Source organism: Oncorhynchus mykiss, chromosome 17 (assembly GCF_057628025.1).
Source record: "Oncorhynchus mykiss isolate SJ-2025 chromosome 17, ASM5762802v1, whole genome shotgun sequence".
Lineage (NCBI taxonomy): Eukaryota > Metazoa > Chordata > Actinopteri > Salmoniformes > Salmonidae > Oncorhynchus > Oncorhynchus mykiss.
The window spans coordinates 11,898,692-12,187,049 of record NC_143038.1 but is presented as its reverse complement, the minus strand read 5'-3'; the positions used below and the strand labels follow the sequence as shown (position 1 = coordinate 12,187,049).

General features: G+C 43.4%; 5 protein-coding genes and 2 pseudogenes across 20 annotated transcripts in view; 5 read left to right on the top strand and 2 right to left on the bottom strand.

Moving 5' to 3' along the window:
• LOC110493700 (axin-2) overlaps positions 1–9,748 on the top strand; it is a 19,222-nt gene extending 9,474 nt beyond the window's left edge. For both annotated transcript variants that reach the window (XM_090204819.1, XM_090204818.1), the window contains exons 5-10: positions 1,343–1,483; positions 2,284–2,681; positions 2,971–3,399; positions 3,640–3,735; positions 5,087–5,254; positions 7,929–9,748. In XM_090204819.1, the coding sequence (XP_090060945.1) occupies positions 1,343–1,483; positions 2,284–2,681; positions 2,971–3,399; positions 3,640–3,735; positions 5,087–5,254; positions 7,929–8,055 (1,359 nt within the window). In that variant the 3' untranslated portion in view covers positions 8,056–9,748. The remainder of the gene's footprint in view (positions 1–1,342; positions 1,484–2,283; positions 2,682–2,970; positions 3,400–3,639; positions 3,736–5,086; positions 5,255–7,928) is intronic.
• Positions 9,749–102,076: 92,328 nt separating this feature from the next.
• LOC110493696 (myeloid-associated differentiation marker-like) lies at positions 102,077–104,825 on the top strand. Its single transcript, XM_090204816.1, has one exon. The coding sequence runs from the start codon at positions 102,640–102,642 to the stop codon at positions 103,552–103,554; it is 915 nt and encodes a 304-aa protein (XP_090060942.1). The 5' UTR covers positions 102,077–102,639; the 3' UTR covers positions 103,555–104,825.
• Positions 104,826–107,397: 2,572 nt separating this feature from the next.
• LOC110493695 (testis-expressed protein 2) lies at positions 107,398–165,078 on the top strand. 12 transcript variants are annotated; one of them, XM_090204810.1, is made up of 14 exons: positions 107,417–107,642; positions 108,428–108,517; positions 134,813–134,953; positions 139,763–141,314; positions 145,204–145,404; positions 145,683–146,007; positions 146,292–146,536; positions 146,741–146,905; positions 147,625–147,724; positions 154,683–154,809; positions 159,583–159,696; positions 159,875–160,084; positions 161,517–161,637; positions 161,905–165,078. In XM_090204810.1, the coding sequence occupies exons 4-14, from the start codon at positions 139,788–139,790 to the stop codon at positions 162,064–162,066; spliced, it is 3,297 nt and encodes a 1,098-aa protein (XP_090060936.1). In that variant the 5' UTR covers positions 107,417–107,642; positions 108,428–108,517; positions 134,813–134,953; positions 139,763–139,787; the 3' UTR covers positions 162,067–165,078. The 12 variants fall into 12 exon arrangements, with proteins under 12 accessions (XP_090060937.1, XP_090060935.1, XP_021423780.3 ...); XM_090204805.1 differs by having other exon boundaries at positions 145,683–146,025; XM_090204807.1 differs by having other exon boundaries at positions 107,421–107,642; positions 108,425–108,517.
• Positions 165,079–166,657: 1,579 nt separating this feature from the next.
• Positions 166,658–171,126, top strand: LOC110493694 (coiled-coil domain-containing protein 40-like; annotated as a pseudogene). The gene is made up of 8 exons (XR_016488129.1): positions 166,658–166,770; positions 167,170–167,279; positions 167,536–167,761; positions 168,630–168,645; positions 168,791–169,009; positions 169,271–169,484; positions 169,797–170,204; positions 170,545–171,126. The product of XR_016488129.1 is annotated as a coiled-coil domain-containing protein 40-like (transcript).
• Positions 171,127–179,915: 8,789 nt separating this feature from the next.
• Positions 179,916–193,531, top strand: LOC110493693 (caspase recruitment domain-containing protein 14). 2 transcript variants are annotated; one of them, XM_021568103.3, is made up of 20 exons: positions 179,916–180,333; positions 181,545–181,682; positions 181,993–182,318; positions 182,906–183,064; positions 183,251–183,370; positions 183,531–183,656; positions 186,200–186,280; positions 186,397–186,531; positions 186,646–186,749; positions 187,439–187,497; positions 187,850–187,913; positions 188,290–188,506; positions 188,678–188,804; positions 189,626–189,860; positions 190,158–190,221; positions 190,468–190,573; positions 190,993–191,157; positions 191,392–191,510; positions 191,723–191,841; positions 192,038–193,531. In XM_021568103.3, the coding sequence occupies exons 1-20, from the start codon at positions 180,120–180,122 to the stop codon at positions 192,243–192,245; spliced, it is 2,886 nt and encodes a 961-aa protein (XP_021423778.3). In that variant the 5' UTR covers positions 179,916–180,119; the 3' UTR covers positions 192,246–193,531. The 2 variants fall into 2 exon arrangements, with proteins under 2 accessions (XP_021423778.3, XP_090060939.1); XM_090204813.1 differs by having other exon boundaries at positions 186,200–186,309; positions 186,390–186,531.
• An 11,473-nt stretch (positions 193,532–205,004) lies between these two features.
• On the bottom strand, positions 205,005–246,409 carry LOC110493692 (uncharacterized). Of its 2 annotated transcripts, none has more exons than XM_036949683.2 (25): positions 246,133–246,409; positions 240,165–240,294; positions 239,237–239,392; positions 238,958–239,095; positions 237,648–237,799; positions 236,428–236,531; positions 236,094–236,277; positions 235,745–235,876; positions 235,508–235,651; positions 235,186–235,321; positions 234,121–234,271; positions 233,895–234,031; positions 219,096–219,207; positions 218,849–218,912; positions 218,393–218,599; positions 217,918–218,063; positions 217,634–217,752; positions 216,004–216,128; positions 213,932–214,029; positions 213,646–213,782; positions 212,775–212,899; positions 209,806–209,951; positions 209,546–209,648; positions 206,410–206,552; positions 205,005–206,049 (listed from the first exon to the last, which is right to left on the bottom strand). In XM_036949683.2, the coding sequence occupies exons 2-25, from the start codon at positions 240,292–240,294 to the stop codon at positions 205,929–205,931; spliced, it is 3,210 nt and encodes a 1,069-aa protein (XP_036805578.2). In that variant the 5' UTR covers positions 246,133–246,409; the 3' UTR covers positions 205,005–205,928. The 2 variants fall into 2 exon arrangements, with proteins under 2 accessions (XP_036805578.2, XP_090060938.1); XM_090204812.1 differs by lacking the exon at positions 246,133–246,409 and adding an exon at positions 245,178–245,389.
• Positions 246,410–269,688: 23,279 nt separating this feature from the next.
• Positions 269,689–271,645, bottom strand: LOC149975730 (uncharacterized; annotated as a pseudogene).
• Positions 271,646–288,358: the final 16,713 nt, after the last annotated feature.

Below are 288,358 nucleotides of genomic sequence, written 5' to 3'. Positions count from 1 at the left end.
GCTTTGATCTTGGCGATGAATGAATAGGACCCAGGTTGCCTGGCCTCTTTATTGACAACCTCCAACAGAGCCCCCCCCCCCCCCCCCCCCCCACACACACACACTCCCCTTTTGTGACAGTAGCCCCCCAGCCCCCATATGACTCTCACCACCCCCACTGCCTGTAGTGTCATGTGCAAGCAGGGGCCTCTAAATACGTGGTACTTCATGGCACAGCTCTAGGGCTTGGAGTGGTTAGATTGGGCACCCGTGTCAGAAAACAACCAATGCAAATAGTTTTGTCCTCTTCCCTTCACAATGTGTTTGTGTACTGTCTTGATGCATAGGGAAGGCTTTGTGTGTGTGGGTGTGTTGTGTTGTGTAGGGAGGGCTGTAGCCAAGTAGAAGGGGCCCTTGTTGTCTGTTTCTCTGTCTCTCCTCGCTCCCTCCCTTCCCCACTTGCTCTCCTTTTAATGTCTCCCTCCTGATTTGGAGATGGCTTGGGCTCCCAAGATGCACCAGCCTCAGGCAGCAGGGGCTCTGCGCGGCGCTGACGCGCCTTTGCCAGCAGCCCCTCTCGCTCCTTTCTTCTCACTTCCCTTCATCGTCTCTACAAAGAGATGAGAGGAACAACAAAAAGAGAGTCAAATCAAGAAAGCCAGTGCGCCACATAATAATACAGAAAAGAAGATGAGAGAAGCCGGCACATATAGTTAGAGAAAAATAGGATAATGCGACTACAGTACCTCAGAGGTGCCCTGCGTGCAGTCAGGAAATAAATTACCACTTCCCCCTTAGATCTCCCTGGTATTTGACTCCTCTCCCTCCCTCCTACCACTCCACACATCTCTCAATCCTCTTCCTCATTTTTTCCGTCCTCTTTTTGTTTTAATATTGTCCCCCTCCATTTTTTCTTCTTCTCTGCCTCCTCCTCTGACTGTCGATATCTGTCTTTTATTCGGGGAGATTTAAAGCCGCGTGTCCCTCCCACCCCAAGGGTTGGAGTGTTTGATGTTTGACAAGGGCCCCTTTGAAGTGTGCTGACTTCAGAGGCTGCCTCCGCTGATGGCTTGGTCGGAGTACAGAGGGCGCAGGCGGGGGGCCCTCCTCCTCGGAGCCAGGCCAACTGCTACCCCCCCTCCTCTATCCCGCTACCCCGCCGACCGGCAGGCGGTGCCAAGGACAGCGGGCATGGGGAGGGAGTATCGGGCTAGGGGTTAGCCCAGGGGCAAGGGCATCAAAGGAGGCCTATAGAGTTAGAGGAGAGGGCACTGGAGGAATCAGGGGGCAAACTAGGGACAACTAACTCACACTCACTCAAACACACACTCAAAAGTGTCCTTTCTCCCATCTCCCCCTACAGAGGACACACAGGCTGCCTAAGGAGATGACGCCGGTGGAGCCCTCGGCCTTCGCCGCCCAGCTCATCTCCAGACTGGAGAAACTGAAGAGGGAGCAGGACACCATGAGCTCCCTGGAGGAGAGGCTACAGCAGATCCAGGAGGTAAGAAAACCCCCCCTTCCCAAACTACATTGGTACATCCCACCTCATTCCCCAACCCACCTGCATTGAGCAATGAGCTGTGGAACGTTCCATTGCGACCTAGTTTAGGTGACCCTCCAGTCCTGAACCCTGTCTTTGCTACCTAGAAAGACAATGTAGATAGGAGGAGCCATGTGAGAAGTTAAGGTTGTAGCTAGCTAGCTGACCCTTCTTCCTTGATTCAAAGAGACTTTGCGTGCGGTCTTGCTTTAGAAAGAATTTAACCGACTAAGGGTCTGCCGTGCAGTTTAAGAGACTTCTTCTCTTAAAGTCCCTTCTTCTGTGGAAGTTCAAACTTATGTTTCTTGGCACACTTGAAGTTTATTCAAATGGTTAGCGCTTAGCGCTCAACTCTCCAGTGGCGTATTGCTGAGTGTGTGTGGTGCCGGTCTCTTTGTGAGTCTGGGCTTGCTGTGCATTATAGATGAAGAAAGAAGACGCTAGCACACCCAAAGCCTGTTGGCAAGTAGAACCAGGGTGAAAGAAACTGGAAGTCAAATCAAGTTACGCCATAGAATTAGCCTCCGCTACTTCACAAGCCAATACAGTAGCTGGTGTTTGTCGCAGTGTGAAGTTTGCTGCGAATGGTCGAAGTACTGTCGACTGACTGAAGTAGCGTTTTCCGCAAATGTCATTTGGTTGGGTTTAGCAAGCTAGCAATGCTTATATTTGTAGTGTTATGGAATTGAGTAGGTTATATTGTCCCTGTACTTCTATATTGCGTCCATGTTTTAAAGCATTATGTCTTTGTGTGTGTGCAGGAGGAGGAGAGGGACGAGAGCGACCCCTCCACCACCGTTCCGCTCCCCTCATCCGGCGCCGACGAGGACGCTCAGGCCATCCTAGACGAGCACCTGTCCCGGGTGCTCAAGACGCCCGGATGTCAGTCGCCCGGCATGATCCGCCACTCGCCTCGCTCGTGCTCTCCCGACCGGCCCTCCGCCGCCGTGGTTCCCTTCCTGGGGCCCTCGTATCCGGGGGCCACCAAAGGCCTGTTGGCTGGGAATAGGCAGTCGACCAAGCACATCCACCACCACTACATCCACCACCACACCTCCACCGGCCCCAAGAGCAAGGAGCAGATCGAGGCCGAGGCGGCGCAGCACATCCAGTGCCTCTGTCCCCCAGGGGGCGCCGACTACTCCGACTTCACCCCCGGGTCAGTTCACATACAATATCACCTGTACTGGGGTTCGTTCACAATTCACTACATTTACTTTCGAGTTGTGCTGGGGGTCAGTTCACATAGACTTCACAAACAACCTTAGGGCTGTACTTGGGTCAGTGATTTTAAACTGTGCACTTATCTTATGGATATGACCGTCCTACTTGAGTTTCATTTTAACTGAACCGAACCGTTTTGTTCCTATCGCTGGTGCTTGTTGTAGATGTAGCCTCTCCTGGTGGAAGAGTCCCATGTAAACCCTCTCCTCTCTGTCTTTCTCCAGCCGCTGCAGCAGTTTGTCCAAGCGGCCGGGGAAGCCGTGCGAAGGCATACGCCTGAGCCAGGCCAACGGCGGCGACGGGGTCACGTCCCCGCCCCACCTGCCCCTGGACTCCACGGACCGCTCGCAGAACGTCTGGCAGTGGATCCTGGAGAGCGAGAGGCAGGGCAAGAACAAACCTCACGGCAGCACTCAGGGGCTGAAGAAGATCCACCTCCCGGAACCCTCCACGCCCAAGACGCTTCCCGTCCGAACGCACTCTTCCTGGGGAGGCGTGTGCGGCACGGGTGGTCACCTCCGTGGAGGTCACCATCCGGCCCACCCCTTCATCCAGGACCCGGCCATGCCCCCCCTGCCCCCGCCCAACACTCTGGCCCAGTTAGAAGAAGCCTGCAGGAGGCTAGAGGAGGTCTCCAAGCCCCCCAAACAGAGGTAGGCACACACACACACACACTCATATAGCCCCTCTTTGTCCTAGCTTGCAATGTATAGTCATTTATAATGAGCCAAATGACTCAATCCAAATTTAGTGTGGGATTTTCTGAAAATGTCTGACTTCAGGCGACTGTTGAAGCCTACACCTGTTTTCCAGTGTTTTCTCCATCTGTGTCATGAATACTGATGCCATCAATCTCATTCTATTGTATCTTTGTCTTTCTATGTGACTGACAGGCCTTCAACGACCAGCCTTCAAAGAGACAGGAGTCACCCTGTGCCTTTCCCCAGTGGAAACCCTCCTCTGTCCAGCCCCGCACTTCAAACAGACGAGTATGTTCATCTTCCTCTCTCTCCCTTTGTTCTCGCTGCCTCTCTTTCTCTCTCTGATTTCCCCTCGGTAGGGATAGTGTGAGTCAGCATGTCTCTCCCTTTGTTCTTGCTGCCTCTCTTCCTCTCTCTGATTTCCCCTCGGTAGGGATAGTGTGAGTCAGCATGTCTCTCCCGTTGTTCTCACTGCCTCTCTTCCTCTCTCTGATTTCCCCTCGGTAGGGATAGTGTGAGTCAGCATGTCTCTCCCTTTGTTCTCGCTGCCTCTCTTCCTCTCTCTGATTTCCCCTCGGTAGGGATAGTGTGAGTCAGCATGTCTCTCCCGTTGTTCTCGCTGCCTCTCTTCGTCTCTCTGATTTCCCCTCGGTAGGGATAGTGTGAGTCAGCATGTCTCTCCCGTTGTTCTCACTGCCTCTCTTCCTCTCTCTGATTTCCCCTCGGTAGGGATAGTGTGAGTCAGCATGTCTCTCCCGTTGTTCTCGCTGCCTCTCTTCCTCTCTCTGATTTTCCCTCGGTAGGGATAGTGTGAGTCAGCATGTCTCTCCCGTTGTTCTCGCTGCCTCTCTTCCTCTCTCTGATTTCCCCTCGGTAGGGATAGTGTGAGTCAGCATGTCTCTCCCTTTGTTCTCGCTGCCTCTCTTTCTCTGATTTCCCCTAGGTGTAGTCCTCACACACATATATACATACATATACATACATACACACACACATATACATACATACACATACACACGCACACACATACACATACATACACACACGCACACACATATACATACACATACACACGCACACATACACCAGCGGATACACAGACGTGCACATGGAAGGTAACAACCCCTGGTTGTTATTTTGGCCCTCTCTTCGCTACGCTGGCCCTGTGTGTGTGTTGGTGTGTGTATCTGTATCTGTGTGTGTAGGGCAGCTTGGTTGTGTTTGATGTTAGGGCCGTAGCCACCTGACTGCCAGGGTCTTTTGGAGATTTAATTGGCTGACCTTCAGCGGGCCAGCTGTCTAAGGCTAGCAGGCGCCCGCGTCTGAAGTGTAGGACCTCGAAAAGGCCCCTGGAAGTGAACGAGGAAGTGTGTGTGTGTGTGTGTGTGGGATGAAACGCACATACACACACCTGTAATCGAGTCAGGTTCACCTTACCTGAGCTAATCCTCACTAAATTCAGCTTATTCAGTTCTGCCTAACTTCCCAACCAACAGTTACACACTGCCCGTGTTGGGTGTGTTTGTCGCTCTGCATAAGAATTTCTGTGCTTATTATTCAAATGTAAATGTTTAGTTTTAGCTCTGGGATCAGGTTATGCTTTATTTATCTAATGTGTTGCTTGTCTCTCTGTTTCCAGGTGGAAAGAGCCAAAGAAGTCGATCAGCGGCGCGAGTGTGTCTGGCTGTGACCTGGTGGTCACCTACTTCTTCTGTGGTGAGGAGATCCCCTACCGCAGCATGATGAAGACACACAGTCTCACCCTGGGACACTTCAAGGAGCAGCTTAGCAAAAAAGGCAATTACAGGTAAACACCTAGATGAGCACACACACACACACACACACACCTTTCATGCACAGCACACCTTTAATGTACAACTATAGGTAAACACACATTTCATGCACAACACACTTTGCTGAAGAGCAAGACACACTTTTTCCCCCACGATTTGAATGTGTGTGTGTGTGTGTGTTTGTCTATGTACATGTGTGTTTGTGTATGAACTAAACGTGTGTGAAAAGCTGGAGCTCTCAGCTTTGTATGTGGAGTCGTGAGAAGGAAGAGCAGAATTCTGGCTTAGCGAGAGGAGGGATGGGTCGATCCACTGTACAGAGAGGAAAGGGGGGGGATTTACTGGAGTGATATTTGGTTCACATCTGCTATTGATTTCCATAGTAAGGCAGTCTTAATAAGGATGGCTTTGAAGTCCAGGCCTTTTATTTTGTGCACAAAGACTCAACACGCCACTGCGAGGCCCCCAAAATCCTCCCACGGATTAGATCAGGCAGAATCACAGGCACCTTTTTCCTTCTTAGATTCCTTTTTTTTTTTTTTTTGAAAAGGGTTGCATGAGTTGTCAAAATGACTGGTGTTTTGTTTAGTAGTCGTTGAAAGTGGCTTTGACTTCATTATGTTAAGAATTAGAGAGGGACTGAATCGTTTCACACTATTTCACATTCATGGAACCTATACCTAAAGGTGGACTGTAGAGTAAAGTAGAGTATTTTAATGACCGTCATATGTATAGGTTGTAGCACCGAAAAGACAAAGTATTCCGAGACATGCGTATCTCGATTCTAAACCCCCATCCACATCTGCTTGTTAGTCCGAGCTACATCCACCCACACTATACCGTAACTCTTCCGGGAAAGAAAGGGCGATTTTTGAAGCCGATGGCTCTAATGGTTCAGAATGTGTGGAGTTGGTTCATTTCAACATGGCAGGAGAACAGTACTCGGCCACGCTGCCAGACGATATCGGTGCCAGATGTTGCACAGAGAGAAATGTTTTGCCATATATAACATGATCCAATGGAAATACTCCTTTTCTCTCCCTCCCCATTCTCCATCTCCACTTCTCTCTCCCTCTCTTTCTCCCCCATTCTCTCTCTCTGAAAAGAAGCGTAGGGTTGTGATTTAAATGGCAAGAAACACAAGCATCTATTTAGAATTGATTTATGCCGCGAAGATGCACTTGGCTAAGGCCTGGACCTTTTTAATAGTTTCAGTGTTCAGAATTCCAGAAAGGTTTGAGGCCCCTCACTACAACCTTCAACCGTCTTGAAGATGCATCATGCCAAAAACCCATAGCAACACCCAACCATCCACACCCCAAAAATCCCAGTCGGGAGTATTTACGACACACAAACCTTGATCGGAGCAGCTGTACAACGCTTCCTCAACCCCCCCCCCCCCCCCCTCACCGTTTACCCCGTCGTTTGCCAAGCCTCTCCGCTCGCGCTTAAGTACGATTTTTTTAAAACACGATGGAGAAGTGTGGGGGGGGGGTGGACATGTTTTTTTTACACGCTACACGTGTTGTTTGTATGACTTGTAGGTCGGCGTCGCTCATAAAAACATTTCTGAATTCCTGGGCCCAGGCGTACATAGGTAAAATTATGCATTTTCCATTACAAAGCTGATCAGTAAATCTCCCCCGCTGATCATCACTGCATTTTAAAGCCAGGGGAGAAGATATCATTGGAAACTCTGGGCAGTAGACTTCATAGACTGAGCTGAGTCAACCCTGGGATCTTTGGGGAAGGGAGGGATGTGGGGGTGTTTGGTGAGGTGACTCCTTGACCTCCAGGAGACTGTCTGGATTGGTGTCCTCCCCCTCGCGGGGTATTGGCCTTCGGGCCCCGGCCCGCGTCCAATCTATCACACCCACGGAGGGGGTCCGGGAGAGAGGCCTGCTCCTCTTCTCCTCGCTCTCCCTCTGTTCTCTGCTGGTGATCGGAAAGCTGCCCAGAGTTTCTGTCTGTCTGTGCGTGTGTGTTTCATTGCCTCTCTCTGTCTCTGTGTCTTTCTCTCTGTGTCTTTCTGTGTGTGTCTCCATAGTTGTCTCTAGCAGTGTGTTAGTAGGTGTGTGTGGGGCGTGCGGTGACAGGCAGACTCTCAGGCACCTGAAATGTCAGCCCTAGTGAAAGGAAGGCCCTTCATTTGACAGTGGGGCACAATTAAAAGGCCAGGCTAGACAAGGGGAGCTCAGTGCTAGGAGAGGGAGGGGGGGCCTTAAGACAGGTCCTAATTAGCCCTTCAACTTTAATGAGACCTTCCAGGACAGATAGGCATCTGTACAATGGCCAGCAGTCAAGTTCCTTTAGCTCCCACTCTCTCTCTCTTTTTAGTCTCTGCTGCTGCTGCTGCTAATTCCTTGAAATGATCACTGACAGAGTTCAAACCAAACCTGGCAACCCAAACTTTTTGGAGTGGTTGGGGTTGCCAGGTTCAGTTTGTCAGTGGTGTTGGTGTGGTGTAATGCAGTCAAGCTTTGTTGTTTGAAGTGAGAGGGATGGCGCTGAACTGTGTGACCCAAGGCAGCTTGGATACGGGTTTGAGTCATTGTGTGTGTGGAGTTGGTTGTGTAGGTGTGTGTGTGGAGTTGGTTCTCGTCCATCGTGTTAAGTTAAAGAGGAAGATACCATGCTAGTATTGTTTTGTATTCTGACCCTGCCCCTCTCTCTCTCATTTCTCTCCAGGTACTACTTCAAGAAGGCCAGCGATGAGTTTGAGTGCGGGGCCGTGTTCGAGGAGGTATGGGAGGACGGCGCCCTTCTGCCCATGTACGAGGGCAAGGTCCTGGGTAAGGTGGAGAGGATGGACTGATGCCACCCTTATGCCCACCCTACCGTACCCATCAACCAAATACCCAACCTCCAGGGCACAGACTGTCGCGAGGAACCGGAGTGATTGACTTGATTGGGGGAAAAAGCTCTAGACTTTCTTTCCTACTATTAAGCTAAATAAGAGTTAATATATCCAGCATGAGGAGTGTGATTGAAGGAACACGAGCCAATGAAGTATGCCGAACCCAGAAGAGGCCCCGCCCCCCCTGACTTTCTAAACCAATCAGCCTTAGAAACACAAGGGAACGACACTACAGACAGAGAGAGAGAGAGAGAGACGGCGACTGGAGGCCTCTAGGCTCCCTGAATTTAACCACTGAAGATGCAGATGACTGTTTGTCCATTACGAGAGACTAACGTTGCAATTTAAATAATGGTAACGTTGTGAGAACGTTGCTCCCTGATCACCTGCGGTGGACTGGCTACAGCACCAGAAGCCCTGCGTGTGCCGCCACCTGCTCTTATAACATTGTGCAAACGTTGTTACAAAATGAAACTTCTGTACGTGTGCATATACATACATGCAAATATGTGTATATATACATGTATTCTATTATATTGATGCGCTTTTGTCATGAGTTGAAAGTTTTAGTATTTATTAAAAAAATGTCCTCTCTCTCCCTCACCTTCAACTTGTCTACCCCCCCCTCCCCCCTCATGTCCAGTTGATGGACAAGCTGCTTCGAGTATTGGGAGAATACTGTGGTGATTTAAAAAAAAATGCATTTACCTTGTAATGTCACGAAGGTCATGACACTAGCCTAGTGCCCCCACTCCCCCAAACTTGCCCCCCCCCCCCCCCCTTTACCCCTGTCCAACGTCACTATACCAGGGGTCTGCTGAGACTGAACCTTCCACTGTCGTAGTAAACCAACCAACCAACCCAGTCTTAATATATGCTGCTGCTGATATGTGTTCTCTTCCATTTGTGAGCCAGAGTAAGAGTAGTTGGTTTTCTCTCACTCCAACACCGAGCTCTATCCTTCTTAGTTGTTGTGCCTTTGTTTGTGGACCAGGCACCGCACAGGGAAAGACGAGAAAGAAAGGAACATGAATTAGGATTAGGTGAACAGAGAGGACCTGGAGAAATAGTGTTTACAGCGAGCACACCAAAATAACCTTGTCGCGCTTCTATGGAAACGAACCACCTCTCCAGGAAGCGGTGGCTTAATATCGCCACGTTTTCAAAATGGCTTCCGATCCATATTTATTAGCAAAGAGAAAAAAAAAACGTTTAAGAAATGTTGCTCCAATAGCTTTTTGAATGTTGTGAAAAGAACATCTTAAACGACAGAGAGCTCCTGTATACATTTGTAATTATGCATTTTTGTTGTTGTTGTTGTTGAAGTATGGATAAAAGGACACAAACACTATGGCTAGTGTTTTTATGAGTACAGCACCTGTGCCTACATGGATGCCATACCATGTACTACCCTGACTCAGGGTGTTAATAATTATTCCCTTGGTTTTCAGAAGGGTCTTATGTTGAAAATATTTTTTTATGCATTTAATAATATCCTGTAATCACGCCATGGCTTCTTTTGTTGTTCTACCTAAACTGTAAATTATACATTATATACAGAGTTTCATTTAAAGATTTACCTGGACCTATAATTATTGTAATTATTAAGAGATGTAGCCCTTTATTAAAGTTTTATATTTTTCAAATGAAAGCTTTTGTCTGCTCATTTCTCTTGTTCAATTGCAAACGGGAATGCTCGGTTGTGTGATAATGCATATGACAGTAAGAACAAAAACTCTCCTCTTTGGAGAAACATTCCAGACACAAGATTACATTTCCACCTTTTCTCTTCAGATCACTTGAATTGAACACTTGAATTCAAGTTAGGATTCTGTAGTTCTCTACAGGATTGGAATCCGTATGATCGAGGAAAGTTAGTACAAGACGGCTGCAGAATGATGACTGTAAAGCTGAAGGGGTTCAACACCAAACGGAAGTGGGCATCGTGCACTCATGGCCCATGGGGTAGACAGATGTAGCGCTGTGTCCCAAATGGCAGCCAATTCCTTATATAGTGCACTACTTATGACCAGAGTCCATAGATTCTACTTAGGGAATATGGTGCCATTTGGGATTCAACAGTAGCCTGGCATACAAACTGGGGGTTTTTCTAAATGGTATCCTATTCCCTATATAGTGCACTACTTTTGACCTAAGCCTATGGGGCTCTGGTAAAAAATAGTGCACTATATGGAGAAAAAGTGGCCATTTTGGACAAATTCTGTGTTCAATCCCTAAGTCCCCTCTAGTTACAAGGCAACAGTTGCCTTTTGTGAGATCCCCATGGACTCTTCTCCTTTATTTTCTAATTATCTCCATTGGAGGAGAGGAATGGCAAATCGCCATGGCAGCTGACACCTCACAGGGAGGACCCCCAGGGGAACCCTACCCACTGGGCACAGACTTGAGTTCAACGTCTAGTTTTGATTTACGTTTGGTTAAGCTGTCAACTAATGTGAATTCAATGTGAAATCAAAAAATGTGATTAAATGTTGGGTGAAAAAAATGACTTTTAGCAAATCCAATTAGTTTTCACAGTTTTTGCCCAATGGGTAGCTATCCCTTTTGTACTGTGGTCTTAGCCCTCTTTGCAGACCTGGGTCATGTTCAATAGGGCACAACCTCTTGCAACAATAAACACATCTGTGCTCTCATTGGACAAGATCAAGTCGTACCTCCCTGTTGAAAAGAAAAAATGTCCTGCTTACTGAACAGGACCCAGGTACACTGCAGTCTCCACTGTGGCCTAATGGGAGACATTAGTGATCAAAATGGGGCCATTGGGCTAATTGGTAGCCTAGAGAGCAGAACTGGGGGAACTGCTTTCCCTACTGCAGTCAACACAAACATTTAATGAAGTACCCCAGATCCCAACAAGACGGCTCAGCCATATTTGCGTCAATTATCTGGCTTTTATTTGCAGGAAATGATTAAATACCCTACAGAATTAATTCAGTCACCGCAGTCCTGCTACATTAGCGAATCAGAAAGACGCTGTCCAAGCCAAGACCGCACTGACTCAATTGAGCTGAATTTGAAATCACTTAAAATAGCCTTACTGACATGAAAATCTATTTTTCATTTCCTCAAGCAAATGTGCCTGGTAACACACATTAATGAGTAAGTTTCTATTCTATCTACAGATCGGGTCTTTTTTCTTGAATCCGTCTTTAACTGTATAGACACACAGGCATAGGTTGCATTAAATTGGCACCCTATTCCCCATATAGTGCACTACTTCTGACCAGAGCTCTATGGGTCCTGGTAAAAATGTAGTGCACTATAAAGGAAATAGGGTGCCATTGAGGAATTCAGCACAGGCTCTACAGGAAAAACTGTCTATGGTTCTGTTGAACTGCAAGTTTAAAGGGGGCAGATGGAACCCCGCACCCTTGTGCCCTCTCCTCCACCTCTGCCCCCTCCCCTGCTCCTAGCTCTGTATTTATAGCCTATCTGGGCTCTAGCTTTGAAGGGAAACCTAAATTGCTGGCATTTGTCCCCACAGAGGTGTTGATAGATGGACAATGACTGTTGCATTCCCCTCTCCCCACAACAGGCCCCAGACCTTCCCCCATCTCCCATCTCATCTCACTGGTGAAGTTTTGAGTCCTTGGACAAATCTTTGTAGTCCAAAGATTTTCATTTATTAATAATGACGGAGAACTTCCATTGACTTTCATGTTGAGACTCTTTGAAAAGTTTCCTCATCATTTGTGTTCTTTCACCTTCATAAGACGAGAGAAATGAATGAGTCTTGGTTTTACGTTGATTCCGTTGGCAGCGTTCACTTTCCTCCCTATCTCTCTCTCTCTCTCTCTCACTCTCTATCTAAACAGTGTGCTAACCGTGCCATTCATTTCCCCTTGTGTTGTGGTAATTGGCATTTAGCATGGTTGAGGCTATTGTAAACATGCCCGTGTGAGACTGTTAAAAGCGGCACCACTCGCTCCACGGGCTACGCTAGCTCGCGAGGCAGACGAGGGGGTACTATTGTACTGGTGAGCCTTTGGGCTTTTTAATCGCCTTCTCATACCGCAACCTAGTCCGTTTACATATTTAATTGCCAGGTAAAATAATTTGTCGGCAATCCGTTTAATATTTTGATTGTACAGTAACCATAAAGAGTGAAAGAAGGGAGCGAGGGAGGGAGGGAGGGATAGAGAGAGAGAGAGAGAGAGAGAGAGAGGGAGAGAGAGAGAGAGAGAGAGAGAGAGGGAGAGAGAGAGAGGGAGAGAGAGAGAGAGAGAGAGAGAGAGGGACAGAGAGAGAGACAGAGAGAGAGAGAGAGAGAGAGAGAGAGATAGAGAGAGGGAGAGAGAGAGAGGGAGAGAGAGAGAGAGAGAGAGAGAGAGGGACAGAGAGAGAGAGAGAGAGAGAGAGAGAGAGAGAGAGAGAGAGAGAGAGAGAGAGAGAGAGAGAGAGAGAGAGAGAGAGAGATAGAGAGAGAGGGAGAGAGAGAGATAGAGAGAGAGGGAGCAGCAGGCAGCAAGAGGAGAAAGAGAAGGGTCTGCTGCCAGAATACACATCAAAGGCCTGCCTTGATGTTGATGTTGAATAGGCATTAATGGTTTTCTGAAGGCAAGAGATTGCATGGAAAAAAAGAACGAGAGAAAGAAAAAAAATGAAACCCCCTTCTCTGACAATCCCGCCAGCAATCTGAGTAAATGCGTGAACATCGGAACCCTGTGCCAGAGAGAGAGAGAGAGAAAGAAGGAGAGAGGAGAAAGGAAGAGAAAATAAATGGGTTGGGATGTTGAATGTACATTCTCATTTACAGCAGCGACCTGGGGAAGAGTCACAGGGGAGAGGAGATTGGGGAAATGAGCCAATCGGAAGCTGGCGGTCATGGCTGCATGTGAGGACAGGTTGATCATTTAACCAGGACAACGGGGTTAACAACTCTAGTCTTGCAATACGTCCACCGGGATATTTAATAACCACAGAGTCAGGACCTCTCGTACTCTCATCCAAAAGATGGCACCCTTTGCAGGGCAGTGTCCCCAACCACTGCCCTAGGGCATTGGGGTCTCCATTGACCAATTTCAGCAGCATCTGGTCTCCTATACTAACCAAGCCCAACCCTGCTTAGCTTCAGACGGAAGCCATCATAGAGATGCAGAGTTGTGTAGCTACCGACAGAATAGATGTAATAGTTCCACAACGGTGTTTATTTAAAGAAAACGTTAAAGCTGTGGGTTGTGAGACCTATGTATTTCCCATGCTATTTTTATAGTCAAGATCAGATCACATTGTTGTGAACAATAGCAACCGCCCGTGGTTATTTTAGGAGTTCTTCTCTGTGGAATATTTTGGCTCCTTACATATAGGTAACATTTACTGGATAAATATGCCAAGCACCTCAATGAGCGCCAAGTCGACATCATATTGAGAAAAAATTTTGCCTATGAAACTTCATTAGGTCAAAGTGTGTGTGTGTGTGTGTGTGTGTGGGTGTGCTTGTGAGTGTGTGCTTTGTATTTACATGTGCATATGTGTGTGTGTCATAGTCCAAACTCGGTTATATTGTGCTCATGGTCTTGAAATGAGCAGAGCTGGTAGACAGCTTTCTGTCGTAGTGCCCTTGGTCTCAACCTAAATGTAGTCTTGTGTTTCGTTGTATTTGTGGTGGGGCTAAGCGTTTGCATATGAACGGTCCAGGCTGGGGGTTTTAACAGGAGCTTTACGTCTGAAATGGAACCAAAACACCCCTTTTCCTCCAGGGGCGAGCACAGAGATCCTCTCTCTCTCTCTCTCTCTCTCTCTCTCTCTCTCTCTCTCTCTGTCTCTCGCTCTCGTCTATTCTCTCTCTTTCTCTCCTTCTCGTTCACTCCCCAGGTCTCTTTAACTCTTTCATGATATGGATATGCCACTCTGAAGGGGGAGTGTTTTGGGGGTCTAGGTTCAACATGATCTTGTCTGTGGTGTGTTCTTTTGAGTGTCCATAACAGCACTCCTCTTCCTAAACTTTAGGAACAAACGTAGTAGACCCTAAGGAAGGGGCTCGCCCAGTATCTGAGACACAACAAACATATCCATGTGAGACAGGATATACTGCACAGGGTGGATCTGCCCAGACCTATTCTATATAGACCAACATAGAGGGCGATAAAAAACACCTTCGGCTTTGTAGATTAAAGAGTTGTGGGAGTGCCATAAAGGCGAGCAGAAAGATAGGCCCCATTCGGATCGCTAAACAAGTCCCCCGTGGAGAATTGAATGTGTTTAGAGTAACACTGATCACTGGTTTATGGTTAGGTGGTCTCTCCAAACCACACACAATGTGACATTGCATATCAATGTCCTCGACGGCAATATCTTTAAAAACATAAAGTAACATCACGCTCCTCTGATTCTAGTGAACCCTTTAGGAGGTTCGTCTTCCCTCTGTTTGCTCTCTTTATTTTGGGGCGCATCAATCTTCTCCCTCCTCCTCCTCTCTCTTATTTTACCCCTGTCAGTTCTGAAACACTGATGGTTGGATGGATGGATATAGACATTGTCTATTTCCACTAACTACCTCTGTGCAGGATCCCTCCCTAACCCCCATAGAAGCCTGTGTTCTTTGGGCAAGAGACATGAGCCTTAGGCCCAAAACCACTGTCAACAAGGGGGAGCAATTTGGCTGGCAGGGTTCGTATTCACAAAGGGGTGAACCACAGCCGTATTTAGCAACGCGCTAGCTCCTTTCGGCTAAACACTACCGGTCGGTGTGTGTCTCTCCGACCTGGGGAGGCAAACGGAGATGGGACAGGACTCAGCGGTCAACGCAGACTGCCGCTTAGGACTCCATTGTTTGGATGACCGGAGTGCCAAACTTCAGAGTGTCCCAAATTATTCCGATCACACAAGCTTGATGGCACGCAACGAACCCCCAGCATTCCAGAGCGAGCCATCGGAATGTGCTTGTCACCAGAACGTCTTCGCCTGTGGCCTCAATTGATTGCTGTGTGTATTTTAAAACCTACCAACTGCCCGTCTTTTCTCAGACAATCGCAGATATTGAGAACCACGTTGCCGAGAATACAAACAATCGAATCGCTGTGGTTTTTCCCTTGAATGTGGGAATACGATGTTCTGAGCTTTGCCGGCGTTGTCCATGTATTGGTATGTTAAGGTGTAAAGATATCGCAACCTGGTGTCGTGTAAACACCTTGGCCCTACATCACATTGTGGTCAGGCTGGTACGCCATGGGGATTTGGAGTCAAAGCCACAGGCTTAAAAAGCAAACATACAGTACTTTGTCATGAAGTTACATAAAACCAATAGAGTCAGATGAGACCAATAAACACAAGTCAAATCTGGATCAGACCTGAAACCAGCATGTACTGTGGTCCTTGAAGATCAGTTGTGAACCCCTGGACTAGATCAATAGTAGATTAAATAACAAACCATGACTGAGTAATGTGGAGGCGCCACACTTTTACTGATTGATAAACAAAGCACAAAGAAGCAACATACTCTACACGTCAACGCCCCAATACGACTAGTAACATGGGAAATGGGGATCTCTTTGAAGACCTGTGACCTTACGTTGACATTGTACCATAGCAGACGGATCGGGTGTGGCTGCAGAGGAGAAGAACACGGCGAACACCCCGGTTCCTTTTAGAAACAACCAGGGACTTTCTATGTACGTAGGAGCCTTAATCTATGGAGACCCGGAGTTGTGCTGCTGTACTGTGGCTCGCACATACGTAACTCTGGGCTCACAGTCCATTCCCCAGACGGCTGTGGGAGCTGTGGTGCGGCCACTCTGGGTTTGGAGGCCTCCCAGGCACCACAGGGATAAAACAAACCCCTGTCATGTGAGCTGCTCATGTGACCCGTCGGCGCTTCGGAAATTTGCCCTGCAGCTAAGGCAGCACGGCCTTCTTCAGCCAATCGTGTGGGTTAATCCTGCGGTGTGGGAAGATGTATGTTCGTCGGTCAGAGACAGAAAGGGTTACAAAACCAGGCGAAGACAGTGTATTCTTTTTGAGATTCTTTTTTTCAGGCCTTCTAGTTCTAGTAGAAGTTTACATTGGATGTGCTTCATCTTCAAGATATCATTTCTACACGTACAGCAACAGAGCAAAGTGACCGCAACCAACATCAGTTCAACGCGAAAGGACATGAACCCCTAGTGATTTTTATTGATTCTCGCCATCTAGAAACGCTTCGAGTCAAACGAGGCCTGGTGTTTATACACGGCTAAATGAATCGTCTCAAACCCCCTGCGTTGTGCATGTGTGAGTCCTCAGCATCTGACTGGTTCCCATCATAGGCACTCTTCTCTCCGCTGAAAGACTACGGGCTTTGCTGCCAGTTGTTTACCCACAGCGCCCAACACCTGTTAGAGATTGAGCCGTACACAACCCAGCTGCAAGCCATTTCAGCTAACACCCGAGAAGATAACTATCTCCAAAGCACTAACAATTGGGCTAATGAAGAAGTGAGCCAGCTTCTAAAAAGTCCAGAGCATTTGTCAACAATGGGAAAGCTAGGGGACTTAGTAGGGGCAGACAGTGAACAGATGGATCCACCACACTGTGATTTGGCAGGTAGGAAGGGTGGTGAAGGAGGGTCCCCAAAGACAATGGGGAGAGCGAGGTACAGACACGAAAAGGGGGCCTCTGAGGACATCTATCCATCTCCATGCTGTGGGGAAACTGACCACCGAAGAACAGTAGAACACAGTCATTCTGAATAGACGACTGAAGCGGCATTGTCTTCCCTGTTTGTGTTTGTTCGTCCCACACAGCACTCGCTGACGGGCGCCGTGTGCCCCCCTGGCGCAACATAGCCAGGCATTGTGAGGAAACTGCATTGGAGTCACAGAGCCCACAGTTCCTTGTCCTTTGCCCTCCTGCCTCTCTGTCGCCAGTCCTTCTTTGCACACATGCAATTAAGTCTGTTTCCCAACGCTGTGATTTCCCCACGTTCTTTGTTCTTTAGTTTTTGTTGTTTTCCTTTATCCGAGCCCTATTTTATTTTTTTTATACTCTCGCTCTTGCGGGTTTGTTGCTTGGGTGGAGGGTCAAGACTAGGGGTGGGCGCGGGGGTGGGGGCGGTGGAAAGGAAAAAGTACATTTTGCAGGCTTTATGACGTACCACATGTGTTTCTGGGTCTTTGTATTTACATGTTTCTCATGGAAAATAGGTGGATGGTGGAGAAGGAGGGGAGGAGGTAGTGGATAAAGGGGGGATGGAGAAGAAATACAGGCATATGGTTCTTGTTTGGTGGGTTAGGACAGAGCTGGTCTGTTTGCTCTCTGCGATGAGCAGGGGAATACATTCTCATAATTATCTTCAAATATGGTTTCTCCCATTCAGAGATGAGGCTTTTTCCTTTAAATAAGGGATGAAAACGCATAAACAGAAGTGTTGTTTTAGGAGCTGTGAGAAGTCTCCTAAATGTCTGAATTTGGCTCTTTAGGTCGAAGGAGGCAGCAGATTCTTCTGTTATTTGAATTAAAAGTTTTAGTAGTTGAAGAGGTACATACAATTTTTGGCTCATGAATCATGAGAATTCTCCAACTCAGAGGTGGGCAGTCTCCTGCTGTAACTGATTTACCCTGGATTCCTTGGGGTACCTCTACACTTGGCACTGAGTTAGCTATTATAAAGTCTTCATGAGAACCAGCACCAGGTATTATGCTCCCCTCTTCCCCTACATTTCTGAGATAGGCCGGTCCAGAGCCAAAAAGTTCTGGGCCCATCCAAATGTCCTGCAGGGGTGAACATTTAATTCCCTTTCGCACACCTCTTGCTTGTAATTCTCTCTGAAAGCTTATATCTTCGTGTGGAAAAAGTGGGGGAAGAAATCGTGTTTAAGAACCTCTAAGTTATGTCACTCTACAGGAAGTAAAGGTCATATCAATTAAGTAGATCACTTTGATAGATGGCTCAAACATACATACTGTAATACAGACAAATGAAGAGCATGAATACATTTGTAACTTAATTCACAAATGCACATATCAATGTGTATGTAAAAATAAATTGATGAGGATGGATAGAAAGATAGATTGTCCGAAAGAGAAGTAAACCCACTTGTCAGTTTAGCGTTGTTAAATGGCATCGGAGGCCTTCCCGGTTTCCTGAAGAGAGGGGGGTCTCCGTGGCTCCTGAAATGGGACACTGGAAAAGCAAACAGATCATTAATTTATACTGTATGTTGCTTTGGTGGTTGTTTGTGTCTCCAATGTCACACTCCCATTTCAAATGTCAAGAGAACTAGGCAACATTTGGGTTGTGTCGAAATCCCCACTCAAAGTGGAAAAAGAAGCCACTCATGTAAAAGAGGGCCGTTACTGATGGGAAACCTTTGAAGGTGGCGATGATGAACTTTCATTTCCTGAATTTCCTGAATGTGGACCAACTTGAGAATAGAGGAGTGCGGGTTTTAGTTGGCAAGATGAGATCTCTTCGTCAGGTCTAGATGTGGGGGTGTTTCTTGGAAAAAGAGTAAGAACAGGTCCATTAAGGAGGTGTGAAAATAGGGGAGGGGGAGCTCATTTGAGACGAGGAGGGACGCGAGCCAAAAAAAGTGAAGGGGAAAGATAATCATTGTGGCTTTCTGCTGGGTTGGAGGCTGATGTAAACAAACCCAGAGCTTATGCAAGCTTTTGATCTCGTGAACCGTGAAATCTTCCCAGCAAAAACTGGAAAATTAGGCCTCGCTGTGGGGAGGGGAGGAGGGGCACCGGGGCAAAGGCTCATGGGGGAAAAAATATATTTAGCCTGAGATGGAGAGTTTCCTTAAGCTATTAATTGAGCTTTTTTTGCCCAACACAATTTTCTACTGCTTTAGAGCTTTACCCTGTTTTACCTCAAGTGTTTAAGCCCAAGGTATTCCAACTGGGTTGCTTTTTAGATTAGAACGTATTATTCCCTGATGCAAAAATGGCGGACTTGTAGTCGAGCCCCTTGTATTTTAATTGTCTTTATTCAATGTCAAGTCCTTACTGCTAAAAGACCATTAGGCTAGAGCATATTGAGAATAACGAGCCAGATGCCAATAACTAGAAGATTAGTTCATTTTCACTATGGAAACGGCTTATGATAATGATAGTTGGGGGAATCTGTTTGTTCTCTGGCGCTGTTCTTTTCATGTGAGAACCCCATTGAGCAAGCTGATTTTCATCAGAGGGCCACATTCCCACTCCCAATTTTGTTGACATTCCAAGGGGGGCTTGAGGGGATGGGGGTGATAAGAGTGGGGGGGGGGGGAGAATAAATCGACTGCTTTGCCCGTGAGCTGCACTTTTAATTCTTCCCCCCTCGTGCGGTTCCCTGGTAGGATGTGAGTTCGGGACAGAGGTGAGGCAGCTTCCCTCCTACCCCCCTGCAATGCTTGTGCCCGAGAGCTATCCATTTGAACTTCAATGGGAGGCTGACTTCTTGTGAGGACTTGAAACGGACGTCTTTGGGAGGCTGATGGAAGTGCCCGGGCATGCCTTCTTTACCTGATGTGATGTGAAGCTTACTTTTGTTTGATGATTTGATACATAGATACAAACTGATAAACCAGTCCAAAAAAAAAAGTGTGAAAGGGAGAAAAAGAAGGAGGGAGAAGAAGGGAAAGTGGACAGAAAGATTGACACTTGCTCCACCACACCTGTTATTGAGTTGTGGCCATGATGGAAGGGTGTTGCTCCACATATCCCTCAGATCTCGCTGAGAGGTTGAACGAAGAAAGGGGGGAAAAATGTAATAAACCAAAGTCAGGCATGGAATTGTAACGAGTTTGAACTGCTGAGATTGTTGTTCTTGCCAGTCCCAGGTGTAACTTGTTGTAATTAAGGGCGTGTCCCAAGGTATAAATGCTTGTCTGTTTCATTCATTCAGGGGATCCTCTTACTATGTGCTGGTCATCTTGCCTTGGGAGGACGGGAGTGGTGATGGTGTTTTTTTTTAAACAAAGTACTGTCAGAGTATGAGAAATAGTCATTATTGTAAATGGAAATTGTTTTTAGGTGTTGGCGCCCATATTTCACCTAGACCTGCTCTCCTTCTCTCTGGGCACGCCCTCTGTGAGTGTTGCAAAACATTAGTATTGTCTGTTTGAGTATGTGAATGAAACGTATAAACCTAGTTTGTTTGAGAAATCTGATGTTGCTATCTGTTGAAGTCTGACAGTATTATGGAGCACCTGGAGCTGATGATATGTCAATGATGGAGATTGTGCCTTTGTTAAAATAAATTGTTGTTGCATCCTGACATCCTGTCTCATTCTCATTCTTCACTCTTTAATGCAAATAACCTGTTATGTTTAGCTTAGTCTTGAGTACCTCACCTCACATATAACACAGGTGGTGTAGTACGGCTACAGGAAATGGATATTTATGTGTAAATCCCCCACGTTACATTTGGCGTAGTCGGCAGGATCAGCGACTGGAGCATGGGAATTAAGTGTTTATTTATTTGGCAAGGGATCAGGTTAGTATATGTATTGGTGCATTTAGCCCTGCTTGGCCTTGGTTTTGGTAGAGCCTCTGAAGCCTGGTATGTACAGCTGTGGCTGTATGTTTTTGAGTGAGTGGGACGGAGGTGGCCTGAGGCACTGTTGTGGCCGCAATGTCTGTGCCCTCTGCTGCCGTCCTGGTGCGTGACCTGGCGGCTGGGTGAGTGAGGTTTGCAGTGTCACTTCCATGAGGGAAGTCGGAGGGGGATGAGAAAAGTCTCCCTTTGCAGTAGTAGGATCTCAATGTTATGTCCTCTCCTTGGTAGAGCAACATGCTCAATGCCTGTGTATTTGAGGGAGGAGATTGGATGGTTAGCTTCAACAAGGTGAGCTACTACTGGATAGTCAATGTTCGTACACCTGCTTGAGCTGCCGTGTTCAGCTATGCATTGTTTTCATTGTCTTTTCGTTTGTCCTACGTAGGCTTTTCCACGTGAACAGGTGATTAGATCGATTATTCCCTTGGTCTAGCATAAGATACCCCTAACAGGGATTTTTCGACCTGTATGTGAGTGTCTGAAGGAGGATGTTTTTATAGTGCTCACTGAAATGGCATTTTCCAATAACTACTTTGTCTTTGAGTCAGACTTTTCTTTCAAATTCGGGGTGTAGCCATGGGCTCCCCCTTTTCCCCCAACTAAGCAAACCTGAATGTGGGACAATTTAAGGAAGCACTCCTTTATAAAACAAAGGGAGGCTTACTGGATATCATATCTAAAAACATTGACCCCTAGTGGTCTGAATATTGACTTTGATCTCAGGCCCTTCTTATGAACAATTCTTTCTTTTATGAACAAGTCTTATAAATTGATATATTCTTTCTACAGCTTATTAGTGTACACCTAATATGTTCCCCCTGTTGATGATGCTCATTATACTGTAACGGTTCTCCTCGTCATCTGAGGAAGAGTAGTCAAGATCGGAACAAAATGCAGCGTGGTATGTGTCCATGTTAATATTTATTTTAACACAGAACACTAAGACAAAATAACAAAAATATTTGTGTCATTTCACCACGGTGGCGGCTCTGGTGCGGGACGTAGACCCCACTCCACCTTAGTCTTGGCCCACTTATGTGGCACCTCTGGAGTGGCGATCCTCGCCGCCGACTCCGGACTGGGGACCCTTACAGCGGGCCCTGAATAGGAGGGAGACTCTGGCGGCTCCGGACAGGAGGGAGACTCTGGCGGCGCCGGACAGGAGGGCGGCTCTGGCGGCTCCGGACAGGAGGGCGGCTCTGGCAGCTCCGCACAGGAGGTCGGCTCTGGCAGCTCCGCACAGGAGGTCGGCTCTGGCAGCTCCGCACAGGAGGTCGGCTCTGGCAGCTCCGCACAGGAGGTCGGCTCTGGCAGCTCCGCACAGGAGGGCGGCTCTGGCAGCTCCGCACAGGAGGGCGGCTCTGGCAGCTCCGCACAGGAGGGCGGCTCTGGCAGCTCCGCACAGGAGGGCGGCTCTGGCAGCTCCGCACAGGAGGGCGGCTCTGGCAGCTCCGCACAGGAGGGAGGCTCTGTTCTAGGAGCAGGCACAGGACTCACCAGGCTGGGGAGACATACTGGTGGTCTCTTCCTTGGCCGAGGCACCGGATGCACTGGGCCGTGGAGGCGCACTGGAGGTCTCGAGCAATGAGCCTGCACAACCCGTCCTGGCTGGATACCCCCTGTAGCCTGGCAAGTGCGGAGAGTTGGAACAGGCCGCACTGGGCTGTGCTGGCGAACCGGGGACACCGTGCGTAGGGCTGGTGCCATATAACCTGGGCAGAGGAGACGCACTGGAGACCAGATGCACTGAGCCGGCTTCCTCCCTCCTGGCTCGATGCCCACTCTAGCCCGGCCGACACGAGGAGCTGTGATGTAACGTACCGGGCTGTGAACGTGCACTTGAGACACTGTGCGCTCCACCGCATAACACAGTGCCTGACCAGTACGACACTACACCCGGTAAACATGGGGAGTTGGCTCAGGTCTCCTACCTGACTTCGCCAATCTCCCCGTGTGCCCCCTCCAAAAAAATTCTGGGGCTGCTTCGAGCCAACTCCTCGTAGCGTCGCCGCTCAACTTTGGCTGCCTCCAGCTCCTCTTTAGGACGACGATACTCTCCCGGCTGTGTCCATGGTCCCTTGCCGTCCAAGATTTCCTCCCATGTCCAGGAGTCCATTCCTCCACGCTGCTTGGTCCTTTGGTGGTGGGTAGTTCTGTAACGGTTCTCCTTGTCATCTGAGGAAGAGTAGTCAAGATCGGACCAAAATGCAGCATGCTACGTGTCCATGTTAATATTTATTTTAACTCAGAACACTAAGACAAAATAACAAAAAATAGACCAACACGAAACAGTTCTGTCTGGTGCAGACAAAGAGACAGAAAACAACTACCCACAAACACAGGTGGGAACAGGCTACCTAAGTATGGTTCTCAATCAGAGACAACGATAGACAGCTGCCTCTGATTGGGAACCATACCAGGCCAAACACAGAAATACAAAACATGGAACAAAACCTAGAATGCCCACCCCAACTCACGCCCTGACCAAACCAAAATAGAGACATAAAAGAGGAACTAAGGTCAGGACGTGACATATACATTAAGGTTGAACCAAAAGATTACATGTAACAAATATGAAGTGAAATACGAAACAATTAAATATGTGAAATTGAATTAAACAATAATGTATGTTGATGCTAATGATGTGCAATATTCAATTATGTTTCTATATGATAACAATAGCATAATATATTTAATATGCCATAAACTATTGTTTTTTAAAGTTTCTCTAATTCATTCTAATTAACTTAATAATTATGACACACCCCTCACTATTGTCATTGGTTGCACTAATTGCACTGTTTGTCTATATAGCCTGGTCCAAGTATTCATGACATTACTATGAAGAAGGCGCAGTGATGCCGAAACGTTGGGAAATACCCAATAAATTACTGGGAGTTTATATATGGAGTGTGACTTCCTTTATTTTTATAGTTTATTCGGCGTTAGTCAACACCTCCACACAAACCATTTTTTCTGGGTGTGCGCCAGCTCATGTTTTTTAATCTACCAATCATATACTGAGCAAAAATATAAATGCAATATGCAACCATTTCAAAGATTTTATTGAGTTACAGGAAATAAGTCCATTTAACTCATTTCTTTTGGCCCTAATCTATGGATTTCACATGACTGGGCAGGGGCGCAGCCATGGGTGGGCCCCGGAAGGGCATAGGCCCATCCACTTGGGAGCCAAGTCCACACACTGGGAAGCCAGGTCCAGCCAATCAGAATGAGTTTCCCCCCACAAAAGGGCTTTATTACAGACAGAAATGCTCACTAACAGATATGTAAACACATTTCTGCACAAAATTTGAGAGAAATAAGCTTTTTGTGCGTTTCGACAATTTCCGGGATCTTTTATTAAAGTTCATGAAACAAGGGACCTACACTTTACATGTTGCGTTTATATTTTTGTTCAGTACACTATAGAAGTAAGAAAAACGGAAACAACTTGTTTTCAACACTGGTGAATTTTAGAGGTGATTTAATAACGATAAATGAGAAATTTGTGCAGTGTGTCTGTACCCAAGTTTCATATGTTGCAGAATGGCGAGCTATGGTGACGGTCCCCTGGTAAAACTTGATGTGGCAGTGTGAGACACCACGGAAAAAGTGCCCCCCCCCCAATTTTTTATTGGTATCTTTCGTCTCTCTGTGTTTCATAGCTTTCTTTCAATTCGCAAGAGGATGAATGTACAGTGGGGCAAAAAATTATTTAGTCAGCCACCAATTGTGCAAGTTCTCCCACTTAAAAAGATGAGAGAGGCCTGTAATTTTCATTATAGGTACACTTCAAATATGACAGACAAAATGAGAGAAAAAAAATCCAGAAAATCACATTGTAGGATTTTTTATGAATTTATTTGCAAATTATGGTGGAAAATAAGTATTTGGTCACCTACAAACAAGCAAGATTTCTGGCTCTCACAGACCTGTAACTTCTTCTTTAAGAGGCTCCTCTCTCCTCCACTCGTTACCTGTTAATGGCACCTGTTTGAACTTGTTATCAGTATAAAAGACACCTGTCCACAACCTCAAACAGTCACACTCCAAACTCCACTATGGTCAAGACCAAAGGAGCTGTCAAAGGACACCAGAAACAAAATTGTAGACCTGCACCAGGCTGGGAAGACTGAATCTGCAATAGGTAAGCAGCTTGGTTTGAAGAAATGTGTGGTAACAATTATTAGGAAATGGAAGACATACAAGACCACTGATAATTTCCCTCGATCTGGGGCTCCACACAAGATCTCACCCCGTGGGGTCAAAATGATCACAAGAACGGTGAGCAAAAATCCTATAACCACACGGGGGGACCTAGTGAATGACCTGCAGAGAGCTGGGACCAAAGTAACAAAGCCTACCATCAGTTACACACTACGCCGCCAGGGACTCAAATCCTGCAGTGCCAGATGTGTCCCCCTGCTTAATTAACTTCTTATGGAGGTGGTCCCTGCACAGGGACAGCTCAGCGGAAATTTCAGAGCGCCACCTATAGTACTCGAGTATAGTACTCGATAAATCTCAAACTTTCATAAAAATACACATGCAAGGTACTGAATTAAAGCTACACTCGTTGTGAATCTAGCCACCAAGTCAGATTTGTAAAATGCTTTTCGGCGAAAGCATGAGAAGCTATTATCTGATAGCATGCACCCCCCCAAAATACCAGCACGACACGTAAACAACAGATTTTGCGGTAGCCGGCGCTACCCAAAACGCAGAAATAAAATATAAAACATTCATTACCTTGGACGAGCTTCTTTGTTGGCACTCCTATATGTCCCATAAACATCACAATTGGGTCTTTTTCCCGATTAAATCCGTCATTGTATACCCAAAATGTCATTTGCTGAAGGCCAGTCTGATGCTGCAAAAAGCCCATTTACAAGACGCAACGTCACTTTTTAAAATTACAAAAGTCGCCTATAAACTTTTACAAATCACTTCAAACGACTTTTCTAAACCAACTTTAGGTATTAATAAACGTTAATGATGTATCAAATTGATCACGGGGCGATCTGTATTCGATAGCAGCAAGTCTGGAAATCATCGTCCATTTTTTCAGTTTCACAACATACTGTGGTGCGCCTCAAGAAAGGAGGGGCTTATTCGTGTTGTAACCAAGGATAAATAAGTCAGAAAATGACAGCAATGGCGACATCGTGTGGAAGCTGTAGGCGTTTATTTTAGGTCGCCTTAAACAATACATTGAATGGCGGACGAATATTCTTTTTGTGTTTTTGGTAAACAGTTTTACCAGGGATTTTTACTCCTAAACACGTTCTGTTATAGCCACAGACCCGATTTAACCAGTTTTAGAGACTTCAGAGTGTTTTCTATCCCCACATACTTATCATATGCATATACTATATTCCTGGCATGAGTAGCAGGACTTTGAAATGTTGCGCGATTTTTAACAAAAAGCTGCGAAAATTTGCATCATCCATAACAGGTTTTAAGCCAGTACATGTCCAGGCCCGTCTGAAGTTTGCTAGAGAGCATTTGGATGATCCAGAAGAAGATTGGGAGAATGTCATATGGTCAGATGAAGCCAAAATATAACTTTTTGGTAAAAACTCAACTTGTCGTGTTTGGAGGACAAAGAATGCTGAGTTGCATCCAAAGAACACCATACCTACTGTGAAGCATGGGGGTGGAAACATCATGCTTTGGGGCTGTTTTTCTGCAAAGGGACCAGGACGACTGATCCGTGTAAAGGAAAGAATGAATGGGGCCATGTATCGTGAGAATTTGAGTGAAAACCTCCTTCCATCAGCAAGGGCATTGAAGATGAAACGTGGCTGGGTCTTTCAGCATGACAATGATCCCAAACACACCGCCCGGACAACGAAGGAGTGGCTTCGTAAGAAGCATTTCAAGGTCCTGGAGTGGCCTAGCCAGTCTCCAGATCTCAACCCCATAGAAAATCTTTGGAGGGAGTTGAAAGTTCTTGTTGCCCAGCAACAGCCCCAAAACATCACTGCTCTAGAGGAGATCTGCATGGAGGAATGGGCCAAAATACCAGCAACAGTGTGTGAAAACCTTGTGAAGACTTACAGAAAACGTTTGACTTCTGTCATTGCCAACAAAGGGTAGATAACAAAGTATTGAGATAAACTTTTGTTATTGACCAAATACTTATTTTCCACCATCATTTGTAAATACATTCATTAAAAATCCTACAATGTGATTTTCTGGATTTTTTTTCTAATTTTGTCTGTCATAGTTGAAGTGTACCTGTGATGAAAATTACAGGCCTCTCTCATCTTTTTAAGTGGGAGAACTTGCACAATTGGTGGCTGACTAAATACTTTTTTTGCCCCACTGTATCTCACAGGAGAAAGCATCCAAGTGAACAAAACAGTGCCCCTCTGTCTCTCTACTTGTAGGCCATGCATTCTAAAATTATACAGACCCCTTGACTTTTTCCCATTTTTTTTTACATTACTGCCTTATTATAAAATAGATTAAATTGATGTTTTTCCTCATAAATCTACACACAATACCCCATAACGACAAAGTAAAAACACATTTTTATAAATGTTTGCAAATTAAAAACAAAAAATACTGAAATATAACATTTACATCCACTACCGGTCAAAAGTTTTTGAACACCTACTCATTCAAGGGTTTTTATTTTTACCATTTTTTTTTTATACATTGAAGAATAATAGTGAAGACATCATTACTATGAAATAACACATATGGAATCATATAGTAACCAAATAAATTGTTAAACAAATCAAAATGTATTTTATATTTGAGATTCTTCAAATAGCCACCCTTTGACTTGACAGCTTTGCACACTCTTGGCATTCTCTCAACCAGCTTCAGGAGGTAGTCACCTGGAATGCATTTCAATTAACAGGTTTGCCTTGTAAATTTGTGGAATTTCTTTCTTTCTTAATGCGTTTGAGCCAATCAGTGTGTTGTGACCAGGTACTGTATGGGCAGTATACAGAAGATGACCCTATTTGGTAAAAGACCAAGTCCATATTATGGCAAGAACAGCTCAAATAAGCAAAGAGATACAGAAACACTGCACAAATCTTACTTTAAGATATGAAGGTCAGTCAGTCCATAAAATTTCAAGAACTTTGAAAGTTTCTTCAAGAGCAGTCACAAAAACCATCAAGCGCTATGATGAAACTGGCTCTCATGAGTTACCTTGGCTGAAGAGGATAAGTTCAGTAGAGTTACCAGCCTCAGAAATTGCTGCCCAAATAAATGCTTCACAGAGTAACAGACACAGACACACTTCAAGTAACAGACACATCTCAACATCAACTGTTCAGAGGAGACTGTGAATCAGGCCGTCATGATCGAATTGCTGCAAAGAAACCACTACTAAAGGACACCAATAAGAAGAAGAGACTTGCTTGGGCCAAGAAACACGAGCAATGGTAATTAGACCAGTTGTCCTTTGGTCTGGAGTCCAAATTGCATATTTTTGGTTACAACCGCTGCATCTTTGTGAGATGCGGTGTGAGTGAACGGATAATCTCCTCATGTGTATTTCCCACAGTAAAGCATGGAGGAGGAGGTGTGATGGTGTGGGGGTGCTTTGCTGGTGACACTGTCTGTGATTTATTCAGAATTCAAGGCACACTTAACCAGCATGGCTACCACAGCATTCTGAGCGATACGCCATCCCATCTGGTTTGGACACTATCATTTGTTTTTCAACAGGACAATGACCCAACACACCTACAGGCTGTGTAAGGGCTATTTTACCAAGAAGGAGAGTGATGGAGTGCTGCATCAGATGACCTGGCCTCCACAATCCCCCGACCTCAACCAAATTGAGATGGTTTGGGATGAGTACTTATTTCCCTCATTAAAATGCAAATCAATTTATAACATTTTTGACATGCGTTTTTCTGGATTTTTCTGTTGTTATTCTGTCTCTCACTGTTCAAATAAACCTACCATTAAATTTGTAGACTGATCATTTCTTTGTCAGTGGGCAAACATACAAAATCAGCAGGGGATCAAATACTTTTTTCCCTCACTGTATGTTCATTGGACTAAATTGTTTTTGGTTGTCACTGTAATAGATTAAGCAGAGGTGATTTGATGATGATAAAATGGTACTGGAATAGTGGAAGCTGCAGTAGTGGAGGTTGCGTGAACTCTGTGGTTCTAAATTAATAGTTGTTTAGTGGTCTGAAAATGTCTAAAACACTAACTTGCTTGACATGCTGTAGTTTATGTAATTGTCTGTTACAATATGAAATATGCTTTCTGGACTTCACTGGACAGGGGTTGCTATCCGGGTTTTGTGATAAATACACAGGTGTGGTTGAATTGAATCTGCCACTGTCTCTTCTTACTGTCTCGGCCTATATATCATGGTCGCAAGGCATATGAATGAACAGGTTATAGAGGAAACAACGCAATGATCGCAACACATGGGTTGAAAATGTGGCTTTGTTTTTTGTGGGGGGTTTGCTTCGCCAGTGATTTCTTTTGCCAAGACCTTTTGTCTTTTTAAATGTTTTTAAATTGTGTGCTATTGCATGGTTTGTGTGCAGTGGTTTAAACCTCTACAGGATCGCCCCCCCCCCCTCCACAGTTGAGCTAACATAGGATAATGTGATTAGCATGAGGTTGTAAGTAACAAGAAAATTTCCCAGGACATAGACATATCTGATATATCTAACTGCACTGTCCAATTTACAGTAGCTATTACAGTGAAATAATACCATGATAGTGTTTGAGGAGAGTGTACAGTCATGAACTTGAAAATGTATTAATAAACCAAATAGGCACATTTGGGCAGTCTTGATACAACATTTTGAACAGGATTGCAATGGTTCATTGAATCAGTCTAAAACTTTGCACATACACTGCTGCCATCTAGTGGCCAAAATCTAAATTGCGCCTAGATTTCTAAGTAATATATTGGCCTGCTCTTGCATTTCAAAGATGATGGAACAAAAAAATTATAATAAAACGCATGTTTTGTCTTTGTATTATCTCTTACCAGATCTGATGTGTTATATTTTCCTACATTAATTTCACATTTCCACAAACTTCAAAGTGTTTCCTTTCAGGTGGTATCAAGAATGTGCATATCCATTGCTTCAGGTCAGGAGCTACAGGCAGTTAGATTTGGGCACGTAATTTTAGGCCAAAATGTAGGTCAGATTCTTAAGAGGTTTCAATTTATTTTGTGTCAAGTGTGAGGACACATTCAAATTAGGGGGAAATATGTAACTGGGTAGAACCGTCAACCTATTTTGAACCATGTATGTGGTTGGTTAATGAGGGTGTGGCCTTTTTTATAAAAGCCTTACTGTTTGTAACACGTAAGTATGAGAAATAGGAATTATTGTGAATGAATTGTTTTTAGGCATTGGTGCCCATATTCCACCTAGACCTGCTCTCCTTCTGCCTGGGCACGCCCTCCTTGAGTGTTGCAAAACATTGTCTGTTTGAGTGTGTTTGAGTAAACCTAATGAAGTTTTTTTGTAAGAAATCTGATATTGCTATCTGTTGAAATCTGTCTTGTAGGACATTAGGATGGCGATCATGGAACTGAAGATGACGTAGGCCTATGGAGATCGTGCCTTTCTTTTTACGCTGAAAATAAATTGTTCTTGCATCCTGATATTGTTGTCTGATTCCCATGCTCCACTCCTTGTTATTTTTTAGCTTAGTCCCTTTAGGACCTCACCTCGCGTATTTGATTTTATTAGGATCTCCAATAGCCGACGCCAATGGCGACAGCTAGTCTTAGTGGGGTCCGACACACATCGGAAAAGACATTTCGTACAAAATACTTCACAATTTACATGCACTACCGTTCAAAAGTTTGGGGTCAATTAGAAATGTCCTTGTTTTGAAAGAACATTTTAAAAAAATGTGTCCATTGAAATAACATCAAATTGATCAGAAATACAGTGTAGACATTGTTAATGTTGTAAATGACTATTGTAGCTGGAATATCTACAACAGACGCCTCACAAGTCCTCAACTGGCAGCTTCATTAAATCGTACCCGTAAAACACCAGTCTCAACGTCAACAGTGAAGAGGCGACTCTGGGATGCTGGCCTTCTAGGCAAAGTTCCTCTGTCCAGTGTCTGTGTTATTTTGCCCATCTTAATATTTTATTTTTATTGGCCAGTCTGAGATGTGGCTTTTTCTTTGCAACTCTGCCTAGAAGGCCAGCATTCCGTAGTCGCCTCTTCACGGTTGACGTTGAGACTGGTGTTTTGCGGCTACTATTTAATGAAGCTGCCAGTTGAGGACGTCTGTTTCTCAAACTGGACACTCTAATGTATTTGTCCTCTTGCTCAGTTGTGCACTGGGGCCTCCCACTCCTCTTATTATTCTGGTTAGAGACAGTTTGTGCTGTTCTGTGAAGGGAGTAGTACACAGTGTTGTACGAGATTCTTGGCAATTTCTCGCATGTAATAGCAATAGCCTTCATTTCTCAGAATAAGAATAGACTGACGAGTTTCAGAAGAAAGTGCTTTGTTTCTGGCCTTTTTGAGCCTGTAATTGAACCCACAAATGCTGAAGCTCCAGATACTCAACTAGTCTTAAGGCCAGTTTTATTGCTTCTTTAGTCAGGACAACAGTTTTCAGCTGTGCTAACATAATTGCAAAAACGTTTTCTAGTGATCAATTAGCTTTTTAAAATTTTAAACTTGGGTTAGCTAACATTGGAACACAGGAGTGGTGGTTGCTGATAATGGGCCTCTGTATGCCGTGCTTCTACACCTGCATTGCTTGCTGTTTGGGCTTTTAGGCTGGGTTTCTGTACAGCACTTTGAGATATCAGCTGATGTACGAAGGGCTATATAAATGAATTTGATTTGTTGTAGATATTCCATAAAAAAATCAGCCGTTTCCAGCTACAATAGTAATTTACAACAATGTCTACACTGTATTTCTGATCAAGTTGATGTTATTTTAATGAACAAAAAAATAGATTTTCTTTAAAAAACAAGGACATTTCTAAGTGACTGGTAGTGTGCATTTAAAAACATTAACATGTAGTTTGCATTTAGCAGTTACACATGTCAGTACATGCACACAAAGTAGGTCACTTGGGGGAGAGGCATTGTTGCTTTATTTGTTTTTTGTTTTATCAGTTTTGCTGTTCACTTGCGCTATATGAGATGGAAGGGAGTTCCATGCAATCATGGCTCTGTATAATACTGCTGTGTGTATGACTAATTTCCAATGCATTAATGTTTCTTATAAAAACAAGAAGTGATGTTGTCTTCCTCAACATAGCCAAGAAAGACTGGCATGCATATAATTTGTATTAGCCCTCTGATTACAATGAAGATCAAAACCTGCTGCTCTCTTCTGGGCCAGCTGCAGCTTAACTAGGTCCTTTGCAGCACTTGACCATATGACTGGACAATAATCAAGATAATATAAAACTAGAGCCTGCAGGACTTGCTTTGTGGAGTGTGGTGTCAGAAAATGCAGAGCATCTCTTTATCACGGACAGATCTTTACAACCATTGAATCTATATGTTTTGTCCATGACAGTTTACAATCTAAGGTAACACCAAGTAATTTCGTCTCCTCAACTTGCTCCACAACCTCACCATTCATAACCAGATTTAGCTGAGGTTTAGAACTTAGGGAATGATTTGTACCAAATACCATGTTCTTAGATGTTCAGGACCAGGTTATTACTGGCCACCCATTCTAAAATTGACTGCAACTCTTTGTTTAGGGTTGCAGTGATTTAACTAGCTGTGGTTGCTGACGCGTATAGGGTTGAATCATCAGCATACATGGACACACAGGCTTTGTTTAATGCCAGTGGCAGGTAATTGGTAAAAATTGAAAACAGTAGAGGGCCAAGAGAGCTGCCCTGCGATTCACCACACTTTAAATGCTTAATAGATGAACTTTCATTAAAGAAAACCCTCTGAGTTCTATTAGATACTGTAGATATCTCTGAATCCACAATATGGCAAAACAAGTTTTTTTCCATCAGGTTATGGTCCATAATATCAAGGCTGCATTGACATCTAACAGTACAGCTCCCACAATTATATACATTTCTTTCAACCAATCAACAGTCATCTGTATCAGTGCAGTACATGTTGACTGCCCTTCTCTATAAGCATGTGGAACATCTTCATTTGTTTTACAGAGAAATAGCATTGCATTTTGGTCAAAACGTTTCTCCAACAGTTTGCTAAGAGCTTGCAGCAAGCTGATAGGTCAGCTGTTAGAACCAGAAAAGGCCACTATCATTCTTGGTTAGAGGAATGACTGGCTTCCCTCCAGGCCCGAGGACAAACACTTTACTCTTGCTCAGATTAAAGATATGACATATTGTAGTGGCTATTGAGCCAGCTACCATACTTGGTAGCTTTCCATTTAAGTTGTCAATGCCAGGTGGTTTGTCATTATTGATGATTAACAATAGTTTTTACACCTCTCCTACACTACCTTTACAAAATTTGAAAGTTACAATGCTTTTCTTTTTTTGTGTGCTGGAGTACGATGGCTCACTGTTCGTTGTTGGCATTTCCTGCCTAAGTTTGTCCACTTGGCCAATGAAGTAATCATTAAAATAATTGGCAGCATGAAATGGTTTTATGATGAATAAGCCATCTGATTCCATGAAAGATGGAGTTGAATTAGTCTTTCTGCCCATCATTTCATTTAAAGTACTAGTGTTTTTCCATCATACTTCATGTTATTGATCTTGGCTTCATAACAGTTTTTTCATCTTTTTGTTGAGTTTAGGCACAATTTCTTAATTTGCAGTAAGTCAGTCAGATGTGAAGCCAGACTTATAAGCCACTCTTTTTACCCCATCTCTTTCAAACCTTACCGTTTTTCAATTCCTCATCAATCCATGGAGTCTTAACAATTCTAACAGGCAGTTTCTTAACAGGTGCTTGTTTATCAATAATTGCAAGAAGCAATTTCCTAAATTCCAGTACAATGTCTGGATGCTCTTATTAATCACAGACCAACAAGTATTAAAAGGCGGCATTGTACGGCTATAGGAATTGGGTTATTTATTGTTAGATTTCCGAAGTTACAAAATCATCACATCTTCAATTGGCAGCATGATGGAAACTTGGATGTCAAGAATCAGATGTTTTCCATCTTTTAACTTTCAAACTGTTGTCATACCTAGTCTTCTCCTCTTAAATAACCATTTTGTAATTCAATATACACTGCTCAAAAAAATAAAGGGAACACTTAAACAACACAATGTAACTCCAAGTCAATCACACTTCTGTGAAATCAAACTGTCCACTTAGGACGCAACACTGATTGACAATACATTTCACATGCTGTTGTGCAAATAAAATAGACAACAGGTGGAAATTATAGGCAATTAGCAAGACACCCCCAATAAAGGAGTGGTTCTGCAGGTGATAACCACTCAGTTCCTATGCTTCCTGGCTGATGTTTTGGTCACTTTTGAATGCTTTCACTCTAGTGGTAGCATGAGACGGAGTCTACAACCCACACAAGTGGCTCAGGTAGTGCAGCTCATCCAGGATGGCACATCAATGCGAGCTGTGGCAAGAAGGTTTGCTGTGTCTGTCAGCGTAGTGTCCAGAGCATGGAGGCGCTACCAGGAGACAGGCCAGTACATCAGGAGACGTGGAGGAGGCTGTAGGAGGGCAACAACCCAGCAGCAGGACCGCTACCTCCGCCTTTGTTCAAGGAGGAGCAGGAGGAGCACTGCCAGAGCCCTGCAAAATGACCTCCAGCAGGCCACAAATGTGCATGTGTCTGCACAAACGGTCAGAAACAGACTTCATGAGGGTGGTATGAGGGCCCGACGTCCACAGGTGGGGGTTGTGCTTACAGCCCAACACCGTGCAGGACGTTTGGCATTTGCCAGAGAACACCAAGATTGGCAAATTCGCCACTGGCGCCCTGTGCTCTTCACAGATGAAAGCAGGTTCACACTGAGCACATGTGACAGACGTGACAGTCTGGAGACACCGTGAAGAACGTTCTGCTGCCTGCAACATCCTCCAGCATGACCGGTTTGGTGGTGGGTCAGTCATGGTGTGGGGTGGCATTTCTTTGGGGGGCCGCACTCCCTCCATGTGCTCGCCAGAGGTAGCCTGACTGCCATTAGGTACCGAGATGAGATCCTCAGACCCCTTGGGAGACTATATGCTGGTGCGGTTGGCCCTGGGTTCCTCCTAATGCAAGACAATGCTAGACCTCATGCGGCTGGAGTGTGTCAGCAGTTCCTGCAAGAGGAAGGCATTGATGCTATGGACTGGCCCACCCGTTCCCCAGACCTGAATCCAATTGAGCACATCTGGGACATCATGTCTCGCTCCATCCACCAACGGACAGACTGTCCAGGAGTTGGCGGATGCTTTAGTCCAGGTCTGGGAGGAGATCCCTCAGGAGACCATCCGCCACCTCATCAGGAGCATGCCCAGGCGTTGTAGTTAGGTCATACAGGCACGTGGAGGCCACACACACTACTGAGCCTCATTTTGACTTCTTTTAAGGACATTACATCAAAGTTGGATCAGCCTGTAGTGTGGTTTTAACTATTGTTAATCATCAATAATGACAAACCACCTGGCATTGACAACTTAAATGGAAAGCTACCAAGTATGGTAGCTGGCTCAATAGCCACTACAATATGTCATATCTTTAATCTGAGCAAGAGTAAAGTGTTTGTCCTCGGGCCTGTAGTGTGGACTCCAAATCCAGACCTCCATGGGTTGATACATTTGATTTCCATTGATCATTTTTGTGTGATTTTGTTGTCAGCACATTCAACTATGTAAAGAAAAAAGTATTTCATAAGAATATTTAATTCATTCAGATCTTCAGTGTACATAAAATTTTCCTCTGCAAATATCGGGGCCAATTTCTTTATCAGATGCTTAGCAGATATTTCAACACTCAAGATGGCCGACCTGATTTCACAAGACAAAGGAGCTATGAATACTGACTTCATCTTGCTACGCCTGCTTTGGTCCCTATTCATGTTTGTTTGATATATTTCAAAGGTTTCCCAATTTCAGTCTGTTTGAAGCGATGCCTCTTGAAAGCATTGAATTTGAGCCGTCCTGTTGTGCTCTTTGCGCAAACAAATTACGCTTTTTTCAGATCAAATTAGTTCTGTTGAAAACGATACAAGTCACATCTACTAGTGAAAACATCGCCCAAAAACATTCAATGTTACTTTTGATTGTTTCCTTTCAAGCTCTCTTCATATCAAAAGAGAAAGAATAGGGAAGAAGATAGCAGACAAAATAACCCCAAACGCTTCACTTTCCCTTGAAGATGTTCAAATTAGCGTCTTGGAGAAAAAAATCTTAGCGAGCTGTAGCCTGAAATGTCGACACTGCAGTGTTTTTAGGACAAAAGATACTAAGATGAGAGATACCAGCGGCTGGCTTTGGTGTCACTTCAAAGGCTTGACTTTCAGAAAGTGGGCTAATACTGTACTGATATGAAGATCTCTACCTGGCTTCGTGACCCCATCTGTACATTCTTAAGACGAGCCACAGACCCTGGAACAGTCCTTACCTGCCAGGAGGCAGGGGTAGGGAGGGTAGGGGGGCAGGGGGGCAGGTTTGACGTGTAACCCTGAGGTCGTCTTTGGTCTTCTTCCCTTCTGTAATGGCAGTAGCTCTTTCTTCTCTTGTTATGCCCAGAAAAAGATGGCCTCCTTTGAACTCTACAGTAGCTATAGAAACGGCTGGAGTTTCTCCACTTTATGCACAGCTGTCAGTGTCTGGCTGGGCTACTGCTCTGCGGGTTGAAGTCATTAAAACGCAGACACACACAGGACACACATTGACACATTTGCTGACACGGGCTAGATAAACAAGAGCCTGTGTAAGTGTGTGTTTTTTGGAGGGAGGGGGGTTCCTTTTAATTGGGTTAGCCTACCCACTGGGCGAAGACGTCAGTTCAACCTGTAGATTTACATGTTTTGCGGGTGAAATTTCAACTTCACGACAATGACATCATAGACAAACCTTGAATAAAATCAACAACTTCAGATCTTCAATGGCATATCCCACTATCAGGGCAGCATCTCCTACTGGACAGTTGATCTATCTACAGCTATCCATTTGGTTTCCATCCAGGGTTTTAACCAAGCCTTGCTTAGCATTGACATTTGTCACTGACTACTACCAATGAGTCATCGTGAAAGTTTTTATTGATAGATCTCGTAGCCCTTTCCTGCAGTCAAATGATCTAGTGACTTCATGGTTAGAATGTCATTAATATTTGTCATAATTAATACCATTTATTTAAGATTTTGGGGAAAATCTGGGTTTCAAACGGTTTTGTTATGTTTCAGTCTTCTGTGATGTATATAACATGTACAATTAGGATGCAAACTCAAATGAAATACATTACGTGGCTATTTTAGCATGGAAACCCTGGTGGGGCAAACAAAACAAAAACATGTCTGATGCGTGCCAGCAAAGCCACTACACAACACAACACTAAACAATACATGAATTGCACTATGACGGTGACAAACGGTCCCCACAAACTGTTAGGGCCTACATAAAGCTGTCCCAACAGCAGTCCCAACAGAAGTCCCAACATCTTACCACTGCTGCACCTGGCTATCAGCTGAGCCTTGTCTGGCAGCAAAACAGTTCATTCCGCCTAATTTACTGCCTTTAAAAAACATAGATGATATGGCTGACTTGCTTAAACAAATGTGGTTTCTACTGTTAATAGAGATGCACAAACTATGGCATAAGGGAACAACGAGTAAATCAGAAGCAATCCATAATTTTGATTAAGACATTAATGAGCGAGCTAGGACAGATGTAGTCAATATAACTATTTGTACAGCACTTTTGAAATGTGCAGAGACAAAATTCAGAAACATGGACCGTTCTTACAGTATTCTCCCTGTACACCAAGTCAGAACCGTAGGATGAATGAATGGGGCATACATATCTCCCTTGCATATTATTTAATTTATGAAGCAGCATACAAGACATTTTTGGTCTCACCTTGTTGTGCTCTGCTCACTTGAACAGGAAGGTGGAGCGATGGTCTTTTGCGGCCAAATTTTCTCATCAAACTTTGTCATCCAACTCTGGCATTCTCTGGATTTATGATGTTGTCAAGACAACTGGGAACTCTGGAAAAAAAACAAGGTCGAATCATGACATCAGTGATCTTCAGGTCAGATCTCTAGAAAGAGGCTTGAGTTCTTGACTTGGAAATCCGAGTTGGATGACCATTTAAAATGTATCTTCCCAGTTGGAGCTCGTTTTTTTTCTGAGTTCCCAGTTGTCTTGAACTCACTGAAGTTTGAGATTTCCCAGTTCCAAGTTTTCAGTTGTTTTGAATGTGGCAGAAGTCATGCTGGATTGATGTTTATCCTTTTAAGCTTGGAAAAGAGACCCTTAAACCTAGACTTGGTCCACACACCCACTCCACTGAATAGCAGGCTAGTGATTGTTTGCAATTTCCAACTTGTTGTGTAATGTTTATCTATAATGTTTCTTCATAATTTCTATTCATATGACAAGGATTGAAAAGGATTTGGCAGTAGATTTTCAACTTGATTCATGATGATGAATGCAGCTTGCAAGCTAAGATTTTTAAAGTATTATGGTGACATGATCAGTACAATCAAAGCAACAGAAGATATAGCGTAATTTTATGTATTTTTATCTGTGGCCAATGACCTTGAGCCTTCTTGGATGGTACTTCTAATGAACCTCTATGGCAGCACCCAAGGGGCTTGAATTTTCAAGCTTTCCCCGTAGATTTTGCAGTGAAGTATTGTCCCCATGAGTGACAACAGACTGAGCCAATCAAGGTGCAACGACTACACCTTGTATTTTCTGCTGGCTTTGCCACCACTACAGAAAGCACTGAGCTAGGCTGAAACACCAGCATTAAGGAGCTGCCTTACTCAAGAAAACAAAAAAGAGACCATGTTCGTATGCGGCTTTATTAACTCAATGCGTTTTTTAATTTTTTTTTTACATTGGTTGCAAATTGATATACAGTGGGGAGAACAAGTATTTGATACACTGCCGATTTTGCAGGTTTTCCTACTTACAAAGCATGTAGAGGTCTGTAATTTTTATCATAAGTACACTTCAACTGTGAGAGACGGAATCTAAAACGAAAATCCAGAAAATCACATTGTATGACTTTTAAGTAATGAATTTGCATTTTATTGCATGGCATAAGTATTTGAACAACTACCAACCAGTAAGAATTCCGGCTCTCACAGACCTGTTAGTTTTTCTTTAAGGAGCCCTCCTGTTCTCCACTCATTACCTGTATTAACTGCACCTGTTTGAACTCATTACCTGTTTTAAAGACACCTGTCCACACACTCAAACAAACAGATGCCAACCTCTCCACAATGGCCAAGACCAGAGAGCTGTGTAAGGACATCAGGGATAAAATTGTAGACCTGCACAAGGCTGGAATGGGCTACACGACAATAGGCAAGCAGCTTGGTGAGAAGACAACAACTGTTGGCACAATTATTAGAAAATGGAAGAAGTTCAAGATGACGGTCAATCACCCTCGGTCTGGGGCTCCATGCAAGATCTCATCTCGTGGGGCATCAATGATCATGAGGAAGGTGAGGGATCAGCCCAGAACTACACGGCAGGACCTGGTCAATGACCTGAAGAGAGCTGGGACCACAGTCTCAAAGAAAACCATTAGTAACACACTACGCCGTCATGGATTAAAATCCTGCAGCGCATGCAAGGTCCCCCTGCTCAAGCCAGTGCATGTCCAGGCCCGTCTGAAGTTTGCCAATGACCATCTGGATGATCCAGAGGAGGAATGGGAGAAGGGCATGTGGTCTGATGAGACAAAAATAGAGCTTTTTGGTCTAAACTCCACTCGCTGTGTTTGGAGGAAGAAGGATGAGTACAATCCCAAGGACACCATCCCAACTGCGAAGCATGGAGCATGGAGGTGGAAACATCATTATGCGAAGTCATCAAAAGCCACTGTTTCAATTCAACCCAGGGTTCAACAAAACGTAAGCAATACATAAAGATCTAGGGTTTCAAGCTTTGGTTGACTTCAAATGTATTAATTAATATGTTGGATTCACGTTTCCATCTCAACCAAAAATCTAAGTTAAAGAATAGGACTAAATCAAATTTGATTTAAAGTGCATTTAAATTTGATTTTGATTTATTCCTTAACTTTTCTTTTTGGTTGAGACGGAGACGTGAATCCAACATATCAATTATTAATTTGTAGTCCAACTGGAATTAAAACCCGGACTAAGTCAGTGGCACAAAAGATACATCTCCTTCAAATGTAGATACTTGGTTGTGTTGACAACCAAACACAATCCAGTAAATACCCAAATCACTTGTCGGCAAGTGAACAAATGATATGTTCACGTCTCCAACTAAACCAAACATTGAATTTAAAGAATAGGACTAAGCCAGTGGCTCAGCATTAGATACCTTTTTTTGAAGTAACTGTGACTATAAATGTCTTCTTATGTCATCATAGAAAGTGTTCATGTTCAAGATAGCATACAAAAGTCGCAGGTCTGTGGAGATCTTCCCAATTGCTATAATAATCTGCGGAGAATATCGAACAGCATTGATCACTTTAATGTCATCTCAACTGCAATCCAGGTCGTTTTGTTGTGCTATTAGATGAAGCACAGTGATAACGAATGAAGTTGTAAAAATACAAAATATCTGACATTGTATTCCCATCTATCAACCAGGCTGTTACATGGTTGATAGCGCATTGATAACACATTGGGAATTCAACAAACTTATTCCTGTCTTTTTGAGAGGGAGAATAAAGGTGGAAATCTCATTGATTAATGTCTCAACCAAAGAGTACCCCATTTTTTAAAAAACCTTTATTTAACTAGGCAAGTCAGTTAAGAACAAATTCTTATTTTCAATGACAGCCTAGGAACAGTGGGTTAACTGCCTTGTTCAGGGGCAGAACGACAGAATTGTACCTTGTCAGCTCAGGGATATGAACTTGCAACTTTTTGGTTACTAGTCCAACACTCTAACCACTAGGCTACCCTGCCAACCAATTACCCATGTTGAAATGACATGGTGTGCCCAGTGGGTTGTGAGCTCTATCATTTTTTTATTTTGACAATGATTACAATGATGTGTACTGTAAAAAAAAATAATTACGTTCTATAATGATATTTTATTTGTAAAACCACCTTTTTATGCGTTTTGTTGGTCTTTTAAGTAGCGCATGAATCAAAGGAACCCATCAAAATGGATTTTGATTTGTTTTGAGAGGAATGGAATACAGTATGACTGCTTCCCTCATCATTAGCCATGGTAAATAACCAACGTTCATTCATCTATTAGAACAGTATTCCACAATAAATGACCACATTTGTGTCAACTCACTAATTACAACATTTATCAATGACTTACCCATAGGCCCACTGAGCCTAAGGCCACATTCAAAATTGCACCCTATCCCCTATACTGGGCACTACTTGCCAAAGATAGTGCACTAAATAGGGTGTGACTCAGACTAGGACCTGACTCTTCCTCAAAAAAACAAACTGTAAGGACTTTCATTTTCCCAGTCTCCAGAACTTCAAAGGCCGGCGAGTGCACATTCCTTCAAGCGCTCTCCGAGATTCTCTTTCTTTCATTTCGACGGCCCCCTTCAATAAATATGTGCAATCGTCCTCTTTTCAAACAGATTCATTTTCTCATGTATTTATTTTAAATGAATATTATTAACTGGCCTGGCAAGAAAAGGTTCTTATGCTAATCCTGAGGAATCGCAGGCGTTTTCATTTAATGCCTACTTATGGGCCATTCTTTAACGACTTTTTGCCTCACAGTCTTAGCAAATTAGCTCTGTGCCCCAGACTCCTCCGCGCTTATAATTTTATTGGAGCGAGAACCCCTTTTCGCTTTGATCTCAGACTGCGTTTTTCAATCTGCTGGTTGTGTATTCTAACATCAATGGAGACACAGTCGCGAGCGCTCGCTTTCATAATTTTTTCACAGAGATAAAACGAACAACAGAGGGAGGGGAGGGAACATGGCTGGGAAGGGGGAGATGGTGGTGGATGACTGTCCCGGACAGGGCCCCCTAGAAAAGAGGCCATGTGTTTCATACACATGGAGTCATGTCTTTATCAGATAGTTTGTCCTTTTTGTCCTCCCTCTTTTCCTCCTCTATAGATCCCTTTCTTTTATTTGCGGTTCTTATCTCTCTCCGAGTTTTGCTGGTCCTACAGACAGAGCTGTCTGTGTCTGGGGATTTCATATCAGGCAGGGTGCAGTGCTGCTTCGTCCCCAGTGCTCCCTGCAGCCTACTCTCCTCAATGCCAGTGGCTTGACTCACATGTCAGTGGTTTCAAAGCTTTGCTATACCCCCAAGGTCTGCAGACCAGGTGTACTCCCATAGTGGATCAAATGAGTGAGCCTGGAATCCATTCTATTACTCTAAATGTCTGGGGGTACACAGAGACAATGGAGGTCAGGCAACAGCTAGGTTTGAGGAACATAGACCTACCTATACATGGATCACACTTCTAATACCATCGTCCACTAATACCGCCCCCCCCCCCCCCCCCTCCCCCAGTAAAAACCCAACGTTTGGCCATGATGTGCACTAAATGTGCAAACAGTGGTTCACCTTCACCCCCCTGTCCACTCCTAGTGTGGCACCCCATGGGCAGCGATGGTGGGGAGTGTGGATGAAGGCATCCCACCAAGGTATAATGAGTAGGGGCCCGCTTTGATTTTTCCAACGCTTTCATCTACAGACGGGGCCCTCTGCTGATAGTCTCTCTTTCTCTCTCCTTCCCCTTTCTCTTCTTGCCTTGATGTGGGATGGTAAAGAGACTGTTCTTTAGCAGTTACTGCCACGTTTAAATCACATCTATCCTGACTCCTCTTGGTTCTTTAATTGTGGTACTGTTAAGTCCACGGGAACAAATTTGGTCTGTTTTACGTTGGCATGGTGGCCTGTTTAAGCCTGTTGTGAGCTCAATCATTCAGATTATTATTATTATATATATTTTTTAAAGCATAGTGAGAGACTTCGAGGCTCACGATTTTGCAAGATTCCATTTTGAAAAAAGATTGCAATCAGAGTACAGTACAACTGCAGTACACTGCATTACAACTGTAGTTAGAGTGCAGTACATTTACAGTATGTTGCAAATACTGCGCCCAAAGTAACCATTGTTTTATGCCATAATTTTGAGGTGTAACTGCAGTTAGAGTAAAATATAACTGCAGTTCAACTGTAGTATACTGCAGTTATTCTGCAATTACAACAGTCCAAAATACCACAGTCGACTACAGTTACTGCACTTTTACTGCAGTTTCAAAACTGCAATCTTTTTTTTGAAAGGGTTTAGACAAAAAAAAAATAAGACATTTAAAAGGAAAGAAAAAGGAAACGTGTTATTTTTTATTCTTGCACCCTCTGTCTCATTCTAATCCCCCATTTCTTTCAGACCCAAAGAGAGGGACAAAGGAGTCGACGATCAAAACAAATCACTATCAAGCTATCAAACGAGCGCCACCCCGCTCTGATTCCCGAACGCAGACTGCGGGAGAGTGAGAGAGAGCAAGGGAAGAGACCAAGAAGAGAGTTAGAGTCAGACGGGTCGCATATTGTTTCCAGTCGCTTTGATGCGGAACTTAAAACGCCACCAAAAAAAAAATCAAACGACTCGTGGATGAAGAAGGAGAAGGAGGATTGAAAACTAATTGAAAACATGCAAAACATGCTAGCGCACCCTCACTTATGTGATGCTGGCTTTTGTTTCATTAGCGTACCGGACGATAACCTTTATTAAGCCTGATCTGAAATGAAACCCGTGGACTGGTGGCGCTTTTGCTTTGAAGCCTCGACTGTCTCTTTCCTGTTTGTGCTGCGAACGCAGGTTGTGGTGCGGAGATAAAATACTTCTGAAGGATATTAAAGACTTGAAAGTCCCTTGGCTATTCACTGGCACATATTTGATGTTGTTCTTTGCACTCATGGCGAAATTTGCATATCGCTTTCAAAGGGGCCCCCTCTGACGAACGTAATCCTTTGCCATCGAGTGTTTGCTAAAAGTCACTCGTGATAGAAGTACACTGTGTTCGCCACTGACACATGAAAGTAACCATAACCCGATTAGCGATGATGACTCAAGTTTGTTTCTCTCTCCTCGCCTCTGTTCCCTTTCTTCTCCATCATCATAATCAGCACCCTTTCTCCCCTCTTTTTTTCCCCCTCCTTGCGTCTTTGTCTCTTTCGTTTTGTGGCGCACATCAGTCCCTTTCATAGGCGTCTTTCGAGGAGGAGTTGGGGGTGGAGACAACGTAACCTCTGCTTTACATTGACCTTTATTTAAATCGCCCCGATGAATGTACTGTATCTATCTCGTGTATCTGTTGGATCGTTCTACCTCTTCCCTGTCCACCTCTTTGTATTCAGGTCGTATGCGCCCGTACCGCATGCAACCGAGGACAGGCGAGTGCAAAACATGCGGGGGGGGCAAACTTGCCTAAATTCCACGGTAGGCAAACAGAAGATGCAGAGTTAAACTGCGAGGAACATCTTCTTAGTCTCGTGGTGGTGCTGCTGAGTACATGAAAACAACTGCGGTGACAGGCCCCTACTGTGATCTATTATTTAGCCCCCTCCCTGTTTGATCGCTAGTGTGATGATGATCATGCAGATTAGACTCTCGAGTTAGCGTTAGTGTCGCTAACTAGGTTTTTGCCACTCAGTCACAGATCCCCCCCCCCGGGTCAGATAATCCTCTGTAGTGTCAATATTGTCGACCGTTTAATATCACAGTGCTGGCCTTTGAGCACTAGTCTTTGTGGTCGGATCAATAATTGAGGTGTGTTTAAACAATGCAAACATGAGTCAACCGAACAGCGTGTCCCAGACAGGCATCCTCTGAACTGTGCATGTGCCACCTGGTATGTTGTGGTGACAGAGACATCTAGGTCGTCGGGTTTTGGGCAGCAGAGATTTTCAGATCCGTATTGACTCTCATGGCTGTGGTGTGGGACTGGCTCTTTGCTGTAAGGCAGTATGAGTCAGACTGACAAGCAGCAGGGGCTGGAACCTGAGGATCAGGGGGAGTGGGGGCCGATGGTATGGGGGCTTGGGTGGAAGGGGGGTGGGGGGGGGGGGGGGGGGTCGCAAGAGGGTGTTGAAAGGAGGCCTTGGGGCTCTCTACCTTCCTCCCTCCCTTTCTCCGATGAAAGAGAGCCACTGACAGTGGCACCTGCCACAGGCGGGGCAATAGAGTGGAAGAGGTACGTGCCACCCTGGAAAGGCTGATGACATGCAGACACTTTTTGATACTTGATGCCTACTACTGCTCATTCCCACTCCTACACTTACACAACCACTAAGTAGTAATAGCAGTTTAGTAGTGTCTTAGTACACAACACTCTGACCAATGTTTTTAGGTACGTTAGATAATTGTGACGCATTTTAACGTGCCACTGTGGGTATGACGACGGGTTTGGGGATTTCACCAGGTGAAAAAATGTATTCCATTTGTCTGGATTCTGTTTTTGCAGGGCTCCAGTTACTTCCCTGAGTCCAGCCTCTCTCCATCAAAAAGAGCAAAAACATTATTCCAGGTACTTCATGAGAGGAATTATCCCGGAGAGGGTTGAGGGACATAAGCATACAGGCTTAATCCCATTTGATTCCCAACTCCAACCCCATTCCTTTTCACCTTAACCACTCGGCCGTGCAATTGTTCACTTGGGGAGGGAGAGACAGAGGGAGAACGAGAGAGGCTCCGTTCATAATTAGTCGAGAACCTCTATGATGAATAGAATTAGCATCATCTTTGTCCTCTCACCAGAAATATAGGCCTAATTATCTACATGTCCAAGGGAGGCCCTGTACACAAGGCAAGAGGAGGTAGCTAGCCAGCTATGTATTCCGGGACCTTCTGCCACCCCCGAACAAACGCCGCCACCGGTAAAGATGAAAAAGAGAGGTACTTGTGGACGAAACGGGGCCAAAGTCTGAAGTGCTAATTAAAGTTCTGACTGCAGATGGGTCTTGTTAATGTTCCACCAACAGGTCACGACGTAACCCCCGACACGGCCCTTTGTGCCGTTTTAGGGCGAGGGTGGGGGGGGTGTAAGAAGGGGCGCCCCCAGATGAAAGTGAGTATCCCTCCACTGGGTGCCCGTGCGCCAGCCTCTGCCTAACCCTCTGATTAAAATGCTAATATGCCTCCATTGTGCTTTGATGTCTGGCTAACAATGGCGCTGGGTAGTGGTAGTGGTGGTGGGGTTTGGGTTAGCGCAAGACGATGTAATTATTTATTTGTCACCGTGCGCTGATGACCAGCTGAGCACTGTGACAGTCCGAATCAATCATGTCACATGGAGGGAGCCGCCATGGGTTCGCCAGCCAGCAGCCCCTCCGCCCCATACCAAGCCAGCGCAACCTTAATTAGCTTCCCATGGCGGACTCCCTCCATAGCACCATAGCCGGTGAGAAAGAGGGACCAGATGAAAGAGAGGCAGACTATTTTTTTTATGAAGAGTTGCCATGACAAATAACGAGGTGCAAACATATACCAAATACACACATTCAACCAATGTCCTGCAATGGGCCAACAAGTAATTACACAAAATTGTTGACCACACATGGACAGGCACACACACACATGCTCAAATCTTGATTGAGATTTGATTTCGACAGGTGACAACCTCTCATTTTTTAAGTCATATCGTGACATGTATGGAAGGAGGGGAAACACTCCATCACTGTCACTAATATAGCTTAGCGATAGTAGCACTGTATAAGAATGGACTTGTTTTGAGTCCTTTCATGTTGAGGCTTCATCAGTCTAGTGTTTGCCACAAAGCATCTACCAGCATTACCTGACATGAAGCAAGAGAGTGAGTGGTGTGCATACAGGGCATTTACTTACTTGATATCTATTTCACAGCACTGCTTCTGATATTCCTTGAGTAGTTATGCCTAGACACTGATCTCAGCTCAGTTCTGCATCTTTTCCCCCTCATGGTTAAGGGCTGGGCTGTGGCTAGTGTAAGCTAATATCCTACCCTACTTCTAACTTGGGTGTATCAGCGATTGACATTAAGGCCTGCACGATTGCCAGGGGTAAGTAAACTGAACAAGTAGGGTGTGCTCTGTGGCTTTCCCCGATTTGCATCGTGTTATTATACATATCAAGTTCATGTTCAGGTAAACTTAATTTCAATCACATGGCAGATGTCAATAGACCTAATGCATGCAATAGCAGAGAAGAGAGAGAGAGCGGGCACCAGAGGAACAGTGTCACAGAGTTTTTTTGTTGTTACCACAGTCCTACGCTGTCCTTTTGTCATAATAGCACATCAATGCAACAACCCACAATCCGTCTCTCTCCTATCAACACAACAGTGGTGGCCATTTCTTATGCCTATATGTGTCACGACTTCCGGCGAAGTCGGCTCCTCTCCTTGTTCGGGCGGTGTTCGGCTTTCTAGCCATCGCCGCTCCATTTTTCATGTATCCATTTGTTTTGTCTTGTTCCCCGCACACCTGGTTTTCATTCCCAATCAATCTACATGTATTTATTCCTCTGTTCCCCATCATGTCTATGTGTAAGATTGTTTGTGTTACGTGTGTATGGTTGACGCGCCAGACTGGCTTAGTTTTTTCCATGTTATTTTTCACGAAGATGTTTATTGTTAAACATAATTCTTGTGACTGTTTTGCGCGTTTTGCACGTTTTGCCTAAATAAAGTGTGCGCCTGTTCACAAATCTCTGCTCTCCTGCACGTGACTTCGCTACCAGTACGCACACATCTGACAAAATGATAGTATTGTGTGTTGTTTTTGTGTGTCTTTACATTGAGTTGGTGTGACCAGGGTTTGTCCATGTTGTTGTTTACTCAACTTTCATCAAGGTGTGACTGGCGTCAACAGCGACGCAACTCTGTTTCCGAGACATGTTCTTAGCTTGAAACTGTCACCATCGTCATATACCCCCGGTAGAACGGATGTTTAAGTTTGTTGTGTGTGTGCGGCGAAGCTTGAAGATATTCTCTACAGAGGTGTGTGTGTGTAGGGGGTTATATGAAGTAGGAGAGGAGCTTTTATCAGTCTGAGTTGGAAGTCTTTGAGGGCCTCTTCAGAAGCATAGCATTTTTTTCCATTGTTCTATTTCCATCCCTCGCTTCCCTCCTGTCACATGTGAAATGACAAAAGGCCTCCTCCTCCTTTCTCTTCCCCCTTTCTCTTCCCCCTCCTGCCATGTTCCACCGGTGGTGTGGCACATAACCCACTTAGATTATTATTTTTTTTTTTAAACACTTCTTCTCTGCACCAACTTTTACAGTGGCCCCCTGAAGGGTAGAGTTTATGATATCGGGGGAGGTGGGTATGGGGAAATTATGTGTTCAGACGATCAAGAATTTCTCTGTCTATTCTTTGTTTAACCGTATCTGAATTTTGGTAACAGGGACAAAGTCATCCACTTCCTGAGTTTGTCCGGCCATAGTTGAAAGTATCCCCCAAACCACACCGCCGCTCTCCTCCAAGATTATTGTTAGAACTCCTTGCATACTCACATACTCCCTGGAACATCCCAACTTGGAACTGCTACTTGTCTAGGGTTGCAAAATAATGAAAACTTTCACAAAATTCCTATAGGTTTAAAAAAAAGAAAATCCTGGTTGAAAGATTCCCAGAATCAGGAGGAAATAAGCAGGAAATATCTCTGTATAATCACACTACTCAGCTTGCCAGGGTAAAGTAAGCCTTTGCCCGAGGGAAGGGAGGAGGGTGTGTGGGGGTGTGGGTGTGCGTGCATGTGCGCGTGCGTTTGTGCACTTGTGTGTGTGTGTGCATACGCGAATGTATGCGCGGGATCATGCATTTGTGTGTTGCTGCAGCTTCTCCATTCTCTGTGACCTAGTCAGCTCCCATTGAGATGAGCCCTCCCTGTTGATGTTGTTGTGTTAAGGTTTCACCCCCTGGTGTGCAGTAAACATAGCATCCTGCCAGAGGACGCCACACTCCCCAACACCTGACACCTTAATGATACGCTGCAGCCGTCTCCAGAACCTGGACCTCCCCCCGGCCCCGGCTACAGGTGATGCCAGTGTCACATCTCAGAAATCTCTGCACACAGAGATCGTTGAGAGCTTCCCCGACTTTTGTCGTCTGCATTGAGGCTCCAGTGCTCCAAGGCAAGAGAGAATGGGTTTCAACAGCAACACATTTAACAGGGAAGTGGATCGTTTGGGCCTTTTCCTAAACATGTACTGCAGCAGAGCCACCCCTGCTCTTTTGCTTTTAGGTGGGGAATAATGGTAGTAATCAGTGATGTTTGTTTTAGAGAGTGTGAGCCACATCAATGTAAGTCATCCCCGATTGGAAAGGAGAGGAAGAACAGTACTCACACCTGCACTCATTTCTGCAATGCTTCTGTACGGAAACCCACCAACCCACACACTTCCAGACATCCTGGTTTTGACAAGCGACTGTTCTCGGCTGTGCCCGTCTGCGCCTCTCCCTCCCTCTGCTGCTTCTTTCCTTCCCCCAGCAACCCCCCTGATGTGCTGTCCAACATAATAAAATATGACACCAGCTTGTGCAAACAACAACTCGGGCGTGTTGTCTCCAACATTTCGCTCAACCTCTCGCTCTCGAGATACAGAGGTGATTCAGTGAGCTCTTTAGCTATTTGGAGTGTGTTAGTATCCTGGTAAAGCCCTAGTTAGGTAGGAGAATAAGGGTTCCTTTGTTGGGTGCAGGTGCGTGCTTGTGCCAGTCGGCCTCAGTGAAGGATGAGGGGAACAATGGCCCTCTGTTGGGAGACACCTGAGTCAGCACAGGGAGGTGAGAGGGCCCGATCACGGTGAGATTACACAATAGCACAGACTTCATTAACTAGAGCTGGGGCAGAGAGGAGGGCAACCAGAGATAGAGGGCCAGGAAATGGAGGGAGGGAGGGAGGAAGGTGGACAGATGGAAGGGCAATGGAGGTATTTGGGGGATTAAGGTGAGGGGGAGAGAGAATAGATATGGTCCTGTTTTCTTTGTGTGGTTGTATTTTACTGTGTATTTCCGTTACTGCGCTGGTACAAAAACACTGCATAGTACTCTACCTCTTCCTTTGAAAAGTTGTGCAGGAGAAATCTCTCCATGGCGTACATCCCAACTCCAAGCGGGCATTCCACAACGAGATCTAAAGAACTATTCCTAGGTAAAAGCTCTGCTAGATCCCCACTCGTTTTTTAAAATCTAATCCGTATCAACAGGTTTACCTTACTAGGTGTTGGGAGAATCCAACCACCCCATCTCTGAGTGAGAGTCTGTTCTGAGACAGTATTTACACAAGATCCATTCAGACACTCAGAACCAAAGGAAACTGCTATGTGACTCTGTGATGTTGACTGTTGAATGTCCATCCCTGTGCAGGAGAGGACATAAACAGAGCTGGGGTCCGTATGGAAAACGTAGAGCGTCAGCTCGTAAACGACAGAGTTTTAGAATAACACCAAGGCCAATGGGAGTGACAAGGTACAGATCGTGCTTTTCTCCCCAGGCAAGAAGAGAGAATCCATGGTCATAAATACCTAGCATAGATGCTTAGACACAGCTAGACGCTTAAACACACAGCTAGACGCTTAGACACATAGCTAGACACACAGCTGAACGGTTAGGCACACAGCTTGACGGTTAGGCACAGCTGGACAGTTAGACACAGCTGGACGGTTACACACAGCTGGACACTTAGACACACAGCTGGATGCTTAGACACATAGCTGGACGGTTAGACACAAAGCTGGACGGTTATGCACACAGCTGGACGGTTAGGCACACAGCTGGACGGTTAGGCACACAGCTGGACGCTTAGACACACAGTTAGATGCTTAGACACACAGCTAGACGGTTAGACACACAGCTGGACGGTTAGACACACAGCTGGACGGTTAGACACACAGCTGGACGGTTAGACACACAGCTGGACACTTAGACACACAGCTAGATGGTTAGACACATAGCTAGACGATTGGACACATAACTGGACGATTAGACACACAGCTGGACGGTTAGACACTGCTGGATGGTTAAACATACAGCTGGAAGGTTAGACACACAGCTGGACTGTTAGGCACACAGCTGGACGGTTAGGCACACAGCTCGATGGTTAGGCACACAGCTGGACACTTAGACACACAGCTGGACGGTTAGACACACAGCTAGATGCTTAGACACACAGCTAGACACACAGCTGGATGCTTAGACACACAGCTGGATGCTTAGACACACAACTGGACACACAGCTAGACAGTAAAATACACAGGTGGATGCTTAGACACACAACTAGACGGTAAAATACACAGCTAGACAGTTAGACACACAGCTGGACGGTTAGACACACAGCTGGACGGTTAGACACACAGCTGGACGGTTAGACACACAGCTGGATGCTTAGACACACAGCTGGATGCTTAGACACACAACTGGACACACAGCTAGACAGTAAAATACACAGCTGGATGCTTAGACACACCGCTAGACGGTAAAATACACAGCTAGACAGTTAGACACACAGCTGGACGGTTAGACACAGCTGGACGGTTAGACACACAGCTAGACGGTTAGACACACAGCTGGACGGTTAGACACAGCTGGACGGTTAGACACACAGCTAGACGGTTAGACACACAGCTAGACGGTTAGACACACAGCTGGACGGTTAGACACACAGCTGGACGGTTAGACACACAGCTGGAAGGTTAGACACACAGCTGGACTGTTAGGCACACAGCTGGACGGTTAGGCACACAGCTCGATGGTTAGGTACACAGCTGGACACTTAGACACACAGCTGGACGGTTAGACACACAGCTAGATGCTTAGACACACAGCTAGACACACAGCTGGATGCTTAGACACACAGCTGGATGCTTAGACACACAGCTAGACACACAGCTGGATGCTTAGACACACAGCTGGATGCTTAGACACACAACTGGACACACAGCTAGACAGTAAAATACACAGCTGGATGCTTAGACACACAACTAGATGGTAAAATACACAGCTAGACAGTTAGACACACAGCTGGACGGTTAGACACACAGCTGGACGGTTAGACACACAGCTAGACAGTTAGACACACAGCTGGACGGTTAGACACACAGCTGGACGGTTAGACACACAGCTAGACGGTTAGACACACAGCTAGACGGTTAGACACACAGCTGGACGGTTAGACACACAACACATACAGAAGGGCATCTGTGAGCTCTGATCTATGGTGAGCTGGATTAAATGTCCACATATGGTACCTAGATGAAATGTGTCTGTGTGGACTACAGTATTTTGGCAACACCAACAGTAGATAACTGTATTTAGAATTTACATTATACTGCACTGGAAGAATCTTAATATAAGCATGCAAATCTTACAGTGACATCAATGGGAGATTTGCACGAATGTCCAGGCATGTTTCCCAAGTTAGGTTCAGCCTCATGTAGACCCTTATTCATGATGAGTGCCTCAATACAAATCTGAAATGAGTGACACTGAGACTAGACTGAGACAGACGAAATGCACAGATCAATTTCACTGAGTGTTATTTGCTACAAGCAGTGGGAGACATCTTACCAGGAGGAGGTCCCACTCATTTTGAGCTTGTCTCTCTCATTACAGAGGAACTGATAGTTCTGCTGCCTTGCAGCATTGTGAGATTGGTGAAACACACAGGGATATGACAGGAACCATTACACTTACTGTAGATTACAGACGCTGATTAGCGTGGCAGGGAAGTAGAGGAGGCGAAGGCATCCTGGGCTTTCGCGTCTTTCGTCGCCAAATTATGACAGGTGCGTTACACGAAGACAAGGACTTGGAAAAGGAGGAGTTGTGTTGACAATATGACAAAAGAAAATTGCATCAGACACTGAGGAGTCAGCGGGAACCTCCTATCTCTTTCCTGAGTCTCTTCCCTGTGTCTCTTTCTCTCTGTCGCTCGATTCTCTTGCTCTCTCCCTCCCTCTCTCTGCTCAGTTCAGAAAGGTGAAGCCCCCCTCCTTTATTCGGAGAGAAAGCTGTTCCTGTCTCAAACTCCTCACACATGAAACGCTAACTGTATGTAAATGTCGTCTTTGATTCTGTTTAATATATCCGGAGTACAAGGTATCAGAGTAAAATATCATTTTTCTCTTTACTCATAAAGCGTTGAAGCACACGAGACAGTGGCTCCCCTGCTGCGAGGATAATGGGGAGAAATTGTTTTTGCCATGAGATGAAACGATAAAGTAGAAGTGTGCTTTTCAAAGACTCTTCCCCCCCTGTGTTCGTTTTTGGAGAGCAAATGAGAGGGAAAATTGTTGCACTCTAATTGAATGATTGCTGATTGTTGGAGGCTCACCTTTGATGATGATTTTTTATTTTTTTTTGCATATGTAAATGAGAGCATGGGTAGAAGACAGGTATTTCTGGTTGAGTATTCAAAGTATGTTGGAAGTTAAACTACGTTAGAAGTGAAGTTTACAGAGACTAAGGAATGGATTGGAAGATCATGAGAGAAGTGTGCGTGCGTGAGTGTGTCTGCATATACCAGTGTCTGTGTGTGTGTGTGTGTGTGTGTGTGTGTGTGTGTGTGTGTGTCTGCATGTATATTACTCTACATAGTCAAAGTCAATGTGTGTGTCTGGGAGGACAAGGAGCTGTGGGATGAGAGGGTGAGAGGGGTTGTTAAAGCCGTCTGTTTAAAAGGGAGCAGCAGCCGTGTGACCTTTTCAGCTTGGCCGGGGCTTGGTTTACATACAGATCAAGGGGCTGGGCCTCCCATCTGTGGCTGTATGAGGAGAGGCTGTCATGAGCTTAGGGGTGCAGGGTGAGGAGGGTAAGGGGTGGAGGGTGAGGGGGTGTGGGTTGAGAGGGGTGGAGGATTAGGCTGAAGTCAATGAGCCCTGGCAATATATCTGCCACCACCAAAGCGAAGCGCCATCTTTGGAAAGCACACACTCAGAAAAAGCTATACAGCAGACTCTGTGTTTGTGTGTGTGTGCTCGCATGTGTGGCTCCATGGGATTTTCGATGAGAAACATTGCATTCAGGAACCTCAAAATAAACTATGGATACATATTTTATATACAAACCTCACCAAACAAGGCCTTTGCCCGTTTTGTGATGAAAAACAATGTAATCTTTCTTTGGGACGCCAGGGCTCTGTTAGTAATTCTCCCACTGTGGGGGATTCTGTTAATAGCTCTCTCTGACCATTTCAACACTGTCAGCTAATCACAATGGAGACTACAGGGCAGGTCTCACAATATCGCTCTTTATTTCTCTTTCCTTCTCTTTTTCCTCTCTCTGTTCTCACACACACACTTTCCACCACCAGCGTTAGCTTTGCTGGTGTTTGATGCCACAGTGTCATTGACAGAGCCATGGACTACAGGAGTGGGAGAGGACCACACATGGTTCAGATGTTGCCTTGACACATCTTCCTCAAATGACCAAATGTGAAGAGAAGGGGTCGGTCAGCCTGCATTTTGATGAGGCCCGATCACAATAGTCTCAATTCCTATTAAGTCGAACTCACCTCATCTTGAATGGGACGCTGGGCTGGGAAATTACAGTAGAATAGAGCAGTCACGACGTATCCTACAGGCACCATTCCTGTTATTGTTTGCTTTCAACAATTCCAACAACGGAGTCTGGTTAATATACAGTATGTGTCATTTAGAAAATGCTTCTTTATCCAATGTGACTTCCAACACAGCATGTGTCATTTGGAAAGTTACTTCAAATTCAGTATGTGGATAAATTCTCAGCATGTGATCCGTGCGGGATTTGAACCCACAACCTTCACATTGCCAGGGCCACACTCTTATCAACTGATCCACATAGAACAATTACTTCATTTCATTGGACTTGAGTTGAGCTTGGGTGAGCTGCTCAGGTGTACAGTACTATGGTACTGTACCACCTCACAGTAAAATATATACTATGATACCACCTCACAGTAAGATATACACTGCTCAAAAAAATGAAGGGAACACTAAAATAACACATCCTAGATCTGAATGAATGAAATATTCTTATTAAATACTTTTTCTTTACAGAGTTGAATGTGCTGACAACAAAATCACACAAAAAATTTGATCAACCCATGGAGGTCTGGATTTGGAGTCACACTCAAAATCAAAGTGGAAAACCACACTACAGGCTGATCCAACTTTGATGTAATGTCCTTAAAACAAGTCAAAATGAGGCACAGTAGTGTGTGTGGCCTCCACGTGCCTGTATGACCTCCCTACAACACCTGGGCATGCTCCATATGAGGTGGCGGATGGTCTCCTGAGAGATCTCCTCCCAGACCTGGACTAAAGCATCCGCCAACTCCTGGACAGTCTGTGGTGCAGCGTGGCGTTGGTGGATGGAGCGAGACATGATGTCCCAGATGTGCTCAATTGGATTCAGGTCTGGGGAACGGGCGGGCCAGTCCATAGCATCAATGCCTTCCTCTTGCAGGAACTGCTGACACACTCCAGCCACATGAGGTCTAGCATTGTCTTGCATTAGGAGGAACCCAGGGCCAACCGCACCAGCATATGGTCTCACAAGGGGTCTAAGGATCTCATCTCAGTACCTAATGTCAGTCAGGCTACCTCTGGCAAGCACATGGAGGGCTGTGCGGCCCCCCAAAGAAATGCCACCCCACACCATGACTGACCCACCGCCAAACCGGTCATACTGGAGGATGTTGCAGGCAGCGGAACGTTCTCCACGTCGTCTCCAGACTCTGTCACGTCTGTCACATGTGCTCAGTGTGAACCTGCTTTCATCTGTGAAGAGCACAGGGCGCCAGTGGCGAATTTGCCAATCTTGGTGTTCTCTGGCAAATGCCAAACGTCCTGCACGGTGTTGGGCTGTAAGCACAATCCCCACCTGTGGATGTCGGGCCTTCATAACACCCTCATGAAGTCTGTTTCTGACCGTTTGAGCAGACACATGCACATTTGTGGCCTGCTGGAGGTCATTTTGCAGGGCTCTGGCAGTGCTCCTCCTGCTCCTCCTTGCACAAAGGCGGAGGTAGCGGTTCTGCTGCTGGGTTGCCCTCCTACAGCCTCCTCCACGTCTCCTGATGTACTGGCCTGTCTCCTGGTAGCGCCTCCATGCTCTGGACACTACGCTGACAGACGCAGCAAACCTTCTTGCCACAGCTCGCATTGATGTGCCATCCTGGATGAGCTGCACTACCTGAGCCACTTGTGTGGGTTGTAGACTCCGTCTCATGCTACCACTAGAGTGAAAGCACCGCCAGCATTCAAAAGGGACCAAAACATCAGCCAGGAAGCATTGGAACTGAGAAGTGGTCTGTGGTCACCACCTGCAGAACCACTCCTTTATTGGGGGGGTCTTGCTAATTGCCTATAATTTCCACCTGTTGTCTATTCCATTTGCACAACAGCATTGTCAATCAGTGTTGCTTCCTAAGTGGACAGTTTGATTTCACAGAAGTGTGATTGACTTGGAGTTAAATTGTGTTGTTTAAGTGTTCCCTTTATTTTTTTGAGCAGTGTATATATACTATCATACCACCTCATAGTAACAGATATACTATAATACCACCCCACAGTATCAGATATACTATGATACCACCCCACAGTAACATATATACTATGATACTACCCCTCAGAATCTGATTTACTATGCTACCACCCATAGGAATCATATATACTATGATACCACACCAACAGATATACTATGATACCACGCACAGTATCAGATGTACTATGAAACCACCCCATAGTATAAGATGTACTATGATACCAACCCACAGTATCAAATATACTGTGACACCACCCCACACTAACAGATACTCTATGGTACCACCCCACAATAACAGATATACTATGGTAACACCCCACAGTATCAGATATACTATGGTACCACCCCACACTAACAGATATACTATGATACCACCCCACACTAACAGATACTCTATGGTACCACCCCACACTAACAGATATACCATGGTAACACCCCACAGTATCATATATACTATGGTACCACCCCACACTAACAGATATACTATGGTACCACCCCACACTAACAGATATACTATGATACCGCCCCACACTAACAGATATACTATGATACCACCCCACACTGTTAGATATACTATGAATCCACCCACATTATATGATACACTATGATACCACCCCAAATAAACAGATATACTATGATACCACCCTAAAGTATCAGATATACTATGATACCACCCAACAGTAGCAGAAATACTTTGATACCACCACACAATATCAGATATAGTATGATACAACCCACATTTGATGACACACTATGATACCACCCCACAGCATCAGATATATTATGATACCACCCCACACTATGAGATATACTATGATACCACCGACATTATATGATACCCTATGATACCACCCCAAACAAACAGATATACTATGGTATCACCCCACAATACAAGATATACTATGGTACCACCCCACAGTATCAGATATATTATGGTACCACCCCACAGTAACAGATATACTATGGTACCACCCCACAGTAACAGATATACTATGGTACCACCCCACAGTATCAGATATATTATGGTACCATCCCACAGTAACAGATATATTATGGTACCACCCCACAGTATCAGATATATTATGGTACCACCCCACAGTATCAGATATACTATGGTACCACCCCACAGTTACAGATGTCCGAAAAGTCCGAAAATTCAAAAAGATCCGAAAGATCCGAAATGTCAGAAAATTCCAAAAGTCAGAAAATTCCAAAAGTCCAAAAAGTCCAAAAAGTCCGAAAAGTCTGAAAAGTCAGAAAATTCCGAAAAGTCTGAAAAGTCCGAAAAGTCCGAAAAGTCCGAAAATTCAAAAAGTCCGAAAAGTCTGAAAAGTCCGAAAATTCAAAAAGTCTGAAAAGTTCGAAAATTCAAAACTCCCTACAGTATCAGATATACTATGGTACCACCCCACAGTAACAGATATACTATAGTACCACCCCAGAGATACATATATATTATGATACCACCCCACACTGTCAGATATACTATGAATCCACCCACATTATATGATACACTATGATACCACCCCAAATAAACAGATATACTATGATACCACGCTAAAGTATCAGATATACTATGATACCACCCAACAGTAACAGAAATACTATGATACCACCCCACAGTAAAATATATGCTATAATACCACAGCACACTAACAGATATACTATGGTACCACCCAACAGTAACAGAAATACTATGATACCACCCCACAATATCAGATATAGTATGATACAAGCCGCATTAGATGATACACTATGATACCACCCCACAGCATCAGATATATTATGATACCACCCCACACTATGAGATATACTATGATACCACCAACATTATATAATACACTATGATACCACCCCAAACAAACAGATATACTACGGTACCATCCCACAGTATCAGATATATTATGGTACCACTCCACAGTATCAGATATACTATGGTACCACCCCACAGTATCAGATATACTATGGTACCACCCCACAGTAACAGATATACTATGGTACCATCCCACAGTAACAGATATACTATGGTACCACCCCACAGTAACAGATATACTATGGTACCACCCCACAGTATCAGATATACTGTAGTACCAACCCACAGTATCAGATATACTACGGTACCACCCCACAGTATCAGATATACTATGGTACCACCCCACAGTATCAGATATACTATGGTACCACCCCACAGTAACAGATGTACTATGGTACCACCCCACAGTATCAGATATACTATGATACCACCCAACAGTAACAGAAATACCATGATACCACCCACATTATATGATACGCTTTGATACCACCCCAAACAAACATATATACTATGAAACAACCCCACAGTATCAGATATACTATGCTACCACCCCACCGAATCAGATATAATATGATTATACCCGACACTAACAAATATATTATGATACCACCCCACACTAACAGATACACTATGATTCCACCCCACAGTAAAATATATGCTATAATACCACAGCACACTAACAGATATACTATGGTACCACCCAACAGTAACAGAAATACTACGATACCACCCCACAATATCAGATATAGTATGATACAAGCCGCATTAGATGATACACTATGATACCACCCCACAGCATCAGATATATTGTGATACCACCCCACACTATGAGATACAGTGCCTTGCGAAAGTATTCGGCCCCCTTGAACTTTGCGACCTTTTGCCACATTTCAGGCTTCAAACATAAAGATATAATACTGTATTTTTTGGGACACAATCATGAAGTGGAACGACATTTATTGGATATTTCAAACTTTTTTAACAAATCAAAAACTGAAAAATTGGGCGTGCAAAATTATTCAGCCCCTTTACTTTCAGTGCAGCAAACTCTCTCCAGAAGTTCAGTGAGGATCTCTGAATGATCCAATGCTGACCTAAATGACTAATGATGATAAATACAATCCACCTGTGTGTAATCAAGTCTCCGTATAAATGCACCTGCACTGTGATAGTCTCAGAGGTCCGTTAAACGCGCAGAGAGCATCATGAAGAACAAGGAACACACCAGGCAGGTCCGAGATACTGTTGTGAAGAAGTTTAAAGCCTGATTTGGATACAAAAATATTTCCCAAGCTTTAAACATCCCAAGGAGCACTGTGCAAGCGATAATATTGAAATGGAAGGAGTATCAGACCACTGCAAATCTACCAAGACCTGGCCGTCCCTCTAAACTTTCAGCTCATACAAGGAGAAGACTGATCAGAGATGCAGCCAAGAGGCCCATGATCACTCTGGATGAACTGCAGAGATCTACAGCTGAGGTGGGAGACTCTGTCCATAGGACAACAATCAGTCGTATATTGCACAAATCTGGCCTTTATGGAAGAGTGGCAAGAAGAAAGCCATTTCTTGAAGATATCCATAAAAAGTGTCGTTTAAAGTTTGCCACAAGACACCTGGGAGACACACCAAACATGTGGAAGAAGGTGCTCTGGTCAGATGAAACCAAAATTGAACTTTTTGGCAACAATGCAAAACGTTATGTTTGGCGTAAAAGCAACACAGCTGAACACACCATCCCCACTGTCAAACATGGTGGTGGCAGCATCATGGTTTGGGCCTGCTTTTCTTCAGCAGGGACAGGGAAGATGGTTAAAATGGATGGGAAGATGGATGGAGCCAAATACAGGACCATTCTGGATGAAAACCTGATGGAGTCTGCAAAAGACCTGAGACTGGGACGGAGATTTGTCTTCCAACAAGACAATGATCCAAAACATAAAGCAAAATCTACAATGGAATGGTTCAAAAATAAACATATCCAGGTGTTAGAATGGCCAAGTCAAAGTCCAGACCTGAATCCAATCCAGAATCTGTGGAAAGAACTAAAAACTGCTGTTCACAAATGCTCTCCATCCAACCTCACTGAGCTCGAGCTGTTTTGCAAGGAGGAATGGGAAAAAAATTCAGTCTCTCGATGTGCAAAACTGATAGAGACATACCCCAAGCGACTTACAGCTGTAATCGCAGCAAAAGGTGGCGCTACAAAGTATTAACTTAAGGGGGCTGAATAATTTTGCACGCCCAATTTTTCAGTTTTTGATTTGTTAAAAAAGTTTGAAATATCCAATAAATGTCGTTCCACTTCATGATTGTGTCCCACTTGTTGTTGATTCTTCACAAAAAAATACAGTTTTATATCTTTATGTTTGAAGCCTGAAATGTGGCAAAAGGTCGCAAAGTTCAAGGGGGCCGAATACTTTCGCAAGGCACTGTATACTATGATACCACCAACATTATATAATACACTATGATACCACCCCAAACAAACAGATATACTATGGTACCACCCCACAGTATCAGATATACTATAATACCAGCCCACAGTATCAGATATACTATGGTACCATCCCACAGTATCAGATATACTATGGTACCACCCCACAGTAACAGATATATTATGGTACCACTCCACAGTATCAGATATACTATGGTACCACCCCACAGTATCAGATATACTATGGTACCACCCCACAGTAACAGATATACTATGGTACCATCCCACAGTAACAGATATACTATGGTACCACCCCACAGTAACAGATATACTATGGTACCACCCCACAGTATCAGATATACTGTAGTACCAACCCACAGTATCAGATATACTATGGTACCACCCCACAGTATCAGATATACTATGGTACCACCCCACAGTATCAGATATACTATAATACCAGCCCACAGTATCAGATATATTATGGTACCACTCCACAGTATCAGATATACTATGGTACCACCCCACAGTATCAGATATACTATGGTACCACCCCACAGTAACAGATATACTATGGTACCATCCCACAGTAACAGATATACTATGGTACCACCCCACAGTATCAGATATACTGTAGTACCAACCCACAGCATCAGATATACTATGGTACCACCCCACAGTAACAGATATATTATGGTACCACTCCACAGTATCAGATATACTATGGTACCACCCCACAGTATCAGATATACTATGGTACCACCCCACAGTATCAGATATACTATGGTACCACCCCACAGTTTCAGATATACTATGGTACCACCCCACAGTAACAGATATACTATGGTACCACCCCACAGTATCAGATATACTATGGTACCACCCCACAGTATCAGATATACTTTGGTACCACCCAACAGTAACAGATATACTATGGTACCACCCCACAGTATCAGATATACTATGGTACCACCCCACAGTAACAGATATACTATGGTACCATCCCACAGTAACAGATATACTATGGTACCACCCCACAGTATCAGATATACTGTAGTACCAACCCACAGCATCAGATATACTATGGTACCACCCCACAGTAACAGATATATTATGGTACCACTCCACAGTATCAGATATACTATGGTACCACCCCACAGTATCAGATATACTATGGTACCACCCCACAGTAACAGATATACTATGGTACCACCCCACAGTATCAGATATACTGTAGTACCAACCCACAGTATCAGATATACTATGGTACCACCCCACAGTATCAGATATACTATGGTACCACCCCACAGTATCAGATATACTATAATACCAGCCCACAGTATCAGATATATTATGGTACCACTCCACAGTATCAGATATACTATGGTACCACCCCACAGTATCAGATATACTATGGTACCACCCCACAGTAACAGATATACTATGGTACCATCCCACAGTAACAGATATACTATGGTACCACCCCACAGTATCAGATATACTGTAGTACCAACCCACAGCATCAGATATACTATGGTACCACCCCACAGTAACAGATATATTATGGTACCACTCCACAGTATCAGATATACTATGGTACCACCCCACAGTATCAGATATACTATGGTACCACCCCACAGTATCAGATATACTATGGTACCACCCCACAGTTTCAGATATACTATGGTACCACCCCACAGTAACAGATATACTATGGTACCACCCCACAGTATCAGATATACTATGGTACCACCCCACAGTATCAGATATACTTTGGTACCACCCAACAGTAACAGATATACTATGGTACCACCCCACAGTATCAGATATACTATGGTACCACCCCACAGTAACAGATATACTATGGTACCATCCCACAGTAACAGATATACTATGGTACCACCCCACAGTATCAGATATACTGTAGTACCAACCCACAGCATCAGATATACTATGGTACCACCCCACAGTAACAGATATATTATGGTACCACTCCACAGTATCAGATATACTATGGTACCACCCCACAGTATCAGATATACTATGGTACCACCCCACAGTATCAGATATACTATGGTACCACCCCACAGTTTCAGATATACTATGGTACCACCCCACAGTAACAGATATACTATGGTACCACCCCACAGTATCAGATATACTATGGTACCACCCCACAGTATCAGATATACTTTGGTACCACCCAACAGTAACAGATATACTATGGAACCACCCCACAGTATCAGATATACTATGGTACCACCCCACAGTATCAGATATACTATGGTACCACCCCACAGTAACAGATATACTATGGTACCACCCCACAGTATCAGATATACTTTGGTACCACCCAACAGTAACAGATATACTGTGGTACCACCCCACAGTAACAGATATACTGTGTTACCACCCCACAGTAACAGATATACTTTGGTACCACCCCACAGTATCAGATATACTATAATACCAGCCCACAGTATCAGATATACTGTAGTACCACCCCACAGTAACATATATACTATGGAACCACCCCACAGTAACAGTAATACTATGGTACCACCCCACAGTAACAGATATACTGTGGTACCACCCCACAGTAACAGATATACTTTGGTACCACCCCACAGTATCAGATATACTATAATACCAGCCTACAGTATCAGATATACTATGGTACCATCCCACAGTATCAGATATATTATGGTACCACCCCACAGCAACAGATATATTATGGTACCACTCCACAGTATGAGATATACTATGGTACCAACCCACAGTATCAGATATACTATGGTACCAACCCACAGTAACAGATATACTATGGTACCATCCCACAGTAACAGATATACTATGGTACCACCCCACAGTAACAGATATACTATGGTACCACCCCACAGTATCAGATATACTGTAGTACCAACCCACAGTATCAGATATACTATGGTACCACCCCACAGTATCAGATATACTTTGGTACCACCCAACAGTAACAGATATACTATGGAACCACCCCACAGTATCAGATATACTATGGTACCACCCCACAGTATCAGATATACTATGGTACCACCCCACAGTAACCGATATACTATGGTACCACCCCACAGTATCAGATATACTTTGGTACCACCCAACAGTAACAGATATACTGTGGTACCACCCCACAGTAACAGATATACTATGGTACCACCCACAGTATCAGATATACTGTAGTACCACCCCACAGTAACAGATATACTTTGGTACCACCCCACAGTATCAGATATACTATGGTACCACCCCACAGTATCAGATATACTATGGTACCACCCCACAGTAACCGATATACTATGGTACCACCCCACAGTATCAGATATACTTTGGTACCACTCAACAGTAACAGATATACTGTGGTACCACCCCACAGTAACAGATATACTGTGTTACCACCCCACAGTAACAGATATACTTTGGTACCACCCCACAGTATCAGATAAACTATAATACCAGCCCACAGTATCAGATATATTATGGTACCACTCCACAGTATCAGATATACTATGGTACCACCCCACAGTATCAGATATACTATGGTACCACCCCACAGTAACAGATATACTATGGTACCATCCCACAGTAACAGATATACTATGGTACCACCCCACAGTATCAGATATACTGTAGTACCAACCCACAGTATCAGATATACTATGGTACCACCCCACAGTAACAGATATATTATGGTACCACTCCACAGTATCAGATATACTATGGTACCACCCCACAGTATCAGATATACTATGGTACCACCCCACAGTATCAGATATACTATGGTACCACCCCACAGTTTCAGATATACTATGGTACCACCCCACAGTAACAGATATACTATGGTACCACCCCACAGTAACAGATATACTATGGTACCACCCCACAGTATCAGATATACTATGGTACCACCCCACAGTATCAGATATACTTTGGTACCACCCAACAGTAACAGATATACTCTGGAACCACCCCACAGTATCAGATATACTATGGTACCACCCCACAGTATCAGATATAATATGGTACCACCCCACAGTAACAGATATACTATGGTACCACCCCACAGTATCAGATATACTTTGGTACCACCCAACAGTAACAGATATACTGTGGTACCACCCCACAGTAACAGATATACTGTGTTACCACCCCACAGTAACAGATATACTTTGGTACCACCCCACAGTATCAGATATACTATAATACCAGCCCACAGTAACAGATATACTATGGTACCACCCCACAGTTTCAGATATACTATGGTACCACCCCACAGTAACAGATATACTATGGTACCACCCCACAGTAACAGATATACTATGGTACCACCCCACAGTATCAGATATACTATGGTACCACCCCACAGTATCAGATATACTATGGTACCACCCCACAGTATCAGATATACTATGGTACCACCCCACAGTTTCAGATATACTATGGTACCACCCCACAGTAACAGATATACTATGGTACCACCCCACAGTAACAGATATACTATGGTACCACCCCACAGTATCAGATATACTATGGTACCACCCCACAGTATCAGATATACTTTGGTACCACCCAACAGTAACAGATATACTCTGGAACCACCCCACAGTATCAGATATACTATGGTACCACCCCACAGTATCAGATATACTATGGTACCACCCCACAGTAACAGATATACTATGGTACCACCCCACAGTATCAGATATACTTTGGTACCACCCAACAGTAACAGATATACTGTGGTACCACCCCACAGTAACAGATATACTGTGTTACCACCCCACAGTAACAGATATACTTTGGTACCACCCCACAGTATCAGATATACTATAATACCAGCCCACAGTATCAGATATACTGTAGTACCACCCCACAGTAACATATATACTATGGAACCACCCCACAGTAACAGTAATACTATGGTACCACCCCATAGTAACAGATATACTGTGGTACCACCCCACAGTAACAGATATACTTTGGTACCACCCCACAGTATCAGATATACTATAATACCAGCCTACAGTATCAGATATACTATGGTACCATCCCACAGTATCAGATATACTATGGTACCACCCCACAGTAACAGATATATTATGGTACCACTCCACAGTATGAGATATACTATGGTACCAACCCACAGTATCAGATATACTATGGTACCAACCCACAGTAACAGATATACTATGGTACCATCCCACAGTAACAGATATACTATGGTACCACCCCACAGTAACAGATATACTATGGTACCACCCCACAGTATCAGATATACTGTAGTACCAACCCACAGTATCAGATATACTATGGTACCACCCCACAGTATCAGATATACTTTGGTACCACCCAACAGTAACAGATATACTATGGAACCACCCCACAGTATCAGATATACTATGGTACCACCCCACAGTATCAGATATACTATGGTACCACCCCACAGTATCAGATATACTTTGGTACCACCCAACAGTAACAGATATACTGTGGTACCACCCCACAGTAACAGATATACTATGGTACCACCCACAGTATCAGATATACTGTAGTACCACCCCACAGTAACAGATATACTTTGGTACCACCCCACAGTATCAGATATACTATAATACCAGCCCACAGTATCAGATATACTATGGTACCATCCCACAGTAACATATATACTATGGTATCACCCCACAGTAACATATACTATGGTACCACCCACAGTATCAGATATACTGTAGTACCACCCCACAGTAACAGATATACTTTGGTACCACCCCACAGTATCAGATATACTATAATACCAGCCCACAGTATCAGATATACTATGGAACCACCCCACAGTATCAGATATACTATGGTACCACCCCACAGTATCAGATATACTATGGTACCACCCCACAGTAACAGATATACTATGGTACCACCCCACAGTATCAGATATACTTTGGTACCACCCAACAGTAACAGATATACTGTGGTACCACCCCACAGTAACAGATATACTGTGTTACCACCCCACAGTAACAGATATACTTTGGTACCACCCCACAGTATCAGATAAACTATAATACCAGCCAACAGTATCAGATATATTATGGTACCACTCCACAGTATCAGATATACTATGGTACCACCCCACAGTATCAGATATACTATGGTACCACCCCACAGTAACAGATATACTATGGTACCATCCCACAGTAACAGATATACTATGGTACCACCCCACAGTATCAGATATACTGTAGTACCAACCCACAGTATCAGATATACTATGGTACCACCCCACAGTAACAGATATATTATGGTACCACTCCACAGTATCAGATATACTATGGTACCACCCCACAGTATCAGATATACTATGGTACCACCCCACAGTATCAGATATACTATGGTACCACCCCACAGTTTCAGATATACTATGGTACCACCCCACAGTAACAGATATACTATGGTACCACCCCACAGTATCAGATATACTATGGTACCACCCCACAGTATCAGATATACTTTGGTACCACCCAACAGTAACAGATATACTATGGAACCACCCCACAGTATCAGATATACTATGGTACCACCCCACAGTATCAGATATAGTTTGGTAACACCCAACAGTAACATATATACTGTGGTACCACCCCACAGTAACAGATATACTGTGTTACCACCCCACAGTAACAGATATACTTTGGTACCACCCCACAGTATCAGATATACTATAATACCAGCCCACAGTATCATATATACTATGGTACCATCCCACAGTAACATATATACTATGGTATCACCCCACAGTAATATATATACTATGGTACCACCCACAGTATCAGATATACTATAATACCAGCCCACAGTATCAGATATACTATGGTACCATCCCACAGTAACATATATACTATGGTATCACCCCACAGTAACATATATACTATGGTACCACCCACAGTATCAGATATACTGTAGTACCACCCCACAGTAACATATATACTATGGAACCACCCCACAGTAACATATATACTATGGTACCACCCCACAGTAACAGATATACTGTGGTACCACCCCACTGTAACAGATATACTTTGGTACCACCCCACAGTATCAGATATACTATAATACCAGCCTACAGTATCAGATATACTATGGTACCATCCCACAGTATCAGATATACTATGGTACCACCCCACAGTAACAGATATATTATGGTACCACTCCACAGTATGAGATATACTATGGTACCACCCCACAGTATCAGATATACTATGGTACCACCCCACAGTAACAGATATACTATGGTACCATCCCACAGTAACAGATATACTATGGTACCACCCCACAGTATCAGATATACTGTAGTACCAACCCACAGTATCAGATATACTATGGTACCACCCCACAGTAACAGATATATTATGGTACCACTCCACAGTATCAGATATACTATGGTACCACCCCACAGTATCAGATATACTATGGTACCACCCCACAGTATCAGATATACTATGGTACCACCCCACAGTTTCAGATATACTATGGTACCACCCCACAGTAACAGATATACTATGGTACCACCCCACAGTATCAGATATACTATGGTACCACCCCACAGTATCAGATATACTTTGGTACCACCCAACAGTAACAGATATACTATGGAACCACCCCACAGTATCAGATATACTATGGTACCACCCCACAGTATCAGATATAGTTTGGTAACACCCAACAGTAACATATATACTGTGGTACCACCCCACAGTAACAGATATACTGTGTTACCACCCCACAGTAACAGATATACTTTGGTACCACCCCACAGTATCAGATATACTATAATACCAGCCCACAGTATCAGATATACTATGGTACCATCCCACAGTAACATATATACTATGGTATCACCCCACAGTAATATATATACTATGGTACCACCCACAGTATCAGATATACTATAATACCAGCCCACAGTATCAGATATACTATGGTACCATCCCACAGTAACATATATACTATGGTATCACCCCACAGTAACATATATACTATGGTACCACCCACAGTATCAGATATACTGTAGTACCACCCCACAGTAACATATATACTATGGAACCACCCCACAGTAACAGATATACTATGGTACCACCCCACAGTAACAGATATACTGTGGTACCACCCCACTGCAACAGATATACTTTGGTACCACCCCACAGTATCAGATATACTATAATACCAGCCTACAGTATCAGATATACTATGGTACCATCCCACAGTATCAGATATACTATGGTACCACCCCACAGTAACAGATATATTATGGTACCACTCCACAGTATGAGATATACTATGGTACCACCCCACAGTATCAGATATACTATGGTACCACCCCACAGTAACAGATATACTATGGTACCATCCCACAGTAACAGATATACTATGGTACCACCCCACAGTAACAGATATACTATGGTACCACCCCACAGTATCAGATATACTGTAGTACCAACCCACAGTATCAGATATACTATGGTACCACCCCACAGTAACAGATATACTATAATACCAGCCCACAGTATCAGATATACTGTAGTACCACCCCACAGTAACATATATACTATGGAACCACCCCACAGTAACAGTAATACTATGGTACCACCCCACAGTAACAGATATACTGTGGTACCACCCCACAGTAACAGATATACTATGGTACCAACCCACAGTATCAGATATACTATGGTACCAACCCACAGTAACAGATATACTATGGTACCATCCCACAGTAACAGATATACTATGGTACCACCCCACAGTAACAGATATACTATGGTACCACCCCACAGTATCAGATATACTGTAGTACCAACCCACAGTATCAGATATACTATGGTACCACCCCACAGTATCAGATATACTTTGGTACCACCCAACAGTAACAGATATACTATGGAACCACCCCACAGTATCAGATATACTATGGTACCACCCCACAGTATCAGATATACTATGGTACCACCCCACAGTAACCGATATACTATGGTACCACCCCACAGTATCAGATATACTTTGGTACCACCCAACAGTAACAGATATACTGTGGTACCACCCCACAGTAACAGATATACTATGGTACCACCCACAGTATCAGATATACTGTAGTACCACCCCACAGTAACAGATATACTTTGGTACCACCCCACAGTATCAGATATACTATGGTACCACCCCACAGTATCAGATATACTATGGTACCACCCCACAGTAACCGATATACTATGGTACCACCCCACAGTATCAGATATACTTTGGTACCACTCAACAGTAACAGATATACTGTGGTACCACCCCACAGTAACAGATATACTGTGTTACCACCCCACAGTAACAGATATACTTTGGTACCACCCCACAGTATCAGATAAACTATAATACCAGCCCACAGTATCAGATATATTATGGTACCACTCCACAGTATCAGATATACTATGGTACCACCCCACAGTATCAGATATACTATGGTACCACCCCACAGTAACAGATATACTATGGTACCATCCCACAGTAACAGATATACTATGGTACCACCCCACAGTATCAGATATACTGTAGTACCAACCCACAGTATCAGATATACTATGGTACCACCCCACAGTAACAGATATATTATGGTACCACTCCACAGTATCAGATATACTATGGTACCACCCCACAGTATCAGATATACTATGGTACCACCCCACAGTATCAGATATACTATGGTACCACCCCACAGTTTCAGATATACTATGGTACCACCCCACAGTAACAGATATACTATGGTACCACCCCACAGTAACTGATATACTATGGTACCACCCCACAGTATCAGATATACTATGGTACCACCCCACAGTATCAGATATACTTTGGTACCACCCAACAGTAACAGATATACTATGGAACCACCCCACAGTATCAGATATACTATGGTACCACCCCACAGTATCAGATATACTATGGTACCACCCCACAGTAACAGATATACTATGGTACCACCCCACAGTATCAGATATACTTTGGTACCACCCAACAGTAACAGATATACTGTGGTACCACCCCACAGTAACAGATATACTGTGTTACCACCCCACAGTAACAGATATACTTTGGTACCACCCCACAGTATCAGATATACTATAATACCAGCCCACAGTATCAGATATACTGTAGTACCACCCCACAGTAACATATATACTATGGAACCACCCCACAGTAACAGTAATACTATGGTACCACCCCATAGTAACAGATATACTGTGGTACCACCCCACAGTAACAGATATACTTTGGTACCACCCCACAGTATCAGATATACTATAATACCAGCCTACAGTATCAGATATACTATGGTACCAACCCACAGTATCAGATATATTATGGTACCACTCCACAGTATGAGATATACTATGGTACCAACCCACAGTATCAGATATACTATGGTACCAACCCACAGTAACAGATATACTATGGTACCATCCCACAGTAACAGATATACTATGGTACCACCCCACAGTAACAGATATACTATGGTACCACCCCACAGTATCAGATATACTGTAGTACCAACCCACAGTATCAGATATACTATGGTACCACCCCACAGTATCAGATATACTTTGGTACCACCCAACAGTAACAGATATACTATGGAACCACCCCACAGTATCAGATATACTATGGTACCACCCCACAGTATCAGATATACTATGGTACCACCCCACAGTATCAGATATACTTTGGTACCACCCAACAGTAACAGATATACTGTGGTACCACCCCACAGTAACAGATATACTATGGTACCACCCACAGTATCAGATATACTGTAGTACCACCCCACAGTAACAGATATACTTTGGTACCACCCCACAGTATCAGATATACTATAATACCAGCCCACAGTATCAGATATACTATGGTACCATCCCACAGTAACATATATACTATGGTATCACCCCACAGTAACATATACTATGGTACCACCCACAGTATCAGATATACTGTAGTACCACCCCACAGTAACAGATATACTTTGGTACCACCCCACAGTATCAGATATACTATAATACCAGCCCACAGTATCAGATATACTATGGAACCACCCCACAGTATCAGATATACTATGGTACCACCCCACAGTATCAGATATACTATGGTACCACCCCACAGTAACAGATATACTATGGTACCACCCCACAGTATCAGATATACTTTGGTACCACCCAACAGTAACAGATATACTGTGGTACCACCCCACAGTAACAGATATACTGTGTTACCACCCCACAGTAACAGATATACTTTGGTACCACCCCACAGTATCAGATAAACTATAATACCAGCCCACAGTATCAGATATATTATGGTACCACTCCACAGTATCAGATATACTATGGTACCACCCCACAGTATCAGATATACTATGGTACCACCCCACAGTAACAGATATACTATGGTACCATCCCACAGTAACAGATATACTATGGTACCACCCCACAGTATCAGATATACTGTAGTACCAACCCACAGTATCAGATATACTATGGTACCACCCCACAGTAACAGATATATTATGGTACCACTCCACAGTATCAGATATACTATGGTACCACCCCACAGTATCAGATATACTATGGTACCACCCCACAGTATCAGATATACTATGGTACCACCCCACAGTTTCAGATATACTATGGTACCACCCCACAGTAACAGATATACTATGGTACCACCCCACAGTATCAGATATACTATGGTACCACCCCACACTATCAGATATACTTTGGTACCACCCAACAGTAACAGATATACTATGGAACCACCCCACAGTATCAGATATACTATGGTACCACCCCACAGTATCAGATATAGTTTGGTAACACCCAACAGTAACATATATACTGTGGTACCACCCCACAGTAACAGATATACTGTGTTACCACCCCACAGTAACAGATATACTTTGGTACCACCCCACAGTATCAGATATACTATAATACCAGCCCACAGTATCAGATATACTATGGTACCATCCCACAGTAACATATATACTATGGTATCACCCCACAGTAATATATATACTATGGTACCACCCACAGTATGAGATATACTATAATACCAGCCCACAGTATCAGATATACTATGGTACCATCCCACAGTAACATATATACTATGGTATCACCCCACAGTAACATATATACTATGGTACCACCCACAGTATCAGATATACTGTAGTACCACCCCACAGTAACATATATACTATGGTACCACCCCACAGTAACAGATATACTGTGGTACCACCCCACTGTAACAGATATACTTTGGTACCACCCCACAGTATCAGATATACTATAATACCAGCCTACAGTATCAGATATACTATGGTACCATCCCACAGTATCAGATATGCTATGGTACCACCCCACAGTAACAGATATATTATGGTACCACTCCACAGTATGAGATATACTATGGTACCACCCCACAGTATCAGATATACTATGGTACCACCCCACAGTAACAGATATACTATGGTACCATCCCACAGTAACAGATATACTATGGTACCACCCCACAGTATCAGATATACTGTAGTACCAACCCACAGTATCAGATATACTATGGTACCACCCCACAGTAACAGATATATTATGGTACCACTCCACAGTATCAGATATACTATGGTACCACCCCACAGTATCAGATATACTATGGTACCACCCCACAGTATCAGATATACTATGGTACCACCCCACAGTTTCAGATATACTATGGTACCACCCCACAGTAACAGATATACTATGGTACCACCCCACAGTATCAGATATACTATGGTACCACCCCACAGTATCAGATATACTTTGGTACCACCCAACAGTAACAGATATACTATGGAACCACCCCACAGTATCAGATATACTATGGTACCACCCCACAGTATCAGATATAGTTTGGTAACACCCAACAGTAACATATATACTGTGTTACCACCCCACAGTAACAGATATACTGTGTTACCACCCCACAGTAACAGATATACTTTGGTACCACCCCACAGTATCAGATATACTATAATACCAGCCCACAGTATCAGATATACTATGGTACCATCCCACAGTAACATATATACTATGGTATCACCCCACAGTAATATATATACTATGGTACCACCCACAGTATCAGATATACTATAATACCAGCCCACAGTATCAGATATACTATGGTACCATCCCACAGTAACATATATACTATGGTATCACCCCACAGTAACATATATACTATGGTACCACCCACAGTATCAGATATACTGTAGTACCACCCCACAGTAACATATATACTATGGAACCACCCCACAGTAACAGATATACTATGGTACCACCCCACAGTAACAGATATACTGTGGTACCACCCCACTGTAACAGATATACTTTGGTACCACCCCACAGTATCAGATATACTATAATACCAGCCTACAGTATCAGATATACTATGGTACCATCCCACAGTATCAGATATACTATGGTACCACCCCACAGTAACAGATATATTATGGTACCACCCCACAGTAACAGATATACTATGGTACCATCCCACAGTAACAGATATACTATGGTACCACCCCACAGTAACAGATATACTATGGTACCACCCCACAGTATCAGATATACTGAATTACCAACCCACAGTATCAGATATACTATGGTACCACCCCACAGTATCAGATATACTTTGGTACCACCCAACAGTAACAGATATACTATGGAACCACCCCACAGTATCAGATATACTATGGTACCACCCCACAGTATCAGATATACTATGGTACCACCCCACAGTAACAGATATACTATGGTACCACCCCACAGTATCAGATATACTTTGGTACCACCCAACAGTAACAGATATACTGTGGTACCACCCCACAGTAACAGATATACTATGGTACCACCCACAGTATCAGATATACTGTAGTACCACCCCACAGTAACAGATATACTTTGGTACCACCCCACAGTATCAGATATACTATAATACCAGCCCACAGTATCAGATATACTATGGTACCATCCCACAGTAACATATATACTATGGTATCACCCCACAGTAACAGATATACTATGGTACCACCCACAGTATCAGATATACTGTAGTACCACCCCACAGTAACATATATACTATGGAACCACCCCACAGTAACAGATATACTATGGTACCACCCCACAGTAACAGATATACTGTGGTACCACCCCACAGTAACAGATATACTGTGGTACCACCCCACAGTAACAGATATACTTTGGTACCACCCCACAGTAACATATATACTTTGGTACCTCCCCACAGTATCAGATATACTATAATACCAGCCTACAGTATCAGATATACTATGGTACCATCCCACAGTAACATATATACTATGGTACCACCCACAGTATCAGATATACTGTAGTACCACCCCACAGTAACAGATATACTTTGGTACCACCCCACAGTATCAGATATACTATAATACTAGCCCACAGTATCAGATATACTATGGTACCATCCCACAGTAACATATATACTATGGTATCACCCCACAGTAACAGATATACTATGGTACCACCCACAGTATCAGATATACTGTAGTACCACCCCACAGTAACATATATACTATGGAACCACCCCACAGTAACAGATATACTATGGTACCACCCCACAGTAACAGATATACTGTGGTACCACCCCACAGTAACAGATATACTGTGGTACCACCCCACAGTAACAGATATACTTTGGTACCACCCCACAGTAACAGATATACTTTGGTACCACCCCACAGTATCAGATATACTATAATACCAGCCTACAGTATCAGATATACTATGGTACCATCCCACAGTAACATATATACTATGGTACCACCCACAGTATCAGATATACTGTAGTACCACCCCACAGTAACATATATATTGTGGTACCACCACACAGTAACAGATATACTGTGGTACCACCCCACAGTAACATATATACTATGGTACAACCCACAGTATCAGATATACTGTAGTACCACCCCACAGTAACATATATACTGTGGTACCACCCCTACAGTAACAGATATACTGTGGTACCACCCCACAGTAACAGATATACTTTGGTACCACCCCACAGTATCAGATATACTATAATACCAGCCCACAGTATCAGATATATTATGGTACCACTCCACAGTATCAGATATACTATGGTACCACCCCACAGTATCAGATATACTATGGTACCACCCCACAGTAACAGATATACTATGGTACCATCCCACAGTAACAGATATACTATGGTACCACCCCACAGTATCAGATATACTGTAGTACCAACCCACAGTATCAGATATACTATGGTACCACCCCACAGTAACATATATATTATGGTACCACCCCACAGTAACAGATATTCTATGGTACCACCCCACAGTATCAGATAAACTATGGTACCACCCCACAGTATCAGATATACTTTGGTACCACCCAACAGTAACAGATATACTATGGAACCACCCCACAGTATCAGATATACTATGGTACCACCCCACAGAATCAGATATACTATGGTACCACCCCACAGTAACAGATATACTATGGTACCACCCCACAGTATCAGATATACTTTGGTACCACCCAACAGTAACAGATACACTGTGGTACCACCCCACAGTAACAGATATAGTGTGTTACCACCCCACAGTAACAGATATACTTTGGTACCACCCCACAGTATCAGATATACTATAATACCAGCCCACAGTATCAGATATACTGTAGTACCACCCGACAGTAACATTATACTATGGAACCACCCCACAGTAACAGTAATACTATGGTACCACCCCACAGTAACAGATATACTGTGGTACCACCCCACAGTAACAGACATACTTTGGTACCACCCCACAGTATCAGATATACTATAATACCAGCCTACAGTATCAGATATACTATGGTACCATCCCACAGTATCAGATATACTATGGTACCACCCCACAGTAACAGATATATTATGGTACCACTCCACAGTATGAGATATACTATGGTACCAACCCACAGTATCAGATATACTATGGTACCAACCCACAGTAACAGATATACTATGGTACCATCCCACAGTAACAGATATACTATGGTACCACCCCACAGTAACAGATATACTATGGTACCACCCCACAGTATCAGATATACTGTAGTACCAACCCACAGTATCAGATATACTTTGGTACCACCCAACAGTAACAGATATACTATGGAACCACCCCACAGTATCAGATATACTATGGTACCACCCCACAGTATCAGATATACTATGGTACCACCCCACAGTAACATATATACTATGGTACCACCCCACAGTATCAGATATACTTTGGTACCACCCAACAGTAACAGATATACTGTGGTACCACCCCACAGTAACAGATATACTATGGTACCACCCACAGTATCAGATATATTGTAGTACCACCCCACAGTAACAGATATACTTTGGTACCACCCCACAGTATCAGATATACTATAATACCAGCCCACAGTATCAGATATACTATGGTACCATCCCACAGTAACATATATACTATGGTATCACCCCACAGTAACAGATATACTATGGTACCACCCACAGTATCAGATATACTGTAGTACCACCCCACAGTAACAGATATACTTTGGTACCACCCCACAGTATCAGATATACTATAATACCAGCCCACAGTATCATATATACTATGGAACCACCCCACAGTATCAGATATACTATGGTACCACCCCACAGTATCAGATATACTATGGTACCACCCCACAGTAACAGATATACTATGGTACCACCCCACAGTATCAGATATACTTTGGTACCACCCAACAGTAACAGATATACTGTGGTACCACCCCACAGTAACAGATATACTGTGTTACCACCCCACAGTAACAGATATACTTTGGTACCACCCCACAGTATCAGATAAACTATAATACCAGCCCACAGTATCAGATATATTATGGTACCACTCCACAGTATCAGATATACTATGGTACCACCCCACAGTATCAGATATACTATGGTACCACCCCACAGTAACAGATATACTATGGTACCATCCCACAGTAACAGATATACTATGGTACCACCCCACAGTATCAGATATACTGTAGTACCAACCCACAGTATCAGATATACTATGGTACCACCCCACAGTAACAGATATATTATGGTACCACTCCACAGTATCAGATATACTATGGTACCACCCCACAGTATCAGATATACTATGGTACCACCCCACAGTATCAGATATACTATGGTACCACCCCACAGTTTCAGATATACTATGGTACCACCCCACAGTAACAGATATACTATGGTACCACCCCACAGTATCAGATATACTATGGTACCACCCCACAGTATCAGATATACTTTGGTACCACCCAACAGTAACAGATATACTATGGAACCACCCCACAGTATCAGATATACTATGGTACCACCCCACAGTATCGGATATACTATGGTACCACCCCACAGTAACAGATATACTATGGTACCACCCCACAGTATCAGATATACTTTGGTAACACCCAACAGTAACAGATATACCGTGGTACCACCCCACAGTAACAGATATACTGTGTTACCACCCCACAGTAACAGATATACTTTGGTACCACCCCACAGTATCAGATATACTATAATACCAGCCCACAGTATCAGATATACTATGGTACCATCCCACAGTAACATATATACTATGGTATCACCCCACAGTAACATATATACTATGGTACCACCCACAGTATCAGATATACTGTAGTACCACCCCACAGTAACATATATACTATGGAACCACCCCACAGTAACAGATATACTATGGTACCACCCCACAGTAACAGATATACTGTGGTACCACCCCACAGTAACAGATATACTTTGGTACCACCCCACAGTATCAGATATACTATAATACCAGCCTACAGTATCAGATATACTATGGTACCATCCCACAGTATCAGATATACTATGGTACCACCCCACAGTAACAGATATATTATGGTACCACTCCACAGTATGAGATATACTATGGTACCACCCCACAGTATCAGATATACTATGGTACCACCCCACAGTAACAGATATACTATGGTACCATCCCACAGTAACAGATATACTATGGTACCACCCCACAGTAACAGATATACTATGGTACCACCCCACAGTATCAGATATACTGTAGTACCAACCCACAGTATCAGATATACTATGGTACCACCCCACAGTATCAGATATACTTTGGTACCACCCAACAGTAACAGATATACTATGGAACCACCCCACAGTATCAGATATACTATGGTACCACCCCACAGTATCAGATATACTATGGTACCACCCCACAGTAACAGATATACTATGGTACCACCCCACAGTATCAGATATACTTTGGTACCACCCAACAGTAACAGATATACTGTGGTACCACCCCACAGTAACAGATATACTATGGTACCACCCACAGTATCAGATATACTGTAGTACCACCCCACAGTAACAGATATACTTTGGTACCACCCCACAGTATCAGATATACTATAATACCAGCCCACAGTATCAGATATACTATGGTACCATCCCACAGTAACATATATACTATGGTATCACCCCACAGTAACAGATATACTATGGTACCACCCACAGTATCAGATATACTGTAGTACCACCCCACAGTAACATATATACTATGGAACCACCCCACAGTAACAGATATACTATGGTACCACCCCACAGTAACAGATATACTGTGGTACCACCCCACAGTAACAGATATACTGTGGTACCACCCCACAGTAACAGATATACTTTGGTACCACCCCACAGTAACAGATATACTTTGGTACCACCCCACAGTATCAGATATACTATAATACCAGCCTACAGTATCAGATATACTATGGTACCATCCCACAGTAACATATATACTATGGTACCACCCACAGTATCAGATATACTGTAGTACCACCCCACAGTAACAGATATACTTTGGTACCACCCCACAGTATCAGATATACTATAATACCAGCCCACAGTATCAGATATACTATGGTACCATCCCACAGTAACATATATACTATGGTATCACCCCACAGTAACAGATATACTATGGTACCACCCACAGTATCAGATATACTGTAGTACCACCCCTCAGTAACATATATACTATGGAACCACCCCACAGTAACAGATATACTATGGTACCACCCCACAGTAACAGATATACTGTGGTACCACCCCACAGTAACAGATATACTGTGGTACCACCCCACAGTAACAGATATACTTTGGTACCACCCCACAGTAACAGATATACTTTGGTACCACCCCACAGTATCAGATATACTATAATACCAGCCTACAGTATCAGATATACTATGGTACCATCCCACAGTAACATATATACTATGGTACCACCCACAGTATCAGATATACTGTAGTACCACCCCACAGTAACATATATATTGTGGTACCACCACACAGTAACAGATATACTGTGGTACCACCCCACAGTAACATATATACTATGGTACAACCCACAGTATCAGATATACTGTTGTACCACCCCACAGTAACATATATACTATGGTACAACCCACAGTATCAGATATACTGTTGTACCACCCCACAGTAACATATATACTGTGGTACCACCCCTACAGTAACAGATATACTGTGGTACCACCCCACAGTAACATATATACTGTGGTACCACCCCACAGTATCGAGACAGGGCTGCCACATCGACAAAGACCGTGTGACTGCACTGGCAACCATGATCCAGCTGGGCTTGACAGCAGAGCACACATGAAAGGAACAGAGGGATGGATGGAGTGTGGGAGAGGAGGTAGGGAAGCGAGGGATGAACAGAAATACAGAAGGATCATGCTGTTCACAGCAGCAGGTGCAAGAGATAGCGAGGGAGGGTGCGAGGGAATGGGGGGGGGGGGTGAAGAGAGGAGGGGATACGAGTGGTTTCGTGGAAGAGAGAGAGAGAGAGGTAACATGTAACGTTCATTGGCTGCAACTACTACACCATCAAGTCCCAGATAGAGAACCCCTGCATGGGTCGAAATGAAACGAACACTGTTTGATGTGGAACCACGGAGGTTTTAGTTATAAAACCTTGAACTTGTATGCAATGATGACGTTCAATGTCACAAGGGGTGGTGGTGGTGCAGAGTATCAAATATAGAATTGCATTTTTTTTTGCCTTGAAGTGTTTTTTGTACATACCATGGTTTATGTGATGTTGAATGTAAATGGAGAAGGCAGCAGATGCCACCAATGTGGATGCCACCAATGTTATCATAAGTTGCAAATGAATAACTGTTTAGTTCCCACAATGTAAAATGGCTGCCGTTTGTCAGATTTGGGTGTTAAAGGATTCTTTATCCATTTCATCTACAAGTAGTTTTGCCTTCATACTGTAGTCCGCACGGTCATTTCATCAACATGAAGTCCTTTTCATTAGCTTCTACTTTTCAACAAGTGCTAATATTTTAACCTATTCCACTGGGGGAACTGGTGCCCTGAAAAACATATTGAAACAATACCCAGTGACATGAAGCTAGCTGAAGAAATCAAATTACGGTAGATATCAGTCTGGAGGAGACAATTCTCTCTCGGAGACATGGCGTTGACAGACACCCGGAGAACAGGCAGGGAGGATCGCTAAAGATCTTTCCCTTTGATGAGACATAACAATATCCAAATCCCCAACCGCCTCTTATTTAAGTTACTGAGGACTCTAAAAAGGGAAGTTCTCAAGTCGCTCAGAAGCTTGCGCTTTAGGTGAGGGGAGGGAAGGAGAGAAGAAGAAAAAAACAAAGATAATGTTTATGCATTAGATTTTCAAAGCGCTTTTTCTGCAAGAAAATTCTGATTCAAAGGTGTACTTCTTGCAGAAAGATCTGAGGGTTTTTCTCCCTCCTGTTATTGCTTGAGTGACAAAGTCTCTCTGTAGCTTAGCTGAGGCTTTGTATGCATATAGTTTCTGTGTGTGAGTATTATATATAGCTATATCAACCACGCGGACTGAGTGATGCATAGCTGTATACATTATGGATGATGTTTTCAATAGGCAAACTACAATATGCATGTGACACTAGAAGGAGCAGTAACACTAGTACCTGTGCTTGTTAGGTTATTAGGCAAGGAGGTTCTACTCCCGCACCTAATAAATATCAGTACTGTGATCTTACTCATCTCAATATAACCTCGCACTTCACAATCTCATCGCCAAGCCCCCACCAAAGCAACATATCCCTTTCCAAGACATCACAAAACTATGCCACGATCATCACAATCACAAAATGATCCCCACCATCGCAATGTAGCCCTTCCATCAGAACTCTATGTCGATACCGTCACAAATGATGCCTGATATCACAATGCAATGTCACCATCATAACAACTTATCACTTTCATTGTGTTACCATCACAATACTATGCCATTACAGCCACCATGTAAGTCTAATGTTCCAAGTCAATTCCATCCATACTCCGTGATGTGTGGCTTCTGCTAAGTAAAAGTCTTAACTTCAAGACTTCAAGAGGTTAAGCGGACTTTGAAGCGGCTTCCCGAGAACAAGCGACGCGAGTGCTATCGAGAGTACGCATAGCGCTGAGCACAGCTACAATACATACAGTATGTGTGATTAAAAATTCAAATGAGCGCCTTTTAGAATCAATGGAAGGCTTTGAGGGCCCCTAATGAGGACGATGTGTGAAGTTAAACATTCGGAGCTGCTTGAAGTGCCACCATGGAAGAAAGAAAGACAGAGAAAGGAGAGGAGGAAAAGGGAAAGATTTGCGGCTTTGATGCTGGGATTTCACCGTGGGGCAATGGCTGGTTGGCTCCGCTCGGGATCCGGAGATCCTTCGGAGCCGGGATGTTAGAGTCGTTCCCCAAGATACCATTTCTAGCAATCCCTAGCCAACACTCTGGGAGCACTTAGGAAAGAAGAAGGGAATGAGGCGGAAGGAGAGGGAACAGGGAGAAAAAAAGAGGATGAGAAATACGAAAAGTAAAAGTAGTGGTTCGTGAGGAAGTGAGAAAGAACAGGGATGTGAAAAATGAAGGGATTGGAAAGGGGGAACAGAAAGGAAGACAGGAATGTGCACCATTTCCCTCTCATCCCCATACCCCTCCCATACTCACTAGAATGACGTTGGCAGGGGTGGGCTTGATTAACTGGGACAGGGAGAGAAGTAGTGCGCACACACATGCACACACGCAGAGAGACTGGGGCTGTGCTATACTTCCATCTCTCCAAAGCAGTGGGAGTCTAGTGGCACTTTGAACTTGCCCACCATTAAAGCCAGAGAGTTCTGAAGAGGCCTGTTGAAAAGAAACCTGTGCATTTATGATGTAAATCAATTTTGTTCCACTCCTTTATTCATCCCTTTTCCATTTTGACGGCCTTTGAAATGTCATATGCACATCCAATTTAACAGACACAGAGGCTTTCTTTTGCCCCCTTTTAAAGTATCTACTTAAAAAGATTTGGCTGCATATTTGCCCTTGTTTTTCCAATCCGATCGTCACCGTTGAAATATTTGAAACGCATGGGCATGGATATACAGTACCAGTCAAAAGTTTAGGACACACCTACTCATTCAAGGGTTTTTCTTTATTTTTACCATGTTCTACATTGTAGAATAATAGTGAAGACATCGAAATGATGAAATAACACCCATGGAATCATGTAGTAACCCAAAAGTGTTAATCAACAAATCAAAATATATTTGAGTTTTTAAATCAAATCAAATGTTATTTGTCATTACGGTACAGAGTCAATGTGGAGGCTATATACAGGGGGTACTGGTGCAGAGTCAATGTGGAGGCTATATACAGGGGGTACCGGTACAGAGTCAATGTGGAGGCTATATACAGGGGGTACCGGTACAGAGTCAATGTGGAGGCTATATACAGGAGGTACTGGTGCAGAGTCAATGTGCGGGGGCACCGGTGTCGAGGTAATTGAGGTAATATGTACAATATGTAGATAGAGTTATTAAAGTGACTATGCATAGAAAATAACATAGAGTAGCAGCAGCGTCAAAGAGGGGGGGGGGGGGGGGGGGCAATGCAAATAGTCTGGGTAGCCATTTGATTAGCTGTCCAGGATTCTTATGGCTTGGGGGTAGAAGCTGTTAAGAAGCCTTTTGGGCCTAGACTTGGCATTCTGGTACCGCTTGTCGTGCGGTAGCAGAGAGAACAGTCTACGACAAGGGTGGCTGGAGTCTGACAATTTTTAGTGCCTTCCTCTGACACCGCCTGGTGTCGAGATCCTGGATGGCAGGAAGCTAGGCCCCAGTGATGTACTGGGGCGTACACACTACCCTCTGTAGTGCATTGCGGACGGAGGCTGAGCAGTTGCCGTACCAGGCAGTGATGCAACCCGTCAGATATGTGAGGTTATCTTTAAGGTCTTCCCTCTATATCAGTTTAGATGTTTTATTTCTGTGACCTCTTTTTATATTGTGGGTCCATATCCCCTTTAACATCCCTGGACTGTATTTGACACCAATTAAAGTACCCAATATCACAGTATAAAGTAAATGTTCAACTGAATAGTCCCATGATGTCACACGTACACTTTTGACATCTGTTTATACACCAGGCAGTATTTATGGCCTGTCTGACTGTTGGCCGAGACAATCACTCTAACCCGCCTGACGCACTCTGACCCCTGATCCCCGTTGCCGCGATGAAAGACGAGGGCCGCCGTGACGAGGGCCGCCGTCTATTTATTCTTCCTCCCCAATCTCTGGACTTATGTGGAAGAAGAGAGGGAGGAGGTGTGGAAGGGAGGGGTGGGGAGGGGTGGGGGGGGGGGTTCAAAGCTTCCAGCTGGAGGCAGCAGTGGCTGAAGGAGGAGGGAGGGTGGAGGGCTGGAAGGGTGGAGAGATAGAGGGGGGTACATAGAGGGGTAGGGGAGATTGGGGGTGTGGCGGAGACAGCTGGATCGCGGCCGTGGTTCACACGCTTCTGGACCTGATACCCACTTGTCAGGGCCCCCTCCCTCCCCTCCAACCCCTCTACAATGCCTGGATAAAGCCACTGTGACAACCACAAGGGCCACCGGCTGTGAACTTGGCCCAACACACACACACACATACAGTGAACAGATGCATACATGAGTGGACGTTGCTGATTTCTGGTGAGCTCATTCGCACGCCATGGGGTGGTGTTGTAAGGAAACGTATAGCATTATGTTTCATGCTGTTGACTGGGTGTAGGATACAGATGCTTACTGATGCTTACTGGGTGGACATTGAGTGGAGATTTGTGGTCTTGTGAAAAAAAAGGCATCGTGGCAGGAATGTGTGTGTCTGTCTACAAATATGATGCTTCAAAGTGAAACAAATGTCACAGAACTTCAAAGGAATTTTGAAAGTGATGGCATCTGGAGAATGTGGATTTCATATGCTTCACTACTTGACAACAAAGGGCTAGTGCGTCATTTTAGAGCTTCAGAGAATTAATTTTTTGATGATTAATTCAGTGGAATAAAGTATCTCAACTCTGACATTAGTATTAGCAGTTAAACCATCACATACACCGTTCAGGAGACGAAAGAAAAGGCATCAAGTTAGGTTAATGGAGGTGTCTGTTTGATAATGTCATCATGAGGTCTTAACGCGGACTCACTCAAAAGGCGGCCATTTTGTTTCTGGGTTCAGGCCAGATGGGGACAAAGAAACACAATAGCCAGCCACTTAGAACAAGTTCAGGGCCTAGAGCTCGTCCCAAGACTCATCCATTTTCTACGGCCATCTTTGAACAGAATTAGGTCTACCAATTGTTATGTTTACCTTTATTATTGCATTTGTGCGCGCCAACAAAACCCTTGTGCACAATGCACTCCCCATCTCCTAAACTGTCAGTCATATGAGAGAGTGTGAGGATGGTCAATGCTTAGTCGCTCCAATCCCTCCATTTCAATAACATCGCGCTAGCCACCTAGGGCTAGATATCATCATGTGCGTATCGTGAGGTGATACTCTCCCTACAGTGCTGCACTGTAAACACTTTGGGATTGAGATACTTATTACAGCTTCCCCCATACACCCCCTCAACCCTTCACTCTCTGGCCCGGCAAGACACACACATTGTGTGTAGCAGTGTGTTGTTGTGTGTTTTGTGACTGTTGTCGTGCCCACCCTTCATGACTGAGACTTAATAAAGCCTAATCCCTGCCGCGTTGTCCTCTCTCTGTTCGCTCGCTCCCGCTGGTCGTGTGTCTTGAGTGGCGCTGTAATTTGCAGAGAGAAACATCTCAAACCGCCGTGGCGCACTAGGGGACGGCACACAATGGGGACGCAGCTCTACCGATTCACCGTCACACTCACAAGATCTCTCCCTCCCTTCTTCCTTCCGAAAGAGAGAAGAGAAGGACTTCAGAAATAATGGGAATAAAAGTATTTCTCTCTCCCTCAGACACAACAGCAGTTCGCCCAAGCATTGTTTTTTTCTCTCTCTCTCTTTCAGTGAAGAAAAAACCCTCAAAAATTAGGCTGTGTCGTTGTTGGCGGTTGAAGCTGCCACAGCCGCACCTGGCGACGCACGACTGCTCTTTGATCACTTGTCGAGCAAAATTCCGCGAGCTCGAGAGGAGGGGATGGAGGGACGTGGCAGGAGGGCGAGAAAGAAGGAGAAAGAAAGAGAACTTGTGTCTGAAAGGGAGCCCCTGTGTGTTTGAGTGTTTTTAATAATACAACGCCTACCTCCCTTTGCCTATAATTAGAATCAACATGACTCGTTGAATTTGCTTACGGCTAACCCCCAGCGACCCTCTGCACAAACGTTGCTTTTGGAGACACGTAGGAATCATATTGAGATGTTCCCTTTCACACATGCCACACAAACGTCCGTCTTGCAGTGAAGTTGACTGCTGCAAACCACAAAGCATAGTTGTGTGTGTGTGGCCGTCTCTCTGTCTATCTTTGACTTGCTTTGTCTCGAACTCACACTTAGGCTATGCCCTTGCCTACAGATATATGTACACCTATGCACACAAATAGTTTAAAGGCCTGCCAAACTGGCAGTTCAGTAGGCCTATACACTAATACATTACATTACACCATGAAGATGCAATTCATATAAAAAAAGGGGATGCATTGTACTGTTGACTAGTCTTCTTGACACACTAGTTACATTTCAGCCTGGAGGTCCAGAGTACTGCTGGTTTTATTTTCTCCTTGGTAGGTAATTGGCTGATTCATGATTGGACTCCCAGGTCTGAATCAGTCGCTGATTAGAGGAGAAGAATGAAAATCAGCTGCATTTCTGACCTTGATGTCCAAATTTGAGCAAAGTGTCACTAGCTCATTTTGTAATTAAGAAGTGGAAGATGTGAGAGGATCAGAAGTAAAGGGTGAGTTTGAAGGAGAGAAAGAAAGAGAGAGAGGTAGAAATGCAGAGATCGGGGCCCTGTTCCTAGAAACCAGTGGTGGAAAAAGTACCCAATTGTCATACTTGAGTAAAAGTAAAGATACCTTACTAGAAAATGTAAAGTGAAAGTCACCCAGTAAAATACTACTTGAGTGAAAGTCTAAAAGTATTTGGTTTTACAATACTTAAGTATCAAAAGTATACAGAATTGCTCAAATATATTTCAGTATCAGAAGTAAAAGTAAAAATATAAATAATTTCAAATTCCTTATATTAAGCAAACCAGGTGGGACAATTTCATTTTCATTTTTTTAATTTACAGATGGCGAGGGGCACTCCAACACGCAGACACAATTTACAAATAAAGCATTTGTGTTTGATGAGTTTGCCAGATCAGAGGCAGTAGGGATGACTCGGGATGTTCTCTTGATAAGTCAATCGGACCATTTTCTTGTCAAAATGTAACGAGTACTTTTGGGTGTCAGGGCGTAAAATGGCGTAAAGAAGTACTTTATTTTCTTTAGGAGAGTAGGGAAGTAAAAAAAATATAAATAGTCATGTAAAGTACAGCTACCAAAAAAAAAAAGACTTAAGTAGTACTTTTAATGTATTTTTACTTAAGTACTTTACACCACTGCTAGTAACGGGTGATATGGAGGTTGATACCCTGTACTGAAACAAGCTAATCTTCTCCAGGTGTCAGTGAGTGTGTGTCCAGCAAAATGTAAACGTGTTCGTCTGCTCCAGACTGTGTGCGTGTGTGGCACGCGTGTGCATGTGCTTGAGTGCACGTTCATAAGAGAATGTTCTCTGCTCCGAGAGGTTGCTGGTTCCAAGCCCGGAGCCGATTAGGTGAAACATCTACCGATGTGCCCTTGAGCAAGGCACTTAACCTTAATTGCTTCTGTAAATCTGCTAAATTACTCAAATCTAAAGGTAAAATGAGAAACTTTGAGGATCCCCTAGTCCATCAGTCACCTTGTCTTCTCTTGGTGAGTTGTCTCATGACAGGTGACAACTGCAGGCTACACCCCATGCTGAGGCTACCTCAACTGGGCCTCTCACAAACTATCCCTTTAAGTGGTCTTCAAATTCAAAGAGACAAACTAAGCTAAACAGTTAGCTCAACAGAGTTAGCGCCTAGCGTGGGAGCGACCTTGGACCTAGCATTGGAATCTAGTTCATTTGACAGCTGCCTCTGATGCCTCCTGACTTTAGCAGTGCTAATGATGCTAACAGAGATGTTGAGGATGGATGCATATGCTATGTAGGCTAGGCTAACTCTGCTGTCTGTTGAGTGGACAGTGAGGTGAGGACAAGGGGCTAACAGTTGTTCTAGTTGTTCAATCTGCCACCAGGGTGGCATAGGGAGATCAAAGGGAAACGAGGATGGGCCGGATCGGCATGGCAACTGGGGGGGATCGTCACGGCAGCTGTTCCCACGGCGATGTCACCAGAGGGGACTACCATCACCACAAGACGGCACGCAAGCAGAAAGGGGCCAGGCCTGTGCACTGAACAGCCTATCCACAATTCCAAGCATCTTCCCTCACTCACACAATATATTGGGCATGTTAAATATTTGAGGTGTCTACGTGCCTTCCTCCCTTTAAACCAGCACCAGGCTTCTACCGTACATTATGTCCCTCCTTCCTAACATTCTGGGAAACTGTTTCTCCTCAGAGTGAATGTGGTGAGAGAACAGGGTCCGCGAAGGTGTTCTCCTTTCTTCATTACAAGTGGTCAGAAAGTGTTGAGGTTTGTGGGTACATGTACAGTACGTGCGTGTGCATGTGTGTACGTGGACACAGTGCCTTCGGAAAGTATTCAGAGCCCTTGACTTTTTCCACATTGTTACGTTACAGCCTTATCCTAAAATTGATTAAATAAAAATCAATCTACACACAAAACCCCATAACGACAAAGTGACAACAGGTTTTTAGAAATGTTTGTAAATATATAAAAAAAATATATAAAACAGAAATACCTTATTTACATAAGTATTCAGAGCCTTTGAAATGAGACTCGAAATTGAGCTCAGGTGCATCCTGTTTCCATTGATCATCCTTGAGATGTTTCTACAACTTGATTGCAGTCCACCTGTGGTAAATTGATGATTTGAAAAGGCACACACCTGTCTATATAAGGTCCCACAGTTGACAGTGCATGTCAGAACAAAAACTAAGCCATAAGGTCGAAAGAATTGTCGTTAGCGCGCCGAGACAGAATTAGGTCGAGGCACAGATCAGGGGAAGAGTACTAAAAAAATTCTGCCGCATTGAAGGTCCACAAGAACACAATGACCTTCATCACTCTTAAATGTAAAAAGTTTGGAACCACCAAGACTCTTCCTAGAGCTGGCCGCCCGGCCAAATTGACCAATCAGGGGAGAAGGGTCTTGGTCAGGGAGGTGACCAAGAACCCGATGGTCACTCTGATAGAGCTCTAGAGTTCATCTTTGGAGATGGGAGAACCTTCCAAAAGTACAACCATCTCTGCAGCACTCCACCAATCAGGCCTTTATGGTAGAGTGGCCAGACACAAGCCACTCCTCAGTAAGAGGCACGACAGCCTGCTTGGAGCCAAAAGACACCTAAAGACTCTCAGACCATGAGAAACAAGATTCTCTAGTCTGATGAAACCAAGATTGAACTCTTTGGCCTGAATGACAAGCATCACATCTGGGGGAAACCTACCACCATCCCTATGGTGAAGCATGGTGGTGTCAGCATCATGTTGTGGGGATGTTTTTCAGCGGTAGGGACTAGGAGACTAGTTAGGATCGAGGCAAAGATGAACGGAGCAAAGTACAGAGATCCTTAATGAAAACCTGATCCAGAGTGCTCAGGACCTCAGACTGGGGCTAAGGTTCACCTTCCAACAGGACAATGACCCTAAGCACACAGCCAAGACAATGCAGGAGTGGCTTTGGGACAAGTCTCTGAATGTCCTTGAATGGCCCAGCCAGAGCCCGGACTGGAACCCGATCGAACATATCTGGAAAGACCTGAAAATAGCTGTGCAGCAACGCTCCCCATCCAACCTGATAGAGCTTGAGGATCTGCAGAGAAGAATGGGAGAAACTCACCCAAATACAGGTGTGCCAAGCTTGTAGCGTCATACCCAAGAAGACTCGAGGCTGTAATCACTGCCAAAGGTACTTCAACAAAGCACTTAGTAAAGGTTCTGAATACTTATTTAAATGTGTTATTTCAGTTTTAATAAATTATCAAACCTTTTTTAAACACCTGTTTTTGCTTTGTCATTATGGGGTATTGTGTGTAGATTGATGAGGATAAAAAAAAAAAAAAATCAATATTAGAATAAGGCTGTAACGTAACAAAATGTGGAAATAGTCGATGGATCTGAGTACTTTCAAGAAGGCACTGTATGTGCATGCGTGTGTGTGTGTGTGTGTGCATGCATGCGTGTGCTTGCTTGCACATTTGCGTGTGTGTGTGTGTGCGTGCATGTGTGTAACCCAGAAACCCCTTTATGACTGAGGCGGTGGTGTTTCATGGGAACCTGCGTTTGGGTAATCCCGCATTTGGCTGGAGAGGGCTTCTCCAAACAAACCCGTCCACTCTAAACCACACTACTTCTCAAGTGGCTCCTGGCTCTACATACCAACCCTCACCAAGACCCAAGTCTCCCTTTCTTTCATTCTCTCCCCCTTCTCTCCTTTCTTCCCTCACGTTTCATATAAAACAGAAACCTACCATGAGGCAAATCCCCCCCATCTCTGTGTCTTTCTTTCAGGAGAAGAGGGGGAACGAGAAAGGAATGGGGTGTGTATAAGCCGAGGCAGCGGGGGATTGTCAAGCTCAAAAACTAGCTTGCCTTTTTTTGTGGGCGTTTTCTGTGGCCCCCTGAATAATAGGGGCTGGCTGGTAGAGTGGTCTGGCTCCTGGTCAAACAAGAGAGCGGGTGTTGGAGAGAGATCCTATTGGACTTTATAGTGCTGCCAGCATGGCTATGGATACCATGGGACCTTCCCTGGACTGGCCTGGTGGTAATGCTTAAGGGTGATGTTTACCTTAGAAACAGATCTTGGGTCAGCTCTGTAACTGTGCTGTTTGTCTTGTTATAGTCGACCAGTATGGCCACAGAGATATGAGAGTCTCAGCAAGCTACAATAGGCTATATTGTTGTTATTACTGTGCTGTAGCTACAGTTCAATAGATTCTTGACATTACGTGTAGCTAGATGCAACTCAGAATTTGAATAACGTCTATCACAATTCAGAGAAGAACACAGAAGTGTACATACATAGGAGCTTCATTTGGTTTGTAGGGTTGACGGTAGGGAGGGGGTAGTTCCTCTTGCTGCTCTGTAGGCAAGCACCATGGTCTAGTAGTTGATGCAAAGCCAGTGGAGTGTGCAGAGAAGCAGGGTGCCATGGGTAAACCTGGGAAGGTTGAAAACCCGGCGGGCTGTAGCGTTCTTCATAAGTTGCTTGGGTTTGATTGCACAAACAGGGAGCCCAGCCAACAATGAGTTGCTGTAGGCCTGACGGGAAATGACAAGTGCCTGGATTAGGAGCATGAATCTGCAGGAGCGAGTCACTGCTTTGATGTTTGCAGAGAATGACAGAGTGTTGTCCAGGGTGACATCAATGTTCTTTGCACTTTGGGAGGGCGACACTGGAGTTGTCAACCGTGATGGAGAGGTGTATGAGCGGGTAGGCCTTCCCAGGTAGGAGCACCAGCGCTGTCATGTCGAGGTTGAGCTTGAGGTGGTGGGCCGACATCCAAGCTGAGATAACTGCCAGGCACGCAGAGATGGGTGTCGCCACCTGGGGATCAGAAGGGGGGGAGGGAGTAGTTAATTGCCTTCCACATAGCAATGATAGGAGAGACCAGAGCTGAGTGTCTTGGTGTATAGTGAGAAGAGGAGAGGGCTTAGAACCGAGCCCTGCGGGACACCGATAGTGAGAGTACGTGGTGCAGACACAGATCCTCTCCACGTCACCTGGTAGGAGCGGAGTGTGAAGTTTGCAATCCAAGAGTGTGCAGCCTGAGACTCCAAGCCCTGAAAGGAGGAGGATCTGATGGTTCACAGTGTCGAAGGCAGCCGATAGATCTTGGAGGATGAGAACAGAGGAGAGCTTTGGCAGTGAGGAGAGCCTCCATGACACAGAGAAGAGCAGTCACGGCTGAGTGACCCGTCTTGAAGCCTGACTGGTCAAGAAGATTTTTCTGAGTGAGATAACGAGGGAGTTGGTCAGAGACAGTGTTTTGGAGAGAGATAAAAAAAAGGGATACAGGTCTATAGTTTGACATCAGGTGAGTCAAGTGTTTGTTTCCTCAGGGTATTTTGAAGTCAGAAGGGACACAACCAGTGGTCAGGGATGAGTTGATAAGGGAAGTGAGGAATGGGAGAAGGTCTCCAGAGATCGCCTGGAGAAGGGGACCGGGCCGAGGTTGTCATGCGGCCAGACGTCACTAGTCACACGATTTCATCTGGAGAGAGAGGGGAGAAGGCGTAGGGTAGTTCTGTGGCTGTGGAACCAGGGAGGAAGAGGCAGAATCAGGAAGGAAGATGGGTTTAGCAGAAGGGAGAGGTAATAGGATAGAAGAGGAGAAAGTAGTGGGAGAGAGAGAACAAAGATTGCGACAGCGCATGACTATCGGGGTAGGGGCTGAGTGGCTAGGGTTGTAGGAAAGGGAGACAGAAAAGGAAACTACATAGTGATCAGAGACCTGGAGGGGGGTTGCAGTGAGATTAGTAGGCGAGCAGACTCTATTAAAGATGAGGTCAAGCGTATTGTCGGCCTTGTGAGTTGGAGGGGACTGGGAAAGTGTGAGGTGAAAAGAGGCAAGGAGAGTTAAGAGAGAGTTGGAAATAAATTAATCGAAGGCAGACGTTATGATGAGCTCTCCAAGGGCGCCTGGTGGGTGATAGATGACAACAATGTTAAGCTTGAGTGGATAAGCGACAGTGACAGCCTGGAATTGAAATGAGGAGATGGACAAGGTGAGAGAAGGAGAAAAGAGAAGAAGATCAAATCTCCAGTTAGGAGAAATGAGTAGCCCTGTGCCACCATCACAACGACCAGATGCTCTTGGACTATGAGAGAAAACGTAGTCCGATGAGGAGAGCAGCTGGAGTAGCAGTGTTCTCTGTAGTGATCCATGTTTCCTTCAGGGCCAAAAAGTCCAGGGACTGAAGGGCAGCATAGGCTGATCGCTGATTGGCAGTTGAAAATGCTGCCAGGCACCCAAAATTCCACATGGGTTGTGCGTGCAGGGTACACTAAATTAGAAGGGTTGCAGCCAAGGGGTGCGGAGCATCTGTCAAGCCTACTGGAGAGGAAACACTGAGTTGCCAAAGCTACAAAAGAGTAAATGATATCATCAGAAAATAACGAGGTAAGATACTTCAGTGAAAGAGTCGTGTGGAGCTTTGTTTTGGCAACGGTCTTAGTTTTGCCGACAGGACTGACACGACCGTCGCTTGCAGCTGCTGCTGCTGAGAAACCAGGGGAGATTGAAGTACTAACACTAATTACCTAGCAGAGGTGAATGTCACGCCGCCTTCTACTAATTGCTGATTGCCTAGGAGAGGAGAAACCACTCCCCCTCCAAAACTGTCACTGGTTATCAAAACAAGTTAGAAAATGCCATGCCCCTTAATTCTGGTTGATATGTCAACAACCATCTGCAAATGACGAGCAGTCAACAGTTCACACACCAAGTAGGCTGAAGACAGGCAACACTTAAAGCAGATGGCCCTATCGAGCAAAAAGACAGTACCAGACAACAGATAAAGACAAAAAATGATACTGGAGATACCAGGAGTCCTCTAGCTATGGAATGAAGCACATGTTCTCCATCTCCTCGTCCACGAGGAGCTCAAAACATCACTGGTGATGACTTCACTAGTCAATGTGTCGGTCCCAAATGGCATCCTATTCTCTACATAGTTTTGACCAGTGCCCTGTGGGCTCTAGTTTGCCCATAGTGATTAAATATCTAGTTTGCACAATAGTCACTCACGTCCCCTTACTTTTTCTCCTGTCTGATATGACAGTTTCCTGTCTTTAGATGGGTTTTTAAAAAACACACAGACACAGAGCTGTACATCAGTGTAGAGAAACACACTGTAACACACATGGCAGTGTTTGTCAGTGCAGGAGAGGGGCTGTGCCGCAAATACCACACTATTCCTTATGTACTGCACTTCTTTTGACCAGAGCCCCAGGGAACAGGGTGCCATTTGAGGCACAGGAGAGTAATGTGTAATGTGTGTGTTGTTCCTCAGGTCCTAGAGGTAGAAGACTCTACAGACTGGTGGCTCTCAGCTTTGGACTGCTGTGTGTTCTACAAGTCATTCTCGACACCTCCCCGCGAGTCTAAGGACTTCTATGTGCAGTGTGGTTTTTGAATTACACATACTGTGTCGCTAGGCACAAAGACAAATCTCTGGCACAATGAAGAAAAATGGTTAGTCAAAAGTGCAATAAACAAAGCAGAACGGCGTTTGAACCTTGCCTTTTGGAGGTTGTTAAATGATAAGCATGTTCTTCTTTCTAGTGGTGAGATAACCGACAAGGCTTTAGCCCCATTGGATAGCAGCACCAGGCCCATTGCAGTCGACAGGACAGTTTGCGCGTTTTTAAAATAGGTTTTCATCACCTTTCTCTCATTTCAGTCTTGTCACATTTCACCCAACGTAGGCAGCATTTGATCGCTATCGTTTAGGTATCGTCATGAGAAATCAGGTCATCGATGACAACTTTCTTCACTGTTGTTGTTGACGAACTTTCTCAACTGATCCACAGCTTCCTATCTTCTTCTGGGCTACATTTTTGACGTTCTCAACTGTTGTTTGTCTGTCTTTCACTCCCCCGATATCAATGCAGTCAACGTCAGCTATTGCTGAATAATCAATGGCGTCAGCTTGTGCAAGTACCATTACTTTAGAAGCTTTGATACTTTGTGGTGCCCGGGTTGAATTAAAATCAAATCAAATTGTATTTGTCACGTGCGCCGAGAACAACAGGAGTTTACCTTAGAGTTTACAAGCTCTTTCCCAATGATGCAGAGTTAAACAAGAAGATAAAATACAAGACAAATAAAACACACAAGAATGAAGCTGTATACAGGGAGTACCAATACCATGTCAAATGAATTGAATATCTCAACCCAGGTAGTCTGGTCTCATACGGGCACTGACGAGAAGTGAGGTGAGCGAAGCCTCATAACCAGGTTTGAGTGGGTAACTCTAGTGATGTCATAACCCAGGGTTGAGTGGGTAACTCTAGTGATGTCATAACCCAGGGTTGAGTGGGTAACTCTAGTGATGTCATAACCCAGGGTTGAGTGGGTAACTCTAGTGATGTCATAACCCAGGGTTGAGTGGGTAACTCTAGTGATGTCATAACCCAGGGTTGAGTGGGTAACTCTAGTGATGTCATAACCCAGGGTTGAGTGGGTAACTCTAGTGATGTCATAACCCAGGGTTGAGTGGGTAACTCTAGTGATGTCATAATCCAGGTTGAGTGGGTAACTCTAGTGATGTCATAACCCAGGGTTGAGTGATGTTTGATTGAGTGATAACCCATCTAGTGATGGGCCGTCTGATACAACTACAGTGTCCTGTGTGTGTTGACCCCTGGAGCTCCTTCCATCTGGTCAGACAACCTAACAGCTGCTGACCTTTACAGTACCTGTGTGTGTGTGTGTGTGTGTGTGTGTGTGTGTGTGTGTGTGTGTGTGTGTGTGTGTGTGTGTCTGCTTGCCCCGTCCCAGAGCAAGGTGCTGATCTGGTGTGTCATCTGATCCCTGTAACACTGTAACAGAACTCTACTGCGGAGCTTCACCATCCACCTTCACTGATCTCAGTCCAGTTGTTCTATGGAGTTGATCCATCCTGTTTTGAAATGCAGGGGAGATACAGATCTGTTCTGGTGTCAGTCAATCCTGTAAACTTACTCATTTGGCCCTACCTATTATTCACCTTGGGCTACCTTGAGAACAGTGCCATTCAACCATTCCATAACCACAACATGACGCCACATCACTGATACAGAACCAGAGACTTAACCTTTACAGTACGTTTCTATGACATGTATACATAGAAACAGTATTCCCGCAACACGGCTATAGGAGCCTGCGGCCTAACTGACGGTTGCTCAAATATCCCCTTTCAATCTAAAGCGAAAAAGGGGATGTCCCCTTTAAAGTCACAAAGGGTTATTTTAAGAACATTTAAGTAACGTCTCAAGCAGATCAACTGCCATTATATCATCCTGAGGTGGTTACATGAAGCACACCTAGTATTGATTGTGGTTATTGTGTTGCATTATTGTGTGAATATAACTATTTTTGTATTCCAACTGACTTAACATATTATATCTAATGAGAGACAGAATAGTTTTTGGAATCATTACATAGTACCAGCAGCAAGAGCTGAATTACTTTATTCAATTAACCATTTTCTGATTTAAAAGACCATGTTAGTTGCTCTCTTCAGTTAGAGGGCGCCCTCTATAGACTGGAAGACTGTATGTGGAAGAATGCCCAATCCCATATCAACCCGTCCCCTACCCCTCAGCATGTGTAGGTCATGACGGAGAATTTACCATATTCCTTATCCAATCCTCTCAGGTCTCCACAAGTGGATGAGAGTAGGGGTAAGGGATAGAAGCTAGTGGCTGTTTTGGGAAGGGCACCACATGAATGTTCAGTTACAAGGACATCCCCTATTCTATTGTACTCCCAGCTATCCCTGTGTCTTAAAGCCCTGTTTGTGTTGCAGTCCTTTCAGTCAGAAAGAGTATGACTATGAAATGCAAATGGGAACAGTGGAGCTTTTCATTAAGATACGCTACTGGAAGCAAGGTGACACCAGACAGAACGAGGGCTTTACTCCATTACTCCATTACTCCATAACTCCATTACTCCATTACTATACCATGAACACATGCAAACACACACATACATTCACACACAACAAACACACACCTACTGAAGACTTTGATTTGATGAAATGAAAGGTTCCTAACAAGACTAAAGGGGACGGCGTGTTTGTGTGTGTGTCACAGGAGGCTGCTGAGGGAGGACGGCTCATGATAATGGCCCCGAACGGAGTAAATGGAAAAGCATCAAATCATGTGTTTTATGTATTTGATACCATTCCACCTATTCCACTCCATCTATTACCATGAGCCCGTCCTTCCCAATTAAGGTGCCACTGACCTCCTGTGGTGTGTGTGTGTATGCGTGTGTGCGTGCCTGCCTGCACTCGTGTGTGTGTATGTGTGCATGTGTGTGTGTGTGTTTGGGTTCATGTGTGCGTGGGTGTTTGGGTTCATGTGTGCGTATGCATGTGTGTGTCGTGTGTGCATGCGTGCGTGTGTGTGTGTATGTGCGCACCTGTGTGTGTGTGTGTGTGTGTGTGTGTGTGTGCGTTTACATGTGTGCTTGCGTGCGAGTGTGTGTGTGTGTGGGAGGTTCTGACCAAACCTGATGCTACCCTGTGGTCTTATAAGGCAACTTCAATAGTGTTCTTCATGTCCGTATCGATCGAGGTAGACAGTGTGTTTGCGAGCCTGCCTGACACGCTCACTGTACACTGTGACAAAGCTTTGATGTCCCCTTCCAAAAACACATACACACACACACACGTGCCTGCTCCCAGCCCCAGCATGCAATACAATGTTGTTTGGTTTAAAGCGGAGAACAGAGGCGATTCTCTGCTTTTGAATGATTAGCTTCCTAAGTCGGACGTAATGATATAGTTCGACTGAAGTGTGCTGTTTATTAACTGCATAAAGACGATGATATTAGTGCTGGGGAGAAGGCAATCGGCGGGCTTCGCCTTTCAGCTTAGCAGCGGGAGTCTGTGGCTCTTTGATCTGAATCATTGCTAAATGTCTTTGTACGATAGTGTGAGCTGCTGGAACCAGCACCGGGACCGGGGCCACATCAATTATTCACTCTCCTCTGCTTTTCCTTCCCTTTCTTTCCCTCTCCCTCCCTTCTTTCCTTCCTTCTCCTCTCTTTCTCCAAAATGAAAGAGTTGCTCATCTCTTTTTTGTGTGTTAGTTGGGCTAGTGGGCGACAACTCCTCCTCTTTCTGTGAGGCGGCTGTGTCCTTGTGGGTAGTCAGTGGTGCCCTTGGTCGTTTCTGTGTTATATCATCCACGGCCAAAGATATAAACACTCAATAATAAGGGCCCCGAGTTTTTTTCCTGGTCAGATCACATAGTCCTGGCAATAGCAGATAGTTCATGATATAGATCAGTCAGTGTCTGTGACTCCTTATAATGCATAGCGGTAAAGGACACAGTGCACTGGAAACTGCAGTGCAGGGACTTGCACATCATGAGAAAATAATTCTACCTGACTCATGTGAAAGCCACATAAAGGATACGGTCTATTCTCAGTCCTCTGGTTGCGTCTTACATTCGGTTGCAGAAAGCCGCAGTTCATCTTCACACATTTGTAAACCCAGTTTCTTCACTGTTGTCTAATGCCTATAGTCACTGTCTGCATTCATTGGTTACCTATTCCAATCTGTATTTTTTAATCGTCATTTTAAAACAGTTACGTGATGTTATTAATATGATGTGTATGAAATATTGATTCAAATAGACTGAATAACAATGTTAAGTTGTACACAGAAACTATGGTTGGTTGTAATGAGTAAACTTGTATAGAGATTGTAAGGAGTGTGAGAGTTCACCTCATAGTGATTACATTGGAGGTCCCCTCCAGGTCTGCATTAGTATGAGGTCTGGCTGCTCTCGAAAGTCCATGTAATTCATATATCTACCACATAGTGGCACTGTTACCCAAATTATCACCTTATACACAGATTGCAGGTAATATAGACCACTTTGTAGACTTGAATATAGACCACATTGTAGATATTGAAGACCAGTCATACAACAGATGCACCTTCTTTACAAAGCTGCCTTGACTGGCAGCTTTGGAAGAATGAATCCAAACAGCCACCCAATTAATAGAAGGGGGATTTGACTAAAGTTCCTTAAAACCAACTCACTCTGAGATATTTGACGTCATCCTTTATTTAACTAGGCAAGTCAGTTAAGAACAAATTCTCATTTTCAGTGACATATCAATTATACATTGAACTCATTGAAATCAATGGACAATTTCTAATTTAAAATGAAATTCCAGTTCATCTAATTCATCAAATGTAATAAATTCATCCCCAACCTTGAAGTTCTAAATTCTCATACAGCGAACTACAATGCCAATCTACCTTGCATTGGCATTGGTTGGTGGTTCTGTTGTTTATCTGCTATTGTGTGGCTTTGTGGAATGTGTCTTCTCTTCTCACAAGGCCGTTTTTGAACTTGAGCAGTGTGACACATGGGAATTGAAGTATCCCGCGTCTATATATAACACAGAAAGCAGGTTCACAACTGAAGTGACTGTGTGGGATCATGACAAGACAAAGACACACACACACTCACACACACACACACACACACACACACACACACACACACACACACACACACACACACACACACACACACACACACACACACATCATAAACAGAACACACCAGAGGTGGGACCAATTCACTATTATTCGAGTCACAAGAAAATCTCAAGTCACAAGGTCTCGACTCAAGTCCAAGTCACGCATTCTAAGAGCAAGTCAAGTCGATTCTCAAGTTTTTCCAAGTCAAGTCGAGTCTCAAGTTTTTCCAAGTCAAGTCAAGTTAAAAAAAAATCTATACATGCAACGACTTGTTCAACTACAAATCGAGAGCTTGGGACTATACGGTTCCGTCTGACATGTCTGTCCGAAATGAGTTAGTCACATTTCATAGATCTTTAGATGGTTCTTCATGTGTCAGTGAAGTTAGATTTGAAGTGGGGGGGAAAATGAAAAACTACAAAGATCTGCATATAGCTACTTAAACTTGGCACTATAAGGTTCTATCTGCAGTCCAATCACAAGCCTGAACAATTAGAGATTGCCCAATCAGGACACGTCTTTACCATCTCCCTCAAAGTATGGTTTAGGCTAGTCTAGACAGCAATAATGGCACCCAAGCAAAAAAAAAGTCAATGATGTCACGTCTTTGTTCAGTGATGACAGTAATTCGTCTGATGATCATAATACATTTCTTAATGTATTTGATGATGTGTTCTGTCTCTATTTTGGTAAAATGGTGTTCTTCTATCATTTATGTCGTCAAATAGCTACTCTTCTTAAAAACTGAACGTGTCTAATGCGCACGCATACATCATGAACAGAATTCATGGATGCATACACGCACGCACAGACAGACAAATAAACCAATGTACACACACACTAACAAACGCATACACATAAACTTACAAACACACTCAGACCCACTTACTCACAAACACCCAAATAAACACATGCATATGCAGAAAAACACATTGTATACCGTTTGTACACACACACACACACACACACACACACACACACACACACACACACACACACACACACTCATTTATCTGCACACCTCAAGCACACATACAAGTGTTGTCAAATGAAAGAGCAACTGAGAAATTCTTCTCCACCTCCGGTACTACTCCCCCGAGGACTGTGTAGAATCAAATGTTCCACATATAGCTCCTCTGAAAAGCACTTCAGTCAAATGATCTACGACACCCTCCAATTGTCAATGGGCCTTGGCTTGCATTAGGAGTACCCAGCTGTAAATCCAGACCTGATATATAATACATACACTCAAACACCATGTAAACAACATTCAGTTCACACTGACCACATTTATGCCTCCATAAACGGGACCAAAGGGATTATGTGTGTGTGTGTGTGTGTGTGTGTGTGTGTGTGTGTGTGTGTGTGTGTGTGTGTGTGTGTGTGTGTGTGTGCGCATATGTGTGTATTAGTAACACATTATTTACAGTAACCAGAAATGAATTGTTCGGAATAATACTAGAAAAGGGAACAGCATGTCATGCGAACTCTGTCAGGGAAAACGATAGTGATGTTTGCGACTGTGTTATTGCGGTCACCTGCAGCCACCTACACCATGAGACTGAGAGTGCTGCAACCATAACAGGAAGTGGAGCCAGTGGAGTGAAGAAGTGGGCGGATTTAGCGGGTAGGGTGGAGGAGAGAGGTGTGGGTATTCAGCCTGGTCTCAGAGAATTTCGTATTATTCTCTATGTAAATCCAAGAACCTCCATTTAAAATCAAATTGTATTTGTCACATTTGCCCGAATACAACAAGTGTAGACCTTACAGTGAAATGCTCACATTCAAGCCCTAACCAACAATGCAGTTTTGAGAAAAATACGTGTTAAGTAAAAAAATAGGTAAATAAATACATTGGGGAGAACAAGTATTTGATACACTGCCGATTTTGCAGGTTTTCCCACTTACAAAGCATGTAGAGGTCTGTAATGTTTATCATAGGTACACTTCAACTGTGAGAGACGGAATCTAAAACAAAAACATTTAAGTAATTAATGAGCATTTTATTGCATGACATAAGTATTTGATACATCAGAAAAGCAGAACTTAATACTTGGTACAGAAACCTTTGTTTGCAATTACAGAGATCATACGTTTCCTGTAGTTCTTGACCAGGTTTGCACACACTGCAGCAGGGATTTTGGCCCACTCCTCCATACAGACCTTCTCCAGATCCTTCAGGTTTCGGGACTGTCACTGGGCAATACGGACTTTCAGCTCCCTCCAAAGATTTTCTATTTGTATTATAAGTTACTCATTTGCAAAACGTACAATATGTTACGAATTTGCAAAACTTATGATATGTTACGAATTCTAGTTATGTGGCTAGTTGCTTGGCTAGGGGTTAGGGTTAGGGATTAGGGTTAAGTATAGGAGTTAGGTTAAAGGGTTAGGGAGAGGGTTAGCTAAAAGGGTTAAGGTTAGGGTTAGGCTTAGGCTTAGGGTTAGCTAACACGATAAGTAGTTGCAAAGTAGCTAAAAAAGTAGTAAGTAGTTGAAAAGTTGCTAATTAGCTGACATGCTAAAACAGTCCATGATGAGATTTGAACTCACAACCTTTTGGTTGCTTGACGTTTGCGTTATATGCCCACCCACCCTACTTTTGTTTTTTGCCTTATGTAACCTTACAAAACGTAATATATTATAATAATTTGAGTGTCCCTACTTTATGTTTACTATGTTACGTCTAGTCTATGAGACCAGGCTGGGGTATAGGATGCAAGGGATAGAAAAGTGGTGGTTTTAATCAGGTTGCATTGTGAAAGTAATTGGTGGTATGGAACAGAGTGGAGATGACCGCTGGCTCATGCGCTAAACTGTCGGTTTATTCGATTTTTGGGGCCTTTCATTTTGGGCTTACCATATTCTAGTTCTGGAGGGTTCTTTCCTGGATTTGGAGTAAGCAGAAATTAGAAATGTACAAGGGGGTTTGACTGAAAGAGCTCAACACGACAGCGTTCTTAGATTTTTTTTCTCAGTTGGTGCAAAATCTTTTTGTGAGTTGACTCTATCCTGGTGTAGTACGTTGTCCTGGTTAAGGTTGTTGACACCCTTTTCGGAAGGTGGAAGCAAATTTCTGTTTTAACCTAAACAGACGTTACAACTTGAATTTGAGCTTGTCCAAACTGAAGTTTGGATATTTATTAAAGGAAGCAAGACACCTCTTTGTTGCTCTACAGACGAGCCCGTTACAACGTTATAAACCTCTGTCTACAGCCTTTTTGGACTTTCTGGTTTTGGACTTTGTTTGGGAACCACCACCATGCCTGTAATTGTACTGGAGGCCAGTGATCTGACCAGCCCTCTGTCTCTGGTGCGCATGTGGGCTCTCCTGTCCGGTTGCCTTACCTTCAGCCTGGTAGCCTCCCTGGTTCCCTCGGAGCTGACCTCTGACACCCACCAGCCCTCCTTCAGGATCCTCTGCATGTTCACCTGGTGCCTCTTCTTCATCCTCACCCTCCTAATCCACGTGGTCAACATCATCCAGTTCCACAGCCTGGTCCCCATCTCCTGGAAGAACCTGACCGTGACCGTGGCGGCTCTCGCCACCCTCATGACCCTCAGCGCCACAGTCACCTTCCCCTGGGCGGTCATGTGTCATGAAGGTGCCTGGCCCCGTCCTATTGCCGCCTCCTTGGCGTCGTGTCTCACCTTCCTGGCCTATGCAACCGAGGCCTATCTCATCCGCAACCAGACCCAGGACCAGAAGGGCTACATGGCCAGCGTGCCCGGCCTGCTCAAGGTGCTCCAGCTCTGGGGAGGATGTGAGATGATCGTCCTGGTGGTGGAGCAGGTCCGTGGAGCTTTGGTAAAAGTAGGGTTGGCAGCTGTGGGTTGGCAGCTATGGGTGTCTGGGGCGTGGTATGCCCTCTGTCTCCTAATGTCCCTGGGTACAGTGATGGTGGTTCTAGGGGACTGTGCTGGGCGATGCCCCCTGCCCTTTGACCGCCTGCTGGCTGGCTTCAGTCTGACAGGGGTGCTTCTCTATGTGCTCGCCACCATACTGTGTTTTACCAGAGTCCTGGAGCTACGGAAACGCGACCAAGACCTCACAGACAGGAAAACTGGGCCCACCCTTGTTGTCATGGAAGCGGTGATGGCCAGCATTACTCTGCTAGCTTACACAGTGGACCTGGCCTTCTCTATCAAACTGCTGCGGGATAGGAGTCATGCCTGAAGAAGACACACCTGGATAGTTGACCTTCAGAACACATAGCATGTACAATATGGATATTAACTTAGTCATAGTGTATTATAGGAGAAGGGGACACATTGCCAAAGTCCATGAAATATTAACTTCTGTTGATGTCAATTTTATATTGATTCTAATCTGGGGTACAGGAGCCCTGAAAAATGAAGAACAAATGTCATAGATATTTTCATGTACATTATCATGTGCACAGTGTTGGGAAGTAGTTTCAGGACATGTAATTCCACTAGCAATTCAACTACATTTTCAGTAGCATGGCGGTAGTTGAACTAAATTCAAGTCTTTGTCGTGTTTTCAGTAGTCAGTGACCTGTTTGCCATGTAGTGGTGTAGCTATTAGTACAACTTGGTGGTTCCACCTATTCGGTGCCTTTTGAGATGGTTTAACTTGGTGAAGTTTGATTTCAACTAATTTGAACATTCTGTTATAAAGGGCACATGTTCAACTTAATAAAAAACAAGTTTTCCTAACAAGTAAGTGCCTATTAAGTACCAAATGAAGTAACAGGGTTGACAGTAACGATTTAATCTTAAATCAGCCATGAATCCCCTTGTGACAGGTGGAATAGAAGCTTGTTGTGTGCAACAAGTAGGGGCAATTGACCGCAAGCGTCACTCAAACAATGTAAGTGTTTAAACATTTCTAGCCTATCTATGAGTAACTGGGTTGACGTGTTATGCTCGACCCACTCAGTTTCCTCCACAAAAAAACAGAAATAGCTAAAAAAAAGAGTAGAACCAGCCCACCTACGTTCACAGAGGATTGAATAGGTTACTTTCTAAATGTAATCCGTTAGTTACTAGTTACCTGTCCAAAACTCTAATCAGTAACGTAACTTTTGGATTACCTTAACTCAGTAACATAATTTGATTACTTTCTGTTACTTTTGGATTACTTTCCCCTTAAGAGGCATTAGAAGAAGACAAAATGAATCCATCAAATGTGTTTTGTGTGTCATCATAGTGGTCTCAGACTTGTGGTCAGACTCAGGTGGAACGAAGCTATGCTGCATTTGCAAACAAGTGGGAAGTGCGAATGTACCACATACGACTGGGAAAACCCCCACTTTAACGACCCCCCAACTGGTCGTTACTAGTGGGAAACTCGTCCATCATCCTGAGCTGCAACTTCTTTCACATGCTGACTTCTGACGACACCTACTAAAGACATTACCTTGATAGCAGCATTTTCTGCAGTTAAATGCAACAAAACATTATTCATAAAAAGCAATCTATTGATACGATTTTGAACACTATAATTACTTTACAAGCATTATAGCTGTACTTTTAGTGTATTAGTATACGCAGCTTGTTGGCCTTTGGCCAATCAGCAATTCTCAACGAGTTCAAAGTACTTGAATGCATCCAACTGGTAGTTATGACTTCACAACTGGTAAATTCATACCTCCCACTTGGTTAGAAAACAAGCATGAAACTTGCACCTTTTATCAATGCTGAATTGAATGTCATTGAAAAAACATAAAGGTGTCATAATGTATGTTTTTTCTGTAAACACCCTTTCCGAATTTAAAAGTAAAAAAAGTGTAATCTAGTCTTCCAAAAGTATCTGTAATCCGATTACAATGATTTTGCTGGCAGCATAACCAATTACAGTTAAAAACATTTTTTAAATCAGATTACTACCCAACCCTGCTTTAACACTATTAGATGTTCACTATTTCCTTATTAAAAAAAAAATTCTGCAGGAATAGTTTCACCATACTAAAACAAGAGTTTATTTCATGTAACAGGGTTGACCTTAAAATGAGGCACAGATTTCGTAAAACGAATCACTACTAACATGAAACAAATAATCATCTTTAGAAATGACAAAATAACTAAGGCTTTACAATGATGGTGAATAAATACTTGGATATATTTTGGGGTTAAGTGGGTTACAATCTTCCTGGAAGTCACAGTGGGTGCATGGAGTGGTATTTGAAAATGCTGGATTTTGGCACTTTAGCAAATCTTTATTCAAATAAAAAAATCGGATTTATTGAATTCTCCATGTGGCCTATGTTAAAGGGCACTTTATTGAAAATAAGGGGTTTTTAAAATGTAATATTGGTGCACAATTTCTTCTTACAATATCAAAAGGGACTCATTTCGTGGAACAACCTAACTACCAACTGCATTTCCTACATAAAAAAAATATATAACAAAAAATATAAAAAATAATTCAATATTAGGATGGTGTTCCTAATGTTTTATATACTCGGTGCATATTTGTATACTCTGTGTATATTTGTATACTTGGTGTAGCTTTACTCTAGCTCAACTTCTTCCAGTGTGAAGTAATTGGTAACTTGGTAAACAATTTTATGTTCTTAGATTTGTAAAATGAAGTTGAAAAAATCAATCATTTTCATCTATTGAAACAGACATAATACAAATACATTTGATTGATCCTGAGACATACACATATATGTATATGTACACATATACATAAGAAGACTACAGTCGAAGAGTAAAGTAATATTTCACTAACATTGAGTGGGGCTTGACGGACTTGAGAGGCAGCGAAGACTTATAAAGGGTATAAATAAAAACAAGACAAACATTACATTTATTCTGTGTCACAACTCATTACCATAACCCCACCGGGGGAGTTGGTAGGCAGACAAACATCATCACACTGCAGATTTCAGATACTGTGCCAACTGCCATGTTTCTTTCTGGGCAGAATGCTCTTTCAGCTTGTCTGCATGCAAGGGGCTTAGTGATTTAATTTAGAATACTTTGAGTTTGTAACATATCTTGCTTGTGGTTCTGTATTTGAGAGATGAAAGATACAGAGTTAGGAAGGGAGTGATTGAATTGATTAAAGACATTAAGTACAAGCAAGGTATGGTGCGGAGTTCTTTCTCAATTCTCTTTGTTTATTTTTGGTATTGCCTAGGATTCTATAAGAGTTCGACTAGAGTCTGTGACTAATCTAAACATAGTCTAAATGTCATTTGTATAGAGTAAAAATGTGCATTAAATGTAATGTAGCTGTAATGTAATGTAGCTGTAATGTAGATTCCTGAGATGATTTTCTGTAGTGGATACAAAACATGTCCCAAATGTATTGGGAGAGTAGCAACAGTTATAAGTTATTAACACTAGATGGCGATGCTTTCATTACCATACAAGCCTTTATTCCAATCAGTGAAGTCCATTTAAATTGCACTTTTCTCAACCAAGGACAATCTCAAGCTGTGTGAAAGTCATAAAATGGGCACAGCTTTCAGGAGGTGGTGAAAAAAAATCCAACTGTGATTTAAATTACGTCATGATCTTGATTGTATTCAATACCGCATCAATGTCATGGTCATCAACAAGTTTTTTTTTTTAAAGAAAAAGATCAAGATAGAATCCCATTATATTATATGAGAACAAGCAATTCTCACAAAAGTTATGTTTATTTTTCCAATGGATTCAATGACACAAATAATAATCTACTCTTTGAAATCAAGAGACGGACTGATGCATAATTTCAAGTGAATGCTGTGCATTTAGTGTGCGTGTTAGTGTATTTGATGGCTAGATAGTCAAGTACAATTATTTCTTATTTTTGGTAGTATTATGAGACAATCCACAGTGGAAGGAAAGATCTAGAGACCAAAGTTACAAAGTGTATCTGTGTGCTCTAACTGTGCTCAATTTATAACCTGCAAAGGTCAATATCATTTTCATTTAACATTTTTCGTAACCTTTTTATCTGTGACATGTATTTCAAGTCCATTTTATAGTCCTAAAATAAAAAATATTGGGAAACAATCCCAAAACTTCTGTATAATCAATCCCCGAACGGGTTCCGATTGATGATCCTTCTTATCGACTTTGATTACTCTAGCCTTGGGAGACGTTAATGGTTTTTTTTCACTCAGGAACTCTGTGCTTCCAGCAGTTAGCTGTCAACAGGCTGGGCATGAAATGAGGCTCAGACAACGACGCAGTACTTGGAAGTGATAACAATACAACGTTTTGTTACTGTCCGGTAAACTGTTCATATTCATTCAGTGGATTTTGTAATCCTGCTCGCTCGAGAGATGATGAACTCGGGACACGGTAAGCTCGCGCTTGATTAGGCAAAACACACCTCTTTATCGCAGTTTCAGTTTTGACACCTTTGGCTTTGTTGTCGTGAAATGTCACGTAGCCAGCGGTTTACATAGATTGTTTTTCACAAACGACTTCGTTGTTATTTCGTAAAACAAACTATTTCAATCAGGGGTTTCACAAGAGTGAATGTTGAAATGTAAAAGTGAGAGTTGTTTTGAGATTGACGTTTGCTAGCTACTAGTAACTAGCTAAGTTAGCTAGTCATTAGGTTTAGCTGCATCCAAAACTAAACTAGGGAGTTTGCTAGGGCTTTGTTTCACCCATGGCTAAACGCTAGCGAGCTGCTGTTAGCTGTCAAAGCTAGCAGTGTATGCATAGTTTATTGAACATAAGCTTACCAACCGATTAAACATTGCTCGTGTTTCCTTATAGTTAATAACATAAGCAGGAAGTTGCTTTCATGTTTTTAACTGTTCTTTGAAGCAACTAAAAAGCCAGATGGGTAACGTTAGTCATTGCATACGTACAGTAGCTAGTTATACTGTTGTGGCCAACATTGTATCTCAAATGCAGACTATGGGCAAATTGAATTACATCTTTGGAAACATTTCTCACCTGAGCAAATGTTTGAGTGATGCCATGATGAAAACCACATAGTTTTGACGAAAGTATTTGTGTGGCAAGTCCAACGTGACAAGTGAGTGAGTGAGTGTGTGTGTGTGTTGTGCAATTTTACACGTTTTGATGTACAAATATCTATATGACCATTGTTGAATTGTTCTCTTTAGCAGGTCATTGAACACTATGGACATGTAGAGTCGACTCTCACATGAATGCAGACGCCGAGACAATGCTGGATTGAATGGCACTGAGGATACGAGGTAAGCACTTTGCCAGTAAATTTCAACTGATCATTGATCCATTCTCTGTGACACAACTGACCTTTGAGAGAGAGAGGGGAAAGAAAATAAAACATAAGGAGAAAGAGAGACACTGATTTGTGTAACACACAGCCTTTATTCTATTGGAAACGATGGAGATTGCAGCAGCAGTCAAGGACAGGTTCTAGGCGAACCGTAGTAAGACACACAGGGCGTGTGGTAATGGCTGGAGCAGAATGAGTGCAATGGTATCAAATATGTGTTTGATGCCATTCCATTCGCTCCTTTCCAGCCATTACTATGAGCCGTTCTCCCCTCAGCAGCCTCCGCAGATCAGCATGTCTCTTTTCAGCCCAAACAAATACAAGGAAATAAACGTCATCACTGACATTCTCTGCTGCCGAGGCGAGTGCCAAATGCCCTCTGCTGTTTATTCTTTTTGAGCAGACCTGAGGTATTTGTCAGGTACCTTGAAATGGATTTGACTAATTGGCCAAGTGAAAAGTAAATGGCTGTCTGTGGCTGCCATTCAGCACTGTGATAAAATAAACACGTCAAATAAACAAGTCCTGTGAAATTATTATTCAACCGTTTTCCTTAAACAAATGTGTCCCAAGAAAGACTCAACAGTTTGGGTTTCGCAACCTTTTGCACTTGTTGTTGGTCTAGGCTTGTTTATTTCATATTCAACAAGTATTTAGTAGTTAGTTTAGTAGTTTCCCATTGGCCTATATATAAGGGCTTATCTGTTTGTTCTATTGATCATATGTTTGTGCTATTGACAATTATGCGCTGTCCTGATATTGTGTGCGAAACCTGCTTAATGATCCACTGTTGGTTGCACCCTTTTTACACTGCCCTCTAGCATGAGTCATTTCAAGGGGCCTCCTCATGTGTACTCAATACGATATTGTATGTGCTAGGCAAGCTACCGTTAGGCAAATTCTGAAATCAAATTCTACTAATTCCGACTCTGCGTCCTTTACTTCACTCTCGCAACACATCACCTAGCCTAACACCAAGGCTATTAATAGAATTGCTGTGTGTTTTAGTCAAAAGCACTTTTCCCACATCCGAAAACATCATCCACGCAAGAGACATGGCCTTGAGCAGCGTGAAATCCTCTGGATTTGTGTGTCGGGTTAGAGTTAGAACGTGTGAAAGCGAGAGAATGGATAGGGTGCCTTTAGTACCTGTTTTAAGACTCACTAAGCTTAGCCTAATTTGTGTAGCAGGTGCATCAGAAAGAGAAGTCACACCTGTCCATCCACAGCAAAACCGGAGGCATCGTGAAATAGATATCTGTTATACAGTAGAAAGGGAAATCAAAGCAAGCCTTCAGTTCCTGTCAAGCAAAAGCTGCCGTGAAACAAATCTGTTTGATTTTCCTCTGGTAGTCATGGCGACTGTTCATTTTGACCACATTTTTTATTTTTTTATTTTACCTTTACCCAGGCAAGTCAGTTAAGAACAAATTCTTATTTTCAATGACGGCCTGGGAACAGTGGGTTAACTGCCTGTTCAGGGGCAGAACGACAGACCTTGTCAGCTCGGGGGTTTGAACTCGCAACCTTCCGGTTACTAGTCCAACGCTCTAACCACTAGGCTACCCTGCCGCCCCGGCACATTGGCACATATGGTTGTGAGGTCAAAGTCTTAGAAGGTCTCATGTTAATTTTAGGCCAGATAGTGAGCCCCTACATAACAAGTTAGCAGAACGCTAACTGATTTGAGTACAGTCTGAAATGTTATGTGTTTTTTTTTCAAGCCGAACACCCCATGCTTGTTGTTTAACTTTGGCGACTGATGATGGATCTCCATCTATCCTGTTTTGCAATGTCATAGAACAGGTGTGTGTAGGCTGTTCTCTTCACAGTGCAGAGGCCTCCCTGTAGATTGCTGGTAATACCACACTGCGTTATTGTGCGCGAGAGTGTCGTTAGACTGGGAAAATGTGCTGCTTATCACAGTTTTATGCTGGGCTTACGGATTACACTGTTGACTCGGCACCTGTTCATGGCTTTGCCCCTGACTCACTACTTGGCCATCTGGCCGCCTAAATATTTCCAAGATGTTGGTCTATTTTTATACTCAGGCTCATTTCTCCTCCATCAGTCATCAAATTAGCATTCATACCATTTTGTAATGGCTCTTTATAGAGCAGAGCACTGAGTTGTTGACTCAACTGTACTGTTGTGTCTTGTTGCGTCATGGTCCACGTCACATGTTAGCCGTTCAGAGGTTGTAACAGGTGTGGCAGAAAGCTGAGCAATTGTGGAGGAACTTTCCCTTTACGCTAAGGCACAGAGGAGAAACTCAACACATTGCCCTGCCACAGCTGATCAAGTCCAACAGGCTCTTCCTATCAACCCGAGCATGTCTATGCAAATACAGGTCAACGCTGGTGACGTTTAACTCCATGGAATGGCATTGTTGTTGGTTCTGATCTCAACAGGTTTGACTGGGATTAAGGCAGGAGGGCACAATGGTTCAATAAACAGGCATTTCTTTTGGCCTTGTTACCTATTTCCCTAGTAGTCATGAAATGCACTCTCTTATCAGATCAGACAGACATTTGTAGCGTTAGGTGCTTAGGCTTACTGAACCTTCATCTGAAGTGCAACCCAAAACAAATTATGCAAACCAATCCCCCTTATCAGTTTGTCTCTTATGAGGAAAAATACTTATCGATGTTTCTCAATGACTCATCGTTGTTGTGATTTGTGCTCTATGGAATGTGCTCATATGGAATGTGCTCTATGCAGAGCCCCATGTGAGAAATAGAGGAAGAAGTGCCAGTGCTTGAGTAATCTCTTTTGAAATATGCTTGATGCTAGTTGTCGGCCGTTTATATCACCATTATTCTCCTCTTGGCAAGACCGACATTCTTCCCGGAAGGTGTTGAGAGCAATGCGGCGGAGGCAGCAGCAAAGTTAGGAGACGAGCAAACAGCCCTTGCCTTATTTGTCTAAGAAAAGTGAGGAGAGAGGAAAATGTTCCCCCATCTAGTGGAACGCCTTCCCAGAAGAGTGGAGGCTGTTATAGCAGCAAAGGGGGACCAACTCCATATTAATGCCCATGATTTTGTTTGACGAGCAGGTATCACATACTTGTATCATGTAGTGCATGTCTAGCTACAGAAATAGAACCGATCCTGCTTGTGTTGCCTGTTTGAGTTTTTGTTTAATAGCCTACTGATTCCGTGAGCACCAAGCCTCACGCAACCACATGTCAGACAAACAATTTCACAAATGTGGCTGTTTTTAATATTTGCTGTAATAAAAAGGCTTTACACTTGTTTTCCGTTAGAACAGCCTCTGTGGTGTTTACACTGTTTGAAATTGTCAGAGAAATTATATGTATTGTTATAATAATAGCCTAATAACCCTCCTTTTTCTTGATCTCCTTTGTATTGTTATTATTGCTATTATGATCATTATAGTAAGTAGGTTAATGTCATTATCATTAGTAAGCAGCCTTGTATAGCCACCAACCATTGGACTTTAGTTCTTTATTTCAATACTTACAGTGCATTTGGAAAGTATTCAGAGCCCTTGGCTTTTCCCACGGTTTGTTACGTTACAGCCTTATTCTAAAATGGATTCATTCGTTTTTTTCCCCTCATCAATCTACACAATACTCCATAATGACAAATTAAGAACAGGTTTTTTTTTTGTTGACATTTTTCCAAATGTATTCAAATTAAAAAAGGATCAAGTTTGCATAAGTATTCAGACCCTTTTCTTTGAGACTCTAAAATTGAGCTCCGGTGCATCCTGTTTCCATTGATCATCCTTGATGTTGCCACAACTTGATTGGAGTCCACCTGTGGTAAATTCAATTGATTGGACATGATTTGGAAAGACACACACTCGTTCGTCTATGTAAGGTCACACAGTTTGTTATAACGAATTTATTCATGTGATTGTGATACACTATATGTCAGGCCCTATTGGTCACGTGCATGCAATGCATTTATGTGTCATATAAAGAGAGCAAGGGTTGAGTGAATAGGGAATGTTTTTACTAAACAAATGACGGATTTCAGTAACAGTCAAAAATGTCTGTAATTATGTTGCAACTTCAGCATCATGGACAGCGAGATTAACACTGATGTTCTGTGGTGGTCGCTGCAGCAGGGAGGAGAGAGAGAGACAATGGGTGTTAGTCACTTGCTTGCATTTTTTTTTTTATTACACAACGCAGCAAGTCTGAGCCTGACCTAGCACAATCAAATCAATTGCGGTCGGACTCCCTTTAGCCTTTCTGTGTGTCTTCATTTTTTAAAAATCAAACCGTGTGCTTAAAGCATCAGACAATCTCAGTGGATATAGTTGATTTGATTAAAACACGTCTATATACATCAACTGAAGACACCTGGCTGAGACTTCCAATCACAGCGGATCACATTGTCCATTCTGTTAACAGGCCCCTCCAACACCAATGAAGATTATTTCAATATGGCAGCTATTCATTTTGTCTTCATAGCTCAGTGATTCCTCGTACTCCTGAGAGCACTCTTGTCTTTTCCCCAGGTCTCTGAAGACAGTTGTTTGTGCAGATGGGGTCAATGCCCTCTGAGTTCCCTCAGAAATAATGACCATTACAGAAACATGTCAACCTGTTAGCTATGAGCGATAACAGAGGTGGGTCAGGCATAGTCTCTGTACCTAGCAACAGGCCGTCCATCATCCCCTACCCCCAGGATACAATTACTTGTTTACCAGGAGAAACAGCGCTGATACAAGGAGGGTGGGAGGGAAATAAATATAGACAGAGTATAAATGCTACTTCCCAAGCCAATGTCTGTCGCTTTTAAAAAATGGAGATGGCGAGGCAAGCCGTGATTAGTTGCTTTCGTTCCGAGACGAAAGCAGACAGAAATAGAGATGTCTCATCCCAGAAAGCCGAAGCACAGACAGATGAACTGTCATTTTGGACCCGAGCTGTGTCATTCCAGATCCTTCAGTACACGAGGCCACTACCTAAGTGATTAGTCATGGATATTTCTTGGCAGCTCAGTCCATTTCAGAACACATTAGTCACTTTCACTATTGATCAAAGTACCAGAGTTCATCATTAACAGTCAGCTTAGAAATGCCTAGCCCCTTTGGTTTCTGCTATATACGGTGTTATTAGCAGTGCAGTATCACAAACTATTGATTGTTCTTCCATGTTGGTTTGTTCCTCATTTCCTACAGTCTGTCTAGCTAGGTATCAGTTCTTCAGCACTGTTCTGTGCTGTAGCGTACGGTTGCCTTGGAAGTTGGCTGTTGTGGAACTGTGTCGAAGTGGCAGGAAAACCAAATTACTCCAGACAGATAGGCTTTCACTCTCTTAGGTGGGTGTCTGTGTTTGCACACTTTCACTTGTATGCGACTGTGCGTTCATGTGCTTGTGTATCTGGATGACTGAGTGTGTCGATTAGCCAAGGGGGAGACAAAGTTGGAAGGATTAGAGTCAGTGTTGGTGAACACTGCAGCAGTAGACGGCTGGACAGAAAGGCCAAGAAGATCATCAAGGACCGCAGCCTCCCGAGCCACGGCCTGTTCACTCCGCTACCATCTAGAAGGCGGAGACGGTACAACAGGTAAATCAAAGCTGGGACCGAGAGGCTGATAGAAGCTGTTTATCTCCAGGCCATCAGACTGTTAAACAGTCAACACTAGCCCGGCATCCGCCCAGTACCCTAACCTGAACCTTTTTCTGTCACTAGTCGGCTACTACAAGGTACTTTACCCTGCACCTTAGAGACAGCTGCCCTAATACATAATCATTGAACACTGGTCACTTTAATAATGTTTACATACTGTTTTACCCACTTCATATGTGTATATACTGTATTCTAGTCAATACTCATTATATATAACTACTGCTGTATACATTATTTTCTATTCAGATAATGTCCATACTCGGAGGATCCATGCTGACTTAAAAAAAAAGACAAAAATAATCACAGATCACATATGCCTCTAAGTTTAATAGTTTAGGAGCGCAATTCAAAATATTTGCGCTAACAAGTAGTTTTCTTTGTAGTAATGGTGCAAGCATGACAGTCATGAATCTGCTCTGTGTATTCTCCATGGTACTCAGGCTGGGGTACAGTTAAGTAATCATTGTAACAATTATCATCTGGTGTTTTTTTGGGCACACTGGTGCTCCTAAATTAAAATTCCAATTTGCACAGCAAAATATTTTTAGGTGCAAATGTGAGTAAAATTGTTGCACTTTAGAGCCCTGATACTGTGTATACACACAATTTGGTAAAAGACCAAGTCCATATTGTGGCAAGAACAGCTCAAATAAGCAAAAAGAAACGACAGTCCTTCATTACTTTAAAACATGAAGGTCAGTCAATGTGGACAATTTCAAGAACTTCAAGAATGATTTCCTGCAATTCTATCCATTTTGCAATGGGCTTTTGTACTGTGCAATTAAATACTGTAATCATATTTCTATGACTGTTCATTGCATTTTAGTTACACTGTTTATACGCACTGAGTTTTTATTTATATACTGGATTCTTGACATAGCTCACTCTAATATATCTACAACTGTACATATCATTCTTAGCAAATATTGTGTGTTTGCATACAGTTGAAGTCGAAGTTTACATACACCTTAGCCAATTACATTTAAACTCAGTTGTTCACTATTCCTGACATTTAATCCTAGTAAAAATTCCCTAATTCCCTAATTCTTAGGTCAGTTATTATCACCACTTTATTTTAAGAATGTGAAATGTCTGAATAATAGTGGATAATTATTTATTTCAGCTTTAATTTCTTTCATCACATTCCCAGTGGGTCAGAAGTTTATACACACCCAATTAGTATTTAGTAGCATTGCCTTTAAATTGTTTAACTTGGGTCAAATGTTTTCGGGTAGCCTTCCGCAAGCTTCCCACAATAAGCTGGGTGAATTTTGGCCCCTTCCTCCTGACAGAGCTGGTGTAACTGAGTCAGGTTTGTAGGCCTCCTTGCTCGCACACGTTTTTTTAGTTCTGCCCACAAATTTTCTATAGGATTGAGATTAGGGCTTTTCCTGCCTCATGATGCCATTTATTTTGTGAAGTGCACCAGCCCCTCCTGCAGCAAAGCACCTCCACAACATGATGCTGCCACCTCCGTGCTTCATGGTTGTGATGGTGTTCTTCATCTTGCAAGCATCCCCCTATTTTCCTCTGAACATATCGATGGTCATTATGACCAAACGGTTCTATTTTTGTTTCATCAGACCAGAGGACATTTCTCCAAAAAGTGTAATCTTTGTCCCCATGTGCAGTTGCAAACTGCTGCACCCGCTATAGCATCTGCTAAACTGTTTACATGACCAATCAACTTTGGTTTGATTTGAGATGGATACCCACAAATCTTAGACAGGTGGACTACTGCCGGAGCTGCTCATTTAACTCCCCTAAATATAACAAGGCTTCTCATCACAGCCAGAAAGCTAGAAAACTCCTAGGTTTGCTTGAAGTAGACTAGTTTATAATGATCAACTTGAGTAGTTTTTTTCTATGTAATACCTGGTGTGACATCCTGGTGTCTGCATCCACAGCCAATTAGACACCTCATCAGAATCAAGTTGTTTTGGAATCAGTTTCAGTTAGTATCTGAATAACAGATGTATCAATATGTGTTTTATAACACTCGTAGTGATTCATCCAAGACTTGTAAAATACATTGTTTTAGCGTGCCAAAACTAGTAAATCCAGTCAGTTTTACAAGAATGTCTGATGAAGTTCATATTGTTCCACTTGGTTTTTATGTAGTTGGATATGACACATGTCCAACTTAATTTATTGCCTTTGTCAACAGTGTCAGAAAAACGTTGTACCCCATAAACTGTTGTACAGTTTATACAGGTACACCCTGGTACAGCAATTAAAACTAGAGGTCGACCGATTGTGATTTTTCAACGCCGATACCGGTTATTGGAGGACCAAAAAATCCGATACCGATTAATCGGCCGATTTTAACGTAATAATATATATATATATATTATATTAAAAATTACATTTAAAAATGTTATTTTATTTTTTAAATGTATTTTAACTTAATATAATACATCAATAAAATCAATTTAGCCTCAAGTAAATAATGAAACATATTCAATTTGGTTTAAATAATGCAAAAACAAAGTGTTGGAGAAGAAAGTAAAAGTGCAATATGTGCTATGTAAGAAAGCTAACGTTTAAGTTCCTTGCTCAGAACATGAGAACATATGAAAGCTGGTGGTTCCTTTTAACATGAGTCTTCAATATTCCCAGGTAAGAAGTTTTAGGTTGTAGTTATAATGGGAATTATAGGACTATTTCCCTCTATACCATTTGTATTTCATTAACCTTTGACTATTGGATGTTCTAATAGGCACTTTAGTATTGCCAGTGTAACAGTATAGCTCCCGTCCCTCTCCTCGCTCCTCCCTGGGCTCGAACCAGCAACACAACGACAACAGCCACCATCGAAGCAGCGTTACCCATGCAGAGCAAGGGAAACAACCACCCCAAGGCTCAGAGCGAGTGAAGTTTGAAACACTATTAGCGCACGCTAACCAGCTAGCCATTTCACTTCGGTTACACCAGCCTTATCTTGGGAGTTGATAGGCTTGAAGTCATAAACAGCGCAATGCTTGACGCACAACGAAGAGCTGCTGGCAAAACGCACGAAAGTGCTGTCTTGAATAAATGTTTACGCGCCTGCCTCTGCCTACCATCTCTGTCAGATACTTGTATGCTTGTATGCTCAGTCAGATTATAGACATCTAGACATGCTAGATAATATCTAGTAATATCATCAACCATGTGTAGTTAACTAGTGATTATGATTGATTGTTTTAATAAGAAGTTTTATGCTAGCTAGCAACTTACCTTGGCTTACTGCAGTCGCGTAACATGCAGTCAGTCTCCTTGTGGAGTGCAACGAGCGAGAGGCAGGTCGTTTTTGCGTTGGACTAGTTAACTGTAAGGTTGCAAGATTGGCAAATTGGCGCCCAGAAATACCGATTGTTATGAAATCTTGAAATCGGCCCTAATTAATCGGCCATTCCGATTATTTGGTCGACCTCTAATTAAAACTGCTCCAAGTTTCTAAGTGGAACCAAAGCTCCCATATCACAGTAATTAGCCTATACTATGTAGACCATGCCCCCTCAAACGAGAACTGCAATTGTTATGTCTGGAATTATAGCTTTAGTCACAAAGCCTTTGTGTTTAATAACAACAGCGGGAACTCTTGAACCCTTGGTTCAACTTGGTAGTCAGTTGCAGACCCAAATGGCTCTGGGTGTCGGCTTGCCATAGGGAAAATAAATTAACATTGTAGCCTACCTGTAGCCGTAATGGTTGACTGTGCCAACAGCCAAGGTTGTCTAGCTGCGTCGCCCATGTAACCAGAGCAGTGGAACAAGATCCCTGTGTGTCGGCAGCGTAGCAGTTCTGTCGCTGTCAAGGCCGTGTAGCTCATTCAAAGATAATGAGGGGCCTGTTTAGGAAGTTGAGTGGTGGTTAAGTGAGAAGTGCATTATTTAACATGGATGACATGAGGGGTCAATGAACCAATATAGCTCACATTGATTCAGTCTAAAGTGTGCATGTTAAATCCTTTCCTCTCCACTGGAGCCATGGAATTCTGTAAGTGACTTTGACAATCAGGGTTCCCATTCTTTCTCTTTAATCAAATACATTTTTATTTGTCACATACGCTTACTTAGGGGCCCTTAACTCTATTTCTTTAACTGAATTGTTGGTTAAGAAAATATTTACTAAATAAACTAAAGTAAAAAATTAAATTAAAAGTAACACAAAATAACGAGGCTATATACAGGGTGTAGTTTGTTAACAAGAAATTGATGCAGTAGGTAAAAAAACCAAGTTTTTTTTAAATCACTCCAACCTAAGTGTATGTAAAGGTTGAAAATGTCAGTGAAGACACTTGCCAGTTGGTCCCCGCATGCTCTGAGTACATGTCCTGGTAATTCGTCTGGCCCCGGGGCCTTGGGAATGTTGACCTGTTTAAAGGTCTTGCTCACTTTGGCTATGGAGAGCGTGATCACACCGTCATCCGGAACAGCTGGTGCTCTCATGCATGCTTCAGAATTGCTTGCCTCGAAGCGAGCATATAAGGCATTTAGGCTGTCTGGTAGGTTTTGTTACTTACATATTGAAACCAATACCCTTGGCTTGCTATAGAAATGTAGTGCCCTATAAAATCTATTTTTATTTCTATCCTCATTCCATTTTGTTTTTCCAGGTTTGAGTTTTTCACTTTCAAAATATAAAAACAATGTTATTTTATGGTTTTGGTACAAAACAGTACTTAAACCACATTAGACCAGTTTTGAGTTCTGGGAACAATCTATGAAAGTGATATCATTCTGCCAGGTAGGCATAGGCTTCTTCGTAGTTAGCATTTCATTGAGATTTTTTTTGGGGAAAGACTTTCCATGTACCAGCAGATGGTTTTAGTTCTTTTACTAAAAAGAAAAATTTACACCAAAGAAAACAAGTGAAAGACAAAACAGTACAGATTAAAAAACAGGTTATCATTAGCATTATCGCTAACGGCTACACAAAGTGTAGACTAGACACCCACAACACACACTAACGGGCATTCCTGTGCCATTGCAGGAAAATATGAAGCTTATGCATTTTGTTCAAGTCCTGTGATTAACTTAGGCAAATTCAATGAATTGTCTAATAAGTTCAATACATTTAAGGCTCTGTTCAATCAGATCCACTTCAGGCAACGTCTGCATAGCGGATGTTTTGCAAGTGTCGAGGTGGAACTGCATCAGAGCTGTCAAATCTACAAGCGGCTCCTGTCATTAGAGGACATTTGTCTTTGGCTGCACATAGTCGCATTATGTGAAATCCCATGCAGCCTTATTTACACGTTAGAACACTGGAATGTGAGATGTAATCTACACCTCCATTAGGCTGATAGAAATCCTCATTTTTTTCGTTATGCTATTTTTTTTTCAATTAGAGCGTAATTATTTCTATAGGCTACATTTTCGCGATTGGGTGATCACTGATTTTGACAGCTACCATGCAGTTCCGACACCGCCAAAACATCTGCTATGTGGGTTGGTGTCTGCTATCGCCATGTAATGCTTGCCTACTAAGTTCAATAAAAAATATTAAATTGTTGAATTCCCTTTTAATGTCTGGATTCTGTGAATCAGTCTGTGTTTTCCACAATGTGGATTTGTATAGGGCCCTAGAAATGGTCTGATGAATTCACCTGCAACCTAATATCTGTACCTTGAGACTCAGACTTCAGATCTATGTTGTGTTCGTACATATCCAACATTACTAGATGCACTGTGGACTTGGGATGTCAGCGATTATGGATGTTTTGGAAGATACATGTGGAGGGACAAGCCAAGAGCATGTTTTTGGGGTTGTTAACCTCGAGTGACAGCTTGTTTTATATTAGCATATGGTTAGGGTCGTCACGAAGGACCAGTGAACCTTGCCGGAGGCCGCTGGCGAGCGAGAAGGGAAATGGAGGACCACCCTCCTGCTCTTTCTCTCTGTCGCTCTGCCTCTGTGTGTCTCTCTCTCTCTCTCTCTGTGTCTCTGTCTCGCTGATGGGCACTTCATGAGCACTCTCTCTTTGCCTCTCATAAGTTCTCACATCTAGCGTCCTGCACTAAGTGTCCTAAGTCTTAGTGGGCACTGGGCATGGCGTCACATACCGTACCCATGCCAGCCAGCCCCTTTCTCACTGAAAATAACAACTGAACCACAACAATACCAGAAATGTTGTTTGGAATGTATTGGAAATCTATTGAACCTTTTTATCTGTGTAATAATGTAGCCATTTGGAAAGAAAAAGGCTACTGTTATGTAATTAGCAGCTCAAACATGCGATAGGTTACCGTTAGGCCTGCAGCATGTTTGTTAATGCCGTTGGGCTTTTGTATAGACCAGTGGGTAGTGTGCACAGTAGTGAATGTACGGTACAGTATCAGGCCTGGGGGAGAAGTATCAGGCCCTCACCCGGACCTTTCCTGTTTAAAGAGAGCAAGAGAGAACTTCTCTAAACATCAGGTCCGTTTACGTAATTTTTTTCTACAGACTTCTAACTATTCTGGGTAACTGAGCACGCTCCCCATTCAAGCTCTGGCGCAGAGCATTGCCCCTGGCAGCAGAGACACAGCTTTTCCCTGGAAGATGCCTCAGGAACACAGTCGGCTCCTTGTTTACGAGTGTCTCTTTTGAATTGGTAGTTAGTGAGGCTTGAAGAAACGTCCTGCACAACTGCCATACCCCCACCCCCCACACCACCACCACTACTACATCCTCATTCCAAAAATACTGTTTAAAGCCTGTGCACATTCACTCTTGAAGTGGTATTTTCAGTAAGAGGGAGTTCTGACTGCATTGACAGGCTGCCCTTTGGTGATCCTGTCTCATTGACTGGGGTATTTTTACCCAGCCTGTTAGCACTGGCCGGTGCATCAGAAAACATGCACACTGGTTTTAAACTGGCTTGTGTGTTAACACGCTTTCTCTCTCTCTCTCACTCACTCACACACACTCTCTCTCTTTCTCGCTTTCTCTCTCTCTCACTCTCTCACACACACACACACACACACTTTCTCGCTTTCACTCTCACAAACATGTTTATTCATGCACACTAGTACACACTTACTGGTAAATACAACATATGCGAACAGTCAGGCCTCCAGCTCTCTGATCCTCTCATCTAGTGTTCTCTGTGGAGACACACACACACACACACACACTTTCTCGCTTTCACTCTCTCACAAACATGTTTATTCATGCACACTAGTACACACTTACTGGTAAATACAACATATGCGAACAGTCAGGCCTCCAGCTCTCTGATCCTCTCATCTAGTGTTCTCTGTGGAGAGACACACACACACACACACAGCCAGGCCTAAAGCAGGCAGACAATGGCAGGTGTTTTAGCATCTGTGTGGGAGTGTGTGTGGGAACTGTGAGGTGGTCTCAAGTTTTCTAAAAGTGTCAAACAACAATGTCCTTAGTATGTGGGTGGTAGAGCAGCTTGTCTTCTCTCCCCTGTATTTACTGGCCGACGCTGTCATCAGTTTGTTTTAGCTAGCTGTGCTCAAGCATTAGTCAATGAAGCTTTCACTTTTAGAGAAGTGCAATCCAGAGAAATGGAGTTGGGACACCTCTCTGAGTGTCTTCTTCCCTTGTCAATCGGAGCCGTGTATGTTAACACTGGCACACAGGTTGTACTCTCACAATCAAACACTTCGTATAAGGTAATGAATGTCAAATCAAATTGTATTTGTCACATGCGCCGAATACAACTTACAGTGAAATGCTTACTTACAAGCCCTTAACCAAAAATGCAGTTTTAAGAAAACCCCTGGAAAAGTAAGGGATAATAATAACATAATTAAAGAGCAGCAGTAAATAACAATAGCGGGGCTATAAACAGGGGGTACCGGTACAATGTGTCAATGTGCGGGGGGGGGGGCATCGGTGTCGAGGTTAATTATGTTAATGTAGGTAGAGTTATTAAAGTGACTATGCTTTTACAATTTCTTTGGGCCTTCCTCTGACACCTGGTATAGAGGTCTTGGATGGCAGGCAGCTTAGCCCCGGTGACGTACTGGGCCGTACACACTACCCTCTGTAGTGCCTTGTGGTCGGAGGCCGAGCAGTTGCCATACCAGGCAGTGATGCAACCCGTCAAGGTGCTCTCGATGGTGCAGCTGTAAAACCTTTTGAGGACCCATGCCTAATCTTTTCAGTCTCCTGAGAGGGAATAGGTTTTGTCTTGGTGTGCTTGGACCATGTTAGTTTGTTGGTGATGAGGACGCCAAGGAACTTGAAGCTCTCGACATTCTCCACTACAGCCTCGTCGATTAGAATGGGGGCATGCTCGGTCCTCCTTTTCCTGTAGTCCACAATCATCTCCTTTGTCTTGATCCCATTGAGGGAGAAGTTGTTGTCTTGCACCACAGGTCAGGTCTCTGACCTCCTCCCTATAGGCTGTCTCATCGTTGTCGGTGATCAGACCTACCCCTGTTGTGTCATCAGCTAACTTAATGATGGTGTTGGAGTCGTGCCTGGCCGTGCAGTCATGAGTGAACAGGGAGTACAGGAGAGCACACAACCCTGATGGGCCCTGGTGTTGAGGATCAGTTGGGCAGATGTGTTGTTGCCTACCCTTACCACCTGGGAAGTCTAGGATCCATTTGCAGAGGGAGGTGTTTAGTCCCAGAGTCTTTAGTGTCTGCTTAGTGATGAGCTTTGAAGGCACTATGGTGTTGAACGCTGAGCTGGAGTCAATGAATAGCATTCTCACATAGGTGTTCCTTTTGTCCAGGTGGGAAATGGCAGTGGAGTGCAATAGAGATTGCATCATCAGTGGATTTTTATTGATTTATTTTTTATTTCACCTTCATTTAAACAGGTAGGCTAGTTGAGAACAAGTTCTCATTTGCATCTGCGACCTGGCCAAGATAAAGTATAGCAATTCGACACATACAACAACACAGTTACACATGGAGTAAACAAAACATAGTCAATAATACAGTAGAACAAAAGAAAACGAAAAGTCTATATACAGTGAGTGCAAATGAGGTAAGTTAAGGAAGCTCGTGCTACGAGTGGGTGCTGCTACGGTGACCAGTGAGCTGAGATCAGGCGGGGCTTTACCTAGCAGAGACTTGTAGATAACCTGTAGCCAGGGGGTTTGACGATGAGTATGAAGCGAGGGCCAACTAACCAGGTCGCAATGGTGGGTAGTGTATGGGGCTTTGGTGACAAAACGGATGGCACTGTGATAGACTGCATCCAGTTTGTTGTGTAGAGTATTGGAGGCTATTTTATAGATGACATCACCGAAGTCAAGGATCGGTAGGATGGTCAGTTTTACGAGGGTATGTTTGGCAGAATGAGTGAAGGAGGCTTTGTTGCGATATAGGAAGCTGATTCTAGATATAATTTTGGATTGGTTGGTTGGTGCGATATGCAAATTGAGTGGGTCTAGGGTTTCTGGGATAATGGTGTTGATGTGAGCCATGACCAGGCTTTCAAAGCATTTCATGGCTACATTTAGGCAGGTTATCTTAGTTATTTTGGGCACAGGGACTATGCTGGTCTGCTTGAAATATGTTGGTATTACAGACTCTGACAGGGAGAGGTTGAAAATGTTACTTTTAGCACTAAAGAAGTAGCCTATCAGGAGTAGGGTGAAGGGGAGTGTAAGTTGATCCTAGATCTGTGCCAACTGCCAACTTCTAACCAGAGCATAGAAGGTTTCTATACTCCCCTTACTATATCAAAAGACACAATTGATAGCCATGATCTCATTTCACTGCCCGGCATTTCTCTCTATCCTTGCCCCACTATTTTGACCACAGCAAGTCTGTTGGGTGAGGGAGGCTTCCTCGACTAAGATTGTCCTGACTACAGACAGTGGTCAGGTGTAAGCACACTCACAGGCCTTTCTATCTTCCTTTACCTCACCTGTCTATTCCCCCTCTTCTTTCTCTCCTCTCTCTCCCTTCAACACCCTCCTTCACTATGCGTTCTTTCTCTTCGTTTCCCTACCTCCAATCCCGTCCTCCCTCTCTCTCTCCCAGGTCCTGACCTTGTACTTCAAGAAGACACACGCAATGCTATCAGCTCAGTGAGTGTTAGCTAAGCTCCAGCATACTGTGCTGCTTACACCTATTCAGCCGACCGCCCCTCTCTCCCATAATCCCCTCTTTCTTATCCCCTGCCTGTGCTCTTTGTCAATGGCATTAGCACAAAGGCATTTTCATACCCAGCAGACTCGCACCCACCATTTCAATATAATTGGAAAAATTATTACGCCGTATGCTTTTATTCTACATTCTATCTCCACCCTGGTTGTAGAGGCCCGTCTTGCAGTTTATTGCCAATTTTCTGTGTATTACATCATGTAAGAGCACAAAAGCATCACTGAGAGAGAGCAACAAACATGTTTTTACTCCCCATTTCCTCCTTTCAACACCTTTCGGTAGTGTTATCTTAAATACCCTGGTAAATTGCCTTTTCAAAGGCGGCAGCAACAGGAATTGTTCACAACACATGGGGAGAGGATGCTTTCACCAATAACCAGAGGCTTTGGCTTTGTGTTGGGTTGTCATTGCTTTGGGGGTTTCAGTAAGTGACTCAGCAGGTAGTTGCTGTATTAGCAAAGAGAGGTTGAATAAGTAAAGAGGGATAGTAGTGTGGGGGGATTATTGCTAAACCCTGCCTAGGAAACATGGGCTGGGATTACACAATCTCTCCGACAGGCCCTGGAAGGAATGAAAGTTAACATATGTAGGCTTTATCGTTTTATGTTTGTCTCAAGCAAGTTTGGTTGGTGAGCTACGGTATCCGTCGGTCCCTTTGGGATTGGTAATGGAAGGTAGGTTTTACTCAAAGAACACTGAAACGCTTTGCTTTGGCCAATAGTGTTTTCCTCTGAGTTGCATATAGATTAAAATTCATTTGAATACATTTCTCAACATATCCTTGAGCCCTTGGATCTTGAGGACAACCACCAAGCTCCTGTCAAGCATCTGCAAAACAATGGCGGCGCTGCACATTCTGACTTCATCTTGACACATCCCCCCCCCACCCCCTTCAGACTTTTTCTCTCACCACTTTTTCCTAATGTCCCCTGAATGCTAGCTGCCAGAATTATCATGTTTATTCTGGATTGCCATTTGGAAAAACAGCGTTTGACATTTGAGAAGGCCTCGGAGGGGGCTGGTGACGTGAGGCTATTGTGCCATCCCTCCCTCTAGCAGCCTGTTATTTCTGTCACATGGCAGACATAAGATGACTTGCACAAATACCCCTCTCCTGAGGGTAAGACAAGCTACCATGGAAACAACTTTATTTCAGAAGTTTATGGCTGTCAGACCCAAGGCAACATGCTATTAACGCTCAGAAAGGATGAGACTAACTCCTTGTCCATTGCCAGGGCAAATGTTCTATATTTACCCAAAGAGCAGTATCAATAGCCCTGGGCTGTTTTTTAACCCAGGATAATACTACTATCAACATGCAGCGTGAGCCTATAATGCTGTCCCTAGTGGTTGAACCACAGGAAAGAACATCAAAATACTGGTGGTATTCCCTGCTCAGTCCCTCCTATGCCATCAAACCAAGTGAACCTTTTTCCACTAGATACCAGCTCAGAATGGTTTGATGTGGTTCAGTTTCAAGTGTGAACTGAGAGCAGGGCTGTTGATAGAATGTCTGGTATTGGATATCCTTACTGACATGAAATAGTCTTTTTCTCTTTCTTTTTTTGCATGGTGAATTTTTAGCACCAGCTCCCACACGTTGACAGTCTTGTCTTATTGTCTAGCCCTATTTCTTTCTGACTGCAGCTAGCATGACCAGCGAAGACCTCAAACTCAGCAGGGCCCATTTATCTTGCTGCTGGGCGAGCTAGCCACTAAATTGATGTGAAAGCTAAGCAGATGCTAACACACTAATTGGATTAAGGTTAACAAATTAGATATCGGGAGCGTGATGGTTTTCCTAATTTTCAAGTTAAAGCATAGACATATTTTTTTTCTCTCCTCTGAATCCTAGTGTTGTCGTGTTAGAAAACAACAACGTGTCACCTTAACAACAAGGTAATTCATTCCAGGAAAGGTTTGTTGGTAGTGGGAGTTGTAAGGAAGTTGTTAGTTGGCATGACGACTAGAGATCTGATTTTTTTTTTTTTTAAGTAGCTTGATGCTTAAACTGCTGGTTGCGCATTTCTGCATTAAGGAATATAGGATTATCCGTTGTTCTTGCTCCTTCGACACAGCCTTTCCTGTTGTGCATTATTTTAAGAAAGCATACGAAAGTTGCTATTGTACAGGTTATCACCTATGCTGGCGAAAGGATGAATAATATTGATACTATTGACATTACATTACATTACATTACCTTGTATAATTCTGATGGGTTGAAGAGAAGGGTCGTTTTGTTGTGTCAAGGCCAGAGAGAGACTGGATAGAGGTCAGAGGTCACTGGTCCTGGAAAGCTTACCAAGGATGAAATTAGCTGCAGCAGGAGAGGTCGGTGCACCAGGCAGCTCATTGCCAAGCCTGTTCTGTGAAGTCGGACTAAATCCTCTTGTTTTCTCTCCCTATTGTTTTTTTTTTTAACAGGGGCACGTTTACATTGTTAGGAAATGTTTTTTTAGTACTGTTATCTTGAAAATGATTGCCTTTACCTAGGCCTATTTATGTTTTCCTAGATTGTGCGTGTGTCTGTGCATGTGGTCCATTCTTAGTAGTGCGTGCGCCCCTTTTAGCAATTCGCTGAGCTTACAGCCTCTTCAGAGAATTATAGTAGGTTGTATAGTTTGTTTGCATTACATTTAATAAGACCTATATGGGCTCCAACTTGTTATAACAATGAACACCATCCTCAGGATATTTGGATTAGAGATCGACGATTATGATTTTTCAACACCGAGACGATTAATCGGACGATTTTAAAAATAAATAAATAAAAAATAAAATAAACCATAAAAAATAAAAAAAAAGTGTATTTGTAATAATGGCAATTACAAGAATACTGAATGAACACTTATTTTAACTTAATATAATACATCAATATAATAAATCTAGCCTCAAATAAATAATGCAAAAACAAAGTGTTGGACAAGAAAGTAAAAGTGCAATATGTGCCATGTAAGAAAGCTAACGTTTAAGTTCCTTGCTCAGAACATGAGAACATATGAAAGCTGGTGGTTCCTTTTAACATGAGTCTTCAATATTCCCAGGTAAGAAGTTTTAGGTTGAAGTTATTATAGGAATTATAGGACAATTTCTCTCTATATGATTTCTATTTCATATACCTTTGACTATTGGATGTTCTTATAGGCACTTATAGCTTCCATCCATCTCCTCGCTCCTCCCTGGGCTCGAACCAGGAACACAACGACAACAGCCACCCTCGAAGCAGTGTTACCCATGCAGAGCAAGGGGAACAACCACTCCAAGTCTCAGAGCGAGTGACGTTTGAAACGCTATTAGCGCGCACCTCGCTAACTAGCTAGCCATTTCACATCGGTTACACGAGCCTAATCTCGGGAGTTGATAGCCTTGAAGTAATAAACAGCGCTATGCTTGAAGCATTGCAAAGAGCTGATGGCAAAACGCACAAAAGTGTTTGAATAAATGCTTACGAGACCGTTCGTGCCTACCATCGCTCAGTCAGACTGCTCTATCAAATCATAGACTTAATTATAACATAATAACACACAGAAATATGAGCCTTAGATCATTAATATGGTCGAATCTGGAAACTATCATCTCGAAAAAAAAAACGTTTATTCTTTCAGTGAAATACAGAACTGTTCCGTATTTTATCAAACGGGTGGCATGAATCTAAATATTCCTGTTACATTGCACAACCTTCAATGTTATGTCATAATTACGTAAAATTCTGGCAAATTAGTTTGCAATGAGCCAGGCGGCCCAAACTGTTGCATATACCATGACTCTGCGTGCAATGAACGCAAGAGAAGTGACACAATTTCACCTGGTTAATATTGCCTGCTAACCTGGATTTCTTTTAGCTAAATATGCAGGTTTAAAAATATACACTTCTGTGTATTGATTTTAAGAAAGGCATTGATGTTCATGGTTAGGTACACATTGGAGCAAATACAGTCCTTTTTCGCGAATGCGCAATGCATCGATTATATGCAACGCAGGACACACTAGATAAACTAGTAGTATCATCAACCATGTGTAGTTAACTAGTGATTTATGATTGATTGATTGTTTTTTATAAGATAAGTTTAATGCTAGCTAGCAACTTACCTTGGCTTCTTACTGCATTCGCGTAACAGGCAGTCTCCTTGTGGAGTGCAATGTAATCAGGTCGTTAGAGAGTTGGACTAGTTAACCGTAAGGTTGCAAGATTGATTCCCTGAGCTGACAAGGTAAAAATCTGTCGTTCTGCCCCTGAACAAGGCAGTTAACCCACCGTTCTTAGGCCGTCATTAAATCTAAGAATGTGTTCTTAACTGACTTAAATAAAGGCGTCCAAAAATACCAATTTCAGATTGTTATGAAAACTTGAAATTGGCCCTAATTAATCGGTCGATCTCTAATTTGGATAGAATTTCAAGTATCCTTTGATTCTGAGAACTCAACTGACATGACTCAGCATCACCCCACTATGGCCATGCTATCCCATGAAGTCAATCACATTGATGTTATCATTACTCACCCATACACCTTCCTCACTCATTGTAGCAGTATGATAACTCTGTATTAGGGTCTGTCATTACTAGTGTGTGTGTGTGTGTGTGTGTGTTTATCTGGTGAGTGTGACTATGAACACCTATGCCATTCATCCCACTCATCACCTTTCCAGATGTCTCTTTAGGCCTGTATGACAAATATGATGAGTCTCCTGTCATTCCCACTAATGTTGTCACGATACCAGACTTATGCCTTCGATACCAGGTTTAGTATCACAATACTCGATACCAAAACGATACTCGATAACCAAAACGATACCACAGCAAAAGAAAACTGGGAAGAATCTGTATTCTCAGGTTTTTAGGGCCTTTAAATCACGCTCTTTACTAGAAATACAACATTATTGGATGTTCAATATCTACAAAAAATGCTTAAACCACATCAGGGGATCACCTGTCTTGGAATAATTATATAAATGTAGATTTTTTAGTGTAGTTACCCTTTAATTCAAGTGTGCATGCGCTCAGCACTGCTGTTTGGTTAGCTGTCTTTCTGTAGCGCACATTTTAGGGAGTTTGTAAAACAAATGGCTATTGGATTGATGCAAATATGTATGATTCCTCTAGGTAGGCATAGGCTTCTTAGTTTTTTGGAAAGCCTTTCCATCTTTTATTTATATTATTTATCCTTTTTATTTAACCTAGGCAAGTCTGTTAAGAATTCTTATTTACAATGACGGCCTACACCGGTGGCTTACACCTACGCTGGTCCCAATCACGTCCGGTTGTGATACAGCCTGGATTCGAACCAGGGTGTCTATAGTGACGCCTCTAGCACTGAGATGCAGTGCTTTAGACTGCTGCGCTACTCGGGAGCCCGAAGGCGGGTATTCATTAGCATCGTTAACGGCTAGACAAAGTGGTAGATGTATGCGCACTGTACACACCAGATGGGCCGTATCCTCTTCAGGAAGTTACAGGGAATACGAATCACTGATGCCTTCTGTTCATGTCTTATCATAAACTTGGGAAAATGTAATACATTTAGAATAATTTGCAAACATTTCATTGATTTCCAAACGTGAGCCACATTTGATAGAAGAACCGAAAGTAACACAATTCTAGTACCAAACCATTTTTCATGTTATAGTTTCAGTGTACCGTACAAACACTACTGCACTGCGTGACTCATCTGGTGGGAGTGAACCTGCGTGAACAGCTGTCTGAGCTCAGAGCCCAGTATCTATTGAGGTCCTGTCACTGCAGTAATTAGCTTCTCCCATTGCCTTGCATCTGATGACCATTTCAGTCCTACAGGCCTCCACTGGAACATCAGAGGAGGAGGGATTACTTCAGTGCTTGTATACACATTCACATTAGCACGTGTACAGTACACACACTTGTCACATGTAACCACACAACTATAGGAGGGACTACTTCAGTTCACACACACACCAACACACTACACACACACACACAGCCACTTGTTGTTTTATGTTGTCTAGTCATGATGATTTATGTCAGTAATATGGAACAAAGTAGTGCTGTTCTGTATTCAGTGAGAGAGAAATGGGGACAATTGAGGAAGAGACTGAGGACAAGTAACCTGTACAAGTGTGTGTGGTGTGAATTGGAAATGTTTTTTGTTGTTGTTGTATATGCCACTCCCCCTGAGACACTCCTGTGATTTAAAGAGAATAAGAGCTAGTGGTGGAGAAGGAGAAAGGAAAGGGGATTAAGGGCAGGAATTTAATCCGGTTTAAGTCTGATTACTATGTCCCAAGTGGCACCCTATTCTTTATTTTTTTAAATATATATATTTTAACCTTTTTTATTTAACTAGGCAAGTCACTTAAGAACAAATTCTTATTTTCAATGACAGCCGTCACTGCCTTGTTCAGTGGCAGAACGACAGATTTTTACCCTGTCAGCTCGGGGATTTGATCTAACTCTCTAACCACTAGGCTACCTGCCGCACCATATATAGTGCACTAGTTTTGACCAGAGCCATGTGGGCACTATATAGGGATTAGGGTGCCTTTGGGATGCAGCCCATGTGTTATAATTAAGCAATAAAGCCGAGGTGTGGTATATGGCCAATATACCACGGCTTAGGGCTGTTCTTAAGCACGATGCAACGCAGAATACCAAAACTTGGAGGTGCCGTATTGCTATTATAAACTGGTTACCAACATAATTACAACAGAAAAAAGTACTTCTTTTGTCATACCCGTGGTATACTTTCTAATATATTATGTCTTTTAGCCAATAAGCATTCATGGCTCGAACAATGCGGTTTATAATGTGAGCTATTACTTTGGTTTACAGCACACGGCTGTTGAATGGGCTCATTGTGCTGCTGCCTGCTGCTGACCCCGAGACCAGGCAGGGACAGGGGTGGTAAATGACTTGGCTTGGCTGGCTCCCCCCTAACATGTGACTGTTGTCCAGTCTGAGTCCACCCTGCTATGTCTAGGTGAACCGGCTGGGGACTGACATCACTTCATTGTCCCCATGTCAAAGAAAGTATTTTTGGCATCTCTTATTATTAGCAATTTTTTATGAATTGGTTATTATTGATCACGCTAACAAAAGTCAGTGGTCCACTTTAGATTGCAAATCTTTTTGGGGTGGTTTGATTTTGACCAACTTTTTCTATAGAAAATCCAAGTGTATCTACATTTTGCATGTTGGTCATTTAGCAGACACTCATATCCAGAGCCACTTACAGTAGTGGGTGCATACATTTTTTCTTTCAACTTTTTCCCTACATTTCCCCCGTGGGGGAAAGCACCCTGGCGCTTGTACCATGCTCTACCAACTGAGCCACATCTCCATGAAATAAAATGCAGTAGCATCCATGGACAGACATGACACTGATTTACCACTGTGCACTGACATAATGCAGCTGTTTCCTGATAAATGCAATGGCTTGGAAAAACTGTTCATTTTTTTTTTTTTTTTAAAGATAACCCCTTTTGAAATGTCACAGCAGTAGGTGCCACACATTGTCATTACCTAGGCTAGGGGACAACTTGAGGTCAGTACGGAGTCGAGGAATAGAAGTAGTCGGACATTCCACATTTCTTTTCCATCATTAAACCACATTCTCCTGCAGAGGCACAGAGAGCAGCTTTTAGCAGCCAAGACCAATCCATAGCAATCTGGCAGTCTGCTGAAATCATGCATTATTTATTGAGGGAAGGAAGCTGATCTCAGATCAGCAGCTCTCTGTCTAACTGTGAGCTGGGGAACAACAGGGTAGAAATGATACTGACCTAAGAGCAGCACTTTGACCACACCTTGTGTGTAGCTGTCAGGTATGTGCATGTTTGCCTGTGTCTGTACTTGTATGTGTATTGTTAACTTGTGGGCATACAGTTGAAGTCAGAAGTTTACATACACTTAGGTTGGAGTCATTAAAACTAGTTTTTCAGCCACTCTACAAATGTCTTGTTAACAAACTATAGTTTTGGCAAGTCGGTTAGGACATCTACTTTGTGCATGACACAAGTCTTTTTTCCAGTAATTGTTTACAGACAGAATATTTCACTTATATTTCATTGTATCACATTTCCAGTGGGTCAGAAGTTTACATACACAAAGTTGACTGCCTTTTAAACAGCTTGGAAAATTCCAGTAAATTGTCATAGCTTTAGGAGCTTCTGATAGGCTAATTGACATAATTTGAGTCAATTGGGGGTGTACCTGTGGATGTATTTTAAGGCCTACCTTCAAAAATCTAAATAAATCAGCCTAGACCTCAGAAAATAAATTGTAGACCTCCACAAGTCTGGTTCATCCTTGGGAGCAAATGGGTCTTCCAAATGGACAATGACCCAAGCATCCTTCCAAATTTGTGGCAAAATAGCTTAAGGACAACAAAGTCAAGGTATTGGAGGTGCCATCACAAAGCCCTGACCTCAATCCTATAGAAAATGTGTGGGCAGAACTGAAAAGGCGTGTGCGAGCAAGGAGGCTTTACAAACCTGACTCAGTTACACCAGCTCTGTCAGGAGGAATGGGCCAAAATTCACACAATTTATTGTGGGAAGCTTGTGGAAGGCTACCCGAAACGTTTGACCCAAGTTAAAGAATGTAAATGCAATGCTACCAAATACTAATTGAGTGCATGTAAACTTCTGACCCACTGGGAATCTGATGAAAGAAATAAAACCTGAAATAAATCATTCTCTCTACTATTATTCTGACATTTCACATTGTTAAAATAAAGTGGTGATCCTAACTGGTCTCAGACAGGGCATTTTTACTAGGAGAAATGTCAGGAATTGTGAAGCTGAGTTTAAATGCATTTGGCTATGGTGTATGTCAACTTCTGACTTCAACTGTATATGTGCATGGTAGTGCTGCACAATATGGGAAAATAATCCAAATGCAATATTTTTGTTATCCAAATATTGAGATTTGTGATTTTAGTGAACTGTTGGAATCCTAGAAATAAAAATAGTTTTCTGTTTCTATGGTTGGTGTTTTCAATGACAACTAATGAAAATAAAACAAGTATGGTAAAAGTTGTGACAGGGTAGTAACCAAAGTGTTTATCAGTTTCTCAGGGGACCCTTACTACATTTGAATGTTTAAATTAATGGTGTAATAAAAATAAAATATTGTCAATATTGCAATTTTTTAAAGAATTAGATGAATTGTGCAGCCGTGCATGCAAAGGTTAAACTGTGCTTGTGTGTGCACACTGGAGGGTCAAGGTAGGTGTCCATTTCAACTGCGGAAGACTTGCTGTCTCAAATCATTGCTCAATGTCTGGAGGTGTCTAAATATGGCGCTTGCTCTGCACTCAACACTCTATCATGCACCCCCACTTCTCTATTTCTGAAACACTCGTTTTTAAATGTAAATCCAAATTTGCATTGATCCTAATGGCAAGGCTTTCCACCATCGTTGAAAAATGTTAATCAAGCGTTACACGAGAACAGATCCATTATGTAGCCTAGGCTACTGTCAGACAACCCCTTTTGTAGTCAATTGCAGGCGTAATGTAATAACCGTCACACGGGTTGGAAGTGGTAATGGCTTTCACTGGCATGTTGTAAAGGTCATGTTTCAATCGTGTCACTGTCTTAAATGGTTGAGGGGGTTAGGGTTGGTTGCAGTTCTAGACTATCTCTTATACAGAATAAGTTAAACTGTGTTTTTGTCTATCTTTAGCCTAATAACCTTCTTCCCATACTTGAGGCCTTAGGCCTACTACATCATCATTGTGCGTTGTGTGGTTGCTCATCGACCCACTGGCTTCATTGGAGTAGGACCATTTGCCCCGAGGCCTACAATATATGCTGACATGACGTCCGTTTTGCTTTCTCCCTCCTAAATGGTTAAGGCAATGAATAGAGGAGGGTAGGCTGATCTTAGATCTGTGTTTACATGTGACTTCTACTTTATTTTTTATTTCACCTTTATTTAACCAGGTAGGCTAGTTGAGAACAAGTTCTCATTTGCAACTGCGACCTGGCCAAGATAAGGCATAGCAATTCGACACATACAACAACACAGAGTTACACATGGAATAAACAAAACATGCAGTCAATAATACAGTAGAAAAAAAGAAAACAAAAAAAGGTATATTTACAGTGAGTGCAAATGAGGTAAGATAAGGGAGTTAAGGCAATATTTTTAAATTGTTTTAACCTTTATTTAACTAGGCAAGTCAGTTAAGAACAAATTCTTATTTTCAATGACGGCCTAGGAACAGTGGGTTAACTGCCTGTTCAGGGGCAGAACGACAGATTTGTACCTTTTCCGGTTACTAGTCCAACACTCTAACCACTAGGCTACCCTGCCGCCCCTGATAGGCCATGGTGGCGAAGTAATTACAATATAGCAATTAAACACTGGAATGCTAGATGTGCAGAAGATGAATGTGCAAGTAGAGATACTGTGGTGCAAAGGAGCAAGATAAATAAATAAATACAGTATGGGGATGAGGTAGATAGATGGGCTGTTTTACAGATGGGCTATGTACAGGTGCAGTGATCTGTGAGCTGCTCTGACAGCTGGTGCTTAAAGCTAGTGAGGGAGATATGAGTCTCCAGCTTCAGTGATTTTTTTTTTTTTTTTGCAGTTTGTTCCAGTCATTGGCAGCAGAGAACTGGAAGGAGAGGTGACCAAAGTAGGAAATGGCTTTGGGGGTGACCAGTGAGTTATATCTGCTGGAGCGCGTGCTACGAGTGGGTGCTGCTATGGTGACCGGATCGGTAGGATGGTCAGTTTTTACGAGGGTATTATGAGTGAAGGATGCTTTGTTGCGATATAGGAAGCCGATTCTAGATTTAATTTTGGATTGGAGATGCTTAATGTGAGTCTGGAAGGAGAGTTTACAGTCTAACCAGACACCTAGGTATTTGTAGTTGTCCGCGTATTCTAAGTCAGAGCCGTCCAGAGAAGTGATGCTGGGCAGGTGCGGGCAGTGATCAATTGAATAGCATGCATTTAGTTTTACTTGCATTTAAGAGCAGTTGTTGGAGAGTTGTATGGCATTGGGTTAGTTAACACTGTTCAAAGAGGGGCCAGAAGTATACAGAATGGTGTCGTCTGCGTAGAGGTGGATCAGAGAATCACCAGCAGCAAGAGCGACATCATTGATGTTGTCACCTGACAACTAGGGCAAATAAGTGCAAGTGTCTAAATGGTACCTTGTTAATTAATATCTCAATCCGTTTACTTTTTACCATAGACAAAACCCAGTCTAGTCTTATTAATTGGGATGAGCAGTCTCTCTGACTTCTCTTCCACGCAGTCTTAGCCCAGTGGAAACATCACCATTCGCCTTGTTAAATCACTCGGAGACTCATTGCCCAGGGTCTATTGCTATAATAATGGTTAAATGATCATTGAACCACAAAGGTATACAGTTAAATGATGAAGCATATGAAGCTTGAGATAAGGACGGACTATATTTGTTAAAGGATGGCATAAACAACAGTTATGTTTGTATGCTAAAGGTATGGTTCTCATTCCAGTATGACTATCCTACCTGTAGGCAAAAGTATCCTGTGTTTGGTCCATTCTACACAGTTGAATTCCCAGTATGCCTACCCCATCCATTGTTTTTATCACTTGCTTGCCATTATTTCCTGAACAAAGTCTCTTGTTTATGGTCAATGACACAAGCAGTCATAAGACAAGCCTGTATTGTGCGTTGTCATGTGTGGGCTGGATGATGACCTCACTGTTTGCTCTCTATCGCCATCCAGACCAAGGGTCATATGATGAAACCAACAAGACATCAGTCCCAAATGTCATTCTGTCCCACACTGTTCAATCCATTCCTAGAATTACAGCTAGGGAATTAGGCCTAGATGGGACAATCTCATTATGTGGATATTTTGGTCCCTCATAGCTTGTTGTGAAGGTGTTTGTTCCCATTCTGTGGCAATCACAGAGAGTACAATCCATCCCACTTTGTTTCTATTTCCGTCCCCACGTCAACAAGCTTCAAACAAGCTCCACTTTCTCCTTTTATAAAGGATTTATCTTCAAATAATTAGTCTGGCATTTTATGTATTGCTCTGAGGGGTGAGTGCATGTGAGAGAAAGACACAGAAAAGGAGGGAGAGTGTCAGACACACAGTTTGAATGCTTGAATATGATGTGTGTACGTGTACGTGCGCTCCTGCGTGTGTGCTAGTTGGGTGTTTGTCTGTATCTCACCTGGTGGTGTCACAGTGGGGTTATAATCACTAGGTGTGGGTGGGGTGATCGGCCTGCTGGGAAGGCTGATGCAGAACAAGCACAGAGACTCGGCATGGCATTCTGTCAGCCTCTACCCACTCAACCCTTTCTCTCCTTCTCACTCTGGGAATGGGAAACAGTGGTTCATATTCAGATAACCATGCAGTCATCTATTCATCCATATAACCGTGCATTCATGTGTACTTGGTAACTTCCAGGAAAGCCTGCATTGATTTTGACGAATCTACCATTCCCCGTCTTTGTTTATTAGGTTACCTTCTAACCGCAAATCAAATGTCATTAGTCACATGTGCCAAATGCAAATAGTCTGGGTAGCCATTTGATTAGATGTTCAGGAGTCTTATGGCTTGGGGTAGAAGCTGTTTAGAATCCTCTTGGACCTAGACTTGGTGCTCCGGTACTGCTTGCCGTGCAGTAGCAGAGAGAACAGTCTATGACAAGGGTGGTTGGAGTCTGACAATTTTTAGTGCCTTCCTCTCACACCGCCTGGTATAGAGGTCCTGGATGGCAGGAAGCTTTGCCCCAGTGATGTACTGGGCCGTACGCACTACCCTCTGGTGCCTTGCGGTCGGAGGCCAAGCAGTTGCCATACCAGGCAGTGATGCAACCAGTCAAGATGCTCTCAACCTGCTCCACTACAGCCACGTTGATGAGAATGGGGGCGTGCTCAGTCCTCCTTTTCCTGTAGTCCACAATCATCTCCTTTTTGTCTTGCTCATGTTGAGGGAGAGGTTGCTATCCTGGCACCACTCGGCCAGGTCTCTGACCTCCCTATAGGCTGTCTCATTGTTGTCGGTGATCAGCCCTACCACTGTTGTCATCGGCAAACTTAATGACGGTGTTGGAGTCGTGCCTGGCCGTGCAGTCATGAGTGAACAGGGAGTATAGGAGGGGACTGAGCACGCACCCAATGGGCCCCTGTGTTGAGGATCAGCGTGGCGGATGTGTTGTTACCTACCCTTACCACCTGGGGGCTGCCCGTCAGGAAGTCCAGTATCCAGTTGCAGAGGGAGGTGTTTAGTCCCAGGGTCCTTAGCTTATTGATGAGCATTGAGGGCATTATGTTATTGAACGCTGAGCTGTAGTCAATGAATAGCATTCTCACATAGGTGTTCCTTTTGTCGAGGTGTGAAAGGGCAGTGTGGAGTGCAATAGAGATGGCATCATCTGTGGATCTGTTAGAGGGCTATACAAATTGGAATGGGTCTAGGGCACAGGCAGTATGGTGGTCTGCTTGAAACATGTTGGTATTACAGACACAGACAGGGAAAGGTTGAAAATGTCAGTGAAGACACTTGCCAGTCGGTCAGCGCATACTCGGAGTACACGTCCTGGTAATCCGTCTGGCCTGCGGCTCACCTGTTTAAAGGTCTTACTCGCATTGGCTGCGGAGAGCGTGATCACACAGTCGTCTGGAACAGCTGGTGCTCTCATGGATGTTTCAGTGTTATTTGCATCAAAGCGAGCATAGAAGTAGTTTAGCTCGTCTGGAAGGCTCGTGTCACTGGGCATCTCTCGGCTGTGCTTCCCTTTTGTAGTCTGTAATGGTTTGCAAATCCGACGAGCATCAGAGCCGGTGTAGTACGATTCGATCTTAGTCCTGTATTGAAGCTCTGCCTGTTTGTTGGTTCATCTGAGTGAATAGCGGGATTTCTTCTAAGCTTCCGGGTTAGAGTCCCGCTCCTTGAAAGCAGCAGCTCTAGCCTTTAGCTCAGTGCGGCTGTTGTCTTAATCCATGGCTTCTGGTTGGGGTATGTACGGTCACTGTGGGGATGACGTCATCGATGCACTTATTGATGAAGCCAGTGACTGATGTGGTGTACTCCTCAATGCTGTCTGAGGAATCCCGGAACATATTCCAGTCTCTGCTGGCAAAACAATCCTGTAGCTTAGAATCGGCTTCATCTGACCACTTTTTTTTTATTGATCGAGTCACTAGTGCTTCCTGCTTTAGTTTTTGCTTGTAAGCAGGAATCAGGAGGATAGAATTATGGTTTGCCAAATGGGGGGTGAGGGAGACCTTTGTATGCGTCTCTGTATGGAGTAAAGGTGGTGTTTTTTTCCATCTGGTTGCACATTTAACATGCTGATAGAAATCAGGTCAAACATATTTAAGTTTTCCTGCATTAAAGTCCCCGACCACTAGGAGCGCCGCCTCTGGCTGAGCGTTTTCCTGTTTGCTTATGGCGGAATAGTTCATTGAGTGCAGTCTTAGTGCCGGCCTCAGTCTGCGGCTACAAAAAATACAGATGAAAATTCTCTAGGTAGATAGTGTGGTCTACAGCTTATCATGAGATACTATACCTCAGGCGAGCAAAACCTTGAGACTTCCTTAGATATCGTTCATCAGCTGTTATTTACAAAAATAATCGCAGTTCTGATGTCCAGAAGTTATTTTCGGGTAGAAGAGACAGTAGCAGCAACATTAGGTACTAAATAAATGACAAAATAAGTTACAAACAACGCAAAGAAACGAATGAAAAAACAATTGGATAGGAACGCGTAAAACGTCCGCCGCCTTCTCCGGCCCCATCTTAGGACCATCAACCTTCCTCGCTGCTTTAGCTTCTTGCTTTCTTGTGATATCGTAGACTGTCTCTCTTACGATCGATTCAGTGCTATTTACAGGGATTGCCTTTGTGATTGCTCCCATTAATCATTGCTATAGTAGTCGTGATTTCAGTGTCAGCCACTCACAAACTAGGAAATAGTATCGGCCTCCAGGGTGGTATTTTAGGTTTCTTTCACCAGCCCTGCAAGCCAGCTGGTCCCTCAGTGTGGTGGCCATGCTTGTCAGAAGACTGGGTTTCCTGTAAGAGCTGTGTTGGACTCCATCCCCTATCAAAGGAAAGGGCTCAGCCAGGGGAAGTCTTTAAGGGCTTAATTACATTTCCCCTCATTGATTTGGCCCTGCTTTCAAGAAGGATATTATAGGGGCATCTCATAGGATATGGCTACTGTAACTCGGCTTGATTAACTTTTGTTAATTGCTAAGTAATACGCCTTCTAGCCCTGCTATTAGAGTAGGTTCCTCCCCCAAACCTCAATTTAACAGTCTAATGCTCGTTGTTGAAACCGTTCTTTGTTCTGGCTGAGTTGAGGTTGTTTGATAGTGACACATGGGGACGTCATGTACTATATAGCCTACATGCCTGACATTGCCCTCCTGTTTATGTAGGTTCATGTGTGTGTATTTGCATGTGTGGTCAATATTAATACCCATTTAACGCCATATACTCTGTACTATGAGTTTGTTTGGTAATGATACAGTATGGGGACATGTGTGTAACCTTTGCCCTCTCCCTGTCTATCTCCCTAGACTGTGACCCAGCAGGAGCACTGCGATGGCCAGCTGCCACAGTAGCCATGCAGACAACGCCAAAGCTCCTCCTCCCTCAGCCTCACGGCCGCCCCCTGTGCCCAAGCTCCACGTCCAGGGCTCGCTGTCCCGGAAGTCCATCACCATCCACTTCTCGCCCCTGGGCGAGGAGGAGGAGGAAGAGGAGCTCTATGGGGCAGTTGCGTCCTCTCCTCATCCCCCTGCTGCACCCAAGGAGGACCCAGGCATTGTGGAGGCCAGTGAGGATCTGATCCTTGAAGGAGCCGGGTTGAACTCTGAGGCTCAGGCTGCAGTTCTGCCTATGTTGTCCTCAACTGGTCCTCAAAGCTCCATTACCTCCACATTACCCTCTGAACCGAAGAGCTCCTCTCCTTCCCCTGCCTCCAACTGTAAATCCACTTCCTCTCCCTCCAAGTCTAGCGGCAAACTTTTCTTCAGCCTGGTCAAGTCTCTATCCTCTGACATCGTCGAGCCTTCTGAGATTGTCTCCATCTCCCCCGCTGCCCCCACTTCCGTGCGCCACCGCCACCCGATGAAAACCCTGGTCAAGTCACTCTCCTCTGACACCTCCCAGGAATCCTCCTCCTCCTCCTCGCCCTACCGCCTCTCGGACTCCCGCCTCCACCTGCAACTCTTCAAGCAGTTCACCCAATCCCGTGCCCCGGTGGGTGTTGTTGCCGGGGGTGACTCCAAGACTGCACCCTCCTCGACGCTCACCTCCCCAGACAGCCGCAACTTCTTTAAGGCGTCTGTGGAGGCGAGCATCGAGGACACTAAGCGCCGTTTCTCCGAGGCCATCTACGAGCCTCTCCAGATGTTAAATAAGATCATGGAGGACAAGAGCGGAGGCATTGGCAGCAGTGCCTTCCGGTCCAAAGCGCTCTCGTCCAGTGCTTCGGAGCTCACCTGCCTGGCCTCCCTCAACAACGGCCAACCAGAGAGCAACAACAACTACAGCATCAAGGAGGAGGAAACCGGGGATGACTGGGAGTCCGAGGGAACCGGAAACGGAGCCAGCTTGCCAAATCCCACCGCTGATACCAGTCACACCAGAAGTCCTAAGATGTCCTCCTCCGTTTCCGCCTCTTACGGCCTGGACAAGTGCTCCATGTCGGCCCTGGCCAAGCTGGAGGACGAGGACTTCTGTGTCCTGTCTAGTGAGGACTTTGAGGATACCGATGGGGATTATGTTGACAGAACGAACAATACATGCAGCCAAGTGAGACTTCCCCCTAGTGGCAGTCCGGAACTATGCAGTAACGACAAGTCAAAGGGAGAAGATCCACCACCCAGCATTCCACACTACACCCTGATCATCATCACAGCGCTGGTCTACGGGTACTTCGTGTTGCCCCTGCCCACCTACGTTGGGGGTATGCTGCTCGGAGTGGGACTAGGGTTCATGCTAGCTATCGCTGTGGTGTGGTTGGCCGGACCCAAGCCTTCTGGCAATCGCTCCAGACATCCCAGACACCAGGGGAGGCTGTGGAACATGGCCCAGATGGGCATCAAAGAGCCAAACATCTTCAAGGTGAGGAACTCCATGGTCTAACCTATTGGTTTTCTAACCCCTCCTCAGGGACCCCCAGATGTTTCACAATTGAGTTGTACCCTGGAACTACCACTCCGGATTCACTAAGCAAGGGCTTAATGATTAGTCGCGAAGTGGGATCAGTAGTGCTAGCTCTGGAATAGAGCAATTTCATTGGGCAGTCTGGGGAGGTTTGAAATCACTGTAAAAACCAATTAACTGAAGATATGCAGAAATCCATGGTCACACGAATAGGCAGTGGTGCTGAACACAGCCCCAGAAATGAAAGATTCATAACACCATGTTATTATTACCTAGCTAATGGCCGGATTTCTATTTGTTAACAATGAGAGACCTGCTGTGGTAAGGTATCACGTTGAACTTTCCCAATACTTGTGTTATATCAGAGCAAATCTGTTTTCGACCGAACATTATAGAGATTGATTTCTCAAGGTTGACCTGTAATTCTCTAGCCTTGATCTCATGAGTGTTCATTGTAAATTTAATAAGAAGCTGGATGACCGTCTTGTAGCCTGGTCTTAATAGCTGCAAATTATTATTTTAGCTCCTGCTGTTGTCAATGTAATACTGTTTTCATAAAAGCACCTTTAAAATACTTTCACATGAAACTACTAATGTTCCCAGATTTTTCAGAAATCCTAGTTGGAGGATTTCCTCCCTGCTTATTCTCTCCTAATTCCAGGAATCCTCCAACTGGTGACTTCTTAAAGAACCTGGGAATTTGGGAATTGTGCAAACCTTGTAGAGAATGAATTGTAAGAGCACCGTGAAGTAGGCCTAGATCAGGTCTCTTTTTAGACTGACTGATCACCTGCTCCAGAATCTCCCATAAGTGTTCAATTGGTTTGAGATCTGGTGACTGAGACGCACACAGACACCCTACCCTTTGAGACCCCACTTTCAAAGTCACTGAGATTTCTTCTAGACATTGTAGCCAAAATAATGGCACAAGGGAACTAAGCATGATGGGACGATCATTTCTTAATTAACTCAGGAACCTCACCTGTGAGGCACCACCTGCTTTCAATATACTTTGTATCCCTCATTTACACAAGTGTCCTTTATTTTGGCAGTTACCTGTACAATGTTTCAGCACCCATCCTGATCCTTGACTGGCTTAAAGGCATACTTCGGGACTTTAGCAATGAGACTATTTATCTACTCCCCCAGAGTCAGGTGAACTAGTGGATACCATTTCTGTGTCTCGGTGTGCAGTATGAAAAGTTCCAGGTAGTTTTGCAAACCAATGCTAACTAACGTTAGCGCAATGACTGGAAGTCTATGGGTATCTGCTAGCATCCTCTCGCAGCCTTTTCTATTATCCTCCTCTAGACTACTGACTAGTCTCTAGACAAATGCAGATGCCTGTTGTGACCGACCACATAAAGTGCCATTCAGAGAAGAAATACGCCTATTTGAGCATCAAATGAGATCGTCTCGCTCACCACTTTGATGTCAGAGGGAACAAAAGAGTGAGGCTCAGAGGCAAATATACCTCATCCTCCATTGTTAGCGCTAATAGACAATAAATTACCTGAGGGAAGTTGTTTTAGCGCCAGCCAGCTGGCTCATTCAGCAGCATTAGCACTCAAATGGATCAGACAGACCATACCCACTGTGGCTATATATCATACTCAAAGCCTGTTAGCCTACTTCTCTTCACTGCTAATGCCCTCCATAGCTTGCCAGACAGTAATAGACTCTGTGGTAGAGTGGTCACCCCACGTCCCGTGGCCCTCTTCCAAATGATGTCACCTCTGTACTGGCTGTGAAGGCCAGTCGGTCAGTCGCATAATATAATGGAGAGGGTTCACTGTCTTGTTTGACCCCCACATATTGGAAAGCTGATGATAACATCACCGGCAGACAGCACACAAGCACATTAACTGGCAGGCTTTACTGTCCTGGGCTTGGCCTTGTCAGTCAAAGGGACAGTGTATGGTGGTGTTTGGGACACAAAAGGCATAGGCTTTGTTCAGGACTATAATATGAGAATTTGGTGACAACAGTGTCTTCTCTCTTTCTGTGTCTCGCTCTCTTTCTCTCATTCTCTCACATTCCCTCTCTGTCTCCTCTCTTTTTTCTGTCTCTCTCTCTCTCTCTCTCGCTCTCTCCCTCCTCCCTCCATGTCTAGCTGTAGGAGCAATAGAACCAGCACATCTAGGCCTATATCAAGTTTCCTGCTGGAGACTTGTGTGTCTGTGATGGCAAAGCTCTAGGGGCCGTCTTGATCTCTGCGAAGAGGAAGGGACGAGATGAGACTGGAAGGTTGCATCCTAAATGGCACCCTATTCCCAATATAGTGCACTACTTCAGACTCAGCTGACGAGGAGAAGAGGCAGCGAGTTACTAGATGACTGCTGTCGCGATTTTACTATCTTCAATCTACTGCCGTTGGATGAGGATTGTGTTAGTGGTTCAAGGCCACACCGGCGGTGAAATATTTCACATGGTGGAATGAAATAACGTGAGCAATATGCACTGGTTGTAAAAGCGATGATAGCCACTAGGAGCAACTAGGAGCACTATACCTAACAGTGCAGACCATCAGGGTTGAGGTGAAGTCGTGGATAGTTGTGTGTTTGAGTCTGTGAAGGTATCACCTTTGTTTGAAGGTTAAGCTTTTTAGAAGTTACCGGTCCCGTCTGTGGCATAGGGCATGTCCAGGGATTTAGACTGACTTCATTTCCACCCCTTAGATTTGATTACGCCTAGTAGTTTAATGAAGCTGTTGGTAGCAGTGACATTAGAACATACACACACACACACACACACAGTGTGCAGTCTAAGCCAGCAGGAGTGATTTATGAGGGGAAAACATCTAGATAAATCAACACAGTTCATTTTCTACCATAAAGTTTTATAATTGACCTCCACACCAAATATGTTTGGAAGCTATTTTTCAAAAACAAATGATGACCTTTTGACCCACCAAACTACATCATTTTGGTCTAACTACACACATGGTGCGCCCTAGCTCACAAAGGGACTGGTTTTTCATTTGAATGCTTATTGCATGTTCATAAATTGAAATGACAATGCGAACAAACCCAGGAAAGGAGCCGAAAGGCTATCTACTAAGCCAAAGAGACGGTGAAATGTTTGGCTCAGGTCCATTGACAAGACATGCATCATATCTCTCAGCAGCCTACTTAGAGCATTACCAAAGCCATCTTATCTGTTCCAGACCATTTCCACACACACACCGGAGTTGTGATCTCAATTCTGACACAATGATTGTGATTTAGTTTCTATATGTAGACGGAATCGGATGTTCATGCATTTAACATTCATTTGCTTTGTCAGGTGCCTAAAATCATTGTAGTGTCTTTCCGGAAGGGTTCAGCAGTACTGGAGGTTCATACAGTGCATTCAGAAAGTCTTCAGACCCCTTGACCTTTTTCTCATTTTGTTGCTTCACAGCCTTATTCTAAAATGGATGCAATTATTTATTTGTCTCATCAGTCTACACACAATACCCCCTATTGACAAAGTGAAAACAGGTTTTTATACATTTTGTAAATGTATAAAAAAATATATATATATATTTACATAAGTATTCAGACCCTTTGCTATGAGACTTGAAATTGAGATCAGCTGCATCCTGTTTCCATTGATCATCCTTGAGATGTTTCTACAACTTGATTGGAGTCCACCTGTGGTAAATTCAATTGATTGGACATGATTTGGAAAGGCACACACCTGTCTATATATGGTACCACAATTGACAGTGCATGTCAGAGCAAAAACCAAGCCATGAGGTCGAAAAAATTGTCCTTAGAGCTCCGAGACAAGATTGTGTCGATGCACAGATCTGGGGATGGGTACCAAAAAATTGCCTGACTAATTTCTCCATCTCACCCTGCAGGGCTGGATGAACGAGATAGTGAACTACGACCCGGAGACATACCATGCCACTCTGACCCACTCTGTGTATGTGAGACTGGAGGGCTCCATCCTGCGCCTGTCCAAACCCAACCGCAACATCGCCCGGCGGGCCACGCATAACGAATCCAAGCCCGACGTCAGCTACATCAGCCAGAAGATCTACGACCTCACTGACAGCAAGGTGGGTGCATTTCCGCCTAGGTACAGATCTTGGATCAGCTTCCCCTACCCCAATCCTAACCTTAACCATTTTAAAGTGGAAAATGCAGATTGACCCACGATCAGCTACGGGCGGGGGTGAAGACGGGTTGTGGGTGTATGTGTCACCATCTGCTATATATTACATATAGTATATGTGGTGTGTGTACTTGGCCTTTGGTCTTCGAGGCAATTTCAGTTTAAGTTCCCATTAGGCCACACACACACCCAACTCAATCAATTCTTGTATTCCCTCTCTAGATCTTTCTGGTGCCCCAGAATCTGGCCAGGAAGCGCGTGTGGAACAAGAAGTACCCTATCTGCATCGAGCTGGCCAAGCAGGACGACTTCATGTCCAAGGCAGAGGGCGACCGCAGCGAAACCACACACGAGAGAACCACGACCACAGGAGAGGCCACCGCGGGGACGGAGGAGGCCAAAAGGTCCAGTGGTCCAGAGCTGACCCTGTACCTGTTTGGTCGGACAGGGAGGGAGAAGGAGGAGTGGCACCGGAGGATTCTGCTGGCCTCCAAGCCCCCCAAGACGGGGATGAAGAGAGCCACCAGTCTGCAGGGGATTAAGACTGGTCAGTGGATTGATCTAGGTGACACACACACACACACACTCACGGACCAACTTACACACACACATTCTTCCATACTAGTTATTTACAGGAAGTTGTTGCTTGTTGAGTCTCTTGACTCAACAATCATGTCTGGCGCTAGCATGCTTACACATATATAGTGTGACAATGTGAATGCACCTGAGGAAAGTGCAAGACTACATTTGTATTTCATAATGCACATGAAATATTTTGATCTAGCTGCTTCTTTCTAATATCTTGTTCACCTTTGACCCCCCCACCGTCAGCCTTGAACTCCCACAGCCGCAGCAGCAGCCGCAGCAGTCTGGACGAGGTGCTAGCGTCTCAGCCAAGGACCAAGGACTCAACAGCAGGCATAACAGCCAAGACCAAGTCCCTACTGGACTACAGTGTCTACATGGCCACCCTGGTACCCCCTGAGACTGGCACTGCCACTGCTACTGCCACCCCCATCGCTGCCACTAGTCCCGTAGTCCAGAGTCCACAGAGTAGTCCTGGGTTGGGCAAGAAGGTACACCATCAACACTCCCTTATTTCTTTGTCTTTTTGTGTCTTGAAAAAAAAGAAAATACTTTACTGTACTATACTCTATTATTATATTAATCATTTGTTTTTATTATACATAATTTCAGTAAATTAATCAAATTACAGTGCTAAGTTAAAGTTTATCATGCTTCCTTTTTTTTCTCCTCTTGTGTCCCCGCCTCCCTACCAGTTGCTGAGTAGAAGCAGCTTTGGCCCTGTCTTGGTGCTGGGGGAGGAGGAGCCTGTTGCCTGGGTGAACTCTTTGATTGGCCGGGTGGCATGGGACTTCCTGGGCGAGCCCTACTGGGCTGACGTGGTCTCGAAGAAGATCCAGATGAAACTCAGCAAGATCCGGGTGAGTGGCCTTTGACCTCTTGCCTCTCACCTATGGCCCTGTTGTGACAAAGGGCTTGTGTGCTTAAGAGCATTCTTACACTGTTGTATCTGTACTGTATTCTGTTACCACTGAGCTCCAGAAGGGATGAAGAAGAGGGAGAGTGCAAGGTTTATTTGGCTCGGAAGAAGAGTAGAGAGCGAGAATGGGCCATGCATGACTAATAATTAAAAAACAAAATAAAAATTGACCAGGGGACTTAATGCCTCACAGTGGAACCTTACGACTCTGCAGGGACACACACCACACACACACTCTAAATGTCAGCCACTTCCGCTGTGCAGCCCCGCCACAGGACTCAGATACTCCACACTGGGCTCAGAGAGAGACCCTCATTCCTCTCTCTCTTCATCCCTGTTTTGTATCCTGGTCCTTCGATTACCCCCAATGTTTCATCTTTGGGGTTGTTACTAGCCCCACGATAGCCCTTCGTCTGGTCATATTCCCAATGTCATGTGGTGATGTTGGCTGTTAGTCTTGTTGTCTCAGCTAACCGGCGTGAGGGAGTCGATAGGGGCCTTTGTGGCAGAAGAGAATGACTAGTAGAATGTGGGAGATGTCGAAGGAGCGAGTGAGTGGCCTGTTACCATCAACCTCTAACTTGCACTTACTATACCCCTGCAGCTGCAGACTGTGTGTGTGTGTAAAGAGATCTGCTTGACTGTTTCTTTCTCCTCCAGCTCCCCTACTTCATGAACGAGCTGACCCTGACAGAGCTGGACATGGGCGTGGCCACTCCCAGAATCCTTGGCGCCTCCAAACCCTCAGTGGACCATCAAGGTAAGAACCCTGGATGTGTTCTACTGTACTGTCCATCAACCAAATCCTGACCAATGAAGAAAATTGCAATGCATTGTGTTTATACACACACTCAAACACACATACTCTGCCACTAACACACTCGCTCAGCCAGGCTCCCACTGTGCAATGTGGTTTGAATTCCACTTCACACCGCCCCTGCGTTGCAATTGATCCCCTCCGCTGCGTGGTGACATTGTGGCAGATGCAGGGCTGTCATTTAGAGCCGTGCTGTGCAATCTGTTTATTAGAATCACTGTTTCATTCAGGAAGGCCCTTTACGAGAAGGCATGAACTGTAGATTCAGGCCAGCATGGTTCTCTATAAACATACGGGCAGCTGTTTGTATGTCGTGTCGTGGAATTGTTGCCATCAAAAGGAGAGACCATTTCTTCAAAACACATCAACTTTATTATTTCATTCCAGTAGTAATGGAGCTTGTCAACGAGCACCCCCCCGTCCCGTCCCCCGCCCGTTGTTGATTCGTTGAGAGCCCAACCAGCAGGACTATGCCACAGCATTTTATAGTAACGTCCATCCTCCTGGATGTTCAGGACAAATCACAGATGAGAGAATTTATTCAAAGGCACATTTTGCTCTCATGCAACAGACGTCAAGATTTACTGCTCGCTTGTACAAAAATACTAACGCAACCTAGAATACTAAATATTTTATTTTTAAAGAAACTGGTGATTAGTTCTCCCTGTTACCGACAGACAAACACACAGACGCTAATCATGAAATGGAATGTTGTCTAATCACCAATCCATTGTAAACCCACTGTCAGTGTTAAAGAAGCCTGCTTTCAGCCCACACACACAGAGGAGTGTTCTAGAAATCCCCTATTCTGTTGCATAAAACAACCATTTTATGCAATAACAGTATTATAACAATCTTGTCATTTCTGTTCTGACAGGTGCACTGTTGATTTACATCCTCTGATTTATTCGCACACGTCGCTACTGTTTAACACATGTACATTCTCTCTCTTTGCTCTGTCCTAGTACGGACGTGTTTTGTGATGACTCCCCACCGCTCCCTTATCCAGCCCCTTTCTCTGATTTAATAACATTGTAATATTAGGGCTCTGTGTTGAGTTCATCGGCTCTGTCATAACCCCTGGACCAGGGGACAGCAACACCACTGAGAGACACCGTGTAATGCTAGCTAACAGTGCTAACAACGACCAAGCGACCACAATGACACAGTAGGTTATTCATTGAACGAGACGCCAGACTGGTCCGTGTCAGTGATGACTTTATGCTTCCATTCTATATTGTAAGACTTAAGAATTTTAACATTTACGTTCATCAACAGGAGGAGCATTTCCAACCCCAGTAGGGGCAATACCTCAACTCAATGAATATATCTATTAAGAAGAATTTGATCATTATGTTCCACAGGAGTCTACCCAATCCTGTTAGGTGTTTACTCACTCAATATCACTCATTGACAACGTTATCGACGAGTACCGTGCTATGTTAATCAAGCTCTTGTTTAGAATATTATGCTACTGTGATGGAATGTGTTTTGCGGGAAAATGCCTTGCTAAGTACAATGTAATCAAGTCCTGAGCTGTTGAGTGGGTCACATGGTTATCTGTTAGACTGAGTAAATAAAGGCTGAGGTACACTAGAGGGGCCATAGGCTTGGCTGTTAGTTGCACAACCAGCTTCTCAGTACAAACACACTGCAGTTTGTAGAGTACAGTTGAGCAGAAGTTTGGACGGTACATAATATGAATCAGCTCATAATATGAATATGCCTCAACTTTAGTAGAGTGACTGTCGGTTGGTTGCTTTCTAGCAGAAGAGTCTCTCGTAACATCTAACCGTCAAGCACCTTACCTTCCGTATTTGCACAGTAGGTAATCATTATTGGGTGCATACACAGCACATGTCATTTCTGGGTACATACACCCTTAATGAAGTTATGCCCCACAGTGTAGATTTTCTTGCATCTTATTAGTGTGTGAATATTAGGAGAGATGGTTTCATGTGACATGTAGATCAGGTATGACTGGCCCACTGAATGTCCCACTCCATTGGGGCATGGCCCTCCTATGGCCTCCATCCTATGGCCTCGAATTTTAATTGATGTCGCCCTCTCTTTTAAATTGCATATTCAATAACTTACAAAAAAAATTGAAGCTGAAATGGGGAATTTTATTTTAGGAGTAAGGCCTGTTTTTCTTTTGAAGCCAGAAGGAGGCTAGTATCAGCTACATTTTTGCCTTTACTAGACTATGGGGATATTTTATATATGAATGCTTCCGCTCAGTGTTTGAGATCAATTGACACCCTTTACCATGGCACTTTGAGATTTATTTTAAACTGCAAAACCCTTACGCACCACTGCACTTTGTATACCAGGCCTTCTCTAGTCACTTGTACGCTCAATCACTGGTATACTTTTATTTATGCCAGCAGCATACCACCCTGCATACCACTGCTGGCTTGCTTCTGAAGCTAAGCAGGGTTGGTCCTGGTCAGTTCCTGGATGGGAGACCAGATGCTGCTGGAAGTGGTGTTGGAGGGTCAGTAGGAGGCACTCTTTCCTCTGGTCTAAAAAAAATATCCCAATGCCCCAGGGCACTGCCCTATGTAGGGTGCCATCTTTCGGATGGGACGTTAAACGGGTGTCCTGACTTTCTGAGGTCAATAAAGATCCCATGGCACTTATTGTAAGAGTAGGGGTGTTAACCCCGGTGTCCTGGCTAAATTCCCAATCTGGCCCTCAAACCATCACAGTCAACTAATCATCCCCAGTTTACAATTGGCTCATTCATCCCCCTCCTCTCCCCTGTAACTATTCCCCAGGTCGTTGCTGCAAATGAGAATGTGTTCTCAGTCAACTTACCTGGTAAAATAATGGATTAATTAAAAAAATTACAAAGCCATTTTGGGTTTACTACCTTTTAATTTTGGGCATTTTTATTTTTCAGAAATGTGGTGGGTACTCTCTTCATTCTCTGGACTTTATCCTGCTAACTGTTCCAAATGTCCCAACGGAATTTGGTAAAAGGGCTTTTATGTACTCTGCGCCATCGTCTTGGAACGCCTTACAAAATACTTTTAAACTGGAAGAACTTGTCCCGATTTGGTGTTTTTAAATCACTGATGAATGATTTTGAGACCGATTCCCTGACCTGTCAATGTTTTTAATTTGCTGTTTTAGATTTTTTTATACTCTTGTGAATTCTATGGTTTTTACTAGATTACTTGTAGTTTTTCATGTTTGTCTGTAATTTTTGTAATGACTTGGTGCTGCCTATCTTGGCCAGGACGCTCTTGAAAAATATATTTTAAATCTCAAGAGCCCTTCCTGGTTAAATATAGGTGAAATAAATAAATTAGCTAGGGCCCAGTCTTTAATCTGCTTCCCCCATGGGGCTGAGTTACAGACAAGAAGAGTTGAACACTAGTGAAAGAATGTGCGTTTCTATGTCTGGCAGTTGGATTGTCGCTTCTCTACACTACCCATCTTTCTTTCATTCTACCAGTTTCTCTGTTCCCTCACTCTGTTCCTCTCATACCATTTCTTCCTCTTTTTGCCAAACACTCTCTGTCTCTGTCTCTCGGTGTCTACCTGCTGTTCCTCTGTGAGTCACTGCCTCCAGTGTTTTGTCATTTCTATTACCCGGCGCTCTGATGAGACTTGATGGGAGAGGAAATGGATTCCACCACAGGCCGAGGGGAACAGATTCTGTTGGATCAGAGTTGGAGGAATGCACTTCCACTACACTCAGGGGGACTGGGTTATGTTCATTAGTCACCAAACAGTAAAGTATTGAGTGAAATGGGGAGGGGCTACTTACTCTTTTCCAATAAGAATGAACACAACCCAGGCTTCCACAGACAACCATTTTTTTGTGGGTTGTTAATTGTGTTTTTGTGCGAGTTTTTATGGGTTTAAAGAGTAATCAGCTTTCTGGGAAAATACTGTGTTATTGCCTGATGTTTTGCAGTGTAAGATGTTGTCAATGACATAGTGGTTCGATCCAACTAGGTGACAGAGTCCCACTATCTCGCAACCTAATGTTCCTTAGTAATGATCATATGCTGCAACCGTTTCGAAATAGGCCCCCAAGTAAGTAGGGATTAGGTCAATATTGAACTCTCACGAACAGTAGAATTTGCTGACAAATCTAGCTGGAAAACATCATTCAACAAATAACTTTCAATTCATTACATTTTCATCTCTGAAACATGTTTCTGAAACCCTGACCACTGAATACCACTGTTCTAGACTGAGCCTAACACACAGCTGAACTGGCAATGTGCAGGTTAACAGACACATATTTGCTAGAGTTCACCAACGTTTCAATCATTTGCATTGGAACAAGAGTATGCAACTATAATGTTTCTTAAGGAAAAGATTCCTCTAGCTTACATTCTAAAGAAACGTTTATATAATCCAGGACTGTTAGAGAGGCCCAGTCTGTCCTCCAGGCAGCTCAAGGTCTCTGCCTTCTGCCCTTACTGGAAACTGCTGGGCAACCACAATCAATAAAACTCACTGGCAGTGGAATAGACGGTGGACCTAAGGACCCACATCTTTCTCTCGGTCTGTCTGTCTGGTCCTGCTCTGCTCGTCTGTCTCGTCACCATTCCAGCTCACCCCAATTAGGCCAGAGTTGGTCGTTCAATACATCTCTCGCAGCTAGCGATTTGGTGCTCCTCCCCCCACGCTATCAGCCCTGCCCTCCCTTAACCCCTAAAGCTGTCGGGCACAGCCTTATTATCACCAGGGCCACACAGGGTTTGGCAAGGGCCACAAGTCCCCTGGCTTTCTCTCTCACACACCATGGGGATGTGGTCTGAGTGGACAGGGCTGGGGTGCGTTTGTGTACGTTTTGCGTTGTCTTGTGGTCACTTAGCACAGCTAGCGTTCAGGCTTGGCGAGGACGGTTGTGGAGAAAGAAGCGCAGCTTCTCCAACTCTCTGGGAGTGTTCACCCTGTAGGTGAATGGTGTCACTAGTTGGTTTTCATGCATAGTTCCTCGTTTCCTCGTAGTCTCCCAGTCCCTGCCGCTGAAAAACATCTCCACAGCATGAATCTGCCACCACCATGCTTCACTATAGGGATGGTATTGGCCAGGTGATGAGCGGTGCCTGGTTTCCTCCAGACTTGAGGCTTGGCAAGGAGTTCAATCTTGGTTTCATCAGACTAGAGAATCTTGTTTCTCATGATCTGAGAGGCCCTTTATAGGTGCCTTTTGGCAGACTCCAAGCAGGCTGTCATGTGCCTTTTTACTGTGGCTTACGTCTGGCCACTCTACCATAAAGGCCTGATTGGTGGAGTGCTGCAGAGATGGTTGTCCTTCTGGAAGGTTCTCCGATCTCCACAGAGGAACACTGGAGCACTGTCAGTGACCATCAGGTTCTTGTTCACCTCCCTGTTCTTCTCCTCCGATTGCTCAGTTTGGCCGGTCGGCCAGCTCTAGGAAGTATTGGTGGTTCAAATCTTCGTCCATTTAAGAACGATGGAGGCCACTGTGTTCTTGGGGACCTTCAATGCTGCAGACATTTTTTGGTACCCTTCCCCTGATCTGTGCCTCGACACAATCCTGTGTCGGAGCTCTACGGACAATTCCTTCGACCTCATGGCTTGGTTTTTGAATTTGAATTGAAATTACCACAGGTGGACTCCAAGTTGTAGAAATATCTCAAGGATGATTAATGGAAACAGGATGCACCTGAGCTCAATCTCTCATAGCAAAGGGTATGAATTCTTATCTACATAAGGTTTTTCTGTTTTCACGGGTTATTGAGTGTAGATTGATGAGGAAATAAATGAATGTAATACATTTTAGAGTAAGGCTTTAACTTAACAGAATGTGGAAAAAGTAAAGGGGTCTGAATACTTTCCGAATGCACCGTATGCGTCTGTGTGTCATCTATTGATCGACTGTCTGATTAAGCAGGTTAGAATTCCCATCATTCCTGCTGTGGGAGAGATACAACTGGTGTGTTAGTGTGAAGTCTTACTGTGTTGCTAAGAGAGAGTGTATGGTCTCTCACTAACGCACACACACGCCTGCATCATCTATCAACCCAGGAGTGCCCCCTAGTGGTGTAAAGTGGCTCTCTCCCAAAGTACAGTTCCATGATGTGCGTGTGTGTGTGTTACCGTGTGTGTCTGTATTCCCGTGCTGCTGTGTAATAGTGTGTGTGATGGTCCCCCTGTTCGGAGAACCCATGTCTGCCCCATGTGAGGGAGGCTTTGGGACGGGGCCTTGATAGGGTATTTCTCTAACCCAGATTAACAGAGCTGGGGCTTTCAGAAGAGACGCATGTTTATGCAGCGAGCAGCACCCCGCTGACATCAAACGAGCCCTGTGAGGGGTATCGCACGGTGTCCAACTGTTTCCCCTCTGTTCAAAGGGTCCTGTGATCTCTCTCTTTTTGTATCCCTCACTTCGGTTCTTTTCCACTGTCTGTCAATGGGAGAAGGATGGGGGGAAAGAGGGAGAGGGCAGGGAGATTTGAGAGCGGGATGAACGTGGGGGTCTGAGATGCTAGGGGGAGGGGAAGAGGCAGGGGAGCGAGGAAGACTGGGCGGGAGAAGTCAATGGCAGACTGAAGGCTAGTGTCCTGGAGCATTCGCCACAGACTGAGAACCTTTAGCCAGATCTACTCAACTTTTAGGCCCTGCAGATCTGGAAAGTTCATCACTTACTGTAGTTTCCAATGACTTTACCTGAAGCGCTGCTTTTTGTCTTCATGCTACGGTCAATGGTGGTAGGTTACTGTTCAATGCTGGGTCAAGTAGTTTGGTTTGTCAATGTGATCATCTAATATGTGTTCCTCCACTCCATTGGTATTCTTCCAAACAAACATTGAGATGTGTAATTTCAATTACACACACGGGGACACATGCACGCAGACTTGTCATTGCCCGCCCTACACACACACCAACCTCTGTCTGTCTCCCCCAGGTCTGTGGTTTGACTTGGAGATTTCGTACAGCGGCTCCTTCCTGATGACCCTGGAGACTAAGATGAACCTGATCAGACTGGGGAAGGACGGAGATGGCGTGCGCATCAGAGACATCAGCAAGGATGGGTAAGGGGAAGGAACGGTCCTCACTAAACACAACACTGACTGGTGTGTGACCTACTCTAATAATGATTATAAACGTTCATTCTAGGTTTACAGTGTAAGGTTAACAGTATTTTAACTATGAAACATTGAATGAACATAATTACTCTCGAAGGTGGTTGCACAGGGTGGAATAACCTTCATTTCCCACAGTAAACATTTGTGTAGCCATATGGGAAGTATGAGACATTCTCTTCACTATCCAGTGGGATATTAATCTTTTTAATAGCTGCTTTGTTGACAAATTTGCACTGACGTTCTTGAAACAACTGTTAAAGGTTTACACCGTTTTCCGCCTCTGAACACATAATGAGAGAATTAGCTTTCCACAGGATCAGGGGTTTAGCGACCTGTTCTCTTAACTGGTCTTCTGTACACTCTCCCTTTTTCTCTGTCCTTCCTTCCTTCCGTTCCTGGACGCACCCTTACATGGATATTTCCTTCACCTGGTGAGTGCTGAGTTTCTCTGGGGCCTTCTCGTTTCCATTTTCTTTTCATTTCAATCTGTTTTTGTGGTCATTTCATTACAGATGGCTTCCATCCCATCTAACTGACATTGTGAATGGGTTCGTTTTGTCAGTGTTCAGACTCATGTGAACGCTAAAACAAAGGGGATCTCAAGAGGATGCATCAATCCATACTCAGTGTTTTCCATTAGCGCCGGCTGATGCTGTCGGCTAATCAGCCAGTTAGACTCATTTGTAGCTTGCTACATTTTCCACTTCATATTAACTAGGTTACTTTTCATTTTAAAAATGTCAATTCGCTAGTCCGTCGAGCCCTGTCCCGCTCGAATGAGCAATATGATTATTTTACAGATCTATTGATAGGCGCCTGTCACAAAGCGAGCGATGACAGGAAACGCAGCAGAGAGGAAGAGTCGAAGCGAGAGGTTTCACTCTCTCCAAAATCTTTCCAAAATAAGCCCAATGCGTTTCTATGGGATTATTTTAGACCTAAGCTTGTCGCCTGTCTTCCCTTGTTTGGGACGACTCCCCCCATTGGTAGGGAGCATCTTGTCATTATATGCAGATCTCTGGTTGTAGTTAAATTCCTTTACACTGAGTAGGTAGAGAGAGTGATGCTTGTGAAATCCACGACTTAGCCTATTTTAATTTCTGACACACATTTCTTTTGGGTGTTTCCACATAGCCAGCCACGCGGAGTCGTGGAACGTTGTAGACCATTTACTGTGCATTGATTAATAACTGAACAGCAAGTGTTTACTAGTTTATCATAGGTGTCGAACTGACTGAATTATAGTCCTCCTATATACCTTTGCCATTCATAAATCACACAACGTGGTTATATGTACATGGTATCACATGGGGACAAGTAAACCAAAGGGTTTCCTAGGTTTCCTTTCCTAGGATGTCGTGTCTTGCCAGACAGTGACGCTGAAGTGAGTGACTCTCGTCTGTCAGTGTAGCCTACCGAATCGCATCAGTGTGAGAGTCGTTCACTTGTCTCCCTAAGTTTCATAGGCTACTGGTAGGCAGAGGCTTTTTGGCGCTTACATGCAGACAAATTATGAAAACATTCGATGAAGATGGCGATTCATCATTTCAGAAACAATAGGTAGTGGAGAGCCTCATTCTGGTCCAAATATGATAATTAGGGCCCTCACAAAATGCAGGCATTAAAATGGAATTCAACAATATTTAAAAAACGAAATGTATTGAACTGTAATTACTTTTCCCAAGTTTATCATAAGACATGAACTAGAGGTGGACCGATTATGATTTTTCAACGCCAATACCGATTATTGGAGGACCCAAAAAAAGCTGATACCGATTAATCGGAAAATTTAAAAAATATATATTTGTAATAATGACAATTACAACAATACTGAATGAACACTTATTTTAACTTAATATAATACATAAATAAAATCAATTTAGTCTAAAATAAAATGAAACATGTTCAATTTGGTTTAAATAATGCAAAAACAAAGTGTTGGAGAAGAAAGTAAAAATGCAATATGTGCTATGTAAGAAAGCTAACGTTTAATGTCCTTGCTCAGAACATGAGAACATATGAAAGCTGGTGGTTCCTTTTAACAGGAGTCTTCAATATATTCCCAGTTAAGAAGTTTTATGTTGTAGTTATTATAGGAATTATAGGACAATTTCTCTCTATACGATTTGTATTTCATATACCTTTGCCTATTGGATGTTCTTATAGGCTCTTTAGTATTGCCAGTGTACCAGTATAGCTTCCGTCCCTCTCCTCACCCCTACCTGGGCTCGAACCAGGAACACATTGACAACAGCCACCCTCGAAGCAGCGTTACCCATCACTCCACAAAAGCCGCTGCCCTTGCAGAGCAAGGGGAACAACTACTCCAAGTCTCAGAGCGAGTGACGTTTGAAAAGCTATTAGCGTGCACCCCGCTAACTAGCTAGCCATTTCACATCGGTTACACCAGCCTAATCTCGGGGTTGATAGGCTTGAAGTCATAAACAGCTCAATGCTTGAAGCACAGTGACGAGCTGCTGGCAAAAAGCACTAAAGTGCTGTTTGAATGAATGCTTACGAGCCTGCTGGTGCCTACCATCTCTGTCAGACTGCTCTATCAAATCATAGACTTAATTATAACATAATAACACACAGAAATATGAGCCGTAGGTCATTAATATGGTCGAATCCGGAAACTATCATCTCGAAAACAAAACGTTTATTCTTTCAGTGAAATACGGAACCGTTCCGTATTTTATCTAACAGGTGGCATCCATAAGTCTAAATATTCCTGTTACATTGCACAACCTTAAATGTTATGTGATAATTACGTAAAATTCTGGCAAATTAGGCGGCCCAAACTGTTGCCTATACCCTGACTCTGAGTGCAATGAACGCAAGAGAAGTGACACAATTTCACCTGGTTAATATCGCCTACTAACCTGGATTTCTTTTAGCAAAATATGCAGGTTTAAAAATATACACTTCTGTGTATTGATTTTAAGAAAGATATTGATGTTTATGGTTAGGTACAGTCATGCAACGATTGTGCTTTTTTCGCAAATGCGCTTTTGTTAAATCATCCCCCGTTTGGCGAAGTTGGCTGTCTTTGTTAGGAAAAAATAGTCTTCACAGAGTTCGCAACGAGTCAGGTTAGCAGGCAATATTAACTAAATATGCAGGTTTAAAAAAAATATATATATACTTGTGTATTGATTTTAAGAAAGGCATTGATGTTTATGGTTAGATGCACATTGGAGCAACGACAGTCCTTTTTCGCGAATACGCTCCACATCGATTATATGCAACGCAGGGCACGCTAGATAAACTAGTAATATCATCAACCATGTGTAGTTAACTAGTGATTTATGATTGATTGTTTTTTATAAGATAAGTTTATTCTAGCTAGCAACTTACCTTGGCTTCTTACTGCATTCGCGTAACAGGCAGTCTCCTTGTGGAGTGCAATGTAATCAGGTGGTTAGAGAGTTGGACTAGTTAACTGTAAGGTTGCAAGATTGAATCCCCGAGCTGACAAGGTAAAAATCTGTCTTTCAGCCCCTGAACAAGGCAGTTAACCCACCGTTCCTAGGCTGTCATTGAAAATAAGTATGTGTTCTTAACTGACTTGCCTAGATAAATAAAGGTGTAAAAAAAAAAAAATTATGTCCAAATCGGTGTCCATAAATACAGATTTCCGATTGTTATGAAAACTTGAAATCGGCCCTAATTAATCGGCCATTCCGATTAATCGGTCGACCTCTAACATGAACAGAATCCATCAATGCAACTTTCTGAAGAGGCAATAAATGCCCGTCTGTATGCGTGTGGTGCGCGGGTCTACCACTTTGTGTAAGTCATTAACAATTATGCTAAAGAAAAGTCTTCTGGTAGATGGCTTTCCCAACAACCTGCACAGTTAAATGTTAACTACAAACTACCCTATGTTTACCTGGAAAAATGATATCATGAGTGGGCATTTGTTTTGCAAACTCTAACATCACACTACTTGCTTGCTGTGCACATGAAACTACACAATTTTTTATTACATTTTTTTTTTCAGACCTGAAGTGGTCTCTTGATGTGGTTTAAGAGTTATTGTGGACTTAGAACACTCACATTTGTTGTTTTTCTTTTAAATTGTGAATTTGAAACGAAAAACCTGAAACAAATGGAATCCTCTTAAAAACAAAACCTTTTAATACATTTTTCTAGATAATGTGGGCTATTTCATATTTCTGTTTTCACTAACAACATCATTTGAAGAACAAACATCATTGTGGCAGTTCATATCTTGCAGTTAAACTGTAAATAAGACTTTAATCTCAAAGGTTTAATGTTCTCTTACTCTTAGTTCTGATCATATAACCCTAGACTGAGACACTGTCCAAAACAACTAACAATACACTGAACTCATGCGTTTTCAGTAACTTAAATTGTCATGTCTTTCTACACAATAATACCACAGCAAATGTTTCAAATCTGTGAGAAACTCAATAAAGTATTCAATAATTCAATGTGCTCGGGGGGGGGGGCTGGCTGGCTGGCTTGCATTATTTTTGGGGGGGCTTGTTACTCTATGTACTTGTGTAAAACACTGCTCAATCGTGGGTGGGTGCGTGTGTGCTCTCCAACGAATTGTGTGGGAACTCGGTGAGACTACGAAGGGTCTAAATAACACTGAAAAACACTTGTATTTCCTCGTGTGAACAGGCCTTATAGTTCATCTCCCTCTGATGAATCCATACTGAATTGTGTGTGTGTGTGTGTGTGTGCCAGGTACAGACCACGGACGTACTGCCTGGCGGACAGTGATGAGGAATCATCCAGTGCAGGGTCCTCCGACGAAGAGGATAGTTCAGAGGTCACCAATGATGTCCCTGGAGCAGAGGGGTGAGACTAATTACAGTGTATTTACTTTTACCCTGATTATTTACCTTGTTTACCTTTTTAAAGTACCTTTCTGTACTACTTGTATGTAATCCAGACTTTAATTTAGTTCAGACTTTTACATAAATCAAGGTAGATTTGCGTGACAAAGTAACACCCCTAAATCTCTCCTCTCCATTAGATACATGGGTGGCCGCCAGCCCAGTAAGATCATGCGCTTCGTGGACAAGATCGCCAAGTCCAAGTACTTCCAGAAGGCCACCGAGACGGAGTTCATCAAGAAGAAGATGGAGGAGGTGTCCAACACGCCCCTGCTGCTCACCGTGGAAGTACAGGCGCTCCGAGGAACGCTGGCCGTTAACATCCCACCCCCGCCCACTGACAGGATATGGTATGTTCTTAACAGCATACATACATCATACCTCCGCCCACCAACAGGATATGCTACACCCCAACACATTCATACCACCTCAATACATAATGAATACACTTTAATATAGTATTAAATGGGTGCCAATCAAACACATGTTGGCATACTGTTGTGCATTAGTTAATGCTGTTCTTCAATGCACTTGAGAACTCTGCTGGTGACTGATCACATCCCTGGAAAACTGACATTTTATGTACCTTATTATGTACCTAGTAACCTTTACCATTAACTTCTTGATGCACCCATCCCGTTACCGGGATCATTTTCGTCAACATCCGCTGAATTGCAGAGCGCCAAATTCAAATTCAATTATTACAAATATTAAATTTTTATGAAATCACAAGTGCAATATAGCAAAACACAGCTTAGCTTGTTGTTAATCCACCTGGTGTGTCAGATTTCAAAAAAGCTTTTCGGCAAAAGCATACCAAGTGTTTATGTAAGGACATCTCTCTCAGCAGACAAAACATTACAAACAGCTAGCAGCCAAGTAGATTTGTCACGAAAGTCAGAAAAGCAATAAAATGAATTGCTTACCTTTGATGATCTTCGGATGTTTGCACTAACGAGACTCCCAGTTACACAATAAATGTTCCTTTTGTTCAATAAAGATTATTTTTATATCTTATATCTATATATATCTATATATATTTGGTTGGCGCGTTATGTTCAGAAATCCACAGGTTCGAGCGGTCACGACCGGGCAGACAAAAATTCCAAATAGTATCCGTAAAGTTCGTAGAAACATGTCAAAAGTTTTTTATAATCAATCCTCAGGTTATTTTTAGAATATATAATCAATAATATTTCAACCGGACTGTACCTTCTTCAATAGGAGAGAGAGCAAAAATGTCTGCTCCAAGCTGTTACACATGCAAAACTCTGCTGGCACCCAGCCATACAATGCCACAATGAGATCTTTCTCGCTCATTTTTCAAAATAAACGTCTGAAACTATGTCTAAAGACTGTTCACACCATGGGGAAGCCTTAGGAAAATGAATCTGGTTGATATCCCTTTAAATGGAGCGAAGGCAGACAATGGAACAGAAAGCTTTCAGGAAAAACAGCACACCCGGGTTGGATTTTCCTCAGGTTTCCGCCTGCAATATCAGTTCTGTTATACTCACAATGTTTTGACAGTTTTGGAAACTTTAGAGTCTTTTCTATCCTAATCTGACAATTATATGCATATTCTGGGCCTGAGAAATAGGCAGTTTCATTTGGGTACGTTTTTCATCCAAACACCAAAATACTGCCCCCTACACTCAATGGGTTAACTTGCCCCACAGTACAATAACCAATGACCCAATGAGTGCTGCGTGATCTGTTCTAGTTGAAGTCTACACCCTGGTGTTTCTCTAGTGTGTTTGTTGACTCTGTTTTGAATCGCAGGTATGGCTTCAGGAGTCCACCCCACCTGGAGCTAAAGGCTCGGCCCAAACTGGGAGAGCGAGAGGTCACACTGGCCCACGTCACCGACTGGATCGAGAAGAAACTGGACCAGGAGTTTCAGGTATGTGTGTGTGTCTGCATGCCTGTGTCTGCATGCCTGTGTCTGCATGCCTGTGTCTGCATGCCTGTGTCTGCATGCCTGTGTCTGCATGCCTGTGTCTGCATGCCTGTGTCTGCATGCCTGTGTCTGCATGCCTGTGTCTGCATGCCTGTGTCTGCATGCCTGTGTCTGCATGCCTGTGTCTGCGTACTTTGTCCAAACTGTATGTCCACATACTACATCCAAATGTAACACCTCTGAATCTCTCCCATCTTCTCTCCGACGTAGAAAATCTTTGTCATGCCAAACATGGACGACCTGTGGCTGACCATCATGCACTCTGCCATGGACCCCCGCTCTTTTGGAACGCCCTCCACCTCCACAGCCGATACAACCCAGAGGGAAACGGAGCCCTCCGAAACAGAGGGGGGCGCCACAAACGGCATATGAAGGATTGTTTACAGTATTTGCCTGAAACGTGTGAATTAGAATGGGAGCCAAGGGGCCTTGTAGTAGTATAAGGCTTGTCGGTGTATAAGGACATACAAAAAGACATCCGTTACCACATAGACATTCCAATAGCTCCATACCCAAGGGTCTTTTTGTCACTGGCAGAACAGGATGACCTCATCAGATGAACTTTGACCCTTTAACAAGCTCACTGACGGAACGAGACAGAGGTCAGTCAACCACCAGGAAGGACAAACACTAAAAATAAAAACTGTCACTGCTGTTTTTTTTTTTTTTTTTTTTTATCTGTGTAGGATGAACAGACTTAGAAAATTACATTTTTTTAAGAATGTCACATGTAACAGTGATACAACCTTTGACAGGGGCAGGTTAGAGGCTAGTGGTATAGGTGGAACGGAGTGGAGAGTTTCTGTGGGTTATAAGGTTACACAGTGTCCTATGAACACATGGTTATTTCGCATTCACCGTTCACCTTACGTCCTAGGTAGGAAACAACTTTTGTTTGGGGAGCCAAATCAAGAGAATAAAGTGAAAAGAAATAGTTGAATGAGACATGCAACCGCTAGATTATACTTTTGTTATTGTACAGGTGTGTCTGCATTTGAGTGAGCATTTGTGTGTGTGAAGCCTGACACTAAAAGCAGGAGTGGATACTTTTGACAATGTCACATGTATTATTTGCCATATGATTTGAGGCATCAATGCTACCCTATGCTTTGTGTCCTAATGCTCATGGTCTGTGTCCAGGTGAACACTAACAGTATGTACACTTGCTGTGACCCCACATATCTTACTGCTCGGGGTAGAAGTTCCCCTTTACTACAGGTCTAGAATCAGATTACTCCACCCCAAATTCTAACTGTTTTGGGGATGAGAATATGTCTGACCCTACTGTATATCAGTGGCAAGGGGGAAAGTTCTACCTATTCCCCTCTTAACTGTACACCACACCTCTTTATATGCAAATGATCACTGTGTCCATATCTATATGGAAGCAGCTATATGAAGCCCCTCCCCTCGTTTGTCTCTGGAAGCCAATGCTATAGGGTTAGCCGTCATTACCTAGGCAACACGTGTCTTTAATTCACTAATGCCTATGCAAATTCCTTGCTAACTAAGGACATGGACATGAGGTGAGCAATGAGAAAGTAGTATATATATATAATCTTGTGAAGATACATTTCATAGAAATGTATTTCTGAAGAGGTGTACGTACATAAGGGGCCTAACACTTCTGTTGAATGTATGTATGGCTATATTGACAGATTGTTGGACTGTTTTATTGTTTGTTGTATGGAAACTATTCCTAACCAATCACATGGATTATTTTGATTGGGGTATGCCAAGTATTGCACAAGTTAAACAGAAGTTTTGATTTATTTTTTCCTTGTAAACACTAATGCAATTGTATCTACAGACATGTATTGCATATTTGCAGTGCTATTGTGTTATACTCTCTCTAGCATGTACAATACCCATGGCACGTTGAGACCATTCCTGTGGTGCTCGGTACCACACAGGTTTTCATTTATTCTTTCAAATGATGTAGGAAGTGTTGTGTTTTTTTTTTAATTTTTGTTTTGTGTGTATTTTCAAAATGGCCATCATCAACAGTTGCCAATGCTTGGAAATGAGCCACCTTGCCAGATGTGCTCCATGACACTTGGTAGAGTTAAACTAAATGATGTAGTGTACCCTTTGCCAAAACTATCATTAATACTGGGAAAATTAAACTGTTAACTCCAAAAACAATTTAAATCTCAAAAATCATCACTATTGAAGTCTGAATAATTTTCTATACTGTACTGTTATGTTTTCTTAATTTTGCAGTTAAGTTTTAAATGCACAGTATTGGATTTGTTTACATGAATTCCTATTTGTTTTCATTCCTTTTATTTGTCAGGACACTAAAGCACTGTTGTAGAATGTCATTGATGAAGGAATATCTCGTTTTCACTTTCCTTCTACAGTACTTCTAATTCGTTTCTTTCTTCATTTTCGTTTTATTGATTATTTGGTTGGTAATATTATTATTATTGGAACCCTTGATAAAGATGAGCCAAAAAGACTATCAAATAAATGACACAAATACTGCGCTATATTGCATGCATTTTTTAGTTTGTTGAAATTGTGATTTATTGTATATTAACACAATTGCTCAGAGAAAGAGATTTAGTTTAAAAAGTATTAAATCAATTATCAAAACGGTAGGCGTCAAAGTAATGGGCACCCCTGTTTTCAGTACCCCAGCACCGTACCTTTGTGAGAATAATGACACTGAGCCTTTAAAGATTTATTTTTTTAAAGATTGGAGAACACAGTGGGAGGGATCTGGGGAGCGTGCTAAAAGTATTGAAAACAGGGGTGGCAATCATTTTGACCCCTCATTTTTAAAATGAGCAATTGTATTCTCTGAGCAATTGTATTAGTATAAAATAATTACATTTTCAAATGTTTTGGCGTATACAATATAGCTCAGTATTTGTGTTATTTATTTTGTACAGTCTCTTTGCTCATCTTTATCAAGGGTGCCAATAATTATGGACCTGAATGTAGGCATAGTACCAGGTTGGAATTAGAATGTTTTGTAAAGCTTTGTCTGCTTTTCTGAAAGACAATGTACTATGACAGAATGATATGAATATCACATCAGATTTATACGATAAGAGTTGATGATTCTGCAAATGGATGGATTATTTAGATTTTTAAGGACAAATTTGTTGAGCCTCATCCATGTCTCCTGCTTGGCTGGAACATGTCTCTTGGTTGGGAGAGACAAAGTTTCCCTAAAGAAGTTCTCTAAAATGATGCCTTTTTATTTTTACAAAATAATGTTATTTGTTGATTTAGCAGGCTTTGTTCTTTTCTGTTATCGATTTTGTACGACTATGAATTGCAATGGTATTGTGGTACAAATTATTAAAAAATATCAGCTGGCTTTGTAATTATTCGCTCTTGATTGAAATAAAGTTTTTTTTTTTTATGAACCTATTTTTTTGTCATACTGAAGTTATTATAACTGCCACACTCACATGCCCATGCATCAATATTTAAAATGTTCAAATTCATTCATCTCTGAAAACCCATGTACTGCAATGCTTGAATTGTCCACAAATTTCAAACATGAATATTCATGAGGGGCGGCTCCATTCAGTTACATTATCCCTTCACGGAAGTGTATCGTTTCCTAGCAACGCCTGACCGGCTGACAAACAGTGGTGAGTCTGTCTGCCTGTTTTAAGTTTGCAAATTCAATTTCGTACTACTAGCTACAGGATGATTTATTGTTGCTGAAGAGGTGATAAAGCAACCGTAAGGTTTAGTAACTTATGCATTCGAGAATATTTCAAACATTCTGGTATTTTAAGCTGTTAGCTGTCAAATGAAAAATATGCTATTTAGTTAGCGTGCTTATCGGTTATATGCTATTAACGCTAACTTCAAGACAAGTGGATAGCAGCATGCAATAAGAAACATTATGCATGTAGTAGGCATAGCCATCATATCTATCTTATTTCATTTTGAAGCAAAAGTATGAGGGCCTAATAGATTATTATGTCGTCAACTTCATAACGTTAGTGAATCAAATTATTTGTGTCTGCTCTGTCATGTCTTCCCAGGTGATGACAGGAGGCTTTGTCAGCCAACTTTTACATTTGTATTATTGTTTCAATACATTATTTTCATTCTCTGACCTTTCTTTTGCCTTAATAACTCAAGAAGCAGGTAAGGCTTTCAATGAAAGGGTGTTAAAAGAGCAGGTGACATTATTTAGCAGACACTCTTATCCAGAGCAATTATGGTTAAGTGCCTTGCTCAAGGGCACATCAACTGATTTTTCACCTGGTCGGCTGGGGGATTCAAACCAGCGACCTTTCGGTTACTGGCACCAAAGCTCTTAATCGGTAGACCACCTGCCTATATGACTGCAATCAAATCCAATGTTGTTGTGACTTGGGTGTCACAAAGACAACCTTCTTGTAGTGCTGACAGAGTCAACCATCTTGGTCCCCACCGCATCCAATGGAGGGTGGGGGAAGTGAGGGAGGAGGGGAAGAGGAGAGGAGGGGAACCCCGCCACAGGAGGAGGAGATGAACAGCCAGGTGGTGCTGACGAGGCAGCAGAGGACTCTGGCGTTACTGTGGTACCTGTGCAGGAGGTTTGTGAAAGAGACTACTCTACAGCACAGAATATGTATTTTCTCACCTTTCTCAAGTTAGGATTTGTGAGTCTCATGATTTTGTATCATCGGCATTTTATTTGTAATCATTCAAAATCATGAAATTATTTCCAAAAGACGATTTAGACATGATTTAGCCGATGGTCAATGCACAGAATTAAAAATAAGACTTTATTATTAGTATTATATTGTGACTCTATGGATCAAAAAGTGACTTCCTGAGTGTCCTCCTGTCTGTCCTCCATGCAGGGTGGAGTAGGGACACTCAGGAAGTCACTTTTTGATCCATAGAGACACAATATAATACTAATAATAAAGTCTTATTTTTAATTCTGTGCATTGACCATCGGCTAAATCATGTCTAAATCGTCTCAGATGAACGTCTTAGTATGGCTTCTCCTATCTGCCTGCAGCCGCTGATGAGAAGGTTCCAGACTGCACTGAAGAACCACCTCCATAAGCAACTGGAGAGACTCAATGTAGAGTTGCGAGAGAAGGTGCAGTAGGTCTCTTCTTCTGAAGCAAAGACTCTAAATCCTTTCCAATGGTTCACAATCAAATCAACATGGACATCCACTTTACAGTACACATGCAGTACGATTCATACCATTTATTGGTCCCCGTTTTGAATTCACTCTTTTCCCAGGAGAGGGCGCCATTGACTTGTTTTGGCTCAATCTCGAAACATGACCCTGTGCTTTCATTTCAAAATACAAAATAAACTAATCTGCAACTAGAAATGATCTATAAGCAACAACAATTGATTTACAATTAATCACTATTGTTATAACATTAAGAAATATCCATAGGTCTTGCAGTGCTTTTCTAATGCATTTGCCATATGTAATTCTGACCCCAAGCTATCCTCTCTTTCCCTCCCCTCCTCCACCCATCTCCCTAGATGGCTATTTAGACCGCAGGCGGCCACCCAGTGCCAACAGGCCCAGGATCAGCTAGAGGGGGTCCGAAGCCAGTACCGCACCAGCCAGGCCGGCAAGCAGAGGTCACACGGTGAGACCCATAGAGATATAACCACCGATCAAGCAACATTATGCACTTATTTTGCTGTGATAATATAGGTCAAATTAAGATCCTATATGTGTACTATGGCTTGGGCCAGGAGTTTTTCTTGACCTAATCAAGGAAAAAATCAGTACCCTAACCTAGTTATAATAGTCCATAACGGTCACCTAAAGGTTTTCCTGGTCAGGTGACATAGTCAGGAAAAACTCCTGTCCCTAACTACGTCTATCACCTCCTTCCTCAGTATCCCAGCTGCAGAGTGAGGTAGAGAACCTGGCACTGCGTCTGTTCTACATGCAGGTGGTTAACGCCGACCTGCACTCCGACATTACGGCCATGAAGAACACCTCGCGCAAGCCCCACTCCGAGAAGACCCAGGCAGAAACACACCTGATTCAAGATCAGCCAAATGGCATGTTAGTTCTAATGTTAACCTTTCTGGGCCAAACAGCAAAACTGTTCCTGGACCAGTTCTTATTACTATGGCTGAATCTTCTCTCTCTCTCTCTACCCCCCTATCAATTCAATTTCAATTCAATTTAAGGTTTTTTTTGGCATGGGAAACATGTTAACATTGCTAAAGCAAGTGAAAAATCAATGAACAAAAGTTGAATAAACAACAACAATTTTCAGTAAACATTACACTCACAGAAGTTCCAAAAGAATAAAGACATGTCAAATGCCATTATGTACTGTATACTGTATACTCTATATACTTGACAGTGTTGTAATGTTGTAAAGTACGAAAGGGAAAATAAATCAACATAAATATGGGTTGTATTTACAATGGTGCTAGTTCTATACTGGTTGCCCTTTTCCTATGGCAACAAGTCACAAATCTTGCTGTTGTGATGGCACACTGTGATATTTCACCCAGTAGATATGGGGGTTTTGTGTATCTGTGTAATCTGAGGGAAATACGTGTCTCTAATATGGGTCATATATTTGGCAGGAGGTCAGGAAGTGCAATTCAGTTTCCACCTCATTTTGTGGGCGGTGTGCACATAGCCTGTCTTCATTTGAGAGCCAGGTCTGCCTACGACAGCCTTTCTCAATAGCAAGGCTATGTTCACTGAGTCTGTACATAGTCAAAGCTTTCCTTAAGTTTGGGTCAGTCACAGTGGTCAGGTATTCTGCCACTGTGTACTCTCTGTTTAGGGCCATGGAGCATTCTAGTTTGCTCAGTTTTTTTGTTAATTATTTGACACATTGGAAATAATTATCTTTTTGTTTTCTCATGATTTGGTTGGGTCTAATTATGTTGCTGTCCTGGAGCTCTGTGGGGTCTGTTTGTGAACAGAGCCCCAGGACCAGCTTGCTTAGGGGACTCTTCTCCAGGTTCATCTCTCTGAAGGTGATGGCTTCGTAATGGAAGGTTTGAGAATCCTTTTAGGTGGTTGTAGAATTGAACTGCTCTTTTCTGGATTTGATAATTAGAGGGTATCGGCCTAATTCTCCTCTGCATATGCATTATTTGGTGTTTGACGTTGAACACATAGGATATTTTTCCAGAATTCAGCACGCAGTCTCAATTTGGTGTTTGTCCCATTTTGTTCTTGCTTGGTGAGTGGAGGGCTATGGGTTCTATAACTGATTCTCCCTCTCTCTACCCCCCTCTCTCTAACCGGATCACCAAGCATGTCACCGTCATCGAGCGCAAGCAGGCCACCATCAACGTTTACAACAAGAAGATTGAGCAGCTCGTCGCCAGCACTGGGGTGAGAGTTAACTTACAACCAAGCACTGACCAGTAACCAGCTGAATATTTTGGGGTTATTGTCTAATAATAAACGACTATAGGTGCTGAATCAAAAATAAGTGGCACCTACAGATCTAGAATGATATTCTATTTTTATGGTAGCACCATTCTCTACAATAAGACTGGAGCTAAAATGGATTTGAAACGTTTCAGCTTTGAAAAATGCAAATTTTCCTGACTTTCTATGTTGTCTTGATCACGTCCCTACGTACGTCAACAGCACGAGGACCTGGGCCTGTTGGAGATCTAGGCCAGTATTCTGACCAAGCAGCTGGAGGGGGTGGGAGGAGAGATCAAGGAGCAGCAGCAGCTCTGGCTGCGGCAGCAGGGGGAACTAGTGAGACTGAGCCAGGAGAAACAGGCCCGGATCGCCGCCCTGCTCACACTGCAGGCCCAATTCACCATCCTACAGCAGAGGAAAGTCTGCACCGAGAGTACGTAAACACCCGCGGACCCGCACACACACTGACCCAGGAGAAACGGGCTCAGAACACCACTCTGCTCACACTACGGACGCAACTCTCCATCCGCAACAAGAGTAAAACACACGCACAGTGGATATAGAGAGAAATATGATTTATTTAAGTGTCATACACCTACCAGTACCCAGCCCACAGATGGTTCTTTGTGACCCTGACCAAACAAACACACTCCCGTCCCCAACACACACACCCTAAGCCATGGTCTCCCCCAACACACACACCCTAAGCCATGGTCTCCCCACCTCTCCGCTGTCTCCCGTCCAGGTGAGATGCAACAGGAGCAGCGTGAGCAGGCCGAGATGGAGAGACACATGAAGGAGCTGATGTCGGACATGTTGAAGCTCAACTTCCTGCTGATTGAGAGCAGGCATCTCAACCAGGCCCTGAAGCAGGGCAATGTCCTGATGGACATTGGTCAAACTGGTGTTCATCAGTCCCCCAGTCAAATATGTACAGTACACATACTGTATGCTTAATATGTGTGTCTATGTTGCGTGTGTCCCCACCCTAACAGCAAAGCGGAGGAGTGTGAGGGTCCCTCAAGAGCTGCAGCACGGCCAGGCCAGTCTGAGCAGCAGTCTGCGGGACAAACAGCTGCAGCTGGGAGAGCTCCACAGAGCCAGAACTGTCCTCACCTCAGACTTCCACTGTCTGCAGGACACCAAATAGAGGGTACGCGATGTAGACACATTCACATTCACTCTCAACATTATTCCTGCCCAGCTTATTGTTATCCATAGTTGAGAAGTAGTTTTCACTGTGCATAGCTGTTTGAATATCTCTTTTCATCTCATGCCATGTCTTTTTTAATCTCTTATCCATCCTTCTTTTCCTTTCTCGGGTCTGGTTCTCTCGCTCTGTCTCTCTTTCTCTCTCACACCTAATCTCTCTCTATCCTCCCTTTCTCCCTCTCTCTCTCTCTCTCTCTCTCTCTCTCTCTCTCTCTCTGTCTCTCTCTCCTCCCTCCCCCGCTCTTCTGTCACCTTCATCTCTCCTCTTTCCATTCCTCTAGAACCTGGCCCATCTGGTCTTCCTCCAGGGCCGGGCCAAGCAGCTCCAAGCGGTGCATGAGGGTCGCGCCCTGTCCACCGGTGAAGCCTTGGAGCCTGCGTTGCAGGAGGAGCGTCTGCACGCTGTGGCCACCATCCTGCACAGTGTCCAGCAGGAGTTCCCCCAGCACCAAGGGGCGCTACGACGCCTCTCCCTAGCCCTGCCCGCGTGCTTGCTGACACCGCTTGGTCAGGAGACCCACTGACTATTACATGACTGAAAACTCCCATCATAGGATCACCCACGGAGTAGATTGGAGATAGAGATCCATTATAGTTGTAGGATTTTACTGCTCTATGGTGTTCTATGTTACTCTGACTGTTAGAATTTGGGAGCTGGACTTGGGGTGGAAGCTCTCCTCCTGGCCTTGATTGGGCAATTTAGGTTTTCAGAATATTTCAGTTTATTTTGTTTCAGTTCATTTTCAGTTGATAAAATGAAGAGTTGATTTAATATATACACGGAAACATCCTGCCAGCGTGTGAAAATAATATTGTCCATGGATAAACTGAAGATACACATACAGTATATAAACATTAAAGGCAACATTTGATATTATTTCTTTACTTAATATCCGCAAACTAGCTAAATCTTAAATATGGAATCACTAAAGCCAGCCTGTGAATGATCATATGTCAAATCAAAGTTTATTTGTCACGTGTGCGGAATACAACAGCTGTAGGCTTTACAGTGAACTGCTTACTTGCAGGCTCTAACCAACAGTGCAAAAAAGGTATTAGGTGAACAATAGGTAAGTAAAGAAATAAAACAACAGTGAAAAATAACAGTAGCGAGGCTATATACAGTAGCGAGGCTATAGCAGTAGTGAGGCTACATACAGGCACCGGTTAGTTGGGCTGATTTGAGGTAGTATGTACATGTAGATATGGTTAAAGTGACTGCATATATGATCATTTTTTTATTTTACCTTTATTTTACTAGGCAAGTCAGTTAAGAACAAATTCTTATTTTCAATGACGGCCTAGGAACAGAGAGTAGCAGTGTAAACGAGGGGGGTGGGAGAGGCACACAATGCAAATAGTCCAGATAGCCATTTGATTACCTGTTCAGGAATCTTATGGCTTGGGGGTAAAAACTGTTGAGAAGCCTTTTTGTCCTAGACTTGGCACTCCGGTACCGCTTGCCATGCATTAGTAGAGAGAACAGTCTATGACTGGGGTCTTTGACAATTTTCTGGGCCTTCCTCTGACACCGCCTGGTGTAGAGGTCCTGGATGGCAGGCAGCTTAGCCCCAGTGATGTACTGGGCCGTATGCACTACCCTCTGTACTGCCTTGCGGTCAGAGGCCGAGCAATTGCCGTACCAGGCAGTGATTCAACCAGTCAGGATGCTCCCGATGTTGCAGCTGTAGAACCTTTTGAGGATCTCAGGATCCATGCCAAATCTTTTTAGTTTCCTGAGGGGGAATAGGCTTTGTCGTGCCCTCTTCACGACTGTCTTGGTGTGTTTGGACCATTCTAGTTGGTTGGTGATGTGGACACCAAGGAACTTGACGCCCAACCTGCTCCACTACAGCCCCCGTCGATGAGAATGGGGGCGTGCTCAGTCCTCCTTTTCCTGTAGTCCACAATCATCTCCTTAGTCTTGGTTATGTTGAGGGATAGGTTGTTATTCTGGCACCACCCAGCCAGGTCTCTGACCTCCTTCCTGTAGACTATCTAGTCATTGTCGGTGATCAGGCCTACCACTGTTGTGTTGTCTGCAAACTTAATGATGGTGTTGGAGTCGTGCCTGGCCATGCAGTCGTGGGTGAACAGGGAGTACAGGAGAGGACTGAGCATGCACCCCTGGGGGGCTCCAGTGTTGAGGATCAGCGTGGCAGATGTGTTGCTACCTACCCTCACCACCTGGGGGCGGCCCCTCAGGAAGTCCAGGATCTAGTTGCAGAGGGAGGTGTTTAGTCCCAGGATCCTTAAAAACGTCTTAGGGATCAAATCCCGTCAAATGGCAGAGCGCCAAATTCAAATAAAATGGCAGAGCGCCAAATTAAAATAAAATTATTAGAAATATTTAACTTTCATACAATCACAAGTGCAATACACCAAATTAAAGCTTTACTTCTTGTTAATCCAGCCACCATGTCAGATTTCAAAAAGGCATTACGGCAAAAGCAAACCATGCTATTATCTGAGGACAGCACCCCATTATAAAAACACATGACAATCATATTTCAACCCGCCAGGCACCACACAAAAGTCAGAAATAACGATATAATTCAAGCCTTACCTTTGAAGAGCTTCTTCTGTTGGCACTCCAATATGTCCCATAAACATCACAAAGGATCCTTTTGTTCAATGAATTCCGTCATTATATCTCCAAAATGTCCATTTATTTGGCGTGTTTGATCCCAAAAACACTGGTTCCAACTCGTCCGACATGACTACACATTATCGAATAAGTTACCTGTAAACTTTGTCCAAACATTTCAAACAACTTTTCTAATCTAACTTTAGGTATTTTTTAATGTAAATAATGAATTAAATTTAAGACGGGGTAAATTGCGTTCAATAGCGGATAAAAACAAAGTGGAGTGAGCTTTCAGGTCGTGCGCCCCAACCACAACAGTACACTTGGCTATCCACCCAGATAGGAAATGGCTACTTCTTCATTACTCAAAGGAAAAACATCAACCAATTTCTAAAAACTGTTGACATCTAGTGGAAGCGATAGGAACTGGAAGCATATTTCTATTAAAATGGGCTTGCCATAGAAAACAAATAGAAAACAGATTGACCTAAAAAAAAACTCCCTGGATGGATTGGGCTCGGGGTTTCACCTGCCAAATCAGTTCTGTTATACTCACAGACATTATTCAAACCGTTTTAGAATCTTCCGAGTGTTTTCTATCCAAATCTACTAATACTATCATATCTTCTGGGCCTGAGTAGCAGGCAGTTTACTTTGGGCACGCTTTTCATCCGGACGTGAAAATACTATGGTGTTGAACGCTGAGCTGTAGTAAATGAATAGCATTCTCACATAGGTGTTCCTTTTGTCCAGGTGGGAAAGGGCAGTGTGAGGTGCAATAGAGAGTGCATAATCTGTGGATCCGTTTGGGCGGTATGCAAATTGGAGTGGTTTTAGGGTTTCTGGGATAATGGTGTTGCCCTTACCATCCTTTCAAAACACTTCATGGCTACGGACGTGAGTGCTACGGGTCTGTAGTAATTTAGGCAGGTTGCCTTCGTGTTCCTGGGCACAGGGACTATGGTGGTCTGCTTGAAACATGTTGGTATTACAGACTCAATCAGGGACATGTTGAAAATGTCAGTGAAGACACCTGCCAGTTGGTCAGCACATGCCCGTAGCACACATTCTGGTAATCCGTCTGGCCCCGCAGCCTTGTGAATGTTGACCTGTTTAAAGGTTTTGCTGACGTCGGCTGCGTAGAGTGTGATCACACAGTCGTCCGGAACAGCTGATGCTCTCATGCATGCCTCAGTGTTGCATCCCTCGAAACAAGCATAGAAGTGATTTAGCTTGTCTGGTAGGCTTGTGTCACTGGGAAGCTCGCAGCTGTGCTTCCCTTTGTAGTCTGTAATAGTTTACAAGCCCTGCCACATAAGATGTGCATCGGAGCAGGTGTAGTACGATTCAATCTTAGCCCTGTATTGACGCTATGTCTGTTTGATGGTTCGTCGGAGGGAGTAGCAGTATTTCTTAGAAGCTTCCGGGTTAGAGTCCCGCACCTTGAAAACGGCAGCTCTACCCTTTAGCTCGTTGCCTGTAATCCATTGCTTGTGGTTGGGGTACGTACGTACAGTCACTGTGGGGACGACGTCCTCGATGCACTTATTGATAAAGCCAGTGACTGATGTGGTGTACTCCTCAATGCCATCGGAAGAATCCTGGAACATGTTCCAGTCTGTGATAGCAAAACAGTCCTGTTGTTTAGCATCTGCTTCATCTCACCACTTTTTTATAGATCGAGTCACTGGTGCTTCCTGCTTTAATTTTTGCTTGTAAGCAGGAATCAGGAGGATAGAATTGTGGTCAGATTTACCAAATGGAGGGCGAGGGAGAGCTTTGTACGTGTCTCTGTGTGTGGAGTAAAGGTGATCTAGAATTTTTGTTCTCTCTGGTTGCACATTTAACAGAAATTAGGTAGAACTGATTTACGTTTCCCAGCATTAAAGTCTCCGGCCACTAGGAGCGCCACCTCTGGGTGAGTGGTTTCCTGTTTGCTTATTTCCTTATACAGCTGACTGAGTGCGGTCTTAGTGCCAGCATCTGTCTGTGATGGTAAATAAACAGCAACGAAAAGTATAGCTGAAAACTCTCTAGGCAAGTAGTGTGGTCTGCAATTTGTGTCAGGAAAATAACCTCAAACTCAACGTCAACAAAACTAAGGAGATGATTGTGGACTTCAGGAAACAGCAGAGGGAACACACCCCTATCCACATCGATGGAACAGTAGTGGAGAGGGTAGCAAGTTTTAAGTTCCTCTGCGTACACATCACAGACAAACTGAATTGGTCCATCCACACAGACAGCATCGTGAAGAAGGCGCAGCAGCGCCTCTTCAACCTCAGGAGGCTGAAGAAATTTGGCTTGTCACCCAAAGCACTACAGATGCACAATCGAGAGCATCCTGTCGGGCTGTATCACCGCCTGGTACGGCAACTGCTCCGCCCACAACCGTAAGGCTCTCCAGAGGGTAGTGAGGTCTGCACAACACATCACCGGGGGCAAACTACCTGCCCTCCAGGACACCTACACCACCCGATGTCACAGGAAGGCCATAAAGATCATCAAGGACAACAACCACCCGAGCCACTGCCTGTTCACCCCGCTATCATCCAGAAGGCGAGGTCAGTACAGGTGCATCAAAGCTGGGACCAAGAGACTGAAAAACAGCTTCTATCTCAAGGCCATCAGACTGTTAAACAGCCACCACTAACATTGAGTGGCTGCTGCCAACACACTGACTCACTTCCAGCCACTTTAATAATGGGAATTGATGGGAATTGATGTAAAATATATCACTAGCCACTTTAAACAATGCTACTTAATATAATGTTTACATACCCTACATTATTTATCTAATATGTATATACTGTACTCTATATCATCTACTGCATCTTTATGTAATACATGTATGTATCACTAGCCACTTTAAACTATGCCACTTTGTTTACATGCTCAACTCATATTTATATACTGTACTCGATACCATCTACTGCATCTTGCCTATGCCGCTCTGTACCATCACTCATTCATATATCTTTATGTACATATTCTTTATCCCTTTACACTTGTGTGTATAAGGTAGTAGTTTTGGAATTGTTAGCTAGATTACTCGTTGGTTATTACTGCATTGTCGGAACTAGAAGCACAAGCATTTCGCTACACTCGCATTAACATCTGCTAACCATGTGTATGTGACAAATAAAATGTTATTTGATTTGAGATACTCTACTTCAGGCGAGCAAAATCTAGAGACTTCCTTAGATAATAACAAACAGAGAAACAACAATTCAATGCCTTTAAGCATCACTTAACATAAATTAAAGGATATGTCCATCAAAGTCAAATATCAGATAATATTGGATAATTGTCTGGTTCCACCAACCAATAAGCAGTCGCTGACATCATAGTCAGGAAGTTTTTCCCAAATGGTCCCCTCTCTCCAGGGGTTTCTTTGTGAATCAACACCGGGCCCCTTTGGAATTTATTCTCTATTCAACTCTGGATATCTAATCCATTTATATAACTAGATTATCACCCTAATCTCATGCGTTCCTGAAGTGCCTTTTGTCACAGTTTGGGGCTCCAGCAAGGGAAGGGAGCTCCCAAACTGTTTTTATTTTATTTTTTTGAACCTTTTATTTAGCTAGGCAGGTCAGTTAAGAACAAAATCTTATTTACTGTGACGGCCTAGGAACAGTGGATTAACTGCCTTGTTCAGGGGCAAAACGACAGATTTTTACCTTGTCAGCTCTGTGATTCGATCTAGAAACCTTTCGGTTACTGGCCCAAAGTTCTAACTACTAGGCTACCTGCCGCTCAACAACTGTCCCTAAATCAGTGATGATCCGGAACCAGGCCAGTCACAAATTACATTCCCCCTCTTTTCAACAACTTTTGCTGTTATATATGTTTCACTGATGGATCAAGAAGTAGTTTGTGTACTTACTGTCAGAGAAACCTTTGTTATAGGAATCTTTATTGTCAGTGATGGCTGTTATTTAGAGGCTTGGCCTCAATCTCTCACATAGCTTTGCCAGTGGCTTTGTTTGCCTGTTACATGACCAGTTAGGTGCTATTATAATACACACAATGAATTGAATTGGAAGGGTGAGAAGGCCAGGTTACACATTAGTGAGGCCACAGCCCTTCAGTTGGCACAGATCAAGATCAGCCGGTGGACCACCCACTAACCTGTTATGTTTCGTCCTAGGATGCGTCTCTATAGTCTATGAAGGCTTCCTTTCCTCGCATCCTCTCGCTCATCTGCTCTGATCTAAGGGTGCATGATAGGTGAAAGCATGTAGTTGATGCCTACTAGGAAGTTGCTTTCAAATCAGTGAATTACAATTTTACAGCGCAGGAACAGGAAATGTATCCTTTTTCCATACTTTGGGTTTGATTGAATTTCTTTCAGTAACACTTTACTTAAATCATCCAGGTATAATTCTTTATAACTTGTTATAAGTATGTTTAACACTTTATTATGTAAGAAGGCTTGTAATGTGTTTGTGTATGACCTGTATTCGAAGGCCTATAGCTGCACTTGCCATCTGGTCTAACTGGTATTGTCAACATAAGTGTACATTAAGGTGTACATTAAGGCAGTCCAATTCTGATCTGTTTTTCCTCTAGTTGGTCTTTTGACCAATCCCATCGGATCTTTTCACATCCAATCTTTTTCAGAGTTGATCTGATTGGTCAAAAGACCAATTAGGGAAGAAAAAAAATCTGAATTTGGCTGCCTGTGTAAACGCAGCCTTGGTGTCCGTGTCGACGGATGAAGGGACACATACCGAAGTGACAATATATATTTTAAAATAAGTAGTTAGTATGTTCTGCACTTTTTCACTGTGACACCAAATTAATTTATACAAGTCTAGTCAGTCTCATATATGGGCATCTGTCAGTGTTGATTGAGAAATCAGTCGCAGTGGTGTGGATTCATATTGTTTCTCTTAACTTAAACTTGTTGTTGATGGTTTCATTGGTTGTCACAAAAACAACATCCTAGTTCCATTGGTATTGCACACACAGTGTCTAGGCTACTTTACATAAAGACCTTTTATAAGACAGGCTATAACTCAAGGAAGCTCCCAAGTAAATAGCCTACATGCAGTAGGCCGTAGGGAAGTAACTCAATGGAATGAATATGGTTTTGAAGGTGCAACTACTGATGTGTCATCTCAATGACCATTTGATTTTCCAGTAAAGTTATGACGCCATTGCAATTGTAATATATTTAAATAGCAACCAGGATTCCACATTATTCAAATGCATTTTCCATGTGACATCTCATGAACTAAAAATTGACACACTATATATACAAAAGTATGTGGACACCCCTTCAAATTTGTGGATTTGGTTATTTCAGCCACACCCAATGCTGAGAGGCGTTTAAAATCGAGCACGCAGCCATGCCATCTCCATAGACAAACATTGGCCGTAGATTGGCCTTACTGAAGAGCTCAGTGACTTTCAACGTGGCACCATCATAGGATGCCACTTTTCCAACAAATCAGTTCGTCAAATTTCTGCCCTGGTCAACTGTAAGTGCTGTAATTGTGAAGTGGAAGTGGAAACATCTAGGAGCAACAATGGCTCAGCCGCGAAGTGGTAGGCCACACAAACTCACAGAACGGGACCGCAGAGTGCTGAAGTGCGTAGTGTGTAAAAATCGTCTGTCCTCGGTTGCAACACTCACTACCGAGTTCCAAACTGCCTCTGGAAGCAACATCAGAAAGCTTCATGAAATGGGCTTCCTTGGCCGAGCAGCCATTTTTCATGGTTCGGGCTAGGCCCCTTAGCTCCAGTGAAGGGGAATGTTAACGCTACAGCATACATGACATTCTAAATGATTCTGTGCTTCCAACTTTGTGGCAATAGTTTGGGGAAGGCCCTTTCCTGTTTCAGCATGACAATGCCCACGTGCACAAAGCGAGGTCCATACAGAAATGGTTTGTCGAGATCGGTGTGGAAAAACTTGACTGGCCTGCACATAGCCCTGACCTCAACCCCATCGAACACCTTTGGGATGTACCCAGGCCTAATTGCACAACATCAGTGCTCCACCTTACTATTGCTTTTGTGGCTGAATGGAAGCAAGTCCCTGCAGCAATGTTCCAACATCTAGTGGAAAGCCTTCCCAGAAGAGTGGAGGCTGTTATAGCAGCAAAGGGGGAAACAACTCCATACTAATGGCCATGATTTCGGAATGAGATGGTCGACGAGCAGGTGTCCACCTACCTTTGGTCATGTAGTGTAAGTTCCAACCTCAGCCTTTTTATATTCACTTTCCCAACGAATAACCCAATGGCCCTAGAAATGTTACCAGGAACAAGCTTCATGTTTTTTGTTTGTTTATTTTTCAGGCTGTAGTCCATCAGTAATAATCCAAATGAGTTATTTTTTGATTGGTAGGTTAATAACTTTGTACGATTAGTCGGTTTAGTTGTCCTCCTCGCCCACGCGCTGTCATTGACGGGAGGAGCGCTGCTCGCCCGAGTTGGGTAGATCGTGGTGATTATACATAGGCTACACCTGCAACTCCAAAGAAATGGTAAATGGTTTTGTACATGTTATAAGAAGTCATTTTGCGCTTTAAGTAGGCCTGTGTGTATTTGACTTTAAATATTTGCGTGTGAATTGTACTCAATTCCTCGAATCCCTCATGGTTATTCAATAATATCTCTGTATTCCTCTTTCTCAGTATTTCCTCCATGCATTTGCCAGTTTTGTAGCCTACTTGAATACATGCTATCGTGTACAGACCAAAGTCAAATAAGATGTAGCCTACCCTTTGTATCTAGGGTGTTGTTATTATAGACACACTTTGGCATAGTATTAGTTTACTAGGCAACATGTGGTAATAACAGTCACATATGGTAACAACACAATACCAAACATATTGCTTGTGGTGCATTTCCAGTGAATATCCCCTCTCTTGATCTATTGTTGATGTTGTCCCCCATGATGAAATCTTGTCAGTTTGTTTAGTCACACGCAATATCTCACCGCACTGAAGAAGATACTATTTGACACAACTTGGGTGACCTAGCGTCTTGCTAGAGATCCGGCATTTACAAAATGAGTTCAGTAATAAAGGGCATGCATGGGCACTGATTCACTGGGGTGTATGTTTCTTGTCTTTCAGGTTATCTCTCACACACACACACCCTTGCATGCATTGACGCCTACACCAGCCGGGCGTGGAGTCCCTGTGTCTCTGACAGTTAGCTTTTTCCCCCAGCATCGGACAGTGATAATACTAGGTCTGCCTGCAACACTCACTCAAAGTGAGTCGCCTCACACACACGCCGGGCATTCACCATGGCAGCGGAATGTGTTCCGGAGGGGCCCGACCTCAAGGAGATGGGCGAGGAAGATGTGTGGGAGCTGATCAACGACAACCGTCATCGTATCTCCCTGGGTGTGAAACCATGTATGTTGATCCCCTACCTGCGCCAGGCCAGGGTCCTCACAGAGATGGATGAAGATGAGATCCTCTCCTGCCTCAAGCTCAATAACAGCTCCATGAGGACCAGTAAGACTTCTATTCTATTCGTTTCTATGATTTCCTATTGTATTACTTTAGATGTTCTTCTGTTGTATGCTTTCTGTATTTGTTTTCTGTTCTGTTTAATTATATTCCATTCTATCAGTGTTGATTTTTTTCCACTTGGTTTTGTTTATACATTTCGTTGGAGGAGTAAGTAGAGCCAGAACGAACGGCCCATATGGGCAGGAGCCTATGTCCTGTTTCTGTAGCATGAGGGAGCCTGATGTACAAGTACACCCCCTGGGAAGGACACTAGTGGCACAGCAATCCATCTCCTTAATGCTGAGTCCCAAGCAGAGAGGCATCAGGTCCCATTTGTAGAGTCTTGGGTAGGAATCAACCAGGAACCTGCCATCCAACCTTGCAATCTCAAGGTGGACACTTTAACCACAAGGCCACTGTATAGGGTGTCCACCTACTCTGCCCAGCTTTGGTGATGAAATGTCACTTCCTTATGTTATAAAATACATTTTACCAAGACAATATGATTATTTATGTTCTGAATCATTCTTTCTCTAACATGTCATTAGCATAAATGTTTTATTTTTTTAAAGTTGGATTTCGTAACCTAATACATCCGTTGGTAAGCACCGAGCTCTGTTGACATAGCGGTGCAGGTTTGTAACAACCTTTGAGGATTTTACATTTTGCGGTCGTCAACTTCAAAGTTGTTTCCGCGGGTCGGGAAAAAGTAAAATTAGCATAAGACAAGCTGAATTAAATGTAAAAGGATTTGAAAATAAAAATCTTTGTATACACTCAGTTGTTAGGTGCCTCCTAAGAAGAGGTAGGTGGAGGAGTCAGGAGCAGGAGAGCATAGGGATTTCCAGTGGCACTGTCGTTCATTATGAAGTCCCAACCCAACAACAACAGGTGGGGAAACACACCCCAACGGAGTCTCCTGTCGAACGCTTTTGACACCTTCTAGAGTCCATGCCCTGACAAATTGAGGCAAAAGAGGGTGCAACTCAATATTGTGTGTTCCTAATGTTTTGTACACTCAGTGTATATACTTGAGCATGTCTTATAACTGGTGATGAAAATGAGTTATGCGATTCATAAATGTTTATAACTCAACATTTCCATATTTGAATAGTCTGTCCCTATAAAACTACTAATAAGTCCATAAAACAGTCCATCTTCGTCTTTGACTTACGTTGTGCACTTCGTCCTATTTAACCCTTTGTCTTCTTTAGGTCACATGCTGGACCTGCTGCGTATCCAGGGGAGGAACGGCGCAATGGCCCTGCTGGAGAGCCTGATGATCCACTACCCCACCATCTACACCCAGGTCACAGGCCGCAAGCCCAGCACCGAGCCCTCCGGCTTCAGTGGTGAGTAGCACGTAACACATGACCTGTTTCCCATGTGGCTCATTTAGGCCATGTGTTAAGGAGAGAGCTGGGTTACCTTGTGTGAAGAATGATGGTTATTTTTCAATTTGTCCTGTCTGCTTGAAAACCAGTACAATGTGTTAATTCTATTCATCAGTAAACAGTATTCTAAATATAAAGTATTCATATAATCCCCATTGGAGTAAATAATTTGGTAAAAATATTTGGTGGGAAATTATACATAGTCCAATCAGTAGTCCTGGGTTAGCAGTAGCTGTAGTGTGTCCATCCAAATCTGATTTCCTCCCAGGCCTGATTAAGTACTCGGACTTGACGGAGTACCTGGTCAAAGCCTTGACAGGGATGCAGAAGGAGCTGAAGGAGGCTCGGCAGGAGGCCAGTCGGCTGGGGTCACGTTGCACCTCCCTGGAGGCGCAGCTAGGTCAGACTCTGGAGCGGCAGGAGGAGTCTCGCCGTCTTAAGGCCGACCACGGCCGCATGAGGAAGCACTTGGCTGCCGCGCACCACGACATCTTGAAGCTGAAGGACGAGAAGTGTGGCCTGTATGCACGGTACACCGCCGTCATCGAGGAGAGGTCGGCCGCCAACATCCACTGCAGCGACCTCAACCTGCAGGTCAGGGTAAAGGGGCTAGCTGTGTGATATTCCGTAGTGGTGATGACTGCACTGCGTTACATGAAGTGATAAGTTACGGTATTTACAGGGTTGACCAAAAGTATGGTAAAGTTCATTGAACTAATAACAGCATTATTTTGGTGTAGAAACGTGTTAAAGCTTCGGCATCCCTGTCCACATTGTACATTTGTTGTATATGTCTGTTACTCAAAAGAAATTCAATTCAAAGAGCTGGAATCCTTAATGGTGAAACTGCCACGGCCGTTTGCGATATTACAACAACAAAGATATTACTGCAAACAACAAACACAGTTTTTTCCCCCCTCGGACATCATTGCATATGTACCACACTTCTTTTCAAAAATGTACACGATGCTCCCCAGCTCTGTTTCGTCAACAAAACAATTACAACAGCCATGGGGCGGACAGTGGCGCTGTTTCCCCTACTGCGGATTCCATCTTTAAGTGATACATTTAATTTACTGTAAGAAACAACAAGGGACAACAGAAAACGTGTTGAAGCAACTGTGGTCAAATACTGTCACAGAATTTGTGACAGTAGTCTTCTGTTTTTCGATGATGGGCAGGTATATCAGCTTCAGTTTGAGCTGCGCAAAGCCCAGACAGAGACAGACTTTGAGAGGCAGCGCTCGCTCAAGTGCCCCACCCCCAGCGAGACGCAGCGACTGCAGGACGAGATTAGCGCTCTGAGCAGTCAGCTACTGGTGGCCGAGAAATTCACCCCGGTGAGTGAGGAGGACACAAGCTCAGACTTCTACAAATAAACTAGAATTTCTCAGACACACTGTGGTTCTGACTATTATCACGTCCTCTTGTCCTTCTGTTTCTCTCACTGTCCCTCTACCCTTTATTTTTCTCCTATGTTCTATCCCCCATTCTCTGTATCCCTACACCCCCCTCTCTCTCTCCAGGCGCGGGAGGATATCCTGGGCCAAGACCTGGTTGAGGCGAGGGATGTCCAAATAGAGCTTGCTGAGCAGCTCAGGTGCTACAGAGAGGAGAATGAGCAGCTGACCCGCGAGAGGCAGGAGGTGTGTGTGTGTGTGTGTCTAGGAGATTGTGAACAACCCTTTTGAGTTGGCCATTTTATTCCGACAGCAAACATCTGCTGAAAGGCAATTGAATTTGTTACACGGGTAAATTTTTGAGTGGCCAAACTTTAAACACCGCCTGGTGTGTGTTTGCTCTTAGATGGTGGAACATAAAGAGTGTCTGGCGCTGCAGGTTCAGAAGCTGACTCTGGACTGTGAGATGTACCAGCAGAAGGGTACTGTCAAACAGAGCCAACTCAGGGAGCTACAGGCAGAGAGAGACCACGTAAGGAGCGATTACCTTATGGCATCATTGCTCATCCTGAAATCAATTATTGGAATGCCGTACCTTTCTGTGTGTCCGCCTGCCTGTCAGTCTGTCTGCCTATATCCACCTATTTGCATACTGACCTGCCTGCCTGTCAGTCTGTCCGCCTATATCCACCTATTTGCATACTGACCTGCCTGCCTGTCAGTCTGTCTGCCTATATCCACCTATTTGCATACTGACCTGCCTGCCTGTCAGTCTGTCTGCCTATATCCACCTATTTGCATACTGACCTGCCTGCATGTCAGTCTGTCTGCCTATATCCACCTATTTGCATACTGACCTGCCTGCCTGTCAGTCTGTCTGCCTATATCCACCTATTTGCATACTGACCTGCCTGCCTGTCAGTCTGTCTGCCTATATCCACCTATTTGCATACTGACCTGCCTGCCTGTCAGTCTGTCTGCCTATATCCACCTATTTGCATACTGACCTGCCTGCATGTCAGTCTGTCTGCCTATATCCACCTATTTGCATACTGACCTGCCTGCCTGTCAGTCTGTCTGCCTATATCCACCTATTTGCATACTGACCTGCCTGCATGTCAGTCTGTCTGCCTATATCCACCTATTTGCATACTGACCTGCCTGCCTGTCAGTCTGTCTGCCTATATCCACCTATTTGCATACTGACCTGCCTGCATGTCTGTCTTTGCTCGTCCCGCCACATACACTGAATGTACAAAACATTAGGAACACCTGCTCTTTCCATGACGTACACTGAGCAAGTGAATCCAGGTAAAAGCTAAGAGACAACGGAGACGTGCGTACGTGTGCCATTCAGAGGGTGAATGGGAAAGACAAAAGATTTCAGCGCCTTTGAACAGAGCACGGTAGTAGGTGTTCAACATGGTAGTAGCTGTGCAACAGCACCTACTACCATGCTCTGTTCAAAGGCGCTGAAATCTTTTGTATTTTCCATTCACCCTCTGAATGGCACACATACGCACATCTCCGTTGTCTCAAGGCATCAAAAACCTTCTTTAACCGGTCTCCTCCCCTTCATCTACACTGATGAAGGTGGATTTAACAAGTGACCTCAACAAGGGATAGCGTTTACCTGGATTCACTTGCTCAGTGTACGTCATGGAAAGAGCAGGTGTTCCTAATGTTTCGTACGCTCAGTGTATGTGGCGGGACGAGCAAAGACAGACATGCAGGCAGGTCAGTATGCAAATAGGTGGATATAGGCAGACAGACTGACATGCAGGCAGGTCAGTATGCAAATAGGTGGATATAGGCAGACAGACAGACATGCAGGCAGGTCAGTATGCAAATAGGTGGATATAGGCAGACAGACAGACATGCAGGCAGGTCAGTATGCAAATAGGTGGATATAGGCAGACAGACTGACAGGCAGGCAGGTCAGTATGCAAATAGGTGGATATAGGCAGACAGACTGACAGGCAGGCAGGTCAGTATGCAAATAGGTGGATATAGGCAGACAGACAGACATGCAGGCAGGTCAGTATGCAAATAGGTGGATATAGGCAGACAGACTGACAGGCAGGCAGGTCAGTATGCAAATAGGTGGATATAGGCAGACAGACTGACAGGCAGGCAGGTCAGTATGCAAATAGGTGGATATAGGCAGACAGACTGACAGGCAGGCAGGTCAGTATGCAAATAGGTGGATATAGGCAGACAGACTGACAGGCAGGCAGGTCAGTATGCAAATAGGTGGATATAGGCAGACAGACTGACAGGCAGGCAGGTCAGTATGCAAATAGGTGGATATAGGCAGACAGACTGACATGCAGGCAGGTCAGTATGCAAATAGGTGGATATAGGCAGACAGACTGACAGGCAGGCAGGTCAGTATGCAAATAGGTGGATATAGGCAGACAGACTGACATGCAGGCAGGTCAGTATGCAAATAGGTGGATATAGGCAGACAGACTGACAGGCAGGCAGGTCAGTATGCAAATAGGTGGATATAGGCAGACAGACTGACATGCAGGCAGGTCAGTATGCAAATAGGTGGATATAGGCAGACAGACTGACAGGCAGGCAGGTCAGTATGCAAATAGGTGGATATAGGCAGACAGACTGACAGGCAGGCAGGTCAGTATGCAAATAGGTGGATATAGGCAGACAGACTGACATGCAGGCAGGTCAGTATGCAAATAGGTGGATATAGGCAGACAGACTGACAGGCAGGCAGGTCAGTATGCAAATAGGTGGATATAGGCAGACAGAATGACATGCAGGCAGGTCAGTATGCAAATAGGTGGATATAGGCAGACAGACTGACATGCAGGCAGGTCAGTATGCAAATAGGTGGATATAGGCAGACAGACTGACAGGCAGGCAGGTCAGTATGCAAATAGGTGGATATAGGCAGACAGACTGACAGGCAGGCAGGTCATGCGCACCGGTTTGTGTCAAGAACTGCAACACTGCTGGGGGGGTTGCAACTCAATATCAGGAAGGTGTCCTTAATGTTTTGAACACTCATTGTATGTATGTCTGTCTTATCTGTCTGTCTGTCCATCCCTCCAGGCGTGCCTGTCCAGGGACGAGGCCCAGGCCCAGATAGCCAGGAGCCTGGCTGAGAAGGACACGCTGCGCAGAGCGCACACTGTATACATACAAATGCACATTGTGTACACACCCACGCACACTCCATACACACATTAAAATGCAGAGCAGATTCTAAACGAGATACTAACGACTAACGTGTGTCTGTCTGTCTCCAGGAATGGAAGTTTAGCTGGGAGAGCCAGGGCTCCAGCAGTGACAGCCTCCCCTCCAGCCCCTCCACTCGTCCCCGCCTCCGCCGCATGCATGCAATTTGCCCCGATTCCGATTCCATGAGGGGATGCAATATAAAGGTGTGTGTGCAAGCAGGATTTATGTCAGTCACGTCAGCTGTTTATATCATCTGATTTGTCTTTAATGATTTGCATCATAAACGTGACTTCTGGTAATTGTGTGGGTGTGTGTAGAGTGGCGATATCACTCCAAGTAGTGTCCGGTCCCAAAATGTGGAGCCTCCATGCCCAGAGTCACTGCGGACACAAGAAAAGACCCTATGGTACAATCGAGACAGGTAAGGTGTGTGTGTGTGTGTGTGTTTTAGACTCTGTGTATGTTTAAGACACAGTCTGACTCCTCATTCAGAACCAGTTGGACACTTACACAGTAGTACAGTTGGCATGCTTCCTTCTTTATTCTGAGTGATGTGATGTCCCAAAGTCTGCTTTTTTACCAGGAAGGCCATGTGTTTACTCTGTGTTGCCGGGAAGAGCTTCATTTCAAGGCTTTTCCCCCCCCAGGGTCCCTAGCCCTTCTTTCTGTTCTAGTAACATGAGATCATTTCATTATAAAGGTAGATTTGATCTTCCTGTAAACTATGTGTGTTCCAAATCTCTATATAGTAGTGCACTATATAGGGATTAGGGTGCCATTGGAAACGCACCCTTTGTGGTCATATTTGATCGAGGATTCAGGTGTTATTTTTGGAACTAATCATAGGTTGTTTTCACAGGTGAACGGCTGCCCATGCTCATGTTTATTGTCGTGGTTTTGTGTTTACAGTGAAGACAGTTCGTCCAAGTGCCTTGATGGCAATTCTGTATTTCTGCAGTCCAACTCACTCAGCCAGTTTATATGTCGCAGCATACATGATACCTAGAGAGGGAGGGAAGGAGTGGTTAGAGAGAGAGAGAGAGAAAATAAGGACGAAATAAGAACACAGCATTTTTGTAAACAAGTGTTATTCCCTCTTCTTGCCCCTAGCTCGGAGACGGCTGAATGTGACGTCTTACTTGACAATGACTTTGTGTTCATCCCCGGTGGTACGTAACTGAATGAACTCCGACCTTTAACAACCTCTCACCTTACTGGGACTTAGCAGCTTCCGTGTGTGCGTGTGTACTTTCGAGTGTGTTTGTGTGTGTGTGCATTTGTGTGCTTACATACATGGATATAAGCGTGTGCTTGCGTGTTTGTCTTTGAGGGGAACACCCAGATGAGACTTCCTGGAAACAAATATAAATGTTTTGGTTGGCCACTTACCGAGCAGAGACGAAATTAGCCTTGGGTGAAGTTTGGATCCTGGCCTGGTAGGCTAGGTAACACATTCACTGTCGGGCGTTCTCTCTGTGGACACATTCTTGAACAGTCTCTTTTGTTTTATTCGATTTACAGGCAATGAGGTTGAGCAATCTGTTATGTCAAACATGCCTTCCTGCCAAAACAACAACAGTGATGGGTGAGGAACTTGAATTTACCGTGATGTACTGAAATCTATGGGATGAGCTCACATTCCCTACCTTGAATTGTTGCTGGAGGGAAGGCTGAAGCAAGCAGAGGAACAGAGAAATAAAGCCATTTAGCCTGTATATTGCAAGGAGATGGTATTATGATGATGACACATGAAAGTGATTTGCTCCTATAGGGCGCCATTACCAAACTCAAAGTACCTTACGTACATCGTATGCATTTAACAGTAATCTTGGTTAAACCCGAAGCTAAAATCACACGCATGTTGGTCAGATGCTCGATTGTTTATGAACTTTCCGTAGTCTCTCCAGGATAGATTAATATGACAATGAAATACTCTCATCTCCTCTCCATCTCAACCCCAGTCTCTCCAGGGCATCAGCCCCCCCGTTCCTGCTGCGCTCCCGGCCCCGGGCCATGCGCATCACTGGCCGAGTCCTGACCATCTCCTTCCAGGGGGAGGCGCTGCTGAGCCAGCTGCAGGTGGTGGGGGGTAACAAGACGGGCGTGTTCGTTCATCAGGTCACTGAGGACTCCGCTGCCAACACAGTGGGCATTAGTTCGGGAGCACAAATACTGGAGGTGTGTGTGTGTGTGTTTGTGTCTGTGTCTTCACAACTCCAGTCTCCTATCTAGCACGCACCTGACAGATCGATTCATGGCAGCCATTTTGTGTCATAACTCCCCGCTCTTCTTTATAGTTTCTGTGAAGGCACTATAATTCTAAAGCGTGTTTGTGCTACTGGGTTCCAGGTGAAGTATGAGCAGGCTCAGCAGGCTCTAAGGATGGTTCTGGAGGACACCACCCTGGAAGAGGCCATGTGGGCTCTGGGGCAGGTCCGAGGCTTCTGCCACCTCTCCCTGAGGCCCAACCAAGATGGTGAGACCCTGGCCCTATGTTCAAAACAGTCTGGTTAAAATAATTTTAAGTTATCACATTCAAATACCCTACCCAGTGCAAATACTTGTAAAATGCATCCTTTCTTTCTCCCTTGCTTGACATTATCCTTCTGATGTGACAGAATTGTATAAGCAAGGAGGTTCTTCAAAATGTTAACGTGACTTTAGTGTCAAATCGCCCAGATCAGGCACTAGAGAGAGAAAAATGTGTTCTTAGCTGATTAGAAAAAATGTTGTTTGACTAATATGTGTCTCTGGATCTCGTCACAGAAGTGCCTCATTCTCATGATTTAGGTTGAAAGTCGAGGGTTATCCGTTTCATGTTTCATAGGTATTTAGGCTGACTGTTTGTTTTGAGGTAACATAGGGGTGAAAAACAGAGTGACACACTGGGGACACTTAACCCATGATAACTTCAAAGTAGTCATTTCAGCACCTGGCTAATATTCACAACAACAACACAGAGAGTGCGCTCTTTTTTTCTAGCTGGAAAGCTATTGGCATGCTACGATAGCATTGCATAACTACCGTTCTCTGTGTAATGTGCATCACTAAGAATAATCACATGAAACAGATGAAGTTATGCTTCCACTTGATATTTCATAAATATGCTATTTTAATGTTTCTGTATTCATGTTGGTTGGTCGCGTGTGAGTATATATCACACCTGTAACATTGGTGCTGTGACCCAGATCTGTCACAGTCATAATCCTCTATGGTCCCTCCTATTTTCTCTCTCTCTCTCTCTCTCTCTCTCTCTCTCTCTCTCTCTCTCTCTCTCTCTCTCTCTCTCTCTCTCAGCCTATGAGAAGCTCCTGCTGCAGAATGGCGAGGCCATGTCAGGTGACTCCTTCTACGTGCGTGTCAACATGACGTTACCCGGGGGCTCGCAGGACGCTCTGTCCGTTTCCTGTAACGACATCCTCCACGTCACATGCACCCTCCCAGCGGGCGCTGGCCGCTCCTGGAGGGCCAGCCACGTCCACCCTTGCCAACTGCTGGATCTCAAGACTGGCAACTTGCCCAACTACTACAGGTACTAGGCCCAGTACCCACCATGTGGGATTGGATTGTTGACATGGATTCTTTCTAGTCTAGCCTGGTTCCAGATCTGTTTGTGCGATCTTACCAACTCCTATGAGCACTATAGTACAGACAGATCTGGGACTAGGCTATATCTATCCCCCTCTGGAGAACTAACATCTACTGCATCTAATCTATGTTTGATACAATGACGTACTGATAATGATTACTACAGGATTTGAATTGGCCAATACATAAATTACATAATGTATAAATTATATTAGTGAAGATGTGTTCCTTGTCATTGCAGGGCCCAACGCCTGCTGATCAGCGCTATCGAGGACATGAGCATCCAACCCATGGCACTTAGAAAGGTAACATCATTCACTCGTTTCATAGTTTGCAGAACTACTCGGACCAAAATCCAACTCGCTTTAGGGTTTCTGAGTTACAGTCAAGTGACACTCCTTTCCCGCGAATGTGTTCCAAAAATGTTTGTTTTTGACGTTTCTAGAACGTGTTAACCGAACATTCATGAAGAAAACGTTGTAGTCATGTGAATATCCCTCCGAAACGCTGTCAAACGTTCGGGTTAACACGTTGTTTTGCTGGGTCCTCAGGCCCGGGACAAGCAGAAGACTGTGAGGATCGTCAGTACGGGGAGACAGGGGAGGAATCCTCTGTGGGTCTGTGTAGAAGACACCAAGGACAAGAGCACTGGGCCAAGTATATATCAGATACAGTCAAAGCTGGATTGGAAGTCATTTTTGAACACAAGAATATACAAAACATAACAGAGCCAGAACCATAGAGGTCATAAGGTCATCATAAGACTGTCCTCCATGTTGGAGCCAAACACTCCATTGAATTGTCAACATGGCACCCATTGAAGTTCTGCATCAAACCAAGTTTGCTAAACTGTGCGTAAACATTGCTAAAGCAGGTTGGATTAACTCCAGCCCTATGATATTACCATACCTATTAGGGCTGGGGCGATACGGGTATCGTGGCATGTATCGTGTTTTCATTTTTGCCAAGGTAAAAATATTGCGTTCCTGGTATCGTCACAGCTCTTATACCTGTAATAATGTCGCCTTGGTTATTGACCTGAACCCGGCGTGTCCTACTATTGTCCTCTGCTCTAGGGGATGCCTCTGCACCCAGAGGCTGTTTGACCCTCATGCCCTACACCCTGGTCACGCCCCACTACCCACCCGTCTGTCGTCCGGTCCTCCTGCTACCCACAATCCTCGGCCGTGTCCTGGATCAGAAGCTGGCCGAGTGGCAGGGCTTTCAGTTGTGTGAGCCAGGTTAGGGAGGAGTTTCTTTTTTTCTTTCTCTCTCCTCTCTCTTTTTTTCTTCTTTCATCCATCACCTGCCCGATGCCCAGAGCGGAATTCCAATGAGATGATCTACTATTTGCACAGTAGCGGAAGGTGATGTTAATGAAGATGCAAATGTTTGTTTTCCTCGTACCTGCTGTCTCACCTTATCCTATACCCATCTCTCCCCCTCTCTCCCTCCCTCCCTCCCCCTATCCCCAGAGTTATTGAGTTCCAGCGAGCACGCTGCCAGGCTGCAGAGGTCTGAGGTGCTGGAGGAGTGTGAACAGGGGGGTCAGCGGTGTTACACCTTGCAGAGTGTTGAGAGGGTCATGAAGCAGGTGGGATAGTCGAAATGACAACACCGTATTTGACATACTGGTATTAGGGAAGAAAGAAAAAATGCTTACTTACTTACTTACTTGAACCGTTTTCCACAAACACCTCCCTTATTTTCAGTGGTCCTGTTATTTGATGTACCCTGTGTTCCAGAAGAATCTATGCCGCTGCAGTATTGACCGTACTGAAACTCCTCTCCTGTCTCTTCTCTCAGGGTACCCACTGTGTGCTGCCTCTAGGTCTGGACTGTGTACGCCGCCTCCACAGAGCAGAGATCTTCCCCATCATCATCTTCATCGCCCAGTCCAAGTCCAGAGCAGCACGCAAACTCAAGTAGGCCACTGTGTGACTTTTGATACGAAATATGAACGGTAGCAATATTGTTCCATTGCCTCTCCTACATGGTGTGTCTTTGTGTTTATTTATCTTGTTCTCTCTCTCTCCATCTCGCCTTCTACCCTATTTGTCTTTATTTTCGCTCTCTCGCTATCGCCCACCCTCCCCCCTACCTCCTCCCCCTCTCGCCCAGGTCTAAGGTGCAGCGTCAGGGCTGGTCCGAGGAGCAGCTGCTGGAGTGTTCTCGCAGCGAGGAGTCCCTGCTGGACAAGCTGCCCTGCCTCTACCGCATCGTCAGCCCTGACTCGTGGGACGACAAAACCACTCTGCTCACCACCCTGCACTCCATCATCTTGGAGGAGCAGAAGAAGATTGTGTGGGTGGAGCCTGATTTGTGGTGATTTTTAATTAAGGCATCAGAGGCACCAATGTGAAGCTTGTTGATGAGGTACTCGTGGCCAAATTGGATGTCTTTGAATTACAAATTTGTAAAATAAATGATTTGTATTATTTGTAAACGGATAAGACGGAGAAGAGTTCCAATAGGCATTACATACCTGACCATTATAGGACAAGGGAAATGGATTGTGTAGGCATGTGTACCTATGATAGCTACCTATACATATGAATTCTGTAATCAAGGTAGTATGAGGAGATGTACCTGCACTTTGGTTTAGCTTCATTAAGTTCTTGTTGTTTTTTCCAACCTATATTTACTTGTATTGTTTTTGGGAATAGTTTTTCAATGATCTTTATCATAAAGATACGATCGTGTTAAATACTGTGTATTGTATTATAAACAGGATTTCAACAAACCTGTGAAACCATGGTCATACCCAAGTCACACCTGAAATGTAGGAATTCCAGTCAAGAGTATGTTGACTAACTGTCGGACAGAGTTTAAGTTTCCATACAATGACCTATTCGGAAGTGTGCAACTCAAGATAGGGTTGAAGTGTAATGATTGTAGTCATTATATGGATTTATGTTGGAACATGTTTTTAAAGCAGTGGTATTCAAAGTCTGGGTTAAGGACCCCTAAAAATGAAGAGTACAGATTATTGTATTTGGCAATATACAAACGTTTTTGAGAAAGATCATTTGAAAAATGTAATTGACTAAATGTATTTATTGATTTATTTTCATTTTGATAAGAGATTTAATACATTGACGGTTATTTGATTAACAGATTTGAAGGACAAATGGGGTCCTCAGAAATGTTTTGAATACCACTTTTTTTAAAAGGGCGACAAAGTAACTGATATTACATTATATGATAACTCATTGTATTTTACGATATACGATGACTGTACACAGAGCTCAGGTATCATTGACCCTTAGTCACTCACTCTAGGAATGAGAACAAAGCTCAACTTCCTGTGCAGCGCTTAGCCCCTCCCTCTCTCTTCCACCTACATCCTCTCTCTTCCACCTACATCCTCTCTTTATGACCTTTCCCTGCCCTCCTAAAGAACCACCAGGTACAGTATTAGTCACGGTCCCTGAGCCAGCTGTCTAAAACCTGCTTATTGTGTTCTGAGATGTATATGCATGTGTTATGTCAGTTGTGCCATCATTTCTCATAAGAATGTTTCTGATATTGGCTATGGAATGACTTAACAGATGGTGGTGGATTAGAGATATGGCAATACTTTTTTTATTTTGTGTAATTAAATATTTTTAAGATGTGTTTGTCTTGCCATCCGATTGTTACAACGTGTGTTTACAGGTGCATTACAATCTTTTGGCCACGAAATGGAAATAATACTATAAAATATGTAAATATTTTGTGTCTAAATACATTTCATCATATTTGCACATTTATGTCAAAGCAAAGTCCTCAAGAAGAATTTATGGTTTGGTTTCTACCAAATGTCATTCATTTTGTTAACGCTTGCAATTAATTAGCATTTAAACTTGAAGTGAGTGTGTTCAGGTACATTTTAACGTGTAATGCTCCAATGTAACCAGCAGAGGGGGCAAGGTTAAAAGGTAGGCAACCCGCAACATTTCTGTTTCTCCAATTTGTCAAACATACTCTATTTTGTAAATTATGTTATAGCCTATTACTTATCCAACGTTTAGGTAAAGCAACACGTACGCTTAACGTAGGAGCATAGGTAATTAGCGTCTTTAGGAATTGTTGACAACGTTACAACCCGTGCCTAAAAACACAGGTAAATTAACAAGACAATTACTGTACCGTTATTTTAAAACTAGGTCATAGCAATAGACACCAACAACATGGACGTTCATAGCAAGATTTGTATCGAAATACTTTTAGTTTGGCTGAATAAAGTGTCTACAGTAGTATTTGCAATGCAAATACTTCCTAATGGGTTTAATTTGGGGTGTCTTTGATTTGCCAAAATATCTATAGAGTAATGATGAAACTGAATGGAACAAGTGATATTTTTACAGACCTTTGCCTGCATTTAGACAGGCAGCCCAATTCTGATCTTTTTTTTCCACTAATTGGTCTTTCGACAAATCAGATCAGTTCTGAAAGAAATCTTATGTTGAAAGATCTGATGTGATTGGCCAAAAGACCAATTAGTGAAAAAAGATCTGAATTGGGCTGCCTGTCTAAACGCAGCCTTTGAGTGTAGGATCTTAATTGGATCACCCTGTTGCAGGGGAACCATCATGCAATGCAGGAAATGTCAAACTTGTAGTGTATTTGAGGTTTAAAAAGTTTGTAATTTGTTCTTCACTTACAAAAAATGTAGAAACCACTACAAAAATGTACATAGATTATTATCCACATAATAATCCTTTCGCTCCAGGATTATTTTCCTGCTGTAGAAAACTCTCAAATTCAGCTCTGCCACCGGCAGCATAAAATTGGAGATGCTTGCAGAACCGCTCGTTCATTTTTCTACCAAAATATATTAGATGTGTGCTAAATGACTTTATAATGATATAAAATAGTATATTTAAGTATTTTACAATTAACAGACCTCATGACCACAACCTCTGGCGTATCATTCACATTTTATGGGGTTTCTCACAAGATAAACATGTGATATGACATCATACTCTTAACTTTGGAGTTGGGAGTTATGAGTTTTCACCACTTTCAAATTCTGCCTCAAATTAAAAGTCAACTGTCAAATGTTGGTTTGGGTTTCGGGTGCATTGACTGCATTCCTGCCTATAAATGTCAACGGCCACACGGGGGAGACAGAAAGAAATTAATAACAGTTTGTGGGAGTGGTTGAAAGAGAAAAAAAGATGGTGAGAGAGAGGGAAGATTAAGAGTGAGTGGGAAATAGATTTGGGGATTTCACCACAATGTGAAAACAGCACGTCTTTCCTATCTGACGTGCATGTGGCAGACTGGGCAAGCGTTTCTCTGGCCGTATGTCAGAGTTGACTTCTCTGATATCCGTCTACTGGCAGGAAAACAGAAGACTGAATCAACGTCCCCCTTTAGCTCTTGTGGTGGTTATTGACTTGGCTGTTTATCTGTGAAGACTTCCACTGAATCAAATTCCCCAGTGGAAGACGGTTTTGGCTCCAGCGGGGTCCAAAATCTCCTCCAGTTGCCGAGTAACCACTCCAGTGATTTGTGTGATGTCAGAGTTTGTTAAAGACGGCGACATGCCTGCACTGTGAACGCAGCCAAGACCCTGCTATAGAGGGGAGAGGAGGAGGAGGGCTTTGGCCACAGCCCACACACCCTATCCCCCCATGCCTCTCACACACACACGGTCTCCCTCGCTCACACAGACACATACACACACCATGCCTCACACACAGACACACACACTCACGCACACATACTGTCTTCCCCCCAACACCCTTGCACCATAGGGCTACTTTAACATGCTTTGATTGTTTTCTTTCTCCACTCTAGCTTGGGAACTGGGCTGGGTTTCAGCATCGAGGATTAAAGCAACGAAGAACGGGTTTGGCAGGGAGAACTATGGTGGAGGATCAGGATTTGATGTTTAATTGATCGAGTTTGGATGTCGGAGCTGCAGGCATGTCACTTGCAATCCCTCCAGATTTATTTCAGTGTGTCTAAACGCTCCCCCATGCCGCCTGTGCCTTTTCTATACTGGGTTCCTCTCATTTAGCAGTGCAGTCTATCAAAGTAAATGGTTTCACAGCCAAGCATTGCATATTTAAACAAGGGAGGGAAACCGTGGCTCTAATTGAAAACAACAGCCCACTCATGACTCTGAACTAGAACTTAAAAATGTGCTCTTCACTTCAGTCATTACAAACCGAAACACATCGAAAACAAACGCTCTCTCATTTCAACTCTTGCCTTTCGTTTCCTTTGGTACTGTGCCACGGCTCCTGCTGCTATGTGCTGTACAAGAAATTCATGTTTGATCTTTCTCTCTCTCTCTCTCTGCCTCTCTCTCTCTCTCTGCCTCTCTCTCTCTCTCTGCTTCTCTCTCTCTGCTTCTCTCTCTCTGCCATTCGTTCTCTCTCTGTACAGCTACACTTCTTCCAATTTTTTCTCTCTTATTTACACTCAGGGTTCTGTCATTCTCTCTCTCTCTCTGTCTCTCTCTCTGTCTTCCTTGCTTAGTGCTGACCCACTGCTGACCTGGCATGGTGTGAAGCAAGTGACCAAGGAGTGGCAGCTCCCTCGTGTGAATCTGTCCAGAAACCTGTCATCCACACACTTATTCTCTCTCACACACACACACACACACACACACACACACACACACACACACACACACACACACACACACACACACACACACACACACACACACACACACACACAGAGAGAAAGAACTCAGCCAGCTCCCACCCCCTGTGTGTACCAGCATGGAGCTAGCCCTCATGTTCTGCTCCATCAATATTTTCTGTACACACAGTTATAGAGTTCGTGGTATTTTTTAAAATCCATTACAGATCAGAGCATTGCACTGCTCCAGCAAGATTCTATCATTTGTAGCCACCAATTTCCATGGAGCACACTTTTGGTTCACTGTGCACACCTGTAGTAGGTTACAGTAAATAGTACAGTCTCTCCCTCTACCTCTCTCTCCCTCTGTTTCTCTCTCTCTCCCTCTGTTTATCTGTCCCTCCCTCTCTCTCTGTATCTCACCCTCTCCCTGTGTTTCTCCAAGTGAATACCGAGGGTGCAGTGAGGCTGGTGACAGTGTGTGAAGCACCATTGTGTGAGGGGTCGAGGAGAGTCAGGGTCAGAGAACTCACGGGACCGAGCGGCCATCCACAGAGCAGTCAGTAGTGAGTGAGAGAGTGAGTGAGAGAGTGAGCGAGAGAGAGAGAGAGAGAGAGATAGAGGAAGGAGAAGAAAGAAAGAGACTGAAAAAGAGCGGAGTGAAGTAACAGAGCGCAAATGGGGAAGAGAAAGAGGAGGGATAGATAGAATGGGGTAGAGATAGAGAAATAATGAGAGAGAGAAAGAAAGGGGGATTTAGGGGCTTCCATAGGCTGTGTAGGAGGCCTGAAGGGCGTTGTGGTAACAAAAACAGACGGATGACAAAGAGAAGTAGTTGCTCAGCAGAGTGAACCAGCTTGGTCAGCAGAGTGAACCAGCTTGGTCAGCAGAGTGAACCAGCTTGGTCAGCAGAGTGAACCAGCTTGGTCAGCAGAGTGAACCAGCTTGGTCAGCAGAGTGAACCAGCTTGGTCAGCAGAGCGAACCAGCTTGGTCAGCAGAGTGAACCAGCTTGGTCAGCAGAGCGATCCAGCTTGGACAGCAGAGTGAACCAGCTTGGTCAGCAGAGTGAACCAGCTTGGTCAGCAGAGCGAACCAGCTTGGTCAGCAGAGTGAACCAGCTTGGTCAGCAGAGCGATCCAGCTTGGACAGCAGAGCGAACCAGCTTGGTCTGCAGAGCGAACCAGCTTAGTCAGCAGAGTGAACCAGCTTGGTCAGCAGAGTGAACCAGCTTGGTCAGCAGAGTGAACCAGCTTGGTCAGCAGAGTGAACCAGCTTGGTCAGCAGAGCGAACCAGCTTGGTCAGCAGAGTGAACCAGCTTGGTCAGCAGAGCGATCCAGCTTGGACAGCAGAGCGAACCAGCTTGGTCTGCAGAGCGAACCAGCTTGGTCAGCAGAGCAAACCAGCTTGGTCAGCAGAGCGAACCAGCTTGGTCTGCAGAGCGAACCAGCTTGGTCTGCAGAGTGAACCAGCTTGGTCTGCAGAGTGAACCAGCTTGGTCAGCAGAGTGAACCAGCTTGGTCTGCAGAGTGAACCAGCTTGGTCTGCAGAGTGAACCAGCTTGGTCAGCAGAGTGAACCAGGTGGACTAGTAAGGCCCAGGCAGTCAGTCTCACTACTATCCTTTTCTCACTGCTGAGCCAAGCTGAACTGGTCTTGCCTGGTTACTCATCCACTTTAGTGGCTGCTTATATTTGTCCTATTTCACACATGTACAATTGTGTGTGAATACAGATGTGAATTGGAAATGTGTTTATCCCACTCTCCCTAAGACACCCTGGGAGAGTGGGGTCACAGCCAGGGTCAGCCATTATTAACGGGAGACCCTGGAGCAATTAGGGTTAAGTGCCTTGCTCAAGGGCACATCGATGGATCGTTCACCTTGGGGATTCAAACTAGCGACCTTTCGGTTACTATCCCAACACCCTCAGCACTAGGCTACCTGCCGCCCTATAAAGCTGTTGGAAGCATGCTGGTACAGGGTGAGCATACTATACCAGCGCTAGCAGTCTGTGGTTGGGGTCTGCACGATAGAGTGAAAATGGTATATGAGTGGACAGGTCACCATGGAGATAGATACTCTGACCAGCACGGTCCTCGTGGCTCTACGATGACCATGTATTAGCTGACCTGCTGAGCACTGCTGAGACCCTGAGAGAAAATACCAATACCTTTTAATTATGACATAATTTCCTCTCAAGCAATCCCTGGATAGCGATGAGCTTCGGTCTGTTGATACTGCTTCTTTTGGTGTGTATTACTTAGGTCGGTCACAGTGTTTGGGATATTTGGTTATGCAATTGATTGCAATTTATGTAAATGTATGTAGGTTATTCAAATGAATCTACATTGCCTCCTTAAATTGCTTTCAGTGGTATTTGTTTCATGCATGGTTGTTACATGAAAGAAAACGTCATTTTGAAAGAAAGAGTATTGGTCAGTCTATCCTTGAAGAAGTGTGTGTGTGTGTGTGTGTGTGTGTGTGTGTGTGTGTGTGTGTGTGTGTGTGTGTGTGTGTGTGTGTGTGTGTGTGTGTGTGTGTGTGTGTGTGTGTGTGTGTGTGTGTGTGTACGCGTGTTGACTTGAGGGGAGCCTTCATCCCTTGGTTGATCTGTGCTCCATCTGACACGGAGCAAGGGGGGATTCTGAATATCTGCCCACAGCTAACTGACCCCCCTCCCACCACACATACACACACACACACACACACAAACACACACACACAGGCACACGCACTCACAGACACACCCAGACACACACACATCCCTCCTCCTCAGGTTACCACCACAGCCCACCCCCTCCTCCAGCAGTCTGAATTGGATGTCAGAGGGAATTAGATGAAGACAATTTGATTTCTCTGTCTACCCTGCTTCCTTCTTTCCTCTCCTCCACAGAGATGGAGAGCGAGAGAGAGGCAGGAAGGCAGACAGGCATCAGTGTCAGCCGAGGAGTTGATGCTCGCAGACAGCAGACAGTTACTGAGAGAGAGAGAGAGAGAGAGAGAGAGAGAGAGACTGGCAGAGAGAGGGAGAGAGATGGAGTTAAAAAGAGACAGAGGAGGGGGAGGAGACAGACAGAAAGAGAGGGAAACAGACAGACTGAGAAGTAGGAAGCAGCAGCCCATCCAGTCATTTAATAGTCCTCCCACTCTGAGTCCAAATGGAGAGATTGACACGTGCTAGCAGGAGCTTTAATAGCCATTGTAATGGTCCGCAGTGCAGGTGGGCGGAGAGACCAGGCCTGAACCATCTTACCCGCCCAAAGTAACTTAATTCTCCCACTCACACCCATTTTAGAAACCCTTTAGGAAATGGCAAGAGTGTCGAGTTAGTTACCTTCCAATTCCATGTTGCTGGTGCTCTTAACCACTCTAGGAAAGTGAACACATTGACAGCGTACCAAATGGCACCCTACTCCCTATACAGTGCACTAGCTTTGACCAGGGCCCATAGAGCATTAAACAGGGAATAGGGTACCATTTGAGACACAGCAATAGATTTCCTACAAACCACTGAGGAGGAGGGATTAGGGTGAGAGTGGCCACTCTGTGGTAATGTGTTGGGGGGTTTGGGGGGTTGGGGGTTGGCGTCCCTGGTGGGTTGTGGGAAAAAAGCTGTGGTAAGGCAGGTGGTAGAGGGCTGGATGGAGCCTTCTAGGACTAGGACAAGGGGAGTAAGATGGTTAGCCTCGATTAGCCATGCCAACCAAATACCTCCCACACACACTGGAAACAAGGTTATCCGGTTGTTTTAGTGTTTATATAGCAGTGTGGTGACTGTTGAGTTGTTGCACTTGTATTTCACCATAGCTGCAAGTTGCCAGATCCCAGCAGTGTGCTGCAGATCCCCCTCTCTGGGTCCCTAACACCCTTCGGCTATGGGGCTTCCTGCAGGGGGTGCAATCTCTACCGCAGACCTCCGAGGTTGCCAGATCCTTGAAACTCTCCATCCGAAGGTTGCCAGACCCCAGTAACCCCTTATTGCGGTCCCTCACTGCTCCCCAACCCTGCGTCTATGGGGCTGACTGCCAGTAGTGCATGAGTTGCTATCCTCTTCAGCCTCAGGTTGCCAGATCTTCTCCCAGTAAGCCGAAGCACGGCAGAGAGGAGGGAGGCGTAGCGCTGGCTGTGGTCTGGTGCCACGCTGGGCCTGGTTATTATCTCCAGATGACATCAGCATGAGCAGCAGATGCCTTTTTGGCCACAGGGGCTGGAGTGAGTGAGCGAGAGAAAGGGGGGAGAGAGAGAAAAGGCTGTTCACGCCTGGATTGGGCTATTTATTACCTCTACTTATCAGGCCATCTCTCCCTCTGCAGGGAAACACTGCCTGGTTCATCCCAGAATGGCCTTGCTAACTCGTAATAATGTCATCAAGATAAATGTGTATTTAGAAAATATGTATACATTTACAGTATATGAGCAACTCTATGTACAACAATATTTTTTAGTAATACATTTGAAGTCGGAAGTTTACACACACCTTAGCCAAATACATTTAAACTCAGTTTTTCACAATTCCTGACATTAAATCCAAGTAAAAATTCCCTGTCTTGGGGTAGTTAGAATCACCACTTTATTTTAAGAAAGTGAAATGTCAGAATAATAGTAGAGATAATGATTTATTTCAGCTTCTATTTCTTTCATCACATTCCCAGTGGGTCAGAGGTTAACATACACTCAATTAGTATTTGGTAGCATTGCCTTTAAATTGTTTAACTTCGGTCAAACGTGTTGGGTACCCTTCCACAAGCTTCCCACAATAAGTTGGGTGCATTTTGGCCCAGTCCACCTGACAGAGCTGGTGTAACTGAGTCAGGTTTGTAGGCCTCCTTGCTCGCAAAAGCTTTTTCAGTTCTGCCAACAAATTCTCTATGGGATTGAGGTCAGGACTTTGTCATGGCCACTCCAATACCTTGACTTTGTTGTCCTTAAGCCACTTTGCCACAACTTTGGAAGTATGCTTGGGGTTATTGTTCATTTGGAAGAACCATTTGCGACCAAGCTTTAACTTCCTGACAGATGTCTTGAGATGTTGCTTCAATATATCCACATACTTTTCCTACCTCATGATGCCATCTATTTTGTGAAGTGCACCAGTTCCTCCTGCAGCAAGCACCCCCACAACATGACGCTGCCACCCCTGTGCTTCACGGTTAGGATGGTGGTCTCCGGCTTGCAAGCCTCGCCCTTTTTCCTCCAAACATAACGATGGTCATTATGGCCAAAGTTATATTTTTGTTTCCCTAACCCTAGTCTGGCTTTTTTATGGCGGTTTTGGAGCAGTGGCTTCTTCCTTGCTGAGCGGCCTTTCAGGTTATGTTGATATAGGACTGTGGATATAGATACTTTTGTACCTGTTTCCTCCAGCATCTTCACAAGGTCCTTTGCTGTTGTTCTGGGATTTATTTGCACTTTTCGCACCAAAATACGTTCATCTCTAGGAGACAGAACGTGTCTCCTTCTGTAGTGGTATGACAGCTGCGTGGTCCCATGGTGTTTATACTTGCGTGCCATTGTTTGTACAGATGAATGTGGTACCTTCAGGCGTTTGGAAATTGCTCCCAAGGATGAACCAGTCTTAAATCGTTTTTTTTTTTTTTTTCCCATGATGTCAAGCAAAGAGGCACTGAGTTTGAAGGCAGGCCTTGAAATGCATCCACAGGTACACTCAAATGATGTCAATTAGCCTATCAGAAGCTTTTAAAGCCATTACATAATTTTCTGGAATTTTCCAAGCTGTTTAAAGGCACAGTCAACTTAGTGTATGTAAACTTCTGACCCACTGGAATTGTGATACAGTGAATTATAAGTGAAATAATCTGTCTGCAAACAATTGTTGGAAAAATTACTTGTGTCATGCACAAAGTAGATGTCCTAACCGACTTGCCAAAACTATAGTTTGTTAACAAGAAATGTGTGTAGTGGTTGAAAAACGAGTTTTAATGACTCCAGCCTAAGTGTATGTAAACTTCCAGACTTCAACTGGACATTTGTAGTAGTGATATCTAACACTAACATTAATATTATTATCAAATGCTATTAAGACAAATTAATAATTATAATTATGTGGACTGTTAATAATAGTAATTAGTAATGCCAATAATGATGTAATAAACCAGTTAATTACTGCATGGGTGTATAGGCCTGACAGCAGTCGTAGAATCTTTAAAAGAAATAGGTCACAACCATGGCGTTAGAAAATAGAGTGGGTGTTCGTGTGCCTGGCTGGTCTCACAGTAAAGCTGCTGGTTTATTTATGCCTGGGTTTTATTTGAGGGACAGAAGAGGCAGGCAAGATTAAACTACCGTGGAAACAAATCACAGCGTCGAGGGCAGAATTAGATTTAAGCGCCTGCGCCACGTGCCCGCCATCAGGTTTTAGCTAGCGTTTTGTCAGTGTGCGTGTGTGTGTGTGTGTGTGTGTGTGTGTGTGTGTGTGTGTGTGTGTGTGTGTGTGCGTGCGTGTGTGCGTGTGTGCGTGCGTGCGTGTATGTGTGCATGCAAGGAACTCTGTTCATGTGCATGTACATGGATGAGTGTGTGTGTGTGCGTGTGATTGAGTGAGTGAGAATTCACTCTCTGTCTATCACCCCTCTGTTATTGTATACCCCTCTCCAGGTTATTATATATATCCCAGGACTACATCGCCCAATTTAATGAGAAAAAAAAGCAAGACTCAGGAAATTATATTTCTAATCAGTCTCCTGCAAAAGGCCTCTTTTATTAACGCAGAGATGCTGCTCTCTCGCTTCTTCTCCCTCCCCTCCCCTCTCTCTCTCTCTGGCTTGTTCTCCCTCTCCTCTCCTCCCCTCTCTCTCAGCTTGTTCTCCCTCTCCTCCCCTCTCCCTCCCTCTCTTGCTTCTTCTCCCTCTCCTCCCCTCTCTCCCTCTCCTCCCCTCTCTCTCTCTCTCTGTTAATGGCCTAGTAGCCAGCTAGACTACTCATCCTATTAAAGCTCTCAGCTCTGAAATACACACTCCTTCCACTCTCTCTCTCTCTGTTTCTCACCTTCCCTTCCTTTCTCTCTCTCTGACCCACCTGCTCCACCTCTCCTACAATAATTAGTATTGAAAGAAAATGTTATTTCATTTAAAGAAAAACCCCAGCATACTGGTGATCTCGAAGCTTCAAAAAATTGTAATGGATTTTATTTCGCTGATGTTTCGTTCTCAATAGAAGTGAGCCGTTGTGAAAAAGTGCCAATATGTTATTTCTTCGGGGAAATACTACAGTAGACAGATTTTGCACCACAGCCGAGGTTTGCATCAGAGCTCTAAAAGGCCTCGTGAATTGTATAGCAATAACGTTAGCCTGAGCCCACAGCATGGGCAGTAGATGATAGAGCGCAAACACTGTGCATGAACCACCAACTTGTCTTACCGTTACGCAGATCAGTTCATCCGAATGTGATGGATATGATGATATTACTATTATTATCTTTTGTCGTTTCAATTCAATTGAAGGGACAAGAACAGGCTAGTTTGACCTCGTTAGAAGTAATGAAAGACAATAGAATTGCTATACTCATCTTGACTTCTAATGTATTTTCTTGACTCTATTTGAAAATTATAGTTATTTCTGCCACTGTGTGTGTGTGTGTGTGTGTGTGTGTGTGTGTGTGTGTGTGTGTGTGTGTGTGTGTGTGAGAGAGAATTTTAGAACTTGGACACTGTCTCATTGGCCTAACGTTATATCCTAATTTGACTTTGGTGCAGGTCATGTTCTTCACATTACTGTCTCTGGTAAACACATACTATATCAAATAAAATCTAAGTTTATTTGTCACATCCACAGGATACAGAAAGTGTAGTGAAATTGTTACTTACATAGTTACTTGTCTTTTGTTTAGTCATGTAGCTAGCTAGCTAAACAATGAACCATAACCCCAACTCATAATGTTACTACCCCGCATGAATCTGCAGGTAGCTAACCAATCAGGTTCAATGCTAGCTAGCTAACATTAGGCTATAACTAGCAATGCAAATGGCTCTGAGATAATAATAATAATAATAATAATAATAATATTACTACACAGATCATACACGTAACGTTAGCTAGCGAGCCAGCCAGCTAACATTAGCTAGCTAGCTAACAGTACACCTTAACTTGAAATGAAAATGACTTTCTGACAAAATGTAAAATGTATAATATGTGAAAATGTAACAAGCTAGACTATCTTATGGATGGACGCTTCTCCCTCTCTGTCACGGATGCCAAGGTTACCCTTAGTTTGAAGATATAATCCGGAGACGGGTGTTTTATACAACAGTGTGTTTGTTCTCTTTTCAACTCCCTCTGCATATTTGCAATCAAACATTCTTTGTATTATCTTTTACCAGATCTGTTGTGTTATACTCTCCTACATTCCTTTAACATTTCCACAAACTTCAATGTGTTTCCTTTCAAATGGTACCAAGAATATGCATATCCTTGCTTCAGTGCCTGAGCTACAGGCAGTTAGATTTGGGTATGTCATTTTAGCTGAAAATTGAAAAAAAGGGGCCAATCCTTAAGAGGTTTAACAATTTTATTCGTATTTATAAATGGCATAAAAGTTTGTTGTTAAGGCACATAAAAGTTCACATGTTCCAGAAGGCATTTCTACCCCCCCCCCCCCCCCGTTCAAATGGCTCTTCTGTGAAGTAGTGGCACGCGACATACGCCTAGTTTCCTGAAATTAGTCACATATAGCCATTGATTCTTGAGGAAAACAACGTAAAAATGCCTTATGTGCTTAGTTCAATTGTCATACCCCGTCAGAACCCAAATTATAAGCTTACACCGTTGTTTGTAAACAATGTACGTGTAAACAAACACAGCATAGCCTTCAAACAAGGTTAAAACGATGCTTTTGATATCATGGATGGTCAGTATATGCATCCATAGCTCTGTCTATGAATTTGAGAGTGGTTACATAGCTCCAGCACCATCCCTCAGCTGTTTACGATATCAGTGGCGGGGTGTCCTCTTTGTTATTGTCTGAACTTCAGATTGCCTCTTTAAATCACTGTGTTAAGTTTAATTAAAGTAAACTACTGAAAACACCATCATTAATGTGGGCCCTTGACTTTGAATCATTGAATTTGGCTTAACAGCATATTTAAAAGTAACCCATGTCATTATATCAAGATATTGGGAATCTCCTAGATATCTGATTATCACAACAGTCTAATGACAACTGTGATACACAACTAATTTTAACATAAAAAAATACTCCTGATTAATAACAGAGTTGAACAGAAAATGTGCATAATATAAATCTTAGCTGGTTACCCATGACGTGCGTAGATAAAACTCCCGCATAGATGAAGGCCCTCTGGAAAATCTCATACCATTCAATAACCCAATGGGTAACACTTCCCTCATCATCATCATCATGTTTCTCCCAAAAATGCTTTCGACAGGAAGACATTTTGGCTGCCATGTTGTGTTTTCAAACACTTGTCTCCAGATATTCCTTTCTGCGGTGCTCCCTCACCATCTTCTGCATGGTTGTGTCTGGCTTGAGGTCAGTTCGTCTTAGAAGTTTCTTTGTTTTTGGATCAGTCCTTTGCCTGTAAAAGAGTAAAAGTGTAGACCATTCTCATAAAAAAAATGGGGTTAATTAATTCATTTAATGAATTAATTTAGTTATTTCAATGTAATGTTTACAGACATAACGGACTACAAAAGATTCTCCCAGTCCTGGCAAATACTTGTTTGGAGAATATTGAGAGAAACTCAATCAAACTCAATGTTGCTGTCAATGTGTTGCTTCAGTTCTACAGTTGGGCACGTAAGGAATGACAAACAATTGATTCCGTCACTACAGAAGGATCAAAGATGTACTTGTTGTAACAATTTGAGTGCACTATTAGTAGTCGTAGATTAATGTCTAAATCTAATCAATATTCAGAATCCAGCAACACACTTACATTTGTAGATGTTTCTCAATGTCCTTTCGCTCATAAACTGTTCCATCCTGGTTTTTAACTGGATCAATGAACATCTTCTTGGATAACGGACAAATTAGATGTGAGGGAGTGAACTTCTTGGTCAACTCTTCACCCACCAATTTCTGTAAGTGAACGATAAAGGATTATCTTACCATGCATGCTGTTAAACAAAAGTACTTGCTGTTCAAACAAATGTAGAACCTGACAAACCTGGAAACCAAGAAGGTGTGCTGCTTATATCCACAGCAGTATACTACACACAACAGTGGTACGTGTTTCAGCATTTTTTTCTTATTGATTTTTTTTATTTTATTATATATATTTCACCTTTATTTAACCAGGTCAGCTAGTTGAGAACAAGTTCTCATTTACAACCGCGACCTGGCCAAGATAAAGCAAAGCAGTGCGACACAAACAACAACACAGAGTTACACATGGAATAAACAAACATACAGTCAATAACACAATAGAAAAATCAGTATACAGTGTGTACAAATGGCGTGAGGAGGTAAGGCAATAAATAGGCCATAGTAGCGAAGTAATTACATTTTAGCAGATTAACACTGGAGTGATAAATGAGCAGATGATGATGTGCAAGTAGAGATACTGGTGTGCAAAAGAGCAGAAAAGTAAATAAAAACAATATGGGGATGAGGTAGGTAGATTGGGTGGGCTATTTACAGATGGACTATGTACAGCTGCAGCGATCGGTTAGCTGCTCAGATAGCTGATGTTTAAAGTTAGTGAGGGAAATATAAGTCTCCAGCTTCAGCGATTTTTGCAATTCGTTCCAGTCACTGGCAGCAGAGAACTGGAAGGAAAGGCGGCCAAAGGAGGTGTTGGCTTTGGGGATGACCAGTGAGATATACCTGCTGGATTGCATGCTACGGGTGGGTGTTGTTATCGTGACCAGTGAGTTGAGAAAAGGCGGTGCTTTACCTAGCATAGATTTATAGATGACCTGGAGCCAGTGGGTCTGGCGACGAATATATAGCGAGGGCCAGCCGACTAGAGCATGCAGGTCGCAGTGGTGGGTGGTATAAGGGGCTTTGGTAACAAAACGGATGGCACTGTGATAGACTGCATCCAGTTTGCTAAGTAGAGTATTGGAAGCTATTTTGTGGATGACATTGCCGAAGTCGAGGATCGGTAGGTTAGTCAGTTTTACTAGGGTAAGTTTGGAGCAGTGAGTGAAGGAGGCTTTGTTGCGAAATAGGAAGCCGATTCTAGATTTGATTTTGGATTGGAGATGTTTAATATGAGTCTGGAAGGAGAGTTTACAGTCTAGCCAGACACCTGGGTATTTGTAGATGTCTACATATTCTAGGTTAGAACCGTCCAGGGTCGTGATGCTAGTCGGGCGGGCGGGTGCCAGCAGCAAATGGTTGAAAAGCATGCATTTGGTTTTACTAGCGTTTAAGAGCAGTTGGAGGCCACAGAAGGAGTGTTGTAAACCTTTATTTAACTAGGCAAGTCAGTTTTATTAAGAACCAATTCTTATTTTCAATGACGGCCTAGGAACAGTGGGCTAACTAGTGGGCTAAGGTATTTGTACCTTGTCAGCTCGGGGATTTGAACTTGCAACCTTCCGGTTACTAGTCCAACGCTCTAAACACTAGGCTACACTGTGCTCGTTCGGAGGTTTGTTAACACAGTGTCCAAAGAAGGGCCAGATGCGTAGAGGTGGATCAGGGAATCACCCGCAGCAAGAGCGACATCGTTTATATATACAGAGAAAAGAGTCAGCCCGAGAATTGAACCCTGTGGTACCGCCATAGAGACTGCCAGAAGTCCGGACAACAGGCCCTTCAATTTGATACACTGAACTCTGTCTGCAAAGTAGTTGGTGAACTAGGCGAGGGGGTCATTTGAGAAACCAAGTCTGTTGAGTCTGCCAATAAGAATACGGTGATTGACAGAGTCGAAAGCCTTGGCCAGGTCGATGAAGATGGCTGCACAGTACTGGCTTTTATCGATGGCGGTTATGATATCGTTTAGTACCTTGAGAGTGGCTCCCGTGACCAGCTCGGAAACCGGATTTCCAAGCGAAGAAGGTACGGTGGGATTCGAAATGGTCAGTGATCTGTTTATTAGCTTAGCTTTCGAAGACTTTAGAAACGCAGGGCAGGATGGATATAGGTCTATAACAGTTTGGGCCTAGAGTGTCACCCCCTTTGAAGATGGGGATGACCGTGGCAGCTTTCCAATCTTTAAGGATCTCGGACGATACGAAAGAGGTTGAACAGACTGGTAATAGGGGTTGCAACAATGTCGGCGTATAGTTTTAGAAAGAGAGGGTCCAGAAAGAGGGGGGGGGGGGGGCTGTTGGCCGGGGTTGGGGTAGCCAAGAGGAAAGCATGGCCAGCCGTAGAGAAATGCTTATTGAAATTTTCGATTATCATGGATTTATCGGTGGTGACTGTGTTACCTAGCCTCAGTGCAGTGGGCTGCTGGGAGGAGGTGCTCTTGTTCTCCATGGACTTTACAGTGTCCCAAAACTTTTTGGAGTTAGAGCTACAGGATGCAAATTTCTGTTTGAAAAAGCTAGCCTTTGCTTTCCTGACTGACTGCATGTATTGGTTCCTGACTTCCCTGCACAGTTGCATATCGCTGGGACTATTCGATGCTATTGCAGTCCGCCACAGGATGTTTTTGTGCTGGTCAAGGGCAGTCAGGTCTGGAGTGATAATGAGGATTAGTCTGACGCTTTGCTTCAAATTCCTTGTGTGTTTGTGTTTGTGTGTGTGTGTGTGTGTGTGTGTGTGTGTGTGTGTGTGTGTGTGTGTGTGTGTGTGTGTGTGTGTGTGTGTGTGTGTCTCAGGATGGGTTATAAGAGAAAAGTCACATTTCTGTTCACATGTTTTAAATGTTTACATTTCAAATTTCTTGTGACACAATACATTTATGGGGTGAATTGGGCATTACATTTGATAACATGTTAAACAGGGGAGATTGGTTTACAATTGCTAGTATATCAAAACCAAAGTGTGGAATGCAGTCACTCGTTGTCCTTAGACTGCTTTTAAAGTAAGGAAACACATGTATAAATAAGTAAAATTGCTGACCTATAAAAAAAAAGGGGGGGGGGGGGGGCGGGAGGAATATGTGTATTTACCTGTTCCATGTCATTCATTGAATTGCCCGCAGTTTCCTCTGTGTTTTTCTTGGCCTCTTGTTCATATTTTTCTCTGCTGGTTAGGAATTCCTCTGCCAAAATACTTTTACAAAACATTTTCATTTAGATAATATTAATGTAGGCATGAACTCAACATATTCAATATAATATATACAATATACCATTTGGAAGCTAAGATGGATTTGAAATTACATCAAAATAATTCAAATGTATAGTGTTAAATAATTGTTCAAGTCAACCTGTCCAGTGGATCTTCAGGTTCAGGGACGATGAGCAGTCCATACACAGCATCCAAGATCTCTCTCATGGTTATGTTAGCCGAGTAGTTGCGGTCAAATATGTTGTGGCAGATACGGCCCACATTGTTTACGTTGCAGTGGTACACCTTTGTCCACATTAAGGGTATTTCATAATGGTTCATATGAAAGCATTTAACAAACATGATATTTCAGCCTGAAATCACACCAGAAACATATCAACAGAGCTATATTTGTGGTCCATTTTAGTCTGAGCTTCTGAGTGGCGGCATTTCAAATCCATGTTTTTTTTATTTTTTTTTATGAGGTGTTTTCATTTTCGAACCTTACCCTAACCCTAACCACACACTAGCCTGCCTCAATTTAACCTTACCCTAACCCTAACCACACACTAGCCTGCCTCAATTTAACCTTACCCTAACCCTAACCACACACTAGCCTGCCTCAATTTAACCTTACCCTAACCCTAACCACACACTAGCCTGCCTCAATTTAACCTTACCCTAACCCTAACCACACACTAGCCTGCCTCAATTTAACCGTACCCTAACCCTAACCACACACTAGCCTGCCTCAATTTAACCGTACCCTAACCCTAACCACACACTAGCCTGCCTCAATTTAACCGTACCCTAACCCTAACCACACACTAGCCTGCCTCAATTTAACCTTACCCTAACCCTAACCACACACTAGCCTGCCTCAATTTAACCGTACCCTAACCCTAACCACACACTAGCCTGCCTCAATTTAACCTTACCCTAACCCTAACCACACACTAGCCTGCCTCAATTTAACCGTACCCTAACCACACACTAGCCTGCCTCAATTTAACCGTACCCTAACCCTAACCACACACTAGCCTGCCTCAATTTAACCTTACCCTAACCCTAACCACACACTAGCCTGCCTCAATTTAACCGTACCCTAACCCTAACCACACACTAGCCTGCCTCAATTTAACCGTACCCTAACCCTAACCACACACCAGCCTGCCTCAATTTAACCTTACCCTAACCCTAACCACACACTAGCCTGCCTCAATTTAACCTTACCCTAACCCTAACCACACACTAGCCTGCCTCAATTTAACCGTACCCTAACCCTAACCACACACTAGCCTGCCTCAATTTAACCTTACCCTAACCCTAACCACACACTAGCCTGCCTCAATTTAACCTTACCCTAACCCTAACCACACACTAGCCTGCCTCAATTTAACCTTACCCTAACCCTAACCACACACTAGCCTGCCTCAATTTAACCTTACCCTAACCCTAACCACACACTAGCCTGCCTCAATTTAACCTTACCCTAACCCTAACCACACACTAGCCTGCCTCAATTTAACCGTACCCTAACCCTAACCACACACTAGCCTGCCTCAATTTAACCGTACCCTAACCCTAACCACACACTAGCCTGCCTCAATTTAACCGTACCCTAACCCTAACCACACACTAGCCTGCCTCAATTTAACCGTACCCTAACCCTAACCACACACTAGCCTGCCTCAATTTAACCTTACCCTAACCCTAACCACACACTAGCCTGCCTCAATTTAACCGTACCCTAACCCTAACCACACACTAGCCTGCCTCAATTTAACCTTACCCTAACCCTAACCACACACTAGCCTGCCTCAATTTAACCTTACCCTAACCACACACTAGCCTGCCTCAATTTAACCTTACCCTAACCCTAACCACACACTAGCCTGCCTCAATTTAACCTTACCCTAAACCTAACCACACACTAGCCTGCCTCAATTTAACCGTACCCTAACCCTAACCACACACTAGCCTGCCTCAATTGAACTTTACCCTAACCCTAACCACACACTAGCCTGCCTCAATTTAACCTTACCCTAACCCTAACCACACACTAGCCTGCCTCAATTTAACCTTACCCTAACCCTAACCACACACTAGCCTGCCTCAATTTAACCGTACCCTAACCCTAACCACACACTAGCCTGCCTCAATTTAACCTTACCCTAACCCTAACCACACACTAGCCTGCCTTCATTTAACCTTACCCTAACCCTAACCACACACTAGCCTGCCTCAATTTAACCGTACCCTAACCCTAACCACACACTAGCCTGCCTCAATTTAACTTTACCCTAACCCTAACCACACACTAGCCTGCCTCAATTTAACCTTACCCTAACCCTAACCACACACTAGCCTGCCTCAATTTAACCTTACCCTAACCCTAACCACACACTAGCCTGCCTCAATTTAACCGTACCCTAACCCTAACCACACACTAGCCTGCCTCAATTTAACCTTACCCTAACCCTAACCACACACTAGCCTGCCTCAATTTAACCTTACCCTAACCCTAACCACACACTAGCCGGCCTCAATTTAACCGTACCCTAACCCTAACCACACACTAGCCTGCCTCAATTTAACCGTACCCTAACCCTAACCACACACTAGCCTGCCTCAATTTAACCGTACCCTAACCCTAACCACACACTAGCCTGCCTCAATTTAACCTTACCCTAACCCTAACCACACACTAGCCTGCCTCAATTTAACCGTACCCTAACCACACACTAGCCTGCCTCAATTTAACCGTACCCTAACCCTAACCACACACTAGCCTGCCTCAATTTAACCTTACCCTAACCCTAACCACACACTAGCCTGCCTCAATTTAACCTTTTGCACTTGCATGTAACTATAGGTTGCTTTGCGAATCAGAAAGTGTAAATGTTGTAAATGTTTCCCGCCTGTTGCGATTTAGACAATGTTATAGTTTCTCGTGAGTTTGGATAATTATGATTTTGTGGAAGCAAAACAATTACTTTCACATGCAGGTAAATTCCACCATTTTTGAAAATTTCCTGGGTAATGGGAATAAATTCATTGTAACAGCAGTAAGCAGTCACAGAATACAAAATACACTGTCTTCATGTATTAATTTGTGTAAAAGGATACAGGTGTGACAAAGCGCACAAGTGGAGGTTTGACAGGGTACTCAGCACCAAACTGACAGTACAGTTCAAAGGCTCCATTCTCATAAGGTGTATCAGGGGGGCCTTGCATGAGAATCTTCCAAAACGCTGAAAAGGTATGGAATGAGATACAGGGATTAAATGTTTGAGACAACATAAACAACGATATTATTGTTTGTGGGAGCAGGAATCCTGTTAGCATACGGGCTCCCGAGTGGCGCAGCGGTCTAAGGTACTGCATCTCAGTGCTTGAGGTGTCACTACAGACACCCTGGTTCGATTCCAGGTTGTATCACAACCGGACGTGATTGGGAGTCCCATAGGGTGAGTCACAATTGGCCCAGTGTCGTCCGGGTTTGGCCACCATTGTAAATAAGAATTTGAGTGAAGTAAGCATACCCATATCTTGGGGTTGTGACGACTTGTAACACTCCCTAGGAATTCCCATCATTAGGCATAATAAGCATACTTGTAACACTTTATTTGCTGTGCCACTGAACCACTTTGTTTCATAAGGAATTATTATACCTGCTCATAATCAAATCACATTTTATTGGTCACATACACATATTTAGCAGATGTTATTGCGGGTGTAGCAAAATGCTTGTGTTCCTAGCTCCAGCAGTGCAGTAATATCTAACAATTTAAGTAATATCTAACAATTCACAATGCTTTATTCATTCAGTTATAGATGTATAGGCAGTTATGTCTATAAACATCTGTGACATGAATTGTAAGGCATTATCCTAAGCATATTAAGCATTAAGAATGTCATTATAAAGCAAAATGGTATCCATAGCAAATGTTATCAAATCAATAACACTAAAAACAATACCCCAATACTGCTTACTTACTGAAGTCTGACTCTAATGGCAAAACTGTGCAGAATGGATGTGGGTCACAATGCAGACTCTTCAGCTCTTCCAGAATGCGTTTGTCCTTCTCCAAAAACCGGCTGCTCTTGGATTCCTTGATGTTCTTTTTCAATGAACTATTTTGGGAGATGTTTTTGTGATTGAGAGACAGCAATCCATATTTTGAGACTTTTACTAAACCCACTGCCAAAGAACAATGGGCTTGAACAGGTAGTGATACTGTGCATGCAGAAATCACCACACAATGAAATGGAACATCACTTACTTCTCTGTCACAGTGACTTTACTGTTTAATTCACTTGGTAGAGAAACCTCTGGCTGCTCATCATAGCCATTTTTGGCGAAGAGAGAAGTTAAAACACTCTGTAAAGAATTAATATCAAATTAGCATTATTCGTTACAATCCGTATAATATCAGTGTTACTAATTTCCCTTATAAAGGGACATATCACTATTTTTTTACCTTATACAGTATACTCTGAAAGTATTCAGAAGCCTTGACTTTTTCCACATTTTGTTACATTACAGCCTTATTCTAAAATGTATTAAATCGTTTTTGTCCCTCATCAATCTACAAACGAAGCAAAAACAGGTTTTTATAATTCATAAGAAATAAAATACTTTTACATAAGTATTCAGACTCTTTACTCAGTACTTTGTTGAAGCACCTTTGGCAGCGATTACAGCCTTGAGTCTTCTTGGGCATGCTACAAGCTTGGCACACCTGTATTTGGGGAGTTTCTCCCATTCTTCTCTGCAGATCCTCTCAAGCTCTGTCAGGTTGGATGGGGAGCGTCACTGCACAGATATTTTCACGTCTCTCCAGAGATGTTAGATCGGGTTCAAGTCCGGGCTCTGGCTGGGCCACTCAAGGACATTCAGAGACTTGCGTTGTCTTGGCTCTGTGCTTCAAGTCGTTGTCCTGGCGAACCTTCATCCCAGTCTGAGGTACTGAGCAGGTTTTCATCAAGGATCTCTCTGTACTTTGCTCCGATCTTTCCCTCGATCCTGACTAGTCTCCAAGTCCCTGCTGCTGAAAAACATCCACAGAGCATGATGCTGCCACCACCATGCTTCACCGTAGGGATGGTGCCAGGTTTCCTCCAGATGTGACGTTTGACATTCAGGCCAAAGAGTTCAATATTGGTTTCATCAGACCAGAGAATATTGTTTCTCATGGTCTAAGATTCCTTTAGGTGCCTTTTGGAAAACTCCAAGTGGGCTGTCATGTGCTTTTTACTGAAGAGTGGCCACTCTACCATAAAGGCCTGATTGGTGGAGTGCTGCAGAGATGGTTGTCCTTCTGGAAGGTTCTCTCATCTCCACAGAGGAACTCTGGAGCTCTGTTAGAGTGACCATCAGGGACCTGATCACCTCCCTGACCAAGGTCCTTCTCCCCCGACTGCTCAGTTTGGCCGGGCGGCCAGCTCTAGGAAGAGTCTTGGTGGTTCCAAACTTCTTCCATTTAAGAATGATGGAGGCCACTGTGTTCTTGGGAACCTTCAATGCTGCAGAATTATTAATATTTTTTTGCCTCGACTCAACCCGGTCTCGGAGCTCTATGGACAATTTCTTCGACCTCATGGCTTGGTTCTTGCTCTGTCAACTGTGGGACCTTATATAGACAGGTGTGTGCCTTTCCAAATCATGTCCAATCAATTGAATTTACCAGAAGATGACTCTAATCAAGTTGTAGAAACATCTCAAGGATGATCAATGGAAACAGGATGCACCTGAGCTCAATTTTCGAGTCTCACGGCAAAGGGTCTGAATACTTACGTAAATAAGGTATTTCTGTTTTTAAACTCAAACTCTAAAAAGCTGTTATCGCTTTGTCATTATGGGGTATTGTGTGTAGGTTGATGAGGAAAATTGTTTATTTAATCCATTTTAGAATAAAGCTGTAACGTAACAAAATGTGGAAAACGTCAAGGGATCTGAATACTTTCTGAATACAGTGTATATCATTATGTCCAGCACCATACCTTTGTATGGCACGTTTCTAGGTTCTGTAGTCAATAAGATAAGAAAAGGTCCTGAGAAAAAACGTTCTGTGATTTTACAAAATGACAAGAAGTTTCAAGCTAAGTCTCCGTGCCACAATAAACTTGTGGTCTTTGAAAACCACTGTTTTTTAAATCCTCTGGAGTCATTTTATTAGGACCTTTTCTTCTTATCTATAGAGAATGTATAAACGCATCATTTTCACATACGTAGACACTGGCATGGTGCTGGGGTAAAAAAGTGGTGAAGTGTCCCTTTAACTTATTTCATATCAAATACATGGAAACAAACATTAGTATCCTGTTTGAATAGATTTCACTTGATAAGTCCTACCTCGCTCGTAATGGAGGATGGGTTCATTTTTTCCTTAGGCTTCCTCATCTCCAAAGATAGAACTGTTTCCATTTCAAAGAGCTTCAGACCAGCTGTTCCTGTCTCTGGTTTGAAACAGCACCCTCCTACAAGGCATGGACGAAGTAGAATTAGTTGCCTCACTTTTATTACTTGATGCAAATATGAAGGAACAAATAGGGCATCTGTTGAGCCCCAAAAACACACCAGATGGCTACAACACATTTCAATAGACTCTAGTCTAGTCTGATGTGTCCTCTGAATTGATCCAAATGCAATTTAAGCTTTCAAAAAGATGCACACTGGTTGTAAAAGAATGCATCATAATGAAAATCAGACAATTTAGACCAGAAAAGTGATTTAGAAGCTAAGTCATTGTTTAAAAACAAACTAATTCTAAACCCTTTACAATCCCTTTCTAAGGTATACTTCAAGTGTTACTATTACGTTATACTGTAGTATTACAATGAAATTGGGGGGCGAAAGGTTGCAGAATGCGGTTTGAATGTGTGAAGGGAAAAACGACTCTGGCATGTGTAGTAATAGGAAGTATTATTGGAATAGGCACTTATAGTAAGTAAGGTAAGGTAGTTTATTAGCAGAATTGCAAGCTACTGTAGTTCGAGTTGAGGGGCACATTTTCAGGTTAGAATTTGTCCCAATAATTGCAATGAAATTGCCTACTTGTAAATATTATCACAACCTGCATCTTGACTAGTTTCTGAAAGGCGTTGCATGTGTAATAATTTCTGTCACATTTTGTTACTGACTGTAATATTGAATACTGACACCAAACACTGACACAAATATTTTATAAATGCTATGTTGAAACATTTGGAATGTTGCCTTTCTTCCACTTGCTTAGGCCTTCTTGTGTAAAATGTTGAGTCATGCAAAAATAACGAGAAGGTATTAGCACAAAAAAATGCATTCATTCTGACCGTCATCCAGATTTGAACCACAAGGAAACCATCATTATGATGTCCTATGCTCACTGGGATGAGCTAGAATCTCCTTAGACATTAGACATTATAATGATGACCTAAGCCCACTGGGATGAGCTAGAACCTCCTTAGACATTAGACATTACAATGATGACCTAAGCCCACTGGGATGAGCTAGAACCTCCTTAGACATTAGACATTATAATGATGACCTAAGCCCACTGGGATGAGCTAGAACCTCCTTAGACATTAGACATTATAATGATGACCTAAGCCCACTGGGATGAGCTAGAACCTCCTTAGACATTAGACATTACAATGATGACCTAAGCCCACTGGGATGAGCTAGAACCTCCTTAGACATTAGACATTATAATGATGACCTAAGCCCACTGGGATGAGCTAGAACCTCCTTAGACATTAGACATTATAATGATGACCTAAGCCCACTGGGATGAGCTAGAACCTCCTTAGACATTAGACATTATAATGATGACCTAAGCCCACTGGGATGAGCTAGAACCTCCTTAGACATTAGACATTACAATGATGACCTAAGCCCACTGGGATGAGCTAGAACCTCCTTAGACATTAGACATTAGACATTATAATGATGACCTAAGCCCACTGGGATGAGCTAGAACCTCCTTAGACATTAGACATTATACCTGTTGCATTGCTGATTCCATGGAGCATGTGGTTATCCACCTTTCCGACAACGATGGCATCAACTATAATGTTAAAGCGCATCAACTTGGTTGTGACGTCATGTGGTTTTGTCTTTGACCTACGAACACAATTCTTAATAAATACACTCCCAAATGGAACACTACCCTTTATGTTATTGCATTGCATGTAAAACAATCGAAAATATAAACATATCCACAAACAGATTGTAATCCCTGTTTTCCACACTGAAAAAAGTCTGAAGATAAATAAATCATTTTTTTACCCCACATCATTCCCATCTGTGAGACATATGATGCGAAGTCTGCAGTCTGGAAATTGCTTTCCAACTTTTTCCAGTTCAGATGTGCCATGATTCAAGGCATCATACAGCACAGTGCATCCATTTGCCTTAAGATTGTGTATGTGCACCTGTAAGTGCCAAAATTGTTTACATGTAAATCGATTGTTTGTTTTTTTTAGAGAAAGACGCACACTTTGTATACTCCGAAACATTTAATGGGGATAGCCAACATTCTTTGTTTTACATGTAATAAGATGTCACGTTAGCTGACATAACATACCAGATTAGATCTTACCTCACTTGAAAAAGGGTAAAGAATGATACCATGAATCCCACAAAATCCCACGTTTGAGGGGAATATGAGTATATGATCTCAGTACACCAAGGTCTGTATTTTATGGAACTGCTTTGCTATTTTGCATTCAGAAAATAGACATTAGGAGAAAAATATATTTACCTTAAAGGTCTCCAGAGTCTCTGTAAATGTGTGGAGAGTTTTAACTGATGAGTCAAACTTCACCAAGCCAATGACATGATGGAAATCGTAAGCCATGCTTCTAGTTGTGAAGTTATCAAACAGCTGTTTGATTGCATCCAACCGTGTCATTTTGTCATCTGAATCATAGCATGTCTCGTTCATGGAGGAGCTTGAATCCACTAGCACCTAAAGAATGTTGGATGGAGAAAACAGCAAAGGAGGAGCTAACTTCACTGTTATAATGTAGAATGTTGTTACACCAACATACGTGTCATTCTAAGGTGAAGACCTCGGGGTGCTACTTAGTCTTTGCCAACATCTCATCATTGGAGCCATATCAATGGCTCATGCTTGCAGTGTCAACTGACCTTAGATGCAGAAATATAAATGGATACTGTATTTTCAAATATTGAAATATAATATATCATAAATTACCAATATTGCCTCTTTAGGAGTCCTGGTGGTCATGAAAGTCTGGTCACTTCTGGTGTCTCTCATTCTACAGAGAAATTCAAAACATTCAATAAGCAATGAAGGGGTCTGATGGAGATTATAGGTACATCCATTAACTTAACTCATTATCAATGTGATCCATGTTCATGAACTGCCCACCAGGAATTATGCAGCTTCATATAGTTTCAAACATTATGTTTGACTTGTTTTCATATTATAAGTGTCTTACTCATGTGCCAATTCGTCCACATTCAAAGTTTTGTTTTTCCCAGCTAAGCAATCGAAAACAACGAAATCCAGAGGAGATCTTTTGGATTTTTCAATGTAAACACCCAGGTTATCTGTAAAACAACAAACAATTATTTATCCTGCTAACCACACAAAGTACAACAATAGGCCAGCATTTAAAATGGCAAAACCCCAGACGCAATGATTCCCATAAAAACATTTGGCAGCAATTTAGTTTACAGTTCTGAAATAACAGGATCACAACTGGGAAGTAAGAGGAAACAACAGGGAAATAACATGGGAACAACTGGGAAGTAAGAGGAAACAACAGGGAAATAACAGGGCAACAACTGGCAAATAACAGGAAACAACAAGGAAATAACATGGGAACAACTGCAAAGTAAGAGGAAACAACAGGGAAATAACAGGGCAACAACTGGCAAGTAAGAGGAAACAACAGGGAAATAACATGGGAGCAACTGGGAAGTAAGAGGAAACAACAGGGAAATAACATGGGAACAACTGGGAAGTAAGAGGAAACAACAGGGAAATAACAGGGCAACAACTGGCAAGTTAGAGGAAACAACAGGGAAATAACATGGGAACAACTGGGAAGTAAGAGGAAACAACAGGGAAATAACATGGGAACAACTGGGAAGTAAGAGGAAACAATAGGGAAATAACTTGGGAACAACTGGGAAGTAAGAGGAAACAACAGGGAAATAACAGGGCAACGACTGGGAAGTAAGAGGAAACAACAGGGAAATAACATGGGAACAACTGGGAAGTAAGAGGAAACAACAGGGAAATAACATGGGAACAACTGGGAAGTAAGAGGAAACAACAGGGAAATAACAGGGCAACAACTGGCAAGTAAGAGGAAACAACAGGGAAATAACATTGGAACAACTGCAAAGTAAGAGGAAACAACAGGGAAATAACATGGGAACAACTGGGAAGTAAGAGGAAACAACAGGGAAATAACAGGGCAACAACTGGCAAGTAAGAGGAAACAACAGGGAAATAACATGGGAACAACTGGGAAGTAAGAGGAAACAACAGGGAAATAACATGGGAACAACTGGGAAGTAAGAGGAAACAACAGGGAAATAACAGGGCAACAACTGGCAAGTAAGAGGAAACAACAGGGAAATAACATGGGAACAACTGGGAAGTAAGAGGAAACAACAGGGAAATAACATGGGAACAACTGGGAAGTAAGAGGAAACAACAGGGAAATAACATGGGAACGACTGGGAAGTAAGAGGAAACAACAGGGAAATAACAGGGAAACAACTGGCAAGTAAGAGGAAACAACAGGGAAATAACATTGGAACAACTGCAAAGTAACAGGAAACAACAGGGAAATAACATGGGAACAACTGGGAAGTAAGAGGAAACAACAGGGAAATAACATGGGAACAACTGGGAAGTAAGAGGAAACAACAGGGAAATAACAGGGCAACAACTGGCAAGTAAGAGGAAACAACAGGGAAATAACAGGGCAACAACTGGCAAGTAAGAGGAAACAACAGGGAAATAACATGGGAACAACTGGGAAGTAAGAGGAAACAACAGGGAAATAACAGGGCAACAACTGGCAAGTAAGAGGAAACAACAGGGAAATAACAGGGCAACAACTGGCAAGTAAGAGGAAACAACAGGGAAATAACATTGGAACAACTGCAAAGTAAGAGGAAACAACAGGGAAATAACATGGGAACAACTGGGAAGTAAGAGGAAACAACAGGGAAATAACAGGGCAACAACTGGCAAGTAATAGGAAACAACAGGGAAATAACATGGGAACAACTGGGAAGTAAGAGGAAACAACAGGGAAATAACATGGGAACAACTGGGAAGTAAGAGGAAACAACTGGGAAATAACAGGGCAACAACTGGCAAGTAAGAGGAAACAACAGGGAAATAACATGGGAACAACTGGGAAGTAAGAGGAAACAACAGGGAAATAACATGGGAACAACTGGGAAGTAAGAGGAAACAACAGGGAAATAACATGGGAACGACTGGGAAGTAAGAGGAAACAACAGGGAAATAACAGGGCAACAACTGGCAAGTAAGAGGAAACAACAGGGAAATAACATTGGAACAACTGCAAAGTAACAGGAAACAACAGGGAAATAACATGGGAACAACTGGGAAGTAAGAGGAAACAACAGGGAAATAACATGGGAACAACTGGGAAGTAAGAGGAAACAACAGGGAAATAACAGGGCAACAACTGGCAAGTAAGAGGAAACAACAGGGAAATAACATGGGAACAACTGGGAAGTAAGAGGAAACAACAGGGAAATAACATGGGAACAACTGGGAAGTAAGAGGAAACAACAGGGAAATAACAGGGCAACAACTGGCAAGTAAGAGGAAACAACAGGGAAATAACAGGGCAACAACTGGCAAGTAAGAGGAAACAACAGGGAAATAACATTGGAACAACTGCAAAGTAAGAGGAAACAACAGGGAAATAACATGGGAACAACTGGGAAGTAAGAGGAAACAACAGGGAAATAACAGGGCAACAACTGGCAAGTAAGAGGAAACAACAGGGAAATAACATGGGAACAACTGGGAAGTAAGAGGAAACAACAGGGAAATAACATTGGAACAACTGCAAAGTAAGAGGAAACAACAGGGAAATAACATTGGAACAACTGCAAAGTAAGAGGAAACAACAGGGAAATAACATGGGAACAACTGGGAAGTAAGAGGAAACAACAGGGAAATAACAGGGAAACAACTGGCAAGTAAGAGGAAACAACAGGGAAATAACATGGGAACAACTGGGAAGTAAGAGGAAACAACAGGGAAATAACATGGGAACAACTGGGAAGTAAGAGGAAACAACAGGGAAATAACAGGGCAACAACTGGGAAGTAAGAGGAAACAACAGGGAAATAACATGGGAACAACTGGGAAGTAAGAGGAAACAACAGGGAAATAACATGGGAACGACTGGGAAGTAAGAGGAAACAACAGGGAAATAACAGGGCAACAACTGGCAAGTAAGAGGAAACAACAGGGAAATAACATTGGAACAACTGCAAAGTAACAGGAAACAACAGGGAAATAACATGGGAACAACTGGGAAGTAAGAGGAAACAACAGGGAAATAACATGGGAACAACTGGGAAGTAAGAGGAAACAACAGGGAAATAACAGGGCAACAACTGGCAAGTAAGAGGAAACAACAGGGAAATAACATGGGAACAACTGGGAAGTAAGAGGAAACAACAGGGAAATAACATGGGAACAACTGGGAAGTAAGAGGAAACAACAGGGAAATAACAGGGCAACAACTGGCAAGTAAGAGGAAACAACAGGGAAATAACATGGGAACAACTGGGAAGTAAGAGGAAACAACAGGGAAATAACATGGGAACAACTGGGAAGTAAGAGGAAACAACAGGGAAATAACAGGGCAACAACTGGCAAGTAAGAGGAAACAACAGGGAAATAACATGGGAACAACTGGGAAGTAAGAGGAAACAACAGGGAAATAACATTGGAACAACTGCAAAGTAAGAGGAAACAACAGGGAAATAACATTGGAACAACTGCAAAGTAAGAGGAAACAACAGGGAAATAACATGGGAACAACTGGGAAGTAAGAGGAAACAACAGGGAAATAACAGGGAAACAACTGGCAAGTAAGAGGAAACAACAGGGAAATAACATGGGAACAACTGGGAAGTAAGAGGAAACAACAGGGAAATAACATGGGAACAACTGGGAAGTAAGAGGAAACAACAGGGAAATAACAGGGCAACAACTGGGAAGTAAGAGGAAACAACAGGGAAATAACATGGGAACAACTGGGAAGTAAGAGGAAACAACAGGGAAATAACATGGGAACGACTGGGAAGTAAGAGGAAACAACAGGGAAATAACAGGGCAACAACTGGCAAGTAAGAGGAAACAACAGGGAAATAACATTGGAACAACTGCAAAGTAACAGGAAACAACAGGGAAATAACATGGGAACAACTGGGAAGTAAGAGGAAACAACAGGGAAATAACATGGGAACAACTGGGAAGTAAGAGGAAACAACAGGGAAATAACAGGGCAACAACTGGCAAGTAAGAGGAAACAACAGGGAAATAACATGGGAACAACTGGGAAGTAAGAGGAAACAACAGGGAAATAACATGGGAACAACTGGGAAGTAAGAGGAAACAACAGGGAAATAACAGGGCAACAACTGGCAAGTAAGAGGAAACAACAGGGAAATAACATGGGAACAACTGGGAAGTAAGAGGAAACAACAGGGAAATAACAGGGCAACAACTGGCAAGTAAGAGGAAACAACAGGGAAATAACATTGGAACAACTGCAAAGTAAGAGGAAACAACAGGGAAATAACATGGGAACAACTGGGAAGTAAGAGGAAACAACAGGGAAATAACAGGGCAACAACTGGCAAGTAAGAGGAAACAACAGGGAAATAACATGGGAACAACTGGGAAGTAAGAGGAAACAACAGGGAAATAACATGGGAACAACTGGGAAGTAAGAGGAAACAACAGGGAAATAACATGGGAACGACTGGGAAGTAAGAGGAAACAACAGGGAAATAACAGGGCAACAACTGGCAAGTAAGAGGAAACAACAGGGAAATAACATTGGAACAACTGCAAAGTAACAGGAAACAACAGGGAAATAACATGGGAACAACTGGGAAGTAAGAGGAAACAACAGGGAAATAACATGGGAACAACTGGGAAGTAAGAGGAAACAACAGGGAAATAACAGGGCCACAACTGGCAAGTAAGAGGAAACAACAGGGAAATAACATGGGAACAACTGGGAAGTAAGAGGAAACAACAGGGAAATAACATGGGAACAACTGGGAAGTAAGAGGAAACAACAGGGAAATAACAGGGCAACAACTGGCAAGTAAGAGGAAACAACAGGGAAATAACAGGGCAACAACTGGCAAGTAAGAGGAAACAACAGGGAAATAACATTGGAACAACTGCAAAGTAAGAGGAAACAACAGGGAAATAACAGGGCAACAACTGGCAAGTAAGAGGAAACAACAGGGAAATAACAGGGCAACAACTGGCAAGTAAGAGGAAACAACAGGGAAATAACATTGGAACAACTGCAAAGTAAGAGGAAACAACAGGGAAATAACATGGGAACAACTGGGAAGTAAGAGGAAACAACAGGGAAATAACAGGGCAACAACTGGCAAGTAAGAGGAAACAACAGGGAAATAACAGGGCAACAACTGGCAAGTAAGAGGAAACAACAGGGAAATAACATTGGAACAACTGCGAAGTAAGAGGAAACAACAGGGAAATAACATGGGAACAACTGGGAAGTAAGACGAAACAACAGGGAAATAACAGGGCAACAACTGGCAAGTAAGAGGAAACAACAGGGAAATAACATGGGAACAACTGGGAAGTAAGAGGAAACAACAGGGAAATAACAGGGCAACAACTGGCAAGTAAGAGGAAACAACAGGGAAATAACATTGGAACAACTGCAAAGTAAGAGGAAACAACAGGGAAATAACATGGGAACAACTGGGAAGTAAGAGGAAACAACAGGGAAATAACAGGGCAACAACTGGCAAGTAAGAGGAAACAACAGGGAAATAACATGGGAACAACTGGGAAGTAAGAGGAAACAACAGGGAAATAACATGGGAACAACTGGGAAGTAAGAGGAAACAACAGGGAAATAACAGGGCAACAACTGGCAAGTAAGAGGAAACAACAGGGAAATAACATGGGAACAACTGGGAAGTAAGAGGAAACAACAGGGAAATAACATGGGAACAACTGGGAAGTAAGAGGAAACAACAGGGAAATAACATGGGAACGACTGGGAAGTAAGAGGAAACAACAGGGAAATAACAGGGCAACAACTGGCAAGTAAGAGGAAACAACAGGGGAATAACATTGGAACAACTGCAAAGTAACAGGAAACAACAGGGAAATAACATGGGAACAACTGGGAAGTAAGAGGAAACAACAGGGAAATAACATGGGAACAACTGGGAAGTAAGAGGAAACAACAGGGAAATAACAGGGCAACAACTGGCAAGTAAGAGGAAACAACAGGGAAATAACATGGGAACAACTGGGAAGTAAGAGGAAACAACAGGGAAATAACATGGGAACAACTGGGAAGTAAGAGGAAACAACAGGGAAATAACAGGGCAACAACTGGCAAGTAAGAGGAAACAACAGGGAAATAACATGGGAACAACTGGGAAGTAAGAGGAAACAACAGGGAAATAACAGGGCAACAACTGGCAAGTAAGAGGAAACAACAGGGAAATAACATTGGAACAACTGCAAAGTAAGAGGAAACAACAGGGAAATAACATGGGAACAACTGGGAAGTAAGAGGAAACAACAGGGAAATAACATGGGAACAACTGGGAAGTAAGAGGAAACAACAGGGAAATAACATGGGAACAACTGGGAAGTAAGAGGAAACAACAGGGAAATAACATGGGAACAACTGGGAAGTAAGAGGAAACAACAGGGAAATAACAGGGCAACAACTGGCAAGTAAGAGGAAACAACAGGGAAATAACATGGGAACAACTGGGAAGTAAGAGAAAACAACAGGGAAATAACATGGGAACAACTGGGAAGTAAGAGGAAACCTCAGGGAAATAACATGGGAACGACTGGGAAGTAAGAGGAAACAACAGGGAAATAACAGGGCAACAACTGGCAAGTAAGAGGAAACAACAGGGAAATAACATTGGAACAACTGCAAAGTAACAGGAAACAACAGGGAAATAACATGGGAACAACTGGGAAGTAAGAGGAAACAACAGGGAAATAACATGGGAACAACTGGGAAGTAAGAGGAAACAACAGGGAAATAACAGGGCAACAACTGGCAAGTAAGAGGAAACAACAGGGAAATAACAGGGCACCAACTGGCAAGTAAGAGGAAACAACAGGGAAATAACAGGGCAACAACTGGCAAGTAAGAGGAAACAACAGGGAAATAACATTGGAACAACTGCAAAGTAAGAGGAAACAACAGGGAAATAACATGGGAACAACTGGGAAGTAAGAGGAAACAACAGGGAAATAACAGGGCAACGACTGGGAAGTAAGAGGAAAAAACAGGGAAATAACATGGGAACAACTGGGAAGTAAGAGGAAACAACAGGGAAATAACAGGGCAACAACTGGCAAGTAAGAGGAAACAACAGGGAAATAACATGGGAACAACTGGGAAGTAAGAGGAAACAACAGGGAAATAACATGGGAACAACTGGGAAGTAAGAGGAAACAACAGGGAAATAACATGGGAACAACTGGGAAGTAAGAGGAAACAACAGGGAAATAACATGGGAACAACTGGGAAGTAAGAGGAAACAACAGGGAAATAACATGGGAACAACTGGGAAGTAAGAGGAAACAACAGGGAAATAACATGGGAACAACTGGGAAGTAAGAGGAAACAACAGGGAAATAACATGGGAACAACTGGGAAGTAAGAGGAAACAACAGGGAAATAACAGGGCAACAACTGGCAAGTAAGAGGAAACAACAGGGAAATAACATGGGAACAACTGGGAAGTAAGAGAAAACAACAGGGAAATAACATGGGAACAACTGGGAAGTAAGAGGAAACCTCAGGGAAATAACATGGGAACGACTGGGAAGTAAGAGGAAACAACAGGGAAATAACAGGGCAACAACTGGCAAGTAAGAGGAAACAACAGGGAAATAACATTGGAACAACTGCAAAGTAACAGGAAACAACAGGGAAATAACATGGGAACAACTGGGAAGTAAGAGGAAACAACAGGGAAATAACATGGGAACAACTGGGAAGTAAGAGGAAACAACAGGGAAATAACAGGGCAACAACTGGCAAGTAAGAGGAAACAACAGGGAAATAACAGGGCACCAACTGGCAAGTAAGAGGAAACAACAGGGAAATAACAGGGCAACAACTGGCAAGTAAGAGGAAACAACAGGGAAATAACATTGGAACAACTGCAAAGTAAGAGGAAACAACAGGGAAATAACATGGGAACAACTGGGAAGTAAGAGGAAACAACAGGGAAATAACAGGGCAACGACTGGGAAGTAAGAGGAAAAAACAGGGAAATAACATGGGAACAACTGGGAAGTAAGAGGAAACAACAGGGAAATAACAGGGCAACAACTGGCAAGTAAGAGGAAACAACAGGGAAATAACATGGGAACAACTGGGAAGTAAGAGGAAACAACAGGGAAATAACATGGGAACAACTGGGAAGTAAGAGGAAACAAAAGGGAAATAACATGGGAACAACTGGGAAGTAAGAGGAAACAACAGGGAAATAACAGGGCAACAACTGGCAAGTAAGAGGAAACAACAGGGAAATAACATGGGAACAACTGGGAAGTAAGAGGAAACAACAGGGAAATAACATGGGAACAACTGGGAAGTAAGAGGAAACAACAGGGAAATAACAGGGCAACAACTGGCAAGTAAGAGGAAACAACAGGGAAATAACAGGGCAACAACTGGCAAGTAAGAGGAAACAACAGGGAAATAACATTGGAACAACTGCAAAGTAAGAGGAAACAACAGGGAAATAACATGGGAACAACTGGGAAGTAAGAGGAAACAACAGGGAAATAACAGGGCAACAACTGGCAAGTAAGAGGAAACAACAGGGAAATAACATGGGAACAACTGGGAAGTAAGAGGAAACAACAGGGAAATAACAGGGCAACAACTGGCAAGTAAGAGGAAACAACAGGGAAATAACATTGGAATAACTGCAAAGTAAGAGGAAACAACAGGGAAATAACATGGGAACAACTGGGAAGTAAGAGGAATCAACAGGGAAATAACAGGATAACAACTGGCAAGTAAGAGGAAACAACAGGGAAATAACATGGGAACAACTGGGAAGTAAGAGGAAACAACAGGGAAATAACATGGGAACAACTGGGAAGTAAGAGGAAACAACAGGGAAATAACAGGGCAACAACTGGCAAGTAAGAGGAAACAACAGGGAAATAACATGGGAACAACTGGGAAGTAAGAGGAAACACCAGGGAAATAACATGGGAACAACTGGGAAGTAAGAAGAAACAACAGGGAAATAACATGGGAACGACTGGGAAGTAAGAGGAAACAACAGGGAAATAACAGGGCAACAACTGGCAAGTAAGAGGAAACAACAGGGAAATAACATTGGAACAACTGCAAAGTAACAGGAAACAACAGGGAAATAACATGGGAACAACTGGGAAGTAAGAGGAAACAACAGGGAAATAACAGGGCAACAACTGGCAAGTAAGAGGAAACAACAGGGAAATAACATGGGAACAACTGGGAAGTAAGAGGAAACAACAGGGAAATAACATGGGAACAACTGGGAAGTAAGAGGAAACAACAGGGAAATAACAGGGCAACAACTGGCAAGTAAGAGGAAACAACAGGGAAATAACATGGGAACAACTGGGAAGTAAGAGGAAACAACAGGGAAATAACAGGGCAACAACTGGCAAGTAAGAGGAAACAACAGGGAAATAACATTGGAACAACTGCAAAGTAAGAGGAAACAACAGGGAAATAACATGGGAACAACTGGGAAGTAAGAGGAAACAACAGGGAAATAACAGGGCAACAACTGGCAAGTAAGAGGAAACAACAGGGAAATAACATGGGAACAACTGGGAAGTAAGAGGAAACAACAGGGAAATAACATGGGAACAACTGGGAAGTAAGAGGAAACAACAGGGAAATAACAGGGCAACAACTGGCAAGTAAGAGGAAACAACAGGGAAATAACATTGGAACAACTGCAAAGTAAGAGGAAACAACAGGGAAATAACATGGGAACAACTGGGAAGTAAGAGGAAACAACAGGGAAATAACAGGGCAACAACTGGCAAGTAAGAGGAAACAACAGGGAAATAACATGGGAACAACTGGGAAGTAAGAGGAAACAACAGGGAAATAACATGGGAACAACTGGGAAGTAAGAGGAAACAACAGGGAAATAACAGGGCAACAACTGGCAAGTAAGAGGAAACAACAGGGAAATAACATGGGAACAACTGGGAAGTAAGAGGAAACAACAGGGAAATAACATGGGAACAACTGGGAAGTAAGAGGAAACAACAGGGAAATAACATGGGAACGACTGGGAAGTAAGAGGAAACAACAGGGAAATAACAGGGCAACAACTGGCAAGTAAGAGGAAACAACAGGGAAATAACATTGGAACAACTGGCAAGTAAGAGGAAACAACAGGGAAATAACATGGGAACAACTGGGAAGTAAGAGGAAACAACAGGGAAATAACATGGGAACAACTGGGAAGTAAGAGGAAACAACAGGGAAATAACAGGGCAACAACTGGCAAGTAAGAGGAAACAACAGGGAAATAACATTGGAACAACTGCAAAGTAAGAGGAAACAACAGGGAAATAACATGGGAACAACTGGGAAGTAATAGGAAACAACAGGGAAATAACAGGGCAACAACTGGCAAGTAAGAGGAAACAACAGGGAAATAACATGGGAACAACTGGGAAGTAAGAGGAAACAACAGGGAAATAACATGGGAACAACTGGGAAGTAAGAGGAAACAACAGGGAAATAACAGGGCAACAACTGGCAAGTAAGAGGAAACAACAGGGAAATAACATGGGAACAACTGGGAAGTAAGAGGAAACAACAGGGAAATAACATGGGAACAACTGGGAAGTAAGAGGAAACAACAGGGAAATAACATGGGAACGACTGGGAAGTAAGAGGAAACAACAGGGAAATAACAGGGCAACAACTGGCAAGTAAGAGGAAACAACAGGGAAATAACATTGGAACAACTGCAAAGTAACAGGAAACAACAGGGAAATAACATGGGAACAACTGGGAAGTAAGAGGAAACAACAGGGAAATAACATGGGAACAACTGGGAAGTAAGAGGAAACAACAGGGAAATAACAGGGCAACAACTGGCAAGTAAGAGGAAACAACAGGGAAATAACATGGGAACAACTGGGAAGTAAGAGGAAACAACAGGGAAATAACATGGGAACAACTGGGAAGTAAGAGGAAACAACAGGGAAATAACAGGGCAACAACTGGCAAGTAAGAGGAAACAACAGGGAAATAACAGGGCAACAACTGGCAAGTAAGAGGAAACAACAGGGAAATAACATTGGAACAACTGCAAAGTAAGAGGAAACAACAGGGAAATAACATGGGAACAACTGGGAAGTAAGAGGAAACAACAGGGAAATAACAGGGTAACAACTGGCAAGTAAGAGGAAACAACAGGGAAATAACATGGGAACAACTGGCAAGTAAGAGGAAACAACAGGGAAATAACATGGGAACAACTGGGAAGTAAGAGGAAACAACAGGGAAATAACATGGGAACAACTGGGAAGTAAGAGGAAACAACTGGGAAATAACAGGGCAACAACTGGCAAGTAAGAGGAAACAACAGGGAAATAACATGGGAACAACTGGGAAGTAAGAGGAAACAACAGGGAAATAACATGGGAACAACTGGGAAGTAAGAGGAAACAACAGGGAAATAACATGGGAACGACTGGGAAGTAAGAGGAAACAACAGGGAAATAACAGGGCAACAACTGGCAAGTAAGAGGAAACAACAGGGAAATAACATTGGAACAACTGCAAAGTAACAGGAAATAACAGGGAAATAACATGGGAACAACTGGGAAGTAAGAGGAAACAACAGGGAAATAACATGGGAACAACTGGGAAGTAAGAGGAAACAACTGGGAAATAACAGGGCAACAACTGGCAAGTAAGAGGAAACAACAGGGAAATAACATGGGAACAACTGGGAAGTAAGAGGAAACAACAGGGAAATAACATGGGAACAACTGGGAAGTAAGAGGAAACAACAGGGAAATAACAGGGCAACAACTGGCAAGTAAGAGGAAACAACAGGGAAATAACAGTGCAACAACTGGCAAGTAAGAGGAAACAACAGGGAAATAACATTGGAACAACTGCAAAGTAAGAGGAAACAACAGGGAAATAACATGGGAACAACTGGGAAGTAAGAGGAAACAACAGGGAAATAACAGGGCAACAACTGGCAAGTAAGAGGAAACAACAGGGAAATAACATGGGAACAACTGGGAAGTAAGAGGAAACAACAGGGAAATAACATGGGAACAACTGGGAAGTAAGAGGAAACAACAGGGAAATAACATGGGAACAACTGGGAAGTAAGAGGAAACAACAGGGAAATAACATGGGAACAACTGGGAAGTAAGAGGAAACAATAGGGAAATAACAATGGGAACAACTGGGAAGTAAGAGGAAACAACAGGGAAATAACATGGGAACAACTGGGAAGTAAGAGGAAACAACAGGGAAATAACATGGGAACAACTGGGAAGTAAGAGGAAACAACAGGGAAATAGCATGGGAACGACTGGGAAGTAAGAGGAAACAACAGGGAAATAACAGGGCAACGACTGGGAAGTAAGAAGAAACAACAGGGAAATAACAGGGCAACGACTGGGAAGTAAGAGGAAACAACAGGGAAATAACATGGGAACGACTGGGAAGTAAGAGGAAACAACAGGGAAATAACAGGGCAACGACTGGGAAGTAAGAGGAAACAACAGGGAAATAACATGGGAACAACTGGGAAGTAAGAGGAAACAACAGGGAAATAACATGGGAACACCTGGGAAGTAAGAGGAAACAATAGGGAAATAACAATGGGAACAACTGGGAAGTAAGAGGAAACAACAGGGAAATAACATGGGAACAACTGGGAAGTAAGAGGAAACAATAGGGAAATAACAATGGGAACAACTGGGAAGTAAGAGGAAACAACTGGGAAAAAACAGGGCAACAACTGGGAAGTAAGAGGAAACAACAGGGAAATAACATGGGAACAACTGGGAAGTAAGAGGAAACAACAGGGAAATAACATGGGAACAACTGGGAAGTAAGAGGAAACAATAGGGAAATAACATGGGAACAACTGGGAAGTAAGAGGAAACAACAGGGAAATAACAGGGCAACGACTGGGAAGTAAGAGGAAACAACAGGGAAATAACATGGGAACAACTGGGAAGTAAGAGGAAACAACAGGGAAATAACATGGGAACAACTGGGAAGTAAGAGGAAACAACAGGGAAATAACATGGGAACAACTGGGAAGTAAGAGGAAACAACAGGGAAATAACATGGGAACAACTGGGAAGTAAGAGGAAACAACAGGGAAATAACATGGGAACAACTGGGAAGTAAGAGGAAACAACAGGGAAATAACATGGGAACAACTGGGAAGTAAGAGGAAACAACAGGGAAATAACAGTGCAACGATTTGGAAGTAAGAGGAAACAACAGGGAAATAACATGGGAACAACTGGGAAGTAAGAGGAAACAACAGGGAAATAACATGGGAACAACTGGGAAGTAAGAGGAAACAATAGGGAAATAACAATGGGAACAACTGGGAAGTAAGAGGAAACAACAGGGAAATAACATGGGAACAACTGGGAAGTAAGAGGAAACAATAGGGAAATAACAATGGGAACAACTGGGAAGTAAGAGGAAACAACAGGGAAATAACAATGGGAACAACTGGGAAGTAAGAGGAAACAACAGGGAAATAACATGGGAACAACTGGGAAGTAAGAGGAAACAACAGGGAAATAACATGGGAACAACTGGGAAGTAAGAGGAAACAACAGGGAAATAACATGGGAACAACTGGGAAGTAAGAGGAAACAATAGGGAAATAACAATGGGAACAACTGGGAAGTAAGAGGAAACAACAGGGAAATAACAATGGGAACAACTGGGAAGTAAGAGGAAACAACAGGGAAATAACATGGGAACAACTGGGAAGTAAGAGGAAACAACAGGGAAATAACATGGGAACAACTGGGAAGTAAGAGGAAACAACAGGGAAATAACATGGCAACGACTGGGTAACAAAGTGTTACTAACCCATTCATAGTGTTTAGCTGCTAAATACAGATATAGATATGTGATGAATTTTCCTGGTTGTTACGTATAAATAATGATTTGTTACTTAAGAAATATAAATAATAGAGGCTAATAAGTACAAGTTATGTAATAAATATTTATGGCCATTTCACCTCTTCTCAGCAGCACCGTACGTATTAAGAATACACTTGGAACTTTCGTAGAAAGAATGGTTATTTAACAGAATCATTTGAGAATCTATATCATACTTATAATGTATGTGGACCAATCTCAAAATGTACCTTTTGGGTCTTTGCTTGTTGCGCATAATTATCCAGTCCTTACCATGTTGTTATTGACTATTTTTAAGTAATTATTATGTAAATTCCGAGCCTGTTCCCTGTGCGCCGATGACGTGGTGGTCAATTAAGGCAACCTCCTCACCTCTCTGATTCAGAGGGGTTGGGTTAAATGCGGAAGACACATTTCAATTGAATGCATTCAGTTGTGCCACTGCTAGATATCCCTGAACCCTTCACTTGTTTCAGCACTGTAAACTAAAATGCTACCAAAAGTTCATATTCCCATAAAATAGATAAAATACACGCTTCAATAACTGGCAGTATGTGAAAGTGCTATCTGTAAATGCAGTGTATCATATGTCTGATGAACCAAAGACATCAATAGTTCTGCTGCAATGTGAATGAATTGTGCACATATTCATTTGCATAGGCCTAAGCAAGAATAAGCGAACACCATGAGATGGGACTTTCCATGACCATAATAATCTCAAACATGAATGATACATCGTACCAAGACTTGAACTAGTAGGCACAAGGCCCGGTAGCCTACCTTCTTTCAAAAGAATGAGACGTGGCCCATCCACTCCTACACTCTTCAACTGCAGTGGTGGAGTGACTGTCAGGTGAGGGTAAGCATTCAATTCTTCAGTCATCTTGGCAAATGTCTCATCTAGTTGGATCTGAAAGCTTTAATTTGATTAAACAATAAAACATGAATTACCAGTTACACTATCGATGCAGATAAAGTATTGAACGATACAATGAAAGAATCATACTTTTGACCAGTCACAAGTCCATATGAAACCCAAACAGGGAAGGTTTTGATGGATGGAGGCAGACTGAGTAAAATCTTTTCGACATCGGTAGCTCTCCACATTGAAGTTTCTGTCAGGATCTCAGCAGAGCAGTTTGGGATTCTTTCTCCATCTTAGCAGTGGTAAAACACGTCATGTGCAGTTACAACATTTGATCATGAAACTACTGTACATGTCAAAGTTTAATTCACATATCGAAAGTTATACTTTTTTCTGTTTACAAAAAAACAAGACATTATTAGCTGCTCTTCCAGTGCAGACACTAACACATCTCAGCAATCAATGATTGCAGGGTAGCCTAGTGGTTTGAGCGTTGGACTAGTAACCGAAAGGTTGCAAGTTTGAATCCCCGAGCTGACAAGGTACAAATCTGTCGTTCTGCCCCTGAACAGGCAGTTAATCCACTGTTCCTAGGCCGTCATTGAAAATAAGAATTTGTTCTTAACTGACTTGCCTAGTAAAATAAAATAAAAAAATAAAAATTAACATAGGTGCATGACAATTAGTTCTGGGTTTGACTAAGAATTCAAATTCACACTCTGTAGAGAGCCCTGTAATTCTTAACTCTGAGGGAACATGCCAAAGTTTCATCAAACCCGTTCCTATGTTTAACATTATGGCTGCAGTGAGCCAGTCAAGTCACAGCTATTGATTCAAAACCAATGTTTAAACTCTAGAGCCAATTGATCTTGCGTTATGGAATTTGGTACATGATATGATGGCATTTTACATATATTTTTGATGTACTATAGAATTGAGTTGTGCAGAGCAGTTTCCCATTAGTATGGTACTATTGTAGCCTGAGTACCAGTCTGTTTAGATATCCATTCACTACTTGCCACTCCTTGTTATGCCGAACATGTTTGGCATCACACAGAGTGCTGGTTGTGGCATGTAAGCACAAAACAGGCTCCGGATTTCAGGCCAGTACTGTTGGCCATTGTGCCACATGTAGATGTTACTGAAAATATATTGTGCCCACAGTGCTGTGCATATTACAAATACCCACATCTGCTCATGTTTTACCTTTAATTTTCTGTAGGACATACTCTCTTTCAAAGACATCTGGTAGTCCAGGTACTTGAACTGGGTCGCTGAAGCGCACTCCTGGTTGAGAGGTCAAACATATCGGTGCAAAGACCTCATGTTGGGAACTCTCTTTCTAGGGTAGACAAAGAGATAGAAAACACATGCATATTGTGGTCATTTGTTTATGTTACATGCCAAACAAATAGAGGTGCAGTATCTCAGTTCCCCATTAAAAACATTTTATAACGTGCAATACAATACGATCCATAATGTATTATCAATGGTACCTAAAAAAAAACAAAAAAAACAACGGGCATACCTCTGCTTTAGATATCAGGTAGGCCCAGCAAACTGGTGCATTCTCAAACACGTCGGGGTCTTCAATGATCTTGTCACCTCTTTTTTTATCGAGGCTTGGCAACAGCTCTCTGAAGAGAGTGTACAATCCCTCAACAATGGCAATCTAAAACAAATCAATGTTAGGAATCTATATGTAGACTTACATGATATTACATGTGTACTGTACATTACGCTTGTGTTCAAAAATATGTATCACCTTCTGGGTCCTACTTCCACTTTCATTTCTGCACAACAGCTGATACAAACTTTGTGCCAGGGGATTACATCCACTGAGCTTTCGAATGTACGCATTCACTTTCTTGAATCCCTCTCCGGAATGTTGAACTTTCTGTAAGGACATTAGGGAAGATCATTTAAATGCATGATGGGTGGCTCGATGAGGCAAGGGACTGTAGATTGAACATCCCATATCACAAGCAAAGGAACATTGCAGCACTCTTAATCTGGACATGGTAATACCAACACATCTGAAGTTTGAATAAACGGTTCCCACGTCATGGTCAACACGACTGTAACAAGACAATGTGAATATCTGAATATCTCACAACGGTGTATAGTGAAGAAAAGAAAGCGCTGAGTCCTTTCCGGGTTTGTTGCACTGAGGGTACAACATCATTCAAGAAGAATTCCATGTTGTCCTGATTCTCATCGGGGAAGGAGGACAACGAAAAGGGCACAGTTGTCTCCTCATTGATTCCACAATCTTGCAAAGTTTCACCGTGTTCACCTCTGCAAAAAGGTACATTAGGAAGAAGTTGTATTGAAGCTATATACGGTCAAATGATAAGATGTGCAGGGGTTTATTAATTGACATAATTTTGTGTTGTTAAATGTATTAATACATGATTAAATCACAATTATATATGCACGTGACATTACTTATAAAGGAGGACATGTGCTGGGATTCCACTTTCATTAGAGAGCTTTTGTCTCAAGACTCTAATTGTGTCACTTGTCAAGTCCACCTTGACCTCATAGTCTCCCTGTTGGTGAAAAGCACAGTATATTCAATAATTGACAGACATTATTTACAGAGCTTAGTTGCTACCAGAGGGCTATACCACGTAGCGAGATAGAGGAGTTAGCGGGCTAACTTTGGTAAACTCTTAAACTCTGGACAACCATTAACACAAAGCAGGCTCACCTTTTAGCTAGGTATATTTCTATGGCAACGAATCTTTCAGCTCTAACTTGCTCCGTGGCAGGTTAACTCCACTTTATCACTTAAAGTAAAAAATGTGAGACTTGAGTTGAGGACCAATCAAATGAGATTCCCTCCCTTTTGCAAAGATTGCGTCACATCATTCTCTTCATACAGACAATATTTTGATGAAGACGACCGATTAAATATTTTATTAATCAAATCTTATTTTGTGTTAAAAACAGTAAGTAAAACTCTGGTTTGACTGTATTAATACAATTATTTATCGAATTAGAAAACAGCCTGCTCGTTCATGGATAAGCATACCAAAGACGGCATTAACAATACCCATAGTAAAAGCAAGACAGCACTTCTAATAGCCTGCTTACCACTATAACCTGAATTTGCAGGATAACCTTTCTTTCATTTTGATTTCGACCACCAACAAAGAAAAAGGTGGCACTGGCTCGACCAGGAATCTCTGTTCGCGTATTGTCTCAATTAAGTTATCGGCGTTCACCTAGCTGGGCTATCCACATCAATCAATCAATCAAATGTATTTATAAAGCCCTTTTTTACATCAGCAGATGTCTCAAAGTGCTGTTCAGAAACCCAGCTTAAACCCCCAAACAGTAAGCAATGCACATGCAACATGCAGTTACAAGCCTGGCTTGAGTTAGCAGCAGGTGTTGGATCAATATCCACCTTCGTGATATCCATTAAGCATAAATTGGAATGTGAAGCTAATTGAAGCTAGCTAGCTTTAGAAAATCCTCAATAGATCTAGCCGGCGTCGTAGTATACCCCTCTGGTATTACACCCTTTCATAATACATACAGGTTTGGAAAAGTAAGGGGTTAGAATCACAGTAAATACAGCTAAAACAGCTATAAATATATACATAAATTGAGTCCTGCCACGTTGAGCTTTGTATTTTTCAATAATGTGATGAATTCACCTTGAGCATAATGTGGCATCGAACATTCTCCTCTCCTGAGATGTCAGTCATCTCTCGTTGTGGCATGTGGGGGGCTTGTTTCAAGTTCTCCTTGGGTGTAAATATGGCATAAAGCTCACTTCCATTTTCAATGTGCCTGTCTTTCAAAGACCCTAAAATGGTTGTAATATAAGATGCTTGTCAACACAAGGGATCTTCCATGTCATTTCACCTCAAATTATATGTATTTACAGTAGCCGTCAAAAGTTTGGACACAATACTCATTCAAGGTTGTTTTTTTGTGTGTTTTTTTTAGAATAATAGTGAAGACATCAAAACTATGAAATAACACATGAAATCTTGTAGTAACCAAAAAAGTGTTAAACAAATCAAAAAGCATTCCATGTGAAGCTGGTTGAGAGAAAGCCAAGAGTGTGCAAAGCTGTCATCAAGGAAAAGGATGGCTACTTTGAAGAGTCTGAAATATAAAATATATTTTGATTTGTTTGACACTTTTTTGGTTACTACTGGTTGTCTCCCTACACACCTGGTTTCAATCCCATTTTTCAATCCCAATCCCTGTTGTGCATTTAACCCTCTGTTTCCCCTCATGTCTTTGTCAGAGATTGTCCATTATTGTTTCGTGTTGTTTGTATTGGTGCGCGACGGGTCCTCGTACCCACTTTGTTTTGTTTATTTATTCATGGTTTTGCAGTTATGTTTTCGAAGTTATTAAACTACTCCATTTTACCAAGTTCAATTCTCCTGCGCCTGACTTCATTGCCACCTATACACACGCCTATGACAATAAGACCTAGTTGTAACACGCTCAATACTACTAGTAGTACTAATGCCCCGTGTGGCTCAGTTGATAGAGCATGGCACCTGCAACGGCAGGGCTATGGGTTTGATTCCCACGAGGGACCAGTATGAAAATGCATGCACTCACTGTAAGTCGCTCTGGATAAGAGCGTCTGCTAAATTATGTAAACTTACTACTTCTGGGCTATAGTCAATAAAGGCTACTATCCCATTGCAGATGGAATTAGCTGTTAGCTAAATCTGCTACAACACAATTTCACTTGTCTGCTGAGACTCGTGTTTTTATTGTCCCTGTTCAAATAAACGTAAATAACATTTATAATACAGTCACTATTATACTAGCCTCAAACTTTAAACACTAGCCTCTAACAATTTAAACTTCTAAACTCCTCCAACTAACATAAAATACTTCTGGACAGCTTATAACAAAATACCCTTTTTAGTCATGAATGTGAATGTGTTTTCATAATGGGGTATTCATAAAAGCATACTGTATCTGGCATACGTACATGTGTTGAAGAAAGGATCATCAGTTAGAGGCATTCCCTCAATGGTGTAGAGGCACAGGGCTCTGGAATTCCCTATGGCCTCTTGGTGGCAAATCCTTAGCATCAGATCTTCAACCGTGTTTTGGGCAGGATCCATGTCTATAATTCAAAATATAGTCAAACATGAGGCATGTCACAAAGTAATGACTTTTAGTGATATGATGCTTTTGATAAGAGTTATAGAATCCCTTTGAATAAAATGCTCTCCTCTTTCCTATATGACCTACTACTATGTCTCACCTCTGATGTCTCTTGGCTCAGGACAGTGGGGATATGTGTACCGCAGATGGAAAGACTCCATCGATTTCTGTACAGGCATTGCTTGCTGTGGCGCTCTGAGTCGTTGGATGAAATCTTTCATTTTTTCAAAGCGATTCTTTTCTACATGACTGAAATCTGTTGGGAAAAAATGAACCACAGACCCTTTTTGACCAGCCATGCAGCTTGCTAATAATCCCATTGTACGCTGATGTGTGCCCCACAATGGCAAAGAACTTCAACCAAACAAGTGAAAAATGAATGGGGCCCAACACTGCAAGAACAATGTTTTCGATGTTATGACTAAATTAAACATTGTCACAATGTCACATCTTATTACTCGGATTGAGGCCTGATAGCCATAAAAACTAGGACTTTAGAGTGAAATATCCATTGACCCCCTACTCATCTAAGTACTTTGTGATGCACCATTTACTGCCAGTCTTTAGTATATTATATATATTCATATGTTATTCATGTATTATATTATTGTATTATTAATTCAGTCTGAAGCGGCGATACATTCACAATGAAACCAAAACCAAAACAGATTTTCACCAGTAGGTTAAGTCAGCTTGATAGTAACTAGCTATTGTAGGCCAAATACATCAGATATGCGATTAAAAACAGGTTGAGACTGATTGTATGTTAGCATTTTTGTCTATAACGACATGGGGTGGTATAAGAATAAATCACTCTGGGCTATGATGTTAAATGGGAAAGGGAAAGGGGATCCCTAGTCAGTTGTACAACTGAATGCATTCAACTTAAATGTGTCTTCCGCATTTAACCCAACCCCCTCTGAATCAGAGAGGTGCAGAGGGCTGCCTTAAATTCAAGGCGCATCTAGCGAAGAACTACACAGTGTCAATATGGTGTCATGGAGTCAGTTACATGTCTGTGGCCTTACTCATTTTGTCTAAATCTTCACCATTTACGCCATCAATGAAATCTCTCTCATCTTGGACACCCAAAGTGAGGAATGTATTGTAGTAGGCCTCCAGTCTGTGCTGCGCGAGGAGATTGAATATCTTATCCATCTAGAACAAAATGAAGGTAAAACATTCCAACATTAACATAAAGGCTGGGCACCAACATTGATCATTCGATTTGATACCGTTATGAGTAAAGCATATCTTGATACGTATCAGTTTATCCTCCTACACCATTATGTAAAAAAGCTTACATGACTGATTTTGCAAACACAAAACCCTCTCACAGGCTCTCAACTTTATAGCACACTTAAAGAATCCTTAAATGGTGAAGCTGCCACGTCCGTTTGGGATACTGCATCGAACACTGTTTTTTCCCCTCAGACCCCATGGCATGTGCGATAGAAGAGCAGAATGTGGACTGCACATGTGGTTTGCCACGCTGCAGGATGCTCCTCGCCCCCAGTTCCTCAACAACACAAAAACAATAACAAAGGCACTGGGGGCGAACAGTTGCGCTGTTTCCCCAAATGTGGATTTGGTTTTTAACTGCCTGCTGAAAGGTAGGTTAGGTTAGGCCTGTGGTGTAGCTGTTCATAGTAATAAGGGATAGTTTATTTACATTCTGTCCTGTACTCTTACATTGTATATCCCGTTTCTTCTTACATAAGGACAGGGCCAGCTCTAACCTTTTGGGGGCCCCCCTCTTAACGGTGGAGAGACAAACATACGTTTTAAAGCAGCAATGTTGCAGTTTTATAGCAACTTTTCAGCAGTTTGACACATTTTGCCATGGGGTGGAGAGCAAATTTTGCAATTTTATAGCACCTTCATGCAATTCTACTCATTCTGCCATTGGGCAGAGATACATTTTTTCAATTTTAAAGCAAATTTCCTGCAATTCTACCCATTTTGCCATGGGGTGGACCCAGATTAAATGTTGTGATTTTTTTAACACTAAGAAAAAAAAATATGTATTTATTTATTTATTTATTATTGTAAGTACAAAAGTGTCCTCTTTAGTGGTCATTAGGAAGTAAATATGAAACATTTTTCATTACAGTCAATGGGTACAGTAGGTAAAAAAACACTACAGAGGACATTTTTTGATAAGCTCTTATTTAATGTGAAATAACTTTTACACAGTGACAATTAATAATTACACAAAAGTTGTCAACACATGTGATATCATTGAAAGGCCCAGAATGTCCCCTCAACAGGACGTAATCCAGAGGCTTGTATGGCCTCAGAGATATGGACCAAGAAATGATGTACACTAGAGAGGACACAAATTAATTGATTGTTAATTAACAAACAAGTTTTGCATCTCCAGGCCTCCACGCAACAAGCTGCATGCAAGCCGCTGATGAGCACCTTTTGAACATTGACATTTTAAAAAGTTGAATAAATCAGTTTAATATGTACCATCACAATAAATACATAATTTATTTAGTAAAGTCTAAAGAAACATTATGATATGAAGAAAATGCATGTCAGAAGAACAGAACATGAGTTGGCCAACTATATTATCTGGCGATGCCAGGCTGTAGGCTGTAGGCTTGTTAATTTAGCTGACAAGACATGCTTGTAAGTCCCGTGCCATTATTTTATATTATAGGATTTTATAGGAAGAAGAAATAATTGAATTTAGCTGAATAAAATAGTAAGGATATTTTTACCATTCCAGAGCGAATACACATATGAAGTGGCTATGTTGAGCGCAAAAGAGATCATTTGAAAGTCCTATATGAGACACTCTGTAACGCTCGTCTGAGGAGTGGACCAAAGCGCAGCGTGGTATGTGTTCATGATTTTTTATTAACTCAGAACACTTTGAACAAAAATAACAAAGAGACAAACTAACAGTTCTGTAAGGTAACCAAACTAAACAGAAAACATAGAAGCGGGCCCCGGACTGGGGACCCTCGTAGCAGGCCCCGGACTGGGGACCCTCGTTGTGGGCCCAGGACTGGGCACCCTCGTTGCGGGCCCCGGACTGGGCACCCTCGTTGCGGGCCCCGGACTGGGCATCCTCGTTGCGGGCCGCGGACTGGGCACCCTCGTTGCGGGCCCCGGACTGGGCACCCTCGTTGCGGGCCCCGGACTGGGCACCCTCGTTGCTGGAGGCTCCGGACTGGGCACCCTCGTTGCAGGCCCTGGACTGGGCACCCTTGTTGCGGGCACCGGACTGGGCCAACCAAAGGGACAATCCCGGGGATCCACGGGGATCCCGAGGCACGGGAACCTGTTCACCAGCTGAGGCATGGGAGCCTATTGAGCCTTCTGAGGCCTGGCAGTCTGTCGAGCCAGCAGTGGCATGGGAGTCTATCAAAAACCGCTGAGGTATGGAAACCCGTCAAGCCAGGTGAGGCAGGGGAACCCGACAAACCGTCTGAGGCCTCCCAGGTAGCTCCAGGTTCAAACACCCGGACCCGACATCACCTCCAACACAAAAAATAAAAAATAAAAACACCCCCTGATAATTCCCTTTGGTGAGGCATCATTCTGTACAGAGTGCGCTGAGAGTCGGGAAGCAAGTTCAGGGTGTGAGTGTTTTAATAAAAATAAACATAATACAAAACAAGAAACACTAACAGCACACAGACATGAAACAGAAACAATGACACCTGGGGAAGGAACAAAATGGAGTGACATATATAGTGCAGGTAACAAGGAGGTGATGGAGTTGATGAGGTGATGATGTTTTTTTAAAAGACAAACCGGGTGTGAAAGCTAGTTTGAGCTAGCTAGCTAAGCCAAGTTATCTAGCTAGCTACCTAATGTGAAACAATGCACGACACAGTAACATTCGCTAGCTCTTTCCCCCCCGCTTTTGGTCAACCACATCGCCTTGCCCATTTGTCCATCTAAAAGTAATTCCACTCAACGACGGCTGCAATGTATGGTAGACTTTCTAAACAGCTGAAACAATCCTCATTCACAAGCTTGCCGGATTACTTTGATATTCTGGATTTGGTGGGCGAATTAACCCACCAATTGGGTCATATCTCAATAACTCAACATAAATAACCCAACCATGCTGTTTTTAAAGAAAACGTGACACAATGCCTGCAACACAGCAGTTGGGTCATCCAAACAACCCAGCATTTTTTAAATTGTAGATTTAGAGTTATTTGGCAACTAGTGGCGAGTGATATGAACATATATGGGCTGCATGAAGAAAATATAGGCTATTGATGATTTGAGAAAGTAGCAAAAAAAGCTTGCGCTGTGTTACATTTTTCAAGGATGATTCCGCCCAAACTCTGTATGCTATGGGTTTTCCAATCCTGTTCCTGCAGCTACTTAATTTGTGAAATGTTACTTATGAGCCCTTACCAACAACCGAAAGAGAAGAGGAGATATAAATAAAAATGAACATTTTGCCATTGCTTATGCCATGTTAATGATAGCTGAGTGAGAGTGACTAACAAAATCAATGGGGGCCCCCTGGAGGTCAGGGCCCCTAAACTAATTTACCAATCTAAAAATTGCTAGCTAACATGGCTAATTGAGTGACTGTTAGTAACCAGGTTTTCATTATGTGAGTAAAGTACATGGCAGATAAAAAATGTCACAACAGTCCTGATGGGAATAACAAATTTGTCGCTAAACTTTCCAAATGTCGGCAAAACAAAATACACTAGACAAAGTGCGATATTTGTATGTCTGTAAAAGTAATTACGTGAGAAATTGTGGTGGAAACGCTTTTACGAGCAGATATTGATATAATAACCACTATATCAAAGTATGCCATTTACTAGGCTACAGATGAAATAAGTTATGATGAACTTCACAGGGTGGTGAAAGCGCAATGTGATGAGCTTGAGCTCCTTTCCAATAAATATCATGCTGATCAATGCTTGGCTGTCATTTGACAAATAAAAATAACATCACTCTCATCCATATACGCATTCACTATATAACATTTCTTGTGACAAACTCATCAGTAGAGCTGAAAATGAGATGGAAACCCATTTAACTTTTATTTTTTATTCGGTACATGGGAATTGCCAAAAGTAATTTTTATGTGCACTATGTCATCATGCACAGCGTTTTATCTGCAACAAGTCAATTGGATGAAAACACATCTCTGGTGGTAAAATTTGCATATAGCTTTTATGCAGATTTTAGAATGTTCGCATTTAAATCTGTCGCCAATTGGATGGAAACCTAGCTAGTGACTGACAAAACAAGAGAGTAACTGCTGATGCACAACCACATTTCGAACATACACCTTGTGTATTCTACTAATGTAACTGTCAACAGTAAATTGAGACCCCGTCTGAGTGGCCGGGGGCCCTAAGCGTCCTATGTCGCTTATGCCTGAAGCCGGCCCCCCAATTTAGACAGGGCTTAATCTGTGGTTAACATGCACATCACACAAGGCACCCAGAACATTCACACTTGGCCAAATGGGCAATCAGCAAGCAATTGTCTGGACTTCACAAAACCTTAGAAGTAAAGAGAAAATCGAAACATTCACTCAGTTGCAACGTTATTCATAAAACTGATATGATATTGATATTGAATCCAACTAATATTGATATAGATTTTCCATATCAGTGTCCATCACTAATTGTTATATTGGCAATGGCACTGAACTTTCACATCTGACAAATACGAGAATAAACCTATAAAATAAGAAGTGTGTGTAATTGTCTACCCTTTGCTCCTTAATGGTTATATTGCATTTCAGAAAAACTGAGCCAAGGGAATAGAATGGAGACTGTATAATTGACACATACCAACAAACCGGTGTGATTAGAACGCTTATTTAGCACGTCCAGTTTCGGTTTCAACAGTCACGTTTGAGCTGGCCACACTGTTTTTTCACAGAAACATTTTTGCACAAACACAGTCCTTACAAAGTTATGTCCTGACTGTGACCAGTTTATTTTTGTTTGCAATGTTCAGACATTCACAGAAGTGGCACAACACAATCCTGCAGTAGAAACAACAACACAATATACAGTAAATAAGGCACTTACTTTGATAGGAATGCACACATGTCCAAAGTTATTACTTGTAGGGAAAACAACAATGAAGGCAACGCCAGCGCCAGCCAGAAAATGTGTCATGGGGAAAAAGTTTGTGCAAGACTGTCAAATGTCTACTTGATCTGCAGAAACACTGGGGAAGTGCTTGGCCTCTCCTCGAGGAGAAAAGTTTGTCCGCTCAGTAAAGACTCAAACATAAATTGTCCTCAACAGTGAAATGGGCTAATTCTATATGAATTAATGAAGTGGAACTGAAATTGACTATTGAAATTGACAAGTTGAAACATAGCCTATGGATAATTAGCAGGCAGTATGGGTTAACTGTCCTGTTGCATAACAATCCCATTTTGGAACAATGAGTGCATTCTGACATCACATGCATAAAACAACTCACCCTGGGGAGACCGTTAGAGATATTTGGAACTCACGCATGAAGGTGCGTTCATAAATTCAATCTGGAGTGCCAGAGTGCGCTCAGAGTGCCCTCTGGGTGTTTGTAAATTCAGAGCGTTGTTAGATTGGATTGTCCGTTCATAAATTCAGAGCGTTTCACTCTCGGAGCGCACACTACCAGACAGGCCAAGGAGTAGGGTTGATCCGAGCGTTCTGACCTCACAACTGCAGTCAAGCACCCAAGCTATCTGGCTAACGTTGGCTAGCTTGCTAGCTACTTCCAGACACAAATGAGAGAACACCTTTCATGTTATCCAGAGCGTTGGTGACTGTAACTGCTGCTGGAAACAATTGAATAATTCTACTACTTTTCATTCTACAACTAAACCTATTTTTTGTTATTTTGAATAATAAACAGTTCTAAAATAAAACATAAATATTGTTGGATGTTGACCGTGTGTCTGCTCTAATGTTAAGTTTCTATCTCTACTTTTCTTTAAAATGTCATATGCAGGTGTATTTCATACTTCATACTTAAAAAATGAAAAGTTACCTTGGTGGATGGATGTTGCTCCACTGGCAGTGCTGAGTTGCTCTGACTTCAGATTCTGTTTACACCCTTACTTACATCTGTTGCACATTTATTTGAAATGGTGCAGCTAGATGGAAATGAAACCTATCTTCCTGGGAAATAATGGGTGTAGCTAGATGGAAATGAAACCTATCTTCCTGGTATTCAATAGAGACCAAACAAAACCAAATGGGCCAAACCCGGGAGGGACCTACCAGAATTTGTTCAATAGGAATCCCCTGTTTTCATTTTCATTTGCAAACTGTTTTGCTACGGTGTGCACTAATGAATATACCCAGGATCTTTCGTAACATGAAAGTTGAAAGTTGAAAGTGAAAGTATTTTGTGCCATTATGGAAAACACTAAAATGTCCTGTTTACTGAAAGAGCAATGCATGCATCCAATACACCTTCATGAAAACACATTCACATTCATGAATATTCTTGTCAATTATCACATTTGTAGGTAGATACAAATACAGGGCTACACATTAAATTTGCCTGTTACAGGATATGTACTGTATAGAAGTTACGTTCATTGTAAAGGAGTGGCAATTGTAATTTACTACAATATCATTTAAAGTGAAAATGTCATGGAAGCAACTTGTATTTTCAACCAATTTAGGCTTTTTGAAAGACAGGCACATTGAAAATGGAAGTGCGCTTGTAACAAACAGATACTTGGCAGATAGGGTAGAGTCAACAAAGACTACGACTGGGTACAAGGCCATGGAATTAGATCATGCTAGACAGAATTACAAAAACATATACTTTATTACACAGTTATTACAAATTCCAATGAAACAAGTGGTATAGCATGCAAGAATATGGTTGCAAATCTTGGCTTCTTGCACCAGCTCAATAGATACTAGAACAGTAGCTTACTTAAAGAAGTTAAACTGAGGATGAAATACGCACCAAAATATCTGAGATATCATACCACTCCAATATTATATACCAGAATATGTGAGATATCATACCACTCCAATATTATACACCAAAATATCTTTGAGATATCACTGCAGACAAACTCTAACAGTAACAGGCAATGGCATGGTTGGAGTCTAGCAGCTACCTCTCCCTGATCTGGCTTGCGCCCAGACAAACTCTAACAGTAACAGGGAATGTCATGGTTGGAGTCAAGCAGCTACCTCTCCCTGATCTGGCTTGCGCCCAGACAAACTCTAACAGTAACAGGCAATGGCATGGTTGGAGTCTAACAGCTACCTCTCCCTGATCTGGCTTGCGCCCAGACGAACTCTAACAGTAACAGGCAATGGCATGGTTGGAGTCTAGCAGCTACCTCTCCCTGATCTGGCTTGCGCCCAGACGAACTCTAACAGTAACAGGCAATGGCATGGTTGGAGTCTAGCAGCTACCTCTCCCTGATCTGGCTTGCGCCCAGACGAACTCTAACAGTAACAGGCAATGGCATGGTTGGAGTCTAGCAGCTACCTCTCCCTGATCTGGCTTGCGCCCAGACGAACTCTAACAGTAACAGGAAATGGCATGGTTGGAGTCTAGCAGCTACCTCTCCCTGATCTGGCTTGCGCCCAGACGAACTCTAATAGTAACAGGGAATGTCCAGCCGGTTACAAGTTTATCCCATATTTACACCCAAGGAAAACTTGTAACAAGCCAAATGCCACGGCGAGAGTTGTGTTGGTGAACAAGTGGAGGAGCTGACAATAAGGTTGAAGGACAGGGGTGCACTTCCAGAGTGAGGATAGTAAACCTGGTACAAAAAGGGGAGGTGAATTCAACTTTTGTATTTTGTGTTTTCTGTATTTGATAAATACAATATATTTGTAGGTAATGGTATTTTGTAGTTTGTAGATCATTTGTTTGGGGAGTATTTTGTAACAAGATACATTTTTATGTATCTTTGCCCATATCTGGCACTTTTTAAAACGGTTGTTACGAACTCAGAAAATGTTGATGTGTTAAATATACTTTTTGAAGGTGTTCATTTCCTGTCTCAAACAACATGGCTGCTTTGAACATACATACTGTATGCTTAGGCAATGTTAAGTCTTGGTCCCTGGTGGAAGAACGTCCTGTGTTTCACAGCTTGTCCTATAAATCTTGTTCACCTTACCTCACGTCATACTGATCTGTTTCACTTACTCTATTTACGTCAGTTGATAGTTATTCATATTTGGCCTAAAGTCTTTCAGACCATGAAACAAATATAAAGAAAGTATGACATCACATGTTTCTTTTTCTTTCTGTCTTTGTCCCTCTGTCAGGTATGTCAGCTGCAATGGACTCCGGCCTACTTTCACATGACCCAGCAATAGAAACTTGGTCTGAATCTGTATCCCACCACAGTGCTTTGGAGAGGGGGCTAGATTTCACCCAGAGGCCCCTGGCGTGGAGATAAGCTGTTGACTACACTGGTGCAATACCAGGGAACCACTTATACTGTCACCGCCAAACCACCATTTACAGTTATAGCTCAAGGTAAACACACACACGCACAGAAAAACACGCCCACACACACGTGCACACACACACATATGCACAAAAACATACCCGCACAAACGTACACACACACAAACACAAGAAAGTAAATATGCATGAGGACAGAAGAAAACACACCCACACCCCCAATAAAAACGCACCTAAGCATGCTGCACAAACATGGCTAATTATATGCTGAATACCTAAGCTGTCTATGTCTACTTGTCCCTGTCTAGCTTGTTATGGCACCAGTATTTACAACAGGTAAGCCATACAAAAAGTTTAAGCCCAGCTTTACATGTGTTTCTGAGGGTGGCACAGCCTTGATACTCTCTCTGTGTGGCTAGTCTGTCTGTCTGCCTGCCTAGCCTTCCTATCTGTCCCTCATACACCTTGCAGGGGGTTAATGCCAGTCCCCCGCTCCTCTTGTTTAACTCATCATTTCAATAGCTTTTCATTGAGTTTCATTACAACATTAGGCTGCTTAGAAAGCCATAAAAGACAATGGCCTCTCTCCTAGCCCCAGCTCAGACGGCCATTTTAATTGGTATTGACGCGTCAGGTTTTAAGGGGAGATTTTTCACCACGCTTAAAAGCCCATGTTCTACTGATTACCTAATTAAAACCCTGAGTGAGAGCTATCGATCGCAGCCAGAGAGAGAAAGACGGAGCGTGAGAGAGAGGAATGGAGAGTGAGGGAGAGAGAGAGAGGCGGGGTGAGTAAGAGGCATCTGTCCCTCAGCTTGAGTTGGCCTACACACACACACACACGCACACACGCACGCACACACACACACACACACACACACACACACACACACACACACACACACACACACACACACACACACACACACACACACACACAGTCCGCCAGGTCTAAAAGTGTGAACAAGCCCTCTCTCTCTCTCTATCTCTCTCTCTCTCTGTCGTCACCAGGCCAGATCCATACATCCCTCCAACTCCAACACGTTATCCCTCTCCCATGTCAGACAGAATTCTGGCTTTGCTTGTGATTAGCGGCCGTGAGGCCAAGGAACCGAGGCACTCGTCAGGGAGAACCGCTGTGACCTCCACTTCGATCTCCTCCTCTACCTCTGCCAGTAATGGCTAGGTGTATATATAGGATTTGTCCCAAATGGCACCCTATTCCCTATGTAGTGTACTACTTTTGATCAGGACCTGTGCAAGAGTAGTGCACTATATGGGAAACAGGATGCCATTTGGGATGAAGGGTAGGTGTATATATAGGCAAGACCCATTAGGGCCAGAGATGCCGGATCGCCTGATGGATGTTGATTATAGCCTTGGAGCTGGCTGGAGGCAGACAGGTAGCTATGGAGAGGTGTCAGATGTTGACGTTTACAGCACCAAGGTTCTTTCCTTTTCAGATCACCACCACTTTTCTGTAATGACACATTATGATATCATTGGGCCACACTGTCAGTCAGCGTTTGGTGTAAAAGTCTAAAGGTATACGGACATATGATATATATAGCGACACAAGGCGAGACCCAGATGCAGACACGAGAGGCAGATGGTTTGGCAGGCAGGCTCGAGGTCAGGGGCAGGCAGAATGGTCAGGCAGGCGGGCTCAGAGTCAAGACAGGCAAGGGTCAGAACCAGGAGGATGAGAAAAAACAGAGACTGGGTGAAACGGGAGCTAGGAGAAAAACGCTGGTTGACTTGGCAAACAAGACGAACTGGCACAGACAGACAGAAAACACTGGTATAAATACACAGGGGATACGTGGGGAAGATGGGCGACACCTGGAGGGGGCTGGAGACAAGCACAAGGACAGGTGAAACAGATCAGGTTGTGACAATATACAGTGTATTCGGAAAGTATTCAGGCGCCTTGACTTTTTTCCACATTTTGTTTTACGTTACAGCCTTGTTCTAAAATGGATCAAATGTTGTTTTTTCTCGTCAATTTACACACAATACCCCATAAAGACAAAGCAAAAACACGTTTTTAGAAATGTTTGCAAATGTAATTAAAAAATATATATATATTGAAATACCTTATTTACATAAGTATTCAGATCCTTTACAATACTTGAAATTGAGCTCAGGTGCATCCTGTCAAGGTGTATGAATACTTTCCAAATGTACTGTATACTGTATACAGCGCCTTGCAATAGTATTCTTACCCCTTGGATTTCTTCATATTACAAAGTGGGATTAAAATGTATTTAATTGTATTTTTTTGTCAGCAATCTCCTCAGAATACTCTGGAATGTAAAGTGGAAGATAAATTCTAACATCTTAAAGATGAATAAACCTTTGATAACTAAAATATTGTTGTTGCATTCAGCCCCTTTGTTTAGGCAAGCCTAAATGAATTCAGGAGTCGGATTTGGCTTAACAAATCACATGATAAGTTACATGGACTCACTCTGTGTGAAGTAATAGGGGCTGACATGATTTCTGAGTGAATAACCCTTCCTCTGTCCCCCATACATTCATCATCTGTAAGGTCCCTCAGTCAAGTGTTGAATTCCACGCACAGATGAAACTACAAAGACCTTTTCAAATGCCTCATAAGGAAGGGCTGTGATTGGTAGATGGGTAGCAATAACAAATCAGACGTTGATTATCTCTTTAAGCATGGTAACAATTATGCCGTGGATTGTGTATTAAATCACCCGATTTTAAAACAGTTCAATGGCTGTGATGGGAGAAAACTGAGGATGAATCAACAACATTCTAGTGACTCTACAATAATGACCTAAATGACAGAGTGAAAAGAAGAATATAAATATACAGAATACAAATATTCAAAAACGTTCATCTTGGGCACTAATACTGTGTTAAAAAAAAGAAGACAAAGGAATACACTTTTTGGCCTAAATGCAAAACTTTATGTTTGGGGCAAATCCAACACAACACATCACTGAGTAATTACATCCTGATTTTCTAGGGCGGTGGTAGCTGCATCATAGTATGGGTATATTTGACATCGGCAAATACCGGGGAGTTTTTCAGGATAAAAAGAAACGGGATGACGCTAAGCTCAGGCTTTGTAACACTATAAAATGTGAAGAAATCCAAAGGGTACGAATACTTTTGTGCAAGCCACTGTATATTTTTATTTTAGAAATCTTTTTTTTTTTTCTGGAAAAATGATCTCAACTGACATTGAAATGACTGAAACCCAATCAAAACTGTGTAAAAATTATCATGGACCTTGTATAGTTCATAGTCTCTTCACTCTAACCAGCTTGATAACAGTCATCGAAACAAATGCTAGACAGTCAGGGAGCATCGTAAATTCCAAAAGCAATGGATATGGGAATCTTTTTTGCTAATATTTTTTTGCTACTTTTTGCGAAATATAACGCATTTTCAGTGCGGACCTCCAAGGTGTACAACATGCGGTTAGCCTTTGTCAAACACCTGTCTTGTGTTTCACCCTTTGCGTAATTGGGAATGTTTGGTAACAGTTTGGTAACATGTTTAGTAACTATATACATTAGGTCAGCAAATCGACACTCCTCTGTAAGTCAGAGAGTAACTATAGAGAGACTATAAAAGATATACATCTGACAATTTACAATCTGTTTTTTTTAAGAGAGCATCTGTTCCTTGAACTCAACACAACGGGCCTTGATAAGTGATACCATGTTGTCATTCAAATACAGTAGTAGAATATGCTGCTTGCTCCAGTGTGTAATGGCAAGGGCTAGGATGAGGTAACTGGACAGTGCATATTTCAATGATATGATTACATAAAAGTACACACACAGACACACTAACTGAGTTCCATAACCACAGTCTTTCGTAATGAGATTTATCTAACCTTTGATGGGGGGGGGTGTGTGTGTGTGTGTGTGTGTGTGTGTGTGTGTGTGTTCTTGTGAGCCTTTTTCCCCTCACACCGGAAGGAAAAAGCAGAGGAGGCACTTTATACTCTTGACCAACAATTCAACAATAAAGACTGAGCTGCCATGATGCATCTGAAGCATGCAGGAGGAACGGGATATCACGAGGAACAGTATCCTACAGATCACTGGTTCAGTGAATCAGATTTTGTATTCAGTAGCTCTCTATGGGGATCTCAAGGGATTGGGGATTAGCAGGAAAATGAAATGAATGCATTTCTCATCACAGCCAGCCCGCTCCCTGCCTGTAGCAGGAGGCACATTGTCTGCCTACCAAATGGCACCCTATACCCTATATAATGCATTACTTTTTTTTATTTCCTGGTTCGACATAGTGCTCTAAATAGGGAATAGGGTGCCACTTTGGATGCACACATTGTGTTCTCACCTACGTCCTCACGGCAATGAGGCATTGGATATAGGAAGGTCTGGTAGAATTGACAGCCTGACTAAAATAGGTTGAGTACCCTTTCAGCAGGTGTAGCGGAGGAAGCTGTACCACAGTGTGGTGGGGAACAGGAAGTATCAGGTCAAAGTGAAACTGCTGCAGTTGGTGCTGCTCTACCTGAAGTGGACGGGGTATTTGCGATAACACTGACGAGGTATACCCCTGATAACTGAAATGTTCATGCATAAATGCAAAGGGTTTACTGTCACTTGCTGTTGTTATCCTTCAGTATTCAGTGATTGTGTAACATGGGGGTACAGCATTGATCTTTAGACCATTTTCTTTACGACCATGTCCTTGACAGACCAGTGTCTTTCTGGCAATTTTGCGGTGACATTTGATCTGACAGTAGAGGACGCAACATGCTTTGGCCTCTCCTCCTCTGATGCAGTCCAGAGAAGACACCATGAAAATCCATCTGGGGACTTTAAAGGATTTTAACTAGCCGTTAATTACGTAACTGCTAGTTAAAGAGAGACTAGAGGGAGAGAGGGAGTGAGAGAGAGTGGAAGAGCGAGACAAAGGGATGGGGGGGGGGGGGGGTATGGAGAGTCAGAACATGGCAGCACACATTACCCAGCAAGATCAAATCCGTAGTCTCGGGGGCCTGTTTCAGTACCGCTCTAGAGGAGGAAGTATGTGGGCGGTGCTAAATATCCCCAAATTGCAGCTAAAATGTAACCTAAGCCCCTGTCTAATAATGTGCCACGTCTCTAAATGACCTCCATTACCCAACAAGCTCTGGCAGCTCCATTATAAGTCATGGGTATGCGTCCCAAATGGCACCCTATTCCCTACGTAGTGCACTACCTCCCCCATAGGGCTCTGGCCAAAAGTAGTGCACTATGTAAGGAATAGTGTGCTATTTACCTGAGAAATACAGAAGACTGGCTCAATCCGTGATTGACAGAATTGACAGAATGAGATAAAGCCAGGGGATGCTTTTGAAGCAAGGCGTGGGCACGGTGTGGTTCGAGGGCTGATATTACAGTTTTTTTCGATTGCTAAACGACAGTGGACACAACTGGAGTCACATGTGCAAAACTCCAACTACAGTCTGCACAGCAGCAGTTCATGTGGACCAAACTCTAGTTCGTTTTTCATTGCTTGAACACAGTTTTCAAAACTCTACACACTTATCCCATGACTTTAACCACAACCTGCACAACACTGTGGATTTACAGCACTTTGTTCAAATGCTAACACACTGCTGTCAAAACTGTGAACCACACATTCAAAACGAAATAGATTTCATCCTTGTGCCTTTCAAACACTGCTGATTGCAATTTCAGCTGAAAGGCTAAGCAGGTGTCTTGTTTTAGACTTGTTAGTGAACACACACACATATTACAGTATATATGGGTAGAGCTCAGAAAGACTCATTTTGGAAATGGAACAAGGAAGATGGGTTCGTGGAGGGAGAATGGTGGCAGGGAGAGGGTGGACGCGTGGAGGAAGACAAAGAAGACAAAGAGCTGTTATTTCAGATTAAATAAGGGCTACACTTATAGACCATGTCGTGAACCATGGTCTCTCATTGAGAGAGGCAGGGTTGAGGGTGCAACCCAATCTGCAAAGATCCACAGTGGCATCTGTAATGCGAATTTTCCATCATGCAAACAGGTGAAAGTTACATCCTTACAGTAAATGAAAACATTACAGGAATCTATTTTGTATTGCAATTATAGAATATTTACACAGATATATATTACAGTAAGTTTGACTGTAAAATATATTTTTACAACAGGACCCAAAGGCTGCCCCCAACAGGGGGAAGAGGAAAAATATTTTCAGATGCGCAGGAAAATGCTATTGTTGACATTGTTGTTGTCAACAATGCAATAAAACTGCGGGAGATTCAAGATAGAGTGCTGGCTGATAATGATATATTTGAAAATGTTAATTCTGTCAGCACAACAACTATTGCTCGAGTCCTAAAGAAACACCAAGTTACAATGAAACAGTTATACACTGTACCGTTCGAGAGAAACAGTGAACGGGTAAAAGAGCAAAGATACCAATATGTCCAGGTAAGACGTCTGCTATAGCTATACACAGCTATACAAAATATTTACAGTAAAAAAAAATACTAGCATTTCTACAGTAAAACTGTGCACTTACTGTTTTTCAGAGAGTAATGGAGGTGGAAGCACTGGAAAGACCACATTCATTTGTATTTATCGATGAAGCTGGATTTAACCTTGCCAAAACACGGCGCAGAGGAAGGAATGTTATAGGTCAAAGGGCCACTGTGGAGGTTCCAGGCCAAAGGGGGTGAAATATCACCATGTGTGCTGCAATGGCCAATGATGGTTTGCTTCTCAACACACCACTCATTGGCCGATACAACACTGTTCCTAGAACAGCTCTATGCTCAGCTAGTGCCAGCAGAACAGGGGGAGCCAGTAAGAAACCCCCAAGTTTTTGTCATAGTTTGCGATAACGTTGCTTTTCACCACTCTGCAGCTGTCACAGATTGGTTTGCAGCACATCACAGATTTATGGTTTTGTACCTGCCTGCATATTCACCCTTCCTCAACCCAATAGAGGAGTTTTTCTCTGCCTGGAGGTGGAAAGTGTTTGGTCACCACCCACATGACCAAATGTCTCTTTTGGAAGCCATGCGTGCCGGATGTGAGGACACGAGTCCAGAGGACTGCCAGGGATGGATAAGGCACTCCAGAAGGTTCTTCCCCAGGTGCATGGCAAGAGAAAACATTAGATGTGATGTTGAAGAAAACCTGTGGCCTGATGCTAGAGAGAGGCAGGATTAGCCCCTCAATTATTTGTTTGTGTTAAGGTGAGTGAATGAGGACCCAAAAGCGAACTAACTTAAACAGAGCTTCTTTAATAACCAAACATAGGTAGGCTCAGATAGACCGGCAGATTCCGACAGGACAGGACAAGGTTACAGCAAACATGACGATAGTCTGGCTCAGGCATGAAACACAACAAACAAGAATCCGACAAGGACAGGAACAGAAACAGAGAGAGATATAGGGACCTAATCAGAGGGAAAAAGGGAATAGGTGGGAAACAGGGTGAATGGGTAGTCAGAGGAGACAAGGAACAGCTGGGGGAAAGCGGGGGAGAAAAGGTAACCTAACAACGACCAGCAGAGGGAGACAGGGTGAAGGGAAAGGACAGAGACAAGACACAACATGACAGTACATGACAGTACCCCCCCACTCACCGAGCGCCTCCTGGCGCACTCGAGGAGGAAACCTGGCGGCAACGGAGGAAATCCTCGATCAGCGCACGGTCCAGCACGTCCCGAGAGGGAACCCAACTCCTCTCCTCAGGACCGTACCCCTCCCAATCTACGAGGTACTGGTGACCACGGCCCCGAGGACGCATGTCCAAAATTCTACGGACCCTGTAGATGGGTGCGCCCTCGACAAGGATGGGGGGGGGGGGAAGACGAGCGGGGGCGCGAAGGACGGGCTTGATGCAGGAGACATGGAAGACCGGGTGGACGCGACGAAGGTATCGCGGAAGAAGAAGTCGAACTGCGACAGGATTAATGACCCGAGAAATACGGAACGGACCAATGAACCGCGGGGTCAACTTGCGAGAAGCCGTCTTAAGGGGAAGGTTCTGAGTGGAGAGCCAAACTCTCTGACCGCGACAATATCTAGGACTCTTAGTTCTACGCTTATTAGCAGCCCTCACAGTCTGCGTCCTATAACGGCAAAGTGCAGACCTGACCCTCTTCCAGGTGCGCTCGCAACGTTGGACAAAAGCCTGAGCGGAGGGGACGCTGGACTCGGCGAACTGAGATGAGAACAGCGGAGGCTGGTACCCGAGGCTACTCTGAAAAGGAGATAGCCCGGTCGCAGACGAAGGAAGCGAGTTGTGGGCGTATTCTGCCCAGGGGAGCTGTTCTGACCAAGACGCAGGGTTACGAAAAGAAAGACTGCGTAAGATGCGACCAATAGTCTGATTGGCCCGTTCTGCTTGACCGTTAGACTGGGGGTGAAAGCCGGAAGAGAGACTGACGGAAGCCCCAATCAAACGGCAAAACTCCCTCCAAAATTGAGACGTGAATTGCGGACCTCTGTCCGAAACGACGTCTGACGGAAGGCCATGAATTCTGAAAACATTCTCGATGATGATTTGTGCCGTCTCTTTAGCAGAAGGAAGCTTAGCAAGGGGAATGAAATGAGCCGCCTTAGAGAACCTATCGACAACCGTAAGAATAACAGTCTTCCCCGCTGACGAAGGCAGTCCGGTGACAAAATCTAAGGCGATGTGAGACCACGGTCGAGAGGGAATAGGAAGCGGCCTGAGACGGCCGGCAGGAGGAGAGTTACCGGACTTAGTCTGCGCGCAGACCGAACAAGCAGCCACGAAACGACGCGTGTCATGCTCCCGGGTGGGCCACCAAAAACGCTGGCGAATGGAAGCAAGCGTACCCCGAACGCCAGGGTGGCCGGCTAACTTGGCAGAGTGAGCCCACTGAAGAACGGCCAGACGAGTAGGAACGGGAACGAAAAGAAGGTTCCTAGGACAAGCGCGCGGCGACGGAGTGTGAGTGAGCGCTTGTTTTACCTGCCTCTCAATTCCCCAGACAGTCAACCCGACAACACGCCCCTCAGGGAGAATCCCCTCGGGGTCAGTGGAGGCTACTGAAGAACTGAAGAGACGAGACAAAGCATCAGGCTTGGTGTTCTTAGAGCCCGGACGATAAGAAATCACGAACTCGAAACGAGCGAAAAACAGCGCCCAACGCGCCTGACGCGCATTAAGTCGTTTGGCAGAACGGATGTACTCAAGGTTCCTATGGTCAGTCCAAACGACAAAAGGAACGGTCGCCCCCTCCAACCACTGTCGCCATTCGCCTAGGGCTAACCGGATGGCGAGCAGTTCGCGGTTACCCACATCATAGTTACGTTCCGACGGCGACAGGCGATGAGAAAAATACGCGCATGGGTGGACCTTGTCGTCAGAGAGGGAGCGCTGAGAAAGGATGGCTCCCACGCCCACCTCTGACGCGTCAACCTCGACAACGAACTGTCTAGAGACGTCAGGTGTAACAAGGATAGGAGCGGATGTAAAACGATTCTTGAGGAGATCAAAAGCTCCCTGGGCGGAAACGGACCACTTAAAGCACGTCTTGACAGAAGTAAGGGCTGTGAGAGGAGCTGCCACCTGACCGAAATTACGGATGAAACGACGATAGAAGTTCGCGAAGCCGAGAAAGCGCTGCAGCTCGACGCGTGACTTAGGGACGGGCCAATCAATGACAGCTTGGACCTTAGCGGGATCCATCTTAATGCCTTCAGCGGAAATAACAGAACCGAGAAATGTGACGGAGGAGGCATGAAAAGTGCACTTCTCAGCCTTCACAAAAAGACAATTCTCTAAAAGGCGCTGGAGGACACGTCGAACGTGCTGAACATGAATCTGGAGTGACGGTGAAAAAATCAGGATATCGTCAAGGTAAACGAAAACAAAGATGTTCAGCATGTCTCTCAGGACATCATTGACTAATGCCTGAAAGACAGCTGGAGCGTTAGCGAGGCCGAAAGGAAGAACCCGGTATTCAAAGTGCCCTAACGGAGTGTTAAACGCCGTCTTCCACTCGTCCCCCTCCCTGATGCGCACGAGATGGTAAGCGTTACGAAGGTCCAACTTAGTGAAAAACCTGGCTCCCTGCAGGATCTCGAAGGCTGAAGACATAAGAGGAAGCGGATAACGATTCTTCACTGTTATGTCATTCAGCCCTCGATAATCTATGCAGGGGCGCAGAGACCCGTCCTTCTTCTTGACAAAAAAAAACCCCGCTCCGGCGGGAGAGGAGGAGGGGACTATGGTACCGGCGTCAAGAGCTACAGACAAATAATCTTCGAGAGCCTTACGTTCGGGAGCCGACAGAGAGTATAGTCTACCCCGGGGGGGGGTGGTTCCCGGAAGGAGATCAATACTACAATCATACGACCGGTGTGGAGGAAGAGAGGTGGCCCTGGACCGACTGAACACCGTGCGCAGATCGTGATATTCCTCCGGCACCCCTGTCAAATCACCAGGCTCCTCCTGTGAAGAAGAGACAGAGGAAACAGGAGGGATAGCAGACATTAAACATTTCACATGACAAGAGACGTTCCAGGAGAGGATAGAATTACTAGACCAATTAATGGAAGGATTATGACAAACTAGCCAGGGATGGCCCAAAACAACAGGTGTAAAAGGTGAACGAAAAATTAAAAAAGAAATGGTTTCACTATGATTACCAGAAACAGTGAGGGTTAAAGGTAGCGTCTCACGCTGAATCCTGGGGAGAGGACTACCATCCAGGGCGAACAAGGCCGTGGGCTCCTTTAACTGTCTGAGAGGAATGTCATGTTCCCGAGCCCAGGTCTCGTCCATAAAACAGCCCTCCGCCCCAGAGTCTATTAAGGCACTGCAGGAAGCTGACGAACCGGTCCAGCGTAGATGGACCGACAAGGTAGTGCAGGATCTTGAAGGAGAGACAGGAGTAGTAGCGCTCACCAGTAGCCCTCCGCTTACTGACGAGCTCTGGCCTTTTACTGGACATGAAGTGACAAAATGACCAGCGGAACCGCAATAGAGACAGAGGCGGTTGGTGATTCTCCGTTCCCTCTCCTTAGTCGAGATGCGGATACCTCCCAGCTGCATGGGCTCAGCACCCGAGCCGGCAGAGGAAGATGGTAGTGATGCGGAGAGGGGGGCGACGGAGAGCGCGAGCTCCTTTCCACGAGCTCGGTGACGAAGATCAACCCGTCGCTCAATGCGAATAGCGAGTTCAATCAAGGAATCCACGCTGGAAGGAACCTCCCGGGAGAGAATCTCATCCTTTACCTCTGCGCGGAGACCCTCCAGAAGACGAGCGAGCAAGGCCGGCTCGTTCCAGCCACTGGAGACAGCAAGAGTGCGAAACTCAATAGAGTAGTCTGTTATGGATCGATTGCCTTGACATAGGGAAGACAGGGCCCTGGAAGCCTCCTCCCCAAAAACAGATCGATCAAAAACCCGTATCATCTCCTCCTTAAAGTCCTGATACTGGTTAGTACACTCAGCCCTTGCCTCCCAGATTGCCGTGCCCCACTCACGAGCCCGTCCAATAAGGAGAGATATGACGTAGGCGACACGAGCAGTGCTCCTGGAGTAAGTGTTGGGCTGGAGAGAAAACACAATATCACACTGGGTGAGGAACGAGCGGCATTCAGTGGGCTCCCCAGAGTAACACGGCGGGTTATTGATTCTGGGCTCCGGAGATTCGAAAGCCCTGGAAGTGGCCGGTGGATCGAGGCGGAGATGGTGAACCTGTTCTGTGAGGTTGGAGACTTGGGTGGCCAGGGTCTCAACGGCATGTCGAGCAGCAGACACTTCCTGCTCGTGTCTGCCTAGCATCGCTCCCTGGATCCCGACGGCTGAGTGGAGAGGATCCGAAGTCGCTGGGTCCATTCTTGGTCGGATTCTTCTGTTAAGGTGAGTGAATGAGGACCCAAAAGCGAACTAACTTAAACAGAGCTTCTTTAATAACCAAACATAGGTAGGCTCAGATAGACCGGCAGATTCCGACAGGACAGGACAAGGTTACAGCAAACATGACGATAGTCTGGCTCAGGCATGAAACACAACAAACAAGAATCCGACAAGGACAGGAACAGAAACAGAGAGAGATATAGGGACCTAATCAGAGGGAAAAAGGGAACAGGTGGGAAACGGGGTGAATGGGTAGTCAGAGGAGACAAGGAACAGCTGGGGGAAAGCGGGGGAGAAAAGGTAACCTAACAACGACCAGCAGAGGGAGACAGGGTGAAGGGAAAGGACAGAGACAAGACACAACATGACAGTACATGACAGTTTGAATTACAGTATGTACTTTTAGTTTCTACCTTTTTTTTCTCATTACTGTAATTCCGTAAATTACTACAGACTATTGAAGCAAACTGCTAATTTTCATTTACCTTAAAGAATTGTTATGTTCTAAAAATTTGAATAAATCATGTGAAAGAATGTCACTCTTTTCTTTGAAGAAAATATTTCTTTGTATGAAGTCACTGAAATTGTTCAAACTGTAAAGATGAAAAGTTAGTATTTTCTGTATTGGTGTTTGATGCTAGTGTTTTTACTCTCAGTGTGTTCTGAGTGACAGTGTGTGTTATCTCAGTGAGGGTTGTGCATAGTGTTTGGCTGCACTGAGCGTGTTTTGAGCCATGTGTTAAGAGTTGTGTTGCTTGGAATGAGTTTTGCAGGTGATGTGAACTGTTTAGCTCAGGTGACTGTTGGTAGTGCAGACTGTAGTTAGAGTTTTGCACATGTGACTCCAGTTGTGCCCACTGTCGTTTAGCAATCGAAAAAAACTGTAACGGATGTATGCTATCAACAACCTGCTTTCTATTTTGGGGGGGGGATCTCTTCATATGTGGGGGATTAAGGAATGTGTGTAAGTGTGTATGAGTGTCTCCATTTTGGACTGAAAGAGTATGTGTTTGCGAGCAGGCGTGTGGACATTAGTGAGGTTGAGTTTGAGATCCATACTTCTCTGTGTGTGTGTGTGTGTGTGTGTGTGTGTGTGTGTGTGTGTGTGTGTGTGTGTGTGTGTGTGTGTGTGTGTGCGTGCGTGCGTGCGTGTGTGTGTGTGCGTATTTTGATGCAACATGTCCCAGTGTGTGTCTGTACAGATGTAGAACCTTAATTTGATCACCCTGTTGCAGGAGTGGTCCAAATAAAACTTGTAGTGTATTTGAGATTTAAAAAGGCTCATGAATTTGGTAAGTTCCACTTTGAAATTTAAGACTATGTATCAACCCTTACAAAATGTCCCTTAATTATAATCCACATAATAATTCACATTTCCTATTGCTGCAAGATTATTGTCCTGCTGTAGCAAACTGGCTCAAATGAAGATCCTACATACAGTGCCTTGCGAAAGTATTCGGCCCCCTTGAACTTTGCGACCTTTTGCCACATTTCAGGCTTCAAACACAAAGACATAAAACTGTATTTTTTTTGTGAAGAATCAACAACAAGTGGGACACAATCATGAAGTGGAACAACATTTATTGGATATTTCAAACTTTTTTAACAAATCAAAAACTGAAAAATTGGGCGTGCAAAATTATTCAGCCCCTTTACTTTCAGTGCAGCAAACTCTCTCCAGAAGTTCAGTGAGGATCTCTGAATGATCCAATGTTGACCTAAATGACTAATGATGATAAATACAATCCACCTGTGTGTAATCAAGTCTCCGTATAAATGCACCTGCACTGTGATAGTCTCAGAGGTCCGTTAAAAGCGCAGAGAGCATCATGAAGAACAAGGAACACACCAGGCAGGTCCGAGATACTGTTGTGAAGAAGTTTAAAGCCGGATTTGGATACAAAAAGATTTCCCAAGCTTTAAACATCCCAAGGAGCACTGTGCAAGCGATAATATTGAAATGGAAGGAGTATCAGACCACTGCAAATCTACCAAGACCTGGCCGTCCCTCTAAACTTTCAGCTCATACAAGGAGAAGACTGATCAGAGATGCAGCCAAGAGGCCCATGATCACTCTGGATGAACTGCAGAGATCTACAGCTGAGGTGGGAGACTCTGTCCATAGGACAACAATCAGTCGTATATTGCACAAATCTGGCCTTTATGGAAGAGTGGCAAGAAGAAAGCCATTTCTTAAAGATATCCATAAAAAGTGTTGTTTAAAGTTTGCCACAAGCCACCTGGGAGACACACCAAACATGTGGAAGAAGGTGCTCTGGTCAGATGAAACCAAAATTGAACTTTTTGGCAACAATGCAAAACGTTATGTTTGGCGTAAAAGCAACACAGCTGAACACACCATCCCCACTGTCAAACATGGTGGTGGCAGCATCATGGTTTGGGCCTGCTTTTCTTCAGCAGGGACAGGGAAGATGGTTAAAATTGATGGGAAGATGGATGGAGCCAAATACAGGACCATTCTGGAAGAAAACCTGATGGAGTCTGCAAAAGACCTGAGACTGGGACGGAGATTTGTCTTCCAACAAGACAATGATCCAAAACATAAAGCAAAATCTACAATGGAATGGTTCAAAAATAAACATATCCAGGTGTTAGAATGGCCAAGTCAAAGTCCAGACCTGAATCCAATCGAGAATCTGTGGAAAGAACTGAAAACTGCTGTTCACAAATGCTCTCCATCCAACCTCACTGAGCTCGAGCTGTTTTGCAAGGAGGAATGGGAAAGAATGTCAGTCTCTCGATGTGCAAAACTGATAGAAACATACCCCAAGCGACTTACAGCTGTAATCGCAGCAAAAGATGGCGCTACAAAGTATTAACTTAAGGGGGCTGAATAATTTTGCACGCCCAATTTTTCAGTTTTTGATTTGTTAAAAAAGTTTGAAATACCCAATAAATGTCGTTCCACTTCATGATTGTGTCCCACTTGTTGTTGATTCTTCACAAAAAAATACAGTTTTATATCTTTATGTTTGAAGCCTGAAATGTGGCAAAAGGTTGCAAAGTTCAAGGGGGCCGAATACTTTCGCAAGGCACTGTATGTACGTGTGCTGTATAGATCACATCTCTCTCTCTCTCTCTCTCTCTCTCTGTACAATGTGTTCATATCTTTGTTCCTCTACCCCAGTGGTTCTTAATATTGTTTTGCCTCGGGACCCAAATTGAATATTCGCATCGTTGAATAAGAACCCCCAAAATACAATCTGGAAAACTATTTGTAATGCTATATTGATAGTAAATGTACATTTTCTTGATGAAGAACGTAATAACACTCATTGGTTTGAGACCACAAAATCAACCAACATAGTGCTGCTAGTAGCTCTATGTTGAAAATACTGTAATTGAAGAAAACATTTTCAGAGATTAAATAAAAAACATGTAAAAAAAAAAATCAGGATCATTTCTACAGAATTTCTACCTGGTGTCATTTGTTTACTCCAATTGAGAATCGCTGCCACAGTGTAGTGCAGACAGTCTAATAGTAACACTGGAGTGACAGCCTTTACACCTCCATCACCATGAGGTCCACAGCATCTCTCGCTTTCTTCTTTCCCTCTCTCGCTCTCCTTTATCTCCCTCTCTCCCTCTCTTTCTTTATCTCCCTCTCTCTCGTCTCTCTCTCTCTCCTTTATCTCTCTCTCTCTCTCTTTCTTTCTCTCACCATTATCTCCCTCTCTCTCTCTCTCTCTTTCTTTCTTTCTTTCTTTCTCTCTCCTTTATCTCCCTCTCTCTCTTCCTCCCTCTCTCTTTTTCTCTCATTCTCTCTCTCGCTTTCTTTCTCTCTCCCTTATCTCTCTCTTTCTCTTTCTCTCTCTCTCCCTTTCCATCCATCTCTCTCTCTCTCTCCGACCATCCACACAGATCATCAACCTATGACACTAGTTCTAGAGTTGCTTCTTCCCGGCACAAAGAAACCCCATCCGACTCTACTCCTCCTCTTGTCTTCTTGCTTGATCTGCTGCCATGCTTTATGATAAAGCCCACTCAATGCATCATAATCAAATTATCACATTACACACATCTCATTGCCTCCCAGCCAGTCAGGAGGCAGGGAGGACAGGTCTTAGGTAATGGAGTTTGGTGTGTGTGTAGTGCGTGTGTGAGTCTGTATGAGTGTGTACGTGTGGGTGAGTATGAGTGTGTATGTGTGTGTGTGTGTGTGTGTATGAGTGTGTGTGTGTGTTTATGGAGTCATATTATGTGCTCAGGATTTAGGGGACTGTAATTTGCAGGCAAAGGTTGAATTGATGTGTGTATGCGCGTTTGTGTGTTACCATAGCACACACTCTGCAGGGAGAGAGGTGACGGAGGGGGGGAGAGAGAGAATATGTTTTTAAGTACATCAAGGTGGCCCCATCCCACACAGCTCTGAGGTGGTGGTTATGGCTTCATGAGGGAGGCGAGGGAGGATAGGGGCCCCTGTACCTGGCTTGTTTATACCCCTTCCACTGCCTGGTTTCCCCTGGGAATGGACTACAGAGGGCTGTGTGTGTGTGTGCGTGTGTGTGTGTGTACATGTGTTTGTGCTTGTATGTGAGAGAGAAAGATGCGTGTGTGAGGGACAGTGTTTTTGCCTGCTGTGTTCTTGTGCATGTATTTAAGAGTTTCGTGTGCCTGTGCCTGTCTTGCTCACACGTGCTCAGAGTAGAAGAGAGCGAGTGTCACAATGACTGATGTGTTTTTAGGTCATCCCTATCGGTGGTGAAAGTGAAATCCACCGCTTTGTCTCTCCCCTCAAGGAGAAAATGAAAATAGCCCCCATTAAACCCTGTATGCTGCCAGTCAGTCAATACTGGTCTCTCTGCAGAGTGAGACACTAGTAGCTACAGACACCAGTCGAGGTATTGGAGGGATGTTACCAGGCTTCCTACCGTATGTCAGGTTTCATCTACTTCCTGTGATAAGGGCGGCTGTGACAGGACTGATACACAGTGAGGCTGGAGTGTGTCTCACTCTTTCTCTCTCTCTTTTCCCCCTTTGAATGAGCCAGACCCTGCCATTTCCTAGCATATGGATCTCTCTCTCTCTCTCTCTCTCTCTCTCTCTCTCTCTCTCTCCTCTCTCTCTCTCTCTCTCTCTCTCTCTCTCTCTCTCTCTCTCTCACACACACACACACACACACACACACACACACACACTCTCTCTCTCTCGCTTAACTCTCTTGCTCTCTCTCACACACAGACACACTCGCTCTCTCTCTCTCTCTCTCTTTCACACACACACACACACACACACACACACACACACACACACACACACACACACACACACACACACATTCTCTCTCTCTCACACAGAGACACACTCTCTCTCTTTCTCTTTCTCTGTCTCTCACTCACACACACACACATACACACACTCTCGCTCTCGCTCTCACACACACACACACTCTCTCTCTCGCTCTCTAACTCTCTCGCTCTCTCTCTCTCACACACGGACACACACACACACACTCTTTCTCGCTCTCTCATATACACATACACACACTCCCTTTCTCTTAATCTCTTATCTTCTTCACCTCTCTGTCTGTATTTTCTTTCTCCTCTCTCTCTCTCTCTCTCTCTCTCTCAATTCAATTCAATTGACATGGCAAGTTCATTACTACTCACATTGTCAAAGTATACATACATAAAAAATAAAAAATAAATATTTATAAATATATATATATATATATATATATATATATATATATATATATAAGTAAATGGTGGGACCAACAGCAATAATAATAGTAGTAGTGGACATGGGATTACCATTAACAACAACAATATTAATCAGAACAACAATACATTAAAGCAATGGTAGTAGACTAGTGTCAACATGACTGAGAAGACATATGACATGGTATGAAAGACAAAACAAAACAAGATGGGAAATAATATTGACATTACACTTTTCACTGGCTGTCCCTCAGGTTGTGGCAGGAGGACACATGTTTGGCTGCCAAAACTGCACATTTTGGCTTTTCACCCAATAAATATTAGATTTTTTCTTCCTCTTTTATAGTTTCAAATTCTTTGTATTGAATTATAATTCTGGGAAAGAAATATTCTCTTAGGTATGAGTACTTGTCACAGTGTAATAGGAATTGCAGCTCTGTCTCTACCTCTCCCCTGGAGCAGAGTGAGCACAGCCTGTCCTCTCTGGGCAGCCAGGTTTGTCTGTGACGACCGGTCTCGATAGCCAGACTGTGAGTCTGTACCTAGTCAATGTTTTCCTCAGTTTTCTATCAGTCACAGTGGTCAGATAGTCTGCCACCAAGTACTGTCAGTTTAGAGCCAAATAGCATTGAAGTTTACTTAGATTTTTTTGTTGTGTCTTTCCAATAGGTGATATATTTTTATTTTTGTTTTGTGATGATTTGGTTGGGCCAGATTTTCTGAGTGCTGTCCTGAGGCTCTATGGGGTTGGTTTGGGTTGGTGAACTGAGCCTCAGAACCAGCTAACTGAGCCTCAGAACCAGCTGGCTGAGGGGACTCTGCTCTGGTTTCATCGCTTGACATTGTAGAGCTGTGTGATGGAATGTTTTGGGGTCGCTTGTTTTTAGATGGTTGTAACATTTTATGGCTCTTTTTTTTTCTATTCGAATGAGAAGGAGGTTTTGGCCCAATTCTGCTCTACATGCGTTATTTGGAGTTTTTCTTTGCACTTGCAATACAGTCTTGTATTACTCTCTGCATGCAGTATTTCAACTGGATGTTTGTCCCATTTGGTGAATTCATTATTAGAGAGTGGACCCCATACTTTACTGCCATATAGAGCAATTGGTTCTATAACCGATTGGAAACATTTTAGCCAGATTCTAATTGGAATTTAGATTTGAATGTTCCTTTTAATGGCATAGAATGCTCTTCTTGCTTTGTCTCTCAGCTCATTCACAGCCATGTGAAAGCTACCTGTGTTGCTGATATTTAGTCCTAGATATGTGTCGTTTTTGGTGTGTTCTAATACAACTGTGTCCAAATATAATTTATATTTGTCATTCTATATTTGTCATCAAATGCTTTCTTGAAATCTACAAAACACGAGTAGATTTGGCCACGGTTTTGGTTTACTTGTTTGTCAATTAGAGTGTGGAGGGTGTAAATGTGGTCTGTTGTACGATAATTGTTTAGAAATTCAATCTGGCTTCTGCTCAGGACGCTGTGTTCATCAAGGAAATGATGTAGTCTGCTGTTTATAATACTGCAGAGAATTTCCCCCAAGTTGCTGTTAACGCAAATTCCTCTGTAATTATTTGGGTCAAATTTGTCTCCATTTTTATAGATTGGTGTGATCAATCCCTGGTTCCAAATATCGGGGAACATACCTGCAGTGAGGATAATGTTGAAGAGTTTGAGTATAGCCTATTTGAATTTGTGGTCTGTATATTTGATCATTTCATTTAAAATACCATCAGCACCACAGGCCTTTTTGGGTTGGAGAGTGCATAGTTTTTCCAATAATTCTTCTTCTGTAATTGGGGTATTGTAACGCTCGTCTGATGAAGAAGGAGTGGACCAAAGCACAGCGTGGTACGTGTTCATGATATTTAAATTTGAACAAAAGAACAAAAATAACAAAGCGAGAAACGAACAGTTCTGTAAGGCAACTAAAACTATACAGAAAAACAACTACCCACAAACCCAGGTGGGCAAAAAGGCTACCTAAGTGATTCTCAATCAGAGACAAAGAAATAGAAATAGAAAACATAGAAATAAAGAAACTCGCATGCCCACTCTAGTCACACCCTGGCCTAACCAAAGGGCATGACAGGTATCCACAGGATTCTGATAGTCTTCGACTGCTGATTCAAGGATTTGTAATTTTTCTTGTATATCTTTTTGTTCTGGGCTCTTTGTTATATTGCTGTAGAGGTTTACAAAGTGATTTCTCCACATATCCCCATTTTGGATAGCCAATTCCTCCTGATGAGGTTTGTTTCATTTATTCCAATTCTCCCAGAAGTGGTTTGATTCTATGGATTCCTCAATTACATCCATCCTCAATTACATCCAGCTGATTTCTACTGTGCTCTTCCTTTTTTTGTTCTCGGGGTGTGTTTGTATTGCTTCAGTGTTTCCCCATATTGAAGGTCTGGTTCTCTATGTTTTTGATTAGATATATTTCTCTATGACTTTCTTAGATTTTTGCAATCATTATCAAACCATTTTTCATTGTCTGTTATTTCTGGTTTGCTCGTATGTTTCTTTAGATTAGCCAAGGAGGCTAATTTGTCAAATATAAAGTTTATGTTCCAAACGGCCAAATTTACACCTTCGTTGCTGAAGGAGAATGTTATGGCTAAAAAGTTGTCCAGGAGAGATTGTATTTTTTGGCTACTAATTGCTTTTTGGTAGACGTCTGTGCTTTTTGGTAGACGTCTGTACTGTTTGGTAGACGTCTGTACTGTTTGGTAAACATCTTTACTGTTTGGTAGACATCTGTACTGTTTGGTAGATGTCTGTACTGTTTGGTAGATGTCTGTACTGTTTGGTAGACGTCTGTACTGTTTGGTAGACATCTGTACTGTTTGGTAGACGTCTGTACTGTTTGGTAGACATCTGTACTGTTTGGTAGATGTCTGTACTGTTTGCACCCCATCTATAGGCCTATTTAGTACCATGTCATTTATTGGGCAGTGTTGCTTCATGGTTGGGTTCCGCTCTTCTCAGATACACTGTGATTTTACTGTGGTCTGAGAGAGATGTTAGTGGGCTGAGTGTGAAGGCTCTGAGAGACTCTGGGTTTACGTCGGTGAGGAAGTAGTCTACAGTGCTGCTGCCAAGGGATGAGCTGTAGGTGTACCTACCAAAAGAGTCCCCTCTCAGCCTACCATTGACTATGTACAGACCCAGTGTTCGACAGAGCTTCCCTATGAGTCTCTGCCCTGTCTGATTCCTTTTCATTTAGTGGATGGTAGGATTATCTCCCTATAACCTAGTGGACAGCCAGTGGAAACATCACCTCTGCACCATGTTTCCTGTAGTACTACAATATCAACATCATCAATTTCTTTCAGGAAGTCTGGGTTTCTGCTCTTTAGCCCAAAAGCAGAGGACTTCAATCCTTGTAAATTCCAACATGCAACGTAAAAAGATTTCCTAACTTTTTTTTCTTTACCTTCAAAATGAGACAAACACTCACAATCCAACAAGAACTATTAAAATAGGATTTTTCAATTAAAGTAAACTCGTATTATGCTAATGTGATATGTTTATAATTTAAGATATTATTTGTGTCATGCCACTTGGGTGGATATAGTGTGAGGATGGTGGAGTTCTTGTGCTCATCTTACCATGACCCTCGGCCTATCACATGTGAGCATAGTAGACTCAGCATTTGTTTAATGTCACTTATTCCGTTGGACGGGAGCTGGGCCAGTTGCTCCTCTCTCAGCCTGTGCGTAGCTCTGCCTGCTGGGCTGTGGCTCCTCCAAGTGTGGGACTGCGGTGGGGGGCAGGTGGGTGGGAGACCTTGTCTGGGTGGCTCTGAAGCTGGGCTGGGGTGGTCTGTGCTGTGCTGGCTGTGGTGGGCATTGAGGTTGGTGGTGCTCGGGTTGTGGCTGGGGGGTCCAGGGTGCTGGTCAGGGGTGTTGTCTCTGTGATCTCGGCGGGGTGGAGATTTCTCCGCTGTTCCTGGGTGGAGAGATCGGGCTACGGTTTAAAGCGACGTCCTTGAGAGTCTTGGCAAGGATGGGGACTGTCTCCCTTTACAGGTGAACATGGTCATAGAGACAGTCCAGATCGAGGGTGAGATGGTGGGCCAGGTGTACATTGGGTCGCAGGGCACAGTCCCGGGAGAGGTTGGTGTTTATTCTTTGGATTGTGGCAGGGTGGAAGTCCTTCCTCTGTAGAAGGGTTGACACCACGATTCTTGAGTTGGGGAAGATTGCAGAGGCCTTCTCGATCACTCCCCGTAGTGAAGTCGCCACCCTTTCCTGCTGAGCACGCAGGTCGTTGCTTCCGGTGTGTATGATTATGTGGCTTGGCGTCCCAAGATGGGCCTTATCAAGCAGCACCATGGCACTCTGCGTTGTTGGGCACCACACCTTTCTCCTTTTGTGTCTAGGGAAAAGTTTATTCTCCTGAACAAACTTCCCACTTGAGTTCATCAACAGGACGATGTCAGTGTTTCTTCTGGACTGGAGGGGGCAGAGGGGGGGCTGGTGGGTGTTGGAGCTGGGGTGTGGCTGGTCTGTGCCGGTGCCAGTGGGAGGCTGTTCTGTGGGCTGGGGAGGAGGGGTGCAGTAGGCAGGGCTGGGGAAGCCTGGATGGTTGAGCTGGGCTCCTCTGCTCTGTGAGGGCAGGTCATAGAGTGGTGATCTAGCTGCTCCTGCAGCCTGTTCTCTTTCGCTCCTCTCTTAGTGAGGTCAGATCGTTGTTACTGTTCTGCATGTCTTTTTGGAGCTCTCTCACCTCCTTTGTTAGATCAGCCAGCTCTCTCTTGAGTCCGTCTCTCTCTTGCTGAACCTCTTTCCGCTGTGTTGCAAGGCTGCTGTCCTGCTCTGTCCTCACCTTGGTTAGGAGCTCCTCTAAGGTGTGGTTGTCTGGTTGCTGTTTGCTCACGCTCTCCCTGAGCAGGACCACCTCCCCCTCCAGTTTGGTGAACTCATCCCTCATGGCAGCCATGGTGGTGAGGAGGGCCTGAGCCTGCTCTGCACTGAGGGGGTCGCTCTCCTTCTGGGGCGTGTTCTCCACTATGGTGGGAAGAGAGGTGCTGGATGTGCCTTTTTGGGTGGGGAGAGTAGGGGTGAGGGTGGTGCTGGTGGAGTTTGTCTTGTGGGAGGGGATGTCACTGGTGGTGTCCTTCTCTCTCTCCACTCTCTCCTTAATGGCCTGAAAGTTTGTTTCAAACAGCCTAATGTTACCTTGCACCATGACAGTCCCAGTCTTATAGAGGCTGATTGTTATCATGGTGCTGTCAGGGTCGTCTGTCTATTTGATTTTCAGCTTCCACCTATTACAGATTCCCTCTTTCTTTATGGATGGGTAGTGAGAGCACGCTGCTGAGCGCCATGCATTTGGCTGGTCAGTGAGGAAGATTACTCACGTCCCCGAGGTCTGAGAAAAGGGTTTCTGGCCTCCCCTTTAGTAGTTTCTGTTTAAAAGCTTTCCTCGGTGTGTCATCTTTCGCTTCTGGAGGGTAGAGAATGGATTCAGCGCTGAGGGGGAGTGGGGACATGGTGCCTGTGGGCTCTGCTACTACTGCTGCTGCTACTCTGTCCTGCTGCCACGTTGCCATAGCAACCGATTTGTTTGTCTGCTGCTGTTGTTAGCTAGCTCCAATTTAGTTCAAAAACCAGCAAAAAGAGAGACAAATCTTCACACAAAAAAACAGAAGATCTGTTTAAAGTTAGTCCGTGCTCCTTTTTCGGTTCACTCACTCAGTTTGGTCGTTTGATGTAGTTATATTAACTCCCCTTGCTAGGTTTGTTCTAGCTCGATTCTTCTGGCGAGCATGTTCGTCTGCAGGCTAGGTCTTTGTTGTGTAGCTAGCTAGCTAGAGTCAACTTCTTAACTTGAGGTGCAAAGTAACTTTTTTTTCTTTTCTGAATGAATAGAGTTGTTGTTCATCACTTCTTGTCTGGAATTATTTTTTGATTAGAGTGTTTATCTCATTCTAAAAACAAAAAATAATATCAAATATATCAGGAGCTCATGTTGAGCATGACTCTCTTTCTCTCTCTCTCTCTCTCTCTAATCAGGTGAAGCACTGCCTCCATTTTACCTTCTGTAATTACATCCCGCATCCTGAATCAAACGGCAGATTGATTCCTCATATCCACGCTAAGCGAGTTTCAAGAGCAGACGGAGAGCGAGAGGTGAAGAGAGATTTGCTCTCACAAATACAGGCAATCTGTTCCCTGTCTTCTCCCTTCTATCTTGGTAGCTCTTCGTGGTAGAATTGGTCTCTAGTACAGTATATGATAGCGTAATTATTCTTAAAGCCATAACGAAGGCTACACACACTCCCCAGGAACACATGCATTGTGTTTTAGCCATGCTATTGTTGTTGATTGGATTGAATGCCCCGGGGAAAATATAGAAATTTGTACCACAGATTCTATGCAATGGGTTCATTAGAAACAATTGGAGAATTTGTTCAGTGAAAATGTAGAATTATTTTCTACTACATAGATTCTATGTGATGAAGACCTAATTAGGAGCAATTGTCTATAAGACTTGGATATAGGTCTGTCTGTCTCTGTCTGTCTGTCTGTCCCTAACTAGTGATTCCATGTGTGTGTGTGTGCAAGTGCACGTACCTGCATGTGTCTTTCTGCCTGTATCAATTTTACAGGGTAGTTAGGCTAATGTTTGTACCCGTTTTATATAAGTACTGTCTGTGTGTTCGTGTGTGTACACTACAGGTCTTCCCTGGGTAAAGTGCTGCAGAGCCACACATCCCTCTTGTTATTTCTCAGCATTAAAGCGACGGTGTGTGTGGGGGCTCGGCCCCGCCGCTCCGCTCCTGCAGTGAGATTGCATTGACCGCTGTGTTATTGCACTTTAATTATCAATTACGTTGGCCCATCTCTGGCAAGGGGAACCGGGGAGGTGATAATGAATACAGAGCAGCCATTAGGCTGGAGACCAGGCTCTCCGCCTGGGCCTGGGGGTGCCGGGGAGGGGCTGGGAGGGGAGAGAGATGAGGGAGAGGGTGGGTGGGGTTGTTGGGGGAAGGGAAGGTGGGGAGGGGGGATTGGCTGGTGTGCTAATGAAATAGACTCCCGCAGCCTAGACAAAAGAAGCCCACCACATCTAGTTCTCTCATCTCTCTCTCTCGCTCTCTTGCTCTCTCTCTCTAAAACACACTCCGAGCCACCATTACCGCCCGCACAGACACATACACAAACAGGGTCTTCCGTAGGGGTCATCTTTGAAGCTGCAGCATAGCATTGCTTTAATGTGTAAATATTCCATCAGGTCATATTGCATCATGTTCTTCCTGGCAACCATTATGCAGTTGGTATAAGTCCCTATCTACCTCTATGTATGATGAGATCCATTGAAGCTGGAATTCAAATCAAACCAGCCATTGAAATGTTTATCCAGTGTGTTTATTTACACACTGTTGTGTCTATGAGGGAAGATGGCCTTGTTTTTTCCCAAACCAAAAAGCCATTCTCTGACTTGATTTTACCATGGGGGAAATGTTGATATGTGTACTATTGTAAATACCATCGTTTGGGTTCAGGTCTTATCTCAAGTCAGGTCTACTCAAGCTCCCCCACCATCTACACACATACACACACACACACAACCTGAAGCCCTTCTCTCCTCTTGTTCTTTCCTTGGGGGACCAGAGGTTTAACGTTAATTACAGGAGCTGCTGCAGTCACTCAACCCTGTCACTCATAATCATAGTATCATGGACTGTCTGAAGAAATATGATTAATTTAGGTTTTCAGGAAAAGGCTTGTGGTGGCTTTAAATTAGGTTGAGAATGTTTAAGCTGATTGTATACAATGAGCTTTCCTATATATATATATATATATATATATATATATATATATGCTATGTAGATGTTGAGCCAGTATACAACATACACTATTGATGAAGTGTTGCAAGACACAAAATAAAAAATGATCAGCAAAACCATTAAGTAACCTGATCATGGCAAATCAATCTCAATGAGCTTGTTTGGTGTTTGAAATAAAACCCTTCCTGTGTCATTCTATTCTGCACACGTGCACGCCCTAAAACAACATGCGTTTCATAAATCTCCGTAGGCTACATGTTTCCACTTCACTCTGTAGACGTTTACAGACAGTTCTACCAATGATATTATGGAAACAGTGCTCACGTGGAAACTGCATGTTTAATTTAGCTGATGCAATAAGGCAGCGAATGTCACCTCTTATAACAGCGGCAGTAGCCTGACTGTCTGAAGGAATAAAACGGAGAGTGATGGATTGTGCGACGGTCCTTTGTCTTTTCCGGGTGTTTGGTTACACATGTTAATATCAACAGCTTTGCTGGTCTGTTTTCCACGTCTTATTTCTATTCATTTAAATATTGAAACAATAATAGCCTATAACCTCCATCTCCAGAATTGGAAAGAAGATGGTAGGAACTTGATTTATAAGCGACCGTTTTTCTGCCTCGTTACACACACACACACACACACACACATCCAAATGAATAAATTACACACGACCTAAAAAGGCAATACATGTCACATGATACCGTCAAATTACTTATTCATGAATTTGTGTAGGCTATTCATCTAAATAGCCTATTCATTCACATGTTTCTCTCAGCTCTGCTTGACGTACAATTACCGATGCAACCTTATCATAAAATATAGCTTCGTGTAAATGTGTTATATTTCCATAGACTCCATAAGCCTATTGGTGAATTCATATTTATTTAACTTCGAAGCCAAGTCATGTCACGTTTATTTGTAAAGCCAAACAACAAACGTGTCTCTGATTCCTCTCCGGATGTAACACACCTGCCGCAACTGGCTGAGATGCCTCGCGACTCGCTGCTTTGTCGTGTGCTGTCAACCTGACGCATTACCAACCCGGACTCAGTCTAGGTGATCTCGGGTTACTACCCATGTACAGTCTGACCACCAAATGACGATCATAAAATCTTACACTACAGAATGTCCCACTTGAAACCAATAGACAAAATTGAGTCAAAATGTTGGGAGACTTTTAAAAAAATATATATATGGAAAATAATTTGGAATTGCCTCAGTTTTGGCTTGATGAAGACCCGAGCGGGGCAGCCGTCTAAGGCACTGCGTCTCAGTGCTAGAGGTGTCACTACAGCCACCTTGATTCGAATCCAGTCTGTATCACAACCGGCTGGGATTGGGAGTCCCATAGCGCGGCGCACAATTGGCCCAGCATCGTCCGGGTTTGGCCGGTGTAGACCGTCATTATAAATAAGAATGTGTTCTTAACTGACTTGCCTTGTTAAATAAAGGTTAATTAAACTATATATTATAGGCATTATTCAGGCTTTCTTCGGCTAGGCCTATTCACACATTTTCTCGAAATGTTTCACTTAGTTTTTTGTTAACGATTTAATCATTTAGCGGATGTAATTATGACACGTGGATGATTGCATCTTCATTTGAATTGAACCTTCTTTTGAATTGAACTGGCAGCTATTTAATTTCAGGCAGTAGAATCCAAAATAAATATTAACATTATACTATAGGCCTACATTTGATTTAACAATCATTCCGTGGTCCGTCTAAAATGGCGCAGACAGATATGGCAGCTCTGCCTCTAGATCCTAAGCATTTTTACATGCATTTCGCTACACTAGCAATAACATCTGCTAAATATGCGTTTGACCAATACAATTTGATTTTGAATCTATAGGGTAGGGCAACATGCTGAAATGCACTATTTTAAAATCTAGCACGAGTGCATGTATCGCTATTTCTAAAGCCTCTCTTGGTTTATGATAGGATATATGCAAATAAATAAAGTAACCGTGAGGTTTTCTGTCTTGAATTTTTCATTGATTGGGTTAGGAACTAATAACATAGGACTTCCAATTAGTCTACGGTTGGAGTTGATCAACATTTGCAACGCTTTATCCGTTTCAATGGAATTGAGTGTTGTGGCTTAACATATTCCCGTGTGTGTATGTTCCAAAGAAAGAGTTGACTCATGTAGGCTAATCTCTAAACTAAAACAAAATAACATATGACTACCAAATAGTCTAGGGTTGGCCAACTACTGCAATTAAAAGCTTTAGGTACTGGAATTGATGAGTAGGCTATTGTAAGAGATTGCCGGTTGTGTGTGTGTCTAGCCTACATAGGCTAAATTGCTAAGAAACCGATGACGCAAGTGCAGGCACCGACATCTAGAGCACCGACAGGTAAACAAAAGTGTTTGCGCTTGTCCTTGGCGGGGGAGCAGGAGAGTGCTTGAGGGAACAGGTGATTCAGCCTGCTTTACATTCAAAGGGAAATTGTTTCCACTCAACAACAGCATTCAAATCATTTAAACTAACCCGCATTTGCCCTTTGTGTAAATAAACCTTCACGTGTTTAACCTTCATGATGAAAAATTATATTTCAGTGTGCATCTGTTTAAAACAAAATGATTATGCCTATATCATACATTTTGAAATAAGCGATTTTAAAACATATTTGTTTAGATCATGATATTTAGACGTTTGCAAACAATTTATTTGACATAGGCTTATTATGACTAAGACTGAGTTTATAATGTAACCTTGGTGTTTTGACAAGTCAAAATGTTAGACTGTCCATTTCTAAACGAATTAGTAACAACAATGGCAATTTCTCTCACCTTTAACATCTTCCGTCCATATTATGAACTGTGAGGTGATTCTCTGACATTTCCACATAGTTTTACAGACTTCGTCTGCCAGTTCCTGAGGGCATGGAGGTAAAGTCAAGTGTTAATTACACCAGAGCTGAAGTGAGTCAACCCTGCAGCTGAAAGAGAGTGTCTATAATCCTTCCTCGCTTCACAACATTAACGACCCACTGGTTGCTCATCACTAGTTCCTTATTGGGTCATAGTTAGTAGACATTGATCATATTTACTTGGTGGGTCATCAGGGACACTCCCTGAGGATTAAGCGGGTCACCTCACAATGAAGCTGTGACATCAGCGAGAGAGAGAGAGAGAACGTGAACACGTTAACCTCAGACGTCTACCTCAGATCTTCCAAGGATCTTCCATGGTTGTGGAGGAGGAAGGGTGGTGGTGGTGGGGGGGGAGCACTCTGGTGAGCCCATAGCCAGACACGGCGAGGGCCAGCTGAGCTTGTCTGAGTGGAAACAAATCATTAAGCCTTAATCTAACCCTGAGAGAGACAGGCACCCAGCAGAGCAGATCTCACACTGTAATACAGTGCACCACACTGCCCTCATCCAGATGAGGCCTTTTCCTCTCCCCCTCAGCCCCACCTCAATGTCTGGTGAATTTCATGGCAATTCCAGTTCAAGGAACTCCAATTTGGCAATTTAAGTTGACTTTTGATTTGGATTGGAAATCCTGCTATGTTCAGTGCAGAATAGCAATTTTTTATAAGGTCGGTCGGAGTGTTTCTGTTGAATGTCCTGTGCGGTACTTGGAGGTGTGTGTGTGTGTCTGTGTCTGTTTATGTCTCCATACCAATAAAGTGTTTTCATTTTAATAGAGAGAAAGGGAAAGGGAGAGGGGGAGAGAGAAATAGGAGAGAGAGAGAGATGGAAAGGCCGTGAGGAAGAGAAGAAGAGAGAGACCAGGATATAAAGACGTGTCTGCAGGCCTACTGCCAACCCTGGCCAGCTGTTTAAGGATGAGCAGAGGAGACTCTGCACCCTCCCTTTACCCACCCCCCATCTGCCTGATTCTCTCTTTATTCTCTCTCTCTCTCTCTCTCTCTCTGTCTCTCTCTTCCCATCTTTTCTTCCTCACTCCTATTACAGTTCCTCTTCACCTTCCTCCCTCTTTCTATCTTCAATCCCTCAATCCCTCGCTCCTCCTCCCCCTCCCCCTCTCCACTAGCAGAAGACAACATCTCCACACAAAAACACGCTGGATGTGTGATGTCTGCCAGAAAGCCTGGTGAGATTGGCGGGGATTTTGACAAAGCACTCCATGCAGTAATAGCCTAGCGGTGGAAGGGAAAAAACATCCCCAATTCGATCTATGTGTCTTGTTTCAGGAAATTGCATTTAAAGTGCAGCAGGTCCTTTTTGCGCTCAACTACGGTGTGAGAATCGCTCTCGCAGTCTGTGTGTGGGCGTGTGCATGTACATGGATACACGTACGTATGTGTGGGTGTGTGTGTGTGTGGATCGTGCACAACAGCCTCACAAGTCAATTGTTCGGTTTGTCTGCATCTTCTTACCCAGTGGCTCTTACTAGATACGTATTGCAAACCATGATAGCACACACACTTGCCAAACATCCTCTCCTGATGTCACTGTCTGTATCTTCTAATCCTGCCCCGTGGATGTTTTGGAACGACAGATTGTTCCAGTTAGATTGTCTATGTCCCGAATGGCTCCCTATACACTACTTTTGACCAGGGCTTATAGGGCTCTGGTCAAAAGTGGTGCACTACTGTATATAGGGAGACATTTGGGACACACATTGTGTTCTTCAGATAATGGCCTCCATCTGGTTGTGTACGCTAACTGTCCCTAAATCGCCACAATGTGTACTTGTGCTGTTGTGACGAACCCTGGGGGCGGAGAGAGAGAAAAAAGGATTACCTCTCATTGGGAAGGAAACAACACTGTGTCGTTTCTGTTGTGCCATTGTTCCTTGCCGCCGCTGCCTGTTTTCAAGACATATAAAGGCATAATTCCCCTAATGTGAGGAATTTGTAACAGCGGCTTTGGTTGGCACTGCCAGGATGCCACAGGACTGAGGGGGGATGCCAGCCATGCCAGCCCTGTAACTGCAACCTACCAGGGCTGATGCCAGGTGTGGGCACATGTGCCACTCACACAATCACTCAGACTGAAGGGAGATTTTATCCTGCCAGACGCCAGAAGCGTCTTTAGTCTAGCGGAGGACTGTGTGGGTGTGTGCGTGTGTGCATTTGTAGCTCAGTCTAATGGTCTGTCACACTAGTCTTTATATATTCCCTATGCTACTGCATGAATCTCTACCCCCCCCCCCCCCCCCCAGTCCAACACCATTGTACATTTACATTTTGGTCAGAAGCTCTTATCCAAAGTTGATTACAACACACACACACACACACACACACAGCGAATGCTCCTCTCCGATCCAGTATGGTAGAGACAGGGTTAACCAAGCGCTCAGCATCTGAAACACTGGGTCTGTTGACAGCAGCCAAACAATCCTGTGGTTGTTGGGGCTTTGTTTCTGTCAGCACTAGCTGCCTTTTAGCCTTTTGTCTGTTTGCCTCTGAGAGGACGAGGTGAAACCATGTGGAAACCTGCTGTCACGACCAGGGGAGACCGTCACTCTCCCTCATCGCCAAGTAAGCACTCACTTAGCACACACACATGTATACAGTACACACACACACACCAGTTCATCACACAGCTGTGTTTGTGAGTGCGAGTGTGCGTGCATCTGTGTGCGCGAGTGTGTGTGTGTGTTTGCAGGATGTGAGGGTGCTACTAATGTGTGTTGATATTTATCATGTCAACACTGGCTTGTTTTGTGCTGGCCTTTCCATATGTGCGGTGGCATCTGCACAGTGAATGCCAACGTCTTGGAATTCATACAGTAGTGTCCCGGCCTCAGTATTTCCCATGTTCATATATACAGTACCAGTCAAAAGTTTGGACACACCTACTCATTCCAGAGTTTCTTTATTTTTACTATTTCCTACATTGTAGAATAGTGAAGACATTAAAACTATGAAATAACATATGGAATCATGTAGTAACCAAAAGTGTTAAACAAATTAAAATGTATTTTATATGTGAGATTTTTCAAAGTAGCCACCCATTGCCTTGATGACAGCTTTGCACACTCTTGAGCCAATCAGTTGTGTTGTGACAAGGTAGGGATGGTATACAGAGGAGCCCTATTGGGTAAAAGACCACATCCATATTATGGCAAGAACAGCTTAAATAAGCAAAGAGAAAAGACAGTCCATCATTATTTTAAGACATGAAGGTCAGTCAATGTGTGTTTGTGAGACGCAGAGTAGGTGAATGGATGATCTCTGCATGTGTGGTTCCCACCGTGAAGCATGGAGGTGTGATGGTGTGGGGGTGCTTTGCTGGTGACACGGTCTGGGATTTATTTAGAATTCAAGGCACACTTAACCAGCATGGCTACCACAGCATTCTGCAGCGATACGCCATTCCATCTGCTTTGCACTTAATGGGACTATCATTTGTTTTTCAACAGGAGAATGACCCAACACACCTCCAGGCTGTGTAAGGGCTATGTGACCAAGAAGGAGAGTGATGGAGTGCTGCATCAGATGACCTGCCCTCCACAATCACCAGACCTCAACCCAATTGAGATGGTTTGGGATGAGTTGGACCGCAGCGTGGAAAAGCAGAAGGAAAAGGAAAAGCAGCCAACAAGTGCCCAGCATATGTGGGAACTCCTTCAAGACTGTTGGAAAAGCATTCCAGGTGAATCTGGTTGAGAGAATGCCAAGAGTGTGCAAAGCTGTCATCAAGGCAAAGGGTGGCTTCTTTGAATAATAGAAAATATGAAATATATTTTGATTTGTTTAACACTTTTTTGGTTACTACATTATTCCATATGTGTTATTTCATAGTTTTGATGTCTTCACTAAATGTAGAAAATAGTCAAAATAAAGAAAAACCCTTGAATGAGTAGGTGTTCTAAAACTTTTGACCATTTCTGAATATATAGCTATCTCTATTTGTGGCTCTGGTATTTCCCACCTCTTGTGTCAAAAATGGAGGGATAGCCAGAATTCATTCTCTCTCCTTCAATGCATCTATCTGTGTTATTTTTTCTCTCCTAAACTGTACACACAGGCTAATCTGGTGCAGTGAGAACAAAAAAATGTCAATGAATAATTCCTGAGTATAATGTTTTAAATCTATGACCAATTTATTTTTTCTCACCAACTAGAAGAGAGTCGACCAACAAAGTAGGGAGAGCAGGAATTTTAAAGACTATGGATTCGTCTCAAATGGCACCCTTTTCACTTTATTGAGCCCTATGGGTCCAGGTCAAAAGTAGTGCACTCTATAGGGAACAGGGTGCCATTTGGGATGCAACCTATCTCTCCTGTACTCATACCAGCCGTGTCATAAGCAGTCATGCAGGAAGTGCATTACTTACTGCAGTCAGCCTCCCCAAAGCCTGTGGGAGTATAAATTAGCCTGTTTATACTTCAACTGACTGACAGCTGTTCCTCCCAAACACTGTCTTCCTGTATCTCTCACACACACACACACGCACGCACGCACGCACACACGCGTGCACACACACACACACACACACACACACACACACACACACACACACACACACACACACACACACACACACACACACACACACACACACACACACACACCCTCCTCACCTCCACCCCCTGCTCTGAGTCTCAGGCCCCCTAGAGAATACATATGCAATCAACTGGGCTTAAAAATAGCTCTGGCACACTCCACTGCTGCCAATGCACCCTGCCCCGTCCCACTGAGCCACTGAAATACACACACACACACACACACACACACACACACACACACACACACACACACACACACACACACACACACACACACACACACACACACACACACACACACACACACACACACACACACACACACACACACACACACACACACACACACACACACACTCACACACTCTCTGCCCACAAGTGTGCCTCTGAGTCTACACAACCATATCCAGCAGTACTCTTCTCAGCCCATCCCTAGTAGACTAGCAACTGTAGCACCAGTCCAAACTAGTGCTAGCCTCATGCTAACATTTCTATTGTGGAAATCAATGTAGTCATTACCTAAATAAACTGTAAAGTGGGCTACATTTCAGCTCAACCCGCCACTAGACTGGGTAATTACAGTTTTTTACAATCACTTTGGCACTAATTTCGGAACCTTGATTTCATTTTTCAAAACTCTAGACACAAAACTCACAACCAATGATCAAAATGCAAATTTTTCAAAACTCTAAAACTTTTTCCAATTGCTTGGATACAATACACATAAAGCTAAGATAATTTGTTCATTGAACTAAAATCACCTGTTCAAAATGACACAACATAACATCAAAGTATTACCATTTCAAAATTAAATTCACACATTACATCTGAGATGACTGTCTATTCATTTCTTTACAATGATCTAACTATCAATTGCTACAACTGCTCAAAATGATAAGTAACTTTTGCATTACTCTTAATGCATAGTTTTATGGAAACTGACAAACAATATTCCATGTTTAGATCATGAAAGCTTCAGGATAACGAGATCCATTGACCCCAATTACCGTGGAACATGAACCAATTGGACTACACTATCTATGGATGTAATATTTCATCATCATTCTTTATCAGACACTGTTTCTATGGTCCCATGTACCACTTTTCCAGACCATGTTTTCAGATTTGACATTACTGTACACTCACCGGCCACTTCATTAGGTACACCTATCTAGTACTGGGTAGGCACAACAGCCTGAATTATTCACGGTGTTGTACGTTAAGAGATGCCCTTCTGCACACCACTGTTTTAAACAGCTGTTATTTGAGCATGTGTGGCCTTTCTGTTATCTTGAATGAGTCTGGACATTCTCCTCTGACTTCTCTCATTAACAAGGTGTTTTTCCCACAGAATTGCCGCTCACTGAATGTGTTTTGTTTATCACACCATTCTCTGTAAACTCTAGAGTCTGTAGTGCGTAAAAATCCCAGGAAGGCAGCTGTTTCCGAGATGCTGGAATCACCATGTGTGGCATCAACAATCATACCACGGTCAAAGTTGCTTAAATTACTCATCTTGCCTGTTCTAATGTTTGGTCGAACAACATCTAAAGCTCTCTACTCTATATACTCTATATACAGTGCCTTGCGAAAGTATTCGGCCCCCTTGAACTTTGCGACCTTTTACCACATTTCAGGCTTCAAACATAAAGATATAAAACTGTATTTTTTTGTGAAGAATCAACAAGTGTGACACAATCATGAAGTGGAACGACATTTATTGGATATTTCAAACTTTTTTAACAAATCAAAAACTGAAAAATTGGGCGTGCAAAATTATTCAGCCCCTTTACTTTCAGTGCAGCAAACTCTCTCCAGAAGTTCAGTGAGGATCTCTGAATGATCCAATGTTGACCTAAATGACTAATGATGATAAATACAATCCACCTGTGTGTAATCAAGTCTCCGTATAAATGCACCTGCACTGTGATAGTCTCAGAGGTCCGTTAAAAGCACAGAGAGCATCATGAAGAACAAGGAACACACCAGGCAGGTCCGAGATACTGTTGTAAAGAAGTTTAAAGACGGATTTGGATACAAAAAGATTTCCCAAGCTTTAAACATCCCAAGGAGCACTGTGCAAGCGATAATATTGAAATGGAAGGAGTATCAGACCACTGCAAATCTACCAAGACCTGGCCATCCCTCTAAACTTTCAGCTCATACAAGGAGAAGACTGATCAGAGATGCAGCCAAGAGGCCCATGATCACTCTGGATGAACTGCAGAGATCTACAGCTGAGGTGGGAGACTCTGTCCATAGGACAACAATCAGTCGTATATTGCACAAATCTGGCCTTTATGGAAGAGTGGCAAGAAGAAAGCCATTTCTTAAAGATATCCATAAAAAGTGTCGTTTAAAGTTTGCCACAAGCCACCTGGGAGACACACCAAACATGTGGAAGAAGGTGCTCTGGTCAGATGAAACCAAAATTGAACTTTTTGGCAACAATGCAAGACGTTATGTTTGGCGTAAAAGAAACACAGCTCATCACCCTGAACACACCATCCCCACTGTCAAACATGGTGGTGGCAGCATCATGGTTTGGGCCTGCTTTTCTTCAGCAGGGACAGGGAAGATGGTTAAAATTGATGGGAAGATGGATGGAGCCAAATACAGGACCATTCTGGAAGAAAACCTGATGGAGTCTGCAAAAGACCTGAGACTGGGACGGAGATTTGTCTTCCAACAAGACAATGATCCAAAACATAAAGCAAAATCTACAATGGAATGGTTCAAAAATAAACATATCCAGGTGTTAGAATGGCCAAGTCAAAGTCCAGAATCTGTGGAAAGAACTGAAAACTGCTGTTCACAAATGCTCTCCATCCAACCTCACTGAGCTCGAGCTGTTTTGCAAGGAGGAATGGGAAAGAATGTCAGTCTCTCGATGTGCAAAACTGATAGAGACATACCCCAAGCGACTTACAGCTGTACTCGCAGCAAAAGGTGGCGCTACAAAGTATTAACTTAAGGGGGCTGAATAATTTTGCACGCCCAATTTTTCAGTTTTTGATTTGTTAAAAAAGTTTGAAATACCCAATAAATGTCGTTCCACTTCATGATTGTGTCCCACTTGTTGTTGATTCTTCACAAAAAAATACAGTTTTATATCTTTATGTTTGAAGCCTGAAATGTGGCAAAAGGTTGCAAAGTTCAAGGGGGCCGAATACTTTCGCAAGGCACTGTATTGAGTTGCAGGCAGCCACATGATTCACTGTTCGAACGTAACCTTCCTTGATGAGCTAAATTAGGTCTGTAGAGCAGATGGCATGACCTCTGTCGCTGTGTGGGATAATGTCAGGTTCCACCATGCTCAAATGGTGCAAGCATGGTTTCAGGCCCAACCACAATTTACCACCCTTTACTTACCCCCATACTCTCCTTTCCTTAACCCGATTGAGGAATTTTTCTCCACATGGAGGTGGAAGGTATATGATAGGCGCCCTCACGAACAAGCCGCCCTTCTCCAGGCCATGGATGATGCATGCAATGACATCACGGCAGACCAGTGTCAGGCCTGGATTCGCCCAAAGATTCTTCCCAAGATGTTTGGCTAATGTAAATCCATTGTGATGTGGATGAGAACCTGTGGCCAAATCCATAAGACAGTTTTGATGGAAATATAGAAGTACAGTAATCAATCCTTTGTTGTAGCTTTTTACAGTAAGCCATGTGAGGAACAATTGACGTTTTACTGTAGTTTTTTTCTTTTTTTGTAGCTTATTATTTTTGTTTTGATTCAAAGAAACCTATGTTGTGATTTTATTTCATTTCATCAATAAATGTCATATTTTGTTCAATGATTCCACTGTGTCTGTAGTATTCTCTCTACTAGTCCTTTTACATTGATGTATTTACGTGTAGTAGCATAATGCAACATGTATCACATATTTTGTACTACAATATTTAATGATTGTACGAACAACTACACAGTGAAACTATCTGTATCTTGTGTGGGTGATCTAAATGAATGTTCCTATGGTATTTCATGATAAATGAGTTATTTGAACCAATGATTTTGCAAGTGCAAGGTTTCTTTGAAGATATGAAGGCCCAATGCAATGTTTTGAACATTGCACAGCCTGCGTAACAAGTGATGACCGTTCTGAGTTTTGTGTCTAGAGTTTTGAAAAATGACCACAAGGTTCTGAAAATAGTGCTAAAGTGATTGTAAAAAAAACTGTAATGTGGACTATGTGTTAACCGTGTGAGCGGAATTAGCTGCTCCGTCTAAACCACTCTGTCGGAACTGTTGGAACCGACTAGGAATGCTACGCTAAGCTAACGCTCCCCCTATTATTGGTTTTGATGTCACAGTTGGCCTCGTAAGCTCATTCGTCACTCTGCTTAATGTGGTATTTAAAGAGATATCAACTGGGGAGGGGGGTGGACCTGTTCTTCTGGGCGTGTAGGCGGCTCAGTTGAAACAAACGCAACAGACACTGATGCAATAGGTTTTGGTGAGGGAGGGTTCTTGATGTTCACAGATGAAAACAAAGGTATAGACGGCATTCCTGAAATATAAGAAAAGACCATAAAGAGGTGTAACTTGGTGGTACGGCATTAGATTTTCAGCCTTCGTCCCTCCCCCTATCACACCCTAGTGCATTCTATGTTAGTGATTATTTACATGTGATATGATTCAAAGTGAATCATTTATAGTAACTGATTAATAGGCCTGCGGTGCTTTTCATTCACAGACAAATCTCCTTCACATGTACAAGTCAAGCATGAACTGCAGTGCAATACAGCTAGCTACATCACAGTACAGAAAAGCGTCTATCAAAGTCCAAAACGCATACGCGTACACACAGCAGTGTTCTAGAATATTGGAATATTGGCTTTCATACGTTTAGAATTCTCAGCAAATCTGAAGCTATTTATCCAACTGTCAACACATTTGAATGAATAGAGGACGAGCACCGGAGCTGTGTTGGTTGGGAAATGTGGGGAGGTGCGCATTAGGGCTGTGCATCCCCTGTGGATGATGGTCTCAGAGCCCTGTAGCTATGTCACAATGGGACACCGGATTATCGTGTCTCAGTGACTATGGACTAGGATTACGCTTAACACCCTATGTCAGGGACACTCAACTCTTACCTAGAAGGTCCAGAGTTTGCTGGTTTTCTGTTCTACCTGATAATTCATTGCACACACCTGGTTTAAACCAGTCCCTAATTCGAAGGGAACAATACAAAAATACAGTGGAACCGGCTTCGAGGTCCAGAGTTAAATTTGAAGACCCTAGGTGATGGAAACTAACTCCACACAGACGATGACGCAACCCCCTCAGCCAGCCTGGCCTTTCCTTTCTGCTAAGTACCACGAGTCTGGAATGGGTTTTGGAAAATCAGGAATTGAGAAAAGCAGGTCCCTGACTGATGGAGGCACTGCTGGGATAATACGCATGGGACATGGAGCTTACACACTGGCCAGGACTGCTCTGATTCATCCACGCTAAAGCCTTGCTACTCAGAGATCAGGGGTAGCCGATAAAGGGATTTACACCATTAAAGCTACATTCTGGGATTTGAAGGGGAAAATAATATATCAAGAATTGAAATGACCATTGAACACCTTCCTAAATCCCAGACTTTAGCTTTAAAAAGGTTTCCACTCTTTCATTGGACAATTTAACTCCTAGAATTGAACACTTATCCCCTCTTTTTATCCCCCAGACTGTTTTTTAGGTTTTATCCTTTTCACAGTGTTGTACCTTTTTGGAATTAGCACTTTTGTGCAAAAAAACAAGTTAATGCCACCAACCTGTATTTAAAAAAGAAAAGAAGAGAATGAATCATATGAAAATGAAAAGTATATGTGGTCTATATTTACAAATCTATGTGAAATCAACAATAGTCAAATTGTTCATCTTTAGGTTGTGTTGTGTGATGATAGGCTTGGTGCGCTGATTTCCACCAACAAATTGTTAAAGTGGCTGTCGTGAAAAAGGTCATATTGATTTATTGATGAGCCAGGCTGTTACCACGCTATTTGTGGGGGGGAGAATTGATCTGTTTTTAATGGATCAATTGAAGCAAAACGCTAACAGGTCACAAGATCTTTGCCCCACCAGGTGACTTGGCCTTGTATGTGTGTGTGGGTGCGTGTGTGTGTGTAATTAAGTGTGTCTGTGGTTACCGGGGTGCTCCTGGACCCCTGACCTTTCCATGTCCTGATAGCCTCCCTTGGGATGGGGGGAGGAGAGGAGGCGGGACTTTGTTTTTCTCCAGGAGCTGAAGTAGATGTTACCAGTTCACCAGCTGAGAGAGGCTTGATGAGGGGGAATGGACATGCTTTTCACCTCTGTTTCAAAATGGCCGCTATTTTGACAGGTGCTATTGTCATAGACTCAGCAGCGAAACTGAATGTTATTCCTGTTTTTACATTGATAAAAAATTCAGTTCACTTCATGGCTTTCAGAGTCATTAGGTGATGTCAAATTGTCATAGTTACCTTATTTGGGGATTTAATTTGATTTTGTGGAAATTCAATATTACAGTCGCATTATACTTCTGCTAGTACAGAATGGAATATGTTCCGGGATTCATCCAATGGCAGTTGAGGAGTATACCACCTCAGTCACCGGCTTCATCAATAAGTGCATCAACGACGTCGTCCCCAATATGACCGAGCTATCGATTACAGGCAACATCCGCACCGAACTAAATGCTAGTGCTGCCGCTTTCAAGGAGCAGGACACTAATTCGGACGCTTATAAGAAATCCTGCCATGCCTTCAGACGAACCATCATACAGGCAAAGCGTCAATACAGAACTAAGATTGAATCCTACTATACCGGATCTGATGCTCGTCAGATGTGGCAGGGCTTGTAAACTGTTACAGACTACAAAGGGAAACCCAGCTGCGAGCTGCCCAGTGACGCGAGCCTACCAGATGAGCTAAATGCCTTTTACTGGCAAGTGGCAAGTGTCTGGCAAGTGTCTTCACTGACATTTTCAACCTCTCCCTGACTGAGTCTGTAATACCTACATGTTTCAAGCAGACCACCATAGTCCCTGACTACCACCCCG

Bases quoted from the DNA above. Each gene is read 5' to 3' on its own strand.
- LOC110493696 (XM_090204816.1), top strand. From the start codon at position 102,640: ATGCCTGTAATTGTACTGGAGGCCAGTGATCTGACCAGCCCTCTGTCT.
- LOC110493695 (XM_021568105.3), top strand. From the start codon at position 139,788: ATGGCCAGCTGCCACAGTAGCCATGCAGACAACGCCAAAGCTCCTCCT. The intron at 141,315-145,203 runs GTGAGGAACTCC...CTCACCCTGCAG, and splicing joins AAGAGCCAAACATCTTCAAG to GGCTGGATGAACGAGATAGT. The intron at 161,638-161,904 runs GTATGTGTGTGT...TCTCCGACGTAG, and splicing joins AACTGGACCAGGAGTTTCAG to AAAATCTTTGTCATGCCAAA.
- LOC110493693 (XM_090204813.1), top strand. From the start codon at position 180,120: ATGGCAGCGGAATGTGTTCCGGAGGGGCCCGACCTCAAGGAGATGGGC. The intron at 180,334-181,544 runs GTAAGACTTCTA...TGTCTTCTTTAG, and splicing joins TAACAGCTCCATGAGGACCA to GTCACATGCTGGACCTGCTG. The intron at 191,842-192,037 runs GTAGGCCACTGT...CCTCTCGCCCAG, and splicing joins AGAGCAGCACGCAAACTCAA to GTCTAAGGTGCAGCGTCAGG.
- LOC110493692 (XM_090204812.1), bottom strand. From the start codon at position 245,267: ATGACACATTTTCTGGCTGGCGCTGGCGTTGCCTTCATTGTTGTTTTC. The intron at 239,393-240,164 runs GTAAGGCCACAG...TTTTCCCAACAG, and splicing joins TGAAGATTTAGACAAAATGA to ATTTCAGTCATGTAGAAAAG. The intron at 216,129-217,633 runs GTATAATGTCTA...CATGCCTTGTAG, and splicing joins TGGAATCAGCAATGCAACAG to GAGGGTGCTGTTTCAAACCA.